Source organism: Panthera onca, chromosome F1 (assembly GCF_046562875.1).
Source record: "Panthera onca isolate mPanOnc1 chromosome F1, mPanOnc1 haplotype 2, whole genome shotgun sequence".
In the NCBI taxonomy this organism is placed as follows: Eukaryota; Metazoa; Chordata; class Mammalia; order Carnivora; family Felidae; genus Panthera; species Panthera onca.
In genome coordinates this window covers 34,522,694-34,811,051 of record NC_138355.1, presented here as the reverse complement: position 1 = coordinate 34,811,051, position 288,358 = coordinate 34,522,694, and the positions used below count along the sequence as shown (strand labels likewise).

The following is a 288,358-nucleotide window of genomic DNA, read 5'->3' as shown; positions in this document are numbered from 1 at the left end:
TCTCCCCATTTCTACATGTCAATCTGTTTAAGGCTGTGTGCTTTTCTCCACCAAACCGTGCCCAATGCTTCCTCCAGAAATGTTCCCTGAGTAAACACGTGCTATCCTGATCATTTCTTTTCAGTAAATAAATATGAATCTCATACCAAAACTTCCCATAGTCAGTATTCACTGCCTTAGAGTTCATCTCAAGCTGATCAGTTGGGCTTGTTGAGAGAGGAAACCTATTCCCCGATCCGGTGTTTCCTCATGGAGAGACATCTTTCGAAGGAACTCTTGAGTCTTTTCCCTGGGTTGGTAATTTTGGGGTCAAGAACTGGATATGTTAGCTCACCCACTTCTCCACATCTGCATTCTTAGAGATGAATCTGCATTCTTTTCTGTATTCCCATTCTATAGATGGAAGGGGAGAAGTCAAAAAGGCAGGGGATGACTGGTAGAAGCCTGTGGTTCTCCAGTGCTGCCTGTGTTAGGTGGGTAAGTCTGTCTGATTCTAGAATTCACTTTTAGAAACTTTACTTGAACACAGACATCAACTACATTCTCTAGGATCAGCTTTACTGGTCTTAAAAGTGATATTTTAACCTCCATTTGCCTGATTCCTGTATCTCTCTTGATTGGTTCTGATCACAGGCAGGGAAAGAAAGTGCTATGAGTTGGCCCCCTTCCAACTTTAACAATTGAGGACTCTTCCCTTAATTCGACCATAATCCACTCTGGAGCAAGATATCTGAAATACTGCCGCTGTCTTATCACCCTGCACCCCTATTTAAATGGCATCTAGTGCAATGCTTTCATAGGATCCCATTAGGCCATTACGTGGCTCAACTCCAGGAGGCACCATTCTAGAGTTGTGAAAACCAACAACCTTGGAAGGGTAGGAACTCTAAGAATGCCTGCTGAGTTTCAAAGAAATAAGTCCTACTTCCAGTGTCTTCACAGTCATTCAGAACTCTCTCCCAAATTATCATTCCCTACAAAATCTAGGAAAGCAAGCAGAATGGGCTTAAATTTTTATTTCTGAAATTCTTTCAAAAGAGAACATGAGTCCCACCTAGGTGGCACAGAACAGTAATTCCAACCTTTTAATCATAAAAGCAAAGCATTTTTGACTAGTGAAACATTACTCTAAGTCTCAATATATGAAACAGTTGCTTCAAGTGAACATAGGCTGTCCAGACGCTGGAGCCCCACTCAGTTTCTCTTCCATCCCTCTGGATGCCCCCAAGGATATTCAGGAGCTTCCCGGAGGCAGAGGCCAGGGATCTCTCCTAGAGCCCAGATTCTGGAGTAGGATTCTTTCCACCAAGATAAAGAGAAGCAATGCATGCACGAAATTCACATATACAGTCACAAAATCAGGAAGATAAGGTTAATCAGGAAAATTCTGCCTCTGCACCCAAGTGGCTACAGTGGAAAAATTGAGAAAAGCAAGTATTTGATGTCCTGTTTCTGTAAAAGGACAAAGGGTGAATAATAAATAAAGGAAGATCAATGCACAAATCTAGGAAAAACACAGCAAAGGCTGATGGCAAAGGCAGCTGCTGCTGGGACAGCAGGTCTTTCCTGGCTGAAAGTGCAAGTGGAAGGGCAGCCCTGGGGTAGGCCCCTCCTCCTGGTCACTCTGTGATTCTCATCCTTTACTAGCTCCCTTGGGTCATGGAGTAATGAACCTGACAACTTGACCTGGCTATAGTGATTCTCAACCCCAGAAGTCAGATAACAAAACAGCAAGGTTCAGATGTACAAGGGACTTTTTGGCCTCCATCAGGCTTCCTCCTACCCTGGGCCTCCTCCCAGGTACTCTCTGTAATCAGGCAGCCAGGCCATATTCAACAGCAACAGAATTGACCAAGCCACTATCACCGGCTCATGGGAATGGCTGCATGAGCCATTCAGATAGATCCAGAAACTAGACCAGGGCATGGCAGCTGCCCCAGGAAACAGACCAATTGGTCTCAGGTCACCTTCACTGAGATAAATAACAAATACAGAGAGTATGAGAGAACACCAGGGGGAAGCAGTGGCTACTGGCCATTAGAACATCTGATTGGGATTCCCAAGCCCAGGGTTTGAGCCCTATCTCTTAGTTTATTGTACACTTTGGCCATGTCACCTTAACCTCTTAGAATTGGTTTCCTCATTTGCAAAGTAGGGATAATAGAATTACTTTAGATTCAGTAAACCTATACACATGTCTGATACGTTCCTCCCTTCCTTTTAAATTCTTTGCTGGTAAGATTGAAATGTTCAATCTCACCTCACAGAGGTGTTTGGATGACTCAAAAGAGAATGTATCTCAAGGTGTTTAATGAAACTCCAAAGCTGCCTCTACCTGTTCTGAGAAAGAGGGCCACTCTCAAACATGAGGGAAAAGCTAGAAAAATCAATGCTTAAGCCTCACTATAATTCAAATTTGATTGAAGAGCAAAACACAAAGCCTAAATAAATGGAGAGAGTTACATTGTTTGTAGATGAGAAAATTCAATTTTGTAAGATGTCAAACCTCCCTGTTTAATATATAAATTTAATGGAATTTCAATCAGAATCTCAGTTGTTCTTTTTTTGTTTGTTTTTCTCGGAGTTGATGAATTGAAATTCAATTCAAGTAGAAAAATAAAGCAGAAGAAGGGCCAAGAAATCTTTGAAATTTTTTGAAAGAAAAATAGTGACAAGGACCATCTACCACAGCTGACCCTTGAACAAAACAGGTTTGAGTTGCGCACATCGACTTATACCCCAATTTTTTTTCTGTAAATGTATTTTTTTGGTAAATGTATTTTCTCTTCATTATGATTTTTTGTAACATTTTCTTTTCTCTAGCTTACTTTAAAAATACAGTGTATAAGACATATAACATTCAAAATATGTTTTAACTATTTATGTTATTGATAAGGCTTCCAATCAACTATAGGCTATTAATAGTCAAGAAATCTTTGAACATAAAACATTCGAAATATGTTTTAACTATTTATGTTATTGATAAGGCTTCCAGTCAACTATAGGCTATTAGTAGTTAAGTTTTTGGTGAGTCAAAAGTTACACCCAGGGGCACCTGGGTGGCTCAGTCAGTTAAGCCTCCAACTCTTGATTTTGGCTCAGGTCATGATCTCATGGTTTGTAAGACTGAGCGCCTTGTCGGGCTCTGTGCTGATGCTGTGGAGCCTGCTTGGGATTCTCTCTTTCCCTGTCTCTCTCTGTCCCTCCCACATGCTCTCTCTCTCTCTCTCTCTCTAAATGAATAAATAAGCTTAAAAAAAAAAAGACCCAAGGAATTGACAAAATCTTTTTTTAAAAAAAAAGGTATACTCACACTTGCGAGACAGTTTGGTACCCCTAACCCCACGTTGTTCAAAGGTCAACTGCACAGGAACTAAGAGCCATGGGCACTGGCTTTAAAACAACATCATTCATTGAATTCATTGAGTGCTTACAGTGGAGCCCATTGTGGTTTATGTCTCATAGCCCCACCATGAGATGGATTGCGACTACATTATCTCCCAATTTTAAACATGGGGAACCCAAGTGGGAGAGCATTTTAATCAAACTCACATAGCTAATAAGTTACAAAAGGACTCCTGGAAAAGGTGAGGAGAGAAACAAGCCCATGAATGTGTGAGAATCTAGCATAGAAGAAAAGAACACTTCAGGGTCCCTGGGTGGTTCAGTTGGTTAAGCGTCCAACTCTTGATTTCAGCTCACGTCACAATCTCACAGTTCATGAGATCAAGCCCCACACGGGGCTCTGTGCTGACATCATGGAGACTGGGATTCTCTCTCTCCCTCTGTCTCTGCCCCTCCCTCGCATGCATATTCTCTCTCTCTCTCTCTCTCTCTCTCAAAATAAATAAATACACAAAAAAAGGAAAGGACATTTGAAATTAGAAGGGAAGAGCTGAATTCTTTAGTACATAGAACTGAGACAACTGAACAAGCAATGTGGAAAATAAATTGAGATTGCTACGTCACGTAATACATAAAAATACATATTTAATGTTTAAATTTAAAATTTTTTAAATGTTTATTTTTTGAGAGATAGAGAAAGAGTGTGAGCAGGGGAGGAGCAGAGAGAGGGAGACACAGAATTTGAAGCAGGCTCCAGGCTCTGAGCTGAGCTGTCAGCACAGAGCCCAATGCAGGGCTCAAACTCATGGACCATGAGATCATGACCTGAGCCAAAGTTGGACGCTTAACCGACTGAGCCACCCAGGCGCCCTAATGTTTTAAATATTCTAACATAGCTATAAAGGTACCAGAAGGAAAAAAGGAAGAATATTTTTATCATTTAGGTAAGGAAAAGAGCTTCCTAAACATATATAAAGCTCCATATAAAGCTTTATATATAAACACATATAAAGAACCATAAAGGAAAATAGTGACATAAATTCATTTTACTTATAAAAGGTATAAAAAATATAATTAAAAAGAAAACATGTTTAAATAAGAAAAATATTTTTCAACATTGAATCAATATCCCTTACATATAAAGAGCTCCTAGCACTGAATAAATGAAAGACAATCCATTAGAAAACTAGGCAAAATATGATGGTTTTTCTATTAGATTTCTCCACAACTAGATTGTAACCTCCTTAAAGGCAGAGTCAGTTTCTTATACCTGGATCTCTTTGGCTCAAACCCATAGGCCTACAGTAGGTAATCAATAAGTATTTGGCTGGCAACTTCTCCCTGCTGGCTTGGCACAACCACAGTAAGAAGCCTTTTCCTCAGCTTCTCTAACGGAGAAGCTGATCTAGAAGTCTCAAACATGAGGCCACCTGCCACACCACAAATTGTGAGGTCAGTCACATGCTGTGGAGAGTTACCCAGAGTGTCCTGCTTTCACTCAGAGCTCATACTTCATGATTTTCTTGTTTGAAAAATGGAAAAACTATGTGACTAGCACAAGAGCGACCCCCCAAATATTTACTGAATGAGTTCATTAATGATTGTCATTGATGTAACAAAATTATCCAACATACTGTGAATGAGTGAAGTAACAATACAAAACACATAGCACTACTAAAATGACTGGGTTTGTTCATCAGGCTGGCCAACAGATAGAAAGAAATCTTTCAAATAATCCATCCTTGAAGATATTTAATAGTATTCCACACATTCATTCCAAAGCACACCAGGAAGCCTTTTGCTAATTACTCCCAATTCCTAAAAAGGAGGACAAACATTAATGCTTATCAACAGAAGATTCTTTCTACAAGGCTGTCCTTGCAAATACTAGTAAAGAATGAGAGAGAGGGAAAAAAAGCAACTCATTACGAGTTTACTAAAAAAGCCAATAAGAAAATCACCAGAATTAAATAGAATATATGAGCAAAGAAACTGAACAATTAACAAAGAAATGATCATTTTAAATGGAAGATAAATAGGAAAAAATACTTCAGTCTCACTAGCATTAAAAATACTCATTAAACAAAAAAAATTTAATTGTAGGCAATTTGATAAATTGAAAGTTATACTGCAGTGCTGGTGTAGTACAATGAGTCAGACTCAAAATCTGCAAGTGAACTTGGGAATGGGTTCAATTCTGAAACACTGTTTGGCAAAGTGTCTCAGGAACCTTAGTTCACATTCTCTGACAGTGTAATTCTTAACTTCTAGGAAATATTTCAGAATGTCAATAAATACCTTTACATGAAGATACCCACTTTGGCACTGTGTTTAATAAAGTTTAGAGCCTCATAAATATCCAACAATGGAAGAAGTATTAACGAAATTCTTTTCTAAATTATATTTATGGGGAATTTTAATGAGGATATTTTTATGATAAAAGATTGATGTATGTATGACTTCAAGTTGTACACACATCAGAGGCGCCTGGGTGGGTCTGTCAGTTCAGCTTCCGACTCTTGATTTCGGCTCCTGTCATGATCCCACAGCCCCCTGTTGTGCTCCACGCTGGGTGTAGAGCCTGCTTGAGATTCTCTCTCTCCCTCTGCCCCTCCCCCAATTCATGCACGCGAAAGAAAGAAAGAAAGAAAGAAAGAAAGAAAGAAAGAAAGAAAGAAAGAATACACATCAAAATCTCAATTATGTATCATGTGCAAGAAAAACCTAAACACACCAAAACGTTAATAGCATAGTAGTATTTCTCTGAGTCTTTGGGGCAATTGTTTTTCTTCATATCTTCATGTGTTTCTCATAGTAAAAATGATTCAATTTAAAAATCAGAGAAACAAAATATAAATTCTTCTAGATGATGACATTTCACAGCTAAAAATCTCAACAGGGGTGACTTTTCTCCCGTGGGATTCTACACTGCTTTAAAATGCTGAGAGTTTCAGTCTATTGAACCAGACATTTTGTCTCCTCCCTCCTCTCCTCCCGCCCATTTCTGTTCAGTCTGCTCCTTGAGGGCATCACTGGTCAGTTCAGCCCCACGCTGCTCCCACCTCGGCTCTGATACCCTCTCTCTGAATCAAATGCTTCTTTTACTCATCTGCTTCTTGGTAACTACCAAGCCCTTTCAAAGTCACTCAACAAACATTCACAGAGCACCTCTTTTAACTGCGCTCTCTGCTACATACTGGGCACGTTCTACCTCAGGTCAGAAGTAGAGTTTCTGACAGGAAACGCGGTGCTTCCCACTTCCTGGGCACCACCCGGGGCCAAGCAGACAGAGGGGAGAGCCAGTCAGTGGGCACCAATGATGAAGTCCCCACACTCAGTCCTCCCCAGTCCTGGAGGAGACATCCTTGGACCTCTCTCCTTCATAACTGCCTCTTCCTCCCTCCCCCAGCAGGCCACAACCATCTCGTCAAGGGAGGGGACGTATCATTCCTAAGTGGGTCCCCGACCTCCAGTTTCCTATGCTCCATTCCATCTCCCCCACTCTACTGGAGTCATCTTTATAAAATGTAAGTCTGCTTATATATTTAACGCCCCTCACCCCCATCCTCTTTCTCAACCAGTGTTCTTAAGGCGAATTCTAAACTCTATAATGTGCCTATGTTCCTGGTCCCTCCAAACCTCTCCAGCCTCAATGGTTACCCCTTTTCAGTGTATATGTTTATGTAATTACTCCATGAGTTTGGGGGGAGCATTTGCTGTGTGTCAGGCACTGTGCTGGGTGCAGGGGATCCAGCCGTGCAGGAGACACACCCTGTAGGCATGGAGGTCAGTTTTCACTATAGCTGCCCTCTGTCCTGGCTGTGCAGCATGTGATACGTGCACAGCAGTACTGGCATCACCTAGGAGCAGAGGCTCAGACCCTTTCACAGGCCTACTGACCACAACTAGCACTGCAGTGTGCAGGTGGTTTCTTATGCATGTCAAAGTCTGAGAAGCCCTGCTTCGGGTCTCTTGAAACTTCAGTGGTTGCTCTCACCACATGCCTTTCATCAGCCCTGGCTACTCTTTGCCCTTCCCTCTGCCTAACTCCCACCCTCCCTCAGTTTCTGCATGATTTCCTGTCTGCTAGGAAGACTTCCTTCCCTGCCCTCCTAAGTTAGGGTTCAGTGACCTCCTCCAAATGGTGTCACCATCAAAACACACACACACACACACACACACACACACACACACACACACACACACACACTTAGGAAGTAAGTATTTAAAAAAAAGGAGGGGGGCGCCTGGGTGGCTCAGTTCATTGAGCATCCGACTTTGGCTCAGGTCATGATCTCACAGTTCGTGGGTTCGAGCCCCACATCAGGCTCACTGCTGTCAGCCTGTCAGCACAGAGCCCACTTCAGATCCTCTCTCCCTCTCTCTCTATTCCTTCCCCACTTGCACTCACCCCAAGATAAATGAATATTAAAAACAAACAAACAACAACAAAAAACCACTTAGGGCTTCGTACCGTCTGTTGTACAGGCAGAGGCTGTGTCTGTCTTTTCATAACCACATCCCTAGCATAAAGCCTGTGTCTGACATAGAGTAGCAGGTCAATAAAAAAGCGGTTAAAAAAAAAAAAGCACAGAATTCAGTGCAAATATAAAATTCCCAGGCTAAATAAATAATTTAAAGTTTCTAAATTCCTTAGGACAGGATGGGATGGGGGGGGTGGGGGGAAGGGCTGGTGAACAGGTTCCTAGGAAGAAACCACCACTATCTGCATTTCATGCTGCATGTTTTAGATACAGGCCTAGCCTTTTATGGAACTCCCCACTGGCCCTCTAGACATTTTTGTATAAATCAGAAAGAGAAGCTCCTCCCTCAGCACAGATGTAACGCTAGGCTAGGGTGCACGGAGGATTCAGCACACAAACCACAAGCTGGTTTCCAGTTGCCACCCCCTCCCCCCATATAGGGCGTAGCCTGCACAACCATATATGGTGGCCCTGCCTTGTACCCACAGTGAGATAGTCCCAGTCTTGGAAGAATGGCCTTGGAACAAGTACTGGAAACCAGGTCCTGGCTCCACATGACCCTGAGAAAGGAATTTAACTTCTTATACAATGGATATCCATAACATCAGCCATGCCTACTGTATGGGGCTTAGAGAATCAACATTTTAAAATAGAGTGGAATCATACCTTCTACAGAGTCTATTTTCCGAAGTCAAAGGGTAAGGTAAAAATTTCAAATGACCAAATTACTCTTGAAAATTCCTTACCACCACTCAGGAAGTAAAGTCCCATGCTAGGCTGACGTGCCCCGCTGGAGACGGGCACGCAGCTGTCAATAAGCCTACCACAACCTGAAAGGAGGGAAGAGATGCTCATTCCTTGGTAGAACAATAGTTGAACTAATTGGCACACATATGTGGGCCATGTCTACCTGAAGTATAGAGTCACCCTCAGTGCAATGAGATGCTCGCAATACAAGGCCTTCAGCCCGGGAGGCAGCTGAGGGAACAGCAAGCGTCCCCCTTCCCATTGCATACCCCCTCTGGAGTACATACCCCCTGACGGGGCTAGCAAGTGAAATCACTGACTCCATTTAAAGTAAGTTCCCCTTTCTTTCCTTTCTGTGCCAAACACATATAATTTGAACAAGTTAAATGCATAGTCTAACGAAGGTTGAAAACTCTGAAGCAAAATATAAATGCAAAGCATTATTTTTGTGACACACCTACCCAATTGGTATTCTGTGTCAAGGGGAAATCCACACTGTTCCGTACGAAAGGCTCCCAGTGTGGAAAACCTTGAACTGACTCCATTAGCTCAGGGCACATGTGCAGAGGAGAAGGCCAGTGTGCTCCTGTAAGAGCTCGTGCTTTGGGTTGTGTTCCCCATCAGCACAGAGCCATTCACAGTCTTCACCCCGCTCCTCTCCTGCCTAATAGCGAGGTAGGAACAAGACCTACTGGCTGAAAGAGGGAGATGGAACAAGGAGCCACATTAGCATCAAAGCTACAGGCACAACCCTCTTGGATTCATTGATGCCCTGAGGCAGTCTCTCAGATCAGCACCAGCACAGGCCACCAAACAAACAGTCCTCTCAGCTGACTGGTCCAATACTTGCAGAACTGAAGAAAAGTCCCAGCACCTTCCAGATAAAAGCAACATGTGCCCTTTGCTTTCCAGAGCAAAATGCATCACTCTGAATGCCACCAAAATAAACACTTATCTTCATGTGCTATCTGGGCCACGCGGGAAACATTGTATTGAACCTATGACCTACCATTCAATCCTACATAAAGAACAGAATGCTTTACAGACAAAATCGTTTTTTAAAAACAAAAGCAAAGTACTATTTAACATCTCTGCAGCTCTGCTATGACCACATGCCCCACGTTTCCATACTTCTAACATAGCTAATCCCCATTCAACAGGAAACCTCCTAAGAGAAAAGCAAGTTTTAAGCTGTGTATGGCTATTGATGTAAATTCTTCATTAATACACTTTGAGGAAGTATCGTAGCAAAAACAAATACATATTAACACCCCACTGTGAATATTAATACTGTCTCTGATGGAAAGCTGGGGTCATCAGGAGAAGAACTCTATTCAGAAACTGTATTTTTTTTAATGTTTTATTTATTTTTGAGAGAGAAGGAGAATGTGAGCAGAGCAAGGGCTGAGAGTGAGAGGGACAAGGATCCAAAGCAGGCTCTGTGCTGAGAGCAGAGAGCCCGACACAGGGCTTGAACTCACGAACTGTGAGATCACGACCTGAGCTGAAGTTGGGACACTCAACCCCTTCAGCCTCCCCTATTCAGAAACTCTTTTTTTTTTTTTTAATTCCAATATAGTTAAACATACAATGTTATATTAGTTTCAGGCATACAACATAGTAACTCAACAATTCTCTATATTACTCAGTGCTCATCAAGATAAGTGTACTCTTAATCCCCTTCACCTAATAGGGCATCTGATGGTGTTACCTACTGTGCTATGTACTACGGAAGACAAATACAAAGAGGATCTGGCCAGAGTCACTGTCCCACGTCTTCCTTTCCCCCAAGAAGGCTTAAAGTCTACAAGTGCCTTGAGGCAACAGCTCACCATACAGGAAAAACACCAACTTGGCAGAAAAAGAGATCAAGAAGTCTTAATTGGTCGGTGACAAGTTCAAATGTTCCATAAGGATCAGGGTAACTCGGCAATCCGAACCTTTTATTCAAAACAGACACAACAGCCTCAGGTAACAACACTCAGCTGATGGAGGAAAAGAAAATGCAAGACAGTAACAAAGGAATAGGACCTCTTTTACTATCCCAAGTGCATAAATAAAGGTATGGTTCAGGATGGTCTTAATACTCACTGTTCTTCTTGTACATCAAAATTTCAAAGGAATTCATCTCATAGTTCTCAAATGTTTGTCGAACCTTTTCAATTGTGTCTTTATCAGTCAGCTCCCCATACATGAAACTGCAAATCAACCAAAAAGCTGAAGTTAGTTCCACAAATACTGACTATTGTACCATCATATGTTAAATATGTTTCCTATACCCAGCACTGTGATATGTGAAATGAACACACACACATACACACACACACAAATGGAAACATTCATTCAATCAAGAAAGCTTCACTAATTCAACTGTGACTGGCACTCTACCACTGCCCCCCAAAAATGAACAGTATAATAAGGAAGACACCCAGAAAAGTGTGGATCAGGAAACAGTATGACCAACACTTTTGGAATTACAGAATACAGGCACAGAGTGGTCAGTGAAGGCTTCCCAGGGTAGAAGCATATGAAATCTAAAGAGCAGGTAGAAATTAATGAGAAGAGGAAGGGAAAAAACATTCCAGGTAAAAGAAGAGCATATGCAAAGGCACAGAGGTTAAGAGTGAGGTTAATTCTGGAACCTGAACGTAGTTCAGTTCAGTGTGACTGGAATATACACAAGGTGGGGAGATTTCACAACAGATAACATAGAAATAAAAGCACAGACCAAATCATGAAGGAGCACATGGCATTACAAGCCATGTGAAGTCATTTAAACTTTATCTTGAAAGCAATGGGGTGGAGGGAGCAAACACTGGGAGGTTTGAAGCAAGACAGTTCCATAATCAGATTTACATTTTAGAAATACAACTCAGCGAAACTTCCCAGGAAAGATGGCAGAATAAATGTGGGCCATATATTTTTCCTCTTCTAATTCCCAACAAAATAAACAAAAGAATGGGAAAAGAATCACGGAAATTCATCAGCCAAAGAATTGCACCAAAGGGTGCAATTTGATGCTCTAAACATTAAGGCAGAGCTGAGGAAAGAAACAGAAGATTCGGCCACTGTCTGTGAAGCTCTGTTTCCTACCCACCCCACCCCAGCCCACCCCCAAAAAAGCACCAGGTTTAAAAAATTGAAATGATAAAATCCTGTAACTCTTAGTACTGCTCACACTTGGAGAAAAGTAGACTAAGGCGGGCTGGGGGTGGTGGAGATAAGTAACACGGAAGAAAATTAGAGAAAACCTCTAGGTAGTAGATATTCCTACCGACTAATACTGGTTCTTAGGAGAGGCCCGAAAACTGCCAGGACTGTCCATTTTCCTGGGCACCACCATGAATATGGTCTGAAGACCAAGATTTGTCCCTCTAGGAATAAGACACACCCCAACTAGGTGGAGTAAACCATGGCACGGGACACTAACAAAATGGAAGAGGACAAAAGCCATCTCTCAATGGGGCAGGAAAAGCCACTCCTGACCACCTCAGGCCTGCATGTGACCAGAAAAGAAGGACACCAACGCCCAGCCTCTGAATCTCGGGTAATGTGGAAGCAGTGGCGTGTGTTCCTAAACAATCCCATCTTCCAAAATTGTGCACGCGGAATGCAATCCAACTTTCTCTTGATGCCTTGAATCACAGAATCTTAGAATTTCAGAGCTACAAAGAACCTCAGAGGCAACCATCAACTCCAATGCTTCGATTGGCCTCATACTGGAACAGCCTTGAGCTTACTGTAGGCTTCTGCTTGCCAGCACTCTATAAAAAAAAAAATGTGCCCTAGCTGTTGACTTTATAAATTCTGTGTCACTTGTGTTATTATGTCCCTTCCCAGCCCACTGAGAGACATTATTATCTATGGTTCACCTTGTGCTTCTCTCATGCAGCACTCTGCTTTTCATCTATGAATCAGGAAAACAGACAACCGAGCTTGTTGAATTACCTTTAAAAAGATGGCTAGATCAAGACTAAATTAGCCCTGCCTGAGAACAAGAAGACTTCTCCTAGGAGGTAAAAACGGAGCTCTGGGACCATCTTATATAGCCAGTTGCCTTTTTAGCTTTCTGCCACTTTCTCTGAGTTAATTTGCTAGATAAGTGACCCCCATTTACGTGACATGATGGTATACATGCTGGCAGTTTCCTTCACAGGGTAAAATGAATCCCTGTAAAATGGAGACTTGAAATAAGTGAAGTGCCATAATTACTCCTAGCTTCCATCAGTCTTATGTACTGTAATATAATGGTAGCCATAAGTTTCCTTTACCTGGACATTAGATTTCATATGCCTACAATGCAAGAAATAAGCAAAAGAGGTTCCTGAGCCATTAGGAATACAGTGAGCACAAAGGCATGTTTACTTTATTGTTAGGGAGGGGACACTTTCAGAGAATTAAATACGTTTCCTACAGTTGTGCATAAAAAAGTTGGCTAACTTAAGTGTCTGATTATAGCCAATAAGAAGCAAGAAAGGGAAGGAAACGTTGCTTCAGTCACACCAAAAAGTGAAGCTAACTCTCCCAATTTGTTCCTATTGTATATGTGTATATACCGATGTAGACGCAGATATGGATGTAGATGCTTATGAGGAGAACCACAAATATAACAGAATTTTATGGCAGTATTTAAGAGTCATAATTTCCAAATCTTTGAGGGAAGAAGGGGAATCTTACATTTCCCATTTCCCAGACCCAAAACACCTAAAATATAAGAAAATGGTATTTTCAAAGCATTTAATACTCTTCACCAAACTAGTTACATGGCTGATTTAATACCATCAAAATGCAAACCAAAGACTATGCCTGTGTCAGACAGGTTTTGCCACCCTTCAGAGAGGAGTTGCTTTCTTGATCTGGCAGGTCTGGGAAAACGATTCCACTTAATGCAAACACCACTGAAGACAGAAGACTCCGAAGAAGGCAAGGAGTGAGAGAAGCCCAAGGCTGTGCTGAGCCAAGACCTTGCCAGGGCAGTGCAGGGGGGCGTCTGGCACGGCCAGGGACAGGCTCTACTCTGCTTGCTCTGCTCTGCTCCACACCGTGAAGGTGCTTTAAAAGAGTGTTTCTAGCACCACAGCTCAAGGGTACAGCCTGGTTAGCAACCCGGTCAAATGCATAGGCTATGTGCACTGTTAGCATCATTTGCCTCTGTCTTTGAGGTTGTGACCGGAGATGTGACAGAATGATTCAGAAGGCAACAAAATCCTAGCTCTCTTCCCCTTTTCTGGTGAAAAGCCCTATGAACAAAGTCCTTGTTTCCAACATCATAGTGATTCTTCACAAATAGTCATGTATTTTTTTAAATTAATTTAATCATTGGGATGTCTGGGTGGCTCAATCAGCTAAGTGTCTGACCCTTGGTTTCAGCCCAGGTCATGATCTCACAATTCGTGCTGACAGCACAGAGCTTGCTTGAGATTCTCTCAATCTATCTATCTCTCTCTAAATAAATAAATAAATAAATCTTAAAAAATTAATTTACTCATCTAAAATTTTATTTCATTTTCATTTAATTTTATTTAATTATCTTTCAAATCATGTAACATCTCACAAACTTTTGAATTCCTGTTTTATAAAGAAAATGACTTTCCTGAGTTTTTCTAGCACCCCTCCCCCACACCTCAGTGACTTCAAGTCCCTCATTTTGTACAGACCATGCTTTAAGGCTTCTTGGATTTCCCAGTATATTGCGTGAACTAGAGGTAATATTACCATAAACATTCCCGTATAAACATTAAATGAGAGAAAGGCAAATCCCACACCAAGTAAGCCATTTTTATTTTTCCAGAAAATACCAGGATAGACTGGTCAACAGAACAACCCCAAACATAAATACCTGCAGGTACTGCTTTTTTGCATCACTTCCGCCCTGTGATAGCCAGACAGCTTGCAAAATCCATCATTGCTGTACACGATAGGCCAGTCCACTATCTGGGCATTCCCCAACACAAAATTAGTATCTGTTAAGAAAAAAAAAAAAAAGAAGGAGAAAAGAAAAGAAAAGGGCATATGAGGCAAGACATTAGTTGAGATTCAATGAGGATATAAATAATGTCAACCAATCCAGGTATCTTTACTTCCCTCTAAAACAGTCTCTTCGACAGGAAAATGGCCCTGTGCAGAATACGAAAGAACAGTCCTTTAGAGCTGAATATTTGGAATCCAAATGCTAATGTTATTATAGTCCAAGAAGAAGTTAGCCAAGGAAGCATACTTAACCAACCAACCGATGAATCTTGCAGAGATCCAGTGATTCCCAGGAGATACATTCAAGTTCTAACTAATCTCAATGAATGTACACTGGTACTATGGAGCAAGAGAGAACATAAAAGGAATTTCTTCTGGGCTCCATCTAGCATCTTAGCCTTATCAGTCTTTTAGCCAAAAGCTACACGTTGGCCTTGTTGACCCTGAGTAGCATTTACCCATCCTAAGAGGAGACAGTCTTCTTAGGAGGCAGAGGAAGAGAGACAGAGGATTGCCTCGAGAAGCACACCAGATAGCCCTCCTCTTGGTAAGGAAGTGACTAGACACCCCCCCCCCCCATACTAGAGCCTTGCAGAACCTGATCAAGAGGCTCGAGATGGCAAAAGGTTTCTTGCTGATTTTGAGATTTTTGTAGCAGCAGACGCCACGTGTCAGAGCTCTTTCACTGACCACCAGCCCACGTTCACTTCAGATGCAGGGATGAAGTCAGCAGGTATGGCTGCTCAGTGGGTTCTCATCACTTCCCACATTTCTGAAAATCAAAAGCCTTCAGTATTTTCTGTGCTCTATCAACTGTCCCTTTTTTTCTCTTCAAGACCTTAAATTAAGCAAATAACATCCAGAATTTAAATATAATCATTTTTAGCTTGGCTCTCTCCTCTCCACAGAATACTTACCCCTTCCTCAAGAAAAGAAAGAACATGCACAAACCCTTCTTTATTGTAAACTGATGGGGGTTTGTTTGTGTATGTGTACTGGATAGAGTGAAACAGTAGTGACATATAATGTCTTCATTTAATTGGGAGGTTAATTTTGTTCTAGTACAGCATTTATTATTTATTCACAACATGGGTAACCATCCTTCCTATCTATGTGGGGAGGAGTGGAGGAATGAAAGGGAGGAGAAATAACTAAATACAGTAATCTACTTTTGAGAATGTTTTCATCTATCTAAAAGGAACATAAAACACAACTTTCATGAAGTTAATCTATAAACCTGTTAAATTTATAAATAAGCTTTTATTGAAAATCTACAACCAGTCTTTCCCCGTCTCTCCCATATAGTCATGAATACTTGTTGAGTGCCCACTAGGTACCAACCACCTTATAAGACCCTGGAGATATCTAGCCTGATGGATATGGTCCATGCACTCCAGGAACTTATCAGGACAAGAAGATGTGTACAACCAACTGAAGAAAGCAGTAACAAACTGATTAACTCCAAGGTAGGCAAAGAATTGTGTCTCAGAGGGGTCATATATGAACTTGTTCTAGTCTGGAAAGATGAGTAAGACTCATTCAAACATTGTGAATGCCTAACATGTATGATACAAAAACAATATTTAGAGAAATGAAAATATGATGCCTGCCTTTGGTAAGGCTGTGGGAGGAAGGGAACATTCCAGGCTGAGAAGCAACATGAGCAAAGGTCTGACAGCATGGAACACATAAACACAGGTGTAGACAAAGGTCAGTCAGGAAGATTGGAGAATGAGCCCAAATACCAGACTGGGATGGGTCTTGACTGTCAAAGATTTTCGACTTTGTCCTGGGGACAGAATAACTCTTTATATGTTGGTCTTTTCTTCCCGAATAATTCACATTTCTTGAAAAGAACAACTAAGCCTTTAAAAAAAGCACAACATTCACTAAATCACCCCTGAGTATATATGAAGTCCAGTCAGTTTAACTATCTCTCTTGTTGAGTAAAATTGTCAGTAATTTCCTTCAAAGACTTAGAGCAGTTGAAGAAAACTGAGTGAGCTTTTCCATGGCTAGTGCCCCACTAAAGCTATGTGTTAAGAGGGAATAAGAGCCAGTTATAGATAATAATTGACTGCTTGTGTTTATTTTCTCTCATCTCTAGGCACCATTAAAATAAAATTAAATGAATTAAAAAGGTAAAAATCCACAAAAATTAGAGGAAAAGAAAACAGAAAAAAAATGACTATGTAAGAAGCAGAAATAATACAGGAAACAAAAAGAACTTTAAAAAAAAAAAAGATCCCCAATTAGCATCCTTAGAGAGATTCAAGAGATATTACATCCATAAACAAGAACAGGATGACAAAGAAAAAAAAATAAGAGAACGTGTAAGACCTCCTGTAAATTAAAAGTGAGTAATTAAAAATTCAATGTAAATGTTAGAAGATAAAGTCTTGCAGAGAGTAGCACAGAAAAACACAAGAAATATTTTTTAAAAAAATAAGACACCCTGATGAACAGGGATGCAAAATTCCTCAACAAGATATTAGCCAACCAGATCCAACAATACATTTAAAAAATTATTCACCACGACCAAGCAGGATTTATACCTGGGATGCAGGGCTGGTTCAATATCCACAAAACAATTAACATGATTCATCACATCAATAAAACAAAGGACAAGAAATATGATCCTCTCAATAGATGCAGAGAAAGCATTTGATAAAATACAGCATCCTTTCTTGATAAAAACCCTGAAGAAAGTAGGGATAAAAGGAGGATAGCTCGAGATCATAAAAGCCATATATGAACAACCCAACACTAATATCATCCTCAATGGGGAAAAACTGAGAGCTTTCCCCCTAAGGTCAGGAACAAGACAGGGATGTCCACTCTCACCACTGTTATTCAACATAGTATTGGAAGTCTTAGCCTCTGCAATCAGACAACACAAAGAAATAAAAGGCATTCAAATCAGCCAGGAGGAAGTCAAACCTTCACTCTTCGCAGATGACATGGAACTCTACAAGGAAAACCCAAAAGATTCCACCAAAAAACTGCTAGAACTGATCCATGAATTCAGCAAAGTTGCAGGATATAAAATCAACACACAGAAATCAGTTGCATTCCTATACACCAACAATGAAACAGAAATCAAGGAATCGATCCCATTTACAGTTGCACAAAAAAAACCCCATAAAATACCTAGGAACAAATCTAACCAAAGAGGTAAAAAATCTATACACTAAAAACTATAGAAAGCTTACGAAAGAAATTGAAGACGACACCAAAAAAATGGAAAAAGATTCCATGCTCCTGGATAGGAAGAATAAATATTGTTAAAATGTCGATACTACCCAAAGCAATCTACATATTCAATACAATCCCTATCAAAGTAACATGAACATTCTTCACAGAGCTAGAACAAATGATCCTAAAATGTGTATGGAACCAGAAAAGACCCCAAATAGCCAAAGCGATCTTGAAAAAGAAAACCAAGGCAGGAGGCATCACAATCCCAGACTTCAAGCTGTACTACAAAGCTGTAATCATCAAGACAGTATGGTACTGGCCCAAGAACAAACACTCAGATCAATGGAACAGAATAGAGAACCCAGAAATGGACCCACAAACGTATGGCCAACTAATCTTTGACAAAGCAGGAAAGGATATCCAATGGAATAAAGACAGTCTCTTCAGCAAGTGGTGCTGGGAAAACTGGACAGCGACATGCAGAAGAATGAACCTGGACCACTTTCTTACACCGTACACAAAAAGAAACTCAAAATGGAATGAAGACCTCAATGTAAGACAGGAAGCCATCAAAATCCTAGAGGAGAAAGCAGGCAAAAACCTCTTTGATCTTGGCCGCAGCTACTTCTTACTTAACACGTCTCCAGAGGCAAGGGAAACAAAAGCAAAAATGAACTACTGGGAACTCATCAAAATAAAAAGCTTTTGCACAGCAAAGGAAACAATCAGCAAAACTAAAAGGCAACCAACGGAATGGGAGAAGATATTTGCAAATCACATATCAGGTAAAGAGTTGGTATCCAAAATCTACAAAGAACTTATCAAACTCAACACCCAAAAAACAAATAATCCAGTGAAGAAATGGGCAAAAGACATGAATAGACACTTCTCCAAAGACATCCAGATGGCCAACCGACACATGAAAAAATGCTCAGCATCACTCATCATCAGGGAAATACAAATCAAAACCACAGTGAGATACCACCTTACACCTGTCAGAATGGCCAACATGAACAACTCAGGCAACAACAGATGTTGACAAGGAATCGGAGAAAGAGGATCTCTTTTGCATTGTTGGTGGGAATGCAAACTGGTGCAGCCACTGTGGAAAACAGTATGGAGCTTCCTCAAAAAAATAAAAATAGAACTACCCTATGACCCAGCAATTGCACTACTAGGCATTTATCCACGGGATACAGGTATGCTGTTTCAAAGGGACACATGCACCCCCATGTTTATAGCAGCACTATCAACAATAGCCAAAGTATGGAAAGAGCCCAAATGTCCATCGATGGATGAATGGACAAAGAAGATGTGGTGTGTATATGTATTATTCCGCAATCAAAAAGAATGAAATCTTGCCATTTGCAACTACGTGGCTGGAACTGGAGGGTATTATGCTAAGTGAAATTAGTCAGAGAAAGACAAAAATCCTATGACTTCACTCATATGAGGACTTTAAGAGACAAAACAGATGAACATAAGGGAAGGGAAATAAAAATAATATAAAAACAGGAAGGGGGACAAAACAGAAGAGACTCATAAATATGAAGAACAAACTGAGGGTTACTGGAGGGGTTGTGGGAGGGGGGATGGGCTAAATGGGTAAGGAGCATTAAGGAATCTACTACTGAAATCATTGTTGCACTATATGCTAACTAATGTGGATGTAAATTTTAAAAAAGAAAAAAGAAAATAAAAAAGAAATAAGACAGAGAGGACCAATCCAAGAGGAACAATTTGACTCCTAACAGGAACAGCAGAAAGAACAACATGAGAAAAAGCCAGAGACATTTTTTTTTAATTAAAACAATCAAATGTAGAATAAAGATATTCAGATGTGCAAAGAGCTAGGAAAGTTATTTCTCACATATTCTTCCTCAGGAAGTTACTTGGGGATGTGTATCAGCAAAGTGAAGGAGTAAGGAAAGAAGACAACATGTGAACTAGAAGGAAGAGTGGCTCTAAATACAGAAAGCAGGAAGGAAGCTAATAGAAAGATTTAGCACAGAATCGTTCAGAGAACAGAAGTTCCAGAAGGGTTATCTAGGGAAAGAGGAAGTCAGGTTCTGATAACTTTCTTGATCACCTGAAACAACATAAAAAGTCAATATGGTTATTATAATTTGGGGAAGAGAGGCAGGAAAAATTAGAAGCATCAAAGAAAACAAAAGCTGTGCAAGAAAGGAAACCAAATCACACTATGTCATTATCACTCTCACAACAGTGTAAACACCTTATTAATATCCAATATTTAAAACCAACATATGGTCAAGGCATGAAATACTTAACTATAAGTATCTGAATATAACTGTATCAATTCCAACACTGTGAAAATGCAAATGATAAGTTGAGAGAGAGAAGTGAGAACAATCATGGGATGGTGTCTAGTGGTGACATAATAAAAAAGAAAGGTATATAGGAGCGCCTGGGTGGCTCTGTCAGTTAAGTGTCTAAGTCTTGAATTTGGCTCAAGTCATGATCCCAGGGTCATGGGATCCAACCCCAAGTTGGGCTCCATGCTAGGTATGGAGCCAGCTTGAGATTTTCTCTCTCTCTGCCCCTCCCCTGCTCATACTCATTTTCTCTCCTTCTGTCAAGAAAGAAAGAAAGAAAGAAAGAAAGAAAGAAAGAAAGAAAGAAAAAAGAAAAAAAAAGAGGAAGGAAGAGGAAGAAAGAGAGGGAGGAAGGAAGAAAGAGAGGGAGGAAGGAAGAGAGGAAGGAAGGAAGGAAGGAAGGAAGGAAGGAAGGAAGATTTTCCTTAAAGTTGCAAAGATAACCAATAAAGGAGTAAAATAATTGTATTAGGAGAAAAGGGTAGAAAGTAAATAAAGTGAGATAAAAACTCAGCTAAATTAACTGAAGTCAACAGCTAATAGCTAAAAGTGATAAATCTAGAAATAGTTGTAATGCATATTATTTAGAGACATGGCAGAAACTATAAGAAGAAACAGCTAAAATTAGAGTATGTGACTTCTGGTGAGCAGGATAGGCAAATGGACAAGGCATGGGATGATTCTTTTTCTTCATAAGCTCTTCAGTTTGATTTTTTTCAACCAAGAATGTCTATTACTTTGATAAAAATATGTATATTCTTAATTTTTAATGAACTTAATCAGAAAAAATTAACTTATTGATTAATTTTTTTATTTGCTAAAAAATGAGAATAGGATACACTCAAGCTCCAGATATCACTGCAATTTCCCATAACTGCATTCTGGCCATCCCTGAAATGTGCTCACCCTTCCTCAAGCATTTCCATTGTCCCTGGGGTGCAGATAACAGCCTTATCTGGGAAAAACCACGTCTCCTAGTATCTTCTTGGACTTCAGAAAGGAAATAGAAAAATAGGAAGTAGTGTAGGAATAGAAACATCAACCTACTGATCATCCAGTCAGAGGATTTCTCAATCATAGATTTCAAAATTCCAAAATAGTTATCTCTCACTGTTAACCCAAGCAAGAAATTATAGTTGACAGGGAGCAAGATTCCCTTGTCACTATGTGATAGAAGATTTAGGAATTCCCTCTTTACTGAAGGATGTGGACTGAATGAAGGAAAGAATTCTAGTCCTAGTCACAAAGTCATTTGCCTCCAACAGGAGAGAAATTCTTCCTCCTTCCCCTGCCTCTCCCTTGCACACACGTATATCCTACTATGGTTGGCTGGAAAGGGAGAATATTCTAGATTCCCTTCAATTCCTAAGCTACAAATAATTGACCTGCAAATTGACTTCCAAAATCCAATCTATTTATAAATTGTGGGCTACCTATACAAATAACATCACATGTATCATTAGAAACTAAGAGATTCCACATAGGCAATATTCCAGGTATTAATAATAATGTATACCATTTATTGTTATCTGTGCCAGGCTCTGTACTGAGACTTTATCACATATTAAGGTGGGGTTTTTTAACGATTGTAACAATCTTTGTGAGGTGGTATTAGTTTACTAAAGGAAGTGTCACGGATTTCATCATTTTACTCATGAGTACACTGAGCCTCTGCAGACACAGTCAGTCATAGCAGGTTAGAGTTAGGATTTGAATCCAGGACTTCAAAATCCATGCTTTTAATCATCATATTACATCATCTCTCTCTTACTCCATTAAGTACTAAAATCAGACCATTTCTATGAAAATCTTTGTAACACATTAATAATTTTCCTTCCTATAAAAATACTAAGTATAATGAGACCTTTAATTGATGAGTCAATAATGCCATTATTGTTATCATATATCATGATTCTATCTTGTGATCTACAATGATGTCCTCAGGAAATATTGATGTGGGTAGAAGCAATTGTTTCTCATCTAAATGTTTGGGCTCTTCTGTCTACTTTTCAATGTTTTGTCTCTTTCCTCACTTGCAAATTATCACTTCCCACTTCTTAAAACATAGTATGCTGACCTATTCTATAACAGCACTGCTTCCACACAGTGATAGAAGAGAAGGGACAGGAGAGGAGGGGACACTTTGTGCCTGGATCCCCATCTGACATCTGTGGAGAGGACACCACACTGGCAACTTAAAGGTGCTGCAGAGTAAACCTGGCTGTATTAGCCTCCTGAGCACCGCCTCAGCTCTTATGGAGTCTGGAAAGGATCCAGAAGCTTCCAACTATGCCACTAGTGCTGAAGTTGCATAAGCAGATGGTTATCACAGTGGAGTGAAGCGACCCAGTAGCCAAAGGCTGTGTGTCAAACTGCCCCACTTGGGGGTTCAGGCAAATATCAGAGATGAGCTGCACAGTCATTGGGGGCCTAGATCGGATCAAGTTACATACACACACACACATTTACACACATACACATAACAGACACATATACAAACACATACACATATACACACACACACAAGGGAGTATGTGTTGGGTTGAGGCAGGGCATCAAGTTCTGTTGCCTCCACCCCACACACCATCATGGGGAAAAGCAATGGGAAGGGCAGAACTGGATTCTGAGCACAAGAGACTAAGTCACCTAAAAAAGAATAGTTAAGGGGCACCTGGGTGGCTCAGTCGATTAAGCGTCCGACTTCGGCTCGGGTCATGATTTCATGGTTTGTGGCTTCGAGCCCCGCATTGGGCTCTATGCTGACAGCGCGGAGCCTGGAGCCCACTTCGGATTCTGTGTCTCCCTCTCTCTCTGCCCCTCCCCCCTCTCCCTCTTTCTCTCTCAAAAATAATAAATAAACACCTTAAAAAAAAAGAATAGTTAAAATGGAAGAGCTGGAGATACTACTAACTGGGATATTCATAATCTCCCTTTGCTGTTGAGTGGAGCGGGAGCTTCTGAGGGAGATAAGATTTGTTAAATAAAATAAAGGAGTGGACCTAGGTGGGTCTGAGTCAATTTGCTACCATGCCTCCAGAAGTATGTCTGCAAAAGAGATAGGTTCAGAAAGTGGGAATACCCTGAAAAAAAGTGCAATAAATTCTGGTGCAAGAACCCCATGACAGCACTTTTGCTTAACCAAGTCTTAATTCCTCCAGGTGGTTGGCTATGTTCCCGCTGGTGAAGAATGCCAAAGAAGAGGGCTCTAGTGAAGTGACATGGACTTTCTAGTCAAATGGAGAGACATGCACTACATATCCAAACATAAATGACTCTGGGATTATTTACTATTTTCCAAGCTGAATATATGAAAATTTATTTCAAAGCCAAACAAAACTTAATTAGGTAAGTATCCCACTGCATGAACAAAACATCAAAAAACAGACTGCCGCAGAACTGGCCTGATCTGGGTATAAGTGATTTGGAGATTGTAAACTGGAAAATGTTGGGATATCTGTCATTCTTCATCAGTGAAAAGGGCATCATCACCTTCAAGACTGCATGTATTAACAGTCACTGGATCATTACTCCATAAGGTAGACAGACACTGGTATTAATCCATTTTTATAGATATTGTACAAAGGCTTAGTAAATCAAAGAAACTTTCCCTAAGTCATATGTCTGGTAGAGCTGGGACTGTCTAACACTGTATCAGTGTTCTCCACAGAAACAGAACCAATAGGAGGTGTGTGTGTATGTGTATGTGTGTGCGTATTTATATATGTAAAGAAAGAGGGAAAGATTTATGATAAGGAATTGGCTCATGTGATTATAAAGGCTGACAAGTCCCAAGATCTGCAGTTGGCAAGCTGGAGACCCAAGAGACATAATGGTGTAGTTCCAGTTCAAGTCTAAATGCCTAAGAAACAAGAGAGCTGATGGTGTAGGCCAAGGAAGAGCCAATGTTTCAGTTCAAACCCAAAGGCAGAGAGAAACTAATGTCTCAGCTTAAAAGTAGTCAGACAAAAGGGGAAAGTCAGCCTTTTGTTCTATTCAGGCCTTCACCTGATTAGATGAAACCCACTCACAGTAGGGAGAGCGATCTGCTTTATTCAGTCTACTGATAGAAAAGTTACACTCATCTAAAACCATCGCAGAAACACCCAGAAAAATATTTGACCAAATATCTTGACATATTCTAACCAAGTCAAGTTTACACACAAAAATTAACCATCACAAACACTAAAGCCAATGCTCTTAACTGTATAATGCCCTGCAGTAATCTTTAACAGAAATCAGCAGAACCATAGCTCACAAATTCTGCAGCTCCCTCAAAGTCCTTGGTAGTACTCCAGGACTCTAGATTTGGCAGAATACAGTACCTCTATAAAGCTCTACTTTGATAAATAGCTTTTATGATAAATAGCTTTTTATGATAAATAGCTATTTATCTTTCCATGCCTGGGGCTTCCACTGAGAGAAAGGAGTATCTACCCATCCCCAGAAAGAAGTGTTAAAATGAATACTTTGACCTCCTTCTTCACCCCCCTCATTTATACCTACCTAAGTAGATTGATCAAGCTATCAATAGGTATCTCAAGGGCAAGGGGAATCCACTCTGAGCATCTTGACCTCTCAGACTTGCCTGTGCCTGGTGTGGTAGGGGAAGCCAGGGCCTGAACTACTTCTCTCAGAACCCATTTGTGGCAGCCCTCTGTTCTGTCATCTCCAGCTTCTTGGCCTAGGAGTAGGTCAGTGACTCATGGTCTAGAGGCCAAAGTCCAGGCTTGAGGAGGGAGACAGGTGTGCAGCATGTTCCCTTGTCCAGTTTAATAGTTATAAATCTGATACTGTATTTTGACCTTCATGTGGCTCCTTCAGAGAGTCTTCACTTGGGTAAAAATCTGGAGGGATAAAGGTTAAAGGCTCTCCAACACATTGACGCAGATCAAGGCTCCAAGAGACCAAAGGTTATTCAGAGGTCATCTGCTTTCCTGCCTCCTGGCACTATCAAACCAATCACTGGTTACAGTCTTCATAAAATACCTACAAAGGAAGAGGCAATACAATCCCTTCCAGAGCATTGCTGGTGCTTTATAAGCCTTTTCACCTTCTCTCTTCTTTTAGTAGGGACCAGCCCCTTACATGTCTCAGGCCCATGGCTCTGACAACTGGTACGGTCAGTTGAGATTATACTGGTAGCCCCCAATAAACCATGCCTCCTCACATTCATGCCCTTATTTATTATTTAGTTCTCTCACCTTAAATCTGGGTGGGCCTGTGATTTGCTCTGACCAACAGACTGCGGTAGAATGGATGCTATGCCAATCCCAGGCCTACACATTTAAGGTCCAGAAGCATCTGCTTCTGCACTCTTGGGAGCCCTGAGCTGCCAGGTGAGCCCAGAGCTATACATCTGGAGACACCATGTGGAGAATCTACAAGCACAGGGCACCAAGTAGGACAGAGGCCATGCGATTAAACAGAGAAGCACCAAGGAACCTCATCAACAATTAGAACTAATGGGAGAATGGGGAGGGGGTGGGTAAAAGACACCCTATTAATCCACCCTTCCCCAGCAATCCCTAGGGTCCCCAGAGCACCGTCTGAAAGAACAGCCATGGGGACAACCACAAGGTGGGTCCTAGTGGCAGCACTGTCCCTAATGAGCTGTGTGAATGTCACTTCAGATCTAGGGATCTCAGTGGAGGCAAACTAGTTTTCTATGCTTCCGGCAGCAATAAAATCTGATTAAGTAACCAGATTCATAACAAAGAACAAATCAGATGAAGCCTAAGCCTCTACAACCTGCAAATCACCCACCCTTGTGGAGTAATCAACCAGTCATTAACTTGAAATATCACTTCTCTAAATGCTGGACTCTGTAGAGTCTAGGCCACTTTAAAAATAACAGAAACAGAAGATGTGGTATATATATATACAATGGAATACTGTTCTGTGATGAAAAAGAATGAATCTTGCCATTTGCAACAATGTGGATGGAACTAGTGTATTATGCTAAGGGAAATAAGTCAGGCAGAGAGAGATATCATATGATTTCACTCATATGTGGAATTTGAGAAATACAACAGATGAACATAGGGGAAAAGAAGCAAAAATAAAATAAAAATAGAGGGGGGCAAGCCATAAGAGACTCTTAAATACAAAGAACAAACTGAGGGTTGCTGGAGGGAGGTGGGTGGGGGATGGGTTAAATGGGTGATGGGCATTAAGCAGGGCAGGGGGCACTTGTTGGGATGAGCACTAGGTGTCATATGTAAGAGATGAATCACTGGGTTCTACCCCTAAAGCCAAGACAACACTGTATGTTAACTAACTTGAGTTTAAATTTAAAAAATAACAGAAACACCTTCTAAACTTAACTAAGTGGAAAGTGATACATTTCGGGTGAACCATGTCGTACCAGGCTTTTTGCTCAGTGAATTGCCTGGTTTTAGAGACATGATATGATGTGCCATTTTAATGTAAAAGTATACCATGTTGTCAAGGGAGGCTATAGTAGAAATAAATCACATGTTGGTGGGTCAGTTTATATATACAGAAAATGCCTAAATGTGTCTTTGGAATCTATAAAATCCGGGTAAGACATATGCTTTTGACTGTACGTGATAGCTTCTGCAGATAGAATGTGAGACTTCCAGCCAGCCAGTGGCTCATTCTGAAGCACACAGCCTGTTTCCAAATTCATATTCTCTGAACTGATCAAGTCCCTCCTACACTGTTCAGTAAAACGTGTAGGTTCAACTTGGCTGCCCTTGCCATGATTTATTCATTGGCTCTCATCTAAAGTTCCCTGTGTCTCCCGGTCTTTGATGCAAATTAGCCAGATTCTACTGCCTCCCTCTGATACCTTTTTACCCCTAAAGGTCTTTAGCTGTAAGAGCAAATGCAGTGAAATGTAAGGTTTCCCAAATTCAACCTTCCTCATCCCACACAGTTTCCTCCAATTTGTAGAATAAAAACAAATACTCTTAAAATTTGAAAGACACCCCCTCCCACCCAGTGTAAAGTTTCTTCAGCTGGTTGGGGCCATGAGCCAAACCACATTGTAGTAAGTAAGATGGGTCAAAATCATTCCAAACTTACCATCTGCCCATAAAGCATAACACAGAAATATTCTAAAGAGAAATTATTAGAAAATTACTTTTCATCATAATTACCACAAGTAACAAAGGAGAAACTAACTAAAGCAATGGCTTAGAAAGGTGACTCAGTCTGGGCAATCACACAGATAAAAGCTACATTCAGCAAGCAGTTCACACAAATGTATTGTTCCCTGCGAACCCTGATTATTTGGAGGCCTGTGGTGTACATTTGACAATATGCTTCTAATAACTAGAGATATTTTTCTTAGAAGGGAACATATCTTCGTGATACTTTCACTGCTACAAGATTACTAAGGCTATCTATCAGTGCTCTTATAAAAAGCAAGTTTGAGTAAAATTATTTTTTTCTTTCTTTTAAAACAATAGAAAAATGATTGAGATAAATGAGAACAAGATATATGTAAGCACTAGACAAAGACGAGAAAATAATAATTTGATTTGCCTGAACCTAAATAAAATCCATACCAGAAATTAATTTTTTTAAAAATTGTTTAATGTTTACTTATTTTTGACAGAGAGAGAGAGAGAGAGAGAGAGAGAGAGAGACAGAGCATGAGCAGGGGAGGGGCAGAGAGAGAGGGAGACAGAATCCGAAGCAGGCTCCAGGCTCTGAGCTGTCAGCACAGAGCCGGACGTGGGGCTCGAACTCACAGACCGCGAGATCATGACCTGAGCTGAAGTCGGACACTCAACCAACTGAGCCATCCAGGCGCCCCCAGAAATTAATTTTTTAAAAAAGCAAAAAAAAAAAAAAAAAACCCACCCAGATCAAGATTTGGTAATATTTGGGAGAATGGAGAGGAGATGAGAAACAAGGAGTTAGGTCAGGATGATACACTTAAATAAAACATTTAAAATCTTAATCATGTTTAGGCTCTACTGTGTTTTTCAACAATAAAATTCCATGAAAAGGACCCTTCTAAATTGTCAAGGGCCCAATCCTGGTACAATACAAACTGAATTCCTAAGAGATTCGATAGTTACTTGCTTTGCCTCTAATTTTAATATACTTCATAAATATGTTTTGATTATATCAGTAAGTTACAATGTAATGAGAGCTTTCCATTTCAAGAGCAAACTCAAACTCTGTTTAACTGGGTAGTTGCCCCTAAGTACGTGGTTTCAGAGGCATGACCTCCACCTTCATTCAGCAAATTAAAGGATTTTAAAGCATTAAAAACAGATGAATCAGTTTTATAAGCAGTTTGGAAGGGAATAAAACTGTGTGAGAAATGTAAACTTTTTTACGACTCAATGATAGTTTACTTAATAAACAAGAGGTCAGTGGTATGTTGAATTGCTGTGAACAAATATTTGTTGGTGTCATCAGTTGCTAACAAATGGTACAACAGATTAATCAAGTAGGTGTTTTATAGTCATAATCATTTCTTAATGCACATCTTTACATATTACAGTCACTTTGAACAAAACTCTTTGACCATCAGTAAATAACACACAATAAAAATTCATTCCCAGAACTTAAAAAAAAAAAGTGACTCAAAGTAAGCAGTATAGAATATTAAGTAGTACTAGACAAAGATTTTTTAATTAGTTTTACATTCGTCTCCTGTGTTATTTTAAAACTTTCTTGGTAAATGGCTCAGTGAGGCTAAAGTATAGCACCATGGTGGATGGAAGGAATCTTAGAGCAGCCCAATTCAGCACAACAAATATTTGAGTCCTAAGCATGGCAGGAGTGCAGGGGACACATCTGTCCATTTGAAAGCTCCACCCACCTTCCCTGTCCACGTGTATCTGCCACAGCCCATACATCACAGAACTCCATACCCTTCCCACCACACACCCAGGTCCCAGTCACAGCAGACTAGACTGGGAGTGTACAACTAGCCAAGCAACCCACAGTCAGCACTGGGCCAATAAGATTCTCAGAACAAAACCCAGACACTAAGGCCAAGAGATCTATAGAGTTGACCCCATGCAGCTGGTAAGTAAATGGAGAAAGGAGGTCTTGAGAGAGAAACAAGGCACTCAGATACACAGAAGAGCATCTACTGAGGCATGTGACAGGAGAACTGGAAAGAGACAGACAAGGGCAGAAATGGATAGATGGAGGCAGAGACTACAGACAAAGAGAGACAGCAAACAAATGGAAAGAGATGACAGCCAGGTAGTGATGAGGACAGATGGCAGAGAGCAACATGGACAGACAGGAATATAGACAAAAGGCCAAGAGCAACAGAGACAGAAAACAGAGACCATCCATGGCAGGCAGCAGTAGGCAGAGATAGGTGGGAAGACAGATGGAGAGAGGAGAGACAGACAGAATGGAAGCGGGGAGGGGGGTGGGGAGGAGGGCCAACAGAGAATACAACAGCATGAGCCAGAACTGGAGAATGGGCACCCAAGAGCAAGAGACCTGTAGCAATCCAGGGGTGCCTGGGTGGCTCAACTGGTTAAGTGTCTGACTTTTGACTTCAGCTCAGGTCATGATCTCATGGTTTATGAGTTCAAGCCCTGCATCAGGCTCCATGCTGACAGCATGGAACCTGCTTGGGAGTCTTTCTCTCTGCCTCTCTCTCTTCCTCTGTCTCTCTTAAAATAAATAAACTTAAAAAAAACAGAGAGAGACCTGTAGCAATACATAAAGAGTGAGAAGAGAATGTAAGGCTGTTGAAAGAACATACAGGAGAGACAGAGGAGACTGAGACCAAGAGCCAGAAGAAGATAGAGAAAGAGAAGAAAACCAGAAAATTCAAAGAGAAGGCATAACTAGAGACAATTAGAAGGTAGGGATTGGAAGTTGGGGGAGAGAAGGATAGTTAATTTGTATACTGGGATCCACAAAATGGTGGCCACCCCAGCGGCCTGGCCCATGTCACAAATCTAAACCTAAGGCAGCCCACACTGGGAACTGCCTATCAAGGACACCTAACACACACCAATTCCAGTCCTCCATCTCAGCTTCAGCTAGCCTACCTTACCCAGAAAACAGGACCTGCTAGCCTCATAAGGAAATTTCTGACCACCTAACCAACAGTAATGCCATGTTTCTGCGTTGTCTAACACTGCATAAAACCCGCTTTTGTCCCAAATCCCTCTGTAAAAGCCTCTGTTGCCTGTGAGGAACTGTACTCCCCCAATCCATGGATTGTTTTCCCTTGAATAAAGGGCATCAAACTCATTACTAAATTGTTTGAGTTTTGGGAAGGAAAACTTCCAGACTCATTCTATGAAGCCAGTATTACTTTGATTCCTAAACCAGACAGAGACCCAGTAAAAAAAGAGAACTACAGGCCAATATCTCTGATGAATATGGATGCAAAAATTCTCAATAAGATACTAGCAAATCGAATTCAACAGCATATAAAAAGAATTATTCACCATGATCAAGTGGGATTCATTCCTGGGATGCAGGGCTGGTTCAACATTCGCAAATCGATCAACATGATACATCACATTAACAAAAAAAAAAGAGAAGAACCATATGATCCTGTCAATCGATGCAGAAAAGGCCTTTGACAAAATCCAGCACCCTTTCTTAATAAAAACCCTTGAGAAAGTCGGGATAGAAGGAACATACTTAAAGATCATGAAAGCCATTTATGAAAAGCCCACAGCTAACATCATCCTCAACGGGGAAAAACTGAGAGCTTTTTCCCTGAGATCAGGAACACGACAGGGATGCCCACTGTCACCGCTGCTGTTTAATATAGTGCTGGAAGTTCTAGCATCAGCAATCAGACAACAAAAGGAAATCAAAGGCATCAAAACTGGCAAAGATGAAGTCAAGCTTTCGCTTTTTGCAGATGACATGATATTATACATGGAAAATCCGATAGACTCCACCAAAAGTCTGCTAGAACTGATACATGAATTCAGCAAAGTTGCAGGATACAAAATCAATGTGCAGAAATCAGTTGCATTCTTATACACTAACAATGAAGCAACAGAAAGACAAATGAAGAAACTGACCCCATTCACAATTGCACCAAGTAGCATAAAATACCTAGGAATAAATCTAACCAAAGATGTAAAAGATCTGTATGCTGAAAACTATAGAAAGCTTATGCAGGTAATTGAAGAAGATATAAAGAAATGGAAAGACATTCCCTGCTCATGGATTGGAAGAATAAATATTGTCAAAATGTCAATACTACCCAAAGCTATCTACACATTCAATGCAATCCCTATCAAAATTGCACCAGCATTCTTCTCGAAACTAGAACAAGCAATCCTAAAATTCATATGGAACCACAAAAGGCCCCGAATAGCCAAAGTAATTTTGAAGAAGAAGACCAAAGCAGGAGGCATCACAATCCCAGACTTTAGCCTCTACTACAAAGCTGTAATCATCAAGACAGCATGGTATTGGCATAAAAACAGACACATAGACCAATGGAATAGAATAGAAACCCCAGAACTAGACCCACAAACGTATGGCCAACTCATCTTTGACAAAGCAGGAAAGAACATCCAATGGAAAAAAGACAGTCTCTTTAACAAATGGTGCTGGGAGAACTGGACAGCAACATGCAGAAGGTTGAAACTAGACCACTTTCTCACCCCATTCACAAAAATAAACTCAAAATGGATAAAGGACCTGAATGTGAGACTAGAAACCATCAAAACCTTAGAGGAGAAAGCAGGAAAAGACCTCTCTGACCTCAGCCGTAGCAATCTCTTACTCGGCACATCCCCAAAGGCAAGGGAATTAAAAGCAAAAGTGAATTACTGGGACCTTATGAAGATAAAAAGCTTCTGCACAGCAAAGGAAACAACCAACAAAACTAAAAGGCAACCAACGGAATGGGAAAAGATATTTGCAAATGACACATCGGACAAAGGGCTAGTATCCAAAATCTATAAAGAGCTCATCAAACTCCACACCCGAAAAACAAATAACCCAGTGAAGAAATGGGCAGAAAACATGAATAGAGACTTCTCTAAAGAAGACATCCGGATGGCCAACAGGCACATGAAAAGATGCTCAACATCGCTCCTCATCAGGGAAATACGAATCAAAACCACACTCAGATATCACCTCACGCCAGTCAGAGTGGCCAAAATGAACAAATCAGGAGACTATAGATGCTGGAGAGGATGTGGAGAAACGGGAACCCTCTTGCACTGTTGGTGGGAATGCAAATTGGTGCAGCCACTCTGGAAAGCAGTGGGGAGGTTCCTCAGAAAATTAAAAATAGACCTACCCTATGACCCAGCAATAGCACTGCTAGGAATTTATCCAAGGGATACAGGAGTACTGATGCATAGGGGCACTTGTACCCCAATGTTTATAGCAGCACTCTCAACAATAGCCAAATTATGGAAAGAGCCTAAATGTCCATCAACTGATGAATGGATAAAGAAATTGTGGTTTATATACACAATGGAATACTACGTGGCAATGAGAAAAAATGAAATATGGCCTTTTGTAGCAACGTGGATGGAACTGGAGAGTGTGATGCTAAGTGAAATAAGCCATACAGAGAAAGACAGATACCATATGGTTTCACTCTTATGTGGATCCTGAGAAACGTAACAGAAACCCATGGGGGAGGGGAAGGGAAAAAAAAAAAAAAAAAAGACGTTAGAGTGGGAGAGAGCCAAAGCATAAGAGACTGTTAAAAACTGAGAACAAACTGAGGGTTGATGGGGGTGGGAGGGAAGGCAGGGTGGGTGATGGGTATTGAGGAGGGCACCTTTTGGGATGAGCACTGGGTGTTGTATGGAAACTAATTTGACAGTAAATTTCATATATTAAAAAATAAAAAAATTAAAAATTAAAAAAAAAATAAAAAATAAATTGTTTGAGTTTTGCCACTGTCAGGAACAACAGAGAAAAGTGGCACACTCCTTGAAGTCAGGCCAGAGCACAATCCCTGGACAGGCTCGCCAGGTGGGAAAAGTATAAAGTATAATTTTGCCTGACAGAAGGAGAATGACTAGAATTGAGGGCCTCCTCTGTCTTCAGAAAGTATCAGTTATCACTTCAGAATGGCAGATTGATCCCACACATGTATTTCCTCGTTCTGGGATGATGGCTTAAAAATTAAAAGAAATATAACAACAATGAAGAGAAGGGAGTTAACAGCAGGCATGAGCTCCATTTCTGGAAGAGGAAAAGTAGATGGAGGGTAACTATGCAGAAGAGGAAACCACAACTTCAAAATTCCAGAGGGATCTGGCCAAGGAGGGGGCTACTAGGGCCAGCAGATCCCTGGAGAGAATCAAGACACTGAAACACAAGCTCCTACCTAAGGCAGGAACACCATGTGAGAGAAACTAGAAAACTAATTGAAAGACTATAGAGAAAAAGACCACTCACCCAGTGAACCCTCCTCCATCCACACACCCTAGCACCCAACCATTTACTTTGCAAGTAAAAACAAACAAACAAAAACCGCATGGGGTTATCTCACAATCACTGGTCCTCCAACTGCCACATGCATGGAGCCTCCTGGAGGGCTCAGTTAAACACAGTCACTGGGCCCGTTCCCCAGAGTTTCTGATGCACCAGGTTTGAGGTAGGGCCTGAGAATCTGCACCCTTAACAAATTCCTAGAGATTCCACTATTAGAAATTAACTGAAGACAATTTACTTAGTCTCTTTAAACCTCAGTGTCTGCACCTGTAGAATAGGAATAACTGAAGTACCCACAGAACAAGGGTTATAGTGAGCATTAGAAGAGTCAATGCATGTAAAACCTTCACATACTGCCACACGTGAGAAAGGCGATTTGTCTAAGGTCATGATTATAACCAGTAATTACAATGGGTGCTTATAACTAGTACTACTGCCTTCTGATGTCTCTGATAAACTCCCCCATTTACTTATGGTCTTTCCTGACTTCTGAGCTCATGAAAGTGAGAAAAGATAAAGGAAGGAATATAAAAGTAGCTCTTCAGCCAGTAGGGTGACCAACTTGTCGAGTTGAAAAACAAGGCTACACTGCCTTCAGCAGGCAGAACACAGGGGTTTTTTGTTAAGTTAAAAGAAATATCTGAGCTCACCCCCTCACCAAGTTCACACCCATGATTAAATCTGGTCCGGACATAAAGGTTGAGAAAGTACTTGATCCAGAGAACAAGTAACTGGTTCTATCAGTCAGTTGTGGCATGGAAATAATGGCACACTCAAATAGTTAGAGGAGTGTTTGATAACAAAGCTATTTACAAAGCCATATGGGTGAGGTATGGGCAGTAGCATGCTGGTGAGTCATGGCAAATTATTTATACCATTTGCCAATTTCTGAGGTGCAAATACTCCCAGCATGGTATATTTAAAGCTACCAATGTGAAGTCCCAGAACCTAGAATAGATGCCCATAATCAGATCTTGAAAGGTAGTACCAGCCAGCTGTAGCCTGCCCCAAGAACACCACTAAGGAAAACTTCAGGGACAGCACAGTACTCCCCAAGGTTAGTATTGCTTGGAAACTGTAAGACATTCAGCTCTACCCAAACCCAAAGAGAGCGAGCTGGATATGTAACCTTTAATCAAGGGAAAACAGCAAGGCTATGATATAGGGAGGGAGGGAGGGAGAATGCTGTAGAGAGGAAACTGGGAGAATAAACACCACAGAATAAATAAATTCTCCCTCCCATCTCCTGGCGGTATGCCCCACAAGCTGAAGTGAGCCAGGAGCCAGAAGGCAAGGGAGCCTACTGACAAAATCCTTACAGGTTGGCCTCGCAGACAGAGAGCAGGTTGGAGAAGAAAAGAGAATGGCCCTAGGGAGGCAAGCAGAAGACAGGCAGTACACGGACTCACAAAGAGGCTCAAAACACAACCTTCATGATAGCAGTGCAGAACTCCAACCAATTCCACACCAATAATGCTGAGAAGACACAAAAGAAAACTAAAACTTAAAAATCTAGTGAGATAAAATAAATACGATCTTACCACTCAAATCAAATTAACTCCATTTTCTTTGCCATGGTTGTGAAGTCCTACTTTAAAATAGAAACCAAACCTAAGCAGGAGCTAAATATCAGTAAAATTTGCCAGTACAGTATCATCTTTGAGATACTGACCCCAGCACTCAAATGTCAGGGCAGGGCGCCTATATGCTGCTGCTTTCAGAAAAGAAGGAAAGAAGGAGAGGCCGTTCTTTACAAAAGCACCCAATGTCATGACAGGACCTTTAAATTTGTTTTAATGTTTATTTATTTTTGAGAGAGAGAGACAGAATGAGCAGGGGAGGGGCAGAGAGAAAGGGAGACACAGAATCCGAAGCAGGCTCCAGGCTCCAAGCTGTCAGCACAGAGCCTGACGTGGGGCTCAAACTCATGGACCGTGAGATCATGACCTGAGCCAAGGTCGGACACTCAACCAACTAAGCCACCCAGGCAGGACCTTTAAAAAGACATGAGGGGCGCCTGGGTGGCTCAGTCGGTTAAGCGGCCGACTTCGGCTCAGGTCATGATCTCGCGGTCCATGAGTTCGAGCCCCGCGTCGGACTCTGTGATGACAGCTCAGAGCCTGGAGCCTGTTTCGGATTCTGTGTCTCCCTCTCTCTGACCCTCCCCTGTTCATGCTCTGTCTCTCCCTGTCTCAAAAATAAATAAAACGTTAAAAAATTTTTTTAAAGTTATGAAAAATGATGGTTTGGGAGCACTCTTGGTTAATAATTACATTAATAATTATAGAATTGATTCTGTTAATTTCAGAACATCAGTTTTATGCAACATAGGACTAATCAGAAGATTGTCATTTTAACTATGCAAAATGAACAATCTTAGAATGAGTAAGCAAACGATTACTGGCATAACTGTCTAACATGTGATCGGAAGAATTTCTCGTAGTTTGTCATTAACAGCAGCACATGACTGTTAGAGTAGAGACCCTGAGAACCGAGGAGATGCCGAAGTTGGTCAGGTCGCAGTGTGTTCAGCAAGACTACACATGCACATAGAACAACCAGAGCATCAAACAAATTCCAGCATCTAAGATGTGCTATGTGAAAATTAATAATGGGAAACCCTACTAAAATGGAATGCAGAGGCCAGAAAGGGGAGCTCCCATGCCGAACCACTCAACACCAAGAACTGTCCATTACAGACCCCCCAAGAAGAATCCTCAACAGGAAAGAATCAACAGCTACAGGCCCCAACAGGAAAAGATGTACACTGAATCTCCTAGAAGAATCAACCACCTCAGCAACTCATCCAATGAGAAACCATCATCACCCTGAATTCCTGCCTTTCTCTAATGGATGTTTGTTCAAAACAACCCCTCCCAACTTCCTCCTTCTTCTCCATAAAATAACGTTCCTCTCCTTTGTTGGACTAGCCTATGGTTTCTGCCACAGCCTGCTTGTCCCAAATCATTCTCTGCGATTTCTGAATAAAACCAATTTGCTGATAAAATAACTGTTTTATTTTTAAAGCCAACAGCTGAAAATTCACAATGGGTGAACAACCCAAGACAGCATGCCAAAGAAGTCAGAGCAATGAAATATCCCAAGAAATAAGATTTTTTTTTTTTTAGGAAAGCTTCCACCCACCAAAACGAAGCTTCACACATTCTGCAATCTTCTTTAAATTGACTTAAGGCATCTGGTCATCCCACAACCAATCTCACACAAAAAAAATAAATGGCTATAAAAATCTAAGAATAATTTTGGGGTAAGGCATTTATAAAGGAAAAATGCACAGTGTGTGTTCAGTCGACACAACATCTCTTAAATCTTCTGAAGTTCATGTGCATATTGGTCTTTATCATAAATCCCTCAATGAGACCCAATATAAGAAAAGTCTCACTCATTTTGGTATGCTCAGGCTCCCGCACAGTATTGGGCACAAAGGAGGTCCACCATGTTTGTGAGTCTAAACCCATAAGCTAGCCTTTGCTTTTCCTTTTAGTTTATCTGTGATTTTTCATTCCTCCTTCATCTATGCCCTTCCATCATTTTCCATCTTCCATTAAAATAAACATAAATCATTCACTTCCTATTTCCTTCTCACTTCCAGCTCTACTTCTTACATAATCTCTGTCCCCAGGGTTTAGTGCTTCTCTATTTAAGAAAAATGAGTCTGCTAAACACACACATCCACACACGCATATGCATGGGTGCAGCCTTGCCTGTACCCTTTCTTGCACACAATTCTGATTGTTCCAGTCTTTCATGTCATTTACCATCATGCGTGAGGGAGTTCAGACTGTGAGAACATTTCAACACACAGTAGATACTGATGACTCCCAAAGGACAAGAGCAAGTTTTGTTTTCATTTCAAACTTGTTCATGTGCTTGCTATTAACATAACTCTAAATGACCCTGCTTTGCTAGTTACTAGGTTGTTTGGGCAAAGTCAGTATTGAAGAGAAAAAGGAGAATATACCAAATTTTGGCAAGAACAAGGAGTGACAAGAATTCTCCGCTGCTGGTGGGACTGTAAATTGATACAAACCCTTCGGGAAATTGCTCGACAGCATCTACCACAGTTAACCATACACACCCCAGCTGTGCATGCATGAGAACTATGTTGCCCGCATGTCCAAAAAGACATGTATGAGGATGCCTGCAGCAGCACCAATAACAAAATCCTGGAAACAACTCAGTTGTTGCTGGAGGAAGCCATTGAGACAACATGACCACTAGGCTGACCTGCAAACTGGACCCAGGTGACTGAAGGCCCCACACCCTCTCCCCTGCCCTTGGGGTATACATTCTGCTCATTGCTCCCACAGTGGGAGCCACTCCAAGCATGTAGCCTTGAGAGACGAAGGGTTTGATACCATGTGGACTGAATACATGACTGACCCCAATTAAGGCCTCTATATAAACTTTTAAGATTCTGGTGGTGGGTGGGGAATCTACCTGTCTTTCAGCTGCCCAAGACAAGCTTCCTAAGTAAGTTCCCTTGCTTACTAAACCTGCCACCTACCCGTCTGGAGTGGCCTGCCTCTTTCTTTGGTACGTCTTTGCTTTCCAGTGTGTGAACCAACACATGTCCATTAACGGCAGAGTGGATAAATAAAACGTATAGTAGGTCATACCATAAAGTATTATGTCACCGTGAAAATGAACCAACGGTACATGTAACCATACAGGTTAATCCCCAACTGACAAAAGAATACATGCGGTAGGGCCCCAGGCATATAAAGCTCAAAAACAGACAAAAAGCAACTGCGGTGTTCAGAAATATAAAACAGGGTGGTCAAATTAGGAGGAAAAGCAAGAAAGTGATCACCATAAAGTCAAGAGATGGCTCTCTTTGGAGAATAAGGGAGTTGGGATCAGGAGGGGTCCCACGGGCCCCCGGGGGCTTCTGGAGAGCTGGCAAGACTCTATTTCTTGACGTAGATGGGGACAGCACAGTATTCACTTCATACAAATGTGCTGAGTTATACAAAATTATCTTATGTGCCTTCCTACTGTGGTATTATACAATGAAAAAGGTTTTAAAAAAAAAAAAAAGGAGAAGAATCAAGACAGGAAAACTGTTATCAAATTACCACCAAAAAAAATTTTTTTTTGGTTTTCTGGTGGAAAAAGGAGCGAAATAGGTCAGTTTTGTTCCATGGGGCAGATCTCAAATGAGTGGTGGCTACAAGAGGACAGAATTGGGTGAGACCAAAGACTAACAACAAGAAAAGAAAGAAGAGGAGAAGGAAAGAGAAAGGAAGGGAAGGGAAAGACAGGGGAGGGAAGGGAAAGGAAGAGAAGGGAAGAGAAGGCAAAACAAGACAAGAGACACTAGTGCTCAATTACAGTTGCTTAAAACAGAACATTCCTGACAAAGTGAGTGTCCCATCACTGAGGGTATTCAAGCACCGGCTGGATAACAACAGAGAGGGATGTTCTGGAGTCTACTCAAACACTGGAAAAAACAGTACTTCAAAAACTAAGATTCTGTGATTCTGGCGTACCTCTTTCTCACCAGGTACAGGTGTGGCCACTTAAGGACACAAAAACAAACCACAGTCCAAATACCCTAAATGTATAAAGCAGACACTGACTTTACAAAAGGGATTCCTTTGGATAAAGAACTAAAATCTTTTTTAAATGTTTGCTTAGAAGCCATTAACAAGCAAAACTAAAGGGAAGGCAAAGATTTGAGAAACTTCAAGGTAAGGTGGGAGAAACCACTGCCAAAGGAAGACTGACCACAAATGCATCTATTCTTTTACAAGAGATTATTGAAATAGAAGGACTTCATAGAAACCGCGGGGTTTGGAAGCTTTATTACCTTCTGTTAAAGCAGAAGCCTTCTCCCTGTTTCCGAGCTGGTATCAGTCACAAGGTTTAACTTTTTGACACTTTCAGAGCAAGACAGCTGAGCCTTGGCTGAAGGTTATCTTAGAGCTCATTACAAGAGGAAACAAGCGCTATTGGGCTGGTAATAATCTAGATTACCATCCATTCCCCCTTTCAGAGCAACAATGTATTTTAACCAGTTTTCTGTTTTATAAATATTACCGTGGCTCAACACATCTATGAGGAGACACAACACTACCCGCGGCTTTCATCCTGTTTGTGTACTAATTATATCAACAACCTGAACCAACTTAACACTATACAAAAACACAGCTGATTTAGCAATCTGTAAATTATACATGTACATAAATCTGTACCAAAATGTGCTGCGTTTCACTCCTGCTAATGTGCACGGATTCTTACTGGCACCTACAATTGTTTGATATAGGTTTCCGAACACTAAAACATATGTTCTGCCTAGAATGGGACCATTTAGGGTAATATTTTTGTAGTTCCCTGGCACTAAGGTCTGCCAGCCTTCCTAAGACAGATCTCCTATTTGCTTCAACAACCATTCTGACAGTAAGTGCCTGCAGATTTAAGCAACCATCAAAAAATATTCTGGAACAACACTTTCCAATCATGAATATAAAGAAAATCAGGCTGGCTTTGCCTATGTGGTAAAAAAAAAATCAATAGAAGAATTTGAAATGATCACCAACATGACCACAAGCAAAATTGGGGAGGAATTGATTATTCCTGCTAACTACTTGTGACTATTCAAAACACAGATAATTATCAAATCTCTCCTTCAAATGGTATTCAGAAAGTATCAGAGAAAGTTAAACTAGATTTTAGTCCCATCAAGACCAGTAAACACCTTAAAAATTGTCTTGTGGGGGTTTTTTTCCCTTAAACACAACATCAGGCCTAAATAAGAGCTGCAGCCAGAAAACAGTGTGGAACGGGGTCCAGAAGCTTAGACCAAGATTCACTAGAATGTAACTTTCTAAGGGTAAAGTTGTTTCCCACTTTATCCCCAGTGTTCAATAACTGTGCTCAACAAATCCTTTTTGAATGAACAAACCTGTCACAACCGCTGACTAGTCCCTGATGTGCCTCTGCCTTTTCTAACTCTGCCTTTTACTAACTGTAAGTAAATTACTTAATCAAATGATTCTTAGCTCTTGACACTTGAAAATGGAGGCACTGCACCTCCCCCACTGGCATATGAGGTGATATTTTCTGAAAAGTTGTTTAACACTTTATAACTACAGCAGGTGCAGGAATAAGTGCCTGTTACCCTGCCTGTGACTTTAGCTAAACCCCCGAGAAAGGTGAAAATACTGCCTTCCTTAAAACAGAATTAGCTTCTCTTTTGCCTTGTTATTCTGTTTGGATGTGGTAGTGTGGTTATTAGCCAAAATGGATGTTGTTCTTGGTGTTATAACATTTTATTTAATCTCCACTGGGAAATTAAGCTTCTCTAAGATAAAATAATGGTAATGCAAGGAAGGTCATTGCATAGTGTAACATAGGAGCATGACACGGGGGTCAAGGGTCTCATCAGCTGTGCCCTTAAATATTTGAGGAGATGTGTTCCCTTCAGTGTCTTCATCTATACAAAGATGGGAAAGAAGAGGCAGAGGACATAGCATCTAATCCTACAGGTTATCATATTCCAGATACCAGATATTCAAATGCCCCAAGACAAAGCCAGTTCTATTACCCATAAGCATATAATGAGAGTTGGGGGTTTTTTTGTTTTGTTTTTGTTTTTTAAGGATAACAATAGTTCCATAGGCAAAGTCATATGGCTGGAGAAACAATGATGCTACAGAAAGGATGAATGATACCCTCCAAAGACCTGCGTCAGGGACTGTGTGCCTGCTCCTTTGAATAAGTCTCTTAATATTCCTAGGACTCCATTTCATGATCTTTAAAAGAGGAACAGTAGTACTGCATAGGATTACTGGGAGAAAATGTTTAATATAGATGGTCAAAAAGTATTGCTATTTAAAGGTAAAATGCTATTTAAATACTGTAATGTCCAAAAAAAAAAAATGGCTGGTGGATTTTAGGAGGAGACAATCAATATTTTTAAATAGACTTTTTCCATCACAGTAAAATAAAATAATGCATGTAGATATTGTGATATTTCCAAGAGTCCACATTATTTTTTTCTGTTTGTGTTTAGAAATGTGATGAAAGGGATCACTAAAAGCTTAAATCTCACATTTCAAGACCAGAATATTTTCTTCTGAAATCATAGATAATTGTAAAAGTTCACCTGACTTTCCTAAGGTGTTTTTGTCTGTGTGGTTGATGTTGGTTGGTTGGTGGGTTAACTGAAGTCAAACTGTTGGAATCAGTACTAAAATTAAAATGTCAATGCTAAAAATATTCCCAGCTACTTATTCTATTGACATTCTATATATGCTTAGAGAGAAGTGGCTCTAAGAAAATCAACTAAACTAGGGTATTCTGCCTTCTCAGCTCCAAGATTCATTGTGTGTGTGTGTGTGTGTGTGTGTGGTATTAGTTCCACAATTCTTAAGGTCCTCCTACAAGCCCAAGGAACCTTATGACTATTATATGTAAGATTCTGTTACCTCCCTCTCCACTCAAAAACAGAACATGGTACACATTAGGCACAAGGTTTCCCCTAATTTAAAGGACACTGCATCTTCACCCCCCCCCCAAAAATGGAATTGTCACTGCTATTTATGAGAAAGTTGGTGTCACTGGCAATAGGGTCCCCAAATCTGCAAGACTATCTCCATGACTCCTCACAGGTCAATAACCATAGCAATCACAGCAAATTAACTTTTTTTTAAAATATGAAACTTATTGTCAAATTGGTTTCCATACAACACCCAGTGCTCATCCCAACAGGTGCCCTCCTCAATGCCCATCACCCACCTTCCCCTCCCTCCCACCCCCCATCAACCCTCAGTTTGTTCTCAGTTTTTAAGAGTCTCTTATGGTTTGCCTCCTTCCCTCTCTAGCCTTTTTTTTTTCTTCCTACCCCAGCTAATACGCCAGATCCCAGCAAATTAACTCTTAAATAGTGCTTTTATTTAAAACCCCACGAACACCTCCAGCTTTTTTTTTATGACAGAAGAGTTCATTGTGACTATTCATGTAATAACCAGCATCCCCTTGAAGTCCCAGGTAATAGCTGTGACCTTGTTCTAAAAGCCACCTTAGTTAGTTTGAGTGAGGAAGACCTTGAAGGGAAAGGTGACTAACCACAGATTCTTCAATGCCCTTATTCTTACGAGGCACACAATAAATGACCATTTCTAAAATACTTAAATACACAATATGCTATCCTAATTAGCAAGGTTTTCATTGTGAGCTAAACTTAAATCACTTTTTAATAAAGAGCATTTCTTGGGAGCATAAGTCACCTTCCATGCTCTTCCCCTGAACCCCTAACTAAATCCAAATAGAAGCCCATGATTTTAACACAAGCTCCTCCTTAAGGCTCTGAAACTGTCATATTTCCACATTTTTAAAACCTATTTCCTAAGTCAACTCTTCATGTCATCTGCCTCTGGAAGGAAAGGAGTCCCGGAGCCTGTAAAGAGCATCTCCAGACTTGGCCCCTTTCGTTTCAGCCCTTTGATGAACGGGTGCACCGCACCTTCCAGATGCCGAGCTATATACTCTGCAAGGGCTTTAGCCAGGATGCTTTGCTGTGGCTCCTAAAGGAGACATCTGAAATGTATCCCTTTCCATCCCTGCTCTTAGGACTCTCGCCGTCCAGCGCTTCATGCCACTGTCCATCTTAATGCCCCGGAGGGAGAGAGAGAGCAGCGGGGAGCACCGGTTTACTGGGTAACGGAGAGATTTACAGGCTTGGTGAGTTTGGGAATTTATAGGTGAGCAAGATTTGTAGGCATAAAACGCTGCTGGGGTTTGGAAGAGAGGAACTATGACAGGTTTGCCCCTGTGACTGCTTGGCCAGCTCTGCAACTATGCGCTCCACTTGTCATCTAAGTCCAGGAAACTCTGCCCCTCGTGAACCTTAACTTAACCTCGAAGAGGGTGGGTGGGTGGGTTAAGAGGTGGAACCGGGTGGCCTGCGGCACGTCCCTAAGTCCCCACGTCCCTACACCTCGGACTTTTCGGCTCCCGGATGGAAGGTGGAGGCAGCCGCCGTCCCCCATCCCTCGGGGGCCGGAACCCGAGTGGCCTTCTCTCCCGCTGGCTCTCCCCCGGGAGAGGCAGCGCCTCGGGTGCAGCCCCGGAGAGCCTGAATAGCCTTCCCTGAGGGGTGGGCAGTACCCACCGGGAACGCGCTGCCGTTCCTGCCGCGTCCGGCTTCCCATCACTTTTCCCAGTACTTTACCCATCAGCTGTCACGCTCTCTGGAGAGGAGACAGAGAAGGCGCGAGAAAGGCCCCAAAGGCGTCCCCAACAGAGCTCTCCTCTTGGGATGGGGGCCCACAGCCCTCGCCCCACCCTGCCCACCTAGCCCAGCCTCCGGGAGGCAGCCCCGGGCGCCCGCGCCGCGGCTCCCAGCAGAGCTCCGGGTTCTGCTGCATCTGCTGGCGCCGAGCGGCGGGAGGCGTCGGCAATCGAGGCACGGATAATAAGCCTGGGTAACCGAAATCCGAATGCACCTCTTACCACTGGACCGCCGGACAATATTCTCCAGAAACGTGTTCTGCGGGGCCACCAGTCCTCTCCTGCCCCCGGCCATGGTCATCCTCCCGGCAGCTTGGGGTCCTGGGGGCGTCCAGCGAGGCTTCTCACGGCAGCAGGGAACTGGGCGCGGGGCCCGCGCGCGATCCCGGCTCGAAGCGCCCCATGCGCCCCGCGGGGACCCGGGCGGCCAGGGGCGGCGGCTCCCTCCGGCTGCCACCCTCGCGCCCTCTTCGCGCCTCCCTCCCTGCCGCCCGCCTCGCTGTGCACTCGCCCGGGGCTCGCCTCGCCGCAGCCGCTTCCGGGTGGGCGGAGGGAGTCGCGGCGCCTGGGCCGGGGCGCCCCCTACCGGGCGTTGCCCCCCGCCGGCCTGCGGGAGAGCGAGCGGGGGGCTCCCGCAGCGGCGGGAAGCGGCGGGCAGTCGTGGGCCGAGGCTGGATTGACAGCGCCACCCTCTGGGCACCGCCGGGAAATGGGTTCGGGTGCGCCTTGGGCTGGTGAAGAGGAGGGCGTTCTGAGCCGCCATCCTGGGTGGATTCACCTGCAACAAGATCACCACGAGCCTTGGGGGAACATGATGCTGTACCCGTCTGCCTTCGCTCTGTTTCAGACTGGAGCCTCTGGGAGCTCCCAGGCTCTTGGAACACTTTCCCGCCTCTCATTAGGGTCTGTTAGCCTTGTTTGTGAAAGTTGCCAGTGTTTTACCAGTAGTTAAAGGAGTTGAATTGTAAGAGGTCAGACTTGCAGAGTGGCCAACTGATTGGGCTCCAGAAGAGCTGTCTTGAGGTGTTTTTAAAGATAACCGAAGGCACTAATGCAGGTCCTGGTCGTTTGATAAATTTGCTGAGTGACTGACCTGATTTCTACTCTTATCCAGTGATATTTTAACAAAAGACTGAGAAAATATATGTACTGTATATAACATTTTTTTTTGCTTTTTTTTTTTTTTTTTTTTTTTTTTTTTTTTAGTTGACGCACGCCCTGTTGGTATCAGAGTGTAATGTTAGGAAACAGGAACAAACTGACAAACATTAAAACAGTGGGCTTGCCTCTGAGGGCATATGCTTGGGATAGGAGAGTGAGGTGGGCACCTTCCTAAACACTTGACATTAAGTAATAACCACAACCTGGGCTTGAAGGATGGTCTACACCACACGGAGTGAGGTGCTTGTCTCCACACCTGCCCCTGATATGATGAATAATCACACACACCAAAGGTTTCTGAGCAGGAGCTCACGTTTGCTCACTCTCCTGTGCTCAATTATTTTGGGAGATTTCCACCTGCACATGACCCTTTTCCCCCCAGTGGGTGTGGCCAGAGACTGCCCCACAAAAGCAATGAATTGACAGCTTTCTTGTTAGTTCCAGGCTGGGTCAAGAGTCGAAACACAAGTTTAAGAGGGAAAAGCAGACCCCACAACCTCAATAGTCCGGGTTAACCATCCTGATACATCCTAATGTATTGCAGATACCCTGTCTCCATTTACTGGTCTCAAAGATACAAGAACTGATTCTTGCCCAGCAATGCCTCAGAGTAACTGGGAAGATCAAACATAATGATGCCAAGGGCAGCACTCTAAATTGTAAAGTGCTATACCAAGATGAGCCATCGTCATTCGAGTGACTAAGTAAACTGGGCCATTATGGACATCATCTTGTGTGGACACAAAGTAAACAGATGACAGCCGCTAGCCGAGTGACGTAAGGCTTGCATAGGCTTTGAAATCAAAGTAATGATACACTTCTTGCATAAGATAGCGTTCTACCCATCACATTAGTCACCCAACTTACAGCTGTGATTTCTTAAGTCCTAGCTCCGTCTAGTGGTTGTTCTATTACAAATGAGCTAACAAACGGCAGTTGACAAGAACTTATCTGAAATGTATTTGGTGCTGAGCTGTCTCGGTGGTATCTGCTCATTTCATTTGAATAAGGTTCTTAAGGTTATGTTATCTCCTGCACAAACATGCCCAAGGGGAGATTTTTCATGACAATATTAAAAACCTATCAAGCAGCCTCATAATCCTGCTTGTGCAAGGAAGATAAAGAAAAGAATGGGGGAAAACTGTCATAGAGAGTTAATAAAACTCAGATTTTAATGAGTTCTCATGTTCTGTGACTCCGATAAAAAGGAAACAGATGATATTCATTTGAGGTAAGAGATGTTAAAGGCTTCTACCCGATAAGAAAAAGGAACAAGGAGATCTCTTTCATTTTAATTTTAAATGTACCTACTCTAGTGATTCTCATCTTGCACTACATTCAGGGCATTGGGGGGAGTACCATTTTGAATACTATAAATTTTAGTGGCACACTTGAAGAGATTAAAGGGCCTAAAAGAACACTGAAAAGTCAGTAATCTTTAACCCACCATCACTACTCAGTGTGATGATGTCTCACAGTGTCTATGAAAGCCTGTCAAGCCATTTCCCCATTCTCCTGACCAACCCTCAACACTGTCTGTGAAAAGAAAGTCACGTTATTTGCCCTGTCCACATTCTCTTTGATGATTCACAGGCCAAGGTTGCAAGTGTTCAGTAAACATACCATCATTTGGGGGCCTGGTTTGACAATACACTATGCCTCTTACCTCTTACTTGGCACCTTCTGTTCCCTATTCTACATTCAGTTCCAGGATCTACTCAGCTTAAAATTCAGTGGTTTATCACTGAAATGTAGGAATCTCAGTTGGAGCAAGCTTTAATCTTACAAATTTGTCAAAATTTGGTGACACATTTGTATAGGATTCACAATATACCAATGTGCTTTGGCAAAGCAGTTGAAAGTTCCTGTATTTTTATATAACAGACAAGGTACTTTTTATTTAAAGGGACAATTTTAAATAGCTGTGACCAGAATTCCAATTAAGCTGCCTGTCTCTCCCTCCAGAAAGTGGACTGCTACTGTCTAGAACTTCTACCAAGAAGAATACAGAGTCTAAAATGAAAACTTGTAAACGTTTACTCCAATGTCTCTCGCCTATCCTTCTTAGCAGTTCTCTTCCTGTACTCTGCAGCATTTTGTTTACCCCTCAGTCACAACATGGGTTTATATCTGTATCACACAACAGATGCAGACCTCCTTGAAACAGAGATGAACTTTTCCAATCTTTGTTCTGACAAAAGCAATTGAGCCATGATGTAATTAGCGAGTCCACAAAGGGATTGATAGTGATGGAGGTATGCCACTACAGAGAGAGCATGGAGGTCTGTAGACTGGCTGGGAAGAGTCCAAGAGAAGACAGAAAAATCTCTATGCCCAACAACAAAAAAATCTATCAAATGCAGAGGAAAACAATGCCACACACCAGAGGGGGGAAACGGCATTATGCAAAGACAGAAATTACATTTTTTCCTTTTATTAATACTTTGCGGTATAGGTGGCAGATTTCAGAAAGCCAAGAACCCCTCAAACTTGGGAGAGTCTCCTATGAGTCTTGGAAGGCCTGGGCACCAGAATGGCCAAGCAGGGACACTGCCTCATTACCAAATAATTAGCATCATTAGGAGAAATTATACGCAGAGGTAACTCACTTGCTTTGCCACCATGAGAGAAATATCTAAAAGAGGGGGAATTTGCAGCAAGAGACATTTCAGCTGCTATAACCCAGTGACTGGTTATTGTTCATTATATTTAATTTCTGTAAAAAAAAATTCTTTTCTAATAAACTTACAGGAAGAGAAGTGGGCGGGCCATATCCACTAGTAGTACCTGTTCTGTATTATAGATATCTCCCCCTAAGTGCTGGGAGAGGGGAGAGAATCTGCTGCAATCAGAATCATAGCCAATTAATCTATATGACTAGGGGAAAGGATACCCAGATGTGGGTGTTACATTCAACTGTGGCTAACTCAATAGGCATTTATAAATGTTTGTAGAATTGGGTTATGTCCTTCTAAATGCCCAAAGCTAATATCCTTCTTTCTCATTTCCTCTTATCATCAGAGAGCAGGATCTTTTACTGCACGCCCCCTCATGGAAAATAATTAAAAGCCATTTACAACAGTCTCATTTTATTATAACAAACATTTGCTCAGAGATTAGCATATACCAGATGCTGGGATAGATTCTAAGGATGGAAAGGTGGTTATGATTGGCACCTGCCCTCAAGAAGCTCAGAAAACACCTGGGGAGTGCTTTCTTTCTTTATATTTTCTCTTCTTTCAGCTACTTTCCTCTCTGTTGTACACACTAAATCTTGCTTTCTTTGCCAATGAACCATAGTTCAACTTGATCTAATCACTGAAGACTTTCCCATCGCCTCTGAACTGAGAGCTGGCTTTCCTCTAAGGTCTTGAAATCCCACAGATCCCCCTTCTTTGGAGAAAAGTATTCATCTTCCCTGGTCTGTGTACCTAGAAACTAGAAGCTGTGGCGAGAATTTGTCTAATTCCTTACTACAATATCCAAACCACTACTCTTCCACATTCATGTAAACTTTCTCCTTTGAAGGCCATGATCAACAGAAATAACACTCTACTCTTCTTTATTTCTTAAAATAGATTTAGGGGAATTTTTATTTAGTCTTGGAAAAGTTGAGGTGTTTGTGGGACAGTGCAAAAAATATTGAGTAGGCAGGTGGATACCCACAGGTAAAGAGCCCAAGAGACACATGTGGGTAGAGCCAGATACTGAAAATCAACAATTTATAGCCTTCAAAGGAGGCAGAAAAGGGAAAATTTGGAAGCAGGGACAACTGTGAGAAGCAGCTTTATAGAAGCCCAGAGGGAGAAAGTCTTTAAGTGGGAGAAGTGAAGAATACCATCATATGCTATTTGCTGTAAACACTGGAAAATGTCCGCTGGATCTAATGATTAGTGGGTCATTTGAGACCTTAGTAGATACATTTTCAATGGAATAGTGGGGAAGAAACCAAATTGCAATGGGTTTAAAGACTAAGTAGAAACTTACAATCAAGATGACAGATTGAGCTAAGGAGTAGTGAGTACTGCCTTTCTACACAAAACATAGATATTCCAGGGAAAAAAAATGTTTTTAAACATATCTTTAATATATTTTCAATCTCAAAAGTAAAAAGGGGGAAATTTCAGATGTCAAGAATAGGAAGGAATCCATAGCAGTTAGTAGGAATCTAATGGCGGGGGCGGGTGGGGGTGGGGGGGGGGGGTGGGCAGGACTTGTAACCCAAAGAGAAATGCACCTGTGGGGCTGCAGTTTTAGTATTTGTGTGAAGATATAAGCTGAGGACACAGTCTCTGTGGACAGTGGGGAAACTGGAATTGGATTTTTGATGGAGCCAGGAGCTTAGAAAATTAGGACCTACCAGCCCTAGTTCTCAGCTTGTCCAGAACATAGGTGGAAACAGCTGATGTTCAGAAATCAGAACCCCTAGACAAAGCATTCACATATGTGGGATGGAATTCTCCCAAGTGCCCTCACAGTGTAGCAACTCTGTGCCAAGAAATTTACATAGAAATCTCACATAGTCCCATAAGAAACCAACAGGAAACTGCTCCCATAGGAAAAACCTATACCAACCAGTACACCTTAAGGTCCAACTGATAAAACCTCCCCACAATAGTGAGCATACAGACATAATTACAAATTACACCAAACTGAATTTTCCAGAATTAAATTCTCAAACTGAAAAGGCAGCATAAAGGAAAACAAATCCAGACCTAGACATATTGCAGTAAAACTTCAGAACATAAAAGGAAAAGATAACGTCTTAAAAACTATCATAGGAAAAAATAGATTAGCTGCAAAGAAATGAAAACATGATGCTGCCATTAGAGATCTCAACACGAACAGGAGAGTCAGAAACAATGGAATACATGATGAATTCCCATATATACACAACAAAATGGCTAAAATTAAAAAGACTGACAACACAATATGTTGACAAGAATGTGGAGCCATCAGAACTCTCCTACATTGTTGTGGGAATGTAAAATAATAAAAACCACTCTGGAAAATAGCCTTACAGTTTCTTTTTTAAATCATGCTGTATTATCTTTCATTAAACATAAAGACTTCCAATCACATCACCTAAAGACCATTTTACCCATTGCCCTGTTTGGCCACCAGTCTTTTGTCTCTCTCTTCAGCAATGGTGAGACAGATACCCTTTCCACAGAGAAGAGAAATTCATGGTTTGTTGCTTTTGCCAATAACAAAATATTGGACAGCCAGGTGGCAAAGCTGCTGCCATTGGCATCTTTCACGTGAACTACATCAAAAGAACCAGGGTATCTCTCTCTGTTGGTGATCACACCAATTCTTCCTAGGTTAGCACCTCCAGTCACCATACAAAGATTACCAGTGTCAAACTTGATGAAATCAGTACTATTTACAGTTTCTAAATCAATCTGAATGCTGTCATTCACCTTGATGAGGGGATCAGGATAGTGGATGGTACGAGCATCATGGGTCTCCAGATGAAGGATTCCTTTTGTCCCCACAAAGATCTTTCTCACTTTGTACAACTTGTACTTGGCCTTCTTGGGTGTAATCTGATGAACAACAAAGCGACTCTTGGTGTCATAGATCAGATAGAAATTCTCCCCAGTCTGCAATCCCTATCAAAATAACATCAGAATTCTTCACAGAGCTAGAACAAACAATCCTAAAATTTGTATGGAACCAGAAAAGACCCCAAATAGCCAAAGCAATCCTGAAAAAGAAAACAAAGCTAGAGGCATCACAAAGCTGGAGGTATTACAAAGCTGTAATCATCAACACAGTATGCTACTGTCACAAAAACAGATACTCAGATCAATGGAACAGAATAGAGAACACAGAAATGGACCCACAAACGTATGGCCAACTAATCTTTGAGAAAGCAGGAAAGAATATCCAATGGAATAAAGATAGTCTCTTTAGCAAATGGTGCTAGGAAAACAGGACAGCAACATGCAGAAAAATGAACCTGGACCACTTTCTTACACCATACACAAAAAGAAACTCAAAATGGATGAAAGACTAAACTTAAGACAGGAAGCCATCAAAATCCCAAAGAAAAAAGCAGGCAAAAATCTCTGACTTCAGCCACAGCAACTTCTTACTCAACACATTTCTGAAGGCAAGGGAAACAAAAGCAAAAATGAACTACTGGGAACTCATCAAAATAAAAAGCTTTTGCACAGCAAAGGAAACAATCAGCAAAACTAAAAGGCAACCAACGGAATGGGAGAAGATATTTGCAAACCACATATCAGATAAAGGGTTAGTGTCCAAAATCTATAAAGAACATATCAAACTCAACACCCAAAAAACAAATAATCCAGTGAAGAAATGGGCAAAAGACATGAATAGACACTTCTCCAGAGAAGACATCCAGATGGCCAACCAACACATGAAAAAATTCTCAACATCACTCATCATCAGGGAAATACAAATTAAAATAACAATAAGATACCACCTCACACCAGTCAGAATGGCTAAAATTAGCAACTCAGGAAACAGATGTTGGTGAGGATGTGGAGAAAGAGGATCTCTTTTGCACTGCTGGTGGGAATGCAAGCTGGTGCACCCACTCTGGAAAACATATGGAGGTTCCTCAAAAAAATAAAAATACAGCTACAACCCACCAATTGCACTACTAGGTATTTATCCAAGGGATACAGGTGTGCTGTTTCAAAGGGGCACATACACCCCAATGTTTATAGCAGCGCTATCAACAATAGCCAGAGTATGGAAAAAGCCCAAATGTCCATCGACAGTTGAATGGATAAAAACGATGTGGTATATATACAATGAGGTATTACTTGGCAATCAAAAAGAATGAAATCTTGCTATTTGCATCTATGTGGATGGAACTAGAGGGTATTATGCTAAGTGAAGTTAGTCAGAGAAAGACAAATATCATATGACTTTACTCGTATGAGGAATCTAAGATACAAAACAGATGACATAAGGAAATGGAAGCAAAAAATAATATAAAAACAAGGAGGGGGACAAAACATAAAAGACTGTTAAATACAGAGAACAAACTGAGGGTTGCTGGAGGGGTTGCAGGAGGGGGGTTGGGCTAAATTGGTAAGGGGCATTAAGGAAGACACTTGTTGGGATAAGCACTGGGTGTTATACATGGGGGATGGATCACTGGAATCTACTCCTGAAATTATTATTGCACTATTTGCTAACTAACTTGGATGTAAATTTTAAAAATTTTAAAAATCATAATAAAAAAAGAAAAAAGAAAGAAATTCTCCCCAATCTTGTCAATGTGAATGACATCCATAAAACCAGCAGGGTAGGTTATATCAGTTTGGACCTTGCCATCAATCTTAATAAAACACTGCATACAGATCTTTACTTGATCTCCTGTTAGGGCATAGTTAAGTCTGTTCCTTAGGAAAATGATGAAAAGAAGACATTCTCTCAGCTTATGAGGATGAGGGGCACACACATGGGTCAGTTTATCCAGCATCCAATGCTTTGGATATACTACATGCTTCAGATGCTTCTTGGGATCACAAGCCATGGCTGCTGTAGGCATGAAAAGAGAACCACCTAGCCTGAGAGTTTCTTACCAAACTAAACATTCACCTACCCTCCAACCCAGGAATTCCACATATGTCAACAAGAAGATTTATTTATATCAGGTTCATTCATAATAATTAAAACCTAAAAACAGCATGTATCCCTCACCACCAGAATATATACTATGTATGCATACTCATGCAATAGAATAATATTCAGTAATAAAACGAAATGAACTACAGATAAATGGATAAATCTCAAAAACATTATGCTAAGTGAAAAAGTTTTACACAGAAGAGAACATGGTATATGATTTCACTCATACAAAACTCTGGAACAAGCAGATGAAATTATGGTGAAAAAGAAATCAGAACAGTGTTTGTCTCTCAAGGGGGATAGTGGGGATTGCCTGGGAAGGGGCATGATAGAACTTTCTGGAGTGATGTCACTATTCTGTATCTTGAAGAGAGTATAGGTTATACAAGTACATGTATTTGTCATAACTCATAAAATGATACAGTTGAGTTTTATGCATAGTGTATATTTTATTTCAAAAAAGGAACTCTAAACACATACTGAACCCTAGTTAATCATATTCAGTCTAAGTGTTTAAAAATGAGGTATATGGATGTCTAGGACTTATTTTGAAGTGCATCAAAAAATAAGATGGATACTAGGGCGCCTGAGTGGCTCAGTCAGTTGAGCATCCAACTTTAGCTCAGGTCATAATCTCACAATTCATGGGTTCAAGCCCCACATCGGACTCTGTCCTGACAGCTCAGAGCCTGAAGCCTGCTTTGGATTCTGTGTCTCCCTCTCTCTGCCCCTCCACTGCTTGCTCTCTCTGTCTCTAGAAAATAAATAAACATTTTTTAAAAATTAAAAAAAAATAAGATGGAAAAATAAATAAATAGATGTAAGATAAAACAAATATAGCACAATGTTAACAAATAAAGAATCTAGGGACATCTGGGTGGCTCAGTTGGTTGAGCATCTGACTTTGGCTCAGGTCATGATCTCGTGGTTTGTGAGTTCGAGCCCCGAGTCGGGCTCTGTGCTGACAGCTCAGAGCCTGAAGCCTGCTTCGGATTCTGTGTCTCCCTCTCTCTGCCCCTCCACCACTGGCACTCTGTCTCTTGCATTGTCTCAAAAATAAATAAACATTTAAAAAATTTAAAAAAAGAATCTGAGTAGTTGGTATATAGTGTTCACTGTACAAGTCTTTTAGTATTTCTATATATTTGAATTATTTTCATATCCATCTGAACTATTAATGTTTAAAAAAGGATAGGGACACCAGGGTGGCTCATTGGTTAAGTGTCTGACTCTTGATTTCAGCTCAGGTCATGATCTGATGGTTGTGGGATCAAGCCCCATATCAGGCTCCATGCTGGGAGTGGAATCTGCTTGGAATTCTCTCTCCCTCTGTCCCTGCCCCTCCCTCTCTCATGTGCATGCTCTCTCTCTCAAAAAAACAAACAACAAAAAAAAAAAACACATTTTTTAAAATAAATAAATAAAAAGAGGATAAAACAAGGCATTTTCAGATATAGAAAGGATAAAACTGATAGACATTTGCTGAAAGAAATGATTAAGAATATACCACAGCAGAAAAGAAAATGAGCTGAAGAGAGAGGTGGAGTACAAGATACGATGGCAAACAGAGATACTGGTAAAAATGTGTTAGTAAACTTAAATAAATATTGACTCCTAAAAATAATGAGGACATTAACAGATAAATTGGAAGAGTGTTAACTGGGGCACCTGGGTGGCTCAGTCAATTAAGCATCTTACTTGGGCTCAGGTCATGATCTTGTGGTTTGTTAGTTCAAGCCCCACATTGGACTCTGCTGTCAGCACAGAGCCTGCTTCAGATCCACTGTCTCTCTCACTCTCTGTTCTTCCCCCACTCCCTGATATCTCTCTCTCTCAGTCTTTAGGTATTGGAACAAAAATGTTACTCTAATCCAATTCTAACATGACTTTTATGAAAAGGTTCTTATATTTCCTTTAACAAAAGATTATAGCATCTAATTAGTACTGTGATAACCCTGCTTAGTTACTTACTGCTGCATAGCAAATTACTTCACAATTTAGAAGCTTAAAACAACCAATATTTATTATCTCACAGTTTACTTGGGTCAAGAATCCAGGGATCTTAGCCGGGTACCTTTGGTATAAGGCTTCTCATGAGACCAATCAAGCTTGTTGGCTGGGACTGAAGTTTCATCTGAAGGTTCAACTGGCAGAGGATTTGCCTCTAAGCCCCCTCACATGGTTTTGGGAAAGATTCAGTTCCTCACTGGCTGTAGGCCAGAAGCATCCTTTAGTCTTTGCCACGTGCTTCTCTAGGGAAGCTCACAACATGGCAGACACTCAGAATGAGGAGTAAGAGAGCACAAGACTGGATACTCAAGATGGAAACCACAGTCTTTTTGTGACCTAATCTCAGAAGTTGCATCCCATCCCCATCATTTGTGCCATATTCTGTTTATTAAAAATTAAGCCCACACTCAAGGGGAGGGGATTGCACAAGAGTATAAATGCCCAGAGGCAGGGATCGTTGTGAACTTTCTTAGAGGCTGCTTACCACATCTACTTTTGACCCTAAACTTCTATCTTTCCAGTTTGACTATTCGACCATTACCCACCACAAACATTCTTCTGTATCTTCTGTATCTTTAGGACATTCAGGCCATTGAACTCCCTATTAGTTAACACTACCACCACTACCATGCTGTTTACTTTCCATGTTACTAGTTTAGATTACCTGGTCTATCCGTTTGGTAACTCTCTCACCAGCATCTTTTTTTTTTTTTTTAATTTTTTTTTTTAACGTTTATTTATTTTTGAGACAGAGAGAGACACAGCGTGAACAGGGGAGGGGCAGAGAGAGAGGGAGACACAGAATCTGAAACAGGCTCCAGGCTCTGAGCTGTCAGCACAGAGCCCCAACGCGGGGCTCGAACCCACGGACCGTGAGATCATGACCTGAGCCGAAGTCGGACGCTTAACCGACTGAGCCACCCAGGCGCCCCTCTCACCAGCATCTTAAAAAAAAATTTTTTAACGTTTTATTTATTTTTGAGACAGAGAGAGACGGAGCATGAACGGGGGAGGGGCAGAGAGAGAGGGAGACACAGAATCTGAAGCAGGCTCCAGGCTCTGAGCCATCAGCCCAGAGCCCAACGCGGGGCTCGAACTCACGGACCACAAGATCGTGGCCTGAGCTGAAGTCGGACGCTTAACCGACTGAGCCACCCAGGTGCCCCAACTCACCAGCATCTTAAACTCTCCTGCCCCTCTACCCTCTGTCTTTTCATAAACCCAACCCTGGATGAATACATCATCTGTTCCCTCTGTGCCTGCATCTTGCTGGCTAAACCATGCTGCAGGAAATTGTGAAAAAGGCCAGATTCGCATTTCTATCTATACCTTAATGATTTCCTACCCTGCCGGAGCCCTCAGGACGACCTGGCAGTTACCCTGTACGACCTGAGTCAGCTTGCTTGCTATTCGTCACCATTTATAACCTTCTTCCTTCAACCAACACACCCTCATTCTCCCAATTTCAATGGTAAAGACTCCACTTCTCAAAAGACAAAGTCTACCGTAGGGGTTCCTTTGAATTTCTATCACAAAGACCTGTTTAATTTAAAGGCTTCTCATGAGACCAATCAAGCTTGTTGGCTGGGACTGAAGTTTCATCTGAAGTTTCATCTGAATTGCTGCCATTCTCTCATCTATTCCACCTTTTGAAATAGTGCTGAATCCCATCCCTGGCCACCTTCTCAGAAGCTTACCAATATTGATTATATCTTTTCTATCCTATATCTTCATCATCTTCTCTCTACTGAATCCTTCACATACAAATTTTTTTTTAATCCCTGATCCCACTTCCCACTCTATCAACTGCTATCCTAGATTTCTCCCCTTCTTCACTGCTGATCTTTAACAAATTGCCTAAACTCACTACTTCCATTTCCTCCAATCTTATTCTTTCCTCAATCCAATCCATTTCTTTCCCCTCCCGACACTGCTGAAACAGTTCTCCCTAAGGTCACCAGTGACCTCCACATCACTAGAGCCAATGAATATTTTTCACTCTTTGTAGTACTCTATCTCTTTGTGGCATTTGGTGTTTTTGTTTGCTTGTTTGTTTTAAAAATATGGAAGCTTCATGAATTTGTGTGTCATCCTTGCATAGAGGCCATGCTAATCCTCTCTGTGTTGTTCCAGCTTTACTAAAGTGCTGCCAAAGTGAGCACTCTGTGGCATTTGAAACACACTTTTCCCTTGGTTTCTGTGATGCCACATTCCTGATTTTCCTCCTCTGTCTCTGTAGTGGCATTATTTATATTTATGGTGTCCTGGAATCTTCTAAACACATTTCCATTTTGTGTTCACTTTCTTCATGATGAGTCCCAACTCCCAAGGCAAAGACCAGGGCCTGCCTTGCCAGCCTCCCTTGTAATCAAGTGTGAGCATGTGATGTTAAGTCCCACTACTTACTGCATCCACATGAGACTTGGAATTAGAAGAAAATGCTGGAAGGAAGGAAATAAGTCAAACTAATTTTGCTTGCATAGGTTATTGTGAGGATTAAAATTTGATAGTATACATAGAGCAATTAGAATACAGCCTGGCACAGTGCCGCACTATGTAAGTGTTAGCTATTATTATTCTGAAAGGAACAGTGGTAGCTCAAATAACCCAAAAACTATTCTAAAAGATTCCTATCATCACCATCTGTCAGCCAAAGATTTTCATCAACTATGAGACACATAAAACCAGCTAGGGACCTGCTACCATGGCTATATTGCTGGTGAAGATCACAGATAGATCAACAAATAGAGAAGCAGACCAAGACGTTTAGCATGAAAGTTGGAAAGTTCAGTGTGATTTCAATCATGGTATCAAATGCTGAATCAATATTTCTGGGGATGGCCAGCTACAAAAGGAATGGCTGAGCTTCACACATGGAATTTTTCCCCTCAGAAATTAAAAGAGGACGGAGTGGGTTAGGGGGAGACACTTTGGACTAGAGGGCAGAAATTAATTCAATGAAACAAAGACAAGGACTCCCCTCTCTCACATCCCCCTAACCCCACCAAGCTATAACTGTAAGTTGTGTAAAACAAGAAGAGCCTTTTTTTATGAATTATTGCTTTGAGAGCAAATTAACCAAGTAATATAGAACAGTATGTGTATAATTTTATATAATCTATATATCTGTAACATATAACACATTATCTGCTTCACTTAGGTGTGATGAGGAGTGAGCAAATTAATAATGTAAAGCAATGTGAACAACGTCTGGCACACGTTTGTTTGTTTGTTTGTTTGTTTGTTTGTTTGTTTGTTTTCAGTCATGTCTTTATGCCCTGCCATTCCCTTTTACTGTTTAAAAATGGTTGGTGCAACGGAATTGCCTGCAATTCAGGGGTTTGTGACCAGAAAGATGCTGCACAAGAAGAGAAAAAAGAAAAGCCATGAACCCTAGGGGTTTACCTTTGAAGCTAAAATCTCCACTCCCCACTAATCTTTCTAGGAAGCTATAACAGAGGTTCCTTAAGAGAAACGGTGGGCAGAGGCCTTGAGGGTGCCCATTGTTGCATGACAACATACTTAAGGCTGGATCCGCCTGCCACAGCCTGGCTTTCCACCCACTACAGTGCCTACCCCAGGCAGAGCCTTCCTCCCCGGCTGACCCACGCCAGAGAGCCTCAATCCCTACAGCTTTGTGAGCAGCAGATTTTATAGCCTCAACCACACAAATGATTGTCCAACTGTACCCAGAGCAGCCAGGAGAACAGTGTAAGACTTTACTCTCTGTACTTAAATTAACACTAGGCATGATTCAGAATTGAAAATCCAGTGGAGTTACTCAACTCCCAATGGTGCTTGTAAGTCACTGGGGAATCATTGTGACACCGTTTGGATAGCTTTGGTTTGTTTGCATTATATATGACCTTGTTATCACGAGATTTCTCTCTTCACCAGCATGGGATCTACTTACCTCTGCTCTTCAAATGCCACTTTGTTTACTCATTGGCCCTCCTTTTTTGAAAAATACCATCTCAGCATCAACAGGCCCCTTATGTGGCCACCTAATAAGTTACTCAGTAAAGTATCTTTCAGTAAGAACTATATAGAATGAATTATCAGAAGCCTTAATATAATTTACCTCTATAAAGTATTGACTTTTCCAATACAATTCTAAGAGTACTCTTATGTATCATCCCAAGAAGGAAGAAAGTGAAGAAGAACATCAAGAACCCAGAGCACTACAGCTCTCCACATAGTTCACATTCAGGACATAAATGCAGAAATGACCAAAGATGAAAGCCAAAGAGTTGTATCAACCTGTGAGCCAAATGCCAAAGACTAATTCCCTTAATTTTCTGAGAATTGTGAACACTGCTGCAGGCAGCCAAACCTTACTCTTAGAACAAGTGAAAGAATATATAAAGCAGAGGACCACCATTTGTAGAATACGTATGCATAAAAAATGTAACAAATGACAGAAAATGTGGAATTCCTCAAGGTCCCTTTTGTTCTTACGTTCTTTGTTAAGGACAATATTTGAACTGCACTCAACCTTCCAACATCATAAAGAAGAAAGTGAAATCTAAGATACGGAAAAAATATATTAAGAAACCCTATAGCTAGTTCAAGTAGTTCAAGCCTCCAAACCCAGCTGAGTGAAACATTAGAGTAACCAGAAGCGCAAGCACACAAACAGTGGTTTCCTGATTCTTTTCTAAGGAGAAAGAAATAAATTATTTTAAAGACTTTTTTTAGATGTTTATTTATTTTTGAGGGAGAGACAGATACAGAGAGAGACAGAGACAGAGAGACAAAGCATGAGTGGGAGAGGAGCAGAGAGGGAGACACAGAATCTCAAGCGGGCTCCAGGCTCTGAGCTGTCAGCACAGAGTCAGCTGTGGGGCTCGAACTCACAAGCTGTAAGATATGACCTAAGCCAAAGTCGTACACTGAACCGACAGAGCCACCCAGGGGCCCCAAGAAATAAATTATTTTAAAAACCATTGTCTACGGGGCACCTGGGTGGCTCAGTTGGTTAAGCATCCGACTTTGGCTCAGGTCACAATCTCACGGTTCGTGGGTTCGAGCCCCGCGTCAGGCTCTGTGTTGACAGCTCAGAGCCTGGAGCCTGTTTCGGATTCTGTGTCTCCCTCTCTCTCTGCCCCTCCCCCAGTCGTGCTCTGTCTCCCTCTGTCTCAAAAATAAATAAACATTAAAAAAAAATTTTTTTAAATAAAAACCACTGTCTAGCAAGCTAACGATCCAGATCCTGAGCAAACTATAGATAGGTTATTAAATACATGGGTTGAGAGTATGTAGAAAGGAATGAGTTGACCACAAGGAACCAGAGACAGGTAAACCAAATGGGGAAAGAGAGGAGCAGAAGATAGTAGAGGGAGAGAAAGAGACTATAAAGAAAAATTGTGAATTCCTTGGAAATGGACCAAAAGGATTACAGGACGTCTTTAATGAAAACCAAGTCGTTTTTAGCATGTCCTCCAAAGATATCCAGTTCTACGGGGGTCTTCATGCCTTTCATGACCTTTGAGCTACTTACAACTCTGTAATTTGTAGACAACTTACAGAAGTGCAAATTAATTTTGTCCAAAGATGTAGAAATGAATTTTTTTCTGATGGAGCATCAGTTGATTTTCCCCCACCAATGTGAATAAAACAGTTTAGTGTTTATGAAGCAAATTCTTCTCAATATTCCTAATGGCCTGTATGGCCCATATAAGTTTCTGCTCTCTGGACTCTCCTTTGAACCTGTTGTAGCATCTTACTAACTCCTAGATTAATTAATGAGCTGAATAAAATCTTTAATTTTTTTCAAATTTTATATTGTACAAGAGGCATGACTTTCCCTTTAAAAAATATATTTCCTTTTATGGGAGGATGGAAGGGAGTTCCAGGCAGAAGCAGTGACTACTTTTTAAAATATGGAAATGAGGAAAAACATAATGTGTTGACAGCAGAAATAGCGCTTGCACTAGTGGGGAGATGAGGATGGAAAGGTGAGCAAAAATTAGGTCAATGGAAGTGAAAAATGTATTATCTTAACAGTTGGCACCAGAATTTTTCTTAGGGAGGTTACTATAATTTTTTGAGCCAATACTTGGACTGCTGCTTATGACAGACCAAAGAGTGTGAATGTCAGCGGGCACCATGGTAAATATTTTAGAAAGTGGCTAGAGTGATCTTCCTAAAGCAAAGAAAAAAATATATGTTTTAACTTCTAAAAAGGGAGGGTAAGAGAAGAATCAGGGATATGATGTGTAGTTGGAGACCAGGTAGGGTAAAAGGCCAGTAATGTTGGAGTAGCTAAAAGGCATTTCAAAAAAGGAATGGCTAATGTTCAATTTGAAGTCATTTGCATTGATGCAGTATAAATCTTTCCAAAATTAGCTTTGTGTCAGCTAATTTTATGGTCAAATTCTAGGGAGCTCCTTAAATGTGTATAGAACTTAAAAACAAGCAGAATTACATATTTGAGTTGCTGTGGAGGCACTACCCACTAAAACCTGAGCCCAGCAGTAGGAGTATTCATGCAAACGATGCAGACACAGAAATCGTGAGAGAAATACTAGACTTTCCTAGGACTGAGGTGACTTTATTTACGTGTCAGTGGGTAATAGATCTACAGCTGACATATGGGTTACATAAACCAAAAATAAAGAGTTTCTACTTGGCCTTGGAGATGATAGAGTCACTGAGGTGACTGGCATGGCAAGATAGCTGTGTCTAGAGGTTAGGGAATGACGTGAAAAAAGGCAGTCAAGTGCTCAGTTGGGGTTGGGAAGGCAATCCAAGTTGCAAATTACAGAGCATTTTCTAATGGGGACAAGTATTTTACATGGGGGCATTAAAAATAAACTAATTAACCCAGGTCAGAGAGCAGAACTGTGATTGACAAAGGGATGGAGAGAAAGGCCAGGCAGCTGTTCAGATCACCAAGTCATTGTTTCATACTTCTAGTTTCTAGCAGAGAGGGAAAGTCTCAAATTACCTTCCCACATATTGTCAGCATTTAAGAAATCATGTTAATATTAGTGCAGGGGAAAATCAGAAATATGTGAGCTGCTTCCTAGGGAATATTGGCATTTTCCAGAAATGGTTTATGAAAGGACCATCTTTCTTATCAACCACAAACACTTTTTGAAGATCCGCTTACACTAAGACCCAGTCGATCTGGAGCTAGTGCAGAACTGAAGAGCAAAGGAGAAGAAATATATATAATCTCTCCTATTGGAGTTAGGTCGGCTTTGTGGTTGAAAATATGAGCTTTGAAGTCAAGTAGAACCAATTTGAGACCCAGCTCTACCCCATACTGGCTGTATGATCTTAGGCAAGTTATTTAACTTCTCTGTGCCTCTGTTTTCATCTATAAATGAGGATTAATAACAGTAACTTTCTTAAGGGTAGAAGGATTCAACAACACCAATGATAACAAAAGCTAAACACTTAATATTTGCCACACTGTATAAAGCACTGAGTTTGTAGGAACAGGCACTCCTATTCTCCTATTCTATAGTTTAATCTTCTTGGATGGTTCTTTCCCAATCTGGATAATTTCCTCATACATATGTGCCAATCCAGTACTTTGCTAAATACTCAAGGGGGCCTTCTTCAGGCACTAGCCACATTTCTTGTGCTCAATAGACCCATGTGGTTAACAGCTAATGTTTTGAGCAGTACAGATATGGAACATTTCTATCATCACAGAAAGTTCTATTGGAAAGTGTTACTCTAGGGTCCAGACTTGTCTAACTTCAAGCCTATGCTTAGCTTGTCAGTGTGTTAAAATTTATTTTGCATTTAGATCAGCTGGGGATCTTGTCAATCTTCATTTCCAATGTGATGTCAGGTGATCATAATGCTATGGGTTAACAGACAACATTTGAGTAACACTGCAAACGATTAGATATAAGCTTCCATAATTATTAAGTTGGTATGTGTTTCTTTTGCAGGAAAAACATACTGAAACAAAAAATCACCTGACAGAAAAGATCACTGTAACATTTTTTAACCTTTCTTACTTGCTATACTTTGAGTGACTAACTTGCAACTCTAACTTGCAACTCTAACCAGTGCAGGATTGTTCCTTCCAAGGGCCTTCCTGTCCCCTACTTGCCAACACCCCCCAGAAAGCTCAAGGAGTGAATGTGCTTTACCATCAGGGGTCCCAGAACTTTTCCAATGTAGAATTGGGAGAATGGGTCAGGAGAGTAAGAACAGAGTATAGGGTATGGGGAGAGGAAAGATCTCAGTAGAGACCTGAAGGAATTACCCCTTCTAAGAATCAGTTGGTGTGGGGAGCATTACAGGCTAGAGAAATAGAAGGACAAGAGGTGGTGCAGCTTAATACAACAGTGTGAGAGATGTGGGTAGAGATGTGTTAATGAGGTGATTATGTCAGACCTTGTTGGCCCAGTTAAAGGTTTACTCTATCAAAAAGCAACAGAAAGCCACAAAGAATTTTAAAGATAGGAGTCATAGGATTAGAAATGCATTTTATGGAAAGATCATTTCAGATGCAATGAAGAGAATATATTAAATGGCCTAAGCCTGGAGGCAGTGAGACCAGGTGGTGATGGTAATGAAAAATTAGAGAAGTTAGGGGATATTCATACCTTTATAGGAAGTAGAATGAGAGCAGTTCGATCAGGCAGAAAGACATTTCATGTTGGCTATCGAAAAGTCACTTGACTACCTGGGATCTTAATTTTCTCATTAAAAAAATTTTTTTTAACATTTATTTATTTTTGAGAGACAGATCATGAGCAGGAGAGGGGCAGAGAGAGAGGGAGACACAGAATCTGAAGCAGGCTCCAGGATCCGAGCTGTCAGCACAGAGCCTGATGTGGGGCTTGAACCCACAAACCGTGAGATCATGACCTGAGCCAAAGTCAGACGCTTAACCGACTTAGCCACCCAGGTGCCCTGTAATTTTCTCATTTTAGAGAATGGCATCATACCTGGCCCTGCAAAGTACTCCCTCCCTCATCATAAAAATACAAAGCCTATTATGAGCAACATACTCAAGGTAAAGTAAACTTCTGGTATTCCAGAAAATTTTAAATTGTTTAAGATGTATACATTTCATTTTTGTGAAGTGCCTCTCTTCTAAGGAATAAAAGTATTTTATTAACACTGTCTCATAAGCCTTTTGGTTCCCTATGAAGCTGGACTAATCAACACAATAGATTGACTCAATAAAAGGGTCAAACATTCACTGGCCTATTGATAAACTATCCAGAAAGGCAGGGTTCTCCCCTTTGAGAATTTTCCACACCATCAACATTGATAAGCCAAATGCATCCTCTAGGCCACCTTGAAAGATTAAGATTCAAGTTTGAGAACTCCAAGGATCCATAAATCAAGAGCACCAGTGAAAAACTATGATTTAGAGTTTACTTGTAAGAAGTACACATGTGTTTTCAGCGTATTATTAGAATAATCACTGATAATATCATATTTTATACATACATTTCCCCTAGATTTTTTTAGTTTGAAATAGCTTTCATGCGTTAATTTTCACGCACTAATATTATCATAATTATCATATCTAAAAATGCAAAGCAATAGATTCTTTTTCTGTTGTTAAAACCGTGTCTTTGTCCTTTCTCCAGAAGATCTATACGTAAACATTTCAATCTTTTAAGCACTCATAAAAAAGTGATTCTGTTTTGAGGATATTCAGTGTCTACATATTTTAATTAAATATCTGTAGAATTCATAGGAACATAAAACAATACCTATCTTTAATACACACACACATGCACAGGTACACACATACACACACATATATGTATACCATTCTAGAAAAAGTAATTAACTTTAGTGGAATATTTGTAATTCTGTCCCCTAAGAGATTAAAGGTTATTTGAAATCTAGAATTCATATCAGACTGTGAAGTTGGGTTATAGATAAACTCAATGAAGTTTGATAGACCAGAAAGGATACATTTCAAACTCAAAGTCAACTGTAGGGCTAAGAACCTACAATCACTGGGATATCAAACAGCTGAAATTCATTGCAGTATAGTCCAAGTTGCATACTGGAAAAGAGGTGGGAGGTAGATATCACAGAGATTCTAATATGTACGTAATGGTATGCCGTTGTTGTTTTCATTTGCAATTCCCTAATGACATACAATGTTGAGTGTCTTTTTATAAGGTTATTTGCCATCTGCCAAGATCTTTTGCCCATTTAATGGGTTAAGAACCTTATTTTCAGATGAGGAAACTGAGGCACAGAGGGGTTCCACAAGTTGCCCAAGGTTACACAGCTGAGGCTGAACCCAGGCAGGAGGGATCAAAGCCCACAGTTGTAATCACTATCCTGTAATACTTTCCGGATACAGGTTTGGAGCTAAAAAACCTGGGTGTCCAGCTGGCTGTGCGATTTACATGGTTTCTAACCGTGGGTAAATTATTTGATCTTTCCCAGCCTCAGTTTCTTCTTCTGTAATATGAGGAAGACAGTGTTGCTGTTAAGATTAAATGAAACAAAGTAGAGAAAGTGCTGAACTTGTTCTCAGAACATAGCAGCTGCCAATAAATGGTAGCTATTATTAGTCCAACACCACATGAAAGAGTGAGAGAGGCCTGCCTTAGCCACAAGAATTAGCACCTGCCTCAAAACTAAAATAGATCAGTCTGGGCTTTAAATTCTATAGAAACTCAGACATTTCTTCCTGAGGTTTTCATGATCCATTGTCAGCTGATATACCTTGTGCACACAAAGGAATAAAGGGGGCTCCAGTTTCTTAAAAGAAGAATAGAATTTTACTATATTCAATTTCCTTTTCCTGTTCATCTTGTCCTTTTGATGGACCTCCAAAAGAAAAAAAAAAGTCACAGTTGTGTTAACCTTGCAGCTAATGAAGCATGCCTATAACCAGATGTGCCCTGCTTGCATCCACTGAAACTAGAATGGTGGCAGAAAAGGCAGACATCCAAGCAATTGCACCCGATGTGCATGAATGACTGTCAGAGAATGCAGGGATCCTCTGAAAGCAGGAGTTGTGAATGTTCTTAAGGCCATATTGCTCAGGGGTTGATTCTCAAACCTGTTTGATCCCCAGAATCTCCTGAGATGCTTTTTTTTTTTTAATTTTTTTTTTAACATTTATTTATTTTTGAGACAGAGAGAGACAGAGCATGAACGGGGGAGGGTCACAGAGAGAGGGAGACACAGAATCTGAAACAGGCTCCAGGCTCTGAGCTGTCAGCACAGAGCCCGACGCGGGGCTCGAACCCACCGACCGCGAGATCGTGACCTGAGCCGAAGTCGGACACTTAACCGACCAAGCCACTCAGGCGCCCCACCTAGGATGCTTTTTAAAAGAATAGATTCCTAAGTGCTCAGCTTAGCCTTAACTGAGTCAGAATCTCCTAGGGGTTGGTGAGGAGAGAAAGTATTCTGATACATGTACCTTTAAAAGTTCTGAGAGGCTCTAGTGATCAGGGAACTGCTGATATAATGTCATTCCCATTTGATGTCTGGGATCCTCCGTGTGTATGTGTGTGTGTGTGTGTGTGAGAGAGAGAGAGAGAGAGAGAGAGAGAGAGAGAGAGAGAGAAGAAGAAGAAGAAGAAGAAGAAGAAGAAGAAGAGGAGGAGGAGGAGGAGGAGGAGGAGGAGGAGGAGGAGGAGGAGAAGAAGAAGAAGAAGAAGAAGAAGAAGAAGAAGAAGAAGAAGAAGAAGAAGAAGAAGAAGAAGACAGGGAAACAGAGACAGAGATATCAGGCAAGTGCTGTGGGAAAATGGAACATTATGGGATGTAAGACCTTTACAATTGTACAATTTATTGTACTTTATCAATAAAAGTAGGTGCAAACTGATTCAGAAGTAACTGAAATTGTTTCCTAATGAAAGTGATCAAAAACAAAGCCTACCAGTTCAAAAACGAAAAAGATGCTAAAAGGAACCTAATATTCAGTCCTCTCACTTTATTCTGATGTTGTAGCATCTTTAGAACATCTTTAGATAATGACTCTTAACTAATTTGGATAACTTTTCCCTATGAGAGCTAATGAAGTTGAATAATTTAACTAAATATTTGGAATCAAAATCTAAGTGCTTTCCCTTAGGTTTTTAGGTTTCCAGAACTTTAATGAGTTAATGAGAAATTTGCATTTAGTAAGGCAATAAATAAATTAATTATGCTTGGAAGAAATCCAGTTTCACGGGTTTAAACTATTATTAAAACTCTGCAAATACTTTGATTTTGATTTTTAAAGTTTTATCTTTTGACTTTTATTTATTCATTCAATAAACTTTTTTTAATGTTTATTTATTTTGAGAGAGAAAGCACGTGCATAAGCAAGGGACATGGAGAGGGTGGGGGACAGAGAATCTTAATCAGGCTCTGTGCTGGCAGCAGAGAGCTGGATGCGGGGCTCAAACTCACAAACCATAAGATCATGACCTGAGCTGAAGTCGGATTCTTAACTGACTGAGCCACGCAGTCATCCATCAATAAACTTTTTTGAGAACTATTAATTACTATGGCACACCACTGATCTAGATGGTGTTAGCAAGAAGAGGAGGTCCCCATATAGATAAACAGAGGTGGAAGGGTTGGGGAGTGGCTGGGCTAGGAGAGAAAAGAAACACTATAATGAGCACTTACTCAGTGCCACTCTCATTTATATATGGTATTCTTTGTAATACGATAATCCAACAACATAATTTGATCACTAAGAACTAAAACTAACACATTTCCTAAACCTATGTTAAGCAGTCCTAGAACTAGACACACCTTCCTGTCCCTCTGAAAAGAAGAAAAATGACCTGCTTGCCTGTGGAAAATAAGACTGTGAACCAACTAAAATAGGTTAATTCCAACATTAGCTGCATGCTTGTCTCATTCGGGCCACCAACCCAGTATTGTTATGTCACAGTTTCTCCCCCTCCTCAACTAGTTCTCCACATTACAAGCTATCCAACCTATCTAAATCCTATAAGTATCCTCCCCTGACTTCTCCTGAGATATTACTCTCTGTCAAGATGATGCTCCCCCTTTCTACAGCAAATCCAATACAAATAGATTTGTTTGATCAATAGGTTTTGTTTTGTTTTCTTTTGTTTTTCTGGTGGCCTTCTGGGGAGTCAACAGTCAATGCCACTCACTATTCTTTGATGAAGAAATTTGCCCAAACTCATCAGCTATTATGATCTACCTTCTTGAAGAGCCAAGTGTTAAATGCAGCTGTAGTCGACTGACTCTGAAATTCCTATTCTCTCCACTGGTGTCCACACTTAGGCATCTGTGCTAGACGAGGTAAAGCAAACACAGGTGTTTACTGTACATTCTCAGATGCTCTCCAGCAAGCAACTTTGAAGGGGATGGCAGCATTAAAAGTGGCAATCCATAAATGCAAGGGAAATTCAAGTCCTTAAATCAAGTCCAGAGATATCTACTGCCATCTGCTCGTCACAGTGACACAGCAGTAAAATGCATAAATAAATGACTCACAGACCATAAGGGAGTTAGTTGCCTAAATGAGTCCCACAAATAGATGCAAGCAAACAAGAACTGAAGTCTCACTACTGACTGATAACAATAATAAAAGCTTAAAATTTTACACATGATCCTTAAAAAAATTATGGAAACCCTCCTCTGTCAAGGCTCATAATCGTATGCTCATAATCATAGAATTTTGGGGCCTAAGCACTGAATAGTTATTGAAAACATAAAATGTCAAATAAAAATGCAACAGTATATCAGTTTCAAATGTATTGAAGATTCTGTGTTGACTTCAAAATGGACCGAGGTGAACAGGGGAGCTTTGCGGGACACGGAGGAGGTAGAGTTTGGTCAGTAGTTCTAGACAGTTTGATTAGTTCTACAAGGAGGTAAAGAGGCAAACATCCTAAAGGCAGAGTCACATGAAAGGAAACAATGAACCATTTGCCAGAAAATATAAAATATGTTCTAGATATGCTGACTAAGGGCTCCCAGCTCAGCCAGTGGGGTTCTAGGCTGAGGTCAGGCCATGGTGGCTACTGACACTCTGCCATTAAGAAGGGTCCAGAGGGACACAGTCTGGGTGGGGGTGCAGGGGAGGGGGTTGGGGCTGGTATAAGAAATTTCCACAGCAGGGAAAGTTTCTGTCACTTTCCTGTAGGGAGTGACATACCATGACATTACCGTCATTAACAGTGAAAAATGCAGATTGTACTGTTGATGAATGAGTTAATAACAATGACAACAACAGGTAGCATTTAATACTTTCAGGTAGCATTATTTCATGCCAGGCAGTATTCTATGCACTGTACATATACTAATTCATTTAAAGTTCACCCTGTGAGCACCTATGAAGTAGGCACTGTAATTATCCTTAAACATATGAGGAAATTGAGACATAGGAAGATTAAGTGACTTGTCTAGGTCTAACAGCTAGTAAATGGCAGAGCCAGGATGAACCAATCAATCAACCAATTAATTAACAATCCAACCACTTGTGATGTTCTGTCTTAGTAGGCAGAACACATGCTTTTTTCTGCTCTAATGATGTAAGAAATCTACTCTGTGCTCAGCAGTCTACTTCAGACCTCGGTACTGAGTACTCAGTATTCATATGGATGTAGGCTTCTCCCCTCGCTATATGGGATTTTGTGCTTATATATCAATTACAAGGCAAAACATTTCTTGCGTTTTATCTGCCATTTCACTAGAACAATGGGGATGTCTTACATAAACAGTGCTCTTAAAGTGGCTTCAGGTTAGTTGGCCAAAACTGATTTGTGATTTTCTATTCATGTTCAGAATTATAATTTGTAAATTAAAAATTATAATTCGAGGGGCGCCTGGGTGGCTCAGTCGGTTAAGTGGCCAACTTCGGCTCAGGTCATGATCTCGCGGTCCGTGAGTTCAGGCCCCGCGTTGGGCTCTGTGCTGACCGGTCAGAGCCTGGAGCCTGTTTCAGATTCTGTGTCTCCCTCTCTCTCTGACCCTCCCCCGTTAATGCTTTGTCTCTCTCTGTCTCAAAAATAAATAAACGTTAAAAAAAATTATAGTTCGAAAGGATTATTTTCAATTTTTTATATTTAGCATATTTTTTTTGTCTTGGAATAATCCCAAACTTACAGAAAAGTTAAGTGGAATTCAAAGACCTTTTCTTCCTGAGGCATTTGAGAATAAATCGCCAGCCTGATGCCCCATCACCCTGTAAGTGCTTTAGTGTGTATTTCCTGCAAATAACATCCTCCCACACTCTGCAATGCAACCATCACAACCACAAAGTTAACACTGACACTACACTCCAGTTTAATCCTCAGACCCCAATTGTCCCATTACTGTCTTTTATAGATCTAGTTCACAGTCACACGTTGCATTGAGATGTTCTGTTTCTAGTCTCCTTCAGACTAGAACAGTTCTGTCTTTCCTTGTCTTTCATGGCCCTGAGACATTTGAAAACGACAGGCCAGTTATTTTATAGAATGTCTCTCAATTTAGAGTTGTCTGATGTTTTCTCCTGATTAAATTCAGGTTCTGCATCTTTGGTGGGAATATTGCAGAAACAATGCTGAGATCTCATTGCATTCCCAGGTGGTGCAGATTTTGATTTGTTCCTTTATAGAGAATGTCAGCTTTAACTATTTGATTTAACTATTTGGTATCTGCCAAGATTCTCCACTGCAAACTTACTCTTCTCTTTATAATTAATAAATATTTTATGTAGAGACACTTTAAAATAATGTGAATATTCCATTCTTCATCAAGTCATCATTTATTAATTTATATTAGCATGAACTTATGACTTCTATTATATTCAATGGGTTACCATCTCTTAGATAATAGATAATATCTTTTTGCTGCTCAAATTGATCAGTAAGATTTCCTTCAAGCTGGCTTCTTTGTGCTTTTGTTGTTGTTGTATTACTTTTTATTTATTTTTTATTGAGGTATAATTAACACATAGCATTATGTTAATTGTAGGTGTACAATACACTGATTTGATATTCACACACATTGTGTATGTGTACACATTGTGTATAAACACACACACACACACACACACACACACAGTGGCGCCTGGGTGGCTGGGTGCCTGGGCGGCTCAGTCAGTTAAGTGTCCTCCTTCAGCTCAGGTCATGATCTCACAGTTTGTGATTTCGAGCCCCAAGTCGGGCTCTGTGCTGACAGCTCAGAGCTTGGGGCCTGCTTCAGATTCTGTGTCTTCCTCTCTCTCTCTCTGCCCCTCCCTCGCTCACACTCTGTCTCTCTCTCAAAAATAAATAAACATCAAAAAAAATTTTTTATATACACATTTTCTTTTTGTACAGTATTTTCAGTTTTATTTTAAAAATGCACATACAACAAAAATTGTCGTGAGCCATTTCTTGGGTCTACTTGCATTCAGCACTTGCATTTGAGCAGCTTTCTCTGTTTTTACAATCCCGACAAATTCCTTCTATCATTTCAAACAGTCCTTCTTTGTCCTGCCAGGCCCTGCTTCTGCTAGTTTTTCCAATCTCTCAGGTGTATTTAATGGGTGTGTTTTCAAAGCTTGTTCCAAAAGCTTCTGTTCTGTTGTCCAAGGGGTGAAATCTGTTCATGGACCTTCAAATCGTTCTGAAGGTGTTGCTTGGGACACCATTCCATGCACTTTTTAAATTTTATCAAAATCCTTTTTGTTTGTGTCATCTTTTTTTATGAGGATCAAGTTCTTGAAGACTCTGCTCTACCAATAACATCTTTGGCAGTCCTCTTGACTCCAGAAGAAGGTATGTTCATGTAATTAGCAATAACTTCCCATCCTCACTTTGTTCCACAGGAAAGAGGTTCAATTAAGTAGTAATTGCAAATCATCTTCTGCCTAATTTTTACTGCCATTTCCACTTTGTCAGTTAATTTGTCTGCATTCTTAGATGCTGTCACAGGAGAGCTTCAGATTCCTCTCTTTTCTAATGTGCTCATTTATTTCTTCTCTTTTTTACAGAGCAGATTTTGCTACTTCTTTCGTAGGTGATGTCAGTGTTTCAAACACAGTAAGCTTGCTAGTTCAAGTCAATCACAACATTTTTCCACTTCTTCCATCACTTTAACCTGCTCTGCCTCATTGTCAGAAAAGTGATTCCAGGGGCACCTGGGTAGCTCAGTCGGTTGAGTGTCCAACTCTTGATTTTGGCTCAGGTCATGATCCCAGGGTCCTGGGATCGAACCCCGAATCTGGCTCTGCACTGAGCATGGAACCTACTTAAGATTTTCTCTCTGTCTCTCTCTCTCTGTCTCTCTCTCTGTCTCTCTCTCTCTCTGTCTCTCTCTCTCTCTCTCTCCCCTCCACCCCCCACCCCTCTCCCCTGCTCTCATGCTCTCAAAAAAAAAAAAAAAAAAGTGATTCCAGGTCTTATGTGTTTCAAAGTTTTTCCTTTCCTTTTTAATGGCTTTTTTCTGAATAGTTTTTCCTTCTTAGCCAATAATGCTTATTGTCTAACTTCCTCCTCCTCTTTCTCTTTCACTAACCAAGAAGCTTCTAGTTCGGCTTGTCTTTGTTTTTCTTTAGCTTCTTGCCCCTTCCATTGTGCTTCTGCTTTGGCTCTCTTTTCTGCTTCTTTCACAACTTTTTCTTCTTCCTTAAACTTCTTAATCACTGGACCACAGCTATGTGCATTGTCAACTAATGTTCTTACTTTGTTCATTTCTCCTTTTTTTCTTTGTGCCCCGTTGCTCTCTACTGCTTTTCAATCCATCTCCTCTCATCACAACATTCTGCTCTTTCTTTTTCTTCTTCATCTAAATAAGAAAATTCTCTCCAAGAATCAAAATTATACCAGAAAGAGCAAAATTCATCAATATCTTCAAATGATGAATTCATAACCCCAGGTTAGGGACATTTTTCTTTTTACTCAATCATCTGGAATTCCTTTGAAACACTGGGGGAAACACTTCAAAGAAAGTGTCCTTTGCTTCACTTTTAGAAGGAATCGAGTTATCAAAAGTAGGATCTACATTGCTGAATGCTTGTCTTTCCACCAGATCAGATAACATTTCGTAAGCCTTAGTTATGCAAGTGAAGTAGTTGTTATCTCCTTCTTTATTCGTTCACCAGCTGCTTTCCATTTGTCTGGGTGATGTTTTAAAATCATTGCTTTATCTTCCAGTCTTTGGGATCAAGTGTTTTCAACAGGAAAACTCTTCTAACTGCAATTCTTCATCTTCTGATCCCTCTGATAACTCTTTCTTATCCTCCAGTTCCTGAAAAGAGGCAGAAGCATTTCTGTTCTCTTAACAAAAAGCTTCAAACCACCTGACAGGGTGTTGAAGCAGAGGTCAGACTGTGGGTGGAGCCCTGGCCATCTGCAGTGCCCAGCAGGAGCAGCAGGAGGGCACCAGGCTACAACACATTTTCTTTATCCATTCGTCCGTAGATGGACACTTAGGTTGCTTCTGTATCTTAATTACTGGAAATAATGCTGCCATGAACTTGGGGGTGAATATATCTTTTCAAGTTAGTGTTCTCATTTTCTTCAAATGCCTAGAAATGGAATTGCTAGATCATATGGTAGTTTTATTCTTAATTTTTTCGAAGAAACTTCATATTGTTTTCCATAGTGGCTGCACCAATTTACATTTCCACCAACTGTGTACAAGAGTTTCCTATTCTCCATACTCTCACTAACATTTCCTGTCTCCTTGATAGTAGCCATTCTAACAGTTGTGGTGATATCTCATTGTGGTTTTGATTTGCACTTCCCTAATGGTTAATGATGTTGAGCAACAGGTATAGGTACATTATACCTTGGCCATCTGTATGTCTTCTTTGGGAAAAATGTATATTCAGATCTCCTCTCCCCACCTTTTTTAAATCAAATTGGTTTCTTCTATTGATTTTTATGCATTCTTTATTTTGGGTATTAGCTGCTCGGTAGGTTTCCTTTTCATTTTGTTGATGGTTTCCTGTGCTGTGCATATATCCTTTTGATATGGGCCTTCATTCTGAGAACAATTTACTCTCTGGCCCAATAGGATGCCCCAAAAGTTTTGACTGAGCCCTGGAATCAGTCATCTCTGGAAAACCCTGATACTTATTTAGTAGAAAATGATATTTAGAAACTTGGATGGAAAGTGAGCTCATTGCTACTGAGGTGGAAAGGGGGTGCTACTGCAAGGCCATCGTGCATACACATGCACATCTATACCCATCTCTTTATTTATTTTATTAATTTAAACTATTATATTTATTGAAATCATGAGTTCACACCAATACAGCCGATTCCAACCTAACACCACAGTGTTCATCCCAGTTTTCTCCCTTTCCACTACATAGTGAAAATCCTGACTCCCATTTTTCTTGATATCTTCATCTTTTTGATTAATCCCCCAGTTTGTAATCCATTTCCCATTATTGCTGCCAGGTGTTCCCTATATAGACGACGTCTTTATTCTGCTCAGGCTTTGAAACCTCATGGCCAGGCTGCACTCCACATGGGCACCCTTCCACCCGGCTTGGGCTCTGACACTCTGCTCTGGGTGCCCTCCCATGTGAATGCCCTCCTTACCCAGCGTGGCTCTAACACCCCACCCTGCACTCCCCACAAAGTAGACTGCCTCCTCCTCCCAATGAGGCTCTGACCCCACACCAGACTGAGCCTGGCAAGATGCTCTTGACTGGTTTGGAGGGCTCTGCCTCCCCCCATCACACCACCCACCTCAAGATACCTCCCTTAGGGGCATCTGATTTAATATCTGAGCTTTTCAGAAAGGAGAAAAGAAGCCAACTGAGACATTATCAAATGCTATTTTAAAATATGAGAATCATTCTAGAGGGAAAGAAATCACCAGAAACTTTCATTTAAAACTGCTTGAAGGGGTGTCTGGGTGGCTCAGTCAGCTAAGCATCTGACTCTTGATTTTGGCGCAGGTCAAGATCTCACAGTTATTGAGTTTGAGCCCTGCATCCAGCTCCAAGCCCCGTGTTGACAGTGCAGAGCTGTTTGGGAGCTTTCCCTCTCTCTCTCTCAAAATAAATAAATAAACTTAAAAAAAATTGCTAGAAAAAGATTTTCAGCAAATTAAAGCATTGTTTTTTTAAAATGAATTCTAACCATGAAGAAAATGTTTATTTCCCATGAAGTTCTTATATCAACCAATAAACAAAAATATATTCATTATACCATACTTTGTGAAACTTCCCCTAGCATATACATGGCCCAGTGCAAGAGGACAAATGTAGACTTACAAACCAGCAGAAAAAAAAATACTTGAAAGTTCTGAGTTATATTAATAAACTTTCAAATAAAATAGGTTCTATCCTTGTACCTTGACAAATTACCTTTCATAACAAATATTTTTAAATGTATGAAATTATGTTGTTTTATATGATCAAAAGTCAGCTAAATATCAGAGATAACTGAATTTAATTATTACTGCATGTCTGGGGTGCTCTGTTGATAAGTCAGTAATAACTGAGGAATAACAAAACAAAGACACACAAAATTCATTAATTACATTTATTCCATGAAATTTACTTTTCTAGTTTTCATCTTAGCAAAACCACTAATTATGTGGTCATAATCAAGATTTTTCATATAATTTGTTTCTACTGTGAGTCATTCCAAATTAGATGGCCTTTCTTGAACCAGAGAAGTTCCTATGTAAGTTTTGTTGTTTGTTTATTTGTTTGCTTTTTACTGATTTGAATTTGGAGAAACTTTGCTGAAACAATAGCAACTAAAGTAAAGTCTCTACAGCATTACTTAGATTCAGAAACAAATCATGAATTTTTGTATCATGCTCAAACACTGTAATAAAGCTACATATGAAAAAGTATTGCAATTGCTAAATATTACAAGGTATTTTAATTTCACTGTATATACCATTATCATTTAATAATTTTTATCATCTCTTAAATCAGCATCTATATCTGAGATTTTATATAAAGGATCAATTATAGAGGTGCCTGGGTGACTCGGTAGGTTGAGTGTCCGACTTTGGCTCAGGTCATGATCTCATGGTTTGTAAGTCCAAGACCCGTGTCAGGCTCTGTGCTGACAGCTTAGAGCCTGGAGCCTGCTTGGGATTCTGTGTCTCCCTCTCTCCCTCCCATCTGCCACTCACACTCTGTCTCTCAAAAGTGAATAAATGTTTAAAAAAAATTAAGAATCAGTTATAACACATGTTATATCTAGACCTAGTACATATCAACTTAAGAGTAATATGAATCATTTAGTATTATACAATCTTTCCCTGATGTCGTGTTCAATGGTTGTAAGCGAGTAAGAAAATGGATGCTAGGCAGTATTGCAACATAACAACTCATTGTGTGAAAATGTATTCATATCATCTGAGACGAAGAAATTGGCAGGTTAGTTAATTAGTTTTCTCTCTTACCTGAGTGCTTCTACTACTCAAATCCTTCCCTCAGAAATGTTTGTTTCTAATGTTTGCAGTGGCACAAACTACAATCTTCAGCACGCAGACACAGTCACTTTTTATTTTGAGGACAGGAACAAGGGATGGAGAGATGAATGGGTTTGTCTCAAGAGGGGTTGTTTAGGATTACAGGTCATGCTGTGCCACAGCTGAGCTCATCTCATGAGTGACACACAGTCCACACATTTATATTTGTGTGTGTGTGTGTGTGTGTGTGTGTGTGTGTGTGTGTGTGTGATAAATGGAGCCCTCTGAGGCATAGGACCCAAGCCAAAGGCCCCTTTGCTGGAGGCTAAGGACAGTAATGCTATGCTGCCTACAGGGTGTTAGGTTCTGTATAAAATAACAGATGAAGTCATAAGACAGGGCCTAGTTTTTCATAAGTTTGAAATCTAAGTGGAGAGCTGCCAGGGGAGAGGGAGGGGTATTAGGATCCATAAAGTGAATAAACACAGTAAGACTGAAAGGTGCCCAAATGTCCAGAAATAGGAGGCACTTTGTACAGATTACACACTGAATCCCCAGAAGTCCCAGACTGTCCCAGGGGCAGGGACTGTCTCAATGGCCATGGAACCATGCAGAGCACGTGGTACAAAATCAATGCACAATAAATGTTGAGGAGGAAAGAAAGGAGCATATGGCCTCTGAATTGATGAACTCGAGCTTCTGATGCTTTAAAAATCAGTTGTCCTCACCTCCAATCTGTCCTCCACTTCTTTCTTTCTCCCACCAGCCCTCTTAATTCTTCTTTACTCCCTCAAAGGCACACGCTTAGAAGTAAATCTTACCCACTTTCTTAGGGTTAAGGCTCCAATGCATATTTGATATGGTCCCTCCCATTTGACTTTATTTTAATTAACATTTACCATGGAGTGTTGTACATTTAACAATTTATATGACCTTAGGGAATTTTTTTCCCCTATACATCCTATGTGATTTCATTTCTGTCGATGAGGTTTCTGACAAGGAAGTGAGGCACGGTAATCCTTAACATCGTTAGAGATGTTTTTTTTACAACAAAGTAACATTCTTGAGATGATTTTCCAGACCCATTAAAAATGAGAAGTCTTAAGCATGCCCAGTAACAAAAAGAAAAAAAATAACTAATGTGGAATGAACCCAAATTGTTCTTCATCTGTTGTGGAACAGAGCTATACATGTACAGTCACTCACAAAAGCACTCGCAGCCATGCTCTAATTCACCCTCTTAAATGCCTGATATTTGATCCTATCTTGGTTAGCTCTGCTTGCTTTAATTATGATCAAAAGCTGGACATTGAGAAATAATCCAGATATTTGTCAAGCACCCACAAAGTTCATGGTACCAGATGAGGTCCTCAGAACATAGTGTACAGAAGAGACAGGCCTATTCTTAAGGAGTTTATAATCTAAGAAGAAAGGAAATAAGAACATACAATTACAGTAACTACAAAATGAATAGGTCAAAAGACTGCATTTCCAAGTTAGAGAATGGGTTGAATCCAAGTTAGAGAACAGGATGAATAAATTCAAGTCTTACCTAAATGCTGGTTTGCACAAAAGCATACACAAAAGGAAAGAAAGAAGCCAACAGAGAACATGATACATTTGCTTAACTTTTTAAAATTAAGGTAAAATTTACTTACAGTGAAATGCATACATCTTAAGTGTACAGTTCAATGGGTTTTAACAAATGTACATACTCCTGTAACAAAATAGCAATTATGATACAGAGTATTTCCATCACCCCAGATAGTTCATTAATATCCATAGTCCCTCTTTCATTCCTCATTTTAGTAATTTGTGTTTTCTCTCCTTTTTTCTTGGTTAGCCAATTTTATTACTTCTTTCAAAAAACCAACTTTTAACTATTTATTATTCCCCATTGTTTGGATATTTCTGTCTTATTGATTTCTGCTCTTTATTTTTTCCTTGTACTTTTTCTAACTTTGTTTACCTCCTCTTTTTCCAGCTTCTTAAGGTAGAAACTGAGGTCATTGATTTGAGAATTTGCCATGATCTGACATAAGCATTTAAAAAAGATAAAAAATTTCCCCATAACTTTTGAAGTATTTGTTATTATCATTCAGTTTGAAATATTTTCTACTTTCCTCTTTGCTGTTTCCTGACATATGGCTTATAGAGAAATGAGTTGTTTCATTTCCAAATATCTAGAGTTTCTTTAGGTACTTTATTTGTAATTAATTTCTAATTTAATTTCATGCTGTTCTGAGAATATACTCTATAAGATTTCAACCTTTTAAAATTTATAGAGAATTACTTTATGAGCCAGCATATGGTCTAACTTGGCAACCATTCCATATTCACTTTGAAAGAATTCATATTCTGCAGTCGCTGGGTGAAATATGCTATAAATTTCAATTAAGTCAAGTTGGTTGATCTATCTTCTATATTCCTATTGATTTTTGTCTGTTTTATCCACTTGTTACATTAATTGCCGAGAGAGGGATGTTAAAAACTGTGCATTTGTCTATTTCTCCCTTTTGTTCTCTCAATTTTGCTTCATGTATTTTGAAGTTGTATTATTAGGTTTATAGATACTTAGGATTTTTATATTTTCTTGATGAATCAATCCTTTCATCATTATAAAATGTTCCTCTTTTGGGGCGCCTGGGTGACTCAATCAGTTAAGTGTCCGACTTCAGCTCAGGTCATGATCTTGTAATTTGTGAGTTTGAGCCCTGCATCAGGCTCTGTGCTGATAGCTCAAAGCCTGGAGCCTGCTTTGGATTCTCTGTCTCCCACTTTCTCTGATCTGACCCTGCTCACGCTCTGTCTCTCTCTCTCTCTCTCTTACTCTCAAAAATAAGTAAACATTAAAAAAAAATGTTCCTCTTTATCTCTGGCAATGTTCCTTGAAGTCTACTTTGCAGTCTATTAATATAATCACAACTGCTTTCTTATGCTTATTGCCTGCATGATCTCCTTTTTCCTCATTCTTGTACTTTGAACTTATCAGTTTATGTTGAAAGTGCATTCTTCTGTAGACACTTGTCTCTCTCTCTAATCCATTCTGACCATCTTATTTTTTTAATTGCAGTATTTAATCCATTTACAGTGAATATAATTATTGATATCTTTGGGACTGGGTTTACAATCTTGCTTTTAGTTTTCTATATGTCCTATCTATTATTTCTTCTCTCCCTCCTTTCTTTTTTCTTTGGGCTTAAGCAAATATTTTTAATATTACATTTCAATTCTTCTACTTTTTTTTAGCAACACGTCATTGCATTATTTTTAGTGGTTGCTCTAGGGATTACAATATATAATTTTAACTTACTACAATATGTAATTTTTAACTTATTACAGCTTAATTAGGGTTAATATTGTACACATACAATTAAGGGAGTATACTGTACAATTCCATTCCTAGTCCTCCATATTTTTTGGCTTTTTTTTTGTGATATATTTCATTGTTACATATGTTTTAAATCCCACTATGAAGTGTTACTATTTTTTTAAATAATATGTTTTTAAAAGAAATTAATCAGTCTAATGTTTATAATTGGAATCACAGAAGGAGAGAAGAGAGTAAATGGAGCAAAAATTACTTTTCCAAACTGTGAAAAACATGTACTTAGGCGTATATTTATCCAAGAAATTTAGTGAACCCCAGGTTGACAAAGACAAAGTACAACATATGCTCTCCCGCACACACACACACACACACACACACCCAAGCTGGAGAAAAAGAGATACATTACATGCAGAGGAATAATGATAAGAATGACAGCTAAATTCTCATTAGAAACAATGGAAGCCAGAATTCAATGAACACCTCTTAAAGTGCAGAACAAAAACAAGAAAAAGCTTTTAGCACATAATTCTAAATGCAGCAAAAATATCTTTCAAAAGTAAGGGTGAAGGTTTAGTTTCCCATATTTACAGGGTGATATATTCAAGCAGATCCTTCCACAGATACTGATTATGAAATCTGGACAAAATGTTTTTAAAAAACAACTATTTAAAGGCATTCAAAAGAAACCACGGAAAAGTTTCCACTTGAAAACCCATGACTGAAATATGTAAGAATTATGTTTGGGATGTTTTTGTCTTAAAATATTCTTCCAAACTCCATATATCCAGAAGCAGAAAACTAAAGCCTTACTCATTCAGTGCAACAGAGGGCAGAGTTCAAAGCTGAAAGAGCAGCTAGAAATTTAGAAATGTAATCCTAAAAGGGCAAAAGTGTCAAAACCTGAATATTAATCTGCCCATAAACTGACTACTAGTTTATGATTGCATGGGACATACCAATGATACCAATGGGACGATAACAGTTTTAATCCAGTCAAATTAAGTGCTTATTAAAATTAAAAAAACAACAATCCTGGGCGCCTGGGTGGCTCAGTCAGATGAGTGTCCAACTCTTGGTTTTGGCTCAGGTCATGATCCCAGCATCATGGGACTGAGCCCCGCATCAGGCTCCATGCTGGACGTGGAACCTGCTTAAGATTCTCTCTCTCTCTCTCTCTCTCTCTCTCTCTCTCTCCCCCCTTCTGCCCCTGTCCCCTGCTCATGCTCATTCCCTCTCTCTCCCTTCAAAATAAAATAATAATAATTAATAATAATATTAGCAGAAAATATGAAGATAAGAATGTGATTTGCCTAAGGAAAAAAACCAACAATCTTTAGAAGAATATAAGAATATCCAGTGTTGATACAATGTATTATCTATAGTATTCAGTTTTCAATAAAAAATTACTAGCCTTACCAAAAAAACCCCCAAAAAACAGGAAAGCATGATACATTCAGGGAGAAAGGAAGTCAACATATAGTGATTCCAAGTGGACCCAATATTATATATAGAAGTCAAAGATTTCAAAGCAGCCATTATAAAGAATTAAAATGTGTTCAAAGAACTAAAGGAAACAGTGGTCTCAATTCTCATACAGATAAAGAATCTCAATAGACATGTGGAAATTATTTTTTAAAAAAGAACAAATACAAATTCTAGAGTGAAAAGTAGAATATAGAAATGGAAATCATTACATATTTGTAATGTCAGACTCAACTTCATATTTGAAAACAGAATCAGTAAACTTTAAGGAGATCAAAAAAATTACTCAATATGAAGAACAATCAGAAAAAAGATTGAAGCATTTTCAAAAACCTGTAGGACAATATAATTGGAGTCTCAAAAGAGAAGAGAGTATGGGACAGAAAAATATTTGATGAGTGTTGGCTGAAAATTTCCCAAATTTAGTAGAAAATATTAATTTCCATATCCAATAAGCTCAACAAACCCCCAAATAGGATAAATACAATGAAAACCACAGCTAGTTAGCACATCAGGGTCAAACTGCTAAAAACCAATAACACTATATGTTAGTTGTACTGGAATTTAAAAAATAAATAAGTTTGAAAACTGATGAAAACCAAAAATAAGGAAAAATCTTAAAACCATATTTTTTCTGGTGTTCTTATTGTCGGTAGTAGGAGAAGAAATCCAAGACTAACTAGTCCAGTAATGGTTGGAAAGGAGAAGTCCTAAACATTTATTTTCAGTCTGGTTCTCCTAAGACCAGATGATTAACTTGTACCCATTCTACTTTTATTTCTGTTATGCTCTACATGTGCCATTACTTATTTTTAGGATTACTCTGTACATCCTATGACTACTACTCCTTTGAACTATCTCTATTAGTCAGCTCAGGCTGCTACAATAAAATACCATAGACTAGGTGGCTTAAACAACAGCCTATTATTTCTCACAGTTCTGGAGGCTGGGAAGTCCAAAATCAGGTGCTAGCAGATTCAGTTCCTGGTAAGAGCTCTCTTCCTGGCTTGTTGATGTCTGTCTTCTTGCTGTGTCCTCATTTGGCAGAGAGAAAGAGAACTCCAGTGTCTCTTCCTCTTGTTATAAATACACTAATCCCATCATGAGGGTCCTCTCTCACGACCTCATCTAAACCTAACTGCCTTCCAAAGACCACACCTACAAATACCACCATACTGGGTATCCTGGAGGGACACAAACATTCAATCCCTAACACTATCATTGGTCCTCTTAAAACAATCAAAACACTTAATTGCTCTGCTACTTTATTTTTTATGTTTATTTATTTTTTGAGAGAGAGAGAGAGAGTGCGAGCAGGGGAGGAGCAGAGAGAGACACACACACAGAATCCGAAGCAGGCTCCAAGCTCTGAGCTGTCAGCACAGAGCCCTACGCGGGGCTCAAACCCATGAACTGCGAGATCATGACCTGAGCAGAAGTCAGACACTCAACCAACTGAGCCACCCCTGGCGCCCCTCTCTGCTACTTTTGATGAAGTTTTGGTTGAGCCTTTAGAATTAAAAAAAATAAACTCCTTGGACTTCTCTTAAAACAAACTACTAAACTTCATCTGTTTCTCTGTTTATTTGAGAAACAAGATGCATTTGAAGACTTGAATTTAGGAAGAGTGGTGGGGGGAAGGCTGTCATCTAATCCAGGACTTTTAGACAGCTGTCAATCATTCCAGAATGGTTCTTTAACTGACCCTTTCTCTTCTTTCTTTTATCTCTTTCTGGGTCACTATCTTGGGAGTCAGAATAAGAATATGGTTTAACATATTGTTAAAACGATCCTGGAAGGAGAGGGAAAGCTTTCATCTAAAACATTCTGCTTCCCTCTGCGCCCTGCCTTCAAACCCTCGGATGATAGGCAGTTTTAACAGCGTTTAAGAATCATTGACAGATGGGTATTGAGGAGGGCACCTTTTGGGATGAGCACTGGGTGTTGTATGGAAACCAATTTGACAGTAAATTTCATATATTAAAAAAGAAAAAAAAAAAGAAAAGAAAAAAAAAAAAAAAAGAATCATTGACATGGTACTTCCCAACCTTCTCTTCCCCTATTTAGAAGAAAAAATTCTTCTTTTATCAAGGGCCAAAGTTAACATTAAAAATGTTTTAACCAGACTCATTCTTTCATTTCCAAGGCTGATTTAACAGTGGTAGCCTCAACTGACACTGGAACGAAATTGAAACAATCTAAATCCAAAAGCAAGTTGTATCCATATAATAAATTTGAGTACTATGTTTTAGCTGTATTTCAAGTGAATATTAAGGTTTTTGAAAGCACTTTACTAGTTCAAATTGAAGGGAATGTGTAGCTGTTTCATAAAACTATTGAATAAATTTGGTCCACAAAAATATTCTCCAAAACAACCTAAAGTAAAGTAATAGCCACTTGGTTAAGTTCTACTCTTTGAGAAGGGAAGGCAGCGTTTTTACCTTGAGCATTATATGGAATATCTTTAGAAGAACTGAAAGGTGTTTTTTTTTTTCTTAAGACATCACCACTTTTAATATAGTGATGAATGGCATCCTGTGAGGGAAGAATAATGGACGGAAAAATTGAGGGAAAGGGCCATGTTGGAACTCGTTAGGACTAGCCACAGAGTGATGGCATTCCCCCAGACCAGAGTCAGCACATTTCAACAGAACCAAATTTTAAATCTGAATTTTGTGTCTTTTGTTTTAATTTATAATTCTAGTCACATTTTTATTTGTTCTGCATTTTCTTCTTGGCAATCCTAATTATTGACACAAGGGACAAATTGGTCAAATTTGTGGCTAGAAAGAATCAGGATGCCTGTACCTGACAGGAATTTGTGCCTACCTTTTACAGCCTGGAGTATAAGACTCTCTCCAAAACCAAGCAAGTGAGAAATTCAAGATGCAATGGGTAGAGATGGAATTTTCCAGCCCTTGAGATGGGCAAGAGAACAAGAAATACATATTCTTGTATGTTTAGTTTAGGTTTATTTATTTTTCTCAGCACACTTTACGCACATGAAATATGAGAGGAAATTTACTCTACTGTGTATCTCTGTAAATTCCAAATTCCTTTGGCTGTAATGCAGAGAAATTTTGAAAACAGGTCCAGATTGTTAATTGCCTGTCAATTTGATTTTGTTCTCCACATTAGACAAATTTGACAAGCTTGTCAGAGAACCTTGTAGCTTCCTCGATTTTCCTCTTCTTCCTCTCTCAAGGAAAGGACGTTTGCATATCCAAACATTCCAAATCTTTTCTACCTCCCCTAACCCCCCAAATTCTGGACATTAGTTTTTTTGTTTGTCTGTTGTTCTATTTTCTTAGCCAGAGTGCAGAGAATAGGCTTATCTCCTCTTCCAATGGGCCTGAGCTCAGCCCACTTGGGAATAAAGCAGTCTCAAAGCCTGGCTGTTAAGAAAGTACAAAGCATAAAAGGAACCAAATCATGTTAAAAAAAATTAAACCTCAGGAACTTATTCTATACCCTCTCTAGGGCATGTACCTGTAGGCTCACTGAGCCAGTACCTGCATGTCTGAAGGAAAACTTGCATTTTGAGGTTAAGGAAGGATGTTTCTAGTGATATGGAGGTTTGTCAACCCTGTTAGAAAACCCTCTCCATGGAAGTCAGCCTAATCAAGAATTTCTCAGAACTATTAAATCTCACTTAAAAGTAAATCAGTTCCTCAGCAGGTATATAAATGAACCCCAGGAATCAGGTTCACGTATCTCACGGCTACTTATATCTGAGTCTACACAGTCAAGCCGCATGGCAAGTGTTCGCACTAGTGACATGGGAGCAATATAAAGAGCTAGTCTGCTCGGTCAGGACTTCTGAAAGCCTGTAGACAATCACATAATTGAATTCTTTTCATTTTCATCGTCTGTGTGGAAGAGGGGATGCTGGACAATGTCTACAACATCAGCTTTATCCAAGGGTTTCCGAATGTGAGTGATCATAAAAATTATCCGCGAGCTTTGTGAAAATACTTTCTAAGCCTCGCCTCACAGACCTGAGTCAGCAGTAGGGCTTTGAAATTTATATAATTTGAAAAGCTCCCCGGTCAATTAGGGACCAGCTGGGTTTTTGAGAACCACTCCTTTATTTTCCTTATAGAGCAGAAAATAATTATTAAATTAAATTAGGATGATAATATACCAAATTACAACTGAATATCTACTTGACTGAACTCAGTGGTTTTGCATAATAACCAAAATTATGTTGGCAAAGTCAGAAAATTTCTACTTAAGTTATTTAAGGATTCATGGCTGTGTGTATAAAGCCAGCCTGACTCCAGAGGGCTTTCTCTACTTAGACTGCTCTTCTCTCTCCCTACCATCCCATTCATTTGAGGAAATTACTTTATTCCCCAATAAAATACGTTTATTGTTATCGTTGATGATACAAAGCAGTATATGCATGGCAAAAAATTTAAACACATAAAGTAAAAAGAACAAAAAGTAAACATGATTTCCAACATTACCATGTTCAGATAATCCCCATTAATTTTGGATCTATCCTTTCATAAAACTCTTTGTGTACACATAGAAATACATAACGCTAAATAGATATTTATATAACTATTGTAGATTAGATTATTGGTCAGAAATATTAACTCTCTCTCCCGACTCCACTTCCATGAGTAGCGCATACTTCCCAGTCCCCTGACTTTGTCATTCCCTTTGGCCAATATATGACAATGTACCAGTTTCAAGCCTAGGCCTGCTCATGCTTCTCATATCTCTTCTTGACCTCGTGAGATTCTGTTATTCCATAAGAAGAGCCTGCCTAGCCCTCCCACTGATCCCGCTTTGTGCAAAACCTTCTCTGCTGGTCCAGTTAAGCCACAGCTGGAGAAGATAAGTAAATGCTTATTGCTCTTTGTCAATGAGAGGTTGCAACTCTTTTTATACAACTATATATAGGCAATGAAAGAAAAAATTTTTTTTTAATTTTAGAGAGAGACAGCATGCGAATGAGGGAGAGAGGCAGAGAGAGAAAGAGAGAGAATCCAAAGCAGGCTCCGTGCTCAGCGTGGACCCCCATGCGGGGCTTTATCTCACAACCCTGGCACTATGACCTGAGCCAAAATCAAGAGTTGGACACTCAAATGACTAAGCCACCCAGGTGGCCCTCTCCAAAATTTTCAAAATAATAAATTTTATAGTATTATCCATCCATGCATGAACACCGTATTTTTTTATTTTGTTGTTGATTTTTATTTGCTTGTTTGCTTGCTTTCTACATCTCTGCCACTCTCCTTACCATCCCTCTCCTCCACCCCCCATGTATCCAATATTTCCAATCTATATTGTATCTTTCTATACCTTTTTCCACTTTTATATAATTATTCACAAATATATAAACATATACACAAAGGAGAATTGTCATTGTCTTAAAAAAATAGGATAATATCACAACGGTGATATATCATGAAGGATAAGTACAAGCACATATATATTTCCTTATTAAATAAAAATAAAGTCATCAGGGTGGGCCCTAATCCAATATGACTTGTATCCATATAAGAAGAGAAAATTTGGATACAAATACACAGAGGGAAGACTATGGGAAGACATAGGTGGAAGACAGCCTTCCATAAGCCCAGATGAGAGGCCCAGAAAAAAAACAGCCCTCCAGAACTGTGAGAAAATATATTTCAGTTATTTAAGCCACCCGGTACTTTGTTCTGGCAGCCTTAGCAAACTAATACAGATGGATAGGAGAAATCCATTAAAAGACAGAGGAAAAAGGGCACTTACACACTGCTGTAAGAAATGCGAATTCTAACAGGCTTTTTGGAAAGCAATTTAGCTATTAAAAATTTGTTTCCAGTTATTTTGCCACTACAACAATACAATTAAAACTATATACATGCATTTATCCTCACTGAATAAGCCTTTATTTTTATGGACAAATTCACAAGAGTGGTAATGCTGGCCCCAGATCATAAAAAAGAAGCTTTTCTTGTGGGTTCCCCGGAGTCCTATTCTTCCTGCAATGACTCTATAAAATTGCTGCTCTCAAAATATTTCATTTGCTAAAACTTAAGCAGCATGTTAAGTATGGAAATCACTTCAGAAAATCAACAAAATAAAAGGTAGCACAACTCTGTAACAATGCAGTTTGTATTCATTTCCTATTGTTGCATAACAGATTACCATGAATTCAGTGGCTTAAAGCAACACATATATATTATTTCACAGTTTCTGTGGGTCAGGAGACTTAGGATGGCTTAGCTCAGTCCTCTGCAAGACAGAAGCAAGGTGTTAGCTGGGCTGCGTTCTCATGTGCAGGCTCAACTGGGGGAAGAACTGCTTTTAAATTGATTTGGGCTGTTGGTAGAATTCAGTTCTTTGTGGTTGTAAGACCAGCTTCTTACTGGCTGGAGGCTGGAGGCTGGAGGCCACCTGTAGGACTTTGTCATGTAGGTTTCCCCAACAGTATCATTTCCTTCATCAAGCTAGCAAATAGCCTGTAAAGTGAGTCTGCTAACAAGACAAAGTCTTAGATAACATAATCACAGGAGTGGCATTCCATCACTTTGTCATATTCTACTGGTTAAAAGCAAGTCACAAGTCCTGTCTACATTCAAGGGCAGGGGATTACACAAAGATGCAAACACCAATTGACAGAAATCATGGGAGCCATCTTACAATCTGTCTGCCACACAGATTTGAAACCTTCCTTGTCTGTAAGTGAAGACACACACTCCCTTTTCTTGGTACTCTACTAATCAGACTTATCTGAAGTCAGTGTGCCTGACTCCCCAGATCAAGTCAGTAAAGATATCTGGTATTACTTGCTCCTTTCCTGGATTTCTATGACTTGATGTTCTGTTCACTGGCTTTGTTATGACTAAATTCAAATCAGTGAACATTTGTTGGATATCTTCTAAGTAATCATCTTTCCAGAGGTTGTGAGAGGTCTGACCACTTCCATTTTTTGAGGCTACTATTATAGTGAAAATTTGAAAAAATTTCTAATAAGGGTTACAACATTTTTACATATTTTAAATGGGAATTTTAGAACGAAAAAATACAATATTTGAAATGAAAAATTCCCTAGATAGATTTAATACTGAAATAAAGTTGAGAGCAGAGTCAGTTATTTTCAAGTTAGATCAATAGAAATCTGAAAAAACAGAAAATTTTTGAAAAAACTAACAGAACCTTAGGAATCTGAGGGATGAAATATCAAGATGGCTGACATACATGCAATTGGAATCCCCAAAATAGAGGAGAGAGAGAAAATGGGGTAGAAAAAATATATGAGGAAATCATGGCAACAAAACATACCACAGTTGATAAAATACATATATTTACAGATTCAAGAAGCTTAGCAAATCCCAATAAGAGTAAACACAGGGGCATCTGGCTGGCTCAGTCAGTAAAGCATGCAACTCTTGTTCTCAGGATTGTGAGTTCAAGCCCCATGTTGGGCATGGAGACTACTTTTAAAAAAAATACAAAGAAAACAATGTCTGAACATATTATAGTCAAACTGGTAAGCAGTTTCTGACATGGGTCCAAATGACTCCAACCTCATGGTATTCATGCCCTGGTGTAATCCATTTCCTTGAGTGCGGCTGAACATTTTGACTTGCTTTTGGTGAATAAAATAGAGAAAACTGATGGGATGTAACTTCCATGATTAGATGACAAAAGTTATGACTTTCCTCTTGGTAGTGTGCACACTCTCTCTCTCTCCCCACCCCAACTGCCACCCCCCCTTCCTCCATACTGCTTGCCTACTTTCACTAAACAGGCTACCATGATGTGAGATGCTCTATGGAGGACCATGTAGCAAGGAACTGAGGGAAACCTCAGGCCAACAGCTCATGAGGTACTGAGACATCTGGCCAACAGCCCATAGGGAACTGAATGTTGGCAACAATCACACACATGAGCTATGTGCACATTCTTCACAATCAAGCCTGAGAAAACTGTAGTTAGCCCATGAGAGACCTATATCAGAGAACCCACGTTCTGAATGTCTGACCCACAGAAACAGTAAGATAATAAATGTGTATTGTTTTAGCTAAGTTTTAGAATAGTTTGTTACACAGCAACAGAGAAGCAAATACTGTTGAACCAAAAATAAAGAGAAAATTGTGAAAGCAGCTCTAAGAAACATTATGTACAAAAGGGAAAATCATTCAATGACTTTGGACTTTTCATCAAAAGCTATGAGGGCCAGAAAACAGTGAACAATAATTTTCAAGTCCTTAAAGAAAAAAACTATTAATTCAGCATGTTGTATCTAGCAAATATATCCTATGAGAATGAAAGAAAACTAAAAAGTTAAAAAAAAATTTTTTTAATGTTTATTTATTTCTGAGAGAGAGAGAGAGAGGGAGAGAGAGACAGACAGAGTGCGAGTGGAGGAGGGGCAGAAAGAGAGGGAGACACAGAATCCAAAGCAGGCTCCAGGCTCTGCGCAGAGCCTCATGAGAGGCTCAAACTCACGAACCATGAGATTATGACCTAAGCTGAAGTCGGACACCCAACCAACTGAGCCACCCAGGTGCCCCATAAAAAGGTGTTTAAATAAAAGTAAACTAGGAGATTTCATTACTACCAGAGTGCATTATAAGAAATGCTAAAGGGAATTCATCAGACTAAAGGGAAGTGACATAAAAGAAAAGCTCAGATCTTCGGGAATGAATTAGAGCCATCAATCAAGAATGGTAAATATCGAATAAATATATATGACTGCTCCTCCTATTTTATTTCAAATAAACATAATTGTTTAAAGAAAAAATTATAAAATTAGTTGTGAAGATTATAATGAATGTGGATGTAATACATATGATAACTAGAGCATAAGGATGGCAGATAGAGGGTTAAATGGACAAATGAAGATTTACACATTATGAGACATGAAACTTTAAATCCAAATATACTGAAAAGCTAATTATGTATATTGTAACTTCTGGAATAAATAGAGATTAGTGCTAAAAATCCAATAAATAAAAATAAAATTTCAAAGGAGATAGAAGGTGAGGAAACTGCAAAACAAAACAAAAAACAAAGGAGACAAAAAGGAAAAAAAATATGAAAAACCAGACTTAAACCAAACTACACCTCTCATTACATTAAATGTTAAGGGACTAAACATTCCAAAAAAGGGGACAACAAATACCAGAATAGATAATCGGAGGGGAAAAGCAGGACTCAACTCAGAAACATATTTAAAATGATGCTTCTTAACTTTTATCCAGCATTTCTGGGTGCTTTTGGCAGAAAGGCTTTCAGGCCCATCATTTTTCTGAACAAGAAATCTGATGTCCTCCTACACTGTGAGTTTACTAGAAAGGGGAAGTAGAATGGCAACAGCTTATATGCACCAAATAATTCTATTCCTGGTTGATAGACAGCCTTCGACAATAAAATAAGAGGAACTTTAGAGGAAAATAATGTCCTGGGCATCTAGACCAGTTGGTGACTTCCAAAAAGGGACATTTTGTGTGCTCTATGCATGTGATCTTTAGATTTAAAATCTTTTTCCTCCTGTTTCTCACTTGACAAAATTTTTGAACATCTTTCTGCCAAACATTGTGCTATAAATTGGAAATACAGAAAGGAACAAAACAGACATAGTCCCCGTCCTTAAGAAGCAGCCTAATTGGGTTAATAAATAATTGTTTAATAATCCTTATGAGAAGTGTTAAGTAAAAATTACCACAAGAGTTAGACTGCAGATTACTTCAGCAGAGATCCTAAGCCTCGTCCATTGGGAACATTCAATTACCTTGGAGAACCAAAAAGAAAGCTTAATTTTGTAGTAATAAACTTCATTCCTCATGCTTTCATCAGTTTTCTGCATTGTGCTAAAATTTTTACTAGAAATTTCTGTGTTTTAGAAATCAGTAACTACATACCACCCTGTACCTATCTGAACAGCCTTTTGCTACAGTATATTCCTTACCTGGGAGCCAGGAACTATGGGCTGATTGATATGAATGTTGGTCACTCTCTATACACTTTTAGTGTGCCATAAACCTACGGCATGTCTTATGGAAGAAATAAAATGGCACATATGCACCAGTCAGGGTCACGTTCAAAAAAGAAAAACCACATATATTATTTCAACAGAGAGAATTTAATCTAAACAATTGTTAGTCATGTGTAAGGAATGGAAAAGGCAAACATGGAAGCTAAGGCCTCACAAAGAAAGTAACCTCAGGAAGCAAGTACCAGTCTTAGGGCTGAGGGAAAACAGAAAAGGGAGACATTGGTATTATTAAAATGTAGAGGTTTGGAAGAAGAGCCCCATGGAGCTGGTACTTAATCCTTTGAGGAAGAACACTGGTCAGGTGGTATTATTTCTCTGCATTTACATTTTCTCTGGTACTGGTATTATGGGAAAAACTGCACACAGAAACCAAACACTGCAACCACTTGTCATTGTCAATGTAAAGAATCATTATTGTCAAAGCCTAACAGGAGGCAGCTGGCAAAGCAAAACTGTGGTTTTCAGAGTCCAGCAACACAAAGCAGAGAATAGAATAGTCAACTAGTTAGTAACTGTCATAATGTGACAGAGCCAATCAAAACTGTAGAACTAAAGATAGTGAGAATTTGAGAAGCTGAGAGTAGACTGACCAGCTTATTGAAGGGGAAAAGTGGGCAGGATGAAGTTAGCCAACTTTATGGAGAGAGTAGCCTTTGTTTCCTGCTGTTTACCACTTGGGAACCAGGAGCAAGAGATGCTAAGAATGAGTTAAAAATGCCTATAGGCCATCCCTTACGTATTCATATTAGAGTCTTTTTTTGTTAATTAAGATAATCTCAAATAGGCCATAATGCTTACCTCCCACCCCCAATTTCCCTAACAACATTATCTAAACTTTTTCCTCATAGACATCACTCTATTTAACTGGTACTAAGACTTCCAGGAACCTCAACTCTGGAACATCTGTGAGCCTAATAAAAAACTAAAGCAAATGCAGTAAAAGCCTGAAGCTAGTTTGAAATAGATGTCATTAAAGTTATGCATTTTATCTCTATACAAACAGAGAATATTTAAATTAATACTACATTTAATACTTATCAGGTTTCCCTTGGCAACTGTGCAGGAATGGTTGAGAGAAAGGAAGAGGAAAAAAGTAACATCAATTTGGCAGATTCAAGAAGTTACCATGGAGAAGATAGATGAAACAAAAAGGAAGACAACATTATCACCACGAAAAAAACAGAATAAGAGCATGCAATGTGGAAGCACTCAGTACTACAAACCACAAAATTTCAGAAGCATCACTGAAGGAGAAGACAGCCAAACTGTGAATGAAGACAGTGCAGCAGCCTGGCAATATTCAGGGAAAAGAGTGGTTGAGTTCTACCTGCATCATCCCCCTGAGGCATGTCAGAGAGTGAGAGAGTGCAGGCACGGGGAGAGGAGCAAAGAGAGAGAGAGGATCTTAAGCTGGCTCCATACTCAGCACAGAGCCTGACATGGGACTTGATCCCATAACCCTGGGATCATGACCTGAGCCAAAATTCAACTAACTGAGCCAGTCAGTCACCCCGAGGCATGTCATTTTTATCACAGACTATAACAACCATGTGTCTATTTGCTTACCACTGCATGCTCAATACCTAGAACAAGACAAGCATTCAGTCAATGAATCATGGATAACCATATTGATGCCACATCACAAAAAAGTGTTAAAAATTATGACAAATTTTTTCTAGTGGAAAATGAAATGTATCGATTGCATTTTGAAAAGTCACTACTGGGATAAGCCACTATCTGAGGGCAATAGAAAGTAGGACCATAAGGGTGCCTGGGTAACTCAGTCTGTTAAACATTTGACTTTGGCACAGGTCATGATTTCACCATTCATGAATTCGAGCTCCACACTGGGCTCTGTGCTGACAGCTCAGAGCCTGGAGCCTGCTTCAGATTCTGTGTCTCCTGCTGTCTCTGCCCCTCTCCCACTCTTACTCTTTCTCTCTCTCTCTCAAAAATAAATAAACATTAAAAAAAAATTTTTTTTAAGAAAGTAGGACCAGAGAGAGTTATTTACTTCAAGAACAAAAATGCACTGATGCAGACTACTACCCTGATTCTCAATAAGCAAAAAGTGAGAATTGTGTTCAGCATTATTTACTTAAGGAAGAGTTGTATTTCTCCCTCTCAACTAATCTATTTGGAAGCATTTGTTTTGTTGCTATTCAGACTCTTCTGTTGGGATAAATGTAGTGGAAAAATAGACACATAGTGGACATTTATATGAGTGTATCACAAGTGAAGAGAACACAGGAGATGCTTTAAGAAAATCTTTGAAAGTCATCTTCTATTCGGTGTAACCAGAGGATGCTAAAAACTTAAGAGTCTAATAAGTAGCAATTGGAAATATTCTGCTTCTTTTAACCATAAAAGGCTGTATGGGATTTAGACTTTTAATTTTTAAGTATAGCATTAAGATTTTTAAGAGAAGCTCTTGTCAAATTAACACACATCAAGAACAACTATAAAGCTAGATAAAATACAGAAACAAAAAGTCAGTCATTTGAAGATACAGAAGACAGCCAAATAGCCAGACCAGGAAAGTCAAAATCCTAGAAAAGAGGGAAACAAACTGAAAAATATCAGACATTCTCCACAAATTTTTCCGCTCAGGGAATTTGCCATTTTCAAACTAAGAGATAAGGGCACAGCCTAATGCAGTGGCCAAGAGCTTTTAGCACTCTCATGAGGATGGGAATACAAAAATTAAGATTCAAGAGAAGTATGACAGCCAGGATCACAGAAGAGAATCACAGAGAAATTAGTATAATATTCCACAAGGATTTTGCCTCAAGAAAATTTCTGAATCCTAAGACTTTGAGGGAATGGTGTAAGGAAGAAGACCATTAACAGTAAAAAAAAAAAAAAAAAAAAAAAAAAAAGCAAACAAACAAAAAAACCACACACACACATGCACACACACCTCAAACTTGTTAAGGTGTCTAAAGGATACATAGAGATTTAGGCAGTCTTATGAAGCTAAACAGACAAAAATAGGAGCTCAGAGTCTGAAATGGAAAAGGAATTCTGGACAGTATGTCAGTTTTCAAGTAGACATTTTTTAAACAACTATACTCTAGGTTAAAGGCTACAACAGTGATATGTCATCCCTCACAAAACTTTAAACCCAGCTTCCAACCATCAAAAAGACTGATAAGAATCAATGTAACCTGTCTCTACTTAAATAAGGGCAAGAAGAAATTTTTAAAAATTTATTTCTCTTTGGAGGAAGATAACATCATCCAGTGCCTCTAAAAGTTTCATATACAATGTCCAGCATTAAATTAAAAAATGTACTGGACCAAATGATTAAAAAGCAAACTAAAAATAAACAGTAGAAATAGATACTCAGATGATTCATTTTTGAAGTTATCATTTTAATAAGTTAAAATAAGTTGATTACATTAATGAATCTACTCCTGAAATCATTGTTGCACTATATGCTAACTTGGATGTAAATTTAAAAAAATAGAGTAAAAAATTTTAAAAATAATAATAAAAAATAAAAAATAAAATAAGTTGATTAATATATCCAAGAATATCAAGGGAATGGTGCAGAAATAGGTAAATACAGAGAATTTTATTAGAGAATTGAAGACATGTAAAAATAAAAATAAAATAAAATACAATTTAAGAAATAAAGTACTATATATATATATATGTACATATATGTATATATGTATATATATATATATATATATATATACATATATATATACGATTAGCAACAAATTAGACATAATAGAAGAGATGATCAGTGAACTAGAAGATAGGTCAGAAGAAATTATACAGATTAAAACAGGTAAAAAGAAAGGAAAATAAAGAAAATTATACAATGGACTTGTAAAACATGATAAAACAATCAAAATATGCAGTTTCAATGGAGAAGAGAAAGAAAATGGGCAAAAATTGTATTTGAAGAGGCACTGTCTGAGAAATTTTCCAAAATTGTTGAAAGACAATAAGCCACCAATCAAAAAGCTCAAAAAATCTCAAGTAGGACAAATATAAGGAAAATAATATCTAGACATATCAGAATAAAACTGTTGAAATTAGAGAAGAAGGAAGAAAACTTAAAAGCAGAGGAAGAGGGAGAGAGGCATAATTTTAAAGGAGTAACAATAAAAACCAATGGCTGACTCCTCAAAAGAAAATATGGAAGACAGAAGACCACGGAATAAAGTTTTTAAATTTTAAGAGAGTAACACCAACCAAAAAAGTTATATCCAGTTAAAATGTCCTTCAAGGCAAACCATAAGAAACTCTTAAAAACTGAGAATAAACTAAGGGTTAATGGGGAGGTGGGAGGGAGGGGAAAGTGGATGATGGGCATTGAGGAGGGCACCTGTTGGGATGAGCACAGTGTGTTGTATGGAAACCAATTTGACAATAAATTTCATATAAAAAAATAAATAAATAAAATAAAAATAAAATGTCCTTCAAAAGTGAAGGTGAAATAAAGACATTTTCAGACACACAAAAACTCCTTAATAAATCCATGTTTATGATGTTTTCTTATTGTTTTCCTCCCTGTCCCATTTTACTTACTGTATTACCAGTTATTATAAAAGGATATAACTCAGAAACAGCCATATGGAAGAGATGCATAGAGCAAGGTTTATGGGAAGGGTACAGAGCTTCCATGATGTCTGGGTGCTCCACTTCCCCCCATTTTCACATGTTTGCCAACCCAGAAGTTTATCAACTCTTGCTGTTCAAGAGTTTTTATAGCACTTAATCAGTAGCTGCCCTTCATTTCCTCTTCCTGGAGGTCAGGGGGTGGGTCTGAAAGTTCCAATACTCTAATCACTTGGTCTTTCTGGTGACCAGCTCCATCTCAAGGCTATCTGGAGACCCCATGTTAAGTTGTCTCATTAGCATAAACTCAAGTGTGCTCAAAAGGATTTCTAATGCATGACAAAAGACTATCCTATCACTCAGGAATTTCCAAGGGTCTTAGGAACTCTGTGCCAGAAACTTGAGACAAAGACCATATACATTTGTTACACCATACTAGCAATGCAGCTACCTCTTACCTATCAGATGAAGCTGTTACTTTAAACTGTGAAGACTGCGTCCATAGGGAGAGCAATGCACTTCATGCCTCTCTCACATACACATTTCTCCAATTCCTTAACCAGAGCTGATATTTATATTCAGTTGGTACCACCAGTGAAGTTGTACTGGTTTCTTATAACTGGAATCTATTTTTATTAGGTTAGCATCTGCTCTGATTGATTGGTGTCTGCCTGAATAATAACTAGAGTCAGATCATTGTCTATAAGTCTATGGTCAGGAAAACAGAAACCACTGCTTTTTGGGCAGGAAAGTATTTATAAAACTTTTGAAAGTGTGGAAGAGGGCAATGGACAGTGAAAGTCATCAGTTATATTTGGAAATCAGAAAGTTTCAGGAATTACATGAAACTGACATCAATCATCTCAACAGCCTGTTACACCAAAACATGGTGTTCAGTAGAAAGCCTAGAAACCACTGCAAAATCTCATACCTGATGTCGCTGAAGACCACACGCCTACCTGCTGAGACTGAGCCATAATGATTTCTACTGTCTTCCACCTTCCACAATCTAGCATGAATAACTCTTACTGTAAGAATCAAAACCCAAACCGTGATGACAAGGGAGTTTAGGAAATGCAGTTTCCAAAATTCTGGCCACTGTAGCATCATACAATGTCTGGAACCTCTAGAGATTCCCTGAGAACCAATTGCAAACTTAAAACAAGAAGAGAAGGATTACGGTTTCTAATAATTTTAAGATTTTGCTATCTTATGTTGTACAGAAATACGGAGAGTAAGTGTTAAAATGAATTCTAAAGGCATTAGAGCAAGAAAGGAAGAGTATAATTTTAGATGCTCACTGAATTTACTGATATTGATATTGAAATAGACAGGATAGACCAGGTTATGCTGAGGCAACAAACAACTTGAAAATCTCAGTGGTTTTAAAAGTACTTTGTTTAAAAAACAAACATTATTTCTTCTTCACACTACATATCTACTATAGAGCACTAAGGGAAATTTACTCATTAAAGACACTCAAGGACCCATACTGATGGAGACCATCTTGACGCATGATTCCATGTATGCAGAAACAGGAAAAAGATATTATGATGAATCACATGTAGTTCTCAAAACTTCTGCTGAAAGGATACATGTTACTTCAGTTCATAGTTCATTGGCAAAGCAAGTTGCATAGTGTAGGATGAATATCAATATTATTTTGGATTTATCCTGTGCAAACTGCCCTCCAAACTCCTAAATTATGTCCCTCAACATAGGTCCCTTGTCCATAATTATGTCCCTTGACAGTACTATTAAAAAGTTAAGTCAGTTACTGTCTTTGGTGCTAACTGGAAACACTACATTTGAACTGAACTACCTTATATCAGAAGAGATAGGATCCTGGATTGGCAGAGAGCAGGTAGATACACTTAACATCTGAAGTAGCATTGGGAAGGAAGAAGTTCCTGAGAGTCAGGGATATGACAGGATCTGTATAAGAGATTCCAAGTCCACTTTTCTAATCAGCTATATGCATTAGAAGCTCAGGCCTGTTGCATTCATCCAGGTACAGATGGATCCAAGAATTGTGGTCACCCATTTCCTTTCAAGGCAGTGACTTCATCCATTAGTGCATTTCAATGTATTCATTTCCTAGGGCTACTGTAACAAATTACCATAAATTGGATGGTTTAAAACAAGAGATATCTATTCTCTTACAGTACTGAAGGCCAGAAATCCAAAATTAAGATGCCAATGTTTCTAGGGGGGAACCTTCCTTGCCTTTTCCAGCTTCTGGTGTCTTCCAGCAGTCCTTGGCTTATAGACCCATTTTCCAATCCCTGTCTCTGTCTTCACATTGTCTCCATTGTGTCTCTGTGTGTCCAAATCTCTCTCACCTTTCTAATATAAAAGTAGCAGTCATTATATTTAGAACCTACCCTCCAAAACCAGACAAAGACGCTACTAAAAAGGAGTACTACAGACCAATTTCCCTGATGAACATGGATGCAAAAATTCTCAACAAGACACTAGCCAACCAGATCCAAAAATACATTAAAAGAATTATTCTCCAAATCAAGTGGGACTTATTCCTGGGATGCAGGGCTGGTTCAATATCCACATATCAATCAATATGATACATCACATTAATAAAACAAAGGATAAGAACTACATGATCCTCTCAATAGATGCTGAAAAGCATTTGATAAAATACAGCAGCCTTTCTTGATAAAAACCCTCAAGAAAGTAGGGGTAGGGAAAGAAAGTAAGGTAGGGGTAGCCTCAGCAATCAGACAACACAAAGAAATAAAAGGCATTCAAATCAGCCAGGAGGAAGTCAAACCTTCACTCTTCACAGATGACATGGAACTCTACAAGGAAAACCCAAAAGATTCCACCAAAAAACTGCTAGAACTGATCCATGAATTCAGCAAAGTTGCAGGATATAAAATCAACGCACAGAAATCAACTGCATTCCTATACACCAACAATGAAGCGACAGAAAGAGAAATCAAGGAATTGATCCCATTTACAGTTGCACAAAAACCCATAAAATACCTAGGAATAAATCTAACCAAGAGGTGAAAAATCTATACACTGAAAACTATAGAAAGCTTATGAAAGAAATTGAAGAAGACACAAAAAAATGGAAAAAGATTCCATGCTCCTGGATAGGAAGAATAAATATTGTTAAAATGTTGATACTACCCAAAGCAATCTACATATTCAATACAATCCCTATCAAAGTAACATGAACATTCTTCACAGAGCTAGAACAAATAATCCTAAAATGTGTATGGAACCAGAAAAGACCCCGAATAGCCAAAGCAATCTTGAAAAAGAAAACCAAGGCAGGAGGCATCACAATCCCAGACTTCAAGCTGTACTACAAAGCTGTAATCATCAAGACAGTATGGTACTGGCCCAAGAACAGACACTCAGATCAATGGAACAGAATAGAGAACCCAGAAATGGACCCACAAATGTATGGCCAACTAATCTTTGGCAAAGCAGGAAAGGATATCCAAAGGAATAAGGACAGTCTCCTCAGCAAGTAGTGCTGGGAAAACTTGGCAGTGACATGCAGAAGAATGAACCTGGACCACTTTCTTACACCGTACACAAAAACAAACTCAAAATGGAATGAAGACCTCAATGTAAGACATGAAGCCATCAAAATCCTAGAGGAGAAAGCAGGCAAAAACCTCTTTGACCTCAGCTGCAGCAACTTCTTACTTGACATGTCTCTGGAGGCTAGGAAAACAAAAGCAAAAAAGAACTATTGGGACCTCATCAAAATAAAAAGTTTTTACACAGTGAAAGAAACAGTCAGCAAAACTAAAAAGCAACGGAATGGGAAAAGATCTTTGCAAATGACATATCAGATAAAGAGTTAGTATCCAAAATCTATAAAGAATTTATCAAAATCAACACCCAAAAAACAAATAATCCAGTGAAGAAATTGGCAAAAGACATGAATAGACACTTTTCCAAAGACGACATCCAGATGGCTAACAGACACATGAAAAGTGCTCAACATCACTCATCATCAGGAAAATACAAATGAAAACCATGATGGAATACCATCTCACACCTGTCAGAATGGCTAAAATTAACAACTTAGGCAACAACAGATGTTGGTGAGGATGCGGAGAAAGAGGAACACTTTTGCACTATTGATGGGAATGCAACAGCCACTCTGGAAAACAGTATGGACGTTCCTCAAAAAATTAAAAATAGAACTACCCTATGACCCAGCAATTGCACTACTAGGTATTTATCCAAGGGATACAGGTATGGTATTTCGAAGGGGCACATGCACCTCAATGTTTATAGCAGTACTATCAACAATAGCCAAAGTATGGAAAGAGCCCAAATGTCCATCAATGGATGAATGGATAAAGAAGAGGTGATATATATATATATATATATATATATATATATATATATATATACATATATATATGTATATATATATATTTACACACACACACACACACACACACACACACACACACTAATGGAATACTACTCAGCAATCAAAATGAATGAAATCTTGCCATCTGTAGCTATGTGGATGGAACTAGAGTCTATTATGCGAAGCAAAATCAGTCGGTCAGAGAAAGACAAATATGACTTCATACATATGTGGAATTTAAGATACAAAACAGATGAACATAAGGGAAGGGAAGCAAAAATAATATAAAAACGGAGAGGGAGACAGACCATAAGAGACTCTTAAATACAGAGAACAAACTGAAGAGTGCTAGAGGGGTGTTGGGTGTGGGGGATGGCTAAATGGGTGAGGGGCATTAAGGAAGATGCTTGATGGGATGAGTACTGGGTGTTATATGTAAGTGATGAATCACTAAATTCTATTGTTGAAATCAGTAATTGTAAAGTTACTTGTCTGAAACTGCTGTCAAACCAATAAGACCACATTTATGTATCCATCGATTTCAGGACTGTTGGTAACCTGGGCATATTTTCCCCCAAATAACCTTGTCTCCTTGTGTCACAAGGCCCAACTCACTTACGTTCACTTCAATGACAGTACCTTTCGTAAGAACACCCAAAAATGTATATAGTGAGGATGAGGGATTCTCTTTTATACCAACTATTGGCAGGCACAAGGTGGCTTTCAATTCAGGATGTGTTACATGGACCTTTTTGAAAAGTAAGCCCACTGGCCTAATGAATTTTTCATATTTAGGTGGTTTTAGAGTAAAGCCATCTCCAACAAAGCCGACTTTAGTAACCATCCTCTTCCATGCTTTCTTCTTTCTCTTTCCTGTTCGAATAACTTTTAATACTTCCGTTTCTCCCTGGGCACGAACTTTGAGCAAAGGACTTCCCATTTTGCCGCTTTCTCTTTTCATTTTTGTTTAATCATGTTGGGAAGTACTTTAGCTTGGGACTGTCCCTCCCTGTCCAGTACATATTCAGGTACTGCTCCTTGTGGAGTCTTTTCATCATTCTTTTGCTTGGTGTTTCTCTTTTCATGCATCTTGATAGTCTTTTTCATTTGTATTTTCTCAGGATGGCGTTGTTTATGGTGGAACTTAGCTTTCAGACCAATCATCGTTTTTGCCTTCTTTGAATGTTGATGAGCCTCTCAACCTTCTTTCTTTCTCTTTTTCTCATGGTAATCTAAATGATAGCCACAGTGCTTCCGGTGTAACTCAACATGATCATTTTGTGGCTTGGTGATAGCGGCAGAGCCCCCTGGTGCAGCTACAGGGGCGCGAAGAAACTCTCAATTTTCTGGTCTTACAGACCCGCGAGCTCACTCCAAGCAACCCGCGATGGGAAAGAGACAGTTCTAAAACGACCGACTCCAAAGAAAGCATGACACATCAGTTCTGAACCCAGGTTTTTTAGAGAGCTCTCAGGACTTCTTAAGTATTAGGGCTGGAACTGATGTAATTTTTCCATACAGGTCACACAGCCAGCTCAGAGTCAAGGCAAGGAGATATACAGAGCATAAATACTAGCATGTTCATTAGGGCCTATGAAAGCTTCGGCCTACTACACTTGCCTTCCTTCCCACAACTGTGACTGGAGGGATGGGTTAATGGGGTCAAGCTGTCAAAGAACTTTGAGGCTTTAGTGTTAGATAGAGCCATCTAGGATGATGGAAGTTGTTATGAAGAGAAGACACGAGCCAAAATCTTCAAGAATGAGGGGAGTAACCTTAAGATGTGAAGATACAGCAATGAGGATAGTCAGATAGTATCAATTCCAGAGAAAGGAGTGTTACATAAGGATGGAAAAGTGAAGGTCTAAAACATGGATGGCACTAGCAGAATGTTGATTGCTACAGGGCTCTTTTTATGGAAATGTGAGAAGCAGCAGCCTCCATTCAAGTAATCTTTCCAAACTTATTACAAGCAGTATTACTTGTCTTTGCTGCAAAAGGAAGTAAAATACTTTTACAAGGTTTCAGAGAAAGCACTGATCAGAATCCCTCCAAGGACTTAAGAATGCTTCTTTAAGTAATTGTCACATAAGCATGGTAGTGTGGCCCTCAAAGTAGTTAGAGTCTGATTTAGGGAGCAAAACTTGGAAAAGACAACCTAAATACACCAGTAATTGTACTTGGCTTCAGTAAATAGTACTTAAGAAAATAATTAAGTAACTCCAGGCAAATGATATATAAAACAAAACAAAACTCCATAAGGTAGTTGATTAACACACAAAAAGAAACATTTAATTTTTTTAATGTTTGTTTATTTTTGAGAGAGACAGAGACAGAGACAGAGCATGAGTGGAGAAGGAGCAGAGACAGAGGGAGACAGAATCTGAAGCAGGCTGTAGGCGCTGAGCTGTCAGCACACAGCCTGATGCGGGGCTCAAACTCACACACTGCAAGATCATGACCTGAGCCAAGGGCAGACACTTAACCGACTGAGCCACCCAGTCGCCCCCAAAAAGAAACATTTAAAAAATTGGCTCCCTTCTCATACATACTCACAGTTTAATATAAAAAACCTTTTTATATTGTAAAAAATGAAAGGTAATAGGATCAAAATATAAACTTTTCCTATTAAACATCATTTAGACTTACCAAACCTTTACCAATTAAATGTACTCACCAAAAACTACATGCCTCTTGTCAGCCAAAAACAAAGAACAAAAACAAAAGAAGAGGACACATTCTTCTCGGAGGCTGACTGAACCTCAAAGATAGTGCTGAGCAGGGTCAGGCTATGCACGCTAAGAAAATCAGAAAGAAAAAAGGCAACTTTTAAATACTTGCAAGAAGGAGGCGGTCCCATTTATGGGCTGATAAAATGTCTTTCTCCATAGCTGGGTGTCAAAATAGCCGTGACTGGAAATCCCCACAGAGGAGGGTTTCTCTAGGTGAGAGCCAGGTTTCAGTTAAGCCAAGACTTGAAGGTGAGTTCCCAGTCATAGTTTGAAATTATTCGAGAGTTTGTTTAATCTGTGGACTAGAAGTTCCTAAACATGCAGTGAAGTTATTTGGAAAGAGGTGGGAAGTAAAGTTTAAGACTAGGCCAAGGACAAGAAACTTAGGTGTTGATTAATGAAAACAGGGATGAGGGGCCCCTGGATAGCTCAGTTGTTTAGGCAACCGACTTCGGCTTGGGTCATGATCTCGCAGTTTGTGAGTTTTGAACCCCGCGTTGGGCTCTGTGCTGACAGCTCAGAGCCTGGAGCCTGCTTCGGATTCTGTGTCTCCCTTTGCCTCTGCTCCTTCCCCACTCATGCTCTGTCTCTCTCTCTCTGCCCCTCCCCTGCTCACGCTCTGTGTCTGTCTCTCAATAATAAATAAACATTTTTTAAAAAATGAAAACAGGGATGAGCAACAAGGTGAGTTTAATCCTTACAGCCTCTCTGAGGATGGCAGGCACCTGACAGGCACCTGGCTCACCATGCAGGCAGGCATCTCCCCAACCCCATCCAGGTCACCATGTAGCACCCCGAGCTTTGGGCACACCTCACTCAGCTTAAACTCCTGTTACTCCCCAGCAGCTCCCATTTCTGTTTACTAGGTGTCTATTCTCCCTGATGACCACAGTTCCTGATCTTCAGAAAAAGGTATTTTGGACATATAACCCATAGTTTTTATATTCTAGATTGCTTTTCTCTAAACGTTAATCATACATTTCTCATGGTGCTTAAAATGCTCTTATAAGAATTTCTCTGCAGATCCAGGATAATTGGCAAAGAAGTCACTGACGGTGGTAGACTATACATAACTTGGGTCTGGATGTTATAGGAGTCCTTTGCAGAATTCCCTTTGCTATTTGAAATGTAAATTTATTCTATCTGTAAAGGCAAATTCAATTTCAATACAAAAATAGAATTATTTTCTAGGTGCAAACTTACTATCTCTTTGATGCCCCCTACTGTGGTATCCTGTTAACCACAGAAATATATCAAAACCTGGAAGCAATCAGCAAAGTTTTAGGTTTCTAGAAGAATGCCTTTCAAAACCTGGCTCATTCTTCTTAAAACAACAACAAAAAAATCTTTACTTAGTTCTCTGGGTTATAAAATGTGTGTTTTTTTTGTGAAAAACCCTGCAAAAGAGTTTCAATCAAAAGTCAGAAGCTTGTTAAACCTTTTTTTCTTGAGTCTTAGTGTACAGTACATTAAAATGCATAAGAACAGGCAACAGATGAAGCTTTGTTCTTGAACAACCCCCTGGATGTCTGCAGACTTGATACTTAAAATTACCTTAATTCAAGGTTGGAAAGACTTTCTTCTTGTTTCAAAGCCCTTCCATATCAGCCTCTTACCAACATGTCTTAAGATGATATGATGACAAATGCAATAGAAACCAAGGAGGGTGGGGGTAATTAGCATTTCAAAGCAATTTCTCTTTCTAAAGAGCCTAAAATTTTTAAATAAAATGTTATTTTAAGACAAATTATCAGGGTCTCAAAAATTCTTGACATTGACCAAGAAACTTATTCTCCAAAAATTTGGGGGAAAACTCAGAAAGTGTTCTGACTTCATTTAAAACGTATTGTTATTTTAGGGATGCCTGGGTGGCTCAATCAGTTGAACATCTGACTTCAGCTCAAGTCATGGTCTCGTGGGTTGGAGCCCTGCGTCCAGCTCTGCACTGACAGCTCAGAGCCTGGAGCCTGCTTCAGGTTCTGTGTCTCCCTCTCTCTCTCTGCCCCTCCCTTGCCTGCTCTCTCTCTCTCTCTCACTTTCTGTATTATTATTATTATTATTATTATTATTATTATTATTATTTTATATGCCTCAGATCTGCCAAGATTTTGAAATAAATTTAATCATATAACATTGATTATGGCCGTGCTATACTTCAGAAGAATTTATACAAATGTGGAATGTGGCTCAGTATCTTTGTTGCCACATAATATTAAGATTGTTCTCAATAATAACAATTTTGTGGTTTGTAATACTCCCTTGGCAGTTTTGCCTAGCTTCCCATAAAAAAAAATAAAATTTATTGTTGCCAAAAGTTTAGTAGTATCTTATATAGAAAAGGAATTTTGAAGTAACTTAGTAACTCCCAACTACAAATAAGCTACTTAGCAGTCAGTAGATAGTGGGTTTCTGAGAACTGGAAATATTTTTTTTCTGGTGAGTAGTAAAGCAGTCATTCAAATTTGGATATAAATAGGAAAATGTAGTTTTTTCCAAACCTGAAACTTGTCAGATTTTTCTTGGTGGTGAGAGGGAAGGACTAAATATTCTCTATCACTTAAAATAATTTTGAAGCTAATTTTTTTGGTGCTTTCAAAGAAACGCTACAGAGAAAGGTTGCATGATTGAGCTTAATGCTACAATGAGGAAAATGCAAATCAGCAAAGAATACTCCACCTCACTAAAAGCTAGAAATCCAAGTCAGACCTAGGGCAGCATGACGCAGGCTTAGGAACTCTGTTCTGGCCTCATATAAGGACATGTTGGATGTAAAGGATCAGTGTGGGGCCCTATTTCTGCCTGCAATTTAGTGGATTCTCAAGAATTTGTGTGGTTGGAATTGAAATCCTGTTTAGAAAGGTTAACAGATTTAGGATTGTTTCCTCTAGGGAAGAGAAGAAGCAATCTCATGTCTTTAACTATAGTCTTAGATTCTTTTGTGTAGCATTTTACAGTTTACATATTGCTTCCAAATGCATTATCTCATTTTGATCATGACTAAGGTATTCACCAAACAGGTTAGATAAAAACAAAATAAAAATGACTTTTTCTGTTTTTTTAAGGTTTTATTTTAATTCCAGTATAGTTAACACATAGTGTCATATTAGTCTCAGGTGTACAACACAGTGATTCAACATTTCCATACATCACCCAATACTCATTACAACACATGCACTCCTTAATCCCCATCACCTATTTTACCCATCCCCCACCCCCCCGCAACTTCCCTTCTAGTAACCATGACTTTGTTCTCTACAGTTAGAGACTGCTTCTTGATTTCTCTGTCTCTCTCTCTCTTATTTTTTCCCCCTTTGTGTTGTTTCTTAAATCCTACATGTAAGTGAAATCATATGGTATTTGTCTTTTTCTGACTTATATCACTTAGTATTATACTCTCTAGCTCCACCCAAGTCATTGCAAATGGCAAGATTTTATTCTTTTTTATGGCTGAGGAATATTCCATTATATATATATCCATTATGTCCAATAAATATTCCATTATCTATATCTATCTATCTATCTATCACTTCTTCTTTATCCATTCATCTATCTATGGACACTTGAGCTACTTCCATAATTTGGCTATTGTAAATAATGTTGCTAGAAATATAGGGGTGCCTATATCCTTTCAAATTACTGTTTTCCTATTCTTTGACTAAATACCCAGGAATGTGATTATTGAATCATAGGGTAGTTCTATTTTTAATTTTTTGAGGAAACTCTGTACAGTTTTCCATAGTGACTGTACCAGTTTGCATTCCCACCAACAGCGCAAGAAGGTTCCTTTTTCTCTGCATCCTCACAAACACTTGTTTCTTGTGTTTTAGATTTTAGCCATTTTGACAATTGTGAGGTGATACCTCATTATAGTTTTGGTTTGCATTTCCCTGATGATGAATGATGTTGAGCATCTTTTTGATGTTGAGATGCTTGCCATTTGTATGTTTTTGGAGAAATGTCTATTTGTGTCTTCTGTACATTTTTTAATTGGATTATTTGTTTTGGGGGGTGTTGAGTTATAGAAGTTCTTTATATACTTTGGATACTAACCTTTTATTGGATATGTCATTTGGAAATATCTTCTCCTATTCAGTAGGTTGTCTTTTAGTTTTGTTGATTATTTCCTTTGCTGTGCAGAGGTTCCTATTTTGAGGTCATCCCAGTGGTTTATTTTTGCTTTTGTTTCCCTTGTCTTAGGAGACATATCTAGAAAAATGTTGCTATGGGCGATGCCAGAGAAATTGCTGCCTGTGTTCTTTTCTAGGATTTTTATAGTTTTAGGTCTTGCATTTAGGTCCTTAATCCATTTTGAGGTTTCTTGGTGTATGGTGTAAGAAAGTGGTCCAGTTTCATTCTTTTGCATGTAGCTGTCCAGTTTTCCCAACACCATTTGTTGAAGAGACTGTCTTTTTTCCATTGCGTATTCTTGCCTCCTTTATTGAAGATTAATTGACCATATAGTCATGGGTTTATTTCTGGGCATTCTGTCTCATTCTATTGATCTATGTGTCTATTTTTGTGCCAGTGCCATACTGTTTGGCTTACCACACCTTTGTAGCAAACTTGAAATCTGGAATTGTGATACATCCACCGTTGCTTTTTTTTTTTTTTTCAAGATTGATTTAGCTATTCAGAGTCCTCTGTGGTTCCATACAAATTTTAGTGTTGTTTGTTCTGATTCTGTGAAAAATGCTGTTGGTATTTTGATAGGGATTGCATTAAACATGTAGATTGCTTTCGGTAGTATGAACATTTAACAAACTTTGTTCTTCCAATCCTTGAGCATGTAATACCTTTCTTTCATCTTTTCAGTTAAGTTTATTCCTACGTATTTTATTATTTTTGGTGCAGTTGTAAATAAGGTTGTTTTCTTAATTTCTCTTTTCTGCTGCTTCATTTTAGGTGTATATAAATGCAACAGATTTCTACACATTGATTTTGTATCCTGTGACCTTACTAAATTCATGTATCAGTTCTAGTAGGTTTTTGTTAGAGTCTTTAGGATTTTCTATATATAGTATCATGTCATCTGCAAATAGTGAAAGTTTTACATCTTCCTTACTAATTTGGATGCCTTTTATTCCTTTCTCTTGTCTGATTGCTCTGCCTAGGACTTCCAGTACCATGTTGAATAAAACTGGTGAGAGCGGACATTCTTGTCTCGTTCCTAGAGGAAACGCTCTGTTTTTTACCATCGGATATGATGTTAGCTGTGGGTTTTTCATATATGGCCTTAGAGGTATGTTTCCTCTAAACACTACATTGTTGAAGGTTTTTATCATGAATGGATATTGTACTTTGTCAACTCCTTTTTCTGCATCTATTGAAATGATCATATGGTTTTTATCCTTTTCTTATTGATGTGATGTATCACTTTGATTTATTTGAGAATACTAAACCCCACTTACATCCCAGAGATAAGTCTCACTTGATCTTAGTGGATCTTTTTTTAAAGTAGTCTCCACACCCAACATGTACCCCAATACAGAACTTGAACTCATGACTCCTGAGATCAAGACCTGAAGCTGAAACCAAGAGTCAGACACTCAACCGACTGAGCCACCCAGGCACCCCAGTGGATCATTTTTTAACGTATTTTTGAATTTGGTTTGTTAATATTTTGTTGAGGATTGTTGTAACTACAGATATTGGCTTGAAGTTCTCTTTTTTTGTAATGTCTTTACCTGGTTTGGTATCAGGATAATGCTGGCCTCATAGAATGAATTTGGAAGTTTTCCTTCCTCTTCTATTTTTTGGACTAGTTTGAGAATAGGTATTAAGTCTTCTTTTTTTTTTTAATGTTTATTTATTTTTGAGACAGAGAGAGACAGAGCATGAACGGGGTGGGGGGGCAGAGAGAGAGGGAGACACAGAATCTGAAACAGGCTCCAGGCTCTGAGCTGTCAGCACAGAGCCTGACGCGGGGCTCGAACTCACAGACCGCGAGATCGTGACCTGAGTTGAAGTCGGACGCTTAACCGACTGAGCCACCCAGGCGCCCTGTTCTTTAAATGTTTAGTAGAATTCACTTGTGAAGCTGTCTGGCCCTGGACTTTTGTTTGTTGGAAGTTTTTTGATTACTGATTCAATATCATTACTGGTAATCAGTCTGTTCAAATTTTCTAGTTTTTCCTGATTGAGTTTTGGAAGGTTATATGTTTCTAGGAATTTAACCATTTCTTCTAGGTTGCTCAATTTGTTGTCATATAGTTTTTCATAATATTCTGCTATAATCCTTTGTATTTCTGTGATGTCAGTTGTTATTTCTCCTCTTTCATTTCTTTTTTTTAATTTTATTTTTTATTTTTTTAAATTTACATCCAAATTAGTTAGCATATAGTGAAACAATGATTTCAGGAGTAGATTCCTTAATGCTCCTTACCCATTTAGCCCATCTCCCCCCACAACCCCTCCAGTAACCCTCAGTTTGTTCTCCATATTTATGAGTCTCTTCTGTTTTGTCCCCCTCCCTGTTTTTATATTATTTTTGTTTCCCTTCCCTTATGTTCATCTGTTTTGTCTCTTAAAGTCCTCATATGAGTGAAGTCATATGATGTTTGTCTTTCTCTGACTAACTAATTTCACTTAGCATAATACCCTCCAGTTCCATCCATGTAGTTGTAAATGGCAAGATTTCATTCTTTTTGATTGCCGAGTAATACTCCATTGTATATATATATACCACATCTTCTTTATCCATTCATCCATCGATGGACATTTGGGCTCTTTCCATACTTTGGCTATTGTTGATAGTGCTGCTATAAACATGGGGGTGCATGTGTCCCTTTGAAACAGTACACCTGTATCCCGTGGATAAATGCCTAGTAGTGCAATTGCTGGATCATAGGGTAGTTCTATTTTTAGTTTTTTGAGGAACCTCCATACTGTTTTCCAGAGTGGCTGCACCAGCTTGCATTCCCATCTCCTCTTTCATTTCTGATTTTGTTTCTTTGAATCCCCTCTCTCTCTCTTTTGATGATGCTGGCTAAAAGTTTATCAATTTTGTTGTTACTTTCAAAGAACCACCTCCTGGTTTTATTTATCTGTTTTATTGTTTTTTAGTTTCTTTTTGTTTGTTCATTTTGTTTTGTATTGTTTCTATATCATTTATTTCTTCTCTAATCTTTATTATTTCCTTCCTTTTACTGTATTTGGGTTTTGTTGTTGTTGTTGTTGTTGTTGTTCATTTTTTAGATCCTTTAGGTATAAGGTTAGGTTGTTTGAGGTTTTTCTTACTTCTTGAGGAAGGCCTATATTGTTATAAACTTTCCTCTTATAACTGCTTTTGCTGCATCTCAAAGATTTTGGACCATTGTGTTTTCTTTTTCATTTGTCTCCATGTATTTTTTTATTTCCTCTTTGATTTCTTGGTTGACTCATTCATTGTTTAGTAGCATGTTATTAAACCTCTATGTTTTGAGCTTTTCCTAGATTTTTTTCTTGTGGTTGATTTCTAGTTTCAGAACATTGTGGTCAGGAAAGATGCATGGTATGACTGATCTTTTTGAATTTGTTGAGATTTGTTTTGTGGCCTAATATGCGATCTGTTCTGGAGAATGCTCAATGTGCACTTGAAAAGAATGTGTATTCTACTGTTTTAGGATGGAATGTTCTGAATATATTTGTTAGGTCCATCTGGTCCAATGTGTCATTCAAAGCCTCTAATTCCTTGTTGATCTTCTGTTTGCATGATCTATCTATTGATGTAAGTGGGGTGCTATTATTGTATTATTATCAATTACTTCCTTTTTTAAAACCTTATTTATTTATCTTGAGAGAGAAAGAGAGCGCAGAGAAGGGGCAGAGAGAGAATCCCAAGCAGGTTCCGTGCTGTCAGTGCAAAGCCCGATGTAGGGCTCAAACTCATGAACTGTGAGATCATGACCTGAGCCAAAATCAAGAGTCTGACATTTAACTGACTGAGCCACCCTGGTACCCCCGATTATTTCCTTTATGTTTGTCATTAACTGCTTTAAATAGTTGGGTGCTTCTTTGTTGGGGGCAGAAATATTTACTATTGTTAAATCTTCTTGCTGGATTGTTCTCTTTATTATTAAATAGTATCCTTCTTTGCCTTTTGTTACCCTCTTTGTTTTGTACTTTGTCAAATACTTTTTCTGCATCTATTGAAATGATCATATGGTTTTTATCCATTTCTTATCGATGTATCACTTGATTTGAGAATGTTGAACAACACTACATCCCAGAGATAAATCCCATTTGATCTTGGTGAATCTTTTTTTTTTTATTTTGTCCAATATAAGTATTGCTACCCCAGCTTCTTTTAACATCCATTTGCATGATAAATGCTGCTCCATTCCTTCACTTTCAATCTGCATGTGTCTGTAGGTCTGGAATGAATCCTTGTAGGCAGCATGGGGATGGGTCTTATTTTTTATCCATTCTATCACCCTATGTCTTTTCATTGGAGCATTTAGTCCATTTACATTCAAAGTATTATTTACAGGTATGTATTTATTGCCATTTTGTTACTTGTTTTATAGTTGTTTTTGTAGTTTGTTCCTTTCTTTCCTTGCTCTTTTCTCTCATGATTAGTAGGCTTTCTTTAGTGATATACTGGGATCCCTTTCTCTTTATTTTTTGCATTTCTATTACTGGCTTTTGATTGGTGGTTACTATTCTGCATATAGTAGTCTATCTTAAGTTGATGGCTGCTTAAGTTTGAACCCATTTTTTACATTTCTCCTCCCCATATTTAAGTATACAGTGTCATACTTTACATCCTTTTATCCTGTGAGTCCTTTGACTGATTTTTCAGGTATACCTATCTTTACTACTTTTGTGTTTTCTACTTTCCTTATTCTTGATTACGGTCTTTCCTTTTCATTCAGAGTCCCCTTTGACATTTCTTGTAGGGCTAGGTCAGTGGTCATGAATTCCTTTAACTTTTGTTTGTCTGGGAAACTCTTTACTTCTCCTTGTATTCCAAATGATAGCCTTCCTGGATAGAATATTCTGGGCTGTAGATTTTTTCCTTTCAGCCCTTTGAATATTTTCATACCATTCCCTTATGTCCTGCAATGTTTCTGCTGAAAAATCAGCTAACAGCCTTATGGAGTTTCCCTTGTATGTAACTGTTTTCTTCTCTCTTGGTGCTTTTAAAATTCTCTCCTGGAGCACTTGGGTGGTTCATTTGGTCAGGCATCTGACTCTTGATTTTGGCTCAGGTCATGGTTTCACAGTTCATGGGATTGAACCCCACATTGGATTCTGCGCCAATAGTAAGGAGCCTGCTTGGGGTTCTCTCTCTCTCTCTCTCTCTCTGTCTCTCTCTCTCTGCCCCTCCCCTGCTCACATGTGTATGTGTGCTCTCTCCCTCTCTAAATAAATAACTAAATAAATAAACAAAAAAAACAAATAAATAAACTTAAAAAAATAAAATTCTCTCCTTACTACTTTTTGCCATTTTAATTACTATGTGTCTTGGTGTGGACCTCCTTGGGTAGATTTTGTTGGGCGTCTCTGTGCCTCCTGGATCTGGATTTCTGTTTCTTTCCCCAGATTCAGGAGGTTTCCAGCTATTATTTCTTCAAATAAACTTTCTGCCCCTCTTTTCTCTTTCTTTTCCTTCTGGAGTCCCTGTAATGTGAATGTTATTACACTTGATGGTATCACTGATTCCCTAAGTCTATTCTCATTTTGCATAATTTTTTTCTCACCTGCTCAGCTTGATTACTTTCCATTACTCTGCCCTCTAGGTCTCTGATTTGTATTTCTGCTTCCTCTAATGTACTATTTATTCCATCTAGTGTATTTTTAATTGCTTTTATTGTGTTCTTCATCTCTGATTGGTTCTTTTTTAATCTCTTTGTTAAGGGTCTTGCTAATGTCCTCCACTCTTTTCTCAAGTCCAGTAAGTATCTTTATGATCATAATTTTAAATTCTCTATCAGACATATTACTTATTTCCATTTTGCTTAGATATCTTGCTGTGATTTTTGTCCGTTTCTTTCATTTTGGACTTATTCTTTGTCTCCACATTTTGTCTAACTCCCTGTGTCTTTTCTCTATGTTAGGAAAGTCAGCTATGTCTCCTGCTCTTGAAAATAATGGCCTTATTAAGAAGAGGTTCTATAGTGCCCTGCAGTGCAATGTTCCCTGTTTACTGAAATCTGGCTCTTCAGGTGTGTCTCCTATGTGCATGTGCCCTGCTATTGTGGCTCAGCCACATTTTTCTTCAGTCCTGTTATCTGCAGTGGCTCTCGTTGCCTCTTGTGGTCAGTGTTTGGTTCCCTGTGGTGTTAGTGGGCCAGTCTGGAGCTGCCTTGGGTTTGAGTCAGACTAAGCATTTACCAGAGATGTGGTAGCACCAAACTCCAGGGTATTTTCCCAAAGCCCAAAGGCTTTCCTTATTGTGCGAGGCTTGCAGTCAGACCAGTTGTCAGCCTTCAGCACACTGCTGAGGCCTCTGACTGGTGTGTGTGGTTATCTTCCCCTCTCTCCAGGGCAGGAGTCATCTTGGCGTGGTGCTAGGCAGTGAGGGGCTGCTTGCACACTACCAGGTGTGTGGCACCTCCCTTGATGGGCTCTAGCCAAGAACATATTGGAGGGAGCAGATCTGCAATATGCGGGAAGGGGGGGTGTTGGGCAGTGTAGCAGTCCAGCGGTATTAGCAAGGTTTGGGCCACTGGCCCTCTGTGGGAGTGGCCCTGCAATTTCAGGACTGAGGCAGGCTTGGCTGGAGACAAGACTTGACTGAAACACAGCACAAGGCGACAGAGAGGAATAGGGGACTGGTGTTAGCAAGTTAGGTAGTGTCAGCACTAGGGTGGTTCCTATAGGTGGCCATGTGTTTATGCTAGGGGATAAGGGAGGAAATTGGCCCCTGTCTGCTCCTTTATTCCTGGAGAGGTCTCCCAAGGATCTCTGCCCCTTTGGGACATGCTCTGAGATGAGTAAACTACTCTCCCTCCTGTACACCCCAGGCATTTTTCAAACTGCTGCTTCTATGCTGTATCTCCATGGACTATTTTTCGTATTGTCTCTTTAAGGGTGGGGAGTCAGTTTCCTTTTGACTTTCCTGGCTCTCCCAGAGCTGAGCCTGTTGATTCTAAAATCCAGGTTTTAAGTTCTACTGGTTGTAAAAACTCACGAAGTTTGGCCCCTCTGGTTTTCAAAGCCAAATGTTATGGGGATTCATTTTCCTGTGTGGGCTCCTCAGTGTAAGGGTATGTTTCTTTCCTCTTTCCATGCCCACAGTCTCCCTCCCTCCCAGGGATAGTGCTGCAGGTCCATTTAGCTTCCAATCTCCACTCTTCCTACCCTCTCCAATATGGCCTCTTCTCTATATTTAGTTGTGGCATTTGTTCTGCCTTGTCTTCAGGTCATTTTCTGGGTTATTCACTGGTATATTATCTAGTTGTTATCTGTGGAACAAGATGAGCTTAGGGTCCTCCTACTCTGCCATCTTCTTTTTCATTGTTTTTGATTCTAATAAATATTAAGATGTTTAAAGGCCAAGAAGAAGAGGCCAAATGGAAAGGGAGATACTAAAGATACAGAAAAAGTGAAATAGAATAACCTAATGATTAAGATTCCAAGGCTGTGCACATACTGTTCCGCTCTTAACACAGACTCCCTTCCATTTACTCCATCTGGTCATCTACCACTTGTTGTTCAGATCTCAATTCAGAAATCAAGTCCTACAAAAAATCTTACAGAATCCCCACTCTGTGTTTCCAAAGCGACTGAGGCTTATCCTGCCGTATTTAATGGCCTTGTCGGCTTGTTAGATTCCCTCACTAAAGACCAAGTCTAGTTAATCCTTGTAACCCCCAACCTTAGTCAGGGGACTTGGTGCACCCAGTAGTAGGTTCTCAAAGTTTGCTGAATACATACTTTAGAGAGAGAGAGAGAGAGAGAGAGAGAGAGAGAGATTTGGCCTTGCAGCCATAAAAACAGGATGGAAACTTGTTTTTCTTGAAGGGAAACACTTCAAACCATCATTTTAGTGGTTTCAACTAAGGTAGGTATACTCATAACTCTGTTATTATATCTGAAGGCTGAAAGAGAAAATATAAAAGGAACTAACTACTCTACAGTTTAAAATAACTAGTAGAGTTCCATTCACCCGGTGACGGCGAGGCGAACCGGCTGCGGCGGGGGGGGGGTGGGGGCGGGCTGGGGATCGGAGAGCTGCGGCGCCCACCCCGTGCCAGAGACCGGGTAAAGATTATTTTCTAAAATGGTAACTAACTAGGGGAGTGCCGGAAGATGGCGGCGTAGGAGGACGCGGGGCTCACAGCGCGTCCTGCCGATCACTTAGATTCCACCTACACCTGCCTAAAGAACCCAGAAAACCGCCAGAGGATTAGCAGAAGGGAGTCTCCGGAGTCAAGCGCAGACTAGAGGCCCACGGAAGAGGGTAGGAAGGGCGGCGAGGCGGTGCGCGCTCCACGGACTGGCGGGAGGGAGCCGGGGCGGAGGGGCGGCTCGCCGGCCAAGCAGAGCCCCCGAGTCTGGCTGGCAAAAGCGGAGGGGCCGGACGGACTGTGTTCCGACAGCAAGCGCGACATAGCGTCTGGGAGGTCATAAGTGAACAGCTCTGCTCGGAAAGCGGGAAGGCTGGAGGACAAAGGGAGGGAGAGCTGCTGAGCCCCCGGACGGCAGAGCTCAGCTAGGCGGGGAACAAAGGCGCCAGCGCCATCTCCCCCGCCCATCCCCCAGCCAAAATCCCAAAGGGAACCAGTTCCTGCCAGGGAACTTGCTCGCTCCGCGCAAACACCCAACTCTGTGCTTCTGCGGAGCCAAACCTCCGGCAGCGGATCTGACTCCCTCCCGCTGCCACAGGGCTCCTCCTGAAGTGGATCACCTAAGGAGAAGCGAGCTAAGCCTGCCCCTCCAGCCCCCGTGCACCTTGCCTACCCACCCCAGCTAATACGCCAGATCCCCAGCAACACAAGCCTGGCAGTGTGCAAGTAGCCCAGACGGGACACGCCACCCCACAGTGAATCCCGCCCCTAGGAGAGGGGAAGAGAAGGCACACACCAGTCTGACTGTGGCCCCAGCAGTGGGCTGGGGGCAGACATCGGGTCGGACTGCGGCCCCGCCCACTAACTCCAGTTATACACCACAGCACAGGGGAAGTGCCCTGCAGGTCCTCACCACTCCAGGGACTCTCCAAAATGACCAAACGGAAGAATTCCCCTCAGAAGAATCTCCAGGAAATAACAACAGCTAATGAACTGATCAAAAAGGATTTAAATAATATAACAGAAAGTGAATTTAGAATAATAGTCATAAAATTAATCGCTGGGCTTGAAAACAGTATACAGGACAGCAGAGAATCTCTTGCCACAAAGATCGAGGGACTAAGGAACAGTCACGAGGAGTTGAAAAACGCTTTAAACGAATTGCAAAACAAAATGGAATCCACGATGGCTCGGCTTGAAGAGGCAGAGGAGAGAATAGGTGAACTAGAAGATAAAGTTATGGAGAAAGAGGAAGCTGAAAGAAAGAGGGATAAAAAAATCCAGGAGTATGAGGCGAAAATTAGAGAACTAAGTGATACACTAAAAAAAAATAATATACGCATAATTGGTATCCCAGAGGAGGAAGAGAGAGGGAAGGGTGCTGAAGGGGTACTTGAACAAATTATAGCTGAGAACTTCCCTGAACTGGGGAAGGAAAAAGGCATTGAAATCCAAGAGGCACAGAGAACTCCCTTCAGACGTAACTTGAATCGATCTTCTGCACGACATATCATAGTGAAACTGGCAAAATACAAGGATAAAGAGAAAATTCTGAAAGCAGCAAGGGATAAACGTGCCCTCACATATAAAGGGAGACCTCTAAGACTCGTGACTGATCTCTCCTTTGAAACTTGGCAGGCCAGAAAGGCTTGGCACGATATCTACAGTGTGCTAAACAGAAAAAATATGCAGCCGAGAATCCTTTATCCAGCAAGTCTGTCATTTAGAATAGAAGGAGAGATAAAGGTCTTCCCAAACAAACAAAAACTGAAGGAATTTGTCACCACGAAACCAGCCCTACAAGAGATCCTAAGGGGGATCCTGTGAGACAAAGTACCAGAGACATCACTACAAGCATAAAACATACAGACATCACAATGACTCTAAACCCATATCTTTCTATAATAACACTGAATGTAAATGGATTAAATGCGCCAACTAAAAGACATAGGGTATCAGAATGGATAAAAAAACAAGACCCATCTATTTGCTGTCTACAAGAGACTCATTTTAGATCTGAGGACACCTTTAGATTGAGAGTGAGGGGATGGAGAACTATTTATCATGCTCCTGGAAGCCAAAAGAAAGCTGGAGTAGCCATACTTATATCAGACAAACTAGACTTTAAATTAAAGGCTGTAACAAGAGATGAAGAAGGGCATTATATAATAATCACAGGGTCTATCCACCAGGAAGAGCTAACTATTATAAATGTCTATGCGCCAAATACCCGAGCCCCCAGATATATAAAACAATTACTCATAAACATAAGCAACCTCATTGATAAGAATGTGGTCATTGCAGGGGACTTTAACACCCCACTTACAGAAATGGATAGATCATCTAGACACACAGTCAATAAAGAAACAAGGGCCCTGAATGATACATTGGATCAGATGGACTTGACAGATATATTTAGAACTCTGCATCCCAAAGCAACAGAATATACTTTCTTCTCGAGTGCACATGGAACATTCTCCAAGATAGATCATATACTGGGTCACAAAACAGCCCTTCATAAGTTTACAAGAATTGAAATTATACCATGCATACTTTCAGACCACAATGCTATGAAGCTTGAAATCAACCACAGGAAAAAGTCTGGAAAACCTCCAAAAGCATGGAGGTTAAAGAACACCCTACTAACGAATGAGTGGGTCAACCAGGCAATTAGAGAAGAAATTAAAACATATATGGAAACAAACGAAAATGAAAATACAACAATCCAAACGCTCTGGGATGCAGCGAAGGCAGTCCTGAGAGGAAAATACATTGCAATCCAGGCCTATCTCAAGAAACAAGAAAAATCCCAAATACAAAATCTAACAGCACACCTAAAGGAAATAGAAGCAGAACAGCAAAGGCAGCCTAAACCCAGCAGAAGAAGAGAAATAATAAAGATCAGAGCAGAAATAAACAATATAGAATCTAAAAAAACTGTAGAGCAGATCAACGACACCAAGAGTTGGTTTTTTGAAAAAATAAACAAAATTGACAAACCTCTAGCCAGGCTTCTCAAAAAGAAAAGGGAGATGACCCAAATAGATAAAATCATGAATGAAAATGGAATGATTACAACCAATCCCTCAGAGATACAAACAATTATCAGGGAATACTATGAAAAATTATATGCCAGCAAATTGGACAACCTGGAAGAAATGGACAAATTTCTAAACACCCACACTCTTCCAAAACTCAATCAGGAGGAAATAGAAAGCTTGAACAGACCCATAACCAGCGAAGAAATTGAATCGGTTATCAAAAATCTCCCAACAAATAAGAGTCCAGGACCAGATGGCTTCCCAGGGCAGTTCTACCAGACATTTAAAGCAGAGATAATACCTATCCTTCTCAAGCTATTCCAAGAAATAGAAAGGGAAGGAAAACTTCCAGACTCATTCTATGAAGCCAGTATTACTTTGATTCCTAAACCAGACAGAGACCCAGTAAAAAAAGAGAACTACAGGCCAATATCCCTGATGAATATGGATGCAAAAATTCTTAATAAGATACTAGCAAATCGAATTCAACAGCATATAAAAAGAATTATTCACCATGATCAAGTGGGATTCATTCCTGGGATGCAGGGCTGGTTCAACATTCGCAAATCGATCAACGTGATACATCACATTAACAAAAAAAAAGAGAAGAACCATATGATCCTGTCAATCGATGCAGAAAAGGCCTTTGACAAAATCCAGCACCCTTTCTTAATAAAAACCCTTGAGAAAGTCGGGATAGAAGGAACATACTTAAAGATCATGAAAGCCATTTATGAAAAGCCCACAGCTAACATCATCCTCAACGGGGAAAAACTGAGAGCTTTTTCCCTGAGATCAGGAACACGACAGGGATGCCCACTGTCACCGCTGCTGTTTAATATAGTGCTGGAAGTTCTAGCATCAGCAATCAGACAACAAAAGGAAATCAAAGGCATCAAAATTGGCAAAGATGAAGTCAAGCTTTCGCTTTTTGCAGATGACATGATATTATACATGGAAAATCCGATAGACTCCACCAAAAGTCTGCTAGAACTGATACATGAATTCAGCAAAGTTGCAGGATACAAAATCAATGTGCAGAAATCAGTTGCATTCTTATACACTAACAATGAAGCAACAGAAAGACAAATGAAGAAACTGATCCCATTCACAATTGCACCAAGAAGCATAAAATACCTAGGAATAAATCTAACCAAAGATGTAAAAGATCTGTATGCTGAAAACTATAGAAAGCTTATGCAGGTAATTGAAGAAGATATAAAGAAATGGAAAGACATTCCCTGCTCATGGATTGGAAGAATAAATATTGTCAAAATGTCAATACTACCCAAAGCTATCTACACATTCAATGCAATCCCTATCAAAATTGCACCAGCATTCTTCTCGAAACTAGAACAAGCAATCCTAAAATTCATATGGAACCACAAAAGGCCCCGAATAGCCAAAGTAATTTTGAAGAAGAAGACCAAAGCAGGAGGCATCACAATCCCAGACTTTAGCCTCTACTACAAAGCTGTAATCATCAAGACAGCATGGTATTGGCATAAAAACAGACACATAGACCAATGGAATAGAATAGAAACCCCAGAACTAGACCCACAAACGTATGGCCAACTCATCTTTGACAAAGCAGGAAAGAACATCCAATGGAAAAAAGACAGTCTCTTTAACAAATGGTGCTGGGAGAACTGGACAGCAACATGCAGAAGGTTGAAACTAGACCACTTTCTCACCCCATTCACAAAAATAAACTCAAAATGGATAAAGGACCTGAATGTGAGACAGGAAACCATCAAAACCTTAGAGGAGAAAGCAGGAAAAGACCTCTCTGACCTCAGCCGTAGCAATCTCTTACTCGGCACATCCCCAAAGGCAAGGGAATTAAAAGCAAAAGTGAATTACTGGGACCTTATGAAGATAAAAAGCTTCTGCACAGCAAAGGAAACAACCAACAAAACTAAAAGGCAACCAACGGAATGGGAAAAGATATTTGCAAATGACACATCGGACAAAGGGCTAGTATCCAAAATCTATAAAGAGCTCATCAAACTCCACACCCGAAAAACAAATAACCCAGTGAAGAAATGGGCAGAAAACATGAATAGACACTTCTCTAAAGAAGACATCCGGATGGCCAACAGGCACATGAAAAGATGTTCAACGTCGCTCCTTATCAGGGAAATACAAATCAAAACCACACTCAGATACCACCTCACGCCAGTCAGAGTGGCCAAAATGAAGAAATCAGGAGACTATAGATGCTGGAGAGGATGTGGAGAAACAGGAACCCTCTTGCACTGTTGGTGGGAATGCAAATTGGTGCAGCCGCTCTGGAAAGCAGTGTGGAGGTTCCTCAGAAAATTAAAAATAGACCTACCCTATGACCCAGCAATAGCACTGCTAGGAATTTATCCAAGGGATACAGGAGTACTGATGCATAGGGGCACCTGTACCCCAATGTTTATAGCGGCACTCTCAACAATAGCCAAATTATGGAAAGAGCCTAAATGTCCATCAACTGATGAATGGATAAAGAAATTGTGGTTTATATACACAATGGAATACTACGTGGCAATGAGAAAAAATGAAATATGGCCTTTTGTAGCAACGTGGATGGAACTGGAGAGTGTGATGCTAAGTGAAATAAGCCATACAGAGAAAGACAGATACCATATGGTTTCACTCTTATGTGGATCCTGAGAAACATAACAGAAACCCATGGGGGAGGGGAAGGGAAAAAAAAAAAAAAAAAAAAAAAGAGGTTAGAGTGGGAGAGAGCCAAAGCATTAGAGACTGTTAAAAACTGAGAACAAACTGAGGGTTGATGGGGGGTGGGAGGGAGGGCAGGGTGGGTGATGGGTATTGAGGAGGGCACCTTTTGGGATGAGCACTGGGTGTTGTATGGAAACCAATTTGACAGAAAATTTCATATATTAAAAAATAAAATAAAAATAAAATAAAATAAAATAAAATAACTAGTAGAGGGGTACCTGGGTGGCTCAGCTGATTGAGTGTTTGACTCTTGGTTTCAGCTCAGGTCATGATCCCAGGGTTGTGGGATCAAGCCCTGCTCCAGGCTCTGCACTGAGTGGAGACTGCTTGGGTTTCTCTCCCTCTCTCTCTCTCTCTCTCTCTCCCTCTGCCCCTGCCCCTTTCCTCTGCCTTTTCTCTCTCTCTCTCAAATAAAAAATAAGTAGGGGTGCCTGGGTAGCTCAGTTCGTTGAATGTCTGACTCTTGATTTTGGCTCAGGTCATGATCTCACAGTTTGTGGGATCAAGCCCTGTGTCAGGCTCTGCACTCACAACTTGGAGCCTACTTGGGATTCTCTCTCTTCCTCACTCTCTGCCCTGCTCACATGTGTGCACATGCTATGAATAAATAAATAAATAAATAAATAAATAAATAAATAAATAAATAAAATGTTTAAAGTAACTAGTTGATTCCAATAGGGGGCGAGTTGTGGAAGGCAACCCATTTCAAATCAAATGTAATCAGAAAATATGTTCTTCTTTATGGCTTTAGATTTACTGTCCCAGAGAATTAATATTTGTTTTTGGACAATATATTATTATTATTATTATTATTATTTTATTTGAAAGAGAGAGAGTGTGTGTATGCACGAGTGAGTGAAAGTGGCAGAGGGAGAGAATTTTAAGTAGGTTCCACACTCAGTGCAAAGCCCAGTGTAGGGCTCAATCCCACAACCATGGGATCATGACCTGAGCCGAAATCAAGAGTTGGACATTGAACTGACTGAGCCATCCAGGTGCCCCGAGGGCAATATATTATGAATACAACATTTATTATTTCACAGTTCATGTGGGTCAGGAATCACAAAATGGCTTGGCTGAGTCCTCTGAGCCAGGGTCTCTCACAAGGCTGCAATCAAAATGTTGGATGGGGCTGTACATATCTTCCTTGACTTACAATGGGATCACATCCATATAAATCCATCATAAATTGAAAATGCCATTAAGTTGAACATGCATTTAATACAACCAACTTACCAAACATCATAGCTTAGCCTACCTTCATGCTCAGAACACTTACGTTATACTACAGCTGGGCAACATCATCTAGCAGGAAGCCTATTTTATAATAGAGTGTTGAATATATCATGTAATTTATTGACTACTGTACTGAAAGTGAAAACCAGCCTGGTTGTTTGGGTACAGAATGGTTGTCCACCCTCATAATTGCCTGACTGACTGGGAGCTACAGCTCACTGCTTCTGCCCAGTGTCATGAAAAACATTGTACTGTATATTGCCAGCCCCAGAAAAGATTAAAATTCAAAATTTGAAGTATAGTTTCTACTGAGTGTGTGTGTATTGCTTCCATACCATTGTAAAGTGAAAAAATTATAAGTAAGTTGGGGGCTGCCTGCAGTCACCTCAAAGATCAGCTGAAGGAAGAATGTGTTTCCAAGCTCACCCATCTGGTCATTGGCAGGATTTGGCTTCTCCTGGGCTATTGCACTGAAGGCCTCAGTTCTTTGCAGACTGTTGGCCAGAGGCCTCTCTCAGTTCCTTGCCATGTAGGCTTTTCTATAGGGTATCTCACAACATGGCAGCTGGCTTCATCAGAATGAACAAGAGAGAAGAACCAGAGAGAATGTGTGAGCAAGATGGAAGTCACAGTCCTTTCTAACCTAATCTTGGAAGTGACATCTCATCACTTTTGCTGTATTCTATTTGTTAGAACCAAGTCACTGGATCCCACTGACACTCAAGAGGAGGGGATTGTACAAGGGAGTGAATATCAGGATCACAGATCACCAGGAGCCATTTTAGATGGTGACTACCACCACAGTGTATTCATGTTTGTCTCTTCGTGTACAGCAGGAGAGCAACAGTTGTGCAATTTACACTGATAGCTACATCAAAGAAAGGGCCCAACTCACCAGTTCCAACCTATTTTGGACCCATTAGGAGACCCGGTGTGTCAAATCTCCCCACAGCTGTGCACCAAAGCAAAAAGAAAAAGGGGGGAAAAAAAAGTATCTGTGTGATTTGACATCCCTCACCAGGCTCTGAAACTACAGGGCATCATTTCAGACTAAATGATGCAAATTTACAGAATAATACAAATAGTACAAATGAGGCAAAAAGTATGAATCCAGGGAGCCACCACCATTCTTGGTTTACCAAAAGGTTGATAAAACTTTCACAGGGAAGAATTAAAAAATGAGGCTGATAAGAAGAAAGGTACTATCTTACCCTAATTCACCAGGAAACAGAGCCTGAAACAACGGCTTAAGTACACATTCTTTATTGAGGAGTGTGAACCAGGAGGCAGGATCAAGGGATGTGGGGGAACAGGGAAGACAAAAAAACACTGCAAAGATGCATTATCAAGTTGGACACTACTGTGGGTGATTTACTGTAGGATCCACTGGGGCTTCCAAGGAGTTGCCTGAGATACATCTCCAGGCTGTTAATTAGAGATAAAACGGGGGTAGTATTTATCAGTTGGATCCCATACCCCACTGCTCAAAGATCCCCCCTCCAAAGCCATGAGTTGCATGGCTCAGTACTCCTGAGTTGCATAAGCATGAGAACCACAATCAGTTTCTACACTGTTCTTCACTATGGAATCATCAGACAAAGCCCAGGTGGAGAGTGAGAAGCAAGCTCCATGGGCCTGATGTGAGATATTGCCAGGTTGCACCTAGAGGAAGCTGAAAGGATATGCAAAGATAAGTGAGGCCAAGACACTCTGAAATGGTTCACAAGAAGTTTCACAAGAGGTATCTGATACAGAAACAGATCTGAAAGCTGCATAGTCAGTGTAGGTGACTCTAGTTATGGGAATCCCTTTCTGAAAAACCTAAGTTGTTCAACATCTTAGTTTGGGCTTCTTAAAAAGCAAACTCTTGGGTGCAAGGCTTTGGGTGTAGAAAGTTTATTTGTGAGGTGATTCTAAGAAGCACAGAAGAAGACTTGGGAAAAGTGAGACAGAAAATGGAGAAAAGCCAGCAAGTGTGCTTTATTGAGTGGCGTTAATGAGTGGGTTAGCAATGAGTGGTTTTCCATTGTTAATGAGTAGACAACTAGGACTCAATCCCACAGAGAATTTTCTGAGGAACCAGGTGGGACAGCACAGAATCATCCCTGTGGTGGTGAGGTAGCTGGGGCATTTATTCACCCACCCCAATCCCTATTGGTTGAAGATTGCCCCCAAAGGTGTAACTCCCCCTCCACACTTGTGTGTTGCATACCTGCTGTAGCAGAACAACCTCCCATGGGACTGAAGAGACCCTTCAGGCAAAGGAAAAAGACATGGAGGCTTGAGGTAAGAAACTGTGTGTGTGGAAACCATACTCACAGTGAACTTAAGCCCAGGGGGATATGAGGCAGGATACTGACAGTGTTTGCTACAGATAGTTTTCCTTTGGATTCAGGGAGAAGCCCATTCAGTGCAGAGTTTTGGCCTTTTTTCTTCCACATTGCAAATCCACTTTTAAAATTGGCTCAACGCATCAGTAAAGAGACTCATGTGTATTTGCAGTCTAACTGATGATCCTGGATAAACTGGAGTGGTAGTCTTCCTCAGTCTCATGTCTTCCCTGAAGGATACCCTGTCCTAGATTTCCTCTCAGTGACCAGCAGTACAGAAAACAGTGACACACAGCTGACTAGGTACCTCGAAAAGAAACTGAGTAGGCAGCTTAAGGGCAATGTGAGTCCGAACTTCCCCATGATCTCTACACTGACCTTTGGAAGGGGAGGGAAGGTAGCGGCTTGGACTATAATTTGGTGGCTGAGTGTTAATAGCTTATGGTTGGGGGAGAGGGTTGAAGTCAGAAAAAAAGGTCATCTATTAAAGTGGAGAAGTGAGTAGTACAGATGGAGAAATGAAAACAATGGAGAATATCTGAAATAGCCCTTGTTGAGAATGAGAAAAGGAGTGGACTTTAAACAACAGGATTGTTGGGAGGTATGGCAAGTCATATTGAACTCATGCCAGTCAGTCACCAGACTGGCATTTTGCCCACTGGCTTAATTCTCTTGAGCCAGGCTCAAACCCAGGTACAGATTTATAAAAGTGGGTGTCACCTCAGTGTTTTCTCTTGTACTGGGTTACACCATTCAATATAATCTGCCCAACTGGTTATAGATTTTTGCATCTAGTTCACCTGTTAAGTGGAAAAGCATGGGGCTTTAAGTTCCAGGATTATGTTTTTGATCATTCTCTCTCTCTCTCTCTCTCTCTCTCTCTCTCTCTCTCTCTCTCTCTCTTTCATATGGTTATGAATCCCTAAAAGCAACTGACTATAAATTACTCATCTATGTGTTCCAAATATCTCAAAATTATGATGGGTAAATGTTTATGAAATCCTGATGGAATGAATTTTAAAGACTCTGGGTTTATCAGCTAGTGTCTACAACATCTCTGTTCTTTCAAACTAAGAAACTGTGAAAAAAAAAAAATAGAAAAAAACTAAGAACCAGGAAAGCCTTTTCTGGTTTATTAATAAAACAGGAAGAAAAAAGGGGCACCTGGGTGGCTCAGTCAGTTGACTGTCTGACTTCGGCTCAGGTCATGATCTCACTATTGTGAGTTCGAGCCCTGCATCGGGCTCTGTGCTGACAGCTGAGAGCCTGGAGCCTGCTTGGGATTCTGTGTCTCCCTCTCCCTCTGCCCCTCCCCTGCTCGCTATCTCTCTCTCTCTCTCTCAAAAATAAATAAACATTTTTAAAAAAGGAAGAAAAAGAGAAGACTGAGTTAGTCTGAAAACCCAACAACTTAAGACCTTTCTTAAAACACAGCTTTCATTTTATAAGAGAAATTGTTAAAGATGTAAAACATTTGGTTGGTAAAAACAATGTATGCATATTTATATTCCATTCTATTTCACAAGGATTTTATTTTATTTTTTTTTTATTTTTTTCCAACGTTTTTTATTTATTTTTGGGACAGAGAGAGACAGAGCATGAACGGGGGAGGGGCAGAGAGAGAGGGAGACACAGAATCGGAAACAGGCTCCAGGCTCCGAGCCATCAGCCCAGAGCCTAACGTGGGGCTCGAACTCACGGACCGCGAGATCGTGACCTGGCTGAAGTCGGACGCTTAACCGACTGCGCCACCCAGGCGCCCCTCACAAGGATTTTAAATAGCTTTATGTGTGTTTGTAAAAAAAATATACAATCATATAAGACAAATTTTGTGTAAAATAGTATTATTCACAGTGAGGTATTAAACCCCAAAGAGTATTCAGTGGTGGATTGGGAGTTCACAAAACCACAAGATAAATATGATACATCTTTCAGAAACAAGAGTGTTACAATGATTTTTCTTCCTGAAGGAGGGTGGGGAAGCAGTAACCTAAGAGGTAGATTGGGGTCGATTACTATTCTAGGAAAGCAAAGCATAAAAAGGCTGTGATGGTTAATTTTATGTGTCAACTTGACTGGTCCATAGGGTGCCCAGATATTTGGTCAAATATTTTGAGTGTTCCTTTGAAGGTGTTTCTGGGCGAGATTAACATTTAAATCCTTAGACTGAATTAAGCAGGTTGCTCTCTCTAATGTGGGTGAGCCTTGTCCAGTCAGTTGAAAACATAATAAAACAAAAAGGCTGACCCTCCCCTGAGTAAGAGAAGCCTATGTCAGCTAACCACCAACCAATCCAGACACATGAGCAAACCCTGCCAAGAATTAGCCATGACACCCAGCTGAGTCTAGCATAGATCAGCTGACCCTAACCAATATACACCATTGAGTGAAAATAAATGCTTAGTGTTGCATGCCCCTGAGATTTTCTTGTTGTTATAATGCAGAAACAGCTGACTGATACACATTTATGTCTGTCTCTATTGGGTTGACAATATAATCTGTATTGCACTGGGTTATAAAAGGTTTGAAAAGCCACTGGTCTAGTAAAGCACCCCATTTCTCCTTCATTCCTTGCTATTTAATAAGGCTTAAACGAAGTTCCTATCTAGAAGTGGCTTCTTGCAGTAACAGAGAATGAAGGTAAACACAGAGAAAATAGAGCTGAGAGATGAGAAATGAGATATGTACTTGAGTGTGTGTGTGTGTGTGTGTGTGTGTATGTGTGTGTGCATGTGTGTGTGTGCGTGTGTAGGTGTGAGAGAGAGACACAGAGAGAGAGAGACTTAATAGCAATAAGGGTCCATTGCAAGCCCTGAGAGCCACAAATTTGGCCCATGCTAAATAGAATCACATTATTCTGATAACCAAAAGTAATGAAATCAGATCAAGATGTAGCTAAGAGACCCTGTAACCAGAAGGAAAGGGGGACTAAACATAGTACAGTTGGTAAGTTACTTTTAACAAATCCTGTATATATCCAGTAAATCCAGGTTTCTTCAGGGAACCTGTTTCTTTGTATTGTTACCTCTAGGAATATTGTATTCTAAGTAAAGGAACATTGTATAGATTTGGGGTGCCATTTCCTTGGTCTCTTTCTGAATAAGCTCTTTGATTTTATTTCTAATCTATACATTTAATAATAATAATTAATATCTGAATATTTGCTATGTGCCAGTTACTGGTGTGTGTGTGTGTGTGTGTGTGTGTGTGTGTGTGTGTGTGTGTGATTAAGGTCTAAGTGCCAAATTTATAGATCATTCTATACATTACATTTAGATTACTATCTCCAGTCTATAAGAATATACATTAGGAGCCCCCTAATTTCATGAGCAGCATTTTTCTAAAACATTTTCAAGTCACTTTCTAGGGTTATTTCCACAAATGAATTTAATGTTAGTTTGTTTCCATTTCAGAGGTTGCCCTATCTAATCTTATCCCCAAATCTTAATTTTTTGTTAATGCTTATTTTATTTTTAAGAGAGACAGAGACAGAGACAGAGCATGACCTGGGAAGGGCAGAGAGAGAGAGGGAGACACAGAATCCAAAGCAGGCTCCAGGTTCTGAGCTGTCAGCACAGAACCTAAAGCAGGGCCCAGACTTACGAACTATGAGATCATGACCTGAGCCATAGTCAGATGCTTAACCAACTGAGCCACTCAGGTGCCCCTAATCTTATCCCCAAATCTTCAAATTAGCTCAGAATTTGGATCCTAGACTGATTTTAGTGAATATGTTCTTTAAACGCCTTTTTCAATTGAAAACAAATTTTGATTTGTGAATTCTATTTTTTGTAATATGTAAAACTTAGGGAAAGAAGTGTGTAAGGAAAGGATAATATGGATTAGGGGCAGAGTTAAGATATAAACTTTAAACTTGTCAGCGTCTAGTCTTTTCATTTTTTTTTAATTTAGCCAAATAAGTCTTTACCAAATCATATTTGTATGATCTAGAAATTTAGCAAAACTGCTTAAATCACCTTCCCACTTTTAAAAGTCAGGATATGTGTTCAAATATAATTGTCCCAGACACATAAATGTCTATATTATTTTAAAAGGCAGGGAGATTTCATAGTCTCCTTTCATAAACAATTCCAGAATTAAAAAAAAAAAAAATCTTCAGGAAAATGTACTTTACTTCTAACTGCAGGATTCATTCACAAACAAATATTGAGAATCTACTATGCACAGGACTGTACCCAATGCTGAGAATATAAATTAAGACACTATTTTTTAAAATTTTTTTAAATGTTTATTTATTTTTAAGAGAGCATGAGCTGGGGAGGGACAGAGAAGGAGACACAGAATCCCAAGTAGGCTCCAGGCCTGGAGCTGTCAGCACAGAGCCCGACGAGAGGCTTGAACCCAGGAGGCACAGGATCATGACTCTGAGCGGAAGTTGGCCTCTTAAGCCACCCAGGCCCCCTGACACTATTTCTGTTCTTAAAGAGAAATTCTTTTTTTTTTATTATTTTTTTTATTTATTTTTATTTTTTATTTTTTTATTTTTTAATATATGAAATTTACTGTCAAATTGGTTTCCATACAACACCCAGTGCTCATCCCAAAAGGTGCCCTCCTCAATACCCATCACCCACCCTGCCCTCCCTCCCACCCCCCATCAACCCTCAGTTTGTTCTCAGTTTTTAACAGTCTCTTATGCTTTGGAAAGAGAAATTCTTTTTATCATAGGTGCAAATGCCCACAGCTAAGTCATATGCTAAGTAGGAAAGTTAGAATTCAAAAAGTTCACAAAAGGTTCACATAAGCTAAAACAACCAGGTGAAATTAAATGACAATACATTTATATTCATTTGCTCAGGAGGGGAAGGAGGGAAAAGGGGAAATGAACCTCCTGGAGTCTAAGAGAGACAAGCTAAACAATAATAGAGATGACTCCAGATTTAGTAACCATGTGCAGTTATTGCCAATAAAGCTTATTTCAGGATGGATTAATTTTAATGTGTCTTTTGTTGTTTTTTAGCGAGAGCGCGCGCTTGCTCTCAAGTGGGGGAGGGGCAGAAGGAAAGGGAGAGAATCTCAAGCAGGCTCCACCCCCAGCACAGAGCCAACCAGGAGCTTGATCTCACAACCATGAAATCTTGAAGTGAGCAGAAATAAAATGTCGGATGCTTCACCGACTGAGCCACCTAGCACCCCTGAGATTAATTAATCTTAAAAAGGTGCAAAGGGGCCAACGTATTTCCAATTGATTTTGCACCAATTCGACCTCACATGGGGGGGGAGGGGGGGCGGGGAGGGGAGTGTCTTAACTTTAAGTATAAACGAGAGCATTTTAATAAGATAATAAAAAAGCTGTTGGATCTGAAAACAGTATCATTGAAGATTTCTCAAAGAGAATAATGCTGTTTAGTCTGAAAAAGAAGCTGAAGTGGGACATGATTGTTCTTTTCAAATATTTAAGAGACTAGTGTGACAGAGCTTGCTAGTTGGCTTTTAGTACCCATTTCCTCCTTTATCCTCAGCACTAGAACCTTGAGTTTTAGTGGAGCACTTTGACATTTCCTAGCCTCCTTTGAAATTAGTGGGCCACGTGACTAAGTTCTGAACATCGATATATCAGCATAAAATTGTATGCGGTCCTTCTAGAAAATCTCCTTAAAGCTAAGGGGTATGCCCTTCTGCCTTTCTTCCTCCTTCCTGGAGTCTAACAGCCATCTTGGATCACAAGGGAAAAAGTGATACTCTAGGAAAGGTGGAGGGCTGAGATAAAAGGAGCCTGGATCGCTGACACCTTCATTGAAGTTGTCATTTCAGCCCAGGACTGCCTACTTCTGGATATCTTTTATATGAAAAGTAAATTTTCATTTTGTTTAAGACAGTTGTTTGGGGGTTTTCTAGATATAGTTAAACCTTGGGTAAAAAAAAAAAAAGAAGAAAAGAGAGAAATAAGAGGTTTTCTAAGATTCAAACATCTTAAAAAATGAAATAATCTACTTTGTGTTGCAGTTTACTGTCTCTGTATCTGTTTAAATGGAGTTTGTAGGAGCAGCTTCAGAAATGGTAAGTATTCCCGGCAGTGAAGAAAAAAAAAAGGGCATTGCCAGACCTCTAAATGTCCTGTCAGCTCTTTAAGATTATATGATCCCACCCCCATCCCACCTTAGGAATCTATGGCTCTCAAAAAACAAAACAAAAACATAAAGCTCCTTCCTGTGGTAAATATGTAAATGTTTGGGCTCTCCCCACCATTGGGCCAATGCTGCACAGCATCATCTCACTCCGTTTTGGCGTTAAACCTATTCTGAGACAGGCACTTCTAAAGTAATAGTGAAAGAGTACAAAAACCAATAAACTTTTCAACAAAGTTGGTGTCATAAAGAAAATCATTATAAGCCTTGATAGTATGAATAAAATAGGACATCTGTTGATGTTCTTCCTGTGTGCCTAGTTTAGTTGGTGAATTAAGGTGTAGTCCACAATTACCGCCCTGCTTAATTTTTTTTTCTTTTTGTAAAATGAAGACAACATGTCTATCCTCTTTCCATCTTTCCTCTTCCTTTCTACTTTTCAGCTTCTATTAGGTGGAACTTTACTTTTACATTATTTTAAAAATTATACTTATCTTTGTTTTGTCTATTGATTCTTTAAACATTTATTTCCTCAGAACAGTAATACATATACATGGCAAAAGAGACCAACTGTGAATGGAATATACAAATAATAAAATCCCCCTTCCATCTCAGACTGTGACACCCCTTCCCCAACAGTAAAGTTTCTTTATATATACTTTCAGAAATATTCTCAGCATATAAAGGCAGATATATTTACTTGTGTGTTTATTAGAAAGGAGATACATACTGCTATGGTCTGGATATTAGTTTTGTTCAATTCAGCAAACATTTATTAAGCATCTACTATGTACAGAGACCTAGATAACCTTTATTCTCTCTTTTCCTTAGCATAAAGTTCCAGCTGTGTATATCCCTCTGATAATAGGGAAGAAATAGCATTTGGTACTTCAACTTAAAAAAAATTTTTAATGTTTATTCATTTTTGAGAGACAGACAGAGACAGAATGTGAGAAGGGGAGGGGCAGAGAGGGAGGGAGACACAGAATCCCAGGCAGGCTCCAGGCTCTGAGCTGTCAGCCCAGAGCTCAATGTAGGGCTCGAACCCTGAGATCATGACCTGAGATAAAGTTGGACGCTCAACTGACTGAGCCACCCAGGCATCCCTGGTACTTCAACTTTTGAAATATTACATATATACATACTCTTGCCTATAACTCTATAGCTACTTGGCTTTAAGATGCTAAGTGTATTTCCGTGTTTTTCTTTTCCATAGGAGTACTTTTCTGGAGTAGGATCATATTACTTGTTCCCATTTCCTTAAAGGACCTCTTTACTTCTCAAACCACTGCAGTTTGGTTCTTCTGCTCATGATCCCAGTAAAACTGCTCTCCAAAATCATTCATGTTCTCTTACTTGTTGAAGCATTGTACACACTGTTGCCTTATCTTAACTGACTTCTCTGCTGTCCTGGTGATCCTGTTTCTATTCAGATCTCTCTATACTTTTGCTTTCAGGAAGTTATACTCTCCGAGTTCTCTTATTTCTGTATTTATGCTTAGTCTCTTTTATGGATTTCTTTTCCTCTTTATAGCCCTTCAACATTGGTGCTCATTTGCTTTCATTCTCAGCTCTTTATACTTCTCATTTTACATCCTCTTCTTGTGAGATCTAGTTAGGTCTCATGACCTCAGTTAGCTACAATCAATTGGTAATAAAACACTTTCTGCACTCCTGATCTTAATTATATATCTAACTGCATGCTGGATATCTCCCCATTGAGAACCCAACATATCTGGAAATGAATTTATTTTCCTTGTCTGTCAAATTGATACACCTTCAGTATCCATCAACTCTGTTGACACAATCCACCCAGACACTGAAGCCAAAATCCTGGCATCAGCTTAGACTCCTCTATCCCCTTTTTATTTCCATATTCAACCAATCCCCAAATTTTGCTAATTTTACTTCCTAAATATTTTCATCAGTCCCCACTTCTATTCATGCTATCACTGCCATAATTTGAAACCTCATAATTTCCTAATTCAACAGCCTAATTGATTTCTTTGCCACATTTAATTTTCACCTAGAATACCAACTGAACTAAATCACTCTCTTGCTTAGATCCCTCTGATACTTTTCCATGGTCTATAAATTGCTTAACCCTTTGAATACTATCAAGGGTTTTATGTGGTTCAGTCCTTGCCTCTCTAGGCTCATTCTGAGTTCACTCCATGCTCCAGGAATACAAAATTATTTGTAGTTTCCTGACATAATTCAAGATCCTTTACATTTCCTACACTAAGATTTTTTTAAAGCAATCTCCACACCCAAATGTGGGGCTCAAACTCACAACCCTGAGATTTAGTCATATGCTCTACCAACTGAGCCAGCTAGGCAATCCCCATACTATTTTCTGGAATCCTCAACATTTTCATGTTTTTTTATGTCCTGCTTAGGAAATAATTTGACTACCCAAAGTTATGAAGACAATAACCCATGGTATTTTCTAAAAGCACTATTGTTTCAGGGCGCCTGGGTGGCTCAGTTGGTTGAGCGTCCGACTTCGGCTCAGGTCACGATCTCACGGTCCGTGAGTTCGAGCCCCGCGTCGGGCTCTCTGCTGACAGCTCAGAGCCTGGAGCCTGTTTCAGATTCTGTGTCTCCCTCTCTCTCTGCCCCTCCCCCGTTCATCCTGTGTCTCTCTCCGTCTCAATAATAAATAAACGTTTAAAAAAAAAATTTTTTTTTAAAGCACTATTGTTTCACCTTTTATTTTAGGTCCACAATCTATTGAGTTTTGTTTTTTTATTTTAGTATGAGTAGGCATCAAGGTATTTTGTTTTCCACATAGTCAATTGACCTGGCAGCATTGATTAAAGCATCCATTGTTTTCTCCACATTAGTAGGGTCACCTTTGCATAAAATGTTCACGAGTTCTATTTAGTTCCATCCATCTACTTTCTAACACCTGGTAGCATAAATCCTCCAACTTTGTTCTTCCTCCAGATTGTCTTGGCTGTTCTTGATCTTCTGAATTTTCATGTAAGTTTCAACTTGTCAAATGACATACACACAATCTGCTGGGATTCTAATAAGGATCAGACTAAATTTATTGATCAGTTGGAGTGACTGACATTTTTATATTGAGTCTTGCAATCCATGAGCATACTGTATCTAACCAGTTACTTGGGCCTCCTCCAATTTCTCTCAATACTATAATTTTCAGTACATTAAAACCCTGGATTGAGAATAACTTGTTCTGTGAGTGTTCCACAAGGCAAGCAAACATTTCTAATAAATTTTAACTTGATAAACAAGCGACGTCTTGCAATACGAGTAGTAAGAGACACCAAATGTCACATGTTCACAACTGAGCCAATGGTTCTTTTCTCCCTCCCTCTCTCTGCGAGATTGTGGGTGATCATCTCCCATGCTTGGTCACATGAGACGTGGTGTTTGGCAGAAATCAGTGACTTTTCAGAATGTTGTCACAACTGGCACTAGTGAATTTTTTGTCACTTCAAAGCACCTGTGGCTAGTCCTTTGCTTTTCTATATAAGAGTAAGCTAGGAATGCTTTTTTCTAGGTCAGGCTGCCTGCAGATATAGACCCTTTTCTCTGCTGCTTGTCAGTTACATTAAATACAGTAGATGACAAGAGTTTATTAATACTATACTGTAGTCAATATCCGTGCGAGTGTTTACAATGCCCACTCCCCTGAAGAAAAAGGTTCAAAAGAAAGGTGGTAAGAAAGGGATGATTACAGTGGAAGTTAAGAAGGAAATCATTGAGAAATATGAATGAGGTATGCGAATGGCTGAAACTGTAAGATTTTATAAGAAGTCTATGTCTGCATCTCATCTGCAGCGGAGGAGAAAAAGGCAGAAGAATCCCTCACTTCAAATGAGATTAGGGAGATGTGTAAAATGTGTGAAACGGTGCAAAATTTTGTAGAAAAGCACCACCCGAATAAGGCTGTAGCAGTTAGTGATGAATCTGTTTAACGACAATGTGATGTCACATTTCCACGAAATCCTCCAAAGGAGTCAAAAGCAAGTGTCATTGGATAGGTTCTTCATTTTAGCTGCACAAAACAAAGAAGATTCCATTGCGCCAACAGACAGCAGTGATCCATTAGTGACAGGGGAAGTCGTCCTACACGGTAACCTTCCTCTCTCTTCTCCCTCACACCAGCCATGAAGATTTTCAAAGGTAAGTACAGGTTAATTTTATTTTCCTTTACATTTTGCATTTTCTTTATTTTGTATTATATTAGAGTATTATAATCATTTTAATATGAACATTTTTAGGTTGTGGATTTAATCATCTGAGTTTCCACTATTTCTTATGGGGAAATTCGCTGTTATATACAAGTGCTTTGGATTACAAGCATGTTTCTGGAATGAATTATGCTCGCAAACTAAGGTTTTACTGTATATAGTTCTTATATATCTTTCATTAGGATTTATTCCTTGGTGTCATGGGTTAAATGGTGCCCCCAAAATATCAGGTCCTAATCTGTGGAACCTGTAAATGTTACCTTATTTAGAAGAAGGGTCTCTGCAGATGTGATCAAGTTAAGGCTCCTGATACAAGGAGATGATCCTGGATTATCCAGATGGGTCCTAATGCTATCAGTGTCTTTATGTAATAGAAGAAGAGGAAAATTCACGACACACACAGAAGAGAAAGCAATGTGAAGCTAGAGGCAGAGATTGGAGTGATGTGGCTTTAAACCAAGGAATGCCAGCAGAACTCAGAAACTGGAAACGGCAGGGAACAGATTCTCCCTAAAGCCTCTATAGGGAGTGCAGCCTTGCTGACACCTTGATTTCAGAGTTCTGGTCTCCAGAAATATGACAGGAGTTTTTTTTAAGCCACTGAGTTTGTGGTAATTTGTTACAGCTGTCATAGGAAGCTAATACACTAGGTATTTGATATCTTTGATGCATTTGTATGTTAACCACTTTTAAGATTTCATTTTCTAATTGCTTAGTGCTAGTATTTAAAAATATAATTGATTTATGGGGTGTCTGGGTGGCTCAGTCAGTTAAGCATCTGACTTCGGCTCAGGTCATGATCTCAGGGTTTGAGTTCAAGCCCCGTGTTGGGCTCTGTGCCAACAGCTCAGGGCCTGCAGCCTACTTCGCATTCTGTCCCTTCCTTTCTCTCTCAAAAATAAATTTAAAAAAACATTAAAAAAAAAAAATATATATATATATAGTTGATTTATATACTGACTGTATCCAGCAATTCACTAAATTTATTATTAATACTAAAGGTTTATAGATTATAACTTTACTTACAGACTATCAAGATTTCTCCAAATAACAGATTTATGTATTTCTTTCCTATCTTTATACATTTTTCCCTTGCCTTTTTGCAATTGCTGGATGTCCAGTACCATAGTTAAGTATTTCCTCTTATATCTTTTGTTTTCTTAATGTCTGTTTTTGAGAGAGAGAGAGAGAGAGAGAGAGAGAGAGAGAGAGAAAAGACAGAGTGCAAGCAGGTGGGGGCAGAGAAAGAGGGACAGAGAATCCCAAGCAGGCTCCAAGCTGTCAGTGCAGAGCCCAACTCAGGGATTGGTCTCAGGAACTGTGAGATCATGACCTGAGCCAAAATTAAGAGTTGGATGCTCAACCAACTGGACCACCCAGCCGCCCCCTCCTCTTACGATTTTTGGTTTTGGAAGTATGAGAAAGTATCATCTATTCCAAATTTAAACTACAATGAAAATAGTAAAAAAAAAAAAAACACAATTTTTTTTTAAATAAAAAAGCAGCCAAACAAAATAACTAACATTATTCTAGTTAACGAATCGAGAGGCCTTTTCTTAAACCCTTCTCATGATTCTGTATCATTGGGCCTTATTTATTAATGCTTTCTTAAAGCTTTTTTCTTCCTTGATGATACAGACATCCCCAAGATTTTCTTCTTAGGTTTTTCCTTTTTTTAAAATACTGTTCTTGTTAACTGTCGGGAAATCATTTTAAGGCTTATTATTCTTCAGAACCAGGCCAGCTTCAGGTGCTTTCCTTTTCTTCAGGGGCAGAATAGAAAGAAAAGCCCCCATCCCTGAGGTTCTTTTCCTAAGAGTGGAATGCCCTTGTTCTGCCCTCTTTGCTTTACTCAAATAAAGTGTAGAATCTTCCTTAAGGGTTTTACTAATAATTAGAAATAAGTTACAAAAGTCCCCAAATCTTCACCATGTTTTTTCTTTTTAATTTTTTTTTAATGTTTATTCATTTTTGAGAGAGAGAGAGAGAGACAGAGCATGAGCAGGGAAGAGGCAGAGAGAGGGAGACACAGAATCTGAAACAGGCTCCAGGCTCTGAGCTGTCAGCACAGAGGCCAACGTGGGGCTCGAACTCACGGACTATGAGATCATGACCTGAGCTAAAGTCAGACGCTCAACCGACTGAGCCACCCAAGTGCCCCTCTTCACCATGTTTTAATCCTTGACTGTATGCAGAAATTCCTTTCAGTGCAAAAGAGGTTGGAAGGTGTTGCAAAATTGGGGAGTTAGAAAACATGCTGGCCAAAAGGCCTCAGAGCAGTATTTATCTTTTGTGAATTCACTTAGTTCAGGGTCCGGCCTTTGCATTACTGGACCATACATGCTGAATCATGTTCATTAGAAGCTTGTGTATAAAAATAAAAATACCAATGTATTAATTTACAGTGAAAAATGTAATTGTCATAGGAAATGGCTATTTATTTCATTTGGCCAAGCCGTTCTTTCATTGTAGAAAAACCACATGGAAAATAAAATAATATTCAGACCTGCACTTATTGAGAAAAGTAAAAGAATAATAGGTTTAGTTGTATGCCTTAATGGAATCACATAAAACTTTGATAGAGCAAACTACCTCCACTATCAGAACAAGATAGGTTTTGTACCTGCTCAGGAGACTTTCCCTTTAGACAGGGATCTTGCCAAATTATTTACTTCCCAGGCTTTTTTTTTGTTTGTTTGTTTCTTGGCTAAATTCCTGATTGAGGCATTCCTGCTTTAGGTATGTTACTGCTTTCAGTGAAGTCTTGGGCTGGCCAGAGAGGCTTATTTCTGCTTTGATCCACTCCGCATTGACCTATAACAGAATTCATACAAGACAATCTTTAAGGGTTTGGAGAAGACCTTACCTATGGATCCCAAATACTGCTTTGCATAGGTTTGCATGCTAGATGTTCACAGGAAGTCCTCAATTCTTACTGCTGAGCAAAAACAGTAAGTAAATGATAAGAGAAGCAAATCATAAATCGCTCCCAATGCCAGACAGCGTGGCACATAGCAGACATCCTCAAATCTAGTAAACGAAATATGCAGTTCCCTATTCCTTCTGGCTAAGCCAATTCAGAAAAGCATTACAGAGCACGTCGCCTGCCAGGCTGGAAACCCTGCCAGAATGCAGCTCTTGCCTCACCTCTACTGGAGGACTCCGCCCTCCCTTAGAGCTCTGCTCCAAGCCCTGACCACGGGTCAGCACGGACTGAGTAAGCACCAACTGGACAAGGCCTCGGTCCTAATTTTATTTCACCACTGACAGCACCCACTTCTAACTGAAAAAACAGCAAGACGAAAAATGGGTAAAAATAAAAAGGTGAGAAGAGAAAACGGGGGAAAGGTTAGAAAAAAAAAAAAACACCCCAAAACACCTTTTAGCAAAATACAGCTGCACTGGTCAGCAGTGGAAACTCATCTCGGCACCCTCGGTCTCTCTAGGGAGTCAGGCCCCAGTTCCGGGATTCAGAAACAATAACTGCAGCGTCCAGATAACCATGACCGCGTCTGCTACTCAGGCCCACTGGGCCTGGAACTCGCAGGGCGCCCCGCTACACAGTCCGACTCCAGGGCGGGCAAGGGCGCGACACCAGCTCGACGGCGGCGGAGAAGCCGCGAAACCGAGCAGCCGCACCGCCACAGTCTCTCAAGGGGCCCAGGCTCCCGCCGACACCCGCCCGGCCGTCCGGACCCCCAACCCCCTCGGAGAGAGGGGGGCCGCTCCTTTGACTCGGGCGCCTCGGGTCGCGGCCGCCCTTTCTCAGACTGGACGCGTTCCTTCCGCCCTAAGAGGGCAAAGAGTCCCACGCCCTCGCGTTTGCCTGCGCCCGCGCGCCAGAGCGCCCCCTAGGAAGGAAGCCCGAGAGGCGGCCGCGCCTCTGCGGCGATTTTATTAGCGCACGGTTGGGGTTGCCCGGGCTGTCGACGAGCCGGGCTTCCCCGCCCCTCCCCCTCTTCCCCTCCGCCCCTCCCCGCCCCGCGGCCGGAACCTCCCTGCGGGGCGGAGTGATACCGGCGGCGGCGTAGAGCGCGGCGCGGCCGACAGGGGCGCCCGGGACTGCGCGGGGCGGGCGGAGGGAGGAGGGGAGAGAGGCGGGGCCGGGGCGGGTTGTTGTGAGGCGACTGCGCTACTGCCGGACCGGGGCGGTTATGGCGGCTCCGTATTAACACCCTCCTCCTCCGCCTCCGCCTCCGCCGCCGCCGCCGCCGTCTCCTCCTTCTCCTCCTCCTCCTCCTCTCCCTCCCGCCCTCACTCGTAAGCCATCTCCCCCTTCACCCTGACGCCTACCCCTTCCCCTCACCTTTCCCCCTCCCCTCTTCTACCATGCCCGGCATGATGGAGAAAGGGCCCGAGTTACTGGGGAAGAACAGATCGGCCAACGGCAGCGCCAAGAGCCCGGCGGGCGGCGGAGGCGGCGGCGGCGGCGCCTCGTCCACCAACGGCGGGCTGCACTACTCGGAGCCCGAGAGCGGCTGCAGCAGCGACGACGAGCACGGTGGTAGCCTCGAACTCCTCCCCGCCAGCCCGCCTGCCCCTCTCCCTCCTCCCCTCCCCCAGCCCCCTCCCCTCGCCGCGCTCCCGCCCTCCCTCCCCTCGGAGCCCGGGCGCTGCGGTAGCCTCGAACTCCCGGTGCAGTGCAGCAGCACCCCCCACGACCCCCGTCCCTCCGCCCTCGACCAATCCTCCGCCCTCGCCACCCCCCCCGCTCCCCGCCCCCATCCGCTGCCATCTCCCGGAGTGCCCGGAGTTAATATCTTCCCATCCACCCGCCTCTTCTTTCCTCCCTCCAGCAATTTTTATATTTTATTAAGTGTCTCTTCGTTTTTCTTCTTTTCTTTCTTTTCTTTTTCTTTTTCTCTCTCTCTCTTTTTTTCTTTTTGGCATTGCTTTGCAGATGTTGGGATGAGAGTCGGAGCTGAATACCAAGCTCGGATCCCTGAATTTGATCCAGGTAGATATATTTGTTTTAAGCAAAATCCTTTCTCCCCTTTTCTGGGAATGGCTTAGGGTGGAAGGGCGGGCGAGGTAGGGGTCCGGGTGTGCGGTTGGGAGGGGATGCAGGGCTGGGATGGGCAGGCATCTGGCGGGGAGGCTGTCAGGCTTGGCAGGGCTGTGACACAGGGCGTGTGGGCAGATGTGTGCATTGCAAGGTTAACATGGTTCCTTTGGAGGCCACTTGCCCGCTGGTGGCATCGCCTTTCTGCCCCCATGAGCCTGGGGCGAGGTCGGAGAGAGCAGAGGGAGGCGGCCCTCGGCGGATTCGGGGGTCCGGGGCTGGGAAAGGAGCGGCTCCTGGGCCGAGGGCTGGAAGAGAGGGTGTGCGGGCTGCGTGTGGAAGAGCCATGCAAATGTCAATTGCCACACCGCCGGCCCCGGGGAGCGGAGGGCCGCGCTCCGCAAGGGCGGCGGATGCCGGGGGCTGCTGTCATCGGCCGAAGCCGAGGGCGAGCCCTGCCCGACCCGCGCTCACACGGGATTTTCTTTTCTTTTCTTTCTTTTTTTTTCTTTTTGGCTAGGTGGTGTAGCTTTGGTCGAGACAGCTCTGCGGAGTGTAGGAGCCGCGGAGAGAAAGGGATGGGGGAAGGGGGTGGGGAGAAGCCAGAGGCACACCTCGCCCTCGAGCCAGCCCTGGGAAGTCAGACCACAGGACAGTGGCTGCAGCTGCCAAGGAGACATTTTCTCCCGAGCAGCCAGGTTCCAGCGTCCTCTGCCAACCCAGCTTGCGGGCTCCCTGTCTACTTTTCTCCAAACAGGCTCTCTGGCGGTCACGGGATTTCAGTCTGGACGGGGATTGGGCGAGAGTTCCGCATATGGAGGCGCCCTTGCTGGAGCCTCCCGGAGTGGAGCGGGTTTCCTTCCCCCCACCCCAGACCCTCTTCAGTGCAGGCTTTGGACAGACTTTGAAGGAGCTCTCTCATTTTTTTGTTTTTCTTTTTTGTTTTTCTTTTTTTTTTTCTTCCCTTCTCCCTTACAGTTGATCAGTTTTTTGCCCATTGCCCGCTTATAATAACATTGTGTCGAACTCTCGAGTTCTGTATTAGATATTAATTAATATGGCTTACTTGTATTTTGGGGAGGGGGTATAGCTTGTTTGCTTCATTATAGGGTGTAGATGGGTATTATCGTTCTTCCCCTGCCCATTACGGCAATGCGAACTATTTACCAACCATTTGAAGAGTTTTAGATAGCAGCTCCTCCTGTCCCAGGGGAGAGGATAAAATAATGAGTGTTAAAAGGATTGTCAAAGCAGTCTGTTTTTCAGTAGGTAAAAACAATGATACAAGAGCTCTCACTAGATCTGGGTTGCCTTCTAAATGACATAGCTGTTAATAGATTTTATTCAGAAGCTATCAAATGTGTGTGCTGGTGGGCTTAAATAATTTTAAATGTTTTGTGAAATTAATTTTGTTTATTGATGCAACTAGTAGGTGGATGACACTTTCACATTACTATGCTGCCTCAGGTATTGACATTTGGAAAAAGCATGCTTTGGCTTAAGATACATTGATTTCAGTTCCCAGCTGTTTAATTTTTGTGCTCTGAGCAAGCCAGTGGCCTTCCCTGTTCCTTAGTTTCCTAGCTGTAAAATGGAAATAAAAAAACTTCATGGAATTCTTATAAGGAATACATGACTGGGCATGTGGGAGTTATTCAGTAAAGGTTAAATTTCATAATTAGGAAGAATGATTCTGCATACACTTATACCTTTCTGATTTGGGGCTTTCGTTGGTACTCTGCTTTTTGGGGAAATGATAAACTTACTTACAGATTAGAACTCAACAGTCAGAACTGTTCATAAGTTAATAAACATTTATCTTTTTGCTCCATTAGGTAGGTTTATATTTCATAGACAGCTGTACACAGGTAGATTAGGTGGTCTTGTGTGTAAAACCCAGGCTTCTCGCTGGAACCCATTTATACATGCCATGGCATAGACCACTGTAAAGGTTTTTCTTTTGTTTTGTTTTTTGCTTTTTAGTCATATTTTCAATTTACTTAGGTTACAATTGATACTCTTTATTAGAATAAGGATATATGTCCTATTTTAAAACCTCATCTAGACATTTTCTCCTTAATCATCTGCAGAAGAATACTGAGCCCAAGGACACAACTAAAACCAGTTATCATTTAAACCTAGGTGGACTTTTCTATGGCCATCGTAAGCAAATCTTGTCAAACATGAAGATTATCAGTTGTTAGATACTTTTTACGAGGAAGTATTGAACCTCTACACCTTCCAACATAGTACCATTGTCTATTTTATTTTGAGTGTTGTACTGTTGTGTGAAGTTTCTACTTCATATCAATTCAATGTAATTCACTGAGAAATTAAAACATTTCATTGGAAAAAGGAAAAGAGATCTTCATTAATTAATGATAGAAATTGAGAAATGGTCATTTCCTGTCTCCTTTTCTCTTCTTCAGAACATCATCTTTAGTCTTGTTAACCACTTCATAGAGTTTATTCACCAGTAACCATGCAAGCTATTTGGAAGAAAAATTCCTTAGCTACCAACATTATTATGATCAGAATATAGGAAAATTAAAAGAGGATTCGGGTGTGTCTGGAGGATATTTTTATTGGGGGAGATGATAGTGATGGTAGAAATCAAACACAGAATGACTTACTAAAATGGGTATTTTAAAAAATATGAGAAGAAGTGTGATTTAAGTTGGAATTACTGAATATAGGAGATTAGGAATAGTTTATGTTAATTAACAGATCATTGCTAAAAAGACCTTCATAAAAATTTACTAATTGGATTTGATTATTTTCTTAGGTGCCTTTTTTTTTTTTTTTTAGATTTTTCGCTAGGTCTTCCCAACTTTTATTTAGTGCCTCCTGACTATTCATCAATCAAGGAGGAGCAGTTTCCTGTGGTGATTATAGCCTCAAATCGTATTGTATGCCTCTTAGTTAATAGGGCCTAGTGACCTCGATGACCCATCTGATGTATCCAGACCTTTGTTTTCTCATGTGTCAATGGGAGATAATGTTAACTATATCATAAGATTAGGTGAAAATTAATGTCTATAAAGCAGCGGTCTACAGATGTTTTGCTTGTATATCCATAAAAGAATTTTCAAAAAAAATATTTTCTTACATATTTTTGACATCTATCACTTGTTGCTGTGTTTAAATAGTTGAAAAACATTATCTCCAGTGTATTGAAAATATTAACACTTTGAAATAAAGTTGTTATACCTTATTTTAAGTGTATGAGATTAAATTTACTGCAGTAATATGATAATATCTATTTATAAAAAGTATGAAATGGGGCACCTGTGTGGCGCAGTCAGTTAATCTTCCAATTGACCTCAGCCCAGATCTAGATCTCTGTGTCATGAGTTCAAGCCCCGCATTAGGCTCTGCACTTGGTGAGGAGCCTACTTTAAAAAAAAAAAAAAAAGAATGAATAGGCTCACAGTCTGAAAGTTTACATTTTTCCTTCTTATCTTTTACATCGTTTCCGTGCATTTTCCCCACAGGATTTTATATTTTTTTGCTTGAAAGTGCTTTATTGATCTCTACCACTGTAATATGTATTCTTGTGAACCTAAGGTTCTAAGTGTTAAGTCTCTTCTGATTTGAATGATTACAATTATTGTGTAATTGATTGAAATTGTAATAGCTATGATGCCTTGAGTAAAGGAGAGCCTTGCAAACACCCTTTGTTTGGCACTATGGAGGTTTAAGATTTTAGGCAGTATACTCTTGTCAGATGTGGGAGGGGGTGAGAGCTGCTTTTTTAAGTGAGAGAAGGTATTTGTGAAGAGGGTCAGAGTAGAATGAGCATACAGCTTAGACTGCAGGTGAGTTCTTAGGCAGATTTTGTGGGAAAGGGAACATAGGGAAGTTAAAGGGAAAATTGATTCCCATAAAATCTATTTATGCTCATGTACTCCTTGGAAAGTCTTTGTTTATCCCAGTTTGAAGGTGGTGAATTAAATCTATAAATTGTAGAATGTTAAAAAATATTTGGTATGGGGGCACCTGGGTGGCTCAGTCGGTTAAGCATCCGACTTCAGCTCAGGTCATGATCTTGCGGTCCGTGAGTTCGAGCCCGGCGTCGGGCTCTGTGCAGACAGCTCAGAGCCTGGAGCCTGTTTCAGATTCTGTATCTCCCTCTCTCTCTGCCCCTCCCCTGTTCATGCTCTGTCTCTCTCTCTGTCTCAGAAATAAATAAACGTTAAAAAAATTTTAAAAATATATATTTGGTATGTCTTAATATTCTCAGTATTTAAATTCTTATTTTAGAGAGAGAGAGAATGGGGAGGAGTGGCAAAGGGGGAGAGAGAGGGAGAGAGAGAATCTTTAAAAAAAATTTTTTTTAATGTTTATTTTTGAGGGAGACGGCATGAGCGGGGGAGGGGCAGAGAGAGGGGGAGACACAGAATCTGAAGCAGGCTCCGGGCTCCGAGCTGTCAGCGCAGAGCCTGATGCAGGGCTCAAACCCACAAGCCATGAGATCATGACCTGAGCTGAAGTTGGACACTTAACCAACTGAGCCACCCAGGCACCCCTAAAGAGAGAGAGAGAATCTTAAGCAGGCTCCATGCTTAGCATGAAGCCTGATGTGAGGCTCAATCCCACAATCCTGGGGTCATGACCTGAGCTGAAATCAAGAGTTGGATGCTCAATCAACTGAGCCACCCAGGCACCCCAGGATTTAAGTTCTTTATATAGACTATGTATCCCAGGATTTCAGTCAAAATCCTTATTTTAAATGTCTTAAATCTGAGAAGAAATAGAAGATTTTTATTTTTGTACCTATTTTGAAATTTCCTATAGATGTCAAAATCCTGGCTTATCAGAATTATACCTTTGGTTTTTAGTTGTTGGTTTTTCCCAGTTGGTCTCATAAATGTACTTTATCAACTGCAGTTAAGGATATCTAAAACATTTCAGAAGGATTAAGTTTTTAAGTGTTTCATGCTTTTAAAAACTGTTTAATAATTTTGTTTTCAGAACTGTCCTGCTACTATATAGTTTTTTTACATGATGGTAGCTTGCTGTCTAGGTTTCTATTTGTTTTTTCATCTCTTTAGAAGATAGGATACTTCTAAGACTGGATTATTTTGTGGTGAGTCAAGTTTGATTCTCAGTATTATTTCTGAGTACCAGACAGTTTGGGGATACAATGTTAAATATTAGTACACATAAAAGAAAAATAACCATTGAGTTTATGTCCTTTTAATATTTTTGTTCACCTTTTATAATGGAAAGGATAAAACTTTATGGGATGCAAAGCATCCTGCGGGGTACATTGTTTTTAATAATACAAGTTACTTTCTCCTCTTCTTTTGTAGGAGAGGAGTCAGGTCTGAGTTGCTAGTCACTTCAGCTATCCAATCTCATTTTCAAGGGGTTGGTGAGAGAAGGCATCAGCTGTTTGTGTTCATTTATGTTGTTATCTGATTGATACGGTGACTAGAACCCGTTTCAGAGATAGAAGGGAACTCAAGAAAGAACTGTTTTCAATAAGCATATACTTATGCTTAGAAATGTCCTAGGTAAAGCTTACTAGATGCTGGGTACTTTGCATACATTAATTCGTAAATTTTTTTTAAGTTTATTTTTGAGAGAGAGAGAGAGAACACTAGCAGTGGAGGGGCAGGGAAAGAGAAGGAGAGGTACAGAATCCAAAGTAAGCTCCAGGTTGTGGGCTGTCAGCACAGAGCCCAACATGGGGGCTTGAACCCACAAGCCATGACATCATGACCTGAGCCAAAGTCAGACGGTTAACTGACTTAGCCACTCAAGTGCCCCATAATTCATTAATGTTTAAATAATACTACGAAGTAGGTACTCTCATCATCGTGGCTTTTTTTTTTTTAATGTTTTATTTATTTTTGAGAGAGAGAGTGCAGGGGGAGGGAGAGGCAGAGAGAGAAGGAGACACAGAATATGAAGCAGGCTCCAGGCTCTGCACTGTCAGCACAGAGCCTGATGTAGGTAGGGCTTGAACTCATACCACGGGATAATGATCTGAGCCAATGTCGGACACTTAACTCACTGAGTCACCCAGGCAACCCTCATTATCCATGTTTTTAAAGAAGAGTTTAAACTGAGGCACAGACAGCATAGATAAATTTCCCCAAGATGATAAAGCTAGGAAGTGGCAGAGGTTGGATTCAAACTTGGAGTCTGGCTGTATAATGGTTACACTCTTAACCATTATGCTAAAATATCTCATTTCCTGTGAACATCAATCATCTCTTAAGCCTAGTTGACACATACATGATTGAAAATGGTGAAGTCTAGTTCAAGGGTTAGGAAAAGAACATTGTGAAATGCCTAATTAGGCATTCTCTACTACCAGACATGATTACTCTCCCTTATTAGCACCACCCCCCTACCCCCATATTAGAAGAGCTGTTAGTCCTCACAGTTTGGATGTCAGTTTTTGTCAGATCAGGCCCTTAATTACAGTGCTAAGAATTTTTTTGGAAACTTAACTGTTATTCTTCATAGGGAAAAATACAAAAAAAAAAGTTTATATCTGTGTAAGGAGAGACATTTCAGGAAGATATTTTAATTAAGATTTTCTTTAATGCAAGAATCAAATGCAAGGAAATATGTTTAAATATTAAGCATGATGTGCTCTTAAGACTTGAGACTTATGGAAACCTTTGTTGCATTCCTTATTCTATTAAGTAGGATTTAAATTATCTTATTGTCATAATCCATTGTGAAAAAGGATCAGTGCCATGTTAAAGATTTGAAATTTAGAATACTCACTAGAAATAGCAGTAGATAAAAGGTTTCTAACACTTAGATAGCATGTCTGTTTTATTTCCATCAAGTGGCTGCCTGTTTTGCTTTTGTGTTTGTATTTTATGTGGTTAGAAATTTAATTTAGATCTTACTTTTGAAGTCTTTTTTTTAAAAAACCTGGAATTTGTTTTCATTGAATATGAATTTTTCATAATGTACTTCTAACTTGCATTTTTGTAAATTTTCAGCTTTTATTTTTGTCCTCTTTTATTAAAGATACTCCTGACAGGGATGCCTGGGTGGCTCAGTTGGGTAAGCATCCAACTTTGGCTCATGTCATGATCTCACAGTTCGTGGGATTGAGCCCCGCGTCAGGCTCTGTGCTGACAGCTCGGAGCCTGGAGCCTGCTTTGGATTCTGTGTCTCCCTGTCTCTGTGCTCTTCCCCTGCTTGCACTCTGTGTGTGTGTGTCTCTCTCTCTCAAAAATGAATAAAGATTTTTTAAAAAACCTTTTTTTGAAGACCTTTATGACAAAATGCAGTAGGTTTTGCTTTTCGATTCACTTGTAATTATGGTTTTTCTACTACTTTGGTAGTGTTCCCTCATTTCAGATTTCTCCATCCTTAATTTTTCCTTACAGTAAAACACATATATTTTTTCAACAATTTTAGCTTCATATATATCACATATATCATTCTCTAACTATAATTTGTTGATTGAATATACAGTAGTGATGTGTAATGATTCTCCAAAAATTGAAAACTACTGAACTATATTAAATTATTGTTGGATAGATAACTTCTCTAGTTTGAGACTGTAGTAGTAGTTCTTTACCCCTGGAAGTGAATGTTGTTTATTCCAAATATCTTATAACTTTATGAATGATTACAGTTGAACCTGAGAATTCTGTTAATGTTTTATGTGAACAATTTTGGAATTCTTGCCATTAGTGGTGGTAGCTATCAACACCTCATAAAAGTCAGTTATGACATATTCATACACAAGTCTTCAAGTGAGTAGGTGGCAACAATGCTTCATTTCTTGATGGTTTTAATTAACTTGAATGCACCTAGGAATTAGAAGCCAGAAAAAGACCACCAAGTAATTAAAAGACAGAACCCACGGGCATGTACTTGGCATTGGGATAGCTGTGTCAGCCTTACATCCATTCTGTGCTTAATTTACATGCAGTTCCAATAGAGCTTGATTTTTCTGACTTTTTAGATTATAACAGATTAGAAATAAGAAACAGTAATGGCGTGCATCTACGTTAGAGGTAGACTCTCAGGTTACATTTCAACAGCATTATTAACTTTTACAGTTTTTTACTTTGTTTTCCTCTTACACAGAGTACATACTTTTATAAATATAAACTGTAATAAATGAAGTTAATGCTGAAAAAGAATAGCTGGCAGATTCACAAGGAATAAGACTAAATAAAAACCTTAAAAAGCAGGCATAAGTATTTTTAAATTATGGTAATCTTGGCCCATTTAGATATGGGGCAAAACAGAAATAAGTTACCACCTGATGTATTCTCTAGTTTTTAAAGTCAGAATTGGGGCACCTGGGTGGCTCAGTCAGTTGAGTGCCCAATTCTTGATTTCAGCTCAGGTCATAATCTTGTGGTTTGCGGGATCCAGCCCCCTGTTGGGCTGTCTGCTGACATTGTGGAGCCTGCTTGGGATACTCTCCCTCTCCCTCTGCCCCTTCCCCGCTCATGCTCTCTCTCTCTCAAAAATAAATAAACTTAAAAAAAAAAGAGTTTTTAATGATCCCTAAGTAATGTACAGAAGATCAAACCAGGTTTATTACCTGCCAAGAATTAGGGCTATATAATGTACTCAAGAAAGTTTTTTTTTTTTTTTTAATTTAAAGAGTGTAAACTTTATTGGGGGTAAATTGTAGTGTTTGTGAAATTTTCTTCAATTCCATAAATGAAATATTTAGTATATTTAATGTGAGCCTGTTTTCCTTCTGTTTCCCTGTACTTTCTTTGTCCTTTTGCAGGTACTATACTAAAATAGAGATAAAGCTTGCTTTGTTTATATTTATTTTGAATGTAAATAAAATCCATCATATTTAAAGTAATCAATTTTTTCCCCAGGTGCTACAAAATACACAGATAAAGACAATGGAGGAATGCTTGTATGGTCTCCGTATCACAGTATCCCAGATACCAAATGTAAGTTTTCGGAAATTGAATGTTATGTCCATAGGGATCTATCAACCAATTCAAAATCCAACCTGTATTTGTTTTGGGTTGCTTAGATTCTCGTAAGAAAACGGTTTGCTTTTGTTTTGTTTTGTGTTTTGATGGAGGTTGTTCTATTAGAATGTTTTTCCTTTTGAAAGATAGTGGGTTGATCGTTCCAATTTGTGTCAGTCCCAGGAAGACTGAAAATACCTAGGATCTGATGGCATTGCTGCTTAAATCCTCAAGCAGGGGAGGGAGTTACTATGTAGACATCTGCACAGGCTTTTCCTCAGTATATGGAGCTGTAAAGAAATGCCTTCAAACTTCAAAGACCCCACTATCATTACCATTTTAAAGAGGAAAGGGGAAAGAACTGACTTCAGCAGCCATCAATCAGGTCATCTTTGAGCTCTCCATTTCTGGACGGAGACCTTCTGGATCATTGACCATGCACTTCTTGAATCATGGTGTGGCTTTAGACTTCAATGTGATGTAGCGGACCTGATCCTTTGCGGCACATCAGATATAGGAAACGTGCAGGTAACAAAACTAAGATACCCACCCCTCCATTCAGTTATCATTGAATTTGTTAAAACCCAAACAAAAACCACCACACAGTTATTCTTGCAGCTATAAAATAAGCTTGTCTTTTAAAAATATTTGCTAAATCTTAAAGATGTCCCATGATGGTTTATTTAGTCCCATGAAAATTAATGATGTCTTATATATCATGTGCATAAGGCTAAGCATACTTATTGATGCAATAAGAGAACTAAAAATGGAAAATCGAGTATTATGTTGCATACCTGATAATTCCTATTTGAGAGCTTTGGAATACCAACAAAAAGGTCTAGCTGGTAATCTAGGAGTTACATGCCCTTGAGGCATTCTTAACAGAAAACACAAAATTGTACATTTGGCCTGGGACTGTATACTGAGAAACCTGAAGGAGATTATCAGATTTCTCTGGTTCAGTTCTCATTACAAGCAAAGGTTTTCATTCATAAACTGAGCATCAGGGTATCAATGGCTTTTGCTGTCTTAGCAGTGTTTTATACAATGGTGCATTTCTTAGCAAAGTGGAAAACAAAATTCAGAAAGCCACCATATCCTGATTGTGTGGTATCCATGTAGAATGTCCTAGACTGAACATCTAGTGCAGTGGTTTTCAGCCCTGGAGTCGTTTTGCATTGGAGTCGTTTGGGGGAACTTTTAAAAAACAGTACTGATGTCTAGTCTCTATCTCAAACCAATTAAATCAGAATCTTTAGGGGTGGAGTCTGGACTTACTTTTTAAAAGCTTCCTCACTGATTCTATGCATAGCCCAGGTTGAAAACCACAAGTTAACTGGTATTGGTTAGCCTTCTGTTTATAGAACTGTAAGACATTTTTGTTAAAGTTAATCAGCATGTATTTAGACCTGTCTTGTGTTTTAATGCTATGTGAAGTTCTAAATGAAATATAATATTTGGGTTTTCTGCACCAATATTTGGATCCCTGCACTAGGGAACTATATAGTAGCATCCATAAAAAATAGTTGTTATTCTAACAACATTATTGTTATAATATCTTATTTATATATTAAGCTATATTATATTGACTACTAATAATAGCAAACTCATATAAAGTACCTAAAATTATGTCAGTTGTTATTCTAAGCATTTGATGTATATTAGCTCATTTAATCCTAGGAAGAAGATACTGTTTTAAAGTGAGGAAATTAAGGTACGAAAAGGTCAAGTTAATTGCCTAAAGTCAAAAAGCTAGCAGCAAGGCTGAGAATCAAGCCCTGGTAAACTAGCTGTTCTGGGATCAGAATTCTTAACCTCTGCTTCTCCAAATATGCTAAAGGAGAATTTTATATATTAAAAAATATATAATATACTTAAAAAAGGATCAAACAGGAGTGACTATATGGATTTCACATAAAACCGAGTCCTGCTGAATGTGAAATGGCAGATGTCTCAGCAATGAGGCCTTGAAATACCTAGTATATAATCATTGAAGCTGTGCTTATCTAAGTAATTCTGTTGGCTTGATTACATATGGAAGTTGAATGAAAATGGAATATTTAGACACCTTCTATATGGCCTGCAGGAAGAGCTGAAGAAAATTTAGGGATACTGAAGCACACTTAAATGTGTTGTTATTATGTATAGCTGGCAAAACCATACATAAACTGTCCTTTGTACAGTGATCAGAAAGGGGAAGGTAAAGACTTGGGCCAACTCTTACTACAAGGTGGGATCTGAAACAGCTAAGTCTCTTCAAATAAAGATTGCAACAGAAAATGAAGAAATTATCCAATATTTTACATGTATTAGGCTCTATAGACTACATACCAATTGGTCTTTTTTGTACACAAAAATACTTGTGTAATGTCATTGCATTTAGTACATACGTGCTGTATAATCATAGCTATAAATCATAGTAGGTAAAATTTTAAACCAAGTAAGCTTCTAATCCTGTTCCTAGAAGTAAAAGTCTTTTTTTTTTTTTGTAATGACTTCATGGAAAATGAATTCAGCTAATTTTTTTTTACTTTGTTAAAAAATGTAGACCTGAGAAAATGAAGTAAAGAATAATTAATTATATAATATTGTTTCATTGCAGTGGATGAATATATTGCAATTGCAAAAGAGAAACATGGCTACAACGTGGAACAGGTGTGTAGAGAAATGTTCTGATATTAAAGCTTGCCTCAATACTTGCTGAATCCAAAGAATATCTCCTGGTTGTTTCTGTCCTAAGAAAGTGTAGTTGAACCAATTTTGTAGATACCACAAAAGTCCTAGCAAAGTCTGACCTTTCAGAATAAAGGATTTTGCTTTTATAAACACTATTTGTCTCAAGGACTTGAACATTTTTCTTTCATTGTTTCTGTCTGTTACTCTACTGTGAGTTCTAAAAGTATCTGAAAGCCTTTAGGATGACTCTGACAAATGTTTACCAAAAAATGGAATTATTTATTTATTTATTTATTTATTTATTTATTTATTTATTGAGTACAGGTAATTTTCTGTGATCTTTTAATCTAAAAGACCTACAAGGTAAACTTTTTATTGAAAGAAATGTTTAAGACTTTTAAATTTTGAATAAAATAATTCATAAAGAACATTTTTAAAAATCAGATAGCTTTAAAAGGACAGGGCTCCTGGGTACCTCAGTCGATTGAGCGTCTGACTCTTGGTTTTGGCTCAGGTCATGGTCTCACGATCTCACGAGATCTCACGATCTCATGGTCCACACTGACATTTCGAGGCCTGCTTGGGATTATCTCTTCCTCTCTCTCTGCCCCTTTCCTGCTCTCTCTGTCTGTCTGTCTCCCAAAATAAAGAAATAAACTTTAAAGAAAATTTAAAAAAATAAAAGATCTATATAGCAGATGGTTCATTATCTCTAATAATGAGGGAATGAAGAATATGAAAAATTAAAAATGAACTAAGAGATTTTTAAATCTCTTCAGCTAATTGTTGGAATGACCTTTATCAGAATTAATAGTAAAACAAATAAATTATTGATAACCTGTATTATTTGAGAACTAACTTTATAGTCTAACATGGTTAAATACTAAGAAATCATTTCTGTGAAATCGAGATGTTTATCTAAATGTAGTTACCTTTTTTATGAATTTTGAAGCCTTTGATTATATATTTTGTTTTTAATTCTTGACTTTTTGTTTAATGTTTGAGGCATTAATCCTTGAAAATGTGACAGCACATATGTTAATTTTCTTATTCATTTTAAAGGAGTATTACCAAAGTACAAAAATTAATTTTAAAACTCATTATTTAAAAAGTTGCTATATCTCTTCTTAAAAAATGAAATGTGTTAGTACCTTATAGTAAAGGTAAAGGTCTGTGACTTACTTTAATCATAGAAGGGAAAGTTGTGCAATAGTTAGAAATTACCCATTTCATGCTTTCTTATGATTTGGTAAACAAGTCATTGGAGTTATTAATATGCCTCATAAAAATTTTTTGTGTATATTATGATAATGAAGAACTTTAAGAAATATATATGGTAAATAATAAGGTTGCAATTGAGGTACTCCTTGGAACTATTGAGCCGGTGATATACTTTTAAAAGGTTAATACTTAAAACATGACTATGTTTTGACTGAGCACTTCTAGTTTTGTGTTATGATTGATAGTTTCATTCCCGTATTTACTAGATATTTTTCCTTATAGCATGTTTTTCTCTACACAGTGACAAATGAGTAAATGTGGGTCAGAGTCTTGATATGAGCCTACAAACCTGCTTTAGTAATTATAGTCACTCTCCTCAGCTCACTTTTTCCTAGATTATGCAGCAAGTGTGGTATGTAAGAACATTCACTGTTCTGAGGCCCTGTTTTAAAAGAAATAAATAAATGAGGTCTGCTACCTGGGCATCCTTGATTAAAAGCCCCAAACTGTGAGTGTATTTTCAGTTGAAGTATTAGGCTTAAGATTTTAACCTAATTTGTGTTTAACTCTCTTAAGTGTGATGGAACATAAGTCCATTAAAACCAAAGGGGAATGATTTCTCTTCAAAGGCACTTGGCATGTTGTTCTGGCATAAACATAACATTGAGAAGTCCCTTGCTGATCTCCCTAATTTCACTCCCTTTCCGGATGAGTGGACAGTGGAAGATAAAGTCCTGTTTGAACAAGCCTTTAGTTTTCATGGGAAAAGCTTTCACAGGATTCAGCAAATGGTATGGTAATTTTGGTTTTACTGTGTTTCATACCTGAAAGATATCTTATGCTATGATTAAACACTTTCTGATTATTAAATACAAAAAAGTTTTCAGTCTAATTTCCATTTTTAAAAATATCTGACATTTAAAATACCTATATACTTGCTTATGGTCCTATTTTCTACAGCCATTCTAAAGCATGACAGTTAATGTGCTATTTCATTATAAGTCATGTTTTGTTTTGGCTTAAATATATGTGTAATAGAGTTATTAAATGTGCTTGTTCTAGGGAAAAAATCATAATTTCAATTTTATTTTTAAATGTTTCATTTTTTAACATTAGGATTTTATTTTCTAATTTATATTCCTTTGGATATGAAAATCAATTTTTAAAGTTCTGTATTTCAATATTGCACAGGTGCTGTTGCTTTTTTTTAAGGAGAAAAACGCTTTATTTCTATTTTTTAAATTTTTAGTATGGTGTCAAAATAATATAAACCTGAGAAGTTGCTGCATTAATGGATGAATGGATGAAAAATTATATAATGTTTACAAATATATATAAGTGTGTTCCATTAACTGAAGAGAGCCTTTTTGATTGGGAGTGCGTATCCTTGTTTGCTAGGATGACAAATCAGTGCATGATCGTTAGTCATTTTAATACCCAAAGACTTTATTTGGCAGCTAAAGTCTGTTTGTATTATTTATCATCTTAAAACCTGGATTTAAAACAAAATGATTAAAAGAATTCATTGTTAAGAATTGAATAGCTTTTCTTGAAAACATTAATGATAAGTGACAGAAGCCAGATATAAAAGGTCACATATTGTATGATTCCATTTATATGAAAGGTCCAAAATAGGAAAATCCATAGAGACGGGAAGTAGATTACTAGTTGCCAGAGACTGGGATAAGAGAAGACCAAGGAGTAACTGCTAGTGGGTATGGGGTTTCTTTTTGAAGTTATGGAAATGTCTGGAATTGAAGAGTGATGGTTGCATAACTTAGCAAATATACTAGAAACCACTGAATTGTAAACTTTAAATGGGTGAATTTCCTGGTATATTAATTATGTATCAATTTAAAAATTCCAATTTATAGAGGAGGGAAAAAGTAACTCTTTAAGGGAAATATGTATGAAATGCTAACATCAGACTGGGGGACATCTAGGTGCATTGTTACCATGTTAGTTTGTGACATTCTTCTCTCCCCTCCCCCCTCAGAACAAATAGGAATAGTCATTCAGAAATGTCAGTGACACAGGTGTGACGGTTTCCTGTGACTGTAACAGCACTTTTTAGTTCTATAATTCATAAAGGTACCCATGAAAATATTTTTCATCTATCACTTTAAGTATCAAAGAATAATATCAGAAATATTATTCATTCTGTTAATCAGTTTATGAATTAAACTTGCTGATATTGACATGATTTTTTTTTCAAGCTTCCAGATAAGACAATTGCTAGCCTTGTAAAATATTACTATTCCTGGAAAAAAACCCGATCTAGGACAAGCTTGATGGATCGCCAGGCTCGTAAACTAGCCAATAGACATAATCAGGGTGACAGGTAGGTTGGATGCTTTTATATAGTTATATTGCTAGGGACATTGGATTGGATTGCTTACATTTCCCAAGGCAGAAAAATTATCACAACACATTGTAAATACTTTTTAACCTTACATTCATGTTTCTGCTCTGACAGGAAGAGCTGAGTGATCAGAAGTCTTAAGAACAAGAACTTTCTGCAACTCTTTCACTGTTAGTCATAGCCAGCAAACTTGCAGCTGAGTTATATTGGAGCTGTGTTTAACTGTACTCATGATGGCTTTCTTTTAGTATTGCTGTATTCAATACATATTTTAGAATACATTAAGAAGTGTATTCTCTAGAACATGGCTTGCCTGAGTACAGTAACCTGAGTAATTGAAATCCACATTATTTCACCACTTTCTGGTGATATAAAATCATTTTGCTTCCTGGTGTTTGTCTTTATCCTCCAACTGGAGAACTGAAATCATGAGTATTATATCAAATTAATATATGTGTTCTCTTTCCCAATGATACTCTTTCTAAATATTTTTCCTATTGGGTCTCTGCTTTTTAGGTAGAAATGTTTGCTAAAATGATTATATGTGCCCAAAAGGATCAATGTTTCCAAATACTACAGAAATTTAAATTATAGAAGCTCATCTTCCCAAAGACAGCTCATGTTTTGTTGGGGAATATTTAGTGAGATTATTGGCAAGGTGTATTGCAATTTGATAAGAGCCCTGGAATAGAATAAAAATAGAATTAAGTTTACTGATCTTTGTTTCTTCTCAGCGATGATGATGTGGAAGAAACACACCCAATGGATGGAAATGATAGTGATTATGATCCAAAAAAAGAAGCCAAGAAAGAGGTAATGATGATCATTAGAGTGCTTATAGTTGTTCTACAAATCCATGCAAAAAAGAATGAATCGTATTTCATGTTAAGGAAAACATTTTTATATAATGGCATAGGAAGTAGTAAGTTTCAGTGTTAGAGGTTTTTGAAAAAAAAAAAGTAATATCTAGAACTCCTAGTTAGCCAATAGTTTAAATAATTGTTGGCGGGGGGGACACCTTGTGGCTCGGTCAGTTAAGCATGCCACTCTTGGTTTTGGCTCAGGTCATGATCTTGTGGTGGTGAAATCGAGCCCTGCGTCAGGCTCTGTGCTGGCAGCAAGGAGCCTGCTTGGGATTCTCTCTCTCCTGCTCTCTGCCCCTCCTCTGTGCACACTCTCTTACAATAAGTAAATTAAAAAAAAAAAAAAAATTGCTGGGTTATCTCATCCACTTAGAAGTGTAAAAGCCCTGCCACAATCCCTAGTCTTTAATCCAGAGAAAAGAAAACCACCCTCAGATGATATAATATGAGTATAGTATAGCGTAAAATTACGCTTTCTGGTTTTGTTACACAGTTTTTCTTGAAAATACTTTTTTTGTTCCATGTTATAGCAAATTAGAAATTACAGATCTTTCTCAGTCTATAATGGGGTTACATCCCAATAAACTCATTGTAAGTTGAAAATATTGAAGTCAAAAATGAAATTTAATACACCTGATCTAGCGAATAGTATCCCTTAGCCTAGCCTAACTTAAACATGCTCAGAACATACATTAGCCTACAGTTGGGCAAAATTATCTAGTACAGAGCCTATTTTATAATATAGTGTTGAATATTTCATGTAATTGAATACTGTACCAAAAGGACAAAATAGAATGGCTGTCAGTGAATCAGTTGTTTACCCTCGTGATTGCGTGGGTGGCTGGGAGCTGCAGCTCACTGCCACTGCCCGGCATCACGAGAGAGCATCATACTGCGTATTACTAGCTCGGGAAAAGGAGCATCCGAAGTCCAGTTTTTGTTGAATGCCTGTGGCTTTCACACCATCGTAAAGTTGAAAAATTGTAACTGGAACCATCATAAATTGGGGACTGTCTGTAGTAGTGGTATACTGATAGCAGTAAAACTTAAAAGCGGCCTCAAAGGAAGAGATGGAAGAATCCCCAGCTAGAAAAGCACCCATATTCCTCAAAATGATAATAATGATGACTTAAAGTTACTAAGCAAAGGCTAAATTGTTATACACACTCATTTATAAAAGCAAGGAATTATGTAATGGTACAAAATAGACCCAATATTGAAGGGTAAAAGATTGTGTTATAGACAGTTGTGGAATGGTGAAACTGAAATTGGGAGACAAAATGTGACCTCATCCTGTTTAATGACCCCTATTCCTCTTAAGGAACTCACTGCCGTGGCCTATCCTGGCCCTTGGCCATCATCTTAATTTTTTTTTTTTTTTTTTTAACGTTTATTTATTTTTGAGACAGAGAGAGACAGAGCATGAACGGGGGAGGGTCAGAGAGAGAGGGAGACACAGAATCTGAAACGGGCTCCAGGCTCTGAGCTGTCAGCACAGAGCCCGACGCGGGGCTCGAACTCACGGACCGCGAGATCGTGACCTGAGCCGAAGTCAGCCGCTTAACCGACTGAGCCACGCAGGCGCCCCCCTTGGCCATCATCTTAAATTCTCATCAGTGACAACTTAAGGATCCTACTCTTGCCTCAATTTGATATGTAACTAATTTTCTTACTACTGCTAAATGTTTTCAAATTACTTGATTCCTTAATTTTTTTCCAAGTCTGCCTTGTTTCCCTGAGCTATAGACCCAAGGATCAACTACTTAAATTGCTCTCTTCCTAGTATCTTTAAGTCCCCATGTCCCTATTTTGCATACCTACCCTAACCCTGTAAACCCACACTGCTTCATCAGTTGCTGTTCTTGGTCTGAGAGGCACAGCAGGAGAACATGGCACAATCATGTAAATTGTTGCTACTTAGAAAAAATAGCTTCAGGTCTCTGTGTAGTCCTTAATGCCTGTTTTTAACCTCTCAGCCTCCAGGTTTTCCATTGGTAAAATGAAAATAAGAATTGTTCTGGGAATCAGAGAGGTAATATGTATAGAATCACTTAGAGTACCCAGGACATAATAAATCCTGAATAAAAGTTGCTGGTTTTCTGTATACATCATCTACCGCTTCTCCCCCGCCCAAAATCTCAGCAGAGAACTTCACCTACTCCACAGAGAAAATATCAAGCAGGAGCTCCCTTACATTCCAGCAAAGTTTTTGAAGTCAGGGACTGAGTTACATTGTGTATCTTGTATCTCCTAGCACTTTACACAGTACTCATTGTCCACTTCTTTGTCAGTATTTGAGGTGATCAGACTTTAAAAAAATGTTACAGATCTGTCAGTATGAAATGATATCAGGAACGTTTACTGAATGAAGTCTGCCTAAATGCCTGTCTCACACAGTAACAAAGGTCCCTTCCCTTGTGCTATATAATTCCATTGCTTGTTTGATCCCGTCTATCCTTTCATGTCACATCTAGAACTTTTCCCATTAGTTATCCCTCTCTATGCCATATTTTCAGCCTTTTCTCTTTTTTTTTTAAATTTTTTTAATGTTTATTTTTGAGAGAGAGAGCGTGAGTGGAGAAGAGGCAGAGAGAGAGGGAGACACAGAATCTGAAGCAGGCTCCAGGCTCTGAGCTGTCAACACAGAGCCCAATATGGGGCTCGAACTCAACGAGCTGTGAGATCATGACCTGAGCTGAACTCTGATGCTCAACCAACTGAGCCACCCAGATGCCCCTCAGCTTTTTCATTGCAGTTCAAAAGTATATCCAGGTCTTCTGTTTAAAAGCATAACTATCTTGGGGTGCCTGGGTGACTCTGTTGGTTGGTTAAGAATCTGACTCTTGATTTCAGCTCAGGTCACAATTTTGAGGTCATGAGATCGAGCCCCACCACAACCACACCCCACATCAGACTCTGTACTGAGTGTGGAGCCTGCTTTGGATTCTCTCTCTCTCTCTCTCTCTCTCTCTCTCTCTCTCTCTCTCTCCTGCTCTTCTCCCCTGCTTGTGTGCACTCGCTCGCTCGCTCTCACTAAAGTAAAAAATAATAGAAAAGCATAAGTATCTCTCTACTAGTCTAGAAGAAACTCTCCTCCTTAATACTACTTCACTCTTGACTTTGCTTCAGTCAGGCTTCTGTCTTTTCACTTCACTGAAACTATGGACAGAGGTCATCAGTGACCTAACTGCCATATCCAGTGATTGATTGTTCATTGTATTCTACTTGTGCTTTCTTTATCATTTCAAGTAACTCACCCCTCCCTTCTTCCTGAAAATCTGTTCTTTGATTTTTGTAACACGATTCCGCGATTCTTGTCTACTTTTTAAACTGTTGTGTCTCAATTTTGGTGACTTTTTTTCTTTTTCAGTTACTATTTTAAACTATACTATTCTATACTTTCTCAATTCTGTTTGTTTTGTCATTGTTTTTAATTTTTTTCTTTCAAGTATAAATTTTGTCCTTTTCTTTATGTTGTATGCCATTGCCTTATTTTCAGGTTTTCATCTCTTTGAATTACTGGAATGTTCTGTCTTCTCTCCTTGCTTCCAGACTCTTCCCACCACCCCTTCCAGTCTGTTCTTTAACCCTATTACTGAAGCAATCTTTTGAAAACCAAATTTACTGCTGGCAACCTTTTCATGGCTTTGTAGGATTAGGATAAAACACAAAGCTCTCCAGTGAGGCATTCCCTACCCCACCCCACATATTTCAAATTACTAGCAGTGTTTTTAGATAAGTTTTTTAGTTCCCTGGCTTTTGTCCTGTGGTTATGTTGGTTCTCTCTTTTTCTGGAATTCTCTTTCTTCCCAAACCTGCCTAGCTCTGCTGATAGCTCAGAGCCTGGAACCTGTTTCAGATTCTGTGTCTCCCTCTCTCTCTGCCCCTCCCCCCCACATGCTCTGTCTCTCTCAAAAAATAAACACTTAAAAAAAATTTTTTTTAAAGTGTTCTTTTGGAACAGAGCTTCTCAGGTTTAGCAGGTTTTAATATTGCAACCATAAGGGGCATGTAGAAATTATGGAGGGTTTTCGCTATTACGATGATTGTAGAGCACTGCCGGTATGTGGTGGGAAAGGCATGCCCACCAGCTCTCCTGCAATGCACAGCACAGATTTTTCCCACCAAAATGCCACCAGTGACTTGACGGAGTAAGTAATACCCTAGCAGTATTTGGAATGGAATTATTCTAGGGTATAACCATGTTCAACTTTACTGGGTAATGGCAAACCATTTTCCACATTTGATGTACAGTCAACCCTTGAACAACATGGGTTTTGAACTCTGTGGGTCCACTTACATGCAGATGTTTTCAATAAATCCAGTACTGTAAGGTTTATTTTCTTCATAACATTTTCTTTTTTCTAGCCAAGTTTATTTTAAGAATGCAGTGTATAACATATACAACATACAAAACATGTGTTAATTGTATTGTCAATAAGGCTCTGGTCAACAGTAGGCTATTAGTAGTAGTTAAGTTTTGGGGGAGTTAAAGGTTACATACAGATTTTCGACTACAAGGAAGGTCAGTGCACCCATCCCCTACATTGTTCAAGTTCAGTTGTATTTCTTTTGGGCCATAGGGTACTTATTAGCCACTTGCCAATATGTGACATAATCACTTATAAAATGTTACAGATATGGTAATATGAAATGGTGTTGTCTTCTCAATTTCATCAGATTACTAATGACACTGAATATTTTTCTGTCTATTGTGTCTTTTTTAGAAAAAATGCTATTTGTGTTTGTTTTTTATCTTCTTTTCTGTTGGGTTTTTGTCTTTTAAGACAGAATATGAAAGTTTTCTTTCATATTGAATTCTTTATGTATTTTGGATACTAATCCTTTAGTTAAGCATGTTGCAATATCTTTTAGCAGTTTGTGGTTTATCTTTTAACTCTCTTTACATGTTTTGGTGAACACCTATTTTGTCAGAAGCGTGTAAATATTCAAATTTCAATGTTCGTTTATATTCTTCAAATTTTAAAGTTTTGCTTTTTACACTTAAGTCCTTGATCTGTTAGTAATTTAGTTTTGTTCATGTTGTGAGGTAGAAATCCATTGTTATTTTTGTTTTCTAATATAGAAGTGAGTTTATCTCTTTTAATTGGTCTGCAGTCTCAGCTTTATCATATATGAGGTTTTGTATATACATGGCTGTCTAGTCTGCTCCTCTTGTCACTTAAATATCCCCCGTCCCACAATGTCTTAATTACTATATCTTTATAATAAGTCTTGTTAGCTGATAGGTTAAGTCCCACTGCTTGGTGTTCAGATCCTCTGTGTTCCTCTCTTTTTGCCTCTCCCCTGCTTTTGTGCAGGATCTCAATCTCTCTCAAAACTAAATAAAACAAAAAGAGTAAGTTCTTTGACTTTTGCTCTTGAGGCTTAACAATTCCTAGAAAAGCCATATTAGATATTCCTTTGAATCTACATATAGAAGTGGAGATATACAAATAGGGAGAGATGAAACTTTTGTGTAATTTATTTGTAGATAAGTTTACATTTCCTACAAAGGTATTTATGTTATCTGAAAATGATAGCAGTTTTATTTCTTTTCAATTCTTACCTACCTTTTAATTTCTTCCCTTATTGAACTGGCTAGGTTCACCATTATTATGTTGAAAAGAACATTATGATAACAAATGTTTTTACCTTATTCCTAATTGTAGAGGGCATGGTTTTTATGTTTCAGCATCGACTAGAGTATAATTGAAGGTTTTCGACTTGCTCACATGACTGGTAGTTGATATGCTAGCTGTCAGCTGGCATTCCTCTCTAGCCTGATGGCCCGTGAGTGATCTGAGTGATCTGGCTTTTTACCATGGGCTTGTTTTCTCCAAAGCATTCATCCCAAAAGCACTAAGTGGAAGCTACCCAGCCATTTCTGGCCTAGCCTTGGAAGTTATTCAGCATCACTTCTGTGGGTTATAAGTGAGTTACTGAAGTTGATCCAGAATCGAGGGGAGAGGATATAGATCCCCACTTCTCAGTGACTGGAATGTTGAGAATTTTGATGACATGTTTTGAAACCTCCAGGTTTAAAATATGGGATTTTCAGAAATGTTTTTCCTTATGTGCTTGAGAAGAATATATACCCTTTTGGTTACAGGATTCTGTCTGTGTCTATTAATTGTAGCTTGTCCGTTCTGTGCTTGAAGTCTATGTTCTCTTACTGCTTGCTTCCTTGCTAGCATGGTTTTTGTTATCTGCTTACTGATCAATTAATTGAGAAGTGATGTTTTTGTGATATTTTATGTTTTGAAGCTATTATTAGGTGCATAGAAGTCTAGAATTATTTTATCTTGCTGTTGAATTGAGCCTTTTATCAATATGTAATGACCCTTTCATCTCTTGTAATGTGTTCTGCTTTAAAGATTATTTTGCCTGGTATCTTTCATTTATTAAGTATTTACCTGGTATATCTCTATTATTTTCTTTCAGCATTTCAACAGTGTCCTCTGTGAATCACTGATCTATGTGTATTTTTGTTCTTTCTTGTTCTTACCTTTTGTCTTGTTTTTTCTAGTTTTGTTTCTCTTCCTTCATGGCTTGTTTTTTTTTGTTTGTTTGTTTGTTTTTTTGGCATTAAGACTGCAATTTCTGTTCCATTTTTTTTAGTCTCTGCTAGTTTGGGATGTTTCTATATTTCTATTCTTATTGTGTACCCTGGAAAATTTTCCTGCATGTTTAACTTTTTGGTTTAACTTTTTTGGTTTTTGTTTTTTGAAATAGGCTACACACTCAGTGTGAAGCCCAATGCAGGGCTTGAACTCAAGACCCTGAGATCAAGACCTGGGCTGAGACCAAGAGTCAGACGCTTAACTGACTGAGCCACCCAGACACTCTCCTGCATATTTAACTTAAAATCTAAATTAATGACTTTTTGATTAATACAAGACCCTTAGAATGCTTTGACTTTATTCACTACCCTCCTCATTTATATGCTATTTTTGTCTAATTTAAGTTACATCTTGTTTTTTAAAATCTCATATAGTTGTTCTTTATTTACATTTATACACGTGTTTAAAATTTACTCATTATTCTTTCTTGAATTTTAGACATTTCTTCAAAAATCATTTCCCCTTGTCCTGAAGTGTATGTATCTTCTACAAGTTAAATTTGTGAGAATCTGTTACTTATAAACACAGTTAGTTTTGGTATGTCTACAATGTCTATATCTCTCTTGTTCTTGAAACCCTGGTTTTGCCGGGATTAGACTCCTAGGTTGACAGTTAATTATTTGAATGTAATATTCTACTGCTTCTCATTTCTATTGTTCCTGCAGAGAAGTCTGCTGTCAGGCTAATTATCATTCCTTTGGAGGTAATTTGTCTTTTTCTCTGTCTTTATGGTCTCTTCTTTGTCTTTTTTTTTTTTTTTTTTTTTTTTTTTAAGTTTATTTTGAGAGAGAGAGAGAGAACACGGGCACGTGTGTGGTATGGGAGAAGGCAGAGAGAGAAATCCCAAGCAGGCTCCACACCACCAGTACGGAGCCTGATGTGGGGCTCAAACTCACACTGTGAGATCATGACCTGAGCTGAAGTCGGATGCTTAACTGACTGAGCCACACAGGCACACGTCTACTTTGTCTTTAACGGTGTTTCACTTTTTTTTTTTTTAATGTTTATTTTTGAGAGAGAGACAGAGTGTGAGCAGGGAGGGTCAGACAGAGAGAGGGAGACATAGATCCAAAGCAGGCTCCAGGCTTTGAGCTGTCAGCACAGAGCTTGAACTTGTCAACCGGGTGATCATGACCTGAGTCGAAGTCGGACACTTAACCAACTGAGCCACCCAGGCACCCCAGTGGTGTTTCACTTTAATGTATCTGTGTGGAGCTGGGGTTTTTTGTTGTTGGTGTTTTTGTTGTTTTTTGTTTTGTTTTGTTTTGTTTGTTTTTGTTTGTAAACTTGTTTTGGATTCATTGTATTTCCTGAATCCTATGTCTTAAGTTCTGTAAAATTCTCACTGGTTGCCTCTTTGAATATTATGTCTTCCTCATTCTCCCTATTCTTTCCTTTGGGAATCATTTTAATGGACTTTAACATGTCTCTTAACCATCTCATTTTCCATCTTTTTGTCTTTCCATATTTCTGTACTGCATTATGGTCATTTTTACATGTGTGCAGTTGCTGCTGTTCTTCTGAGCTCTGTCTAATTTTCTGAGTTTCTAATCAAGGAATTTCTAATCTTCTTTATACTATTTTTTTTTTTTATTTCTAGATGTTCTATTCAGTTCTTTTGCATATCTGCTTAGTCAGTTCTGATAGACTCATAAAAGAATGTTCCATATTTTCAATTCTGTCATTTATTTCTTTACGCACATGTAACACATTGTATTTTCTTTATCCAGTAATTCTAATATCTTCAATCTTTGCAGATCTAATTCTTTTGTTCCGCTGTCTGTCACTCATGGGACTTGTTTGCAGTTTGTGGTTGAGAGCTCATTTTCCTTGGAACATACTTGTGGAAAACTTTTGAGACGTGGGTTTAAAATTCATTCTTCTAAGGGGTACCTGGTTGGCTCAGTTGGTTAAGCATCCGACTCTTGGTTTCAGCTCAGGTCATGATCTCACGGATTTGTGAATTTAAGCTCCACAGCACGGAGCCCACTTGGGATTCTCTTTCTCTCTCTCTCTGCCCTTCCCCCACATGCACATGGATGCTCTCTCTCTCAAAATAAATAAACTTTAAGAAAAAATAAATAAAATGCATTCTTCTAGAGACACTTTGCATTTGTTTTTGCTAAATGTCTGAAGGCCCTACCAACCTGAGGCCCTTTCTTTCTTTCTCTCTCTCTCTTTCTAATTTATTTATTTTTAAGAGAGAGAGAGTGTAAGGGAGGGGCAGAGAGAGAGGGAGACAGAGGATCCAAAGCAGGGTCTGCATCAAGAGCACATAGCCGGATCAGGGCTCAAACTCACAGTGACATCATTACCTGAGCTGAAGTCTGACCCTTAACCAACTGAGCCGCGTAGATGTCCCCCAGTGTGAGACACCTGTTGTCCATTGAAGCATGGGTGTTAGGCAAGTGCCAGCTCCTGTATACTCACTTATCCCCTTGGATTCCTTTTCTAAAGAATTGGAGTATTAAATCTGTTCAGTTGAAATTAGGTGCCATTCAACCTAATGGGCAGTTTCAAATGGATTCCTGTCTCAGAAGCACAGAATAACATTGTATTTTTATGTCACACTTTAAGAATATTGAAAGTAACAATGAAATCCTACTTAACATTTCATGGTCATTATTATTAGGACTGTCTTAACCTCTTCCAAAATACAAATTCACATCATATTTTATTCACAGATAAATAGATTTAGAGTTTAGAAATGTCAAGTTTAAGATAATTCTGTGTTGGGGCACCTGGGTGGCTTAGTCAGTTAAGTGTCCGACTTTGGCTCAGGTCATTATCTCATGGTTCTGAGTTCGAGTCCTGCGTTGGGCTCTGTGCTGACAGCTCAGAGCCTGGAGCCTGCTTCGGATTCTGTGTCCCCCTCTCTCTCTCTGCCCCTCCCCCACTTATGCTCACTCGCTCGCTCTCTCAAAAATAAACAAACATTTAAAAAAATAAGAGGGGTGCCTGGGTGGCTCTGTCGGTTAAGCATCCGACTTCGGCTCAGGTCATGATCTCACGGTTCATGGGTTCGAGCCCCGCGTCGAGCTCTGTGCTGACAGCTCAGAGCCTGGAGCCTGCTTTGGATTCTGTGTCTCCCTCTCTCTCTGCTCCTCCCCCACTCATGCTCTGTCTCTCTCTCTCTCTCTCTCTCAAAAATAAAATAAACATTAAAACAATTTTTTTAAATAAAAAAATAAAAAGATAATTCTGTGTCCTTTTTAATCTTTAGGGGCCTACTTCTCTTTCAACAACTTTAAAGTGAGAATGAAATGTTATTGGCCACTTGTCATAATTCCTAATTTGCTTCTTTTTAATTTCTTAAAATACTTTTGCACTTAATAAGTTATAGCTTTTTTGGCCCTTTATTGCTGAGGGAAATGGTATTCTATTTTGAAGCAAACAAGAATAGTTTAGAGTCCAACTTATTTTTTCATTTGTTCATAGTCCTCTATAGGCCTCTGGGCTGGAAACCAAACATTTTATTGAGTAGATTGGGTCAGGGATGCATTATGTTGTATACTTTTTCTCCCCCCGTTGGTAAGTGCTGCGTGTGTACTCATATGTGATGTAATGGGTTAGAAGTCTTTTTTAGGTGTACTTAGTGCAGCAGATACTTCTAGTAATAGACTGTTTTCAGGTTATTTGTGTGTGAAAACAAAATAACCTGTTACTCTACCTTTATCCTTCTAGGGCAATACTGAACAGCCTGTCCAAACCAGCAAGATTGGACTTGGAAGGAGAGAGTATCAGAGTTTACAACACCGCCATCACTCTCAGCGCTCCAAGTGCCGTCCACCTAAGGGCATGTATTTAACCCAGGAGGATGTGGTAGCAGTTTCCTGTAGTCCCAATGCAGCCAACACCATCCTGCGGCAACTGGACATGGAGCTGATCTCTTTAAAACGTCAGGTATTTCATAAAAATCATTTTTAATGATCCTATCCATTTTGTTTATCCCCTTTTGAAACCTCAGTGAACTTCAGCTCTTTGCACGTTTTCTCAGCTACCTGTTTACATAAGTTTCAGTCTTTAAAATTTACTTTGTTTCCAAATTCAAAGATGCTTCTGTCTATTCTAAATTTGAATCCCAGCATCACTACCTGTTAGCTCTGTGATACTGGGAAATAATAGACTCTCTGAGCTTCAATTTTATATCTATGAAATTGGGAGTAATAATCCTACTTCTCTTGCAAGTTGTTGGGAATTGTTTGAGATTTTACATGTAGGTTGTTGAGCAGCGTCTGGAACATTTTGAATGCTCAGTGAGTACTGGCTGCTCTCACCTCCTCATCATTATTACCAGTGGTAGCAGCCGAGGTATTATAAATGTATTCTCATCATAATTAGGTTAATCATGGTTAAGAGTAAGGATATAGGGTCAGTGAACCTAAATTTTAACCCCACCTACATCGTCTACTTCGTGTGTAACCTTAGGGGAGCTGTTTAACTCTTAACTCAGTTTCTTCATCTTGAAATGTGGATAACAACATGATGCTTGGGAAGAATTAAATAAGAAAATACATGAGAATGCTTACAACAGTGCCTCGCACATAGTATGTACTCAGTTAATGGTTTTCATTAGGTCTCTGGCCTTTCTCGGTCACCTTTTCCTCTTTTTATTTGTCTCCGTTGTTTTCCGTGTCTCTTAGATCTAGGTACTCTTCCAAGTCTGTACTTTCTTGGTCTGTATCAACCATACACTACATGCCAGTGACAGCTGAATCTACTTCTCAGGCTATGACTTTTCTCCCAAGCTCTATATTGCTGTGTTTCTAGCTACCTGCTAGGCATCTAATCTATCCCCTAAAGATTTCTTTTCTGTTTTCTGTCTTAGTGAAGCATGAGAATCATCTTTGATTTATCCCTTGCTATTATCACATCCCCCAGTACACACAAACCCAAGTGGTAACCAAGTTGTGTAAGTTTTATCTGAGAAATTTTCTTTAAATCAGTCCCCTCATTTTTAATCCCATCACTACTACCTTTGTTCAGGCCCTTACCACCTCTTATCCAACCCTAACTGTCTTGTTGATTGTCCTTACTATCCACTTCTCTGCAGCTCCATGTTATACATTGCTGTCAGTGTTATCTTCTTAAAATACTCGTATGATCAGAATCATTCATCTTAAAGCTCTTCGTTAATTTCTACTTGCCTTCACGTTACAGCACAGGCAGACAGGAATTTATGTTAAGAAATGTAAAATTAATCATGAGTTAGGAAACCACTGAAGGATTTTAAAGAGAAGTGTGACATGATCTTACTTACATTTTTCAACTGTATCTCTTCGCATCTTTTAAGTAGTTGCCCTAGAGATTACAGTATGCATCTTCAACCTACCATAATCGTCCTAGCTTAAGTATTACAATATGCTTCCTTGGAGTTAATATTATACCACTGTATATAAAATGTAAGAATCTTGCAGCAGTATAGTGTGGGAGCAAGATCGTTTTTCTGTGTCCCAAACATTCAGATTTCTCTATCTTTTGACCCTTGTTTTTTCCCCAAACTGCTCTTACATTCCTCTTCTCTTCTCCAACCGACTTCTTGAATAAATATCTACCATATTAGCTTCCTCTGCTTTCTTATCATCACATATTCTCTGACCCATCCCAATCTAATTTCTGCCCCATACACTATCCTAATTCTACCACTGCAAAAGCAATCTCAAGTTTATTTGTTAACAAGTTGCCAGATCTCATGCCCTCTTCTTGGTTCTTATTTCTATTGAATCTATTACTGCTCAATAATATTTGACACTGACAACCACTTCTTCCTTCTTAGACTTCCTTTCCTTTGACTGCTCTGACGCTGGACTCCAATATAGGTAGCATGTTTTTGACTGAATGCTTAGCCTTTAGTTGAACAGTGAATGTATGTAAGACTCCCATCTCCCAAACTACAACACCCCTTCTCCTTAGAGAACTTCTAAAACACTTTGTCTGTAATATTTTTAAAAATGGCTTGAGTGGTCTTAAAGCTGGGGTAGGAGTGGCTGCATCTTTCCAGAAGATGTGGTGGTTCTTGCCTGGGCTGCTTCCTGGCGCTTCTCTTGACTTTGCTTCACGCCCTGGGCACCCCGAGGTTCTTTTGCAACTGCTCTCACCATTGGCAGCCATGATCTCCTTACCGGACACCCAGAGAATTGGAGTGGGATTAACAGGATATGGAGTATTTTTCCTGTTCTTTGGAGTGATTCTCTTATTTGACAAAGCACTACTGGCTATTGGAAATGTTTTATTTGTGACTAGCTTGGCTTTTGCAATTGGTTTACAGAGAACATTCACAGTCTTCTTCCAAAAACATAACATGAAAGCTACAAGATTTTTCCTGGGTGGTATATTTGTTGTCCTTGTTGGTTGGCCCTTCGGTAGGCATGATCTTTGAAATTTATTGATTTTTTTCTTGTTTTCAGGGGCTTCTTTCCTATGGTCACTGGCTTTATTAGAAGAGTGCCAGTCCTTGGGTTCCTCTTGAATTTACATGGAATTAGATCATTTGTTGATAAAGTTGGAGAAAGCAACAATATGGTAGAAAGACAAGTGAATTGGGGATTCATTTAAAATATTGTATTATTTATAAAGTCCTTTGAAGAATATTCAGCACAAAATTAAATTACATGAAATAGCTTGTAATGTTTTTTACAGAAGTTTAAAACTTAGATCCCACCAAGTACCAATAGCAGTTAAAAAGCAATGAAAGCAGTCTTCTAATCAAGTGATCTAAGAAGTCAGCAAGGAAACTGAAGGAGTGAAATCTTTGTTACAATACATATTGAAACTCTTGAGGATGATTTTTATTGTTTTTCTGCAGTGTGGGAAATACAGCCATCATTGGAGAACTGTGGTTCTGTTTCTTTTCTTTTTCTTTTGAAGATGCAGGAGCACCCATAGGCATTTGCTTTTTGGAAATATCCACTGGAATGGCAAAAGTATTTCCAGTTGCATTGTGTCTCTGAAAGTGATAACATGAGTTAGATTGGATTATGTCGTTTTAATGTATTAAAGCCAAGGAAAACCCAGTTTTGATGTATGAAAGTCGTTCGACTTTTTTTTTGGTAACATGGTTAAAATTTTTAAAAAGTGCTCAAAATTTTTTGTTTTTTTATTTTTTGTTTTATTTTTTTAAGTTTATTTTTATTTAGTTTGAGAGAGAGAGAGAGAGAGAGAGGGAGAGAGAGAGAGAGAGAGAGAGAGAGAGAATCCCAAGCAGGCTCTGCACGGCCAGCACAGAGCCTGATGTGGACTTGAACCACGAACCATGAGTTCATGACCTGAGCCGAGATCAAGAGGCAGATGCTTAACTGACTGAGCTACCCAGGTGCCCAAGTGCTCAAAATTTTTTTAAATAATGAAGGGATAAAATGTACTCAGTCACCTGTATTTATACTTTATCCTTGACACTACTACTTCACTTATAGCTTATATTTATTGATTTTTATGAAGGACCTTCTTTAAAGCTTTAAACTCCTTTCTTGGTTAGTCCTTTGATGTGTGACGTAGTAAAGGTTTGCACTCTTGGGTTTATAAATTCTACTACTTTTATATCCCAGACCCATCTCCTAGTGTCTAAACGGACTTCTCCCTTACCCACTCCAGTTACCTGTTCGTTTTGCATTCCCTGTCTCAGCACCACGCACACTCACTTATTCAGGCCAGTGACTGGAGTTACCCTTGATTCCTGAGTCTCCCCTGTCAGCTTTTCCCAAGCACATCTTAATTTTGTTTCCAAGTTATTTATTTTATCCGTCTGTGTGCCACCACCATCGCCCCTTCTTTCCTGCTGTGGTAATTGAAGTCCTCAGTATTTCTTCTCTGGCTTGTTAGATTAATTTTCGTCTTCACTCTATCCCCTTCTCCAAATTACAACTGGAATTATTGCTCTAAAAAGACAAATATGGTTACATTTACTCCCTTGCTTAAAAGTTCTTCAGAAAGTTTCCTTTAGTCTTTAGGCAAGATTCAAATTCTTTGTTCTGGCCCAGCCTAACTGCTTTCTTGTCTTTTCTACCTGCTGTTCTGCCTGGAAGGCATTTCCTGCTCCAACCTTATCTCCCTGCTTAATTCTTGTTAATCCTTTAAAACTAAATTTAGGTGTCATCTCCTTTGGAAAATTTACCCTATTTTCCCCACTACCCACACCCACTAACACATATACAAAACACTTACTCCTTTCTCTCTCTTCCTCCAAGTCTAGGTTGGGTGTTTTAGCATTTACTATACTTTTATATTTATCTCCCCACTAATCTATGAAATCTTTAAAGACTGAGACTTTTACATTTTATCTTTGTATGTCTAACATGGCTGACCACATTTGAATGATCTCTGAGGAAAAAATTTCCACAAATCACTTTATAAATATTGTGCAAACTAAAAAAAAGAGCAAACCAAGAAAAAATGTAACCAAATGAGCAAAAAAAAAACCCTAACCCTTAATATTCTAGTAAATGTTAATAATATTTCTAGTAAAATAGTAGTTAAAAACTTGGCATGGTTCAAATTCATGTTCTGCCTCCTAGAGCTGTGGCCTAGGGAATTTTCTTGACTTCTCTGTGCCCTACCTTCCTCATCTCTAAAATGGTTACAGTAAAAGTAGAGTCAGTTCTGCTATAAAGCTTGGTTTGAAAACATGAATCTGTTCCAACACAACTGATAACACTAGGAAACAATTTGAGTATAATGTGCATTTTGCATTTGGTTATGTTTGACTTTTGTCAGTGAAAAACTGTACCTTGCTGAGTATGTATCCACACACTTCAGATGTGTACTGTCTCCCTCAGTTCACTGCATATTACGAACCACACACATCCACATGTGGTGTTAAAACTTTGCATCTGATTTCAAATGACCTCCTTCTGCCACTTCCCAGTAACTCACAAGCTGCAACTGTTTTGACACTACCTTCTCTAAGCAACCTCAGGTCTTTTCCAAGGTGAAGTACCATCTATATTGTAGCATTTGTGAATTTCTTTCTTATTTAGAATGCATAAAACTATTATTTTTATGAGGTTCCTTTTTTTTGTCATCGATGAGGTTTTTCAGTGTTGTGTCCCTAACTGTTTCCCCATAAGTCCTGTGGTTTTTTATTGTGCAGCTTTGCGTAGTGGGCTGATTTTTGAGAATGCGTATGTCACGTTATAGCAGAACTGATTATACTTACTTCACAAAATAGTTGAGAATTAAATGATTTATTACATGTGAAGCACCAACAGTGATACTTATGATTATTAAAATTATCATTCTTATTGGAATAATTATTTCATCAAAACATTATGGTAATGAGAAATAGTAATGGAATTTAATTCCTTTATATACCATTTTTCTTATGAGGCGATATTGTTAAAAGATACTCAGATACTATGATTTGTAGACTATTAGTTTTTTAGATATATATAAAATTAGTTGATACATATATAGTTGATGTGGGTATTAGTTGAATGGCCCCAAGTGTGATAAAGTATAAGTGTTTGTCCTCCTGAAATAAAATTTAAGCAGGTTTTGGTATATATCCTATATCCTTTTCATTTATTGAATATTCATACATTTACCTAAGTATGTGATCTGATTCATACTTTGGGTTATTTTGTTGAAGGTTCAGAATGCTAAGCAAGTAAACAGTGCACTTAAACAGAAAATGGAAGGTGGAATTGAAGAATTCAAACCTCCTGAGGTATGTTATTGAAGAATATATGTGACTAAGTGTGGTGAAACCTTATTCTCTGAATTATCTATCCAGTATTTACTATTTTGGTCACATGCGTTGTTAATACTTTGAAGATGTCATAATGTGGGTAATTTGTCATGTCTCTATTTTGTCATTTAGATAGTTAGTCTTTTGAGACTTGGCTAATGATTTAAGTGAATTCATTTCTTTCCTGCCCTTAGCAATTCATATCAAGCGAAGTAGGGAAAAACAGTTATACAAATAGGCCCAGTGCACTGAGAGTAGAAGGTAATTGAGAAGCAAGCCAGTACATCTCTGGGTCTACAGCAGTATTTGCTCAAGGTGTGTGACTTGGTAATACAACAGGAAAAAGATTACAAGAAAAGGACCTCATTTAGCAATTGTAATTTTTTATTTTAAGGTATTTGTCTTTTGATTCAGATTTTGTGTTAGGATTTTAGTAGGTGGACTTAATTAACATTCTTGTACTCATACCCCTGAAAATGTGAAATCTAAAAACAAGATATAGATTAACCTTTTTCTCAAGCCTTTCTTGTATTTCGTCTGAAATCTAATATATTTTTGATATTTGTGACAATCATAGGAGTATTTAAATGCCTGTAAAGTCCAATCAAATCTTTCTACAGAAGCTTCTATTTTAAATCTTTTCTCCATTCTCTCTTTTTAAGACTCCTATGCTATGCTTCATATCCTGTACTTGCCTTTCTATGTATGTAATAATCAAATAATCTTATTTGGTCCTAATGTGATGCCCCGTACCCCAACCCCCACGCCCCATCACAGGTTGCCTGAAATATCTACAAATGAAATATGTGTGAGGGGCTGGTGGGGGGAGGGCAGAAAAACAGTGCTTCAGAGCTAATGCACCATATTCTGTCTCATGTGAATCTTTTAGAAAGGAAGAATCATTAGGAATAAAATTGTTTTTGTATTTTTGTTTCAAATGGTCTCTTTCAAGAAGGTTAGGTAATGGAAAAGAATAAGATATATATAGACTAATAAAATATCTCATTCCAAAACCACAGGTTATCCGGCAAACATTCTAGTGACATTTCTATTTATCTAGAAATAGTAATACAAAGAATACTACTTTATATTATTGTAACAAAAATTATTTTAAGTTTTACACTGAAATTATTTTAATTTTATATTTATGCCTTTAAATGCATAAAAGCCAAAAACTTTAAATGCCTATAATTTCATAACTTAAAATTTAAATTTAAAACATACAGTAGATAGGGGTGCCTGGGTGGCTCAGTCAGTTGGATGTCTAACTGTTGATCTTGGTTCAGGTCATGATCTCATGGTTTCATGGGTTCCAGCCCTGCTTAGGATTCTCTGTCTTCCTCTCTCTCTGCCCATCCCCTACTTGTGCACATGCTCATGTGCGCTCTCTCTCTCTCTGTCTCTCTGAAAATAAATTAACTTAAAAAAATAGCAGATACTGAAAACATGGGAGTACCTTAAAGAATTTTGTCAATAAATTTGAAAATTTAAATAAAACTTAGAAATTCATAGGAAAATCTATCTCACCAAATTGTTTTAAAAAGAAAACCTGGTAAAGGAACAATTAACATTTTTTTCATAAGAAAACACCAGGCCCAGACAGTTTTACAGAAAACATCTACCAGATTTTCAAGGAAACTGATTCTGACCTCAGTATTTCCAGAAAATTGAAGGATAACCTCACTCATGAACATTATATAAAGTAAGACATGAAAATGCAATAGCACTTACAACTTTATGCCATCTCATTTGATGCTCATATCAATCCCAAGAAGTAGATGAAGCAAATACTATTATTTTACACGATAAAACTGGGCCTCAAAGAGGTTAATTGGCTTGATCAAAGCCACACATTTAATAAATAGTCAAATTTTGGCTATATTTCAGAATCTTAGAGTTCAGTTGAAGTCCTAGATTAATATCATGCTCCCTCTTACTTTTGAAAGTTTTCATTTAATAGCAAAATTGTATATTGATTCTCACATTTAAATGCAGTTTTGGGGGGCGCCTGGGTGGCTCAGTCGGTTAAGCGGCCGACTTCGGCTCAGGTCATGATCTCGCGGTCGGTGAGTTCGAGCCCCGCGTCGGGCTCTGTGCTGACAGCTCAGAGCCTGGAGCCTGTTTCAGATTCTGTGTCTCCCTCTCTCTGACTCTCCCCTGTTCATGCTCTGTCTCTCCCTGTCTCAAAAATAAATAAATAAATAAATAAATAAATAAATAAATAAATAAATGCAGTTTTGGGGTTAGAAGTTATCAAACATTTATTACATCTTTTGGGGTTTTTTTGTAAAAATAATGATAAAATGAAACTACCAAAATCTTAACATTCTATTATCCATAGAGTGAAGTTTGAATATTACTTTGAGGTTGATTTCTTGAACTCAGATGACTTGAAAAAATATGTGTATTTTATTATCTAGAAAATACCCAGGATATATTTATATTTATCATATAATTTCTGTTGCTTTGCAGGGGAGAATAACCTGAATAGATACATTTCAAAATACTAGATTAACAGTCACCGTAAACACCTTGAAAAATTAATCTATCCCCTTTTCTTTAGGTTAGTTAATAGGATTTCTACCTAATACCTAACAAAAGAATTTCATTAACCATTGGAACAGTAGGCTACTAAATGATGTAACTCAACGGGAAGTAAACAGTTATTAAGATGCTTTACTTACTCATTTGGTTGTATTTGTTGTTTTCATTTAGGAAAATATTTGGTGAAGAAAGTCCATTCACTCCCATAAGTATTTGTTGATCACCTATTTCATGTAAGGCACTGTTTTAGGCACTGGGGGAAGTGTGTAAGGGAAAGAGGGGACACATTAAAATGAGGAAGAGATGGATTTTTTCATCTGCTTTAAAAAAAACCAAAAAACACCACCTTACCGTCTAGATGTTATAAGACGAAATGATTGAAGTTGTGTGATAGATTTACAAGTAAAATGCTACAGGAAAACAAGTGGTAATATTCATTCTTGCTAGGATAATCAGGAAAGACTTCCTAATGGGAGATGCTTTAGCTGAAGTTTGAAGGATGAATAGGAGTTTTACACATAAAGAAAGGGCAAGTGGAGGGAATAGTATGAACACTGGCTTGGTGTTGAACAGTACATTCAAACTATGTATAAATCCAGTGGGGAAAAACCAGTCAACAGGTATTCCCTGAGCACTTAGGATGTGCTCATTGTAGTGCTGATTACTATTCAGAATCCAGTGGAAGTGTAAAACATAAAACAGTTTTTTCTCATGAAGCATGTTGTCTACTTACGAAGGCAAAGTTGGATGCAGAGGATGAGTAAACATGGTGTATGAGAGAGATATTAACAAGATTGGGTTTCACAGGGACTTCTTTATGATAGAGAGCAGTGGGCAAGGGCAGGAGTATAAAAGTCTGAGAGCTAGGAAGAGAAGTTTGCCTTTTAAATTAAGTCAAATGGGAAGACCAGTAAGTTCCTCCTATAGGAAGGATGTAATGGGAATTTTTAATTTTAGGAAGATTATCTTGGTAGTATTGCATAGGCTAAGTTGGAATCTTTATAGCTGCTAAAATACTAAGCACGTGAGTGATAAAGTAAATGGTAAAAGGAGTTTTGGGTAGGGTCAGGTATTAATTGCAGGAGTGGCCAGCAAGTGATAAATCCAAAGAACATTGCCAAATAGAAATTAATGTATCTATTTGAAACCGTGTAAGAGTGTTGGGAGGAGTGGTGACATGTGGGGTTATGCTTTGACTTGTTTTAGTTGGAGGTAGGTGCGTGGGGACAGGGAGATTAATGAATCCAGGAAGGAAGAAACTTAAAAAAGTGCTTTTTGAAGCTAGAAATTTCCCCATCTGTGGATGCTTTCATGCATAAGTGGGTGACCTCCTTTCATTACAGATATTGGATGGAGTTTTAAGCATTGGATGAAAGGTTTAACTTGGTGACCTTTCCTAATTCTTTCAAGTCAGAGATAGTATGAATCTGCTACTGACAAAAATGGGAAAGATGTGAAGACTGATTTAACAGGGAAAGGATGCAGTGAAGATTCTGAAGGATCTTCTAAGGATGTCATAGATTCTTCTAGAAGGCTCTTTAGGCCTTTTATTAGTTTCATGACTATTATACATTGGATTATTTTAGTTTAGAGTAATGTGTTATTTTTAAAACAACAGCATTTCAGTTGGGGCTTTGCTGTAGAAGTATGTTCTCTGTGCTACTACCTAGCTAGCCACAATTACTACACAGTTTTAGATTGCTAGATATATTCTAGTTGTCCTTTCCTTAAGTTAAATCTCGACCAAAGTTTCTTGAGTTTAAAAGAGAATAGGAAAATCAATAACTTAAAGAAATCCTGTATATTTAAAAAATTTTGACCCTGTTTCTCCTTGTCTTCCCTTTCTTCCACTGCTTCCCTTCTGTCATACACAGACTTTCTAATTCATGCAGTTTCAATCCCCCTCCCTACATTTTTCAACTGAAGCTGCTGCTTAAAGGCTAACACTGGTGCTAGTGACCGAATTCCACAGCTCTCACTCCTTTCCCTGGCCTTTTTCTGAGCCCTTGACATAGATGACAGCCTCTCCTTCTCCCTTTAACTTCTGAGAGGTGATGTTGTCTTTTATAACTATTATGTTCCCATCTCAGCTGTAATTTCCTTTCTGTACATAAATATAAGCATTCTCCCAAGTTTTTATCCTCATTCATTGCTCTTCTCTTTGGAGACAGCATACAAGCTCATCACTTCAAATATTAAAATTATATCATATGTACATATAAATGACACAAACTCAACCACAGATACTCAGCCAAATGAAAAAGAATGTTTAATAATAGCAAGTAGAGTAATGCTGGCAGTCCTGCCTGGACTCCATTTATCAAGCATCTCCCCCAGAGTGAGCAGTTAGGAGGTGGAACTGTGAATCCACTGTTTCTTGAGTCAGCTTCAGCTTCCATGTGCCTCCTGTGTGAGCAGTTTCCTTGACTTGAAATTCTAGTATTTATGTATGTATTCATGTTGTTCATTCGTTGCTACCCTAAATTTCAACCAAAGGCTTCATCTAGGATTCACTGAAAAACTAATGGTCCATTTCAGTGCTGAAGGAATACCTGGCCATGTGGACTTACTGAGAGATTGTGTGCCTGTCTCCATTACCACCTTTAAGAATATTTCAAGAGTAATTTGGAATTAAAAGCAAAAATCTTTCTTTAATTCATGGGCTGATTCTAGAACCTTCATCTAAGTAAGCTATGGCTCCATTGTTTTCCCTCAAACTTTTTCCATACCCTTAAAAACTGTGTTTACATGGATGAACCTGTTTTAGCCTCAAGTGGATCCTGAGCTCCACCTGAATGGACATGGCTTAATTACCTCATTGTCAGTGAATCCCCAGTTACTGTCACCATCTTAGCCTTGCCTTCCCACACCTCCCCAGTCAGCAGTTCAGAACTTCTTAGGTCCTTAACAGCACCACCCTTCTCCCAGCTGTGTGGGCTTAAAGTCTTATTCTGCTTAGAATCCTCTTTCTCTCCCCTTGTTCCCTCTCCCCCAAGAAACTATTGCTTATTAAATTTAGTGTGAACTCATTAACCTTGATATTTACTGCCCTTCCATAAATGATCCTTACCATATTTTAGTTTAGTTAAATATCACCAACTTTCTAGGATTATTTATTAGTTCTTCCTAATTGTTGATCTGTTGTTGCCTATACGTGATATGCCTTCTCCTCATCTTTGCCTTTCGGAAACTTACCCTGTTCTTAAACCCACCTCAATGTCCAGCCCTTCCAACTTTCCTTCTTTTTTGTTCTAGTCATTGTGACTTTTCCCTCTCAGCTTTAAATTCCCCATATACTCTGAACTTTTAATTTTATTAATAGCTATTTGTGTTTTTCCTGTGTCCTGATTTGCTTATAAGCTGAAAATAAGTTTTCATAGTGCGTGTTACTGCTCTTTTATTTTTTGTTCCCTTTTCATTAATGGTACCTTTTCTCCCAGTTTCTGCCTTTCAGGTTTAACAAACATCAGTTAATCAACTTCAACTTCAGTTGGCTCAGGCATTGTGCTAGAGGTTTTTAACATATGTTCTAAACATAGCTTTACAAAAATTTTACATTTATCCTAAATTTAATCTTCAGAACACTTGTAATGTAGTATTACAGGAGATCTTCAGTATCCAGTGTTCATTAATCTGAAGGATTCATGGATAAGCAAATTTGCCAAACAAGAGAATATTCACTGATGAACTAAGCACTTCTAAAATTAGGCTCTGCTCACCAGCTATCCCTCATTAACTCTGGCTGTTATCTTTCCCATCCATCACATCAGCATCCTTCTCTATTACTTCCTTGCTAATCTAATGCAAATACAGCACAAACCAAAATGAAATTATAAACCTTGCAAAAGATGCAAAACTTCATAAAGTCTATGAAAGTACAAGAGAATGGCTTTAATCACTTGCAAAATTGTTAACAGATGGGTATTTAGCAGAGTTAACAATTGAAAAAAGGTTGATGACTCATACGCATTTCAAAGAACAATTTGAGTAGCAAAGAATTAAGGGAGGCCCTTGGAAAAATTGTTGGAAGTTTTCAAAACAGAATTACCTATTATATGCTCATGTTACAAATTTCAAAGCTGGTGAATGTTATGCCATTATACTATTATATGCCAAAAATAAAAAAATAAATAAAAGCATATGAGTGAAACCATTAACTATTTAAAAAATAATTTTCATAAGTTTTAGTTTCATATTTCAGATTAAGTTGTAGTCAACCCTTTATTTTTTTTTACACCATTTATTCTGAAATGCCTGGGCCTTTTAAAAAGGTTCTAGAACAATTATCCTTGGGTACCAAGGACCTCTTTTATCTACCTTTCACAGCCCAGGTGGCATCAGATTGCCACCTCAAATATTAGCTCCTATTCCATTCTTGTTAGCCCTCTTTTGGGGGAACATATGTTTAAAATTTTGAATTTTTCTTTTGTTGTCTCCTTTTGCTTTTCCATTCCTTCCTTCTTTCGTTTTCACACTTTTAAAGTTTGGTTCACTCTTTTCTTATTACTGCTTCTTTATGCTATAGCCCCCTCTTTTTCTTGACCTTTTTGCTGTTCTTTTATTTCATTGCCAGTATCCTAACCTTGAGGCTTATCCACTGTCTGTCTGGCCTTGCCTTGCTATCTCTTTTAATCTCATCACCTGGTATTCAGTGCTCTCTGGTTTAGGTTTGTCCCTCCTTTATTCAGTCTTTTTTTAAACTTTTTTCCTTTCTTCTCTAATAATTTTTTTCTAATTTAAATTTTTTCTTTTAGTCTTTCTTCTGAATGCTTGCTTTTTATACACCTTCCTCATGGTGAGAAAGTAGATGTACCCAGAACCTCTTTGTACTGTAGAAACTCTTATTGCTAAGACCTTGAGTGAGATAAGACCTAAACACTTGTTCTCAAAGAAAGCATTTCTTTCTGTTTTGCTATCCATCCATGTATCACAGCCTATCCATCCATGTATTACACCAGGACAATTTATCTGGTAGTGTCTTCTGCAAACCTCTGTAGACTGGTGTACTTATTTCTGTCCCTCCTTCTTCTGCCAGAAGTCCTTGTACTAATCAGTGAGTATACACTAATGAAATTTGATTAGGTGTTTAATATTGTAATTTTGTCATAATAAAAATCCTGAACTTGGATTTTTTTTTAAACAAAAATATTGGGAGAAATGTGGGGAGGTCTTGGGGGAAAAATCTGTTCTTATAGTGCGTCACTCTCTGCTTCAGAAAGTAAAAGAAATATTTTAGGAGTTAGGCCTCGTCTCTAGTTCTATATTCATTTGTAACACTGGTTTTGGTGGAGCAAGGTTAGGTTTATTCTAAATATGAAGAGAAAAAATTTTAAAGAGAGTCACAGATCTTCTCTAAAGAAGATTAATTCTCTTAAATGTTTAAAACCAAGCTAAAATTAACACTTGCCATGTGTGGTAGGAACATTGTAGTTGGAAAATGGGTGACTAATAGATTTTCTCAGTTTTAATGCCTCTGACTAGAGTATAAATGTGAATGTTGTTCATGCTCCCAAATTGGTACATTTCACTTTCATTATCTTTTTGTGTGGGTAAAAGGTAACTCAGAATATATTTTTTTAATCCTTATAAAAACAGAATCTACGTAAATCAGAGTTTTAGTAATCTCATGTCTGTGATTTGGTGAAAAGTTAAAAAAAAATAAGCACTTTGGAAAAATGTCTGTCTTCATATCCTCATTAGGAAACTTCTCTTTAATTTTGTAGTCAAATCAGAAAATTAATGCCCGTTGGACCACAGAGGAGCAGCTTCTAGCAGTGCAAGGTATATTAAAGATAAGCAGTTATTGTTGTTAACTATTTAACCTGTCATGAAAGGTGACGACCATAGTTCTTCCCTTTCTTTAGAAATGGATCAAGAAAGAGCTCTTGTGTTTACCACAAACACAAAAATTCCTGATAATCAGGAATTCTGTTTTGTTCTTGTGAATGTGACTTACTGAGCCTATATGCATTTTGGGTCCTGTATAGCATGTAACACATTCTCAGCCTTAACCATGACGGTGATGACAAGCTCAAACAAGTCATATGGTTTCTCTGTGCCTTTGCTTCTGTGTTCCTGCAGTTGGGTTCATTCTTTATATTAGTCATTGATAATTCATCATTAAGAGCATAAACTATTATGTTTCTGGTTTTTCTAATTACTCTGTATAATAGTGTTTCTCTATTTGATAAATGTCAGGTACTGAAAATATTAGTGATACACTTTCAACGTATTGTAACTTGAGATATGTGACACTGAATGATTAGAAACCCAATTTTAAAAATATATATATATATATATGTAAAACAAAAGAGAGAGTTAAGAGATGCTTTTAAAAATATACATAAAGCATTTTTAAATGCACTATTTATAAGAATGCTTTGTTGAATTATATGACAGAACACTTTTTGTATTATGAATGCCTATCGGCAAATTGGAAGCATTATAAACTTGGATTTTCCCATGTTTGAATTAAGGAAGGACAAACTGTATATTTTTTATTCAGTGTTGTAGCTGTGTTTTGTTTTTTTTTTTTTCTTTTCCCTTCAAGATAAACTGTCTGCAGGACTGATTGTGTAATTGTAAGTTTGGTCTATAATTTGGTTTTCCTGGCTGAGCCCTCTTTGTGTTGAGCGCTAATAGTTGCTAGGTCAGTAGCTACTAGCAATTTTTTTTTTTTTTATCTAAGAAAGTTGGGCCCTCGTGAAACATATAAGTACTTTAAAAAATATTTCTAGGTATTCAAGCATAGAGAACATATTTAACTCAAAAATGATCTGCAGGTATCATTTGGATATGAGAATAATGTAATTAAAAACTGATTAATAGACAACTCTGCAGTTTGGATTAGAGTGAGTAAGAATTACCTGGCCACTGTGATTAGAAACTGTCACAGGACGGTGCCAACACGGTGATGTCATCCTTCTCTTTGGCCTATACAGCACAAAATAGTCATTTCATAAACAGAATGCTTGATCCTACGGAGGCAGGGTACTGGACGTGCATTGAGCACATCTATAATTGTGGAACTAAGTTTCTGAATGAGTCAGAACAAAGCTTAATTAGTTTATAATGTTCAGTAGTAGCCAGTTTTAAATTAGAAACTATTTAAAATTCAGATTAAAAAATTAGCAGGAGCACCTGGCTAGCCCATTTGGTAGGTTATGTGACTCTTGATCTCACAGTCATGAGTTCAAACCCCATGTTAGGCGTAGAGCTTACTTTTAAAAAAAATTTTTTTTTCCCCAGAGGCTGCTTCATACTGATTTGGATCTGTGACTTAATAGCTCTAACATAGTTATTTGAGGAGGCATTACTTTTATTGATGTAAAGCCTGTGTTCTCTGTCCATCCTTGTGTGTGTGTGTGTGTGTGTGTGTGTGTGTGTGTGTGTGTGCGCGTGCGTGTGCATGTGTGTATAAAGCCTGGAGAATTTAACCCTGATTTCCAGTATTTCAGTTGCTTAAAGGTTAGTATATTAATCCTGTACTCTAGTATAAGAAAATTATCCCAGTAAAGGATTTTCTGAAGAGACTTACTTGGGAAATCTGGGCTGATGTTTCCAAAGCATTCAGGATTTGAAACTGTTCTGCAGCACTGTTTTTAAGTGGTAGAGACCATTGAGTCTTATGGCTGGGCTGGATGTGATGCAGAGCTGCATTCAAGGAAAGGGATAATGGCAAGGTTTACATTTATAGTTTAAGCTATATATTTATGTGGACATTATCTCAGCTTATATATATTAAAAGAATAGTTATGAATATAATCAAACATTTCCCCTCTGCTGAGATATATTCAGTATTGTATTCTTATGCCCATTTGAAAAGTAATCCTTAAATAAATCATACTGATGTAGCAATTTGTACAGAAATATGCATGTCTTAGGATTTTGAAGGTACTCTCTTAATATGTTAATGTCATCGTTTTATTTATTTTAACTCTGTATGTGGAATTTTTGTTTCTCTTTGGGTTTGTTAAGGGTTTTTTTGTTTTTGTTTTTTTTCATTTTGGGTGGTTTTTGTTTCATAAAATAAAATAATATAGAGCTATTTGTGTCCAAAATAGTTATTTTAGGGAAAATTAAAAAGTGCCTTTTTTGCTAATGAGCCCACACGTTTATAAAATTCTTAGAAGTATGTCTTATAAACAGTGTAATCACATAGTAATGTCACCTGAACCTGAGTCTCAGTGTAGGTAAGGTACATAACTGCAGTTTTTTTTTTAACTTTAGAGTTTGCTATTCAGAAGTACCTGTCTTAGCGGGCAGTTGTTTGGGGTTTTTTTTCTCTTTAATCTTTATTTGTGATAAACCTTTAGATGATATTATTCTTATGACTGTTTCAGTTTCACAAAGTAAATCATTTATATTTTGATATTAATAGTTTATAAGCACTTTATTTTTAAGACATTCTGTGTGTATATTCTGATTGGTTACTCATTTGTTAAATGCTTTTTTAAATCTTGCTCATAGTTGACTATTAGAGTGACTTGGAAAGAGAAATTTGTAAATTCTAGTGTCATTTAGTGAGATTTATAATTCTGTTAAATAAACTTATTTGTTGTAACTCTTTTAAAATCACATAAATATATTAAGATCATTTCCTAGGGCTTAAACATATATTTCCCACTTTTTTCTTTTTACCATATACTCATATTGTTGTTAACTAAATACTACCATTTAAATAATAAATATTTAAATAAATAATAAACTATTTTTCCTTCTTTCTCCCTTATTTGGAAGGGGGGAAGTCATGCTCAGACCAAACAAGAATATCTGGTTTATACTTGTGTAATCTATCACTTTACTTAATGTTAATTTTAGTTCTAGCTATGTTAAAACTTGAGTAACATTCTTCAAGAGTCCACAGGTAGGATATTATAAACACCAACTAATTTAAACCTCTAAAAGTACTTGCTTAGAATGGTATTTCTACATTTTCTGTAATCTGTTCCAGCCTTATGTGTCTGTGTTTTCTTACTATAACAAATTAGTTAACATTGAAATTAATTATAGTCTTCACAGTTTGTGTTAATGGAAATATCTCTGTTTATGGCTTGTGTCATCTACATATAAATATTTTTTCTAATCTATAGTGCTTTTAGAATTATCCTAAAATCAGTCTTGATACTCATATGATAAACATTTCTTAACAAGAATTAAGAAAGGAATTAGATTCTCGGTGTATTTTTTTTCATGTAAAATGGAACAATTATTAGCTGTTTTCAAAAAATAATACGTTTAAATGATAGTACAAACCATTGACTCTTTAAAGTGTGTAGAGGCAGAGCATGGTATTCAATATTTATTTTAGACCTTCTCTTAACTGTGTTAATCATTAGTGCTAAAAAATAATACATCCCCCACCTAAAATATTAGCGCTATTTTAAGGTAAACGACAAGAAATTTTTCCAGTTTTATCAAGATGTCAACTTCAATTTTTAGTGTTTTTTTTCCATATTGCCTGCCTTCTCTTCTAAAACAGGAAACGACAAAACTGTTCTAGTCAGTTATGCTTTTACACTTAAATGTTACCTTCTCTTCCTGTAGTTTGTATGTTTCATTTGTTTTTAGGAGAAATTAAGTAGCAAGTCTAGAAATTGTCTTTCTAATTTTATCTCATACGTTTTTAAAAAGCTAGAATGGTTCCTAAAGGAGGGGAAAACAGATTTGGCACTTGATTAAAACATAGGGATTGTAGCCCAGTACATGAATGATCAAAAGGAAATGGAAATAGGTGATTCATATTTTTCCATCTAAAAAACACCTGTTTGCTTTAGAGAGTTTCTTCTATCATAAGGTATCATAAGAATGGAGACCCAAAAGTATCAGCCCTCTGATGCATGCACTTCAAATAATTGATTCAAAATCTCCAGCATTTTTGTGATAGAATTTAACTTATAACAGGGAAGATTGGAACACAAGACTCAGAAGAGAAAGGGTAGACATTAGAAAGAGAATATATGATTTTGACTTTTAGCCCTCACCTACATGACACCATTCACTGTCCTACTGCTATTTGATATCTTTTTTTTTTCACCTTAATATGAATTCTTGAAGAGATTTGCAGGAGGTACAAAGAAGTGCATGTTCCCAAATGGTTTGAGTTTAAAATTAATCTTTTTTTGATAGGAAAGAGCTGTATCCCTGAAGTTTCTGGATGTCACTATGTTCTTATTTCAAAATGGATTTCCTGGTTATACTAAGTATATGCTCACTTTAAGAAATTTTGTTACAAGAAGCAGGAAACAATATTCTGCCTCCCCCAAATTTTACTACCCAGAAGCAGCTGGCCACTGTAATGTTTTGATTTATTTTTTGTAGTCCAAAATCAGATTTTAAAAAATAACTTTTTAAACGTACCAAATACGGTCTCGGGATATCCCTTCTGTCTCAGGAAGAAAAAAAAAGTCTGTAATTTCATGTCGAAAGCTGGGAAACACCATGCTACAAATGCTTCTGAAGTTACAATCTTACTAGCCAAATTAAAAAATATATACAAATATGGTTTTTGGGGGGTGGAATGAAGAATACTGTTTGGAAAATGTGGGCTTTTATAAAATGTAATATCAGTCATATTTTTATATTAATTCCCAAACAGAACTTTAAAAGTGTATGTTAAAGATTCTAAAGTATCATTTGCCAGCATAGGAAGCCAAGTTGTTCACTGTAACTTTCAAATGAACTTTCGAAATTTGACTGAAAATGCTTTTCTTTGTCTTCCTGGGAAATTTACAATTTACATCTTCCAGGATTTTCTAAAATTTCATTCTACTAACCTTTAAAAACTGACTTTTTGCCCTAAAGGTGAGAAGTTTAATTTAAAACCATGGTTCAGATGGACCTAATAAGCCTTTTTCATCTATAGAAAGAGAGAGATTTAATCATTGTGTTTAATTCCCTTGCTGATAAATCAATCAGATGGCCTTGCCTATTATAAATTATGAGAAAAGAATGGACCACCCTTCTTCAAGGTACAAATCGGCACAACAGTAGCTCTGATGTCCTGTGTTGTTAAAGTTAGTTCCTCTGCTTTGACTGCCCCTGCTAGGTTTTCCTCCAGAAGGCTAGCTGGGGATTCTTCTGAAGGAGCTGCCCCATTAAGTCTTCAGCTGGTGTTTCACTAGAGTTTACCTAGTTAATCAGCTACGGTATAAACTTAAGAATTCCACCTTCTAACCAAAATAGGCTGTTGAGCCAGCATCATGGGGAGTGTAAAGGTGATGAAGTTAGCTATATGTGACTCTTGTTTGGGGAAGAAAAAATCAATTCTATTTCCTGAACACTTTCTGTGTACTTAGCATTATATTTCATTGGACAGTACTTCCTAACCTTTCTCACATCATGGCATACAAAAAAAAATACAAAATTTGTCACAACACACTGGGGAAAACAGATGAGACTACTGTTGTCCAGAAAAGACTGCCAAAGAGCTCTGGCTGTTCCAGAACCTGCCCAGCTGTCCTGCAGGCTGAGGGGATTAATATCCCTGAAGGCCCACTTGTTCTCCGGACATGAGTGGGATCCTCAACCAGACTCCAGAGGTCTGATCTGAGCCTTAAAATTTTGCAAAGTAGTTTATATAAGACTGGCATCCATGAGTTAATAATAAACATACCTGGGTGACTCAGAACCTAGGTGACTTGGAAAAGGTCCTTGATATCCAGAGTATCTGGGAAAACTAAGGCTCCTATAGGAAGTAGTTTTGCTTTGAGGGGTCTGTAACTCTGGAAGTGCAACAATGTTGGTGACATGGTAAAGTCCATTGAGCAAGAGAAAATGGGAAATCAAAAAAGGGGACAGCTATAAAATGGAATCAGACATGGGGACAACTTACTGGTAGATTTTGGAATATATTTTGCTAAAGAAATAGGTGTTCTGAGCGTTATAATATCTTCATACTTGGACTCAGTTAATTTTAATGTGACTTCTTGCTAGAATACAGAAGAACTAATCTTAGATTTATTTGAAGTTTTCATTTCTAATCTCATGTATTCAGTAGATTTGGTCATTTCTAAAATGTAAACTAAATATCCCTTGAAAATTAGTACATCGATAGAACACTGTGTCTGATTTCTAAAGAGTAGTTATTTTCAAGTGCAGCAATCTCAAATAATTTGTTATTTTCAAAGTATAAGTAATAGAGAAGTACTTGAATATATAGAAGTAATTTCTAATATTAAATAACCTTGGATTTCTATTGCCAAATATGCCCTCAATGGAACCTAGTCACCATTAGAATTTATACTCAACTACAGAGTTTAAAGTGGACATTAGCTCATGGATTTAAAGAGAATTTATATTGCTAAATGCTGTAAAGAACATCAAGTGTCATAATTTATTATCATGCATGTCTTCGCCTTTGAGAACAGAGGAAATGAGCATAGTTTATAAACCCAGAACTCTATATTAAAAATCACTATAGCTTAATAATCTCAAACTTCTTGCCCAGAATGGCCTTTAAGATAAAGGAACACCCCATGGAGTCAAGCCTAGCTAGTTGAATGTAAGCAGGAGATACTCATTCCCAAGTTCTCCATATAAAAGAAGGGCAGAAATTAAAAGCAAGAATTTTGTCATATCATGATGCTGCTTTAAGAAGATAATTGGGGAGATGATACCAATAGGTACCACTAAACGTGTCTAGCGTTTTTCCTGGGGTGTTAACATATCCTCATATTATTCTCTCATCTGTGATTGTGTACATGTTGAATTTATTTAAAGCCCCATGATTCTGGTTGCTTAGGTTAAATTACGCACTTTAATATCATAAGTATCATTTTTTCCTCCTTTCTCATGTCTAATTAATGAGTTACTGTTTCTGTATTTTAAACAGTAGTTATCAAATTGTAAAATCAAAATTTGTGACAGCTTTTATCTTTTGAGCTAAGTGCATCTCTTTCTAGAATGAGTCAGTGAACCTCCTTTTACAGTTCCCTTAAGAGCAATTTATTACCCATCTGATTACAGAAAGTCATTTCAAATTCTGTAGTATAATTGACTATCTCAAATTCACAAATCAAATGTAATCTTTTGTTATAATAAAACTTCCATAGTGAAAAGTTAAGTTCTCAAATAACTGAATGTGCAGTCCTTCTTAAATTTACAGCAGTGACGATAAGCCCAACAAGCCCTCTCTGCAGTACCGCTGGGACTCCTCCACATGCACAGCCTTTGCAACTGTTAGGGGAGTTGAAATCCAGCTACCTCCAAAGAATAGCTTCCCTTGTTTTTGTCCGTCACACTGTGATGATTCTTTTTTGTGTGTGTTTAAATTCTTATTTCTCTACGTTGGTACCCTGGTGAGATTAGGCAAGTAATCATAGTGAAGCCGATATTAAAACCAAATTATAACGCTTTTCTTAATGGGGGAACTCTAAGACTACTCACTCAGTCCATTGAGGGGATAAAAGAGATGGCTTATTCCCATCCAGTTTTGTTTACAAACGGTGTTGCTCAAATTTAGGTGACTGGCTACTAGGGAAATAAATGAATGTGGAATTGAGGATGGAACAAAGAATTCAATGCTTTACAATAAATGGACTGTATTTGAGAGTTCAAGAAAGGATTGGAGAAAATAACTGAGTATGTAAAAAATGGTAAGTTCCTGATTGTTCAGTTGAAGGCAAGTGGCTGGCTCGATGAAATGACGTAATTGATAGTTTTCATCTGTGACCCTGATATCTTAGTCTCTATCTCAGAATTGAGAAATGAGCAGAGTTTATGAGAAAGGATTTTCATTGCTGGTATCTTTTGTGTGTGCATGATGTGTAGTACACACAGCTCTCCTTATTGATCCTTCACAGGTGTATTATTTACTTTGCCTTCCAGGTGTCCGCAAATATGGTAAAGATTTTCAAGCTATTGCAGATGTAATTGGCAACAAGACTGTTGGCCAAGTGAAGAACTTCTTTGTAAACTACAGGCGTCGGTTTAACTTAGAGGAGGTATTGCAGGAGTGGGAAGCAGAACAAGGAACCCAGGCTTCTAATGGTGATGCTTCTGCTTTAGGGGAGGAGACAAAAAGTGCTTCTAATGTGCCATCAGGGAAGAGCACTGATGAAGAAGAGGAGGTGTGTTTGTGTATGGAATTTGAGCTCATATGAGTTGAGGAATCATTTTGTGTGGTGTTCTGTAAGGTTAATTTGTCAGAGGACTAGCTAAATGAGCATGAAAGGTTGACAATACACTTACTCAGTGGTGCCTCTCTCGTGACTCTTAAGTCCTAATGACATGCTAAGTTCTGATCCCAGAAGAATGGAGAGTGTATTGTTCTTTCATAGTCTTATTTTTATTTCCAGTGTTAAGCTGTTTACTAATAAAGATGCCTGTTTGGTAGCTTCGTTGCTTTTTCGGTTTTTGGTTTTTGTTTTGTTTTGTTTAAAATAAAAGAAGCTTGTGCTTCCAAAAAACACTGGTGTTACGTTTTTGTTTTGTTTTGATTTGTTTTGTTTTTCCTGTGACAGCCCGAACTATGTTGTACTAAGTTCATTAGGAACTATCATCTCATACATGTATTTTTGTTTCCTCACCTCTAGGCACAGACCCCACAGGCTCCTCGGACTCTGGGTCCATCACCTCCTGCCCCATCATCCACTCCAACACCAACAGCCGCCATTGCCACTCTGAACCAGCCTCCACCACTTCTTCGTCCAACACTGCCTGCTGCCCCTGCTCTTCACCGGCAGCCTCCTCCACTCCAGCAGCAGGCTCGGTTCATCCAGCCCCGGCCAACTTTAAATCAGCCTCCACCACCTCTCATTCGCCCTGCTAATTCTATGCCACCCCGTCTAAACCCAAGACCAGTGTTGTCCACGGTTGGTGGTCAACAGCCACCGTCACTTATCGGAATTCAGACAGATTCACAGTCCTCACTGCACTAAAGTTAAATTGGACAGAGCTACAGTAACTTTTCACCCTACCGTTATACCAGTGCTCATCAGACTGATGCAAAAGAGGACAGGATAATCCTTCCTAGATACTGAGGCTGCGAACTAGTTCTGTGGCAGTGGGCTAGCATAAGTGGATGTCTAAGAAATTTTTTAGTTCATGCAACTGAACTAAATGTTATACGATAAAAAGCCTACGTACGGTTAGCCTCCTTTGTAGAGTATACGTTCAGTGACATGATCTCATTAAAAGAAAAAAAAGATTAAGTATTCTATATACCAAGGTTTTCTTGTTTTATTTTTACTGTATTTATTTTATTGAGATTCTTTATATTTCTGCCTCTTCATAGTCAAGGCTCTTAGTACAGGAATATTGACTTAGGAATTGTGAAAACTCCTTAAGTTTCTTAAGGATGTTTGACTTTTTTCTTTCTTCCTTAATTTAATTTTTAACAACATTTTCCTATGTTAGGAGTGCAAGAATAAATAGCCTGCATTTCAGATTTTGACATATGTTCATTTAATGCATATTTAAGAAATTATAGTGCATATCCCTTTTTTCAAAAAATCTTGCTTTTTTTTCCAAAGGAATTTTAATATATTCCTTTAAAAGAAAGCAATTTAATCAATTGCAAAGCAATTATATGAAACCACAAAGAATGTACTGAACCTACTAACCCTTTAACATACACTTCAGGGTCCTAGTACAAAGTCCTTGCTTAAAGGTCATTGACCCATCATCTATCAGTAATAAGAGGATCGGAATAATAATTTTACGTACAAATGAGGACTTAATTTGTTGAAGTACAGTGTCTTTAAGTTCCTTGAAGATGGAGTTAATTTTGACTTTTTTTTTTTTTTTTTTTTTTTAATGTTTCTAAATGCTATCTGCTTTCAACTAGTTGCCTATATTCGGGGACGTTAGAAGAGAATTATATTTTGTCAGTAACGTGGAGATAGTGGTTATGGAAGCATTTATTTACAGTACCCTTTTTGTGTTTAGGTTCCGACTTAAAATTGCCCTCATACTTATTAATATGGTCTGCATTTAATATAAAGGATGTTTTCTTGATAAATCTCTATTGTACTATTTGGATACATTTGTGTATTCCTTGCAGCCGACCTGTGCTTGTGGGTTTGGTTTAGGGTTAAATCATCAACATTATTTCATAAAATAAATTTAAGAATTTGTTCTGTGTCATCTAAAGATGTATCAGTATATTGTCACAATTGTGCTGTTAACTTAAAATGCTGAGGCCCCTTTTTATAAAGAAGCAAAAACATTTCAAGTCTTAATTGAACTCATAAATCATTAAGTACCTACAAAGAATATTTTGCAAGTAATAGTATTTCAACAATGTGTTACTAATATTTTTGATACAGTGATTTCATATTGGAATCATGACTTGTGCAAAGGGACAGATCACTTAGATTACTATCCTAGTGAAACATAAGGCTAAATGTTTGCACATTTACATTCTCATATTTAGAACTACTTTACAACATCTAAGGCCCTAATTTGTTTTGAGAAGTCATATATTCTCAATATTGGAAAAATAATCCTTACATTGGCTCTAAAGCCTTAAAAGAGCTGTAGATTTAAATTCATTGTTTAGTTTCAATTTTGAAGTTTTAGACCACTCTTCTTCAGAAGGACCTTAAGTTCTGGCACAAACTTTTTCCAGGGTGTGTCTTTTCTTTCTCATTGGATCATTTTAAATAGTTCCTGCCCCTGGATTATAACTAGATAAAAATCTGATTTAAAACCCTTAATATTCAAGAATTTATACTTATTTTTACTTTAAAAGCCACGAGGGGAGGGGGGGGAGTTATATATCTTAAAAGAAAATATCTAAAGCATTTTTCTAAAGATTGTCTTGCATACGTGCATATTATACAGCTCTTATTGTCTTGTCTCTCGTCAGTAGACCTTCAGTATACAGTGTGTGGGACATGTCAGTCACGTTGGTCAGCACCAGCATCTGTCCGGCTGTTAAGTATATTATGATTCATTTAAAAATCTGTTCTATCCCACCCGTGGGCCAAGATGCTGTATCTGAGGGATGTGCTGTGATTTTATTTACGTACACTAGAGCACACAGTAGAAGAATCTGAGCTTCATTAGTAATATGACACATGTATATAGTGAGATGTCTTATTGTGTGCTTTGCATATTTTGTAAATATTTTGCACGCCATTAATTTTCTTTTTTGTTTAAGCAGTGTTTGGCCTGGAAGAGTGATATGCTTGCTGCTTAATCAAAGGATTAAAGAGTTAAAGGTGTCTATGTCTTCTATTTTTATATAATTTCATGCTGTATGAGGAATTTAGGACCTCTTCACTGTGAAATTCTATTGATTTTTATAAAAAAGCAAAATCTAGAAATATTTTAATGACCATTTCATAATGTCAAGGTTATCATTTTTGAAAAATCTACACCCAAGTATTTTTTTTCATTACATAACTAAAAATAAATCACACTATTGATATGCCTGGTAATATTAATGAAAAAATATTTTTTATATATTCTTTAATTCCAGTGTAATATGGATGGAGGTAAAGGTAAGTTTTGATCATAACTTTTCCTTAATAATTTTACAATTAAGTGAGTAAAAATGTAGAATAAAGGTGAAAGAATATAAAATTCTGTATTAATATAGGCCAACATTCTTTTTAGGAATAAATGTAGGGAATAAGCAAAAAGTGACAGTCATGATTAAAAAAAAAATAATATTGCAAGTTTTTTGTTAAAGTACCAAGTTTAGTTAGTAAGTATGTTATAGTATTTTAATGTTTCTTCCTGCTATCCAAGGAATATTACTCAGACATGTTAATAATGGCTGCTCACTTAACACTAGAGTATCAAGGTCTCCTCAAAGCTACTAATAATCCGACTTAGAACTCAGAGCAAGATCTATGTTTCTCTTTGTGTTTCTCCAAAATGATGAATACATCTGGACTAGGAAACATAAGAAAAAGAAATTAACGTCTGTTAGTTTTTTAACTTAGGCATTCATTATAGATATCCATAAGAAGATAACCGAATAAGTAAATGCAGAAAGAATCCAATAATCAAGTCTGAGAAACCACGTGATATAAAATGTAAAGCGACCTCATTTTCTCGCAGCATTACTGGGAGTACATAACTGCCTTCTCCTAGGACAAAATAGGTCACATATAATCCCTCCTAACTTCAATCCGTATCATAACTTTACCTCAGTGAAGGAATGTTCTGCAGCAATAATTTTTAGTAGCAATGGAGTTGGGAAGTAAATTACTGAATTGCTCCTGGATGTGTGTTTTTATCAAAAGGCCATGTGGCTTTATTTGCCCTTCCTTTACTTGCAAAAGTCTGGCACACCTAAGGGAGAATGATGAAGACCAGGAATTAGTGTTGGGTTGAGATGTTTTCCAGATTTAAAGTAGACCATTGTTTACTGATAAGGGAATGGGTGTTTACAATGTGGTTAATTGAAACTTGAGAATCCTAAAGTTGGAATTTGGGTGAGCAGAGTCTCTAAGGAAAAGATGCTGGGAATGCGAACTGGAGAGATCTAGGAGCAGTCTTCACAATATAAATGGCATAAAGGCTAACCTCCCAGGTTGCTTTATATAATGTCTTTTTTCTCTGTTATATGGTCTAATCTTATTTAAATATATAGGGTGCAGTTACCAAAACTAAGGAGGTCCTGAATTAACACCACAACAAAAGTTACTTCTTGAAGTATCTACCTAGCTTACTGCCCAGAACAGCTTTCATGATTGGCAGGATTTGGCTTCAAGAGGCCTCTACTCCCGAGACCATTTTTGTTCACATGCTGTAGCTTTTCCAAGAGTTTTAAAACAATTGATCGTTGAAGGGCTTGTTGCTTGACTTACATTTAAAAAAAAAAAAAAAAGTCCTCCCTCTACTGTGATGACTCTTTTCCAACTCTATTGAACAAGTTACTTCACCTCTACAATCCTCAGTTTATTTTTCTTCCCTTCCAAAATCTTACTGAACTGACAGGAAATAACAAAAATCAAAATAACATTTAGCAGTGCTAGAAAGCCAGGGGAGGTACGACCAGCAGATGGAGACAGATTATGACAAAACCTCATAGAATTAAGGAACTTCCCAACTCCATGAAGGCAAAAGTACAGGAAAACATTCTCAGAAGTATCCCATAATAACCTCAGATTAGAGGCACAGATATGGAGCAGCCCCCAAAGATTTCCTTCCTGGTATTCATGCCCTTGTGTGTGGGTTGGATGTAGTGACTTGCTTCTGACCAATAAGAAATGGCAAAGATGATGATGTCACTTCTATGGTTAGGCTAAAAGATTGTGATTTATGTCTTGTTAACAGATGATTGCATTCTCTGGTTGCATTGCCTCCTATGAGAGACTCTGAAGCAGAGAATTCAGCCAAGCTGTGCCCTAATTTCTTACAACAGAAACTGAATTCGTATTGTTTGGAGCTGCTAGGTTTGGGGGCAATACTTGTTATGCAGCAATAGAAAACTAATGAAATAGATGACTATCTCCCATCTTAACAAAAGAAAATTGGAATGACTAGATTAATGTCAAAGATTTCAAAGCAAAGAATATTATCAAGGATGGTCATTTAACAATGATAAAGGTGCCCATTCATCAGAGGATCCCTCTTAGAGCTGCAAGAAGAAATAAGCAAATCCTCATTAAAGTCCATGATTTCAATAACCATCTCTCATAAACTGACAACATGAAAACCAAAAATGAGTAAGAATATAGAAGACTTGAACAACACTATCAACATCTTTACCTTTAATTGAAATTCATAGGTCATTCTACCCAGCAACAGAATAAACATGAAATATTTCCAAGATAGACCATGCTTTGTGCCATGAACAAGTGTTAATAAGTGGACAAGGATTCAGATCATCCAGAGAATGTCCTCTAAGTACAATGGAATTATAAATAAGCAACAGAGGGGGCCTGAGTGGTTCAGTCCATTAAGCCTCTGACTCGGTTTCAGTTCAGGTCATGATCTCATGGTTTAAGAGTTCAAGCCCCTCATCAGGCTCTGTGCTGACAGTGTGGAGCCTGCTTGGGATTCTCCCTCTCCCTCTCTCTCTGCCCTTACCTCACTGACACTCTGTCTCTCTTTCTCAAAATAAATAAACTTTTAAAAACATTCTTTAAAAAAGCAACAAATCTCTGAGATTCCCAAATGTCTGGAAATTAAACACATTTCTAAATATGCTATGGGTGAGAAAATAAACTACAAGAGAAATTAGAAAATATCTTGAACTGAAAATAAGTAAAAACATAGTATCTAAAAATCTTTTGGATGCAACAAAGCTGTGCCTAGGAGAAAATTTATAGCTTTAAGTATTTATTTTACATAGGAAGAAAGAATAAGTCATCTAAGCTTTCTTCTACCTTGAAAGCTAGGGGGGGAAAGCAGTAAACTCAACTGAAATAGAAAAGAGTAAATAGATGGTTGAAATAAATGAAATAATAATAGAGAAAAATCTCTGAAACCAGTAGTTCTCAAAAAGATCAACAAAATACATTAGATCAAGAATAAAAAGTGCACAAATTACCAAAATCTAAACTGGAAGAGGGGTCATCATTGTATAACCTACAGAAACTAAAAGAACTAGTAAAGGAATATTATGACCACTTTATGCCAACAAATTTGGAAAGGTTAATGAAATGGACACATTCTTACCAGAACTGTCTCAGAAGATAGAGAAAATCTGAATTAAGTAAAGAAACTGAATTTGTAACTTAAAAATCTTCACACATAGAGAAGTCTTGTCCCAGATGGTTTTACTGATGAATTCTATAAAATCCTTAAAGACATAATATCAAACCCACACAAACTCAGAAAATACAGGGCTCCTTCTATAAGAGCATTATTATTCTGATTCAAAGCCAAATGAAGATAAGAAAACTTCAGACTAATATCTCTAGTGAACAGAGATGCAAAAATCCTTAGGAAAATATTAAATAAAATCACCAGTATCCAAAAAAAAATTGCATGACATAACCCATTCCTGTGTATCCCAGGAATGCAAATCTCGTTTAACAGTCAGAAATCAATTAATGTAATGGGGTTTTCAACCTCAGTACTATTGACATTTGGGGCTAGATAATTCTTTGTTATGCACTGTAGGATGTATAGCAGAATCCTCAGCCTCTATCCAGCAGGTGTCGGTAGCACCAGTCCCCTCCACAGTTTGACAATCATAAATGTCTCCAGCCATTACCCAATGTCCCCCAGAGAGCAAAATCACCCTCTGCTGAGAATCACTGTAGTATATCATGTTAATAAAGGGAAAAAAAAACCATTGGATCATGTCAGTAGACACAAAAAGACATTTGACAAAACCCTACACCCATTCATGATAAGAACTTTCAGAAAACCTGTAATACAAGAGAACTTCTTCAACCTGATAAAGAGCACCAATCCACAAGAAGCCTATAAGTAACATCACACTTAATTGAAGGCTTTTCCTTGGATTGAAACCAAGGGAAGGATGTCTGTTCTCACCACTTCTACTCAACATTTTACTGGAGGTTCTAGCAATGCAAAAAGGTGAGAAAAATAAAGACATACGGATTGGAAGAACAAAAATTTATTTTAAAAAATTGTCTATTTGTGGACGATGGCATGTAAAAAATAAACCTCCAAAAACCTACTAGAATAATAAATGAGTTTAAGAAGGTCATGGGATACAAGTTCGATATAAAATCAATTACATATATATTAGCAATGGATTATCTAAAAATAGAATTAAGAAAGCAATTTTGTTGACAATAGTATCAAAAAGTAAAATAGGAATAAATTTAATAAAGATGTGAATGCCTATTCATTGAAATCTATAAAATATTGCTGAGGCAAATTAAAGAAGACCTAAATAAATTGAGGGATACACCATGTTTATGGATTGGAAGTCTTAATATTGTTAAGATGGTAATTCTCCTCAAATTCATAGATTCAACCCAATCTCTACTGAAATCTTAGCAGGTTTGTTTTGTACAAATTGTCAGATTATTTCCAAAATTTACATGGTGATGTAAAGGCTCTAGACCAGGGGTCAGCAAACTTTTTCTATAAATGGCCAGACAGTAACTATTTTAGGCTTTGCAGTCCACACCTGTTGCATGCAACTACTCATCTCTACCCATGTAGTTCAAAACCAGCTATAGGAAATATATAAATCAGGGGTGCCTGGGTGGCTCAGTTGGTTAAGCATCTGACTTTGGCTCAGGTCATGATCTTGTGGTCTGTGGGTTCGAGCCCCGTGTCAGGCTCTGTGCTGACAGCTCAGAGCCTGGAGCTTGCTTCGGATTCTGTGTGCCCGCCTCTCTCTGACCCTCCCCAGCTCAAGCTCTGTCTCTCTCTTAAAAATAAAAAAAAATAATAAATAAATAAAAAATTTTTAAAGAAAATATATAAATCAACAGACATGGCTATTTATCAACAAAACTTTATTTATACAAACAAATGTAAACCTGAAACTTAGATTAACCAAAACAATTTTGAAAAAGAAGAACAAAACTGGGGACTTACACTAACTGATTACTTGTTATAAAGCTGCAGTAATAGAGACACTGTGATATTGGTGTAAAGATGGACATATAGATCAATGGAACAGAATAGAGTCCAGAAGTACACTCACGCATATATGGTTAATTGATTTTCAGTGAAGGTGCCAGAGTAATTCAATGGCAGAAAGGATAGGATGTCTGTATGCCAAAAAGAACCCCGCCCCCAAAACAAAAAACCTTGATTCTTACTTCACACTGTGCAAGTTAAAAAATTAACTTGAAATGGATCATAGGCCTAGATGTAAGAACTGAAACTATAAACTCCTGGAATAAAATACATTATCAAAAGAATGATCCATAAAAGAAAAAAATTAATGATAAATTGGATTTCTTCAAAATTTACCTCTTTTCAAAAAGATACAACTAAGAGAATAAAAAGGCAGGGAGAAAATATTTATAAAACATGTATCTGATAAAAGATTTGTATCCAGAATGTATAATGAACTCTTAAGAACCCAAAAATAAGAACTCTTACAACAATAAGAAGACAAGAACAACAAAAATCAATTCAAATGGGCGGAAAATTTGGATGGACATTTCGATAGAGAAGTTATGCAAATAACAAATGAGTCCATGGAAAGATGTCACACCATTAGTCATAAAGGAAATGCAAAGTAAAGCCACAATAAGGTACCCAGAATACCCACTAGAATGGCTAATATTAAAAAGATTGACAATATGTACTAACCATTGCCAGATTTGCAGAGAAGCTGAAAATTTCTCATATGGCTGGTAGAAATGCAGTATGATGCGGTGATACAACCCCTTTGGAAAGCTGGCAATTTCTAACAGATTAAAGGTACACATACAGGGGCATATGGGTGGCTCAGTCGGTTAAGCGTCCGACTTCGGCTCAGGTCATGATCTCACTGTTCGTGGGTTCAAGCCCTGCGTTGGGCTCTGTGCTGACAGCTCAGAGCCTGGAGCCTGCTTCAGATTCTGTGTCCCCCTCTCTCACTGTTGCTCCCCCACTCGTGCTCTGTCTCTCACTCTCTCAAAAATAAACATTAAAAAAAATTAAAAGAGAAATAAATAAAGGTACACATACAATACAACCCAGTAATTTTACTCCTCAGTATCTACCTAAAGAGAAGTGAAAACGTATGTGCATACAAAAACTTGTGCTTAAATGTTCATGGCAGCGCTATTCATATCCCAATACCGAACATAATCCAAATGCCCATCAGATGGTGAAGAGATAAAGAAAATGTGGCATATCCATACAATGGCATACTAAACAGCAACGAAAAGGGAGAAACTATTGGTATATGCAACAAACTAGATGAATCTCAAAACCATTATGCCACTTGACACAAAATACTGTGTAGTTATTTAAATAAATTTTCCAGAAACCGCAAAATTATAGAAACAGAAAGCAGATCCCCTCTTGCCTGAGTCCAGGGCTGGGAGTAGGGATGGAACGCAAAAGGACACATAGGGTGATGGGTTGGTTCTAAAATTTTATGGTTGCATAACTGTATGCATTTACTAAAATTCATTGATTGGGTGGATTTTGTGGTATTGAAAGTATGAGAGTAAATTTGTTTAAAAAGGGGGGGAAATGTAACCAAAGTGTGTGCAGTGGATGCAGCAGCCCCAGAATGGTGTACCATAACGAGAGGCCCTTATTGTGACTGCTAGGGATCATATGGAACTTCTCAGGATAGAGAGGCAAGGTCATGGACTACAGAGGTGTTGTTAAGAGTCAAAGGCGGGGCGCCTGGGTGGCGCAGTCGGTTAAGCGTCCGACTTCAACCAGGTCACGATCTCGCGGTCTGTGAGTTCGAGCCCCGCGTCAGGCTCTGGGCTGATGGCTCGGAGCCTGGAGCCTGTTTCCGATTCTGTGTCTCCCTCTCTCTCTGCCCCTCCCCCGTTCATGCTCTGTCTCTCTCTGTCCCAAAAATAAATAAAAAACGTTGAAAAAAAAAAAAAAGAGTCAAAGGCATTTGAAATTTGTCAGTTTTCCCCATGTTAAACCCTTTCTGAGCATATGCCTTTCTTTCTTAATGCTTCTGTCCTGTTTGTAAAACAGAGGATGTGGATAACCAGGGTTACAAGAGCATTGTTTAAAATCTCTCCATATAGAGTAGGCCCCATTCTCCAAAAAAAAAAAAAAAAAAAAAGAGAGAAATATCAAATAATGAATGGTCTTCCTTGTTACCAACCTACTACAAGGTCTAACAAAACCAGATTGTGCCAATCAAACCCACAATCTTACTTCATGGTTCCTAAGGCTAAATAATAACCTTAATATATATATATACGTATACATATATATATATACGTATATATATATATGTATATGTATATATATATACATATACATATATATATATATTTAATACTTTACAGTGACTATGCAGAGTTAACATGTTAAAATGTTTTTCCAAGCACTGATGGGAATTGCATGTGTGAATCTTATTAAAGGAACTGTCAAAATGGACAGAATCCACATTTGGCCAAGCATACAGTGAAGACAGCAGGCTTAATTTTAAAACAATAAAAATCTAATTGTTGCAACAAAAGAGCTGACAATCACACAATCAAACCACGGACAGAGAAGGGGAGGGAGGAATGTGTATATTGAGAGAGTGATCCTCTGGAACAAATACAGACTATATGGAGATCTATATCCCACCAAAACCTGCATACTAATTTATAGCAGCTTTATTCATAACTGCCAATTAATTCCACTTCATAATGGGAAACAACCAAGATGATCTTCATTAGGTGAATGGATAAGTAAATTCTGGTACTACCAGATAATGGATGTACCTCTGGAAAAACAGTATCTGGAAAACAAATCTTTTGTTTTGTTTTGTTTTTTTAAATTATATCCATCCTGGGAGAAGCTCCCTGTTCCCAGCACTTCCTGCCTCTCTTGTGGTGTTTGCTGGGCTCACTGACAGGCAGAACTGAGGTAAAGGTTATTTGATGAAAGCAAAGGGACCACATATCACTGGGTCAAGAATTTAAATTCAGAAAACCCACAGATATTCATTCATTTATTGCCTCGATGCAGGACCTACTTAGCGAGCAAGTGAGCATTCTATGTGCTCAGCACCCTGAGGTTTTGCTTTTTGCCTGGGAGTGGTTTGCTGCTATATCACACTTTCCGCGTGTGGTTCCATTATGGGCAAAGAATTTCCATTGTAACTTACAATGGAAGTTAAAGATGCAATCTAGGTCTCAAGAAGAATTTTTTTCCTTTTTTCTCATCTCACTGATCTCTAGGTGTTGGAAGGTATGACCTTTTACTCTGCTCTAACTAATGCTTGTATTGATCAGTCTTGTCACACAAGGGCAGCTTGAGGAAGGTAATACATCCATCTATTGTTCCAGTAGGTGGCGTCCTCCCCTCTCCATCAACACAATCTTTCCATTGACAACCAGGGCTACAATCACCTACCCTATTAATTTATCCAGCAAATTAAACAGCTGAAAGCCATGTCTTTCTGAAGTTTGGGGGTAAATTTAGAGTGTTTATATGAGACAGATAAAAAGTTTAGCTCTTTTATTCGGTGTAAAAAGTTGGTATATACCAATCTTGCCCTTATTTTTATTAGATGGATTTAGTTTGAAGACTGGATTCTGTTTGTAACATTGCAAATATTTTCAGAACATAAAATTGCTAACATTCATCTCCTTCTTAAAGTTGTTCTGTTTGAATTTACATGCAGTGTAGTGGTTACGAGCCCTAGAACGAGACTTCCAACGTTAAAATCCCACCTTTCCCAAACTAAGAATTTTGCAATTGAGCAAATTATTCAAGACATGGGTTTTCTTATCTATAAAATAGGGCTGATGATTAAATGGGTTGATATCAACAAAGCACTGAGCACAGTACCTGGTGTATAATAAGATAATAAATGTTAGCTATAACCTGCAAGTATTTAATATTGGTTTTCTATGTACATTTACATTCTGTCCTTCCCCTCCATCTTCAAGATCCTTGATGAAAGGGATCATATTTCTTCCATCAGACTGGTCTATTCCTAGGGTCTGTCTTCTCTATTCTCCCAGACACCCTGCCCAGGGTTCTGTGATCAACATGGGGAGCTGGCAACATGACCTTTAGTTCTGACTAACAGTAACACCTATTGAAAATTCCTCTCTCTCAACTTCCTAGCCCTGAAGTCATGCAGCCCCCACTCCCCACAACTAAAGATTCTCTATCTGTCCCAGCATCTGATTTCATTGTATTTAAAACTCAGATATGATTCTAGGGACAAATTGCCTGCTTTATTCAGTTGATAGGGAAGAAGAGGAGGGAGAAACCATGGAATCATAAGTCAATGACAGTACAAGGAGCCCAGTGCACACCTGCAAATGTTTCTAGCCAGTGAAAGGAGATATACCCTTACAAAACATATCAACAATGACTTGTAGATGCTGGTCAGGGTATGGGGGGGTGGTGGGTAATGAGTCAGGAAGTAGGCAACGATAAGAGAAGATGTATAAGGGAACAGGGAGAGACAGTAAGGTTCATGGAGCGCCTACTCTGCGTCAGGAATATAGGAATGCTATCTCATTTATTTCACACAGGATTGTGAGGTGGGTCTAGAGTCCCAAAGCAATGCCCACTGGAGTGGTTAATCTGGCTCACCAACCCAAAAGTTGGAATCTGGATTTCTGGCTCTTGTGGAGAAACGGAGACCACGGGAGGACAGGATGGCATGGAACCTGAGCCTGAGCCGGAGCCTGGCTGCTCCTCCAGATCCCACACAAACTCTGTAGTGCACCAGTGTCCCTCCCCCTCCTCCATGACTGCAGCCTTGGGCCTCCTTCCTGTCTCTTTCTGCCTGGCTCCCATGCATCTCTGGGTTGTGCATTTTACTAATTCTCCCCTTTTACTGATGAGTAATCAAAGCTCAGGGCAATGAAGTACTTGCCCACGGTTGCCTAACTGAAAGTGAGGAAGCTAGAATTGGACTTCTGATCTGTTTCATTCCAAAATCTCGCTCTTCATGCTCCATCAACCTCCACAGAGATTTATATAGCCTACAAATACCATTCAGAACATACGCTCCTGGAGAGAAGTATTCTAAGAAAGAGGCCTGTGTCTAGGAGTCGGGAGAGCTGGATTTAAGTTGTAGCTACAGCCCTTGCTGAGTGTCCACCTTCGGGCACCTCACTTCAGGTCACTTCTCTGGACCTCAGCTCATGGGTAAAATGAGGAGGAACAGGCCTACTTCACAAGGTTGTTTTGAAGATCCAAAGAGATGTCTGGGGAGCCCTTGGTCCAAGGTCAACCTCAACAATTCTAAAGGATTGCTAGACACGCAGCAAGGAGGAGGGCGGGCAAATTGGTGCTACTGCTGAGGAAGATGGGGAAGGACTGGTTCCAACCAGACCTGAGACCTTGAGCTAAGGGAGTCAAAGCAGGAAAGGACTGGCTCAGCTTGGTTGTCCCAGGTTGAAGGGTAAGATGTGTACAGTTCAAAGGCACTTGAGGAAAATCTGAGATGCTTTTTATTTGTAGGTACTTGTGATTCCAGTGTGGTTAGGTTAGATTTCTAACTGCTCGGTAATTCTCCGCGTCCTACCCGACACCTTCCTGCGCGTCCGCCCTTCCCCTGGGGCCTGCGCCCCTCGCCAGGACTGCTCCGGGCCCCGCCCAGGCCCCGCCCTTCCCGGGTCCCGGGCCCGCCCTCCTTCCTCCCCCGGTCTGGCTCCGCGAGCAGGGCTGGGGGGCTGAGAGCCTGGCCCCCGCCTCGTCGCCGGTCGCTGCCTGGAGTAGCCGCGAGCCTGCGGACCAGCGCCGGCTGAGCACCCCCGCGCCGAGCCACACGTGAGTCCCGGCAGGTCGCCTCCGGGGCGGTGGCCGCGCCGCGGTGATAAGCCCCGAGGCTGTAGAGCTGGAGTGAGGGGACCGAGGAGCGTTCTTCGGCTCGTCCCGTTTGCTTTGAAACCGAAAGCGCCACAGCGGCACGGGCCCCGCAACCACCTCCTGGCGCCTGGCGCTCGGCTGTGGGGGTCCCGGGCCTGGCCGCCCGCCGCGCTCGCGTCTAGCGCGTCCCGGACCAGCGCCGGGCGGCCGCGGGGTGGGGGTTGGGGGGCCGGGGGAGCCTGCTGGGTTGGTGGCCGCTGCTGAGGGCGAGGGGGTGCAGTTGGGTGTTGAGGGTCAGAGCCAGGCTCCGCGGCTCCGAGCGGGTTTTCTTTGCAGGAGAAGGGTGTGTCGTGGACGGAGACCGGGGATCTGGGCTGGGGAGCTGCTGCAGAGCGCGGCTGTGGCCTGGAGGGACCAGGTTCAGGTTGAGGGGTGATTTCCAGGCGTGCCCTGCACGCACGCACTGCAAACCCCAGGCTCTCCGTTCGCACCCTTCAGCGCCCCCTCCACTTCTGCAGGACTTCTCCAACCTGAGCCCTCTGGAATGAAACTTTAATATTGGAATGAATGGAAACCTCCACGAACTGTTCGATTGAGCGTGCTCATTTAGAAACACCACACAGCACACAACACACACACACACACACACACACACACACACACACACACACACACCCCCAAAGCCGAGCTTGGAGGGGTCTTGGAAGAAACCAAGGTTCAGGGAGGTGAGTTGCCCTGGGACACCCAGAGGATTGGTGGAATCTGGGTTTTCCAGAACAGATCGCTTCCCCCTTGCCGCCGCTCTGCAGGGTTTTGGTAGTTCTGAAGATTTTCTGTGAATACCGGGGCCTCACTCTTATCGCTGACTCCACTGGGCTGCTCTGCCCGCTGCCGACTTTCTCGGCTGGTTCTGCCCCCTCCTGCAGAGTTTCCATATTTGGCTATTTCAGATTTACTTTCTCGAACTCAGTTATCGCCCCGTGGCTGGCAGGGCCGCTCTAGGCCAGCGGTGAGGTTGGGAAAAGGCTGCCCCTGCAGCCCCACCCTCCACAGCCCTGGGCCGTGACCCGTGTCCCTGAGGACAGGCATCTAGTAACCAATTTAATTCAGTAAATATTTATTGGGCACAGGTGCTGTGTGACTAAGGCCAGTGGAATATGGTTTCTTCCTGTAGAGACGTTCGCGGTTTAAAAGGGCTCTGGAAGACAAAATGCAAAGAAATGGAGGTGCTTCTGGGAATAGAACAGTTACGTGTGTGAGAGAGAATTTTAGGCCGGGAAAGGCTGGGTAGGGCCTCTCAAATCCAGGGTGCTGCTGCTGGCTCTGTCTGCCCTTGTCACATGGCCGATGAAAGGGAGTTAGTACAGTTGATGGTCGGTGAAAACTATTTGACCACTCCTCCCTGTGGTCTACTCGGATTTGCATAGTAAGGTCACTGCTGCAGGAAAGCTGGTTGTGAGATGGAAGCAGAAAATATCTAGCCCCTGTCGAGGCTTTCTTGTTTTCGTTACCATTCTGTTTTGAACTGTGTGGAATGGGTAGGCCCTCAGATCCTGGACACAGGCAGGAGAAAGTCACCTGTGTGAGCCCGGCTCTGGACGACCTGCTGGAGGGGCAGTGGTGGAGGAGGTGACTTTCTCAGGTCCTCTGGGCTGAGGTCCGTGGCCGTGAGGGTAGGATGGGCAGCGTTTCCATCTGTCAGCAAGCATCACCTGAGCACCCATTGGCTATGGGTGGCAGGGCAGTGGAAAGAGTACGGAAAGGAGAGGGAGGCCCCGTCCACTGGAAGTACTAAGTCTGTAACTGGGATATTTCAGTGGAGGCGATCTGCAGAGCGAGGGAGCTGGATGCCTCTGAGTCAGCCTAAGGCTCGTCAGCCTTAGACAATCAGACCTTCTGTGATTATCTCAGCTTCTCAGCAGAGGACCCTGAAGAAAAAATAATTCCATGTTTGTAAAGCTCTTTCCTTTTTAAAGCATCTTCTCATTGCTGTTCTCATTTTGTTCTCCCTGATATTCTAGTGAAACAGGCCAATGCAGGATTATTCTCCTCGTCTCCCAGATGGTGAGGGTGAAGTCCTGAGTGTAATAACCCTTTAGGTTCCACTGCTGGGCCGGGCCTGGGTCTCTAAGGTGCCTGGTTCCTCTGCTCCAGGCCCCCACCCTGGTTTCTCAGACAACTAAATCTACCCACCTCCTCCTCAGTCTGGACTCTGGTAACACATGTCTGGTGTGCTCCCAGCCACACAGAGCAGAGTCCCCTGGAGGCTCTGCCTGGGGCGTCACATGGACAGACATCTGCTCTGTTAGCTCTACCCCAACTCAGTGAACTTGGGGCAAGACCTGTGTCTATTCTGGTTTGGGTCCTGGAATCTGACAGAGTTGGCCTAAACAAATGTCTGTGTTGAATTCATTTGAGATGTGTCTCCCTTGGGACCGATGGCTGGGGAACATGTGCTCAGTGGGGCTCTGGACAGAGAGGCTGAGCTGTCAGCAGGACTTGCTTAGACCCCAGGAATCAGAACAGCCCTGTGCAGTTTGAAAATAGCCTTTCTGACCTGATTAACTTCTCATGGCCTCCCTGAGAGAAGGGAAAGGCAGGTTGCTGTTCCTTCCACTTCCCTGGTTGCAAGCTAGGGCACAGAAGTGACTGGAAAGATTTCACAGAATGTAGGGACCAGCCAGGACCCCAGTCCAAGTCTCCTGACTCTAATTCCTGTGCTCTTCTCCTGGTATTTTGGCTAGAGGAAGCCAAAATTCTGGGCAGGAGGAGCGTGAGAGAACCAGAAAGGCATTCATCAAAGGCCACCTGACACCTTTGTCACTGGGGGGTCTTTAAGGGCTAATAGGCCAAGGGAAGGGGGGAGCTGTGGCAGACCCAGTCTCTGAAGAGCTTTTTCTGTGCAGATGGTGGCTTTTACTGAGGCTACTCTGGGGCAGGGGTCATCACCCCAGCAGAGCGAGGTGGGCATCTGTGTGTGTGCTGAGGGTAGAGGGCACCAGGGCAGAAGCGATCTTCAGGGCTGGAGGGTTCCTGCCCCTGCTGAGGCCAGGGTTGGGCCCCACTGAGCTTGTGGCTTTGCCCAGAGGAAAGCTTTATTTGGAGGGTCAGACAGTAGTTGACCCACATGGCCCCTGGCAGGACCTGTCTTGTGAGGAAGTGGACTGGAGGACCAGAGAGGAAATAAAAGTGAAAATACTCACCAGTCCTGACAGAAAAATTCAAAGTCAGCTTGAAGCGGCAGTGAGGAGTATATTCTGCGTATTGTTATCTGGAGGCAGGTGGCGACACATGATTAGACGGTGCCATGGCCAGAACTGGGTACCTCTGCAGATACCTGCAGGGTCTGTGGGCCCCGTGTTGAATGACAGAGCCCAGGGAGCACCCCTTCCGGAGTGTGTGAACAGGGAAGGGGGACCCATTCACTTTCAGCAGCTGCCCATGCCTCATTGCCGGACATGCGCTCCACCAGCTTCTCTCCTCTCCAGTCCAGAACATCCCTGGGATTTCCCCATGGTCTGTTTCCTCTCAGGGAAGAGGTACTCTCCTGACCCATGGGAGGGAGAGCACCTTCTCCACCTATGCCCCTGATGCAGCCCTCTTCTCCCTCTGACGGGCTCCATCCATCGTTCCCTTACCACTGACCTCTTCCTCTGCCCCACTAGCTCAGCCTCTGTTAAACAGGAACAGCCCGTGTTTCTGCAACCCCTCTTCTCTCCCTTTCACTGAAAAGCTTCTGGAAAGAGCAGCCAGCACTTGCACTTATGTATTCTTCGCTCCGCGCTGTGCACCTGCCCTGCCGCTCAGATTGCCCGAAGGTTTCTGGGGCCTGGTAATCCTCAGTCGCCAGTCTGCTCTGCAGCTGTTGCCCATCTCCTTGGAGGGTGCCCCACTGTCCCCACTGACGTTCCCTTCATTGACCTTGAGCTTCTCATCCTCCTCCCTCCCTGCAAGTGCCCATATGAGGACCAGGCTGTGTCCTCAGGCTGGCCCTCTAACCCCTGTGCTCCTCTCCCTAGAGCCCTCCTGTCCTCCCATGGCTCAAACCAACACTCTTCAGGAAAGGCTCTGTCTCTCACCCAGCTCTGTTCCTGGCCAGTTTGATTTGTGACACACAGAATCTTTGCCGTGATGTTTCCGGAGCCCCTCAGACACACATCCCAAGCCGTGCCTTCCTCTGAGTTCTCCCTCACCTGTGCAGACATCACTGTTCTCCCACAGTCACCTCTGGCCTGTCTCCCCTGGCCGGTTCTGGTCCCCAGGGTGGCACCCTGAGTTCACGTCCATTCGACACATCCATTTGACCTCTTTCCTGTATTACCTTGATTGTGCATTCTCTCACTTTCCTGCCTTTCCGTTTCCTCTCCTGCACTGCTGCAGAGGGGCCGCCTAAATACATAGTGGAAATAGTGTGGACTTCAGAAGCTGCGTTCAAATCTGAATTTATGACTTGCTGGTTGTAGTTGTATGATCTGGGCAAGTTGCCCAACTTCCATGAGGCTCTGTTTCCAATGGTAAATAGAGATAGTAATGTCACCCACTTGGGGTTGCTGGAAGGATTAAATGAGCCAATATATACACAGAGCCTAGCGTCTGGCGGATACTCAGTAAAGCTGTTTTTCTTCTATGTGTTTGATAGCAATAGGGAGTTTTGGGGTTTCTGGGGAGGTGGAAAATGTGTGTGGAGCCTAAAGGCATTCACATTAAATTAAAAAGCAGACAAACAAAAGAACTGCCAAGTTCCAAGGGAGCCCATCATTTAAACTAGCCTGTTGCTGACACTTGGCAATCTAGACCGAGCAGAGCTCAGCAGCCAGGTAGGTGGGCTCAGATGGGACTGGACATGGTGGGGATAAGCTGGGACAAGCCCTTGGCAGCCAGAAGGCAGAGAGGAGGGCAGGAGGCATAAGATAATGGAGGCCCAGGCCCAGGGAGAGGGTTTCAGGGGCAGGATTCCAGCCTTTAGAATAATGTGTGGGCACAGTAGCCGCCATCTTGGAGGGATAGTTGTGCTGGTAATAAGGTGACACAGGGACCCAGCAGAAGAAATACAATGGATTTGGGAAGCAAAATGCAGGCACTGGCTTGATCACCAGGAGCAGAGAAGTCCTTTAATGGGATCCAACTATGTAAGCAGAGCAAAATGTGGAGTGAGGTTGACTGGGTACAGAACAGCCAGCCAGAGCCTTTTCCACACTCCCTTACTAAGGAAGGTGGCTGGGAACAGCCATGCTGTGTTCTGAGCCTTCCATTTGCATTTGTAGAGGGCCCTTGAGGCCAGAGGATGGAGGCAAGTGGGTGGAGTGAAGCTAAACAGTCATGAAAGTCCCTCTTCTGCCTTCATGACATTAAGATTCTGAGGAAGAGGCTGGGAAGATACCTACACTACAACTTAGCAAATTTACCCTGCTTCCCTGGGTTAAAGGCAAATAATTTAACATAAAGTGAAGGCCTAAGTGCTAAGTAGTTGCAGAATAAAAGAAGTGATTCACCAGTTGGGTGGGGTTATTCCAGGAAGCCCTCCTGAGGAGTGAGGAGAAGTGGGCCAGAGAGATGGGAGGGGATATTGGACCCTAAGCAAAGGCATTTGAAAGGGATAAAGGAAAGAGCGAATAGTTGCCTTTAATGGATGGGAAGTAGATTATTCTGGAACCCCCATATTGAAGTGGTTTATTTGAAAAGCCAATAATTTGGATTGTTACCTCAACTGCTCAGTGGCACTTCTGGAAGACCTTTCTGAGAAATGTCCAATGCCATGGATATTAGCCGTGGACAGACAGACACTACCTTCTTTCAGTCTTTTCTTGGTATTAATTCCATATGTGTGACTTCACTGGATTCATTTCATTGATGCTGGATCATTGGAGCAAATGTGACTTCTCTAGCATCCATTTCTTCCACCTTACAATCATAGTGCTTGATTCTCTCAATGTCAGCTCTGCTTAGGCTGTGTTAAACAGCTGTAGGGCCTTTTACATCTGACTTCCCTGTTCCTAACTTTCTTCACATCATTTCTTCTGCCTAGAGTGCCTCCTGTATTAATCTACTAATTCATGCCCCCCGCCTTTGAAGGAAAACCCAAATTCATCTCGTGTTAAGAAGGCTTCCCCAAGACCATACCCAGCTTTGATGATTTTCTCTGAGGGCTCACAGGATTCAGCGTATAGTCATACAGATATGATTCATTACAATGAAAGGATCCAAAGCAAAATTGGCAAAGGGAAAAGGCACATGGGGCAAAGTCCAGAAGAACCCAGGCGCAAGCTCCAAGAGTCCTCTCCACCACTGACGTCACATAGGGTCACGTTATTCCTCCAGCATTGAATAGTGACAACATGTGAAATGTTGTCTACCAGAGAAGCTCATTAGAGACTCGGTGCTCAGGGTTTCTATTGAGGACTGGTCATGTAGGTACCCTCTGCCTAACGTATACCAACATTCCAGACTTCCAGAAGAAAAACAGGTGCTTAGGAATATCCACATTGTTTGCAAAACAGTTTGGGGACAGTGAGCCACCCAAATTAGTTAGGAGAATTGGCCCCAAATCCACCTTCTAAGATGTTAACCAAGGGCCATCCTTGGAAACAGAACTTCCCAAGGATGGCAGTCTCAGGCCTGCTATGTTACCTCTTTTCTGCACAGCTTGCCTGCATAATTCCACCCGATAGTGCCTAGCTATGCTTATGCTGTAGAGAAAATCACTCTAGATAGGAGCCAGGAGACCTAGGATCCAGCCCAGCATGGCTACCTACTGCTGGGTGACCCTTTGAAGCTCTCACTCCATTTTCTTCTTTCCTGTGGAAGAGGGGAATTGTAATTCTTCTTTGTAGACCTCAAGGGTGAGGCCTACACCCTTGATAGTGGGTTATTCTATCTATCCCTCTTGGTTGAGCACCTACTGTGTGTCAGGCACTGAGTGAGCACTGTGGGAGTACAGAGGGAAGTGTGGTGTAGTGGCTTTGAGAGGAGACCAGTCTGATATTAAACCCAGCACTTACCAGCTGTGTTACCTTGAACATGTTATATAATCCTGATCGGTAGAATGTGAATAGGAAAATAAAACTGGTGCCCACACCTCAACGGGTTGCTGTGCACAGTGGAACAACCCATGTAAAGCTTCTAGCCACAGTATCTGTCACGTTGTAGGCCCCCAAAATGGCAGCTATTAATTCACTCAGATAGTTGAGCGGTTGCTGTGTGCTAGCAACTTGAAAAATACGTGGCCCCAGGCCTACTTTCTGTTTGCTGGTTCAGGTTAATAGTGAACAGATAATGACATACAAAAATGAATTGCAGTCATAGTAAATGCTATGAAGGAGAAGTACAGCATGATAAATAGCATGCAATTTGGAAGAGGGGACCTAACGTGGCTGAGGAGGCATGTGAAGGCCTGGCTGAATATGTGATGCTTAAGCTGGGCCTCAGTGAGTTTCATTCAGAAAGAGGTTAGGGGAAGGGGAGGACAGGATGTTTCCAGTGGAGACAGCAGCTTGAGCAAAGGGAGACCGGCCTTAGGGGTGAACGCTGTAAAGAGGGCAGTTTTGCCACTTGTATGAAGAATGGCAAACAGGGGCACCTGGGTGGCTCAGTTGGTTAAGCATCTGACTCTTGATTTCAGCTCAGGTCATGAGTTCATATTTTGTGACTTCGAGCCCCAGGTTGGGCTCTGTGCTGACTGTTAGGAGCCTAATGGGGATTTGCTGTCTCCCTCTCTCTCTGCCCCTCCCCTGCTCACGCTCTCTCTCTCTCTCTCTCTCTCTCTCTCTCTCTCTCTCTCAAAATAAATAAATAAAAACTTAAAAAAAAAAAAAGAATGGCAAAAAGACCAGGGAGAATGGAGAATAAAAGGTAGGGGAGGAGGGGGGCTTCCAGATGACCCTAGAGATTGGACGGGACCATCGCAGCATGCATTAGGGCTTTGGAACGTTAAGAGGAATGGGAGGCTGTGAAAAGATCGTGTGAGTGACACAGCTTGGTGTTTTCAGAAGCTCAGTCAGGCGGTGTGTGGAAAATGCTCTGGAGGAGTGAGTGGGTGAGGGAGACCAGTTGTAGGAGGCTGTGCTGTGGCCCAAGTGAGAGGGATGGTGGCTTGAATCAGGGTGTTGGTCATGGGGGTGGAGAGAAGGAGGCGGAGTGTACCTGTCAGGTACACTCAGGGGGCCTCTGTGACTGATGGGATGTGGGGGAGGAGAGAGAAGGCATCGCCCGGATGATGCCAGTTATCTGGCAACAGCAGGAAGATAAAAGAGTTGTGTCTTTACCAAGAGGTAGCTCTGGGGAGAGCAACTTAGGAGAGGGGAAATCGGTTCAGTTTGGGATGCCTTGGCTTTGGAGTTCCTATAAGACAATCGGAAGAAGGCACTCAGCAGGCAGCCTTCATGTGGGTCTAGATGCAGAGGAGGTCTGGGCTGGAGAGAGAGAGAGTTGGGAGTTGTTAGTTCATACATTGTCTCTGTTCTTGGACAGTGTGGTTTCAGGGAAGCTAAAGGGAGAGTGTGTGTGTTTGGGGAAGGGCATGGAGGGGGCAACAATGTCTGATGTTGCTTAGAAGTCAGGTAAGATGAAGACTGGAAACGGACCATTGGCGTTAGTGAGCCAGCAGTCACCGATTTGGGTGGCTTGGTGAGGGTGTGAGCCAGGCCCGAGCCGGCTGAGGATTGGACTGAAGAGAGGCCAGTGGAGACAGTCCCTCCACTGTGTTGAGGGTGAGGGTGAGTGAAGAAGTTTGGCTGTGAGAGGAAGGAGAGCTCGAACTTTCGAGAAACGTGAGAGTGAGGATTTTTAGTGTTGCTTGATCTCTAGAGAGATCGTGGTTGTGTGAGAGTGATGGAAGGAGCCAGCTGAAAGAGAGAGGTTGGCGATGAGGAAGGGGGGTGGGTGACAGTGGATGTGAAGCTCCCTGAGGAGGCAGGGGTCCAGGACAGGTGGAGAAGTTGGCTTCATTCAGAGGTCACCTCTAACACGCTCTGAGAGGGAGAGGGCAGAGCAGGGGCCCCCGTGCAGGGAGACACATAGGTCTGGTGGCAGGAAGTGGAGGTCTTTCTGGTCTGAAGACTTCTATTTTTTGTGTGCAATAGGAAGTGAAGTTTCTGGGTGAGGCCTGGGGGGCGTGGTCACGGTTTGCAGAGAAGAGAAAGGTTTGAAATAGATACTGAAAACAAGAGAGTGAGCTGAAAAGGAAAACCTGGCCTCCAACTCTGTTACCTGTTCACATGGTGAAGCCTCCAGAAAAGGACCCTGGCAAATGTGATTTCACCTGTCTAGCACCTTGTGAGGCACCTGGGTGAGGGCCCTATACATATTTCTTGAGTTGAATTGTTGGCCTTGTCTACCTTTAAAAATCCTCCTCAACATTTTCCCCTCCTTCCCAGGTACCTGGCTTCCCCTATGACATCTCACCAGGGGCTGGTTCATGTTAGTAGGACTAAGGACCATGGCTCAGACTTGGCCCTTCCAGCCCTGTATGGCTAGACCCTCCCCTCCTGACACTGACTACCTCTCCCCAAGTCAACCATCCTTTTTTTTTTTTTTTTTAATCTTTTAAAAGTTTATGTATTTGTTTTGAGACAGACAGGCAGCGTGAGTAGGAGAGGGGGAGAGAGAGAATCCTAAGCAAGCTCCACACTGCCAGTGCAGAGCCCGATGTGGGGCTCGAACCCACGAACTGTGAGATCATGACCTGAGCCGAAACCGAGAGTCAGACGCTTAACTGACTGAGCCACCCAGGCTCCCCTCAAGTTTCCTCTGTCTAGCTGTAACTGGTGGAATTTTAGGACTAATAAACAGTTAAGATGGGAAGTTTTAGGTACCGGGAAGCAGCATAGGTAGGAGAGAAGCTTTCCTGCTTTTTGCAGAATTCAGTCTTTCTGTGAGTGTTTATGGTATGCCTGTCATGGGCGCCCTTCTAAGTATTAGCACCTCAGTAAACAAAGGAGACACCTCTGCCTCCTGGAGAGCTTGCGCTCTGCCTGGGGAAGACGGGCAGTAAAGAAGTAAACCTCAACATGCCTGATGGTGGGGAGTGCTCTGGAGAAGAATGCATCAGGTGATGGGGCGTGTGGTCAGGGATGGTTGTGTTTGCAGTTGGGGAGATCAGTGGAGACCTCACTTGAGAGGGAGCGTTTGGGCAGATACCTGAAGTGCAGGAACAAGCCATTCAGGTGTCAGGGGGACAGACAGCAAGTTAAGGCGCTTGCACTAGTCAAGAAAAAGTGAGGCCATGAGACTAGAGTGTGTGAACAGGTGGAGAGTGCTAGAAAATGAGGACAGGCCAGATCACATTGGACTCAAAGGACACTGGCTTTAACCCCGAGTGACATGGGGGCCATTGGAGCCCAGAGGAGTGGCATGTCTAACTTCTGTTTTTAAAAGGATAGCTCTGGCTGCTGGGGTATGACTGGGCTGTACAGGGAAGGACAGGGGCAGGAGGCCAGCTAAGAGATTAATGCTGTTCCCCATAGGGAGATGACACTGGCTTAGACCAGGGCGGTTGTGCTGAAAGTAGGGAGCAGGGTTTGATATGTTTGGAAGAAGAGCCGAGAGGATTTGTGTTGTGGGGTGCAGAGTAAGAAGGTCAAGGGTGAGTGACTCCCGAGTTTTGGTCCAAGCAATAGGGTGATTGTGACAGCATTTTACTGAGGTGGAGGAAGGCCATGGGAGGAGCAGGTTGGGTGGGGCGCCAGGTAAACAAACACAGAGGTATGGACTAGGCACTTGGAATGAGGAGAGGTCCAGATTGCAGGTAGACATCGGGGCACTGTCAGGGATGGCATCTAAGGGAGGAGCCAAGATGAGCTCACCAGACAGAAGAGGTCCAGCACCAGCCTGGGCCCTCTGAGAGATGGGGACATGAGGAGTAGCTAGTGCGGAGGAGGAGGAGGAGTCTAGAAGCTGGCCCAATGGTCTAGTTCTGTGCATCTCACACGGTACTGGCTGTAGAATCTGGCTACTACTGAGAGATCCTGATTCTGAAATATGTTAACTAGGGTAGGCTAAAAGATTGTAACAAATAGGCTTCTGAAACAGAGGTCTGTTTCTTTGGGGTAAAGTATCCAAGTCAGCATCTTTGTCATGCTCCAGGGCACACTCTTAGAGCACATTGTTGGTGTACTTTGTATACAGGCATGGCCCCCACCTAGACTGAAAACCTCTTGGGGACAGGAACTGTCTGGTAACTGGGGGTCGACCCCCACTCCACCCTCTCCCGCAGTAGAATGAGGCACAGGCCTATGCACACAGCAGGCACTGAATAAGTGCTGACTAGGAGTGAAGGATGGACATGCATGGATATTTAGTGCTTATTTACGTGGCAGGCACTGTGTGCTAGTAATTTACGTGGATCAACACCTTCAATCTTAACTCCAAGCCATAGAGGCAGCTACTATTCTCCCATTTTCTAGATGAGGAAAAGAGGACACAGGTAAGTGAATGGCAGAAGGAATCGAACCCAGCGGTCTGGGTCCAGAGCTGGTCTCTAGGCTGTCCTGCCTCTCCTCGAGACCTCCATCTTGGTGTTGGTTGGGATGTGGTCCATTTCCCTCTAGCTATGACACAGAGCAAAGAGCACTGGACTTGGTGTCAGGAAGCCTAGGTTCACATTCCTGCACCACTATGTGCCCGCCGTGTGATTTGGGGCTATTCGATTGACAGCTTGGGGCCTCAGGAACTTCATCAGAAATGTGATGATATTGCCACAGGGTTAGTGTGAGGACTGGGTATGATGTTGTACGTAAAAATAGAAACTGCTGGGGCGCCTGCATGGCTCAGTTGGTTGAGCTTCCGACTTCGGCTCAGGTCACGATCTTGCAGTTCGTGAGTTCAAGCCCTGCGTCGGGCTCTGTGCTGACAGCTTGGAGCCTGGAGCCTGCTTCGGCTTCTGTGTCTCCCTCTCTCTCTGCCCCTCCCTGCCACTTTCTCTCAAAAATAAACATTAAAAAAATAAAAAATTTAAAAAAAAGTAGAAACTGCTAAGTATCAGGGTGTGTGAAACTGGTGTTATTTTTATCATCTTGAAAAATCAAACTGTGGAACTCCTAAGATTGCCCAGAAAAAGTTGCCAGAGGGGTATAGACCACAGGAAACCCCACAGGCCTTGCTTCAACCAAAATAGTTCCTCTGTACAATTTTTATTTATTTTTTTTATTTTAGAGAGAGAGAGTGCAAGTGGGGGAGTGGGGCAGAGGGAGAGAGGGAGAGAATCTTAAGCAGAGCCCATCACGGGCTGTCTTCAACTCTGGGATATCACGACCTGAGCTGAAATTGAGAGTTTAACGCTTAACCAACTGAGCCGCCTAGGTGCCCCTGTATACTTTTTTATTTACTGATATTTCTGCATAAGATTTGGTTTGATGAGTTTCACTGTTTTTAAAAGGTTGTGACACTCTTGTCTAACTCATCTCTTAAACCCTGTCACAGTTGACTGGCTTAGTTTTGTGGGGGAAAGCCATTCTTTCAAATGCTTTCTCTTTCTCTTGGGTCTCCTCCCTGGGCTCCTTTCCTTCTCTCCCTCTTCTGTGGTCCTGATCTCAAGAACCTGATGTCCAGTGTTATACTAGGACTACAGCGTTCTGTGACCAGGACTCTAGGGTGCCCACCCATGTGTGGGTGGGGCAACTGGGGTATACATGGGGTAGCAGACCTCAGGAAGCTTTTCCCCTCAAGCTTGGGCGAGAGGGCCATCTCTGGTCCCATCTGCTTCCTCCCTGGGCCTGGGCCAGAGCTGGCCTCACTGCTGATCAGGAGAGATTGTTCTGTCTGCCTCTCACAGAACATCAGCTCATGTCCCGGCCACAGCCTCACCCAACTCTCAGACAGTGGGCAGTGCATCACACGTCTGTGGTCAGCTTTGGAGATGTGAACCTAGCACAGAGGCAGTTGTACGCAAGCATGTGTGGGGGATGAGGCATGGCTAGAATGATGTTGGCCTTTGGTAGCTAAAAATCACTAAAAGGTCAAGCCAAGGTGGCTTGGCACGTCTGTTCTGTAGCCTAAGATGGTCTCAGGTCCCTCCCTTTTCCTCTGAGCACCCTTGGGCTAAGAAGGGTGAGGCCAGGTGAAGGTTTCTAAATTCCCAGCCTGATCTAAACTATTGTCTGTTGGCCATGTATCCAGACTGCCATGCGGCTCTGCTTGTCCGGCCCCTGGAATTGCGGTCTCCCTGTCTATGAGAAAATGGAATGGTTGGGAAGGGAGGGGGCGAGAGAGCTGTGAGGCTGATCTGACACCCCAGCATGTGATGAAGTGGGGATCCCCACCCACATGTGGAAGTAAGTCCGGTTGGGATGAGGAGGCCTTTCCCATGAGGAGAGGTGGGAGTTTGGCAAGAATGGGGGACAGAGGCTGATCCAGTCTCAGGGGACTCCCACGTGGAGCCCTGCAGAAGTGTGGTCGGTAGGGGGGGGGGGGGTCAGGGCCAAGGGATCAGGGGGTTTCAAGGAGGAAGTACCAAATGCCACATAAAGGGCAGGATGGCCATGATTTAGGACAGACTAATCAGCAGCTCTGATTGTGTGATTACAGTTTAGGTCATGGAACGAACATAATATGCTTTTCCAAACTACCTACCCATTCCCCCAGTCCCCGCCCAACACTCAGATGATTCGGGGACCCCAGCTTATTCAAGGGCAGGGTACAGATGAACTGGGAGAGCAGGCAAGGCTTCAGGGACATGCCCATGGGACCCTAGGAGGGACACAGGTCTGCAGGCACTGCTGGAGCCAGGAATGGAAGGGAGGGGAGGGGGCTAAGTGGCCCATGCAGGTGCTGCTTGGTGGGAGTGGGGGTGGAGGGAATCCAGGCCCACCGTGCTGCATTTCTGCTTCCCCATCAGTGTCTGCATGCAGTAGGTCCTCAGCAAGGGAAAGATTTACACAAAGTGACTGAATGAATGAACATTTAGTGGGAGATAGTCCAGTGTAAGCATGAGTTCAGAATAACGCACTGGGTGAAGTGAGGAGGAAAATGTGTTTGGAGGAGGAAATAGAGAAGTGAGAAAAATGACAACAGAAAGGCAGCTCTGGGTGGAGAGAGAGCAGTTAGCTTAGTGAAGGGTCCTCGATGAGGGGGAGTAGTACCCTGTTTGGGGGAGGGCGTAGTATCTGAAGAAATCATGGAAATGGGTTCAACTTATGCATATAAGTGAAGATGAATCAGCAAGGTGCTGTGCCACCTGCAAGGGAGTAGTTGTGATTCAAGCCTTAATGGGAGTGCTGACTGTAGGTGAGGGGACAGTGGGGTGTGGGGGGGGTGGGGATGGGCTCTCCAGACTCAACTCTGTGATCAGAACTGTCATTTATCATCACTTCTGTGCCTAGACAAGGGGACCGGAGCGGGGTAGGAATATAGGGATACAGCAAAAGCAAAGTGCATTCACAGAAAAGCAGTGAGTGAGGGAACACACACAAGCATGAAAAAACATGGGAAGGAAATGGGAATATTTAGGCAGGTTGCATGGGGGAGGGAAGAGATGTTGGGGAGTGGTTGAGGTCATTGTCTCCTACGTGCAGGGTTGTCTTCAGGAAAGGGATGAGGTTCTTTCCCTCCTCATGGACCAAAACAACTCCTCATGTCCCTCCTTTTGCCCTCATTCTTCCCCATCTCCTTGAACAGAACCACCTCCCCCAAGGTACTGAGGTCCAAATCCTGGCATCAGCCTCCAGTCCTCCCTGCCTCCAAGCTTCATATTCAGTCATTTATTTGCTCCATTTCCCTGCCACCACCATAGTTCAGCTCTGTGTCATCTCTCCCTGATGGCTACAGTGTCCCCACATAGAGATCACCCTACTGACTGCTTTACCCCTGTCCCCAGCCTCAAAGTCTATTGTCTGTGCAGCATCTGGAATGGTCTTTTTAGGCTCCAAAGCAGACACTGCCATTGGCTCCTTGAAGTACTCATGCTGCTTCCCATTGCTGTGTTCTTAGAACATACCCGACTCCTTCCCGTGGGCGACCAGGCCCATGTGATCTGGCTCCGGCCCTATCTCCTGCTGCTCTTCCTCTTGTCCCTGACATTAGGCAACACCGGCCTCTCTGTTTCTTGAACATGGCAAGGCCTTTCCCAGAACTGATCGTTACCCTTGCTGTCCCCACTGCCTGCAGAGTCCTTCCTGCTACTCCTCACATTTGCTCCTCCCCTTCCTCCCCTCGCTGTTCAGGTATCCCCTCCTCCATGAGCCCTTCCTGTCCAAGTGGCTGCTCCTGTTTCTCTATCTCAACATCCTGTTTATTTTCTTCAAAGGACTCACCGTAGTTTGTTACTCCCTTGTCTCCTCCATTGGCTTGTAAGCCCCATAGGAGCAGGCTTGAACCCTTTCTGTCTTGTTCCTCCCCAGCCCCCAGAGCCTGATACTGTGCCCCACATGTCAGGCAGTCAGGTCATCCCCAGGGTAGGGGACCTTGATGGAGGGACTCTGGGAACAAATGCTTAATAATAATAATAATAGTCATCACAGCATTTCCTGTGTCCACCATTATAAGCTCTTCATGCAGAGGGGGGTCAGCAAACTTTTTCTGTAAAGAACCAGATAGTAAATATTTTAGGCTTTGGGCCATGTGGTCTGTGGCACAACTGATCAATTCTACTGTGGTAGCAAACAAACAAACAAACAAAAACCCCAGCCATAAACAATATGTAAACAAATGAGCATTGCTGTGTTCTGATAAAACTTTATTCACAAAAACAAGTGGTGGGCCAGCTGATCCTTAATGTATAGTATTAACTTATTTAATCTTTAAAGATTCTACAAGGTAATTATCATTATCATTATCACTATTTTATAGATGAAGAAACTGAGAAGTGTAGAGACCAAGTAACTTGCCTGAAGTCATACAGCTATTCAGGGATAGAATCAAGATTTTTGCCTAGGCAGGTCGACTCCAGAGTCCATGGTGCTAGCCAACATACCACACTGCCTCTTGTCAGACTTTGGAGAAGCAGAGAGGAACCCCCAGCTCCTCCTTATCCCCTGAAGGCCTCCACTGCTTCCTGGCCATAGGACCTCTGTAAGTTTCCTCATTCAACAAATTGGGGATGCTAATGATGTACGTACATCTTGGGGCTGCTGTCAAGATTAAAACAAGACTATGCATGTAAATTAGCTGGCTCTGAGCCTAGACATAGCCTCACTGCGTGTAATCCTGACCCAGATCCAATTCCAGCCCTTAGGTCCCATTCATATCTTTTCATATTGTCCCCTTGCCCTCTGTCTACCTCATTCAGATTTGTCCTAGGTTGTCTTCGTGGCCCTCCTTCTGACAGCCCCTTTCCAACAAGGCCTCACGTTAATCTTAGATGTCCCTTATTTAGCCAACACTGAGTGCTGTGTGCCAGGCATAGGGCTGGCTCTGAGTATCTGGGGATCAATGAAGACAGCTCTCCCTAGGAGCTCGCCCAGGAGCTGAACCCCGACAGCAGGGAGGGCTTTGAAAGAGTGGGAGCTGAGGCTAGGGGCAGAGAGATAGAGTCAAAGCTTCCTAAAGAAGAAACTTTCACGTGGGAAGAGCAGTAGTGTTTTCTCTATTTTTTTTCTCTTGGTCTAAGTTTCTGAGAGCAAATCTGAAAGGTCTGCTTCAGCATCATTTGGAGCCAGGTGGACTCTGGAGGGTTCTGAGGCTTCCCTGTGAGTGAGACTGATGTTCAGGGAGCAGCTGCCACGGGGTACCTTCAGATGGGTGCCCCAGGAAGGGCGCGGGGATGCCCTTCAGCCCTTGAACCCCCTTTTCTTCACCAGCGGTGCTTTGCTGCACTCCCAGGAAAACAAGGAACCAGGAGTTTCCTGACAACTTGGAGAGAAGTCATACTTCTCTTCACAGGAATTAAAATCTTACCCATATCATTCATCCTGTATCCAAGAAAACCCTCTTCTGGGAAAGCATAAGGAAAAGAAAAGGAAAAGAAAATACACGCTGCTTCTGCTTCTGCTTCTGCAGTGCCAACGCCAGCCGTCACGTGGATCGGTGGTGGGTTTGGTGAGCTGTTGTCACAAATTATCTGGCTGTTGTGGTGTCACCTGGCCTCTGCATGGTCTCCCTCCCACATTATGCCTGATGGAAAACGGCCTCATTACTTCTGTATTTCTCCAAGGCCCTTCCTCTTTGTCTAGCCTGCATGGTGAAAGGTCAATGAAAATAAAACCAGTTTCTCCCAGAGGTCACAGTGCAGTTGTACTGTTGTTGTGTTAAGCTATGGAAACAGTGGAGAGGAAGAGAAGATCAGGGGTTGGAGCTGAGGCTGAGCAGTTTTCTTGAGGGGTTTCATCTTCCAAGGAAAGATCTTTCTGAGCCATTGAAGATGCAGGCTTTGGTAAGCACTTGAAATCCATCTCACTTCTCCCTCGTGCAATGAGGATAATGTACTAGATAAAATGCCTTTATTCTTCTTCCTCTTTGGTCTCCTCCTCCTCCTCCTCTTCTTTTTTCACTTTCCTGGTAGTAGCTGTTCTTCTTGGAAGAGCAGAATCTCAGAATTCAAAGGCCAGGTGACTGAGAGAGGGAGCTGCCTGTCCTTCTAACTGGTGGGCACCTGGCTGTCTGAGCCAGGGCACAGATTCCAGAGTCTCCTCGGGTTGCTGCGTCTTGGGATTTGACATTTTAACTTTTCCTCCTTACTAACCACATCTCTTCTCCTTTAATTTTAGCCCAGGACACTTTGTTGGCTCTCAGGTGGGTTTGGGGAATAACATCCTTGCACCTGCCCCTCTTGCTGAATGTGAGCATCCATCAGGGAGCTGGCTCCTTATGCTGGTGAAGCCTGAACAGAGCTGAGAAATGGGCAGTTTGCCTTCTAGCAGCCCATCCTATGACTGGTAGGTCTCATTGGCCAGTGCAGTGTTACCCCTCCATTGCCCATGGCTCAAGGACCATCCTGAGCCTCCTGCCCAGCCTTTGTGCCCCCACCTTGTTACCTGGCCCTGTAAGTCCCACCTGTGAGAGAAGGCAGCCTCTCTTGAGTCTGCAGATCTCAGGACCCTCCCTTACAAATGAGCCTTGGGGAAGGCTGTAGGCCTCTCCCACAGTCCTCAAACCCTTCCCCATCACTGCTAGACACTTACCAACCCCTCTGGACCCCAGAAGTCATTAGCAGGAAGGATCTCAGACCTAGTAAGGTGTGGAGGGTCACATGAGGCTGAACAGGGGTTACTTTGGGGGAAGGAGCACCCGTTCAATCCCAAGGAGGGAGGAAACAAGGTCTGCGCTGTAGCCACAGGTATAAGTGGGAAGGGCAGACTTCAATACTGGCTCCAAGGAATTTTCCCATTGCTGTCTCTCTGGGATGTCTTCTCTCTCCAGATCTTATTTTCCTGACATAGATCTAAACCTATTATGTCAAATGCCATCACTAAAATGACAACTGAATTATTTGTGAAGTAAAAAAAAAAAAAAAAAATTAATGCCCTGGGCAATTTAAAACCACTTATTGATACCACAAAGGAAATGTGACCATTCGTCATTTATTCTGGAGGAGATGTTAGTTGTCCTGTCTTCTGACTCACCTCTACTCTCTTCAGACTGTCCCTAAGGGACCTCAACCTGGATATACCCCCTACCCACATCCTTGCTTCTTTGCTTCTCTCCTTCATCCTCTCCCATTGGTGTCATCAGATGAACCTGGGAGTCATCCTCCACTGTCCTCTCCTTCGGCCCTTCCACGGAACCCATTTCTAACCCATTTCTCTGCATTTTATCTCAGAAATGCCTCACAAACATGGCTTCTCTTTGCCCCTGCCTTGGATCAGGCCATTGTCATCCTTCTTTATCTGTTAGATCAGCCTCTTCCCCTGAACTCCCTGTTTGGGCCTGTCCTGTATGTTCAGCATCCCTAAAAAGGTCTAAACCTTGGGGTAAAATTTGGAATTCCTGACTGGCATTCATTAAGGGCTCTTCATGCCATGCTCCTCCTCTCTCTCCCTCTCTCTCCACACTTACATCTCACAGCGACCTTTTTAGGGGTTTCTGACAGGAATTTAGTTACACAGGAATCAACTTATACAGGTAAGCCGGGAAGCCGAACAGGAGACTCAGGGTGAGGGAACTTGGAGATGAGTCATGCGGGAGGCTGCCCACCCCCTCTAGAGCTTAGGAGCTGGAGACCACCCTCAGCCATGGAGGAGACCCAGTCACTGTTGAGATGCTGCCCAACTCCAAGAGATGGGAGAGAAATACTCTGGCTTCTCCCTCCACATTTCAATGTCTTGACAGTGTCTCTTATTATGCGAATCTAGCCAGAAGCCAGGGAGCATTGGGGGCCAACCCTCACCCCACGTGGTGATGCAGACCAGGGCAGGGGAGCAGAGAGTGGACCTGAGAACCGACAGGCAAATACCTGGCATGTTCCCTTAATTCCACTTCACCTACAGTTAATTATCAACCATTCCAGAACTTTTATGATATCCTCTGAAAAATTCTTTTATCTCCTTCATGTAGAAAATGTTTCCCCACTTCTTCAAGACCAGGTGAGATGTTTTCTTCTCTGTGAAATCAGCACAGACACCTCAGAAAGCATTAGCTACCCCTCACCTGGGCTCAAACAGTTCTTTTGTGGTACTTGCTACAAGGGTGTTATAATGCATCATTCTTGTGTCTGTTTGCCTCTGCTTGACTTGGAGACCCTCCAACAGCAGATGTAGTATCACAGATCTCTGCACTCTTGGGACCCAAACCAGGACATGTGCATACTGAGTCCATGGAGGGATGTATAAATGAGGTTGCTTTGTGGGGTGTCTTGCTCAAGGTTGCGTAGCTGGTGAGTGGCAGAGCAGGGATGGAGCCCAGGTCTCTGGGCCTGTGCCATTTTCACTCTGGAATTTCATCCGTAGTAACTAGTAACTCCCAAGAATGAGATCTTGAAAACTCTGGAAGCATAGCTCCTGGCCTTATATCTTACAAAATCTGAAATGATTTATAAAAACATTCTTTCATTCATCTAAACAAGATGTCTGGGGTCCTGTGGAAGTAGTGTGGACAGACAGACAGACAGACCTACTTTTCTTTTTTAAAGAAAAGTAGACAAGGACCTACTTTTCTTTTTTAAACCTGAGACTGAATTCTGCTAGATGTGTGTCCTTTCTGTTGTAACTAAAACCTAAACTCCTGTTGCTTCAGAATGTTAGCCTGCTCATTATGTGTTCCCCAAAAATGAATCAGAAGAAATTTGTAAGTAAAGAACTTAAATCCTGACATCTACAGCTTTGCCTTTGGAATATCTAGAAAATTCTCGAGAAAAAGATGCAGTAATTTATGAAGCTAAAAAATGAGGTTTATAAGGCATATTGTATGTGATTTTCTGTTGTCTTTTTAGGTTTGAGTAAATAACTTTTCAGCAGGAGGCCCACACTGTGAGTTCCATCAATGGCAGGAAAAAGGCACTGTTGTTTGTTTTTTTTTTTTAATATTTAAATTTTAGTTAGTTAACATATAGTGCAATATTGGTTTCAGGAGTAGAATTCAACAATTCATCACTTACGTACAACACCCAGTGCTCATCATAACAAGCCCTCTTTAATACCTATCACTCATCCCTCACCCACCTCCCTCCATCAGCCCTCGGTTTGTTCTCTGTTGTTAAGAGTCTCTTGTGGTTTGTTTCCCTGTCCTCTTCCCACCACCTTTCCATATGTTCATCTGTTTTGTTTCTCAAATTCCACATATGAGTGAAATCATATGGTATTTCTCTTCCTCTGACTTATTTTGCTTTAGCATAATACATTCTAGCTCTATCCATGTCATTGCAAAAATTTCATTCTTTTTGATGGTTGAGTAATATTCCATTGCATGTATACACACACACACACACACACACACACACACACACACACACATCTTCTTTATCCATTCATCAGTTGGTGAACATTTGGGCTCTTTCCACAGTTTGGCTATTGTGGTGCATGTACCCCTTTGAATCTGTGTTTTTGTATCCTTTGGGTAAATGCCTAATAGTGCCATTGCTGGATCATAGCATAGTTCTATTTATAGTCTTTTGAGGAACCTCCAGTCTATTCTCCAGAGAGAGAACACCCCACCAACAGTTCAAGAGGGTTCCCCTTTTTGCACATCTTCACCAACACCTGTTGTTCTCATGTTGTTAATTTTAACCATTCTGACATGTGTGAGGTGGTATCTCATTGTGGTTGTGATTTGTATTTCCCTGATGATGACTGATGTTGAGCATCTTTTCATGTGTCTGTTAACCATCTGGATGTCTTCTTTGAAAAAGTGTCTATTCATGTCTTCTTCCCATTTCTTCACTGGGTTATTTGGTTTTTGGGTGTTGAGTTTGCTAAGTTCTTTATAGATTCTGGATACTAACCCTTTATCAGATATGTCATTTGCAAATATCTTCTCCCAAGGAAAAAGGCACTGTTTACTCCAATAGGGAGGTATACAAGCCCTGATAGTGATTTTGATGATTTTTCTTATTTGCGAGAACTGAACTCTTTTTACTATTCCTGTTACATAAGCTATTATACCCAAAGGGGAAAGATTTTAATAAAATGTAACTCTTATTTATTTCCACTAAATAGCTGCCTGGGAATGACAGAGTACTCACTGGAAATGTTCAATTAATTAGAGAAATATATTTGTTAGACAAAGAAACAGCAGCCCTCATAGTTCTATTATTGGGACTGTCTTGTGTCAGAGAACAAACACCTTGAATTGATTCCATTTTGGGGACTGGTCATGTGCCCGAAAAAGCTTCAGAGGCAGGAGACAGACCCTGCCCTGGGAGATACCACAGTTCATTTTATATACAAGAATACTGTCCAAAAACATCTAGTGCCTATGGTGTAGCAAAACATAAGTGCTTATTTTTAAAAAATATCTAATGAGATAAAAACTCAATTTCATAAGAACAAATACCGGGCAAGATAACAGATTAGAGAGTGCACAGGGTCAGTAGATGACCTCTGCGTGCTGACTACAGCTGAGCAAGACACAAAGGTGGGGAGAGGGAGCGTGGGGCATCGGGTCCTCAGGACTCTGCTGGTCAATCAGCAGGGGCAAGGAGACTGTCTGTGAGGTCACTGTGCTGGGCCGCCCAGCACAAAGACTGACAAGACATGGGCCCACCCAGCAGCCTGATAGAGCAAGGGCCCCGGGGGTGCTGGGGCAATTCTTAGCAGGAAAGCAGCTAATGGGCTCTTACTTAGTTCAGGTATGTTTGGGCACAGAGATTGGCAAATTGTACAAACTGGCCTCCCTGAGACCCTTTCCGGGGATCTGCATGAGCAAAACTATTTTCATAATACTACTAAGATATCATTTGCCATCTTTACTCTGCTTTCCTGAGCATACAGTGGTGTTTTGCAAAAGCTTCATGATGTGTGATTCTGTAATACACTGCACGTGGAAGAATTGGATATGAGAGCCCAGCTATCTTCTGTTAAGCCCAGAGATGCGTAGAAATGTAAAACAATGCCACTCTTCTCACTTATTTTTTTTGTTTTGAAAAATGGCTATTTTTCATAAAAATGTTTTATGTTAACATATAATTGGCTCATTATCTTAAAGTGAATTAATAAAGAAGTAGACATTTTTAATACTTATTTATTTTTAAATTTATTTTATTTTATTTTATTTTATTTTATTTTATTTTTTTATTTTAGAGAGAGAGAGAATCTTAAGCAAGCTCCATGCTTAGCACAAAGCCTGATGCAGGGTTTGATCCCAGGACCCTGGAATCATGACTTGAGCCAAAATGAAGAGTCAGATGCCAACCGGGTCCCCCAAGAAATATATTTGTTTTAGTTTTCAGTTTTAATCTCAAAGTGATAAATAGCAACAGAGAGAACCCACATAAACAAAAACTCAGGGGTCCTCAATTTTTTAAGAGGCTTTATTTTTTAGAGTGGTTTTAGATTCACAGCAAAATTGAGCAGAAGGTACAAGGATTTCCTACAGATCCCCCAGCCCCACACATGCACAGCCTCCCCATTGTGCATGTATCCCCCACCAGAGAGGTGCATTTGTCACAGCTGATGAACCTACATTGTTTAGGGGAGGAAAAATAATTTTCCCTCTACTCTTCTGAGTTCTTAGCTGAGACCCCTGTGGTAAAAGACAGATTAGCAGGAGAAAAAACAAACAAGTTTATTAACATATATAACTCATGTATGCATGGGAGATACCCAGGGAAAAATGGATAGCTCTTTGAGGTGGCTTGGAATTCAGGATTCATTGTAAGAGGGAAAAGGGAGGGGGAAGAAGGCTTTTTAGTGGGGAGTGAGTGATTTTTAGGAAAAGATGAATGATCCCTTAGAAGAGTTGTGATAGTTTGTGACCAGGTTTGTCTGGGTATCACCTTCTAGTTTCTTCTCCTGTGATGAGTTACTCTTTCCTGGTTGATGAAACTTCTGGAGAGATGGTTTATAATAATTGAGTTTCTCTTGGAGGATTTGTCCTTAGTCAGATAAGGTGTTGTTTTAGGACAAATGTAGAATATGTATCTACCATTATGGTATCATACTGAGTGTTTTCACTGCCCTAAAAATCCTGTGCTCCACTTATTCATCTCTCCCTGCCTCCATTCTCCCCCTGGCAAACACTGATCTTTTTACTGCCTCCATAATTTTGCCTTTTCCAGAGTGTTGTATAGTTGGAACCTTACAGTATGTAGGCTCTTCAGATTGGCTTCTTTCACTAAATAATATGTATTTGAGATTCCTCCACATCTTTTCATGGCTCAATAGCTCATTTAAAAAAAAAATTTATGTTTATTTATTTTTGAGAGAGGGAGAGTGCGAGTGAGGGGAGGGGCAGAGAAAGAGGGAGACAGAATCCGAGGCAGGCTCCAGGCTCTGAGCTGTCAGCACAGAGCCTGATGTGGGGCTCGAACTCACAAACCACGAGATCATGACCTGAGCCAAAGTCAGACGCTGAACCAACTGAGCCACTCAGGCACCGCTGTAGCTCATTTCTTGTTGGTGCTGAAGAATATTCTGTTGTCTGGGTGTATCACCATTTATCCATTTGCCTAGTGTAGGATATCTCGATTGCTTCTAAGGTTTGGCAGTTAGGAATAAAGTCCCTATAAACATCCGTGTGCAGGGTTTTATGTGGACATAAGTTTCCAGCTCCTGTGGGTGAATACCAAGGAAGGATTCCTGGATGGTAAGAGATGTTTAGTAAGAATCTGCCAAGCTGTCTTCCCAAGTGTTGCATCCCCACCAGCAGCGAGTGAGAGTTCCTGTTACTCCACATCCTCACCACTATTTGGGATCGGCAGTGTTGGGGTTTGAGGCTATTCTACTAGTTGAGTAGTGGTATCTCATTGCTTTTCTTTTTTAATGTTTATTTATTTATTTTGAGGAAGAGGGAGAAAGAGAGGTGAGTGGGGAGGGGCAGAGAGGGAGGGAGATAGAGAATCCCAAGCAGGCCCCATGCTGTCAGTGCAGAGCCTGATGCAGGGGTTCATCCCACAAACCACAGCATCACGACCCGAGCCGAAATCAAGAGTCACATGCTTAACCATGTTAGTGGACTGAGCCGTCCAGGCACCCCTCTCACTGTTGTTTTAATTTGCATTTTCCTGATGACATATGACGTGCAGCGCCTTTTCATGTGCTTCTTTGTCTTCTTCCCGGGTGAGGTGCGTTTTGGAAAACAGTCCTTTATCAGATGTGTCTTTTGAAAATATTTTCTCCCAGTCTGTGGCTTGTCTTCTCGTTTTCTTGACAGTGTCTTTCACAGAGTAGGAAATTTTAATGAAATCCAGTTTATGAATTCTTTCTGTTATGGTTTGCATCTTTGGTGTTGTCTCTAAAAAGTCACGGCCATACCCAAGGTCATCTAGGTTTTCTCCCTTGTTGTCTTCTGGGAGTTTAAAAGTTTTGCATTTTACATTTAAGTCTGTGATCCATTTTGAGTTACTTTTTGTGAGGGCGTAAAGTCTGTGCCTGGATTCTTTTTTTGCATGTGGATGTCCAGTCGTTCTGGCACCACTTGTGAAAAAGCTGTCTTTGCTCCACTGTATTGCCTTTGCTTCTTTGTCAAAGATCAGTCGACTGTATTTATGTGTGTCTATTTTTGGGCTCTCTGTTCTGTTCCATTTATCTGTCTGTTCTTTCACAACTACTACACCATCCTGGTTTTATAGCTTTAGAGTAAGTCTTGAAGTAGGGTTGTGTCAATCCTCCAGTTTTGTTCTACTCCTTCAATATTGTGTTGGCTATTCTGGGTCTTTGGGTCCTCAGTTTTTAAGAGTCTAAAGTGGGGGGGGGGTGGGGAAGGGAGGGTCCTGAGACCAAAAAGTTTGAGAACTGCTATTGTAGAGAAAGATGGACACACAGATGAGTGTATTAAATTTTTTGTTAGGAAAGAGGATAGACTGTGGTGGAAGGGAACTCAGACTGAACTCAGACTACATCTTAACTGCCCTCTTTTGGGAGCTGAGCAAGCCCGTTGCTTTAGGGTACATCTCTGAGAGTCCAAATTTAGATGCTTTGTGACACAGACATGAGCCTGGTCTTAGGAGAGAATCCTAGATGGGCGTGGGACATGAGTTGTTGTCTTCCCTTGGGACCAGAGAACTCAGGGCCGATTAGGGAGGTTTGGAGTTGGTTTTTCCATTTCTCTGAGAGAAAGGTGAATCTTGGGGATTAGGGTTGTGCATGTAAATCAAGTACTATGCCTTTTCACCTTCATAATTAAGGCTTGTGAAATCTCAAGAGTAAGCCCTGTTAAAAGGGGAACAATCACATCTTGTGCTGTTTACCTACCACCCTTGAAGTTCTGCAGGAAACGTAGAGAGGAAAAGGTGGGGCTTTGGTCTCAAACCCCAGGATTAAAAAAAAAAAAATCCCCTGTTCTGCTGAGCTGGGCTCCTCCAAAGAGAAAGCTTTATTAGCTGAAAGAGGCCAGTTGCTTACTCTGCTCCATTCATGGCGGCCACACCCCATATCAGCCCGCTCCAGCCGGGGGAGAGGTCTGCAGCTGACTCAAGCCGAGCTGGGTGTTGGATGGCACCCATCTCCCACCCGCACAGTCAGGCCGCGCAGCTGCTCTCAGGCCCAGTTGACTTCATCAGCTGCAGGGAAATCTTGAGGGATCTCAAGAGCAAGCCAAAGCAAGCAAGCCTGAAGGCCAAGCCTTCCTGTTCCCTAGCCATGTGGAAGGCTGTCACCTCCAGGGACCACCCTCGATTGCCTCCCATCCTTTAGCCAACTGCCAGACGCCCTGGAAGCACCACTCCCTGCACTGTGCCAAAAGTGACAGTATTCTTACTCCAGGAGAGGCAAGGCTTGCCTTGAGGGGAGGCAAGGCTGTTGTTAACCTGGGGACCACTGGTGGGTTCAGAGGGTCCTTAAAGGTCCCGAGACCAGGTATGTGTGCTCTTTTCTGGGGGGAAGGTCTAGAGTTTTCATCAGATTTCAAAAGTAGAGAAAATCCTTATAAAAAGTTAAAAGGATCACTGTGCTAGAGAGCAACACTAGTTATAACTGTCCTGCTGAAGAGTTTCAAAGAGTCCTTCCAATAATAATAATTCAACAAAGAGTTGAGTTCTCCATGCCTGGCTCAGTGCTAAGGGCTGGAGACACAACAATGAATAAGATCGGATGTGACCTATGTGTCATTGAAGGGCACAGATACAAATGAAATACACAAATGCATGTCTAATTCATTTACTTGTTTATTTATTAATTTATTATTTTAAAAAGTTTATTTATTTTGAGAAAGAGAGAGAGAGAGTGCAAGCAGGGGAGGGGCAGAGAGAGAGGGAGAGAGAGAGAGAATCCAAGCAGACTCCACACTGTCAGCACAGAGCCCCATGCAGGGCTTACAGCCACAAGCCATGAGATCATGACCTTAGCCAAAATCAAGAGTCAGACACTTAACCAATTGAGCCACCCAGGTGACCTGCATGTCTAATTTAAAATCAAATGCGGTTCTGAATTTCAGAACTTGATTCTATGACACATAGAACAGTGGATGTTTAGTTTTTGTTTTTGAATGTTTATTTCTGAAGAGGTAATATACTCATGTTCAAAAATTCAAAAGAATTATACAATGAAACACACTCACCCCTGGCCACCCACCTACCATTATTCCCTAGCCTCTCCCTGGAGGCCATGCATGTTTTATAGACTGATGAGTGGGTGTTCTGCTATTAGACGGAGGGAGGGGAGAGGAGGGCGGAAAGGAGAAAACTTACCTGAGGATATGATGCTTGAAGTTTGAAGCATGAATGTGAAGGGAAGAAGACTGCAAAGGGTTAGGGGAAGCATTTAGATAGAGGCAATAGCTTATGCAAAGGCCCTGTAGCAGGAGACAGCTTAATGTATTAGAAAAATGAAAAGAAAGCCTATATGGCTGGAGTGCAGAAAGCAAGGGGAGGAGAGGTCTGGGATGCTGCTGGGTGGGGAGCATGCAGTCTTGTAGCTCTCTTAGCATTGTGGACTTTCCCCTAAGATCCTGGGAAGCCACTGAATGATGAGAGGAGAGAACCTTCAATCATACTTGCATTTTGAAAATGCTATTCTGGCTATAGTATGGAGAATGGATTGGACGAGAGAGCAGTTAATGTGCTTATTTAGTGCAGGTGAGAAATGATGTGGCTACATATATTGCAAGAAATGTATTGGTATAAAAGGTTCCTGCTTCCGAAAAATGTTGACAAAGTATTTGTTTCAGTTCTCTCAACTGAGCGGAAGAAAATTCCATAATAAGAGTTTGCTTAGAACATAGTTATTTGGTCCGAGCATGTGGCCAAACTGACAGGATAATTTAACATCTGTAAAAGGTTGATGGACGAGGGGCTGAAGGCTCATAAAATCTTGCTACAAGTCTTTTGGTCCAGCCTCCCTCCTGACCACCCCCGGAGACATCTCCCCTGTGCAGGAGCCCTCCAGTGGCTGGAGGTCGTCACTGTTGTTACAAAGTCATAACAGAATGACCCTGTGGGTGACAGTGCACTAGTTAGGAAACCAACCACTACAACACCTGATGGCTGTAGTTGTTTTGGTATTTGCACACTTAACTTTCCTTCTCTTGACACCCCTCCCCCAGAATGGCTTATTCTGAGGAGCAAGGAGGGGTCCCCTGTGGTTTCATCCGCCAGAATTCCGGCAACTCCATTTCCCTGGACTTTGAGCCCAACACGGAGTACCGGTTTGTGGAACAACTGGAAGAACGTTACAAATGTGCCTTCTGCCACTCAGTGCTTCACAACCCGCACCAGACGGGGTGCGGGCACCGCTTCTGTCAGCACTGCATCCTGTCCCTGAGGTGAGTGGGCAGGGCCTGCAGCTCTGGCCAGACCAGGCGTGGCTGTGCCTGGGATGGAAGTGTCGAACGTGGCCACTCGGCTGTCATTGTGGTTTTTGGAATTGCTGTGGTTGGCCGCAGAACCGCGAACGCGAGGAGGGGCTCTCCCAGGGGCTCTCTCTGAGAGCCTGAGGAATAACCTTTTTTTTTGGCCTCTCACTTATTGATAGTCACCTTTTTTTTCCCTTTAAAAAAAAATTCAATTCCTAGTAACTTCTTTTGAATCCATGTTTAATATCTAATATTGTACAGGTTGGAGAGTTCTATCTAGAATATGGACATTTATAAAATCAATTTCAAAATTTGTAATTTTTCTATATTTAAGACGAGAGCACATAAATGGTACTGTAGGGCTTAGAGAGGAAATATATTTCTCCTGTATGTTTGAGAAAATGTGAAGTCTTTTTCAAGAAAATCTAAGAAACATTATAATCCTACCCGTGAGGAAAGAGGGCCTCATTTACTCTTTCATGCAGTGATTTACTGGTAACTAGGGATTTCCGGATTGGATCGCTGTAGTAATTTATCTATGCTGGTAGCTCTGAAAGTAAGCCTTGGGATCCATATTTGTTTTATGTTCTGCTTAAATCAGCAAGAATAATAAGTCTGATGGTGTGAAAAAATAATAAAAAATGAACGATAAGTAAAAAGATAAAAAAAATTCAAGCATAATTAACGTACAGTGTTCTGTTAGTTTCAGGTGTACAATGTAATGATTCAACAATTGTCTACATTACTCAGGGCTCATGATAGTCACCTTTTCTTGACATTCAGACCACATGCGAGGCAAACCTTGATGCACAGTCTGTGTTGGGAAGGACCTGCATCTCACGGGGGTCTGTGTAGTTGTTGCTCTGACTTTTCCTTGCCTTAAGGCAGAGGTGGTGTCGCATCCAGAATGGACCTCTCTGCAATGGATGCTGTCCACTTAGGGCAGTGGGAAAACCTGGGTCATACCATTTTGAGGGAGAAGACCAGGGAAGCTATGGAAGCAGGCTTTGGGGTTTTTTTTAGGGCACTAAGTAAGTTGTTTCCTACCAAGCTTGGAAAGAGGGTTATTACAGCACATTCTCGTTTATTCATGGGTTTGTCTATTCAGCACCTGTGTGTTCCAGGCACCTTGCTACACTAAGCTTCAGTGTACAGAGAGGAAGAGCTGGAGGTCAGTGTGGAACGGGACCCACTCTCTGCCCTCCAGAACGCTCCAGTCTAGTGAAGAGACAGGTTGTGGCACAGTGGGATAAGCAAAAGACTGCCGTGGGAGCACCGGCAGGGGACATTTAACTCTGTCTGGGGGACTGACTATTTGACCTGCATCTTGGAGAATGAATGGGAGTTTTTTGGCAGACTGGGAAGGTGCTGAAACTGCAGTGGGAGGTGGGGGAGAGACACAACCCTTCTTGGGGGAGGGAGCAGCAGGAGGGAAGATAGGGCCAGGTCTGTTCAGGGGAGCTGAAAGGGGTCAAGCATGGCTGGAGTGCTGGGGCTGCTCTTGCAAGAGTGTTTGAGGTCAACTCTTAATTCCAGCTCTATTTTTATTTTTCTCTCCAGAGAATTAAATGCAGTCCCACTCTGCCCTGTAGATAAGGAGGTTATCAAATCTCAGGAGGTAAGAAAATCACCGCTTTGGTTTAGCAGCTCTCTGAGTGATGGAGAAACCAGTGTCCTGGGTTGAACTGGATATAGAGGTTGGAGCAGTAGCGGGAGAGGGGGGCCTTTCTTAGAGTCCACTTTCCTCTGGTGTGGGGTCAGGCCAAACCCTACTCCTACCACTGTTTCAGAGGCTTGTTTGGGTCTTTATTGATGCCTCTCCCCCTGTCCGCAACCAAATTTCTACTCTGCTCCCTCCTGATCCCCTTCCAACACCAGCTCCAGGTACATTAAGTTGCTTGGAGAAATTCAACATCCTGTTTCCTGGAATTCACTTTCTCCTCTAGTTAATTTCTAAAACTTCCTTTTATTATTATGTCTAACAATAGCTTTATTGAAGTATAATTCATATGCCATAAAATTTACCTTTAAAGTATATGTGTTTCTTGGAAAATAATAACATAAAGTAAAGTGTACATGTTTCTTGGGTGTATACTTCGGAGTGGAATTGCTGGGTCGTATGGTAATTTTGTTTAGGGCCATAATGGTAACTTTATGTGTAACATTCTGAGGAGCTTCTTCAGATGATTTTTCAAAGCAACTGCACCATTTTACCTTCCTACCAGCAGACTGTGAGAGTTCTAATGTCTCTAGATCCTTGCCGAAAGTTGTTAATAGCCATCATTTTGATTACAGTCTTTCTAGTGGGTACCTGTTTTGCTTTGCATTTCTCTAATGATTAATGATATTAAGCATCTTTTCATGTTTTTGTCTATTTGTGTATCTTCTGGAAGAAATGCCTTCTCAATTTCTTTGCCCATTTTTTAGTGGATTATTGGTCTTTTATTGTCGAGTTCTAGGAGTTCTTTATATATTCTGGATACAAGGCTCCTGTCGAATGTATGATTTGCAAATATTCTCCCATTCTATGAGCTGTCTTTTCACTCTTGGTGGTATCCTTTGAAGCATGAAAGCTTTTCATTTTGATGAGGTCTTACTTGTCTTTTGTTTGTTTTGGTCACTTGTTCTTTTAGTTGCATCTAAGAAACCATTACCTAACCCCTGATCATGAAGATTTTCTCCCTTAAAACTTCCTTTTAAGGTGGCTCAGTCAGTTGAGCATCTGACTTTGGCTCAGGTCAAGATCTCGCAGTCTGTGAGTTCGAGCCCCACATCGGGCTCTGTGCTGACAGCTCAGAGCCTGGAGCTGCTTCAGATTCTGTCTCCCTCTCTCTCTGCTCCTCCCCCGTTTGTGCACGTGTGCTCTCTCTCTCTCTCTCCCTCTCCCTCTCAAAAATAAATAAACATTAAAAAATTTAAAAAAAAAACTTCTTTTAAGCTCAGTTTTCTTCCTCTACAATTCTGTTACAGGACGTTCAAGCATCACCTCCTCCAGGAAGCTCCCTGAGCACTGGTCTAATGTACATGCTCCTTGTCTATGCTCTTATGTTGTGTTTTCCAAATGCCTAGTAGAGGACAGTGCCGTGCTTGTGTTTGCCTCATGCACTAGACCAGGGGTTGACATACTACAACATGAGATATGTTGAGACAAATCCAGCCTTCCACCTGTTTTTGTATGGCCCATGAGCTGAGAATGGTTTTCACATAAATCATTGAAAAAAATCCAAACAAGTGTACACAGGAACTCTGTGCTACTTTTGCACATCTCATGAGTATGTAAACTATTTCAAAACAAAAAAATATTTTATTAAAAAATTTTTTTAATGTTTATCTATTTTTGAGAGAGAGACAGAGACAGAGACAGAGAGAGTGAGAGTTTGAGCGGGGGAGGGACAGAGAGAGGGAGACACAGAATCTGAAACAGGCTCCAGGCTCTGAGCTGTCGGCACAGAGCCCGATGTGGGGCTCGAACTCACAGACCGCGAGATCATGACCTGAGCCAACGTCGGATGCTTAACCGACTGAGCCACCCAGAAACCCCAACAAAAAATTTATTTTAAAAGTCAAAAGAAGAATAACGTTTTGTGACATGTGAAAATTATATGAAATTTACATTTCAGTGTCCATAAATGTTTTATTGGAACACAGCCAAGCTCATCCATTTAAGTATTGTATGCAGCAGAGTTGAATAGTTGCAAAAGAAAACATTGCATTGTGGCCTGCAAAGCTGAAAATACTATCTGATCCTTTATGGAGAAAGTTTGCCAACCCCTGGTGTGTGCTGAAATAGCAAGTCCTCACAGCTTCAGTGACAGTACCTGATGACTAATACAAACTTTTATACTGTGACAGGAAGCTGAAAGCGTCACCCTCATCCACAGCCCACCTTCTGACCTTTGAGCATATGAGGTCAAGTGCACCATGAGATTCTCTTGCAGCCTACTGTGCTGAGCATTGAATTTCCTGGCCTGTATGTTCAGTGGCCTGTTGGAAATACGTATCTGAAAAAGCCTTTTCTTTTATGGTGGCGAATCTGATATTTCCATTCCAACCGCTGTCTGGAAGTTTCCACCTGACTTTTTTTTTTTTTTAATGTTCATTTATTTTTGAGAGAGAGAGAGAGACAGAGTGTGAGCTGGGGAGGGGCAGAGAGGAGAGGGAGACACAGAATCTGAAGCAGACTCCAGGCTCCCAGCTGTTAGCACAGAGCCCAACACGGGGCTTGAACCCATGAGCAGTGAGATCATAACCTGAGCCAAAGTTGGATGCTTAACTGACTGAGCCCCCCAGGCGCCCCTCCACCTGACTTTTGAGATGTATCTGAAGACCAAATTAATCATAGTTTCATTCACATTGCTCTGAAGCTTTGGAGTATATGAGACCTGTTGTGTTTCTCTTTTAGGTGTTTAAAGACAATTGCTGCAAAAGAGAAGTCCTGAACTTATATGTGTATTGCAAAAATGCTCCTTCATGTAATGCCAAGATTATTCTGGGGCGATACCAGGTGGGTGTTACTCATGACCAATATTTGCTTTGGCTATCTTTCCAGTGGCATGTATTGAACACCTTTATGTGACAGTTACTGGGCAAAGCATGATAGGGGGTTCATTGGGTTGCCCTCAGAGAATTCCTGTCTAGCAATACAGTTGGCTACAGTGCAGCACTCCAAGAGCTAAGTGTGGGTGAAAAGGTCCATCTCATATGGAATGCACGGAGGGCATACTATATGTGCTAGACCTACACTGTGGGTTAGGGGTCATTGACCCAAAAGAGAAGCTGTGGGACATGCTGAGCAAAAGGACATGCCAGTTCTGGGGAACTGTAAAAGATTTGGGGTCCCCAGGGTGGGAGCCAGGGCAGTCTGCACAAAGACACGTTTGCAAGGGTCCCTGCCCCAAAGCATTGGCAGATGCTGGTGGGTGTTTCCAGCAGCTGTGGGCCCCAGCCCGTTGGTTTATGATCCGAGGCATATAACATAGAGCAGAGCAGAACTAGGATGTGATTTAAAGGGGAAGTGTTGGTGTGAGCTGCAAACACACAAGGTGTAGGAGTAGTGAAGGGGAGTTTCTCTCACATGGAACTGCCCTACCTGGTTCTTCCAGCCATCTGGGGAAGCTCGATAAATGGGAAGCTGGAAATGTGGCTGTGCCACGGCAGGCTCGTATCAGGTTTGATCACACTGTGCAGGAATAAGAAGCGGGCATCTCTAGCTTCCAGAGAATTGCTTGGGGGCTGCTGAAATTTTGCTCTCCCACCCACATCTTTTGGAACACATTTCAGGTGATTCAGCCTTTTCTCCACCTTGCCTCCGAACCCCCCGGGCACTGAGCTTATAAATGAGTAAATGATTTCCTTGTTAACCCCAGGATTTCTTTGGAGGTTCACTGAACTTCTCCTGGGTTGATAGGCCCTGGAGCAAGGCCTCTTTTCCAGCTTTGTTGTCACTAAGGCTGAAAAGGAAATGAGGCTCAAATGGACCATCCATCCATCAGTTTTTGTGACCAGATCCGCACTTTCTAGAGAAGAGTGGCTGGTGTCTTTTCACCTGTTTCTTTTGTATTTCCCCTCACTCCTGCCTCCCCCCACCACCACCCTGGCTTCCAAAGGTGAGGTGAAGGTTCTCAGGCAGGAGAATCCTGATGGATGTTCACTATTTTGGTGAGAGCGGAGGGGTAGCAGCAGTGAATTTTGGAGAAGATACGGATTTCAACGGTCACTATTTGTTTCTTATTACTAAAGGTAAAGGAGAGTAGCTGTAATATTTATTTACCTCCTGTAGAAAAACTGGTTGGTTTTTCTCCTTCAGGAAGGGGGTCAGCAAAGTGTTTCTGTCAAAAGCCAGTCGGTAGATTTTTTAGGCTTTGCAGGCCATACAATCTGTGTATCAGCCACTCACCTCTTCCATTTCAGATGGAAAGCAGCCTCTGGCTGTATGTGAACAAATAAATATGGCTGTTCTCCAGAAAAACTTTATTTACAAAAGCAAGTAACAGGGCAGATTTGGCCCACAGGCCGGAGCTTGCCAACAGTATTGTAAGGGATCTTGCTGGGAATAACATCAATAGGGTTTTGATAACTTGTTAGCATCACAATAACTTGCAGTGATCCAAAGCATTTATTAAGATATATCTCCTGCTGGGGGCGCCTGGATGGCTAAGTGTGTTAAGTGTCCAACTTTGGCTCAGGTCATGATCTTACAGTTCCTGAGTTTGAGCCCCATGTCAGGGTCAGCTCAGATCCTGCTTCAGATCCTCTGTTTCGCTGTCTGTCTGCCCCTCCCCTACTAGCTCCCTTTTCCTTTCTCACTCTCAAGAATAAATAACATTCAAAAAGAAAAAAAAAGATATACCACCTGCTTTTCAAAATTGATACCATAAAGAATACTGGAACGAACACTGTCCATGTTATTGTTGTCTCGTATTCTGATTAAGAACATTTCCTGACTAACAAGCTTGACCACTCCCAGCTTCTCTTGGGCCTGTGATTCTGGTTTTGTTTTTTTTTTCCCCATCTGCTTTTTTTGACCACTCTGGAACAGCTCTCTCTCCCTCCCCTTTTTTCCTTTAATCCTTTTCCTTCCTTCATGTACTTAGGATATGCCCCACTCTTATTTGCTCTTTCCCTCCGTCCCAGCTTTTACCATCTGCCATGCAGAGATTAGTACTTGGTGCTGGCAGTGGGGATGGAGGGTGCACAGAAGAAATTAAAAATGCCCTTGCAGGACTGGTAAATTACTCAGCAAGCCTAAGGAAAGTGTTTAGGAACTACCCTGCAAATTCGGGCATGTTACTAGATAATCTGAAATAGACTCAGCTTGCTTCCTTCTTCAGCCATCTTCCCTGTCCTCCTAACTCCTACCAAACAAGGCTAGCCATCACAGCCTCCGTCTGGGCAGCCCCATCTGTGCCCTCTCCTCTGCAGCCCTGTCTGCCCAGCTGCCCCCAGTGTCCTCCCTCCCTCTCTAGGCTTCCAGCTGGCTCCACTCCCGCTGCCCTGGTCAGCGGGGCCCACTGGCCTGTGTTATCTGTTGCAGGACCACCTCCAGCAATGCCCGTTTCAAGCCGTGCAGTGTTCTAATGAGAACTGTCAGAAGCCAGTCCTTCGGAAAGATCTGAAAGAACATTTGAGCGCATATTGCCAGTTTCGAGAGGAAAAATGCCTTTATTGCAAAAAAGATGTGGTAGTAATCAATCTACAGGTAAAGAAAGAAAGAGAAAGAAAGAGACAGAGGAAGAAAGAGAGAAGAGAGAAAGAGAAAGGAAGAAAGAAAGAAAAGAAAGAAAGAAAGAAAGAAAGAGAAAAAGAAAGAAAGGGAAAGAAAGAAAGATTGTCTTTTATGGGACTAAATTCTACCTGAGTGGTCACAGTGAATTTATTTTTGTACAGAAATAGGTCCAAAGAATTATCTTAGAGTTCTGTAAAAAGCCGAAAACCTTGCTGGTAGGACACTACTCATTTATCATTGGTGAAAGCACTGTTTGAGCACCTACTAAGTGTGATTGTGCAAGGAGCAGTGCTAGGTGCTGGGTCATGAGGAGGTGATGATATTGTGTCCTCAGGGTGCTTCAGTCCATCTGGAGTGGCAGGATGTAGGCAGAAAGAGAGTGTGCTGTACTTTTCGCATGTACCAGAGGAGCCATACTGATGACTCACAAAGTTTGCCCTCAGTGAGTCCTGCGCCCTCTGACCTTCTTTTGGAATATTTGGAAAATTGAATTAATTTACGTGAAGAAAGCGGCCATCTTTATTTAGTCCTTTTTGGAACTAGGCTGTACCTTCCTGTAGAGGGCAAGCCACATAACACAGATCCCCAGAGACCTATGCATAAACCCTGTGAGGCCATAGTAGGGAACCCTGGGAAGCGCAGTTTGGCTCTGTTTCATCACACTTTCTCTGTTTCAGAATCATGAGGAAAACTTGTGTCCTGAGTACCCAGTATCTTGTCCTAACAAGTGTTTGCAGATGATTCCAAGATCTGAGGTAACTGTAAATGATTCTCTTAGATTTTACGTAAGGTAAAGTTTTAGTAACCAATGTGGTATGTGTTTGATAAAATCCCACAGGCAGAAGCCCAAGGTTTAAATAACCCCACGACAGCCATATCTCTGTGTTCCCTTCCCTTTTCCCTGAGAATTCTTCTCGGTTTTTACCACAGCTCTCCTTCTGCCAGGCCTCAGCATGGCTTTTCCCGTTCTGTTCCCTCCCTTTTTCCCAAGCCACCCTTGGTCCCCTGCACGCTGCAGTTCTATCAGGCAGTTGGAGAACTGGTGATGAATTTCTGTGGCGTGAGGCTGTCTGTTTCGTAGGTGGATGAACACCTCGCTGTGTGTCCTGAAGCTGAACAAGACTGTCCTTTTAAGCACTATGGCTGTACTGTAAAGGTATGGAATGCCGTTTTGTTTCTGCCCCTGCCTTCTACTGTATCGTTTATTTGGCGGGCTTATTTCACTCTTTGATTCCATTCAGGATGCAGAAGGACATTCACTTTGGAGAACTTTTAGACTGGCAATTTCAGTCAGGGTTCTCCAAAGAAACAGAACCAATGGGAGATACATACCTACCTATACATACAGAGACTTACTTTAAGAAATTAGCTTATGTGACTGTGGGAACTCAGGCTGGAGTTTCTATGTTGCAGTCTTGAGGAGAAGTGCTTCTTTTTTTTTTTTAATTTTTTTTTTTAACGTTTATTTATTTTTGAGACAGAAAGAGAGAGAGACAGAGCATGAACAGGGGAGGGGCAAAGAGAGGGGGAGACACAGAATCGGAAGCAGGCTCCAGGCTCTGAGCCCAGAGCCCGACGTGGGGCTCAAACTCACGGACAGCGAGATCGTGACCTGAGCTGAAATCGGACGCTTAACCGACTGAGCCACCCAGGCGCCCCGAGAAGTGCTTCTTGAGGAAACCTTATTCTTTCCTCTTAAAAGGTGGTTGGATGAGGACTTCCCACATTACGTAGAGTAATCTGCTTTACTTAAAGTCAACTGATTTGTAAATGTTAATCTCAGCTACAAAAGTTCCTCACAGTAACATCTAGATTAGTTTTGACCAAACAACTGGGCACCGTAGCCTAGCCAAGCTGACACATAAAATTAACCATCATGGTAATTATTTCTAATTCAGACTCCACTGCGTCTACCAGATTTTGAGACTTTCTGGAGTCATCCTTCTGATGATTATAAATCTCGGTTTTATGGTACCCCTTCTATTACCACATATTTTGAGATGGAATTGATTTGAAATCATGTTTTAAAATGTATTGGGGCGCCTGGGTGGCTCAGTCGGTTAAGCGTCTGACTTCGGCTCAGGTCATGATCTCAAGGTTCATGAGTTTGAGCCCCGCATCAGGCTCTGTGCTGACAGCTCAGAGCCTGGAGCCGGCTTCGGATTCTGTGTCTCCCCCTCTCTCTGCCCCTCCCCTGCTTGTGCTATCTCTCAAAAAATGAATAAATGTTAAAAAATATATATTTTTTAAATAAAAAAATAAAATGTATTTTATTACCTGTTAAACACCTTTAAAAATGTTATTTAATCAATTTATAAAATATACAAAGAAAAGAAAGTTTGCTTTCTACCTCATTTTAACAGATTCTTGATGGATCAAACTTTTAGGCATTAAGATATACCATGCACTGTATTGTTTCATACTTTGTGTACATCTAAAATTACTCCAAATTAAAAGTTTATTTTAGGGGCACCTGGGTGGCTCACTCGGTTGAGCACCCGACTCTTGGTTTTGACTCAGGTCATAGTCTCATGGTCTTGTGGGTTCAAGCCCTGCATGGAGCCTTGCACTGACAACACAGAGTCTGCTTGGGACTCTCTCTCTTTCTCTCTCTCTCTGCCCCTCCCCCACTCACTCTGTCTCTGTCTCTCAAAATAAATAAATAAACTTTAAAAAAAAGTTTATTTTAAAAATCATAAAAAATACTAGAAGAAAAGGTGAGTGGATTTTTTTATTCTTGATATAAAAGTCTTTCTTAGATGACTAACACAAAACCAGGAACTATAATTTTGATGTTTAACCACAAATATTTTAAACTTTTATATGATTTTTAAAAATACCATAAGTAAAATCAAATGGCAAACCACAAACTGGAAGTAAATATTTACAACATATGACAAGACAAAAAAGGATATTTTCCTTAATATATTAAGAATCATTACAGTAGGCATAGGAATATATGAGTAGTTTCAGAAAAAAATTCAATTGACTAACAGATGTAAGAAAAGACACTCAATCTCACTCCTAAATGTATATTATAACAAGAAATATAACTTTCACCATCAAATTGACAAAGATTAAAACAACTTACAATATCCCAACTTTTTCTGAGGATAGTTTAGTTATATCTATGAAAAGTGAGGGGCACTTGGCTACCTTAGTTGGTAGAGCATGTGACTCTTGATCTCAGGGTTGTGAGTTCAAACCCCACGTTGGGCATAGAACTTACTTATTTTTTTTTCTTTTCTTTTCTTTTCTTTTCTTTTCTTTTCTTTTCTTTTCTTTTTTGAGAGAGAGAGAGAGAGGGTGCAAGTGAGCAAAAGGCAGAGAGAGAGAGAGAAGCAGGGGTCACCCAAAGCGGGGCATGAGCTCACCTGACGTGGGACTTGAACTCATGAACCATGAGATAATGACCTGAGTGGAAGTCAGATGCTTAACAACTGAGCCATCCAGGCACCCAGAGCTTAGTTTAAAAAAATAAAATATAGGAGCACCTAGGTGGCTCAGTCAGTAAAGCGTCCAACTTCCACTCAGGTCATGATCTCATGGTTTGTGAGTTCGAGCCCCGCGTCGGGCTCTGTGCTGACAGCTCAGAGCCTGGAGTCTGCTTCAGATTCTGTGCCTCCCCCTCTCTCTGCCCCTCCCATGCTCATGCTCTGTCTCTGTCTCTCAATAATAAATAAATGTTAAAAAAAAATTTTTTTAATAAAAAAAATAAAATACAATAAAATAAATTTTTTGTTAAAAAAAAAAATAGTGAGCCCATACAGTGGCCTTGTAATTCTATTGCTAGGAATTTATCTCACAGAAATTCTTTCATAAGTATGCAATGATTACACGCATATACAAACCCTCACACAAAGCTGTTTATGTAGCAAAAGACAACAAAAAACTAAAAACCTCTAAGTCCATCACTAAAGTACTGGCTATATAATTTTTATTATATATTATAATATATTATTTCTATTTTGGAATACCATGCATCTGATAAAAAGAATGAGGTATGTATTTTTAAAAATTAAATATGGTTATGATCTCATTGAGTTAAAAATGTGTATATATCTTCACTGACTCTGGTGAGTGAGAGACTTAGCAAATTGGATGCGGTGCTGGAAAGAAGAGGACTTTTGCTTTTCATTCTATATCTTGCTGTATTGTTTCACATGAGCATCCATTTCTCTTTTTTTTAATTTTATTAAAAAATTTTTTTTAATACGAAATTTATTGTCAAATTGGTTTCCATACAACACCCAGTACTCATCCCAACAGGTGCCCTCCTCAATGCCCATCACCCACCCTCCCCTCCCTCCCACCCCCCATCAACCCTCAGTTTGTTCTCAGTTTTTAAGAGTCTCATATTTTGGCTCCCTCCCTCCCTCCCCTCCCCCATGGTCTTCTGTTAAGTTTCTCAGGACCCACATAAGAGTTAAAACATATGGTGTACGTCTTTCTCTGTATGACTTATTTCACTTAGCATAACACTCTCCAGTTCCATCCACGTTGCTACAAAAGGCCATATTTCATTCTTTCTCATTGCCATGTAGTATTTTGTTTTAACGTTTATTCATTTTTGAGAGACAGAGAGAGACATATCATGAGAAGGGAAGAGGAAGAGAGAGGGAGACACAGAATCTGAAACAGGCTCTAGGTTCTGAGCTGTCAGCACAGAGCCTGACGCGGGGCTCGAACTCACGGACTGTGAGATCATGACCTGAGCTGAAGTCAAATGCCCAACTGACTGAGCCACCCAGGTGCCCCTACATTTCTCTTATTTTAAGAACCTATTTTAAAAAATGCATATTGTGGGAACGTTTAAAAAAAATCATTGGGGTCCACAGATTTTCACATATCAAACCAGTGACAGTCTTGGCTACAAAAAGGATAAGGTTTACCTTTTTAGTGCATGAAATATGGCATTGCTTTCCAGCTCTGAAAGGAATCTTCCTAATAGTTAGGCCTAAACTCCCAGTTGGGCTGTAGTCTAGACCTTCCAGGATGAAAAGGAAGAAAAGGAGGAGGAAAGGTATTCTCTAGAAAAGGGGCCAATCCTAAACTGAAGGAAAATTGTTGATAAATGTATGCTTTGGTCCACAGATCACCCAGAACATCTACCATTTGCTTTTACTAGTAATATAGGCAGTTTGCAATTCGGTATTTTAATCATCAGGGAAGAAGTAACCCTTTATTCTTATAAACGTGTTATTTGATTTTGAGGGCAACAAATTTGCCTGGGCTGAAATTACAATCAGGTTGCATGCCTGTGGCCTTTGATAGAAGACAGCATGGAAATGTGTGCTTGGTAGGAGAGAGAACTAACCTAGGCTTGAAACTGATCTGAAGCTAACCTGCCAAAGAGATAGGTTTTGTGTGGGAATAGTTGACAGAGGATAACTACACTTGACCCACGGTCACACATTCCCAGCACAAGGAAGGAAATCCGCATTGAAATTTTGACAGTGGCCCGATTCTCTGTTTCTGTAAGTTTAAAATTGTCTCATGGGCACTGTAGAATCTTGTGGCTGGGAAAGGGACCTGGAGGGGCTGTTTCTCCTGCAACTCAGCTTCAGACAAGCAAGCAAAATTGTTAAGGTCTGCTTTAGCAGAATATCTCGCCACCACCTTCATGTTTGGAGCTTTTCAGCAGCCTGACTTCCTTTCCTCTTCACATTGAAGGATAAACGGGGGAACCTGCTGGAGCATGAGCATTCAGCCTTACGGGACCACATGCTTCTGGTTTTAGAAAAAAACTTCCAGTTAGAAGAACAGGTAAATATTCAAGAATTCAGATATAAGGGGAGGCAGCGCAACCACTGGGGCTGGTAATCGTTGGCTTTTTATAGTCTCCTCTGTTTCAGTACATGTCTACTGGAGGTAGATGGTTTTCTACTAAGTGGCCAGGCAGACCCATAGGATTATAGAATATTAGAACTGGAAGGTGCCTTTGAGATCTCTGGACCCAACCCTTTCATTCAGCAGATGAAATAACTAAGCTCAAAGAAATTTTGATGTGTTTGTAACTTGTAAATGGTAGAATTTACTCTCAAACCCATGTCCCCTGATTCTTAGTCTAGAAATACCACACTGTCTCTGCAGCCTATCCACACGCCTTTTGGTTAATATCTGGCACCTAGTAGGTGACTAGCAGGTGCTTGATGTTTTTTAATTAGACCAATCTTACCATGAAGCAATAGTTAACTATCTGTTCTAGGCATTTTGGGTTTTATATATTTTGTAGTAAGTCTTAACTCCTGCCTATGAAAAGCTTTGCAGCCTGATAAATGCATAAATACATATGTATTTCACTGAGTTGTGATTACCAAATGAAATTATGTGTGCAAATGCCTGCCACAGTCCCTGGAATATTCATAATGGACTCCAAATGCTGATTCTATTGAGTAATTATTATAAAAGTTAATTATTTTGTTAGAACATCTCAGAGGATCAGACTTCTCAAGCCCATGTCAGGAAGAGAGGGAGCTGAATTCTATTATTGCCAATTAGTTTATGGTGTCTAATTCCATATTAAAGTAGGTACGTGAGTTCCAAGGTCAGACCCTGGAGAAAAGTGCGAAGACCACTCAGACCGTGACTTTGGTAGAGGGCACACTGCCTGATAACCATTCCTAAGTTCTTTCTGTACCACTTGCCTCATCCATCCATCCATCCATCCATCCATCCACTCATTCAACAAACACCTGCCATACATCAGCTATGAGGTGCGTTGCTAGGGGCTCTGAGTCAGGAAAGACACAGCTTCTGCCCTAGAAGGACTCACAATGCAAAAATGCAAATAGATAAGTTGCCGTGCCATAGGATATGCTGTTACTCAGTCTGGGGTACAGAGGCTGCAGCAGTTTGCTCTGTGGGATTTGGGGAAAGCTCTTCAAGGTAGCACATCCGAGCTTCATTTTGAAGGAAGAAAAGATTTGTCAACTTAAATGTTGTGGGGAAAGAACGTTCCAGAAAAGGAAAGCTTGTGCCAAGACCAGGAATTATGAGAGAGGCTGATGGTTCAGGGAACTGGGGTTTTGGGGTGGTGAGGCTCCTGAACATGAGCTAGAAAGAGCTGGAGACTGGTGTGCTGGGTGCAGATTGCAGTGGCCTTCCATGTAAGCTAAGAGGTTGCAGATACTGTACATTCAATTATTATTTTTTATTCATTCATATCTGCTTTGTTTCAGAAAGGATTTAAGGGCCAAAGTTTGAACTAATGTTTGTCAGTAATAGGGGAGCTAATGGAGGTTTCGAGATAAGAAAATACAGGTTTCCCACACAATGGGAAACAGAGCAATCCTATGGAACCTTTCATAAGCCAATGTCGTGTAAAGCAAAGAAGCAACTACCATTTCATAAAAGCGAAGATCCTCTTTGATTTCTTTCGGTTAGTCAAACAGGCACTAACGCAGGTCTTTCATGAAAGCAAAGTGGCGTAAAGTAAAGTTTTGGATGGTGGGGGCAGGCGAAGACCACTACTTGGCTGGCTAATTGTTTGGCTTTAAAAAGTAAGATAGCTGGTGGTAGCACAGAAGATGGATAGAGGGAGAGGAGAGCATGAGGACAGGGGGACCAGGCAGAAGGATGTTGTCATGAACTAGGCAATGTAGCAGTAGAGCCTGGCAGTTGAACAGTGAGGGCTCTGGAGCCAGAATGCCTGGTTTTGAGACCTGGCCCCACACTTGCCGTATGAGTTTGGACAAGCTACTTAACTCCGCTCTTCCCCAATTTCCTCATTCATAAAATGGGGCTGTTGGAAGGGTTAAATGAGCTAATATATTTAAGCTCTTAGCACAGTGGCAATGTAATAAGCAGTTGAAGGCAAGATACTGGAAGTGATGGTGCTGGTGGCTCAGCCAAGGCTGTGTCTGGGGATGGGAAGGGCATTGAGAGACACTCCAAGGTCACAATGGCAAGCTGTAAGTTTAGAAGGCAGAGAACATGGAATTATTATCTGAGATGGACACTGCAGGACAAGTAGAGGTTAGGTGGAGGGAGAAGACACTTATCAGGGAGATATGTCTACCATGTAGGTGGAAATCAGCTCTCAGGATCTAAATGGAAGATTCTGGGGCCAGAGAGCAGATGGTTGTTGCAACCATTTGTTCATTTATAAAACACGTATCCAATGCCCTCTGTGTGCCAGGCACTGTGCAAGGCTTTGGGGATGAAGAAATAAGGGAGATGTAGCCTCAATAGTTTAGTGGAGGAAAAGACCAAAACAACCCAAAAAAGCAATAAGAGTAATGAAGGTAACTTAAATGCTAGAGTGTAGTCAGGGGGTCTTAGAACTTGAGAGATAACCTAGGTAGGTGATACTAGTGAAGTGTTTCTGAGAGAAACTGTCCTTGAGTAGAGGCTTAAAAAGTGGTAGTTTCTAGATGGAGGAGGAAGTGTGTGAGAGACCAGGACTCGATGGACAATAGAAATGTGTAGGCTTGCAGGGCAGGGCACAGGTGGGATGGGAATAGGCAGCAGGCTGAGAAAGTAGCCAGGGGCAGATCATGTAGGACCCTGTAGGGTCTGTAAAAGAAGGCCACTAAGGATAAGGTGGGGGGGGGGGGGAGTGACAAGACCGATTTGTCTCTGGTTACAGCATGAAGGATGAATTGGAGAAAAACAAGTGTAAAGAAAGGGAGAGCATCATTTGTTCATACTAAAAATATTTATCAAATACCTGCTGATGCCAGGCACCAGACCAGTTGCCAAGGTTACAGCAGACTGTGGGACATGCGTCCCAATTCCCATAGAGCTTCCCATCTGGCAGGAGTGCGAGGGATGGTGTAGGACAGGTGGGAAGCTGTTGTAGCAGCCCAGGTGAGAAATAAGGCTACAGTGAGTGTGAAACGAAATGAGATGAAATGAGAAGTAGATATAAGAATCGTTTGTTTTGTTGTGTGTCGGGAGTTTAAAGTTGGTAAGTATTGCTGATTGAATGGATGAGGCGATAGGAGGAGGGTTGTCTAGGCTCACACGAAAGTTTTTGGTTATTTCCCTGAAATAATTACAGATTCTAAGAGCATATCATGTTTTGCCTACCACTTGCTAAGCTAGCTGTATGCTGGGCAGGTCACTTAAACTCTCTACCTCTGTTTCCTTATCTATAAAACGGAACTGATCATCATACCCAACTCATAGGGTTTTTTGAGAATTAAGAGAGCTAATGAATACAAGGGTATGACAGACATTCAGCAAATGTCAGCTATTACTATTGATACTGTGCAGATAGCATCTGCTGTGCTGTGATGATCAGTACTGTGTGGTTGTTTAATAAGTGCATACTGAATGAATGAAGAGAACTAGTTCAGTAAATTTTGTCAAGTGATGTCACTATCATTAGATGAACCATCATAGCTGGTTAAGCTATGAAAAAGACTGATGAGAAATCTGTGGATCTGGTTTTTGTGAAGCACCTACAAATATTATATAGAAATCTACCTGTAAATATTTTCCTAGAAATACATGTATGTATTTTTCTTTTTTTTAATTTAATTTATTTATTTATTGAAATTTATTTAAATTCAAGTTAGTTAACATATAGTATAGTAATGCTTTCAGGAGTAGAATTTAGTGACTCATTACTTACATATATATTTTTCTAGAAACACTTTCTTACTGCAATATTTTTCTAGACTTGTATTTAAATTATTTTAACTTGTATACATACACTTAAATGATCTCATTCCCATTTCTGTTATTAGATTTCTGATTTATATAAGAGCCTAGAACAGAAAGAAAGTAAAATCCAGCAGTTAGCAGAAACAGTAAAGAAATTCGAAAAGGAGTTCAAGCAGTTTGCACAGCTACTCGGCAAAAATGGAAGCTTCCTCTCAAACATCCAGGTGAGAAATGGCCTCTCTATTCATAGCCAAGATTTGGCCTTCAATTGGCAGTCAGGGTTTCTCTTATAACTTCTTAAGTGGAGATAATTTCAAATGTAAAGAAAAGCTATAAGAATAAGATAGTGCTTAAAAATACCCATGTATTCTTGGGGTGCCTGGGTGGCTCAGTCAGTTAAGTGTCAGACTTCAGCTCAGGTCATGATCTCATAGTTGGTGAGTTTGAGCCCCATATTGGGTTCTCTGCTGTCAGCATGGAGCCTGCTTTGGATCCTCTGCCCCTCCCCTGCTTGTGCACATGCTCTCTCTCTCTCTCTGTCTCTCTCTCAAAAAAAAAAATCTGTGCATTCTCCGCCCAAATTCACCCATTGTTAGTATTTTGTCCCATATCTCTCTACATCTCTGTTGCTGTATGTATATGTACTTTCTGAAGCATTTGAGAGTAAGCTGTATATATATTATGGCCCTGTACCTATACACACTTCACTATGTATTTCATAAGAATAAAGATCTTCTTTTACATAACCCCAGTACATTTAACAATGTCAATAAGTTAACTAATATAATTATGTAATTATATTATATTTATTTATGTTATATCTAATTATAATAATATAACTAAGGTAATTAACAGAATTGACATAATACTTTATATAATTTATGGAAATTAGGGTTATAATTGATGTTAGGCCAATATTAGTTCCTTTATGTAAGATTCATTGAGTGTATCCATAGTCAACAAAGTGAAATATTAATTCCCTTGGGAATAAAATGCTTTATTTATTTAAAAAAATTTTTTTTAATGTTTATTTTTGAGAGAGCAACAGCATGAGTAGGGGAGGAGCAGAGAGAGAGGGAGACACAGAATCTGAAGCAGGCTCCAGGCTGTGAGCTGTCAGCACAGAGCCTGATGCAAGGCTCAAACTCATGAGCTGTGAGATCATGACCTGAGCCAAAGTCGGACTCTTAACCCACTGGGCCACGCAGGTGCCCTGGGAATAAAATGCTTTAAACACTAAAATATATCAAAAATTACTTGTAAATCATGAATGTTAAGTAACCATAAACAAATTTCTAATGAATAGTATCTTTACTGTAGTTATAAAATTTATGGTAAAAAAAAATTTTAATGTTTATTTTTGAGAGAGAAGGACAGTATGAGTGGGGCAAGGGCAGAGAGAAGGAGAGAGAGAGAGAATCCCAAGCAGGCTCTGCACTGTCATCATGTCAGCCTGATTGGGGGGGGGGGGGGGCGTGCTTTGATTTCACGAACCTCGAGATCATGACCTGAGCCGAAGTTGGACGCTCAGCCGACTAAGCCACTCGGGCACCCCTGTGGTGAAAAGGATCTTAAGACCTGTGATATGGGTAGCAGTTTTGAAATGTGGACTATCCCAGAAAAATGCAGGCCATGTAATTTCCCCATACTTTGTCAGCACACTGTGTGTGTGTGTGTGTGTGTGTGTGTGTAGAAAAAAAGGAAATCTTTATTTGTTATTATCTCAATTCTGACCTTTTTCTAACACAAAACCAGTCAGAGTTAAGGTCCTGAGGGGCAAGTGTGGAAGAGAAGTATGGGTCTAGTTTTATTTAGTCTCTTCTACCCAGGTAGAGAATCTAAAGTTCAAGCCTTGCCTCATTGCACTTCTGGACCACTTTTAGGGCTCAGGCCAGAACAGATGGGTCTATTTCCAGCTCATTCTCTGCCTTCTAACAGAGCAGGCGTGGATCAGAATAGCCTCTGAGAAGGACGTGATTAAGGCAAGAGGAGAGACAACAGGAGAACAAAGATATAAAGATAAGTTAGAGCACCAAATGGATAGAAATTGAGGGAGGAGTATAAGTCAGATGAAGAGAAGTTCAAAAATTTGGAACGGGAGCTGTGACCGGAAGGAGGAGGAAGATACTAGGTAGTTCATCTCTCTGTGAACCTCACTGAATTTTCTCTTCCAGACTGTGCATTTTTCATTGCATTAATTGATTAATTAAATGTGAAATGTTTGGGTTGAAAAAAATTCAGTATCAATGAATTACTAAGATATTAACTTTTTTTTCTTTTTTACATTATGATCCATGTTGTACTGAAAGGCCCTTGCCAGTCTCATTGACAAGTCTTCTTGGCTAGAAGCTCAAGTGCGTCAGTTATTACAAGTGGCTAACCAGCAACAAAATAAATTTGATCTGAGGCCTTTGGTGGAAGCGATTGATACAGTGAAACAGAAAATTACTCTGCTAGAAACCAATGATCAAAGACTAGGTATGGCACGTATTTTACTTCTCTTTGGATGAGTCTGTTGTTTGCATGTTTCTGGAACAAGCAAACACCTGGCCAGATGGTGAGTCGCAGCTGTCCAGGATAAACAATTGTCGAATCTGGTATTTGTGAAACAGAACAGCATGAGATTCTGGCCACTCGGGGGAAAATGATGGACGGTGATGAGCAGGGGCTGGAACAGGCAAAGGGTAGAAATGGGCCAGGAAATTCCAAAAACAGGGAGTGGTGGTTTTTAAGAAGAGTGGAAAATAATGAGAAAACTAAGGGAGAGATGTGGTGGAAACATTGTTTGAAGTATAGGAATATCTGAAAGGGTTTGGCTATTTAAAAGCATCCCAGTTATTAAATAATGGGCCTCACCATGCTAATGCACACGAGTCAAATGCTGTGTGTCTTCTATACGCTTTGGTGAGCTTCAGTTCAAGAGTATGCATTTGGGTTTCCTTGGTGCTACTTTTGCCAAGACATGAGAGTCACTGAGTTAATTATTCATACAAATGATCCATTGGTGGACATTGAGTTCAGTTCATCTTTAGGATGTCAGAATTTTATTTTTCTCTTCAGATAACACAATTCCACTTTGGGCAAATTCTAAAGACAACTTTAAGGCCTATGGAATCTTTTTTCTTTCTTTCTTTCTTTGCAGTTGTTTTGGAAGGGGAGACCAACAAACATGATGCCCACATTAATATTCATAAAGCACAGCTGAATAAAAACGAAGAGCGATTTAAACTGCTAGAAGGTGCCTGCTATAACGGAAAGCTCATCTGGAAGGTGACAGACTATAAGACGAAGAAGAGGGAGGCACTCGATGGGCACACGGTGTCCATCTTCAGCCAGCCCTTCTACACCAGCCGGTGCGGCTACCGGCTCTGTGCTAGAGCATACCTAAACGGGGATGGGTCCGGGAAGGGGACACACCTGTCGCTGTACTTCGTGGTGATGCGAGGGGAGTTTGACTCACTGTTGCAGTGGCCATTCAGGCAGAGGGTGACCCTGATGCTTTTGGACCAGAGTGGCAAAAAGAACCACATTATGGAGACCTTCAAGGCTGACCCCAATAGCAGTAGCTTTAAAAGACCCGATGGAGAGATGAACATTGCGTCTGGCTGCCCCCGCTTCGTGGCTCATTCCACTTTGGAGAGCGCCAAGAACACCTACATTAAAGATGACACCGTGTTCCTGAAAGTGGCCGTGGATTTAACTGACCTAGAGGATCTCTAGTCCCTGTTTCTGGGGATGATGAAGGACTTGTTGGGTCCAGAACCATGGAGGAGGACACCTGTGATTATCATAGGGACTGACATTGAACTTAGTACACATTTGTATTTGGCTTCTTGCCACTTGGTGTTTGAAGGCAGTTTAAAACTTCTCAAGTGCTATCTTCTTTTTACGTTTTACTCTATCCCAGTTTGAAACTTAAAACCTTAGAATATTCTCTCATTATTTATATTTTTATATTTCTTGAAAGATGTTAAGTATCTTGAAAGCGAGGTCTGGGACATATCTGTTTTACTGGTGCTTAGCATAGTGTCTCATCGTAGGCACTATGTGAAATGTTACTAAGGACACAGAGGAAGAATTGAAAATGCTTTGGTATTTTATTATTTGGCCTGCTGATTCTAGACCTGACCATAAGCCTGCAAAAGCCATCTTCCAGGGTAGACTATTCCAGTTAAGTAGTTGGGTGGTGTACTTTCAAAGACCATAAGCCCAGTTTGGACCAGACTTTATTTGGTCAAATACAAAATTTGTGGAAATTACTACACCTCTAAATATTTTCATTAAAAATTACCAGTAGTCACCAAGTACAGTTTTGCAAGGCTGTGTTAGAACTGGTGAATAGAGGAAGCATTTTCATTCTTCCTGCTGAAGTAAACAGAAAGTACTGCACTGTGTGTGTGTGTGTGTGTGTGTGTGTGTGTGTGTGCAGAGAGAGAGAGGGAGAGATAGTTTATACATATATATGGAGATATAGTCCTCCAACTAAAGCTCATATTTTATTAGGTACAACCATGTGAAAAAAAGCTGTTTTCATAGGTCAGAAAAGGCCAAGTATTAACAGTTTCATAAGGTTCAATTTAGTAGATATGTATGTACATGTATATGTATGTATACACCTAGTTTAAAAGTATGTTGGTAATAATAGTAAGTTACTGTGAGGATGGGTAGAATTTAGTACATGATGGAGAAAAATGTCATAAATGGATAAGAGGAACTTAAACCTAGGGAGAACACCATTATTATTCCTATGGTGTCAGAAGTATTCTCATCCCAAACTGATTGCTAAAAGCAGTATCTCCTATTCTTTTTGAAAGAACTTCTGAATTCATAAACTGATATGAAAATGGGCATTTATATAAACCTGTGACTTTTCTTGTTGAAGTTGTGAGTACTTTGTGAGGAACAGAAATGATTCTATTCTTACGCATCTGTCTGTGTGGGTCTATCTACGAGGGTGTGTGTACCAGTCAAGTGAATCCCAGTTTTCCTGAGCCCTCCTTTGTTGTCATGCAACTCAGTGTTTCCTGACATTCAAGCCGACTCCCTTGAGTGTGTGGGGATAAATTGCCCTGGGCTGAGGGCCACTTAATGCAGCTTACCCGAGTGAGGACCGTGTACCTTATAGCTTTTGAGCAGTCGATCTGATAGAAGAAACATGATTTTTATACCAGTGGCTTCTGGAATAATTGAGACTTTCTTAATCTCTTCTCTGAAAAATTTCAAGATGCTAAAGACTCATCTTGCAGAAATCATCCCAAAGACTTAAAGAAATAAGTTCACAATGGAAACATACTAAAGAACAACACTGTAGCTGCTGGTGAACTCTGGCACAATTGATAGTCAACAGATTGACCTCACACACACTCAGGAAGCATTTCTGTAGATCACACAGCCAGACCCAGTGGTTCTGTGTGTTTGTTTTCAATGTTCCTAATCCAGTCCAAGTCCTTAGGAGTAGAAGATCATATTGTTGTAATTAGTTTTAAGTGGGTATGAAAAACATTTTAAAGTGAATTTATCAAAATACTGGTTTTGTGTTCTAACCAACTTCTCTACATAAAAAGCTTCAATCATGGCATGGTTTGCTTATGAGTTCAGAGTCCCTTCATCATTGAAACAGTGATCATGAAACAAGGTATTACAGAGTAAAAAAGACTCCTTTCTCAAAAATAAGAGTTGTGATTTTTGTTTTATAGAAGTGGATCCATGTAAACTGTTTTTCCTCTTCTACGATCTGAGCAGTTATTTTTATTCTATGTCAGAAATATTTAAAGATTTTATTTTTTAAGTAATCTCTACACTCAATATAGGGCTCAAAATCACAACCCCAAGATCAAGAGTCCCATGCTCTACTGACCGAGCCAGCGGGGTGCCTCTATATCACAAATATTTAAATTCATTCTATTTTGGTTAGATTTCAATTCCTGATGAAAAGAAAAAAATAGGTGTAAGAGGGAAGTTAAGAAAGGCAAGTACAGGATTAAGGTAGGGTGGGGAGGTACTCTACATATGAATGCATATTAACAGATCTGAACTCTGACCCCTGATATCCAAATTTGATTTTTCAGAGAAACAAGAGATAGTCACAGCCAGTTCCAATTCACAGTGCCAATCTTGAGCACAACTAAACAGAACAGAGAGCACAAAGCCTTTGTGTGGTGCTTTGGGCAATCGGTCCACACTGCCAACTACCTCTTTTCTCTTAGAAAGTGGTTGGAGACATGGGTCTTAATTGTACCTAAGAATTCTGGGCTGGAGATAAAGCCTTGATGGATGCATAGTAGGGGACCCAGGTGGTGCAATCGCCTGAGAACACCACATTTTAGGGGAGGAGGGAGAGGAGATGAGGAGAAGTACCAAGGGAGGTAGGAAGGCAAAGAATGTCAGCAGGGCCACCCTGCCAACAGTGGTCCCTCGCAGCGTACCCCACAGCCAACTCTTAAGCTCACAGTCCGCCCCCTCCATGCCACTCCCTCCTCAGCCTTTGCCTTAAGCTGCAGGCTTAAATATCCAAGTACCTGCTGCACATCTGATCTTTCAAGTCCCATGGGTACCTTAAAGTACACTTCATCATAACTGAACTGGAGAGCTTCCCACTCTCCCCGCCACTGCCCACCTGTGATGCTTCCTGTTTATTCTACCCCGGCTAATGACCTCATCATCCAAGCCAGAAGTTTGGACACTATTCTAGATTCCTCCCTCACCTTCCCCGTCCAGTCACCCACCCAGTACTGCCAATTTGACTTCCAAGTAATTTCCTGAAACTATTCCTACTACCTGTTTCTACTGCCCACTACTGTCCTGTTTGCAGGCCTACGTTTTTGGCTACACTTTTTTCTTTCACCTCTTCACATCTAACCTCACGCTGCCACCCAGTAATCTCTCTGAAATGAAAATCTGAGAATGACTCCTCGCAACACCCACTGTGGCCACATCACCCAAAGGCCAAAGCCAAGGCTCTGCATGCCTGCCTCTGCACACCCCACCCCCCCAACCCACCTCCTGACAGTCCTCCTACTTCATATTTAGCAATAGCACCCCAAGCCATTGGACATTTCTGTGTGTTGGTGCTGCACTTCTAACTGGAATACTCTTCACTATCCTTACCTCTTTCTTTGCATGATGAAGTCTTTCTGTTTAAGATTCTTTGATTTCATCTCCAGGATGTCTTCCCAAACTAGTCCTCACTTACTGTACATCCCACTCACCACCTTCGACCCTTCGCTAGGCCGAGAGCTCTGGCTCTGTGCTGTAGACTTCCTGGTCTATACTCCAATTGTTGGACTTTTCTTTTTTTCAAAAAATGTTTATTATTTGAGAGGGAGAGAGAGAGAGAGCAGGAGAGGGGCAGAGAGAGCAGGAGAGAAAGAATTCCAAGCAGGCTCAATGCTGTCCAGTGCAGAGCCAGCCCCACACAGGGCTCGATCTCATGAACTGTGAGATTATGACCTGAGCCGAAATCAAGAGCTGGAAGCTTAAAGCTTAACTGACTGAGCCACCCAGGCGCCCCTGAACTTCTCTCTTTTCTAGAAAACAAGTATTAATTGGCTATGTATTTGTCAGATTTTTGTGTTAGGCACAAATAGAACAGATCTTGTCCCTGTCTTCATAAAATTTATAATCTGGAGGTCAGTCACAAATGGTGACCCAGAATGTTCAATGTGTAAATACTCTCAGCCTTCTCTGTCCGATAAGGACTTTGCCTCTCCACTTCTTCACCCTGTGCTCTGAGAAAAATGCATCTCACAGACCAGTGCTGCATGTTTGTGATGCAAGCTGAGAGCAGGCAGAAAACATTTGAAGACAGAGCCCTAGGGGCAAAATTTATGAAGAAATGATAAACCAACGCACACAAGGACTGGAGGAAAGTGAAAGAAGAGAGAAAAGGGAATATGAACCTATGAGAACCTTTGGGAATTGTGACTGGAGCCCCCTTGATGTTTTTTTCTTCCAAGGGATCCACGTTAAAGACTGAAATACATTTTTAAATTAGTTTTGGCTGCTTGAGTCATACGTATTCGAGTGAAACTCCACATGGAGACTAGACTCTGGCTCCAGGATTCATAAGGCATTTGAACAAATATACAAGTTGTGATAAAAAGCCTTGAAGACAATGACAGAGTACAGGGAAAGAATAATAGGACTAGGCTGGAGAGAGTATGTGCATACTTAGGGTTGTTGGGGAGGGCCTTTTGCTGAGGTAACTTGCTATTTAGTGTTCACATGACATGTTTTCTGACTGTCCAGCCCCTTTGGACACGCTTATAATAACCTGAGGAGTTTAATGTGACAAGACTCGCCTCCTTGACCCCCTCTGCAGCACAGGCATATGTGACCTAGGCCCTACCAATCAGGCATGGTCTGGCAAAACTTAAACTTGAAAGATAAAGTTGGAAAGATTCAACTTTTTTGTTGCAAGAAACATTTGCAAGATGAAAAAGGAGGAGTGCCTGGGGGGGCTGGGTCAGTTAAGCCTCCGACTCTTGGTTTCAGCTCAGGTCATGATCTCATTGTTCGTGAGTTCGAGCCCCACATCCAACTCTGCATTGGCAGCTTGGAGCCTGCTTGGCATTCTTTCTCTATTTCCGTCTCTTTTGGCCCCCAGCCCCCGCCAGGGCAGGTGCTCTCTCTCAAAACAAATAAATAAACATTAGGGGAAAAAGAGGTGAAGAAAGAAATGTGCCACTCCGGCTACCCAGTGGTGAGGGTGATGAGTGTATGGAAGGGACTGGTTCCCTCATCCTTACTTTCAGAGCCTGTGTTCGTAGAAGTTGTGATTTTGCTGTCAGGTGGTGGTGGCAGCAGTGGATTTTCACTAGAGCCTCTAGCGTGTTTGGGTATCGGACCCAGCTGTGCTGCACCTGCATCTGGCTTCTGGTCTTCCTGGAGACTCGGGGGCTACGTAATATTAACAAAGTCCCAATCTTCGCCAGATTGGATCCTGTGGTCTGTAACTAAGAACCTGACTGAATCAAGCCGAGACCTGAAAGATGAGTCAGCCATGATGATGTCAGAGCAGGTGGGATGAAAATTCTGGGCAGAGGGCACTGAGGAAAAAGAGAGTTGGTTTAGGAACTGAAAAGAGGCCTGTGTGGCAGGGGCCACCAGAAGGGAGGAGAGTGGGCCTTGATGAAATCAGAAAGGGGGGCAGGGCCCAGAGTCTAATGTTAAAGTCATAGCGAGGAGACTGTGGTTTATGTAAAGCGTAATGAAAGTGGACATGATTTTGGCAGGGGAATACACGATTTGATTAATGTGTTCTAAAACTGCTCTGTATGGAACATAGATAAGAAGGGGACAAGAGAGGACATGGAAACAGTATTAAGGTTATGTCATAATGCACCTGTGTTTCTAGGTCTGTGTCTTTACTAGATCATGAACTCCTTGAAGCCAAAAAGCATACTAGTTCAAGTGCATAGAAGGTACTCATTATATTAAACTGAATAAACAGAAGACCATGGGGGAGGGGAAGGAAAAAAAAAGGTTAGAGAGGGAGGGAGACAAAACATAAGAGACTCTTAAAAACAGAACTGAGGGTTGATTGGAGGTGGGAGGGAGAGGAGGGTGGGTGATGGGTATTGAGGAGGGTGCCTGTTGGGATGAGCACTGGGTGTTGGAATGGAAACTAATTTGACAATAAATTTCATATTAAAAATAAATAAATAAATAAATAAATAAATAAATAAATAAATAAACTGAATAGTATATATGCAATAATGCATTATTTTTATAACAAATCAGGTATTATGTCCATTACATTAATGAGAAAAGTAGTGATTAGATCTATGCCCTGCATGCTAGGCATTGTCCTAAGAATTTTACATACTTATTATACATTAACACACTAATCCTCTCAATAATCTTATCAGGTATATGCTATTTTATCCCCATTTTACAGATGAGGCAATTGAAGCACAGAGAGGTTATGTAATAAGCTCTAGGTTACACAGCTAATAAATGGGAAAGCCAGGATTTGAATCTAGGCATTCTGGCTTCAGAGTCTCTACTCTTAACACTGTATAAGATTGCCTCATAAAAATGCTGATAAACTCCACATGACTATACAAAAGTACAAATTTAAATAAGCTAAAATACAGTAAAAGTAGCCACTAGATAAAAATTGAACATAAAATTTTCAAACTACTAAAGAAAAAAAAATCTGGAAAAAGGAACTTTATCAAACCAAAGACAGAAAAGCGAAGAAAACAACAGGAAGCACAACATATAGAAAAACAAGTTAGAATTAAATCTAAGCACATAAATATGAATGGTTTAAATTTTACTATTAAAAGAGGAAATATCTCCAATATGGGGGCATATGTATATGCTTTTTAAACATATATCTATAACAAAACAGAGCTAACAACTCCATTGTTAGTTATGTATCAGGGATACTTTTGCGCATGTGTACCAGGAGACACATACAATGAAGTTTACTACCAGCATTGTTTACAATAGCAAAACAAAACAAAAAAAAAACCCTGGGAAAAAACAAACAAGGGATGGCATGGATGTGAAGCAACAGAAACTCCTACACTGTTGGGGGCAGGGTAAATTGGCACAAACGCTAGAGAAGAATCTGGCATTAAAAATAAAGTTGGATTGTGCAAACCTTGCTGTTCCACTTCTAGACATACACTGGAAAATTCTTGTGATGTGCCTAATAAGATACGTTAAAGAATGTCCATCAACTGTGTTGTAATGGCAAATGCCAGGAGTAATTAAATTACTAGCAACAGGAGAATGGATAAATTGCTTCCTAGTCATACAATGGAATGTATGTAAAGATCAGCAGTTAAGATGAAAAAGTGAGAAGTACATGAAATGATATGGATAGCTTTCACAAACATAACTTTGAATGACAAAAGCAACTTACACAATGGTAACATTAATATTAAGTTTAAAAACCTACAAAATAATACTACAGGTACTTATATAGCTATATATACACTATACACACACATGCACACACACACACATATGTATGTATGTATAAAAGCTTTCATGGGAATGACAACACACCCAGGGGAGGAGTTCATTTTAGGGAAGAAGAGAGGGAGAAAGATTGCAGAAGTGTTCACCAGAGGCTATAACTGAATAACGGTAAATTGTGAAGAAAATATGGAAAAATGTTAAAACGTGATAAAGTGAAGTGGTTGGTATATAGGTGTTCATATTATTCTCTAATGTTATGTTTGTAATATTTCCAATTGAATATTTCATTTTTGTGTGTGTGTTTATTTTTGAGAGAGAGACAGGCAGAGTGCGAGTGGGGAGGGGCAGAGAGAAAGGGAGACACAGAATCTGAAGTAGGCTCTAGGCTTTGAGCTGTCAGCACAGAGCCCATTCGGAGCTCGAACTCAAGAACCACAAGATCATGACCTGAGCCGAAGTCAGATGCTTAACCGACTGAGCCACCCAGGCGCCCCTTTCCTATTAAATATTTTAAAGAAAATAAGTTTTCAACTCAAGATTCTACAAAAACAAAACACAAAAAAACAAAGAAATAAATTAATAAAGGCACACATTAATGAAAGAGAAAAAAACTTCTAGATAAAGGTTATCTATAAAAAATCAAAATCCATCAGTCAAAAACCAAAACGTGGTTCAAAAAACCTGATCAAGAAAAAGAAAAAAGACTTCAATTGAATATGTAAGAATGAATAAGAACAATGTGAAATCAAAAAATGCTAATCCCAGAGTGTAGAGAATGGGATGGAGTCACTCATGTCAAGCAGGAGCCTATGTCAAGCGATGAGACGAGCAGTTAAAGGTACTGCAGCTAACAGGTATCACGGTGACCACCACCAGCTGACACCCCAGAACTGATAAAAGGCAGAAGCAGAGGTCTGCAGGGGCCCCAGACTGATTAAATTCCTTTATTATTCTTAAAAAATTTTTTTTTAACTTATTCATTTTTGAGAGACAAAGAATGAGTGGAGGAGAGGCAGAGAGAGAGGAACACACGGAATCTGAAGCAGGCTCCAGGTTCTGAGCTGTCAGCACAGAGCCCAACATGGGGTTCGAACTCATGAACCATGAGATCATGACCTGAGCTGAAGTCAGACGCTTAACCAACTGAGCCACCCAGGCTCCCCTTAAATCCCTTTAAAAAGGGAGGAATTTTGCAGCAAAATGTCAGACTTTCCAGACACTGACCCCTCTATGTCTGACCATTTACAAAAGGCAGCTGCCATTGAAGATTGCCCAATTGATTTCCCAATAAAACTGAGAGCCCTCACTGCTTGAACATAAGCAGTAAGTGCTAAGAGCTGCTGACCCAGACCTGACCAAGACTCATCTCAACTGCGTGCCCCCAGACTGACTTCGTGTTTGGTTCTTTAACATCCTATCCTTTGTGTTATCTTGTTTATTGTGTAGCTTGTCTTATGTTCTGCTCTGTGTACCGGTAAAAAGCCAGGTTAATCACATGGTGAAATGTCATTGAGTTTGAAATTCTGAACCTGCATTATAATTGTTAACCTTGATTTATGACTGAATAAAGCGAACGCTGTGGAAAGACACAGCCCGGGTGTGTGCCTTCATAGCATGCTCATGACACAAGGATAGTTTAATGCCAAAAAAATTGAAAACGTAAATGAAATCGATACTTTTCTAGGAAAAAAATATTTATCTCTTAAAAAGGCACCACACCCAGGTGGCTTTGAAGATGAGTTCCTCAAACCTAAGGAATAGATCATTCACACACTAGGTCTATTCCAGGTCATATAAAAAGAAACTAATATGGGTCGTTTTGAGACCTACCCTAAACTAATATCAAAACTAGACAAGGACAACTAAAGAAAACCATAAGCCAATTTCACTTATGAACCTAGACACAAAAGTCCTACATGAAATACACAACAATTTCATCCAGCAATGTACTGGAAGAATACATACCAGGACTGTAAGGATGGCTCAACATTAGAAAATCTATTATTGTAGTTTCTATTACTGCAGGGTAATGGAGAAAAGCTATATGATCATCTGTAAGACTAATACTGAAAGTATTTGGTAATAAATACCCATTTCTGATTTTAGGAAGCAATAAAACGAATTGGTAAACTAGAAAAAGAACAAAGTGCAATTAATTTTTTAAAAAGGTAAGTGCCAGAAACCTTCAAAAACCCATCATGAACGAAAGGTAAGATGCAATCCAAGTAACTTCGGAAAGAGGTAAGCAAGCCCTGAGGCTAGTAAACAGCGTTGTGCTGGATTCTTCAGAAAATGCAAAATTGTTATTTACAGATGAAATCTTACCTACAAAATCCAAGAGGATTATTAGAAAATAAAGGTTCAGCGAAGTGACCACATAGATCCGCACACCAAACCCCAAAGTATCCTAGGGCACAATAATAGTCCATTAGGAAGAGCAAATAAACCAAAGCAGCAACAAAAACTTCCAGGAAAAAAACCTAAAAAGAAATGTGCAAAACACCAAGGAAACTGGAAGACTTCAGCTGAATAACGAGGGAAGACTTGAATTAACGGAGAAATATCCACAGTGCTGGATGAGAAATCTCAATATTGTACTGGTATCAAATCTGGGCAAACTAATCTATGGAAAACCAAATCCCAGGAAGCCTCTGCTTTTGGCAGCAATCCACTATAGAATTTGAAACGGAATCCCAAACAAATACCGGAAAAAGGCTGCCATTTGGCGACAATCTGCCTAACGGCTGCAGGTTCCCGACGTCGCGTGCGGAAACGCCCTCTGAAGAGCGTGACAGCTAGTGCAGAACCGCCCCCGCGCCCGCAGCCCCGGCTAAAGGACTCGCGGCCGGATGTGGCCCGTGGCCACGCCCCTCTCTGCGTCGTGGGCGGGGCGCCTCCTGGGCTGCTGCCCCAGCGCGTTGCAGTCGCGCAGCGACCGCGTGGTAGAATATCCGGCTCCGTGGCTTTTGCTTCGGTGTTTCCTAGGCATCGTCGTGCAGGGAGTGTCGAGCCCGCCCCAAATGGTCGTTTCCCCTACAGTTTCCTGTAAGTGACGGTCGCAGTCAGTCCAGTGACTGGAAAAGGGCCGCATTGGCGTTTTCTTCCCCTTCCCGCTTCCCCCACCGCCCCTCAACGTCTCTCCCGACCTCTCGGCCACGCCCTGGGCTGTCCTCCTCCTCTTCCCAAAGGAGGCCGCTTCCAAAGCTCCAGGTTTCCCTAAAAGATAAGACCTTTCTCCTACGCTTCATTCATCTTAGCCGATCTCTGGTTTCTCGTATATATACTGTGGAGGGTGTGTTCTTGGTCTGACACTTCTCCCAGCCCTTCCTCTCGCTGCCACTGAGGGGTCCTGCGGGTACACACCATGGAAACGCGACTCCTCGCCCTTCTTTTAATATACCTTACCTGTCTACTACAGAATCTTCCAGCTTCCGACGGAACGGACCATCCCTCCCCGCACAGCGCCCTCCTTCCGTCCCCAAACCCTTCTTCTCGTTAAATAATAGCAACAATTAATGAAGGAGTGCCTTAGGCGTTAAGACCCTGACCTAAGCACTTCACAGGCATTATTTTAATCATTGCGACAATCTTTAGGGAGATACAAATGAGTAAACCGAAGCACAGGAAAGTTCAATAATTTGTTCAAGGTGACATAGCATGGATGTGGTGGAGTTGAAATTCGAATCCATTGCGTAGCTCACTCAAAAGCAGGTGCTGTAGTCCTTTCTCTTTAACGATACCTGGACATCCCCCTGTTAGTTGCTTCTGAGGAATTGTTTCTGAATGCTGTCTCGAGCATCCCTGTTTGTGGAAATTTGGCCTCTGTCTAGGAACTGTCAGAGCTCTCCTCGTGCAGACTCTTGAGAGTTCACGTTATATCAGAGGCTAAGATCTGAGCTTACTAATATTTTGTGTCCTCCAAATGTGCTTATTAATGCTTCTTAAAAATGTATTCCTAACCCAGTACTCGCTAACCAGCCCTCTTCCTTTGCCTCAGTATGACTTTTTCATTATCACTGTTCTCAGCAAACATTTGAGCAGCTAGTTTATGTAAGACAGTAAAGATAATTGGAGTTTCAAAGAACTCTGAGGTTTAGTTCCTGACCTCAAGGAGAAATATGAAATTTATTCATAAAAAAAGACCAGCAAAATAGCACACCAGCACTCAGTTGCACAGAAAAGTTCTACAGGAGCCACTTTGGACAAATTTGTTAACTGCTAGATTATGTCCTCATCTGTAAAATGTTAAGGTTAGGCTAGATCATTAAAGTTATGTGACTCTTAAGTTCAGAGAAATGAGTGATTACTACTGATGTGAGAACTGTTGGAGAGGCTGTATTGTGGTTTTTTTTTTTTTTTAATAGTGTATTCTTGAGACATTATAGAAACAAAGATTAGGTTGAAGGCTTTTCCTAGCACTTTTTTTTTTTCTTTTTCATTTTGAACATCTGATAATGGTTGGAACCTTGCCTTGGAAATAAAGTTCACATTCATATCACATTTTATACTCTAATTTTAGGAGATTCATGACCCATCCCTCCCTTCCAAAGCTTGCATGTTAAAGACCCCCCTGATTTAGGAGGATACAATGGACTGCAATTCAAAAGGCAAGACTAAACCAGAAGTAGAGGATCCTTATCTTGTAGGCAGAGTGGAACCATTGGAAGTTAAGAAATAAAGCCTGGCAGGAGTGTGAAGGGTGAATTAAAGTGGGAAAAGGCAGTGAGACTGGTTAGGCAGGCAGTGGAATAATTAGGTAGATAGTTTAGGAGATATTACAGGGCTGTGCCAAGCAGTAATGGAAATGGAGGGAAACTGCAAGAAATACTGGCAAGGACAAATCAAAAGGATGTGGTACCTGACTGGATATAGAATTTAAAGACAGGAAGGAGTCCATGATAACAAGGCTTGAGGCCTGTGCAGCCGTAGTTACATACCTTCTCTTTTTTATCTGTTTTTGATCGTACTGTGTCATTCCTGATGTATACATGTTCAAAGAGAGTATCATTACTGACCCAGTGGATAATAAGGGAATAATATGAACAACTATATACTCACAAATTCAACAACTCAGATGAAATAGACCACTATCAAAGCTACCAAAATGTACCCAAGAAGAAACAGATAAGCTGAATAGTACTGTAACTATTAAAGGAATCAAATTTGTATTTAAAAGTCCAGATGGCTTCACTGGTGAATTTTACCAAACATTGAAAGACAAAATAATAGTTCTACACAAGCTCTTCCAGCAGATAGAAGAAAGAAGACTTCCCAACTCATTTTTATGAAATCAAAATTATCTGAGACCAAAATCAGATAAAACCAATATAGACAAAACCAAATCCATATTTCTCATGAACAAAGATGCAAGAATCCTCAAGAAATTTAGCAGATTGAATCCAACATGTTAGAAGAAAAATGCTTTGTGACCATGTGTCATTTATCCTAGGAATTCAAGTCTGGCTCAACATTCAGAAATCAGTATAATCTACCACATTAACAGACTAAACAGGAAAAACTACATGATCCTCTGAATAGATGCAAAAAAAAAAAAAAACCACTAAACAAAATTCAACATCCATGATTTTTTAAAACTCAGCATCACAAACCTGAGAGGTTTCATCTGTGCTCCTAAAAACAAACAAACAAACAAACAAACAAATCAATAAATAAATAAATAAAAATTTGGTTCATCCAAGATGAGGTCAAATTCATGTCTGGAGCCCCAAAAAAGAATCCAACCCATTTAGAGGTCATTGGTTCTTTAATAGCTATGGTAATGACCATCTTCTGAGGACTTCACAAGAGGACTCTCAGGCTGGGACTCCTTGAGCAGTTGAGATGTGCCTGGCCAGATTCTGGCTTTCCAAGCAAAACTGCTCTGGCAATTCAGCATCCCTACGCCTACTCCATCAAAGAGACCACATCGGTAAAATGGCAGAGAGATAATGAAGAGTGAGGAGGGGTGGTAGCGTTTGACATGGTCTTAGTAGTCTCTTCAAGAGATGGCATTCACTACTTTTCTATGCATTTGTTTCTATCTTAAAAATTGTGCATTTTTACTTCAGCAAACAAATAGAATATAACCATAACATTTATAACGTATGTGGCTGTCTTTATATCTCAATGTTAAGAAAAAAAAACAATCTAGGAATAGAAGGGCTCTGATTAAAGGCATCCCCAAAACCTAGAGTTACATCACACTTAATGGGGGAAAGACTGAATGTTCCCTCCTCCCAAGATTGGGAACCTGACAAGGATGTACATTTTCCCTACTCATACCCAATATTTTGGTGAAGTCCTAGCAATTGGAGTAAGGAAGAAAAATAAAAGGCATTCTGATTGGAAAGCAAGAAATAAATTTATCTTGATTTTCAGATGACGTAACTGTCTATGTAGTAAAGCTCAAAAATCTACATAGAGGTCCTAATGTTAAGAAATGAACTTAGTAGGGTGTCAGGTAAAAGGTGAAACAATTGTGTTTCTACACTAGCAATGAACAATTGGAAGGTGACCCACTCCTCTCTCCCACAAATGAAATACTTAGGTATAAATCTAACAAAATATGTGCAGGATCTTTATGCTGAAAAGTACAAAATGCCAATGAAAGAAAGCAATGGACACCCATACAGTATTCATGGATTAAAGATTCAGTATAGTTAAGATGTCAATTCTTCCCAAATTGATCTGTGCATTTAATACAACTGCAATAAAAATCCTATCAGGATTTTTGTACATATAGATTAGTTGAATCTAAAAGTTATAAGGAAAGATAAAGGAACTAGAATAGCAAAAACAACTTTACAAGTGAGAGCAAAATTGAAGAATCCACACAATCTAGTTGTATGGCATACTGTGAAGCTATAGTAATCAAGACAATATGGTATTGGTGAAAGGATAGACACATAGACCAATGGAATAGAATAGAGTCCAGAAATAGACCCACAAAAATTGGCCAACTCATTTTTGACAGAGGTGCAAATGCAATTCAATGAAGAAAGCACAGCCCTTTCTATACATGGTGCTGGAAAAACTGGATATCCACATGTGAAAAAATGAACCTTGACCTACATCTCACACCACATATAAATATTAAATCAAAGCTGGATCGTAGACCTAAAAGTAAAAGTTAAAATATGAAACTCTTGAGGAAAACATAAGAGAAAACAATTTTTGTGACTTTGGACTAGGCAAAGAGTTCTTAGATACAATACCGAAAGCACCATATTTAAAGGAGAAGACTGATATGGGGTGCCTGGGTGGCTCAGTTGGTTAAGTGTCTGACTTCAGGTCATGATCTCACGGTCCATGGGTTCAAGCCCCGTGTTGGGCTCCATGCTGACAGCTCAGAGCTTAGAGCCTGCTTCAGGTTCTGTGTCTCCCTCTCTCTCTGCCCCTTCCTCACTTGTGCTCTCTCTCCATCTCTCAAAAAAATGGATAAACATTAAAACATTTTTTTAAAAGAAAAGATTGATAAATTGGACTTTACCAAAATTAAAATATTTTGCTACATGAAGGATACTACAAAGAAAATGAAAGGTATGAAAAAGAAAAAGAAAAAGAAGATGAAAGGTATGGCTAAATGTCACAAAAGACTTGTGTCCAAAATATTTAAAGAATTTTCAAAACCTAACAAGAAAACAACTCAATAAAAAACGGGCAAAGTTTGAACAGACACTTCACTAAAGGTATACAGATGGCAAATAAGCACATGAAAAGATGTTCAGCATCATTAATCATTAGGGAAATGTAGATTAAAACCACAAGAAATATTACACATCTATTAAAATGGATAAAATAAGTAACAGGACTAAGTGCCAGCAAAGATGTGGAGAAACCAGAACAGTTGCTACAGGAATGCAAAATAGTACAGCCACTTTGGAAAGCAGTTGTTCAGTTTCTTATAATGAAGTTAAACATACATTTACCATATAATCCAACAATTCCACTTCTGTATGTTGTCTCAGAGAAATGAAAGCATACGTTGACACAAAAATACGTACATAAATGTTTATAGCAGCATTTTTAGTAATTGTCTGAAATGTCCCAAAGCAAAGCTGGTTCAACATTTGAACATCAGTCAGTGTAATTCACCATGTTAGCACACTAAACAAGAAAAACTACATGAACTAAATGCCGTTCAGTGTGTAAATGGATAAACACATTGTGATTCATCCATACAATGGAATAGTATGCAGAAATAAAAAAGAACAAACTAATGGGGCGCCTGGGCGGCTCAGTCGATTAAGCATCGACTTCAGCTCGGGTCATGATCTCGCAGTTTGTGGGTTCGAGCCCCACGTCAGATTCTGTGCTGACAGCTCAGAGCCTGGTGCCTGCTTTGGATTCTGTGTCTCCCTCTTTGTTCCTCCCCCACTGGTGCTCTGTTTCTCTCTTTCTCTCTCTCTCAAAAATAAATAAACATTAAAAAAAAAAAAGGAAGAAACTATTGATATATGCAGCAACTCAAATGTGTTTATTAAGCAAAGGAAGCCAATCTCAAATGGTTACATACTGTATGATTCCATTTATTTGATATTCTGGAAAAGGCAAAACTAAAGGGACAGAGAGCACACCAGTGATTGCTAAGGTTTAAAGGTTTTGAAAGGGTCTGACTGCAAAGGAGTAACATGAAGGAATTTTTTGAGATACTGGAATTGTTCTGTATACTGTTAATGGTTGTTAAAAGAATTTATGCGTGTGTTAAAATGCATAGTACTGTGTGCACACACACTCATACTGTATGCAAATTTAAAAGTAGATTTTTTAAGTTAAAAAAAAAAAAGCACTGTAGTTTGTCCAGAATCTCTCTTAAAATCCTACCCTTGACTTCGACAATCCCTCCAGCCACAATGCCAATTTTTCTGTATAAAACTGTGTTTCATAAAATATAGTTTATGTTTCTTGGCTCTGTCTCCTTGCTTACCATTCATTCTTTCAAAACATAGTTTAAAACCTTCAGCAACATAATGCATGCACATGATTAAAAGATCAAGGAGTGTGGACGGTTTATGATGAAAAACAATTGTCTCCATCCCATTTGCTTTCTTCTAATTTTAGATTCAAACCTTTGACAAACTGAGTTGAAAAAAAAAAGAAATATAAGCAAATGCAAAGACTAAAAAAAGTTTATTATTATAATAAAAATTAAAAAATAAAGGATATATCAACAGATATATTGCTCTAAAAACTTAGAACATGAAAATGTTAATGACTCTGCTTATGTAGACCTATAAATCTGTCTACAACCCAGTTATACAAGAAATCCAAATTTATTTTTCTATAATTCTTATTTTCTTTTCGAAGGCTTCACTCAACTGGAGAGGGATGAAACCTGCTGTCTGCCAATTTGGAGTTTGAGGGATGGGGATAGAGAGATGAGGAAGCAGGGAGTGGTTTTCATGTTTCCACAGCATGGGTGGGGGGAAGATACTCAACTAGACTTCAGTGTTATCTGTTCATTCAGGTACCTTTTGAGATGTCCGTCGTTCTGTCTGGTCCTGCCACTGATCCATGCTATTTGCTACTGAGATGTCTTCATTCCTGTCGCCTAGTCCCATCAGGTATGGTGGCTCTCTCTCTGTTACTTCCATGTCATGCCATGCAGGGATACCAAATGCAAGGTGATTTAAAGCCTGGTCAGCATAATCTGTCCTCCTGCTCATTTTTTCTCTGGTATCATGTTACTATCCCACAGCTCAGAGTATAGCCTCCCTTTCCCCCGGCCTTAGATTCCTCGTATTTGCATGGATCCTTACTACTTCTCTGGTGTCCAATGAATCAGAGTACAGGGTTTATCTTTTTGAGGTCTATCAACTTGTATACTCCTATCACTTCCCCACAATATCTATTTTCTTCTTCCTTCGTCTGAAAATTTCTTTCTAGTCTTGTTGCAGCTTGGGGTGGGGGTATGGGGAAGTGAGACTCAGTCCAATTCTCTCCAGTTATATTTCTCCCAAATATTGTATCTATATATGGAACCTTCTCTATTCTCCTAATGGCTTACAATTTTAGAAATCAAATTCAGGAAGAATTCTTTTTTTTCTGTTTACTACCCTGCTTTATTCCGTCCCTAAAACAATGAGCTCACAGCTGCCTAGCTGCCTACAAGGAGTAAGGACTAAGAGAAGGAATAAAAGGGAGGAGAGATAAGAAAAAGATGAGCCAAAAGGAGAAGAAAAGTTGACATTTCAAAATATTATCCAGTCACATAAAAACATGTTGAAATGACAAATTGGTAGAATAATGTTCGCTAATATTTATCAAACACGTACTATGTACCAGATATTATTTTAAGAACTTTAGGTGTATCAACTAATCATCATAACAATAATTAAATAGGTGCCATTACTGGGGCGCCTGAGTGGCTCAGTCAGTTAACCGTCCGACTTTGGCTCAGGTCATGATTTCACGGTTTGTGGGTTCGAGCCCTGCATCAGGCTCTGTGCTGACAGCTCAGAGCCTGGAGTCTGCTTCGGATTCTGTGTCTCCCTCTCTCTCTGCCTCTCCCCTGCCTGCTCGCTTTCTTTCTCTCTTTCTTTCTTTCTCAAAAATAAATTTAAAAAAATTTTTAAAAATAGGTGCCATTACTATTCTGATTTTACAAATAAGGAAGCCGAGATACCAGATGGATTAATTCAGCTAAGCTTTGTTCAGTAGTGTCCCAGCTTGTATTCAAACCCAAGAAGTCTGGCTCTGTAGTCCACCTTCTTAACTACCATGCCATTGATTCTCAAATGACCTCTCCCAAGGGCTATTTGGAAATGCATGGGAGTATGGATCTAGCTTTCCTAATGACTGGGGAGTGTTACTAGCATTTAGTGGTTAGTGGCCCAAAATAATTGTCCTGTTATGTGAAGGATGATCCTGAAAAATAAAGAATTGACCCATCCAAAATGTAAATAGAACTCTCATTGAGAAACACTGCAGTATAGTACCTCTGAATTGCCAAGATTGACTCAAAGAGTTAACAAAACAAAACTTCTTCATGGGAGAAGTCATAAATGTTATCCAAAACACAAATTGATAGGCAGATTTTCCACTTAGTTCTTTTAAGATTTTCAGGGAATAGGTGAGTCCCATATTATATATGATAATCTCCTCCAGAATATGAAAGGATATAGAATACCTTTTAATTGATTTTATGAAGCTAATGAAACACATACAAATTAGATTTTGAGATATATTACTAGAGACAAAGAGGGACATTTCATTATGATAAAAGGGTCAATATATCAGGAATGTATACACACTATAGTGTGTTGAATAGTATCCCCTTCAAAACTCATGTCCACCCAGAACCTTAGAATGGGACCTTATTTGGAAATAGTCTTTCCAGGTGTATTTTGTTACGATTAGATCACACTGGAATCAGGGGGATAGGAGGAACCTGAGTCCAGTGACTGGTGGTGGTGTGAGAAGAGGAGAAGAAGGGTGTTGTAAGAAGATATGAACGAGGGGGATCATGTGACTATCAAGCCAGCAACTGGAGTTATGTGCCACAGGCCAAGGAACATCTGGGGGCAGGAGAAGCTGGAAATGGAAAGGAAAGATTCTTTCCTCGAGCCTTTAGAGGGAGAAAATATTTGCAAACCACACATCCAGTCCAATATGGTATTAATATTAAACATTTATAAAAGGAATTCATAAATTCAAACCAAAAAATAAAACCCCCAAAAAACCCAATTTAAAAATGGGCAGAGGACTTGAATAGACATTTCTCCAAAAAGACATGCAAATGGCCAACAGGTACATGAAAAGGTGTCCAGCAACACTCCTCACCAGGGAAATACAAACCAAAACCACCATGCAAGAGTGGGGTGCCTGGATGGCTAAGTCGGCTGAACGTCTGACTTGATTTTGGCTCAGGTCATTATCCCAGGCTTATAGGATCAAGCCCCACAGGCTCTGCACTGGGTATGAAGCCTGCTTAAGATTCTCTCTCTGCCTCTCACTTTGTCCCTCCCCTGTTCTCTCTCTCTCTCTCTCTCTCTCTCTCTCTCTCCCTCTCTCTCCCCCTCTCAAAAAAAAAAAAAAAATCCCTCTTTCTCTCCCTCTGTCCCTTTCCACCTCTCACGTGTGCTCTCTAAAATAAAAAATAAGAAAAATATTTTAAAAACACTAAATCACAATGAGATATCCCCTCATACTTGTTAGGATGTCTGTTATCAAAAAGATAAGATAACAAATGCTGGCAAGGTTGTTGAGAAAAGGGAATCTTTGTATACTGTTGATGAGAATGTAAACTGGTACAGCCACTATGAAAAGCTGTATTGAAGTTCCTAACAAAATTACAAATAGAACTATCATATGATCTAGCAATCTCATTTCTGGGTATGTAAACAAAGGAAACAAGATCACTGTCTTGAAGACATACCTCTACTCCCAGGTTTCTTTGTTTTTTAAAGCTCATCTGTTTTGAGAGAGAGAGAGAGCATACATGAGCCGGGGAGGGTTAGGGAGAAAGGGAGAGAGAGAAAACCAAGAAGACTCCACTGACAGCCAGTGGGAAGCCCGACACGACACGGGGCTCAGTCCCACAGACTGTGAGATCATGACGTGAGCTAAAATCAAGAGGAACACTTAACTGACTCAGCCACCCAGGCGCCCCTGTTTGTTTGTTTCTGTTAAGTAGACTCCACACCCAGCACAGAGCCCAGTGCAGGGTTTGAACTCATAACACCGAGGTCAAGACCTGAGCCGAGATCAAAAGTCAGACACTAGCCACCTGCCCCACTCCCATATTTATTGGAGCATTATTCACAATAGCCAAGATACAGGGTGTATCTTACCTTTTGTGACAATATGGGTGAAGCTGGAGGGCATTATGCTAAATGAAATAAGCCAGTCAGAGAAAGACATATACTGCATGGTATTACTTATGTGTGGAATCTAAAAAATGAAACGTTGAACTCATAAAAACAGTAGAGAAATAGTTGCCAGGGGCCAGGTGTTGGGGGAGAGAGAGAGAGAGAGAGAGAGAGAGAGAGAGAGGTTGATAAAAGGATACAAACTTTTAGTTGCAGTAAGAATAATACCTAATCTATTACATAGTAACTGCAGTTGATGATACTGTGTCTATAATTAAGTTTGAACTTAAATGCTCTGACTAAAAAAAAAAAGAAAAAGTAAACCTGAGAGTTGATGGATGTGTTAATCAACTCTATGGTGGGAATCTTTTCACAATGTATACATATATCTAATAATCACATTGTACCCTTTAAATATTTTACAGTTTTGTCAGTTTACCTCTGTACCTGAGAAAAAAATATTGGTACATGGCTAGATGGACAGGTCAATGAACTAACACAAGAAAAAAAATACAGACAGATTTGATATCTGATAAATGAGTCACCTCAAATCAGTAGGGAAAAGTTGGCTTATTTAAGAAATAGTGTTGATACAACTAGCTATCTGGGAAAAAAATTAAAGCCAGGTCCATACTTCAACCTTGTATTCAGGTAGGTTCCAGATGGATCAAATATCTAAGTGCAAAAAAAAAAAAAGAGAAACCAAAAAGAGTCGCAAGAAACCACTAGGAGATTATTAAAATAATCAACTGGAGAGTAATGCAGGGTCATTGAGTGCAACAGTCAAGAAAGAATTCTTGAGACATTTACGGCACAACTTACTAAGTTTATTTAAACAGCACGGGGACACGACCTGTGGGCAGAAAGAGCTGCACTTGTGCTGTGTGAGGCTGGTGGTTATGTGCTCAGTAATCAAAGAGAAGGGCCCATGCAGGGAGTATCAGATTACAAAAGTTTCTTCAAATTTCTTTGAATTTCTACTTGTAAAACTACTTTTGCAAGATTCCTCTGGTGCTTATCATTCTTCAGTATTAACTATCGGTGAGATATACAGGCAGTCAGGAGACCCTTAAAGAACGGAGCAAGCAGCACGTTTTTGATCCTTATTGAACCTATGCAGGCTTTAGGTCAGCCTTCTGGGCTAAGGGTAAACATTTTTCTGCTTCTGTCCCTCATCAGAGAGGAAGGCCTTTGTGAGATGTGTATATCTCACAAAACCCAGAAGCCATGAAATAAACAATGATAAATTATATCAAATACACATGAAACACCTAGCAGTCATACTCCTACATATATTTTCTGGGTAAATTCATGCACTTTTATTCCAGTATACCTTCATGTACAAGAATGTTTATGGCAGTTTTGGTCATAACAGTCAAAATATAGAAAGAAGCCAAATATCAATCAACAATAGAATACATAAATAAATTATAATACAGGTGTATAGTAAAGAATTTAACCTTGCCCAAAGAGAGATCTAACCTTTGCCCTTGACTTCTGGGTGGTAATATTGAAACCCTTAGAATGTCTTGCCTGGTAGTGTCTTTGTTTGCTTAGGGGCCTTGGATCATGTGATTTAGGATGGGGCATAGGCTGATAGTCAGTTTCAGGTGGACCTCCAGAGGGGCTAGAGATTGAGACCAGCCATGTGGGTAGTCAGTCATGTCCATGTAACAGAGCACTAATAAAAACTCTGGATACCAGGGCTTGGGTGAGCTTCTCTAGTTGGCAATACTCCATGCATATTGTCACACATCATGCTGGGAATCCCTAACTTTTCAGTCCATGTCAGAAGTGAGTGTGCTCTTGGGGATCCTGGAATATCCTTACAATGGGATACATTGCAATCATAAAAAATATTAAGGAATCCTTTTCTTACCGATTAGGAATGGCCTTCCAGTTATTAAGTCACAGACTGGTGTATAAAATATGCTACTGTTTATGGAAATGGTGGTGGAGGAAAAAATATTTATACCTATTGGCCTATAACTGGATACAAATGTTTCTGATACACGAGAAATTTGCAAAACTTGTTGCCTTTGAGAAAAATTAGGTGGATGGTTGATAGGTGTGGAAAGGAGACTTTTTAACCTTTTAAATTTTGAACCATGTGAACATAATCCTTACTCAAAAGTAAATAAATTTAAATAAAGAAAGTCTATGTATCTCTATTTTATTGAAGCAAATGATTATTTTTTTCTTTTTAGGACAAAAGATGAATCATAAAAAAAGAAAAAAAAGAAGTAAAAACAAAAGGAGGAAACAACCACATGTTAAACCTTTCTGAGGCATTGTGCACATCATGTTTAAAGAGTTTATTTTGTGATTGGTTTGCATTTTCACTGGTTTGTCATGATTACAGTCACAGTGTCCAATTTGTTAAGGAAAAAACTATGTGTATAATTTTGCTTGTTGATTGCATGCAATGTAAATATACTTTAAAATTTAGATTCATAGTGCCATCTCTTAAATATCTCTATCAAGATTAGTAGAGCAGACCCACATACTTCAAACCATCAAACAATGCCAGTTGGATTATTTTTACCTCTGTACCTTGAGAAAGATGGCATTCAGTAAACAGTTGTCTCTTTTCAAATTTTATTTTTTTATTTTTTTATTTTTTTTCAACGTTTATTTATTTTTGAGACAGAGAGAGACACAGCATGAACGGGGGAGGGGCAGAGAGAGAGGGAGACACAGAATCGGAAGCAGGCTCCAGGCTCTGAGCCATCAGCCCGGAGCCCGACGCGGGGCTCGAACTCACGGACCGTGAGATCGTGACCTGAGCTGAAGTCGGACGCTTAACCGACTGAGCCACCCAGGCGCCCCTCAAATTTTATTTTTGAAAATACATATTAACATAGTTTCATATAATGATACTAAACTCAGTATAATTGATACACAGAATTGCAAGTCCTTAGTAAAGGAATCTGTTGAAAGTAAAACCATGTACAATGACTCTCAAAATAAATATGATCAAAGCAGCAAAGATGGTTTTCATCTTGTCTTCCATTTTCTGTGGAACAGTTCGGGCAGTAGCTGCTCTTCCCAATCAGGGCCTTAAAATCACATTTTAAATCTCTATGTAAGAGCACATAGCAAACAGTACTGTATTTGTTGCCAATGATAAAAGTTGAGCTCTCAAGGAAAAACCAGAATTTTGGTAAATCTGTATCCACTACTCATTTTCCCTCTTTGTCTTAGATCATGAGGTTAACAGTTTATCCAAACTTAATGACTTTTCTGATGAGATTAGTAATGATGTTAATGAATATGTATTTTTTATGTTGTATAACTAAGGGAGTTACTTTTTAGAAGATCTGCATAATTTAGTAGACCAATATTTCTCAGATAATCAATGCACGATGTTACAGAATCATGGACCAGTAAAAGCCGTTTGAAGTACGAAGTTGACTAATGGATTTTAATGGAATAGAGTATGAAAATCATTGCTATGATTTCATATTCCACATTGTAACTAACTGTTTTGGTCTCTGAACTGTGGATAATTTGTTTTTTTTTTTTTTTAATTGTGGTAAAATGTACATAATATAAAATTCACCATTTTCACCATTTAAAAAAATCTTTTCAATGTTTTTATTTATTTTTGAGAAAGAGAGAGAGAGGGTAAGAGAGAGCGCATGAGCTGGGGAGGGGCAGAGAGAAAGGGAAACACAGATTCTGAAGCAGGCTCCAGGCTCCGCGCTGTCAGCACAGGGCCCGATGGGGGGCTCAAACTGCGGGATCATGACCTGGGCCAAAGTTGGACGCTCAACCAACTGAGCCACCCAGGCACCCCTTAACCATTTTTTAAAGTGTACAGTTGAGTGGCATTAGGTGTATTCACATTGTTGTGCAACCACCACCCATTACATATCCAGAATTTTTCATCATCCCCAACTGAAATTCTGTACCCATTATAGTAGTACCCTAGTTCCCCCTCCCAGCAGGATTGAAAAAAAACTAATAAAATACTTTTCCCTCTTCTAAGTGCGTATCTGTGAGAGGGTGAATTTTCTTCAGATACTTCAGTTAAAACGTCTTATCACAATAGGTTGAATGCAGAAGCAGGTATAAGTAGTCATATGTATTCGTTTCCCATTACTGTGTGAAAAATAACCACAATCATAGCAGCTGAAAACAACACCCATTTGTATCAGTTTCTGTGAGTCAGGAGTCTGGATTCAGATGGGCTCCTCAGGGTCTTTGTACAAGGTCTCGCAAGGCTAAAATTAAGACGTTGGCCAAGGGCACAATTTCATCTGAGGCTCAGGGTCCTTGTCCAAGTGCACTGCTTATTGGCAGAATTCAGTGCCTTGGAGTTACAGCGCCAGAGTCCCTGTTTTCTGGCCAGCTGTTGGCCGGGGACTGCTCTCGGCAACCGGAGGCCGCTCACAGGTCCCTGCCATGTGACAACATTAGTCTTTGCTTCCCACAACATTGTAACTACTTCTCCAAAGCCAGCAGGAAAATCTCACTCCAGTCTGCTATGATGGAGTCTTATATAACCTAACACAGTCACAGGAGTGACTCTATCATCACCTTCACCACATTCTTTTGGCTAGAAGCAAGTTGTCGGTTCTCCCTCACTCCCTTGACTCACTGGGGTCACCTTAGGGTGTGTTTACTCCAGGCATTACAGATGTTCAATAAACGTAAAAACAACATCACTCTTCTCACTAATATACTAATATGCAATAGTATATGCATATTATAGAATATGCATATTATATACTATGTATATGCATATATACTATGTATATACTCTGTGTATACTATATATACATATATATGTATGTATGTATATTTGTGTGTTTATATATATATATATATAGGATTAAAAATATGTTAATGTGTAATGGGTTTCTAGTTGTTATTTTAAATGAAGTTTGTAAAGATTGAATTTATCAGTTTTAATTTCTAATACAGTAAATATTGATAGATATAACCCTTATAAACAACAGTTCTTTGGGATTCTTAATAAATTTTAAGAGTATGAAGTGTCCTGAGACAAAAAACATAAGAACTGTTAATATAATAAATCCTAATGGCAATTCTACACAACAAACAGTTGGCATTTTCCAAATCCTTTCTGAGACTCATAGAAATACATTTTTAAAAATTTACAATTTGACAATAAATTTCATAATAAAAAATAAATAAATAAAAATAAAATTGGAATGACACAGAAAAAAAAATTTAACATTTTTATTTACTTTTGAGAGACAGAGCGTGAGTGGGGGAGGGGCAGAGAGAGAGAGAGAGGGAGACACAGAATCTGAAGCAGGCTCCAGGCTCTGAGCTGTCAGCAGAGTCCAATGCGGGGCTCGAACCCACCAACTGTGAAATCATGACCTGAGCCGAAGTCGGATGCTCAACCGACTGAGCCACCCAGGTGCCCCTAGAAATACATTTTACATTGTGACCTAGCATACATATACATATGCATATATACATATTCACGGATACATAACCAAGGCAAAAGTTTCATGAAGTAATACTTATGTGAGGTACGCACTGATATTTTCTACTCTATTGCTAAGAAAAGCAAATTCCTAGTCACAACTCAATACACTGATTTCATGAACCACTCAATAGGTCAGGACCTTAAGTCTGAAAATCCAGGTTTATCATAGAACCGCTTGAAAAACATTTAAAAATACATATTTTCAGGGCTAAGCAAGTACTGTTTCCACCCAAGTGAACAGGAAAGGGGAAGAAAAAGAGTGAATCTATGCTTTCCTTCTCCCTTGAAGCACTCTTATGAGAATAGCCAGGGTTGATATTTTTCTGGGGATTATCTGATTCTGGCCATGGAAAGACTGAGTCATGAGAGTACATATCCTGGGTTATTCTGCATTAGACATTTAGTTATCCTAAGCAGAAATGTTTCCAAGTAAAGAGAAGGTGTTACTGAAATGCCCAGCACTGTGCTTGTGGCAACTGTGAGTACTAGGCTGTTCCTAGAGGATAGGATTTTATTGGAAGAAAAGCAGTTTTCCAGGAATCCAGGTTGCTGCCGGAGAGGGGGGGAGGCCTTTACAGCGGATGAGAAGGGGGTTCAAATTCTGGTATAGCAGTTACTCTCTGTACAACTTTGGAAAACTCACAAACTGCCTAAACTCTGTAGAGTGGGATAAAAATACCTGCCTCGCCATGTTGTTTGTGTGGATAAAATGACCTAATTGTGCACTGTGCCGAGCACACATAGTAAGTGTCCCAAGATGGCAGGTTGTTTTCTTGCTGTTCTTGCCATGATGTGCTCTTTGATGTTGGGCATGCTAGAAATGGTGCTGCTGCCTCACCTACCTCCCAGGGGAAGTGTGGAGGTCAATGAAAAAATGGATCACAGGACAGAAATATCATGTGCTGTTAGATGGGAAGGAGGTGCCCAGAATGGAGCCTGGGGACAGGGCCCTGAGGACACAGAGGGCAGGTGAGTGGGTAGAAAGCAAGAGCCCACGGGTAGAAAGCAAGGTGCCTCTTAGCATGGAGGGAGGGACTCAGAGTAATCCTCTTCTGGTTCCAGGAGCTTTATGTGCCTTAATCTCAGTTAATCCCCACAACAACAGGGTCATGTAAAAATTATTACTCAAATGAGAAAACAGACTCAACAAGTTTAAATTTTTTTTTAATCTTTATTTATGTTTGAGAGAAAGAGTGTGAGCAGGGGAGGAGCAGAGAGAGGGGGAGACACAGAATCCGAAGCAGGCTCCAGGCTCTGCGCTGTCAGTGCAGAGCCCGACACGAGGCCCGAACTCACGAACCGTGAGATCATGACCTGAGCCAAAGTTGGACACTCAACCGGCAGAGCCACCCAGGCGCCTCAGGACTCAACAAGTTTAAATAACTGGGCCCAGGTCACACAAAAGAAGAGGATATGATGTTGGAGCAGCATCTGCCCCTGCCCAGGCCAAGAGCCATCCCAGGCAGCCTTGTGGTTGGAGAGGAGAGGTGGGCTGGCTGTGGCCAGTTGGTGGGGGGGAGGGGAGAGACCTGTGTGTCCAGCTCATCCATGGGGACCCACAGCCCACAGGATGGACTCTCTGGCTGAGCTTCCCATGACCACCAGGGGGCCTTCATGCGTCTTCTGCAGGTGAGACCCAGCTCAGTTTCCCAGACTGACTTGGGTCTGAAGACTGCTGTAAAGCCTCATGGGTCAGAGTGTCACCAGCGAGGGCACCTCCCCCCTCCCACTGGCTGTTCCCAGCTGCCTCCTGGTCTTGCCACCTACTGGATTTCAACTCTCTGTCTCTGTCTCTTACACACACACACACACACACACACACAGCCTCATGAATAGTTTTCTACAACACACGCCAGATAATTGTCATCCTACCCGATTGTATGCTTCCAGGTTTATATGAAACAACTCAGAATCCGTCATTCTCTCCATCTTTTCAGTTGCTATAAACTGGTCTTTTCAGCATTCTTTAAAAGATACATCTCATGTCCTCTCCAAGCATCTCCTGAACATTGCTAAGCAAAGATGATAAACATCTATGTGACAGTCTTGCAATCATCTGTCTCTAACCTAACATAAGGCCAATGTAATAGTTCCAAAGTACATTCATCTCCTATTGAGATGAAGTTATTCAGGCACGTATTAGATTCAGATAGATTCAGATGTGACAACAGAGAATTTCCTGAGCCCCCCCCCCCCCACCCCGAGAGTAACCTAAAACAGTGGTTCTCAGCCTTGGCTGCACAATGGAATCGCCTGAAGAGTTTTAGAAAACCTGATGCCTGAGACCCATCCTGAGTTTCTGATTTATGGAGTCTGGGTTGCAGCTGGGCACTGGAATAAAAGCTCTCCTGATGATCCAATGTGTAGCCAAGCCTGAGAACCACAGATCTAAAAGATTAGGGCAATCAGGTTCAAGAGCAATGATTAAAGAGCTGAGTCTGATATCCCAGAGGAAGGAAGGTGACAAATGATCTTCAGTGTGTCCCATCGACTTTCCATTATCCATACTAATTGAAAGGAAAACTGTCACGAACAACGGTCAGATCTTAAATTTGAAAGTTCCTTTATAGTTTGCAATGCATTTGATCTTATTTTAACCTCACCACAAGCCTGGGAGGTAGACAGCATAGCTATGCTTATCTGATAGATGAGGAACAGGAGCCTCAGAGAAGGGAGTGATTTGCAAAGATGTAAGGGGAAAACCATTTTGCGAGAACTATAACCCAGAATTTCCAGCAGCCCCAAAGTCCCCACAATTTTATCTGCACTGTTAAACTCCCCTCCAGCCCCCGAGGCAAGGCAAAATCTGTTTATGAGTAAAAGATAGGAAACCTTTTAAGAGCAGATGGAATGGTAGAGAGAAAACCAACCAAAATGAAAAGTTCCTCAGCAGATGAGGAAGGATGTCCCATGGCTTCATCCAGGGATTATGAGAAGTGTTGCTGCTTTATTTCATTCACCACCTACTCTGTGCCAGGCATATTTTGGGAGATACACACTCAAGTCAGACATGCACCCTGGCCTCATAGAACTTCATCCATTGAATGATATGGATACATCATAAAAGCCTTAGTGTTCATCCACAGCTCCACGGGGTCCCAGCCCTCCAAGCTGGTGTCCACATGCACCCATTTGTTCAGCACATTTGTAAAGTGCCTACCTGCATCCAGAAGGTAGAGCCCGAGAGATGAAAGACCCGGTTCCTGTGCTTAAGGATTTCACAGAGTATTGGAGGCAGCGGAATGGCTCAGAAGGGGAAGGAGTGAACAGAAACACCACATACGCTTACATCCCTGTGTGATAAGTACAGCGATCAGGATCTGGGGGGCTGTACTGAGAGGATGTATGGCTCTATAACACCGAGGAGCAGTGACACAACAGAAGGATCCCTGGCTTCTACGTCTAGGCAGGCCACTTGCCTACAGCCTGAGACAAAACATAATACACCTCACCCAATGGTCAAGATCACCTGGAGATAAAGGGAGTAAACTGCAAAGGACCATTCAAATGTTAATAAAGGAATTTGCTTGAAGACAGAACCATTTCCATCCTTAGCAATATCGATGCACTGGCTTATTTGGATAAAAGATGTATTCTTCCCGTCCCTTGTGCACATTAGGGTGGTTTCTTTGCCTGGTACCTTGATTTCTTTTCTACTAAGGACAGGCTAACCTCAACTAGATCCCCTCTGTCCTGTGTTCTGGAGCCTGGACCACTTGGCGAGAGCCGAGCAGAGGCCCCCAGTCCGGAGCAGGGACCAGAAGTAGATGCTAAAGCTGTTAACTTCAGGACTCAGCTACACAGAGACCGACAGCTTGTTCCCAGCATGGAATTCTCCCCACACCAAATCCTAGCTGGGAGGGGAGACTGGGCTGGAGAACTTCCAAGTTTGACTGCAGGGCTTTGGGCATGTTGTATTTGTTCCGGCAAGTGAATTATAACTGGAACGCAATACAATCAAATGTGCTAGAAAACACTCCAACTTCTGCTGGCTTGTGAATGCCTTTCTCATGAATATAAAAACTCTCAGACATTTTTAGAAACTTTAAAAAATCATTCTGTTATTTTTGCCTTGAATACGATAAAGTCATGATTTTTAGTCAATGTTTTTATTTTTAGATTAACACCTGACTAAATAGAATCATGTTAATTTAATACTCTATGCAATAACACTCGTAAAAAGGAACAGATGCCAATTTCCCCATTTAACAAATGATGTGAAGTGTTAAATTGTTTTAAAATAACTGTCTAAAAATGATTTGTCGATAAATAAATTTTGAAATAACATTTTGTGTTATGTTGGGGAGCCATATGAATATTAAGACAGACCAAAATTTCACTACATGTTGAATAATGGCAATAAAAACTATTTTTATTACCTACTATTAGAATTCTTGAGATTTCCCCCGAGTTATTTTGATACATTTTAGTGTATGGCAAGAAAAGAGGAGGCTTTAAGGTTGCTATTTGCAAACATGTCTCAGAAAATAAAGCACACAGACACGGAGAGCATTTTCATCAAATGAAAAGTCAAATTAGATATATTGCCACTATCCATATTTTAACATTACTTTTTAAGGTATTAGAGAATCTTGGTTGCTGTGGAAGCATTTTAATCAAATGAAAATAACAAGGATCTGAGTAAAGAGCGTCCTTAGGCTAATTTACAGAGTTGTTCTCATTTACGTGCAGTCATTAACTTCTTGCATATTAACACTAATGTTCCATAAACACTTTGTTTAAGCAATTCTTCATTGTGAAATTAAATAAATGCTATCTGACCAAGTATAAAACAGATTATAAATTTTGTGTCAATGTGTGAGGCTTGATTCGATCCTCAGTTCAAAGAAATGAAACTGCAAAAATCACTTGTTGGGCATGGTTAGGGAAAATTGAATATGGACTGGCTATTAGATGATATTAAGGAATTACTGTTAATGTTGCTGGGAGCGATAGTATTGTGCTGGAGTCACGCAGGAAACTTTCCTTATTCCTTTGCTATGCAGAGCGAAGTATTCGGGGGTGAAATGTTATCCTGCCTGGGATTTATTTGAAAATACTTCACCAGGGGCGCCTGGGTGGCGCAGTCGGTTAAGCGTCCGACTTCAGCCAGGTCACGATCTCGCGGTCGGTGAGTTCGAGCCCCGCGTCGGGCTCTGGGCTGATGGCTCGGAGCCTGGAGCCTGTTTCAGATTCTGTGTCTCCCTCTCTCTCTGCCCCTCCCCCGTTCATGCTCTGTCTCTCTCTGTCGCAAAAATAAATAAAAAACGTTGAAAAAAAAAAATTAAAAATAAAAGAAAATACTTCACCAAAAAATAGATTAAAGCAAATATGGCAAAATGTTAATAACTACTAAGCCTTGGTGACAGGCATATGGGGGATTCTTACACCTTTCGCTATCCCTTTCTTCTGTTTGTAAATTTTCATAATAGGATTTTTAAAAAGTCCGCGAAGTAAAATAAAATCTTATCACCAAGGGTTCCAAGCCCTCACTGGCTCCCTCTAGTGGCTGATGGTGTTGAGCTGAGGGGACCGGGGCCGCCCTGCGGGGCCTTGAGCGTGCTCTACCCGTCCTGACCAACTGTGACTGCCGCTACCACACGCTCACAAGGAGGCTCTCAAACTGTTTTGTTCTTTTATTTGTTGTTTTTTTTTTTAATGTTTATTTTTGAGAGAGACAGGGCACGAGTGGGGGAGGGGCAGAGACAGAGAGGGAGACACAGAACCCCAGGCTGGGCTGTCAGCACAGAGCCGGAGGTGGGCCTCAAACTCAGGAACTGTGTGATCATGACCTGAGCTGAAGTCCGATGCTCAACCCACTGAGCCACCCAGGCACCCCTGTTCTTTTATTTGTTCTTACTGGGGATTTAAACATAGGAATTGAGTCAGAGATCATTATTCTCTTTTAATGACTTGAATCCAGAGGAGCGATTGGAATCCACTGCAGGACAACCCGTGTCTGAAGCTGGTGGGTTCTGTCTTGACCGAGGTGGGCAGGGAAGGCTTTCACGGACGGCCAGTTACTTCACCTTAAAAAAGAATAGGACGTTGTGACGCCTGGATGGCTCAGTCGGTTGGGCATCTGACTCTTGGCTTCTGCTCTGGTCATGATCTCATGGTTTCTGGGTTCAAGCCCTGCATCAGGCTCTGTGCTGACAGCAGGGAGCCTGCTTAGGATTCTCTCTCCCTCTCTCTCTGCCCCTCCCCCCCCTCTCAAAATAAATAAACAAACATTAAAAGGAAGCACACAGCATTGAAAGTCTCAGATCTTCTTTTTCTTTGGGGAGGATAGGGACATGTAAGGTGGTGGGAAAAGAGGAAAACAGTAGATATTCTCTTAACTGACCTCCTCCAAATCATCTCCTCCACAACCAGGTTGACCCTGACACTCCCTTCCCTCAGAAAAAACACCCTGACCCACATCCCGTGTATCCAGAAAGCTCACAGCTAGCCGATCCTATTCTAACTCTCCCCGCCCCTCCCAACTGAGTTGTCTGCTCACCAAGGGTCACTTCTGCTTGTTCCAAACTTGTTTGTGCCCATTATTCTTATTGGTATGGTTAAAGTACACACAGGCCAATAAAACTGAAGTGTGGATCTCCCGTCAGACAATCCACACATGTCACAAAATAATGAACACAGCTTGGCAATTGAACGAACTTTTTCCTATGTCTTAACATAAAATATGTAAGATGTTTGAGGTATATATTTTTATTTAAGTGATTTTCTTTTTTTTTTTTAAGTTTATTTATTTTGAGAAAGAGAGTGTGAGCAGGGGGAGGGGCAGAGAGAGAGGAGAGAGAATCCCAAGCAGGTTCCACACTCAGTATGGAACCCCCATGCAGGGCTCGAACCCACAAACCATGAGATCATGACCTGAGCTGAAATCAAGAATTGGACTGCTTTACCAACTGAGCCACCCCAGTGCCCCTATTTAAGTGGTTTTCAACTGCCACCAATTATGTAATGAGACAACTCCTTCATCTTGACAGTGTCAAGTGATTTTCTGTCTAGACTTGAATGAAAATAATCCCAAACCAGATGATTAAAAAAGTTTTTTTCTACTGAGCTTGGTCAGGGAATATATGGATTTTTTTCCCTGTTGACTTATCTCCTGGCATTTTATTTAGACTAATATTAAGATCCACTTACATTTTCTGAGCATGCACTGATAGTTGGGGACAGACACTTCCTCCACCATCCCACCACACCCCACTTCAGCCCTGGGTATGTGGGGAAGCCACTAGACTTTCCAGACACCGGAGCACCACATGTCCATTATAAAGGTCTAACCGTATTAGAAATGGAAGGACACCAAATGAAGCCTGTAGGGAGGCTCTTCTAGAACTTTCACTTGGTTCTTTGAGGCCAGTTAGGGGTTTAAGCATCACTTTCCTCGAGGACAGCCAAAGAGCACGTGTGACCAGATACAGAAGGGGCCCTGGAATCAGAGACCTGGGCTCTCAGAGCAGTGAGTGGGAAGGCCTTGAAGCTCTACCTCCGGAAGGAGCTGCCAGGTGTTGGCTACATCCTACATGATGACACTCTGGGGTGGGGCAAGGGTAGCCTACTTCTGATTCCGGCCACCTTAGACCCTCATGCCAATTCCAAGGTAAGAGATGTGTCAGACCACAGGGAGGTGGAGACATGGCCCTTGGGTCTGTCCCATCATAGCCCAGCACTCAAGGACTCAGGGGCAGAGACTATGCCTACAGGAACAACCTCACTGGCTGCAGTTTAAGGTGTAAGAATGAGGCCCTCTCTGAGCCTCAGTTTATGCATTTCACTAGCTGAGGACAGTGGACCTATTGGCCTTTGTGGTCCCTTTCAGCTCTGCCTGACCATGGGGCTGTGACCTATCTGCAGCGGAGAGACCAGCCAGTCACAGCAAAGAATGGACATCACCCAACAAGTCCCACATTACCCAGGGTGAGGGGGTGAGTAGGACATCCTTGAATTGGGGGTGTGAACCCAGGTCTTGGCAAAAAGGGTAACTCTTCCCCTTCCGGACAGATGGGGCCGGGGTCTGTCTGCCAAAACCCTGAATCTCTGCGAGGCAGGGAAGGGGACGCTGCAGCCGACTTTCCACTTTCGCCAGGGAGGGAGGGGGGCCCGCTGCGGCTCCAAGCCCTGACCCTGAGCCGTGTGGCTGGTGGCAGAGTGTGGACCAGAGGGTTGCTGCATCTTACAGGGCTGTCTTGGGACGGGGCCACCTCTTGGGCCCCTTGTCGAGGGCAGGTGGGGAGGCTCCAGGACTCGGACCCGGTCACCGGCCTATCATGCCCTCCCGCAGGTGTTCTCGGCTCCCGGGCAGGGTAGGGCACGGGTCAGTCCTCTTTGGGCGCCCGGAACTCGGGCAGGCTCCAGGTCCGGAGCGGCGGCGGCGTGTCCCGCTCCACGTCCTCCGAGATGGTCCGGATGTCGCTGGTGAAGGGAGAGATGCGCGCGCGGGTCTTGAAGGTGGCCAGCGCCAGGTTGCCGCGGGGCCGCAGGCTCCACTGGCGCGTCAGCTTGCGGGCCTCCTCCTCCTGCTTCATTCTGTCCAGGACCTCCTGCAACACCGAGCGGAAGAGCTGGGACACCTCCCGCACCTCGGGCTCCTGCTCGGCCAGCAGCTGCCGGAACCTGCGGGCAGAGCGGACAGGACTGTGCGTGAGTCACGAGACGTGGCCCGTGGCAGGTTGGCGGGGGGGGTGTCTAACCCCGGGGGCTTCCCGTGCACGCCCAGGGGCCAGTTCCCGGTTCAGCCACTTCCCCGCTTCTGACGTCAATCAGAAACCACCCCACCCCCCCCACTGCTCCAGCCTATCCTGAGTTCAGCTCCCCGCTCGGCTATTTTTGGCTTCTGTGGGCCTCAGCTTCCTCGTCTGTAAACTGGGGTCATAAACCCTTCTGTGGGGTTTAAAGAGCTACCATAGGTGAAGATCCTGACATTAACCTCAGGTTCTCGGTGCCAGAGTAGTAAGGGTAGCCCACTTCGTGTCAGCATGGCCCGGCCTTACCAATGTGAGGCTTTCTGGCTAACCTCTCCCACCCTTCTCTGCCCCCTGGCCAGAGCGATCTCTCCCAAATGTGTATCTGATGATGGCACCGGCCTGAGATACTCCTTCCATAGCTCCACGCTACCCACTGGGTGAGGTTTTCCTCTGCCTCAAATGTCTTTGCTTAGAGCTCAAAATGAATAACAGTTATTAGCGAGTCCATTTAACATCTGGTTTCCTCCACCACCTTGAGAATCAGGACTTCTCAAACTTTTCAGCAGTGAGACAGGAAATGTGAGCGGACAATCATGAACACATGTGTATCCCCAGCCTCCTCCTCACTTAAGAGGTTTGGTTTACCAGCCTGAATTCTGTCAGCAACCCCCACTCCACCCCCCCCCCCCCCAGCCACGACTCACCCCACCCCTTTCCTCAGGTGCTTCTGGAAGTAGGTACATTTGGCAGGGGCGGGGGAGGGGGGGTTCCTTGGTACAGAACAAGAGAAAGGGGAGAGGGTAAGAATTCTCATCCTGGAGGAAGAAAGGGGGCCAGGGGTGGAAAAGACTACAAAATCCAAAGGAGTGTAGCTAGGACGGAAGAAGAAGGAGTTTTAAGGAGAATTTTCAAGAAAAAAAAGGTGTACAATAGATGCTTGTGTTGGTTAAAGAGACGGGGGACTAAAGATGTGGGGAGACTAAGTGGGGTGTTCAGATGCTTTCCTGTGGATCTGTATTCCTTTACGAGTGCAGCTAAAGAACTTGAGTGACTTTGGAAATTATTGTTGGTTGTTGGGACCACACTTCTTCCACATCACATGAATCCAACTAGGACCAGGCCATGTGGGTCCAAGCATTAGCAAGGTTACATTTATATTCATGAGCATTGTGGTACCCATGCTCTAAATCTCTAAATGTTCAGTGCCCCAGGCCTCCGGACACTGTACACACACGCATGCACACACACGCACACGCACAACACAAGCAAGCCCACGCATACATGCACTCACGCGTGCGTGCACAGCCCCCTTAGGCAAGCTAATATGAAAGCTGGCTTGAAATAGGATAATTGAAAACTCAATTTTGGAGAGATTACCTGGAAAGCCTTTCTAAGAAGGTAACAAAGAAGATGAACTGATGAAGGAGGAAGAGCCGGCTACGTTAAAATCCAGGGGAAATGTAAGCCAGGCGGGGAGAACAGAAAGCTCCAAGGCCCGGGGTTCTCTCCCGTCAAAACTCCTGTGCCTCCGGGAGCTGCCTCCTGCCTCCTTCTGAACCCCCAGCTCTGGGCTGGGATCTTTCAGGGTTGGCCTCCTGCCTTGCTCCTCTTAACAGGTAACTGGGTCATCTGGGTGCCCTGGCTCCCGGTCCAGTGGCCTCAGGCCACCGCCACGGCAGCCACACCCCTGGAGCCCACAGTGCAATGGCTGGGCCCGGTGCCAGCGGCAGGGGTTACCTGAGGATGGCGGGCCCGCAGTAGGACGGGTGGATCTTGGCACAGACGTCCTCCAGCTGCAGCCGCTCGCCAGGGCTGAGGTCGTAGGTGGGCCGGGGTGTGCTGGCCAGCCAGCTGTAGTCCACCCCGGTGCAGATCTTCCTGACCGCGTTGCTGCGCTCCCATTGCTGCCTCTCCGCCTCTCGCATCTGCCCCGCCAGCTCCATCATGAGCGTGTCCAGCACCATCTCAGCCGGCCTCCGGGATGATGGCCGCGGGGGGCCTTCATTCCACCGAAGCCATGGGATGAGGGACATGGCCCCCCCAGGCCCTGCCGAGACAGGGCAGGAGTACGTCTTCCTTGGACCCCTCTGTCAGTTAAGGTGGGAGAACAAGGGGGAGGGAGGACAGCTGGGACCCCAGCGAGAGAAGACCTGCTCCGCCCTCACAGCTGGGTGGCCTCAAGGAAGTTGCTTAACCTCTCTGAGCAATCATTTCTAATTCTGTAAGACAAGATCGGGCTGTCGTGAGAAGCAGTTGTGAATAAACTCGGGGCTCTCTGCACACCACGTACAAGTAGTCTCAGGTTATAACGATCCCTAATGCATGCAGATGGCTGAGCCCAGAGACACTGCCCTCCTGAATCTCTGCTAATTCCAAACAAAGAAGGAAATATACTGTGTATGGCTGAGCACAGTCTTATCCCTATGATTTAAGGGGGAAAAATACACACCTACATCTTATGTTAACCTGACAGGAAAACACCCTGAGTTTCTTAATGCCCCGACCTGTTGCTGAAGGAAGCTTGGAACTGTATGGGGTTGACATCACCCTGCAAAAGACACAACTTACCATTCATTTATTCAAAAGCCTTAATCAGGTACTGTGTGCACACCTGTGGGAGGAACACAAGCAAGAAAGCATGTCGGGGACCCTGCTTTCCAGCAGATATCAATAGAAAGAGGTAAACGTGACTGATGAAGCATAGCATCAGTATTGATGGGGAGCAGAAGGAGTGACTCTGGGTGATGACAGGGGTCATGGAAAGCTTGTGGGCGAGAGCAGGGTGAAGAGGGAATGCAGGCTTCAGACACATGGACTGATGGAAAAGGTGTCCCAGGTGGCGAACCCAGCCATGATACAAGGAGTATCGGGTGCAGAAGCAGAGACCCTAACTCATATATCCACAAGGTCTTGTGCAATACAGGTTTGGTGACTGACTGACTAGATGAATAGATGGATGGATGGATGGATGGATGGATGGATGGATGGATGGGTGGATGGGTGGGTGAGTGG

The 288,358-nt window shown here is 40.5% G+C and overlaps 4 protein-coding genes, 2 long non-coding RNA genes, 1 other non-coding gene and 4 pseudogenes across 20 annotated transcripts in view; 4 read left to right on the top strand and 7 right to left on the bottom strand.

Annotated features, from left to right (window-relative positions):
* KCNH1 (potassium voltage-gated channel subfamily H member 1) overlaps positions 1-44,270 on the bottom strand; it is a 378,350-nt gene extending 334,080 nt beyond the window's left edge. For 2 of the 3 annotated variants that reach the window (XM_060643914.3, XM_060643915.3), the window contains exons 1-3: positions 43,946-44,270; positions 14,416-14,539; positions 10,668-10,774 (exon numbers count right to left, since the gene is read on the bottom strand). In XM_060643914.3, the coding sequence (XP_060499897.2) occupies positions 10,668-10,774; positions 14,416-14,539; positions 43,946-44,024 (310 nt within the window). In that variant the 5' untranslated portion in view covers positions 44,025-44,270. Of the gene's footprint in view, positions 1-10,667; positions 10,775-14,415; positions 14,540-43,938 lie in introns of all 3 variants that reach the window. The other variant, XM_060643916.3, reaches the window with a different exon arrangement.
* Positions 44,271-49,981: 5,711 nt separating this feature from the next.
* Positions 49,982-52,406, bottom strand: LOC132685739 (small ribosomal subunit protein eS4, X isoform-like; annotated as a pseudogene).
* Positions 52,407-56,567: 4,161 nt separating this feature from the next.
* Positions 56,568-56,672, bottom strand: LOC132687014 (U6 spliceosomal RNA). The gene has a single exon (XR_009613956.1). It is a non-coding gene; the product is annotated as a U6 spliceosomal RNA (small nuclear RNA).
* A 14,088-nt stretch (positions 56,673-70,760) lies between these two features.
* LOC132685803 (dnaJ homolog subfamily C member 2 pseudogene) lies at positions 70,761-77,834 on the bottom strand (annotated as a pseudogene).
* A 22,159-nt stretch (positions 77,835-99,993) lies between these two features.
* On the bottom strand, positions 99,994-105,052 carry LOC132685802 (ribosome biogenesis protein NSA2 homolog pseudogene; annotated as a pseudogene).
* Positions 105,053-136,649: 31,597 nt separating this feature from the next.
* On the bottom strand, positions 136,650-138,094 carry LOC144614869 (uncharacterized). Of its 2 annotated transcripts, none has more exons than XR_013553115.2 (2): positions 137,303-138,094; positions 136,650-136,969 (listed from the first exon to the last, which is right to left on the bottom strand). It is a non-coding gene; the product is annotated as an uncharacterized LOC144614869 (long non-coding RNA). The 2 variants fall into 2 exon arrangements; XR_013553114.2 differs by having other exon boundaries at positions 137,535-138,094.
* A 142-nt stretch (positions 138,095-138,236) lies between these two features.
* Positions 138,237-191,229, top strand: RCOR3 (REST corepressor 3). 5 transcript variants are annotated; one of them, XM_060643907.3, is made up of 12 exons: positions 138,239-138,659; positions 139,056-139,112; positions 147,989-148,066; positions 150,693-150,745; positions 152,617-152,778; positions 154,204-154,328; positions 155,084-155,162; positions 165,520-165,738; positions 171,419-171,496; positions 179,785-179,842; positions 187,889-188,130; positions 188,596-191,229. In XM_060643907.3, the coding sequence occupies exons 1-12, from the start codon at positions 138,485-138,487 to the stop codon at positions 188,938-188,940; spliced, it is 1,671 nt and encodes a 556-aa protein (XP_060499890.3). In that variant the 5' UTR covers positions 138,239-138,484; the 3' UTR covers positions 188,941-191,229. The 5 variants fall into 5 exon arrangements, with proteins under 5 accessions (XP_081648020.1, XP_060499893.3, XP_060499890.3 ...); XM_060643908.3 differs by having other exon boundaries at positions 138,240-138,656; XM_060643910.3 differs by lacking the exon at positions 187,889-188,130 and having other exon boundaries at positions 138,238-138,656; positions 188,596-188,939.
* On the top strand, positions 165,745-168,955 carry LOC132686249 (vesicle transport protein GOT1B pseudogene; annotated as a pseudogene).
* A 10,935-nt stretch (positions 191,230-202,164) lies between the features above and the next one.
* TRAF5 (TNF receptor associated factor 5) lies at positions 202,165-253,002 on the top strand. 3 transcript variants are annotated; one of them, XM_060643903.3, is made up of 11 exons: positions 202,165-202,318; positions 230,354-230,572; positions 232,163-232,220; positions 235,005-235,106; positions 237,636-237,800; positions 238,505-238,582; positions 238,909-238,983; positions 243,501-243,593; positions 247,523-247,663; positions 249,749-249,917; positions 250,582-253,002. In XM_060643903.3, exons 2-11 carry the CDS (start codon positions 230,355-230,357, stop codon positions 251,157-251,159), a joined length of 1,677 nt encoding a protein of 558 aa, XP_060499886.1. In that variant the 5' UTR covers positions 202,165-202,318; position 230,354; the 3' UTR covers positions 251,160-253,002. The 3 variants fall into 3 exon arrangements, with proteins under 3 accessions (XP_060499886.1, XP_060499889.1, XP_060499887.1); XM_060643904.3 differs by lacking the exon at positions 202,165-202,318 and adding an exon at positions 215,768-220,158; XM_060643906.3 differs by lacking the exon at positions 237,636-237,800.
* Positions 253,003-261,235: 8,233 nt separating this feature from the next.
* Positions 261,236-275,850, top strand: LOC132686246 (uncharacterized). The gene is made up of 3 exons (XR_009613535.3): positions 261,236-261,419; positions 267,841-267,937; positions 273,391-275,850. It is a non-coding gene; the product is annotated as an uncharacterized LOC132686246 (long non-coding RNA).
* Positions 275,851-281,946: 6,096 nt separating this feature from the next.
* The window catches only part of RD3 (RD3 regulator of GUCY2D), a 15,962-nt gene continuing 9,550 nt past the window's right edge, over positions 281,947-288,358 (bottom strand). For 2 of the 5 annotated variants that reach the window (XM_078440562.2, XM_078440563.2), the window contains exons 2-4: positions 287,915-287,957; positions 287,084-287,393; positions 281,947-285,275 (exon numbers count right to left, since the gene is read on the bottom strand). In XM_078440562.2, coding sequence (XP_078296688.1) covers positions 284,978-285,275; positions 287,084-287,393; positions 287,915-287,921 — 615 coding nt within the window. In that variant the 5' untranslated portion in view covers positions 287,922-287,957 and the 3' untranslated portion in view covers positions 281,947-284,977. Of the gene's footprint in view, positions 285,276-287,083; positions 287,434-287,914; positions 287,958-288,358 lie in introns of all 5 variants that reach the window. The other 3 variants (XM_078440560.2, XM_078440561.2, XR_013553040.2) reach the window with 2 other exon arrangements.

What these genes read in the sequence shown, in the direction of transcription:
- RCOR3 (XM_060643907.3), top strand. Translation starts at nt 138,485, where the DNA reads ATGCCCGGCATGATGGAGAAAGGGCCCGAGTTACTGGGGAAGAACAGA. An exon ending in CAGCGACGACGAGCACGGTG is followed by an intron (nt 138,660 to 139,055) that starts GTAGCCTCGAAC and finishes ATTGCTTTGCAG; the next exon opens with ATGTTGGGATGAGAGTCGGA. An exon ending in AAGAATTCAAACCTCCTGAG is followed by an intron (nt 171,497 to 179,784) that starts GTATGTTATTGA and finishes TTAATTTTGTAG; the next exon opens with TCAAATCAGAAAATTAATGC.
- TRAF5 (XM_060643903.3), top strand. Translation starts at nt 230,355, where the DNA reads ATGGCTTATTCTGAGGAGCAAGGAGGGGTCCCCTGTGGTTTCATCCGC. An exon ending in TTATTCTGGGGCGATACCAG is followed by an intron (nt 235,107 to 237,635) that starts GTGGGTGTTACT and finishes TATCTGTTGCAG; the next exon opens with GACCACCTCCAGCAATGCCC. An exon ending in ACTTCCAGTTAGAAGAACAG is followed by an intron (nt 243,594 to 247,522) that starts GTAAATATTCAA and finishes TTCTGTTATTAG; the next exon opens with ATTTCTGATTTATATAAGAG.